The sequence below is a fragment of the Trichosurus vulpecula genome, chromosome 3, assembly GCF_011100635.1.
Source record: "Trichosurus vulpecula isolate mTriVul1 chromosome 3, mTriVul1.pri, whole genome shotgun sequence".
NCBI classification, from domain to species: Eukaryota; Metazoa; Chordata; class Mammalia; order Diprotodontia; family Phalangeridae; genus Trichosurus; species Trichosurus vulpecula.
The window spans coordinates 322,064,109-322,311,756 of NC_050575.1; the positions used below are offsets into that span (position 1 = coordinate 322,064,109).

The 247,648-nt window shown below is 39.7% G+C and overlaps 1 protein-coding gene across 1 annotated transcript; it reads left to right on the forward strand.

Annotated features, from left to right (window-relative positions):
- The first annotated feature begins 26,032 nt into the window (after window positions 1-26,032).
- On the forward strand, window positions 26,033-200,983 carry SPRED2 (sprouty related EVH1 domain containing 2). The gene is made up of 6 exons (XM_036751316.1): window positions 26,033-26,776; window positions 157,593-157,770; window positions 163,569-163,737; window positions 169,618-169,682; window positions 194,614-194,763; window positions 197,196-200,983. Exons 1-6 carry the CDS (start codon window positions 26,751-26,753, stop codon window positions 197,865-197,867), a joined length of 1,260 nt encoding a protein of 419 aa, XP_036607211.1. The 5' UTR covers window positions 26,033-26,750; the 3' UTR covers window positions 197,868-200,983.
- Window positions 200,984-247,648: the final 46,665 nt, after the last annotated feature.

Consider the following 247,648-nt stretch of genomic DNA (forward strand, 5'->3'; position numbering starts at 1 on the left):
TGGGAGCTGCCCCAGTACCAACATGATACATTAGATGCCACTGAAACAGAAATTCTATTTAGCATTATCCAGAACTGACCTTTGACAAATGGTAAAACAGGTGCCATTTGCCTTTGGTGCCCTTCCACAGCACCATGCACTCTTGGCCTTTCAGAACTCCTACCCTGCCTTCCTAGCAACATGACTCTCATGCCCCCAGATATTAGACATCCAAAATCCTCTAATCTGGCCCTCCCCTGAACACTCCTCTGTCCTCCAAAATGAGCCAGCTTAGCCACCAAAACTCCTGGTTCTACAGCACTCTTAGCAGTTAAGAAGAAATAATATAATAAACTAATTCAAAATGAGGTATAAATAATCAACAATAACAATACAATCTGTTACTTTTCCAGGAAAAATTGGCATTTTAAAGAGGATATTTGGAGACATAAGAATTTAACTCCAAAGGAATGGTGCAGTTGAAATAACCTTGCATTAGTCATTCACAAATTGATAAATGGTCAAAGGATATGAACAGGCACTTTTCAGAGGAAGAAACTAAAGCTATCTATAATCATATGAAAAAATGCTCTAAATCACTATTGATTAGAGAAATGAAAATTAAAACAACTCTGAGGTACCACTTCACACCTATCAGATTGGCTAATATGACAGAAAAGGGAAATGATAAATGTTGGAGAAGATGTAGGAAAATTGGAACACTAATGCATCGTTGGAGTTGTGAACAGATCCAACTATTCTGGAGAGAAGTTTGGAACTACGCCCAAAGGGCAACCAAACTGTGCATGCCCTTCAATCTAGCAATATCACTGGTAGGTCTGTATCCCAAAGAGATCATAAAAAAGGGAAAGGACCCACATGTACAAAAAATACTTACTGCAGCTCTTTTTGTGGTGGCAAAGAATTGGAAATTGAAGGAATGTCTATCAATTGGGGAATGGCTAAACAAGCTGTGGCATATGAATGTAATGGAATACTATTGTGCTATAAGAGAGAATGAGCAGACGCACTTCAGAAAAACCTGGAAAGACTTATATGAACTGATGCTGAGTGAGGGGAACAGAACCAAGAGAACATTGTACACAGCAACAGCAATATTGTGCAGTGATTAACTATGATAGACTTAGCCCTTCTCAGATCTAAGATAATTCCAAAAGACTTGTGGTGGAAAATGCTAACCACATGTAGAAAAAGAATGATGGAGTCTGAATGCAGATCACAGCATACTATTTTCACTTTTCTGGTTTTTTGTTTTTTCTTTCTCATGGTTTATCCCTTTTGTTCTTATTTTTCTTTCACAATATGACAAATGTGGAAATGTTTAACACGACTGTACATGTATATTCTATATCAGATGGCTTGCTGTCTGGGGGGAAGGAAAGGAGGGAGGGAGGAAAATTTGGAGCTCAAAATTTTATAAAAATGAGTGTCGAAAACTATCTTCACATGTAATTAGAAAAAATTAAATATTACTATTAAAAGAAAAAACAAATAACCTTGCATTTAGAGTCATAGGACCTGAGTTAGAATCCAGGCTCTTCGACATCCTTTTTGTGTGACATTGAGAAAGTCATTTAACCTCTACGAAATTGTTTCCTCATCTGAAAAAGGAGAGGTTTAAACTATTTGCCCCTCTAAGCTTCCTTTCAGCTCTAAATCTATGATGCTTTTCTGATAGTAGAAAGTTGAAGTTGAAGCAGCATGTGAAAGGTGGATTGGGGAGATGTCTTGATGCTTTTTCAATTATAAATAAGAACGTGGGTGCAATATTTCCTTAACATTTCTGGAATTGGGGGGGGGGGGAGCGGGGAGGGAACTGGCCACTGGAAACCCAGTCCTTAGAATACATACGATATGCTCTGCCAGCTATCAACTCACCTGGAGGCTTGTTGAACCTGCTTTCAGAAATCTGGGGTGTGATACAGGGAACCCTCTTCTCCCTGCTTCAGAATATATGCAAGTGTCCTCCAACTGTTTACTGGATAGCAACAAAAACCTTTTAATTTGGCTACTGAGTGTCCATACAAAAGGCTCGCGCAGTCAAAAGCTCTCTTTTCCCTGGTGGCTTTCAGGTGAAGAGGAAAGAGAAATGCTGTAAGCTTTGAGGTGGGGGGAGAGTTAGCAGCTGTAGAAATGGCAGCAGACTGCTGCCAGCTGACCTATACTCTCTCACCATTCGGTGGCCATGAATGCATGGTGCTGCCTCTGTTTCTATGTCTTTTGGGGTATTTTTTTTTCCTGATCTCAAGTGAATGAATACCTAAGATGTAATAGAATGAGAAGCTTACATAATTTCTTCTTCCTCCTCACAAGCCACTGGCAGTGGGGGGGGGGGGGGCGGCGGGCGGGAAGTACATTCATCTGTTGAACCTTGTGTACACATACTCAGTTCCAGCTTATCAACTAGTTAAAAGACTTTTTGTCACCATATAGTTCACAAACAGGAAATAGAGGTTACCTGAGTATGTTCTGAAGTGGGGGTAGAGGTGGGGGGAAGGACTTGACCATCACATCATGCATTTCTGGAAGCAGGTTTAACAAGTCTCCATGTGGGTTGATACCAGGCAAAGCATTCTATGAATGATCTAAGGACTGTGCCCTTATTGGCAGGTACCCCTTTATTCCCCACACCTTACCCTGGTATAATTGTTCCTTGGTTCTCCTCTTCACCTATTGGGTGTACACCCAATATGGGGTGATTTATTTCTTCTCCACTCCATTCTCCTAGCTAAGCAAAGAACAGCACCTGGTTAAAATATTTGTTGTATAATTGAAACAGCATATGGAAGTGGAAGAGGAAATCCATTTTTATCTACTTTGGCATAAAGTCTATCACTCTAAGTTCAGGAGTAGGAAGCTGCACGATGAGAATTTCTATGTGCTGAGTAATAAGGTATAACAGGCAACAGCATATTTTCACTTGTGTGTCACCAGAAGGAAAGATCTTTTGTCATATGGTCAGATGGTGTTTAGATGACCAAATTAGTCTAAGTATTCTTGAAAGATCATTTTATAAATGTACGTGTGTGTGTGTGTGTGTGTGTGTGTAATAGAATAGTTGCTGATCTGGACTGACAAAGAGTCTACTCACAGGAAAATCCTTACAGTAATGATAATATATACATATATAATTTCAGATTTATGTACATATAGGTGTATAAGTATAATAGATATTGTAGCTATATTGTAATATATAAAATATTAGTTTTTGCATTGTTATACTTTTATAGTTTATATTCGTTTTTATATATTTATAATTTTATATTTATGTATTTTTATATTTCAAAGCACTTTCATATTCATTATTTCATTTGCCTCCCACAATTTCCCTGCCAAGTGGGCAAGAACAACTATTATGATCCCAGTCTTACAAACAGGGAAACTGAAGGACAAAGAAAGTGACTTGCCTAGAGCCAAACAATGCCTACTCTAGAAGCAAGGATTGCCATTCTGAATCCTGGTAGATTTTTCCACCTGAAGACTTTTATGAAAAATGTATAGAGAAACTTGGAAAGATTTGTATGAATTGATACAGAACGAAGTAAGCACAAATAAGAGAACCATTTGCATAGTGACTACGATTTAAATTAAAAGAAAACAACACTATACTAAAAAACATTGGAATTCAAATCAATGTCATGGCCAGTGAACTCCAGACAACTGATGATAACTTTCTCCTCTCAATTAGAAAGATGGAGGTCTATGCGTGTAGAAAGAAGTTCATGTCCTCAGACATAGTACGTGTCGGTTTGTTTTGCTTAGTTGCTTTTGTTTTTATAAGGGTTGGTTTTGTTGAAAAGGGGGTAGTATTGAAGAAGACATCAATTTTTTTTAAAGGATTGGTAAGACTAATAATAATGTATGGACATAGGAAATTGTAATATAATATGAAAATATATTTAAGTAATATGTAATAGGAAAAATATGTATTTATATGCATTAGGGGAAATTATATTAAAATGATTGGCAGTGGCAGCCCTCCTACCTTATAGACTCTTATGGTATTAGTCACTCTAAAAAACCATACTGAGAGCTGATTCTTAATCTCTGCTGATTTCCTTCCAGTCTTTTTGTTTCTCCTCTTACCAGTGGGCATCTGGCAAACTGTGTGGGAGAAAGGTGTTACACACCAAGATTATTGGGAGCAATGGTGTCAGTATGACCTAACATTAATACAGATAATGGCATTTCCTTGGCTACTACAGCACATGGTTTACACTATTCATATAACCACTCCTAGTGGGAAAAACACTGGATTTGGAGTAAGAGGATCTGAGTTTGAATTCTAGCTGTAGTAATTACTGTAACTTCATTGCTTGGGTCTCAGTTTTTTCATCTGTAAAATGAGGGAAGTGTCCTAAATGACTGGTAGGGGAATTCTGTGATTTGGATCCTTTACTTCCTGAGTTGTCACCGGAAAAAAAAATCCAATTTAAACTAGTTCTCCATAATAGCTCCTTAATGCCAGAAAACTGTCTGGTTTTGTAAAATGAGTAGTTTCTGGTGATACATCTGCGGCTTCACAATTTGTTGGATTTTTTTTTTTAATGTTAAATCCCTTTTACCCAAATAGTTTACTGTTTTTAGAAAACAATTGAACACTTTGTTTTCCTGACCCTCAAATCTCATTAACACATTTGGCTTAACACAATCGCAAGACTCCCAGACTGTGCTTCTGTGGTTGTCTGTATGTTGTCCAGTGAATATGCAACCCTGGCTCACCTTCTGAAACTCTTGTTTAAAACACACCAGGCTGGAGCGCTAGAGAACACACAGACACACAGACACAGACACACACAGACACACAGACACACAGATACACAGACACACACACACCTTTCTGCAAAGAAAAACCCAACCCCAAACAAACTAATTACACTGGAATAATAATTTTTCAGAGTAATAGTAAATAATCCTAGGTAAGGGCTAGAATAGGTTCTGCTCATTTTCATTAGTTTACTACCATTCTATAAAGCTAACCTGTAAAAATAATAGTCCTAAGAGGCTCTACTAACTTATTATCCAACACCACCTGCAGAGAAGCTTGAGTCAGGCCTAATTGGTAGACTGCTTTTGTCCTACTAACAGTAAAAACAAATCCTAAAATTTAGATGAGGATTGGATTACATCAAAGCCAGGGCTAAACGTGGGCCCCAAACTCCTCTAGTTGGCAAGTACAGGCTCCCCAGCCCATCTCCCCCAGTTTAAGGGTCCCTTCTCATTGTGAGGATGCTAACTGTTCTGACAGACAAGAGAGTTTATGTGCATTACAGGGGAAGAGGGTAAAGGGTGAGTAAGAAGAGAGAGGAAAAGGAAGGAGATGAGGGGGTGGGGTGACAACGGGATGTTTGTTTTGGAGGAAACATTCAAGGAGAATGTCTGGGAAAGATGGGGGAGGGGAATCTGGGGAACCGCCAGGATGAATGAGAACCCATATAAAAATTCCCCAGTGCAAACGCAAGGGGAAATTTCTTTATTTCAGGGACACAATGGAGGTAAAGGTAGAAAGAAAGATAGTGGGCTCATTGTGAAGAAGCTAGAAGAAACTTATCCCTTACTTTCTCACTCTGTCCTTCTAAGCCATTGACAATTTCCCATATACTTCATTCTTTCAACAAATATCTACCGAGTTCCTATTCTGTAAAAGGCACATGGACACAAAACGGAAGGAAAGGGTCATTGTCCTTAAGGTGCTTATATTCCAGTAGGTTTGATAAGGCATGTACATATATAATATAAAGGCTATAAAAATTTATAATAAGTAGAGGAAGAACAAAGTATTAAGAGAGTTCAAAGGAGAAAGATTTGCTTATCATGTAGAAGGGGGCGGGGGAGGGAGAAGTGGGGAACGGATCCAGGAAAGTTCTTTGTGAAGTAGCAGACATTTGAGTCGGGCCTTTTTTCATCCAATCTGTGGAAATGCCTTGTGTCAGCATTAGTATGGTTAGATTAAACTGCTTATCAATTTTTATGTGTTTATGTCTTATCTCTCTAATTAGTTGCTAAGCTCCCATGTCTTATTCATTTTTGTATCCTCCACAGAACCCAGCACAGCCCCGTACCTAGTAGGTGTTTGGTAAATGCTTGTTGATTGTCTTCAGCTGTTACCTGGCCTTTGCCAGCCTGGGAGGGCTTCCGGGCTTCCCTGAGATGCCATTCCATCACATCCCAGGCACCTTCTCTGGCCATCCTTATCTCTTCAGCAGTTGTTTTGCTCTAACCTGGGCAACCCCTACTTGCAACAACTCTTCCTGCCCCATGCTTATTAGCTACACTCAGCGGGCTGATGCTCTTGGACAACTCCCAAGCTAAATTCCTATGGATCATGATGACCTACTGGAACTCATTCTTCAGTGATTTATATATTCCCACCTGATTATTGTCTCCCATCTGAATTCTAAGCTGCCATTGTTCAAACTCTTTTCAGTTCCCCATTGACTGCTCTCCCTTTACTACCATCACTCAGTTACTTCTCCTCCTTTGAAGTTCATGTATTCCATTTATTACCTAACCAAGATTCTGATAGTGTTTGTCTATTGACCTGCTGGACTCTTTCTTTCCTTCTCAATGACTTGAGTTCAGTGTGTGGCTCACAGTCTTTTTTCACCCTCTCCAATTGCTTTTCTACGAGGGGACTTTAAAATACAAATTGATACCCCCTCAAACACCTTTTTCTTCCAGTTTCTCTTGAAAGATGATGTCTAGGCTCTTTTTTTGATCATGACTTTCAGGCAGTCCAATAATTTTTAAATTATCTCTCCTGGATCTATTCTCCATGTCAGTGGTTTTTCCAATGAGATATTTCACATGGTCTTCCATTTTTTCGTTCCTTTGGTTCTGTTTATAATATCTTGATTTCTCATAAAGTCACTAGCTTCCACTTGCTCCAATCTAATTAAGGTGGTATTTTCTTCAGTGGTCTTTTGGACCTCCTTTTCCATTTGGCTAATTCTGCCTTTCAAGGCATTCTCCTCATTAGCTTTTTGGAGCTCTTTTGCCATTTGGGTTAATCTATTCTTTAGGGTGTTATTTTCTTCAGTATTTTTTTGGGTCTCCTTTAGCAAGTCATTGACTTGTTTTTCATGGTTTTCCTGCATCACTCTCATTTCTCTTCCCAATTTTTCCTCTACTTCTCTTACTTGCTTTTCTAAATCCTTTTTGAGCTCTTCCATGGCCTCAGACCAATTCATATTTTTCTTGGAGGCTTTTGATGTAGGCTCTTTGACTTTGTTGACTTCTTCTGGCTGTATGTTTTGCTTTTCTTTGTCACCAAAAAAGGAATCTAGAGTTTGAGTTTGAGTCTGAGTTTGAGTCTGAGTTCATTTTCACTGCCTGTTCATGTTCCCAGTCAACTACTTGACCCTTGTGCTTTTTTGTCAGGACTACTTTTGTCAGGACACTGCTTGTAGAGCAGAGAGTATTTTGTCCCAAGCTTTAGGGTCCAAGCACTGCTGTTTTCAGAGCTACTTCTACTCTACTGTCATCCCAGGCTCTATAACAGCAGCACTCCTCCTCCCCCAAGAACTGCCAACCAGGACCACAATACAGATCCAAGCAGGGCACAGCAAGAGAATCTGCCTTCGTGGCCCCAAAGTGCTCCTTGCACTCCTGCTCTGATCTGCTGCTAGATTCCTCCCACCATGTAAGCCAGGGACTCAAAAGCTGGAGCTCTGGAAGCAGCCTCAGGAGCTTCCTGCTGCTGCTACAGCCACCACTGCACCACCTCGGACACCCCCAGGGCTGGTGGCCAGACCAGTCTCAACTCTATCCCACAGTTTCCCACTAACCTGCTCTTTGGCATTTGTGAGTTGAGAAGTCTGGTAACTGCCACAGCTCACTGAGTCATGGCCCCAAGGCCTGTTCCGGCTGGCTGACTCCAGGTCTGGTCTGTCCCGGTGCGGCCCACACTGGGCTGTGTTCCACTCCTAGCACCATGCGATAGACCTTTCCTGGTGACCATCCAGGCTCTCCTGAGCTGGAGACCTGTTTCCCTCTGCTGTTTCTTGGGTTCCACAGCTCTACAATTTGTTCAGAGCCATTTTTTACAGGTGTTTGGAGGGATTTGGGGGAAGAGTTTAAGCAGATCCCTGCTTTCCAGCTGCCGTCTCCAACTAGGTATCCAATTTCTCAACTTATTCATTTCCCATGACCTATTGTTCTACTTCAGCTACACACAGAGATCGTCACACCCTTGATCTTGCCATCATCCACAAGTGGTCCATGTCCATGCTCATGAACTCTGAAACTCCCTTATCTGATCACAATCTGTTAACATTCCACTTCTCCTTTAGCCTTTCCTCATCTGTAAAACAAAGGAGGTTGGACTAAATGACTTCTGGCAGTCTTTCTGGTTCACCTACGACTAGATTCTCTAAGAAATTCTGTAAGAGAAGTACTAGCTGTGGAGAACTCATCTATCTTGACTCAAAGACTGACTGAATATGTAAGTAGTCTTACTAAACACAACAAAGATCCAAATGAAACATGAAAAATTTGATCCATCCTTTGGACCTTTTCTTTTTGTACATCAAACATACAAGTAATGACTGAAGACAAATTTCCCTTTTCTTCTAGTTCCTTGTTGTTGAGTAGGCACAGTCTATGAGTGCTCAAAATAACAAGATATGATCGGGAAACTTCAAGTTAGGACAATGTCTATTTAAAACTGTCACATAATAAAAGTTTTTCAGTGTGGCAAAGATAATAATTTTGCTGATGATGTCATATTTCTTCTGCAATCTTAAGAAAATTATCCCACTTTGGGAAAGAAAATTTCAACAGTATTGAAGTCTGACAATAATTTATTGGATTGTGAAGGATTCAGCATAGTCTTTCATGATCTTTGATCAGATTCCCAGGCCACCAGTTCCACTGCATGACATTCCTAGAACTTGTCTTCCCATATCAAAGCTCTTTTCCTCCTGACCCAGATTGGGTCTTTGACTTCAAAGATTTTGCCCATCAATTACCTGTCCCCCCCTTTTTTTTCAACTTTTTAAACAAGAACAAAAGAGAGAATTAACAAATTATATAACTTAGCTAATTAAGATGTCTTCCTAGTCTTAGACTAAGGTCTGAGCTTTTTAGTCCAATCCTTACCTAGCCTTTTGAACACTTGAACTTCCTCACCATTCCTCCTCCACACCTCCTCCTCCACAAGTAAATGGCATTTTCACTACAAGAACATCCCTATATCAATTTTGGGATTTGTCTACCTGGATTCCTTGGATCAAGCTCACCGGTTCACTCTTAAATAAACTTCTTGATGGCATAGAGATTTTTGGTACTTTGGTACCTTTTGGTACTCCAGTCTTCCTCCCACTTTTTTTTTTTTTTTTGCATGGACATGAGATTTCATTGGCATAGGGAACTGCCAGTGAGAAAACTCCCTTCATCAGTGCAGATCAGGAATGATTCAGTAATAAATAGGCTTAGAGAGTTGCCTAGGGTCACTCAGAGTTTAAGAGATTCACTCTGGCTGTTTATCTTGGAGACTCAATTTGAACCTGGATCTCTCCTGTGCCAAAGTCAGGTCCCTATGTACTATACCATGCGGCCTGCCCATCTACCCTTGTAAAGATTTGATAACTGACAGCCCTGAAAATTATTTGGGATTATTTTGATCTTTGAGCCAGAAGGCAAATTTGAGTCATGCCTGTGAGTTTTTAAAAGGATGCACAACACAGACTTTGAGGACTGAAAGAGCTGAGCAGTTATAGTACAAAAACAGTGTCTCCTGCCCCATCTAGCACTTACTGTTGTTTGTCCTTCATTTTCAAAGAGGAACAAAGACATCACAGGTGATGTCTTGACTCCTGTATGAACTGGATTTAAGTGAGGCAGAGTTGCACAAAGTCGTCAGCCTCACTCTCTCTTCTGAGTCATCGAAGTCCAGCGGCAAGACAAAAGTCAAGATGACTAGTGATGACCCAGGGAGCAGAGGATGACCTTGGTGTCTTCAATGTCCAACCAATCTCCAAGTGATCCACAGCATCCTCTTCAGCCACGTTCATGGCCATTGGAACAAATTATTCTCATTCACCTATTCTGCCTGAGGAAGTCTTCACGTGCTTGGGGTAGATGCCCCCCTTCCCCAACTTCCCAATGGGTTTGAGGCCTGTCACTGTCTGTTGAGATGGTTTACTGGGGTGTGGTCATTGTGTATGCTACAGCTTCTTGGAGCAACAGGTGAGAACTGAGTGCCAGGTAGACACCGAAGACGGATGAGCAGCCCTGAAAAGGGCTCTGCAAGCTCGAAACCAGAAGTTCTCTTACTCCTAGACACTCCAAACACCCCATCCAGCACTCAAGATGAGTGAGAAAGAATGGATAGCACAGGTGGTTAAGAGGAGAAATGGAAAGGAGAAGGTGAAAGAAGGATTGAACTAGGGCAAAGAAAGGAGAGACTGAGGAACATCATTGGTCCTGTCAGACACCTTGGAGCAGAAGACTTAAACTGAAGCTACCAGTTGTACCAACTGAAGGAAATTCCCAAAAAAGATCTGTTCTTTCACCAAATGTGCTTATACAGTAATATATACTGTAATATACTTTTCTTGTATCTTTTCCTTAAATGTTTACAATATCCTGATTTTTTTGCTTCAAATATAAAGAGACTAGAAGTTAGCTAAACTAAAATTAAGTAAGGACAGAGAGATAAACCTCTGGCTGTATGTTAGGAATTTTCCTAACTGGGGGCTCTGAGCTTATAATAACTTTTTGTCTGAAATGTGCTCTATAAACTAAATAAAAGGACTAAATAGACCTGAAAATCATTATATTGACCCAAGGCTAAAGAGTGAGTTAATTTGTGTAATAGGCTGTGGCTGATTAAATATTCGGAGAGAAAGAGGATAGAGAAGAAAGGATAGAAATGACAGCACTGACCTAGGAGCCAGGATACCTGGTTTCTAGGCCCAGCTCACCCACCAACTTTCTGACATTGGTTAAGTCACTCAATCTTTCTGGGTCTCAGTTTCTTCATCAGTAAAAAGTAATGGGTTGCAGTATTCCTTTCTAGCTATTGATTTTATACTTCTATGGATCCCATCTCATCCATGTGGGTACTTCCCTTTTCCAGCCCATCCATACCTTCTCATCCAACTGGACTCTTATATAATCTGTCGATAAATCTTCCATAGTAGATTTATCCAACATCCTTGAGGACTTCCTAAGTTCCTTTAAAAAATCTTACAAGATGCTTTTAATTTTATTTTACATGCATTTTATTGATGGTTATTGTCATTATATCACAGACATTCCCTATGACATCCAACAGAATGGAAACCTTCCTTGTCACAAAAGAAAAAATATAGCCAAAACATCCCATCCAGAGACCATATTTGAAATCATGTACGATATTATATTCTAGTTGTTCTTCGCCATTCTAGTATGAGGAAGAAGGTATATTTAGAATCCATTCTGAAACATACCTTGTGATAATACAATGCAATACAATACAATAGACATTTATTAAGCACTTACTATGTGGTAGGCATTGTGCTAAGCACTGGGGATACAAATAAGAAAAAGAAAGACAGTCCTTGCTCTCAAAGAGCTTACAGAGTTACATAGAAAACAATACACAGAAGGAAGCTTAAAAAGGTGAGGAGGTTACCCAAACCAAGCAGTGTAATTGGTGGGAAATGAAGGGTTGGCTGAGCTTCTGGGACCTCTTTAAATGGAGTCTTTGGAAGAGTTATATGCTCTCTCCTTCAATCAGAAGGACAGAGGCAACTATGTGGCTAGGTGGGCCAGTGGATCTCACCATTAAGCAACCAACTCCTTTTGGACAGGTCTAATTGCCCATGCTCCTAGCTCTGTCCTTCGGGTCAAACAGAACAAGTCTAATCACTCTTTTACATGATAGCACTTCATAAACATCATGTTTCTTGTGAGTCTTCTATTTTCCAGGCTAAACATTCCTAATTACTTCTATTGATCCTGATATAATATGGACTTCACCAACCTGATTTCCTTCCTCTGGATCCTGTCAACCACTGTGTTAGCTATCCCTCCCAGCTTTGGGCCATCTGCACATATGATGAGCACACTAACCATCCCTTTATTCAAGTCATTGATAAATATGTTAAACAGCACAGGGCTAAGCATAGATCTTTGGAATATTCCACTAGAGACCTAAGGCCACATTAAACCACTGACAATTATTCTAACCAGTTCCAAACCCATCTGATTTTATTATTGTATAATCTCTCCATCAGAATAGCATGAGATACTTAAGCAAGGCTTTGCTAAAATCTAGGTAAACTACATCCACATATTCTCCTCATCAAATTAGTACTCTTAACATAAAAAGAAATGGGGTTAGTTTGGCAAGACCAGCTTGAAGGAACCATGAAGACTCTTTATATTCACTGCTTCCTTTTCTAGAGTTTTGCCAATCTTAGATTTCTTCAAGAATGAAACGTCAGGCTCACTGGCCTACAGTTTGCCGACTCTACTCTTTCCTTTTTTGGAAAATTGGGACAATGTTTGCCCTTCTTTCTTGTAATACTTTCATAGCATTCCATAATCTTAAATTATCATCAACAGTGGTCCAGAAATCATAACTGCCTGTTCTTTCAGAACCTGAGGAAATAGTTTATCTGGACAAGAAGCATGAATTCATAAAGGAAAGCTAAATGTTCTTTTACTATCTCCTTAATTATCTTGGCTGTCAACTGCCTATTTACCATTTTTGTTCTGTCATGCTAGCATAAAGATCATCATTTTTTTGAAGATAAAACCAAAATGGAATATGAATTGAGCAGCTCTGCCTTTTCTCTATTGTCATTTATCATTGTACCACCCACCCTAAGCAAAAGTCCTACCCCTTCTTTGATCCTATTTTCTTCCAATGTAGTGAAGAGGGGGGAAAAAATCCCTTTGTTGCCCTTAGCTTTCATTAGGAACTTCAGCTCATTGTGAGCTTTAATATTCCTCACATTACTTTTAGTTATATTCATCTACTGTTGCTTGGCCTTGCTTCCACCTTGCTTCCAACATTTTTTTATTAAATCTAACCTAGTTTATGAGTTCCCTATGCATCCACATTGGTCTCTTCAGACAAATCCTATTTTCCCTCCTCATTGGAATTGCTTTATTTTGTGTTTTAGAATTTCATTTCTGAACATCTCTCATTCTTCCTGGATGACTTCACCTGAAGCATTTTGCTGCGTGGGATAGTATTGATCTTTTAACTCGATCCTTCAAAATAGCTTTCCTAAAACCAGAGGTACATACCAGACAATGCCCAGATTTTCTTTCCTTATCTATTACAAATAAAGATGGAGTGGTCACTTCCCCATAAGGCTCTTACTATTTTCATACCAGCAACCATTCCTATTACTGAGAATCAGATCCAGAATGGCATTTACTCTTGCTGGTTTCTCAACCTTTTGAAGGATGAAATTATTACTAAAGCAACTTAAGAAGTTATTAGCTCCTCAGTTTTTGACACTTACAGTAAGTCTCTGGGTAATTAAAATCTCCTGTTACTAATATACATGCTTCAGTGCCACATTTGTGATCTGTTTCCCAAACCTCTCGAATATCTTTTCTTTCTGTCCAGGTAGTTGTAGTAGATACTCCAATGACAAAACCCCTTCTGTTTTTCCTCCTCTGATCTTTAACCGTACAGATACTCTCTGTCATACTCCCTCCTCCATCCTCCACCTATTCCTATATTTCCATACATAAGCATACCTTATTAAAATACAATTTTACACCAGTACTCCCTACTCTATATATTCTATTTCTTTTGAATACAGTATACCCATCCAGAACCATAATATAGTGATGGGTTTCATCCCTTCAAATTTCGGTGATACTTGTGAAGGCGAATTTGCCCCCCTTATATTGGCACCTCAAGTTGTGTTTTTTGCCTAAATTTTGGAAATTTGTGTACAGACCTTTGAGAACAAGGGTTTTTACTACTGTCTCTGTGTGTGTGCGTATGTGCGTGTTTTGCAAGTTTGTAGTGTTCCAGCTGCTATTCTCCTTTTGCAGCTACTTTCTATAGTATATAGGTTGGGAGATATACATAGGCAATCTTCTCCTTCCCCATTTTTAGTGGTTTTTCTTAAGGATACTATATCTCTGGCTAGGAATCTGTCAACAGCATGTTGTAAATCAAGATCTAGAAATCCAAAGCCCATTGTCATATATTGTTTTTCAGTCAGCTATTCACTTCCCAAAATGATTTTTCTCTCCTGAATCCCTTGCCTTCAATGGGCAACAGTGTGGAAAATGGAAGGTTTTTTTATTTTTGTTTTTCTTTTTGGTTTTTGGCCTGAGGCTTCATGATGGTTAGCAATATTTTTTTGGTTCCTTCTGGAAGTGGAATTTGTCCCTGTGGGAATTCACCAGAAATTGACAACTGTCATCCATTCTGATCAGTCTTGAGAGACTCTCATTGGTATCCATGAATAGGAAATCCAAAACTAATAATAATTTTGTCTTCTTCCTCTACCCTGTATTACATAATCTGTCACCTGGGTGGCTCTACTATGGCATTCTGGAAAAGACAGCATATTTCCTCAGCACATCCAGTTCTCTTTTCTTTAGGAAAAGAATCAGTTCAGCTTTTAAGCTCTAATTGTAGAGTTGCTCTTTTCTTTCCCTTTCTCCTCCGTGGATTTCCTTTCCTTCCTCCTTTTCCATTCTCTACCATCCTAATAAGGATCAAATCTCCCCTCTACCTCAGAATTGTCCTTTCCTCCCACCCCATTGAAGCCTTGATGGTGTTTCCTGTAGGAATCCTTCATCCTCTCTAACAGGCTGCACTTTGAAAAGGCATTCATGTAATCCTATCACCTTTTTCTTTAAGAAACATAGATCACAGTCACATGACCATGGCAAAAATACAACCATTTTCTGGACTTCAGAAAAACCTGGAAAGACTTATAGGAACTGATGTTGAGTGAAGTGAGCAGAACCAGGAGAACATTATACAAAGTAACAGCTGCAGTGTGCAATGACTGATTTTGATAGACTTAGCCCTTCTCAGCAATGCAAGGACCTAAAACAATTCCAAAGGACTCATGATGGAAAATACGATCCACATCCAGAGAAAGAACTATGGAGTCTGAATGCAGAGTGAAGCAGGCTATTTTCTTTTTTTGTTGTTTTATTTTTTTCTTTCTCATGGTTTCTCCCATTCATTATACTTCTTCTATACAACATGACTAATGTGAAAATGTTTAATAGGAATGTATATGTAGAGCCTATATGACTGCATGCCATCTTGGAGAGAGAGGGAGAGAAAATTTAAAACTTACGAAGGTGAATTTTGAAAGCTAAAAATAAATAAACTGATAGAAAAAAGAAATACAAGCATTTTCACACCAAATGTAAATCATTGCACATTTCCCCTGCTCTCCATAGCAGTTAAGATTTTCAGTCTTCTTTTTTGAAACTACTTGCCAGTTTTTACACCTAACCCTAAGTACCTGGTTAAAATGCTTCACAGCCAAATATAATTTGTAAAAGTTAAAGCTTTCTATTATTAGTGATTTAGAGCATTCTTCAACATGTTTGTTAATAGCTTGCAATTCTTCTTTTGAGAACTGCTTATATTCTTTGACCATTTACCTCTTGGGGAATGGCTTTTAGCTTATATATTATTCTGTTAGTGATCTACCCTTATTGGAGATAGCTGATACTATGTTTCCCTTCTTATACCAGATGTGTTCATTGTATTATTGCAAATGCTTTTCAACTTCATGTAATCAACATCTATTTTACCTTTTACAATGACTTCTTACACTTGGTTGAGATTCTATCCCTCTACTTAGAGCTATGAAAGGCGCAGATCTTCTTTTCCTATAATCTTTAATATTAGATCACACAATCATTTTGAATTTATTGTGGGATATGGTGTAAGATGTCGGTCTAAGCCTAATTTCTGTCATGCTATTTTTCATTTTCTCTAGGAGTTCTTTTCAAATAGGAAGTTCTTTCCTAGGTAATTTATATTTTTTGAGTTTAACAAGTGCTGAGTTATTAATTATTTTTGGCTCTTTCTTGTATAATCTCTTCTAATCTACTTTTCTGTTATTTTTTTAAAACCAGCACCAAATGGTTGGGATTGCTGTTTTGTAATAATAATTTAATGTCTGGAAGTGACGTTCTTCCTTTCCATTATTTATCTTGATAATCTATATCTTTTTCCCCAAAATATAAATCAAAATATCCCCGAGGATGTCACACCCAGAAAATTGGCAAAGATGACAAAAGATGAGAATAGTCACTGCTGGAGGATTTACTGAATCCCCTCTTATGTTCTGTTGTGTACATGGAAATGTTCTTCTTTTTTTCCTTTCTTCATTCTGTATTTAAGTTAAAATGAACAAGAAAAAAAAAATTTTAAAAGTAAGCTAAAAAAGAAAGATAGGCAGAATAATGCATTGTTGCTAGAGCTATGAATTAATACAAATATTCTGGAATTATTAAAATAAAGTCTCTATATATGTATATATATATTTCCCCTAGAGATTCCTCTGGTAGATGTTATACCTCAAGGAGTTTACTGACAAAAAAAAGAAGGCTTGCTGTAAACCAAAAGCAGCACTTTTTGTTACAGTAAACAAAGTGCATACCTATTATTTGATGAATGGATAGACAAATTGTGGGAAATGGTTGTAATGGGATAGTATTGTATTGTAAGAAATGACAAACATATTGAAGATACAGCACAGAAAGACTTATACAAACTGATACAAGATGAACTAAGCAGAGCCAGGAAAACAATATAAAGGAAGACTACTATGATATAAATGGAAAGAAGGAAACGATGGTAACTGAATGTTGGCCAATCATAAAATATTAGCTTGGTCCTGAAGGAGACGCTTCCTAGGCCCAACCATCTCCTTTGTAAAGGAATCCATAGGTGTTAAATATCGCAATAATTTCAGGATTTTCAATATGTTAATTGGTTTTGCTGAGTTTTGTTTTCGTCTTCTTCCTTTAAAAATTGTTATAAGAAATGGCTGGGGGAGGTGCAAAGGCATATAGGAAGAAATGTAGGTAATGTAAAGACAAGATATACCAATAAAATACATTTTTAGAAATTCATAACATTTTATAGCCAATTTGCCCCCCTCACCAATCCATTTTATCAATTTACTTGTCTCTATTTGTTCTACTTAGTTTTTCTTACTTGCTTTGCCTTGCCTTGTATTGTAGCTATTTTCTTTTTGAGTCTACTCAATCAGGTCCCTCTTCCTAATCTTTGTTAATCCTTTTATATCTTTCTTAATTGTCCTCAATTTTGTTTATCTTAAATATGGGCCTGGAGAGCTTTTCTTCAATTTCAAAGTTTTCTTTCAATTTTCTCCAATTTTTTTCTTCAATTTTAAAAGTTTTTCCTTAAATTTTCCTCAATTTCTCCCAAATTTTGCCAAATTTCTCCTTTCCAAATTCAATTTGACCATATTTACTAGTCCAAAGACCTCCAAGTCATATACATAATTTCCTTCTTATTTAGTTCAAGTTCCCAAACACTGTTCCCAAAAACATCTCCCAAAGAAGTCAAGTTACAATCAATAGGCATTTATTAATCACTTACTATGAGCCAGGTACTGTGCTAGTCAATGGTGTTAAACCTGAAAATTTGGTTGAAGGAAACAACAGAGCTAGGTGATAGAAAAATCCATGTTGTTTATTATTTTCCCTTAAAGCATAGCTAAGCTACCTTACTTGTATGTACAAGGAGTAAGAGCATAGGCTCTGGCTGTCTGAACGAAGCAATGAGAAAACTTATATACGTTATTTTAGCAGACCTAGCAAGCCTGTATTACCTCACGTTTATGACCCCCATGTATGTTTAACCATGATACAAGAAGAGGATTTTGCTTAATAGAATAGAGTTGTAAAGGATGTTGACAAAAGTCAGTTGAAACTACAGCCCAGCGCCTCTGTGTCTCATTACACTCCATAACATAGTATATATCTGTAGAATATTAAGCAAGGTAATCTCTCTTGGGATTAGGGTCTCATCCTTTAATGACTATCAGGGGTAAGAATGTCCTTAGGTCAGTCTAATCTGGCCTTGTTGACAGAGGTAAGGGTATTTCCTGAGCAAACTTTTAGAGAGAACAAAGAAGCCCAGATCCTGGATCTTCTTCCAGTTACTCATTAATTCAGGCTCTGGGTCTGGTTGAAATTAGAAATGATATAAAATAGTATAATATTTTCCACAATGGGGATACCAAGAAAAGCTAAATAGTCCTTGCCCTCAAGAAGTTTACATTCTATCAGGGCAGATAATATGTACATATACAAATATATTTTTAAAAATAGATTCAAAGTGATTTGGCAGAGGAGAACACTAGCACCTTGGGGATCAGGTAAGGTCTCATATAGAAAATGGTTTTGGAGTCTTGAAGGATTCTAAGGGGCAGAGATAAAGTGGGAAGTGAATTATTCTAGGGATAGGGGCGGTCTGTACAAAGGGATGGAGCCAGGTAGCCTAGGGTTTGTAGAGGGGAGTAGTCAGGTTGTCTATCAGCTATCACAAATCCAGCTCCTTACTATACATGTCCCTGATGATATTTTTATGTCACTTCTAAAATATATTCATTTGGTAGGTAATAAATGAATTCTATATTAAAATTGCAGAACACATTTCAGCCTCTTGGCAATGACATGGGTGAATTTGTCAGGACACTGGCTCCTATTATTGGTTAGGTTGTCTATGCTTGGATATATCGCCTTTTTGTTTCTAAAAAAAAAAAAGCCACCTAGCTATCTTCATCTTTGACAAATTGCCGAATGAGGGGTAGAAGCAGACAAACTCAGAAGCCAGTGTGGCAAAAAAAAAAGGGGGGGGGGATGATTTAATTAATGTGAATTTTACTTAAATTAAAGCTGCCAAAATGGTCCAGGGGGAAAAGTTTATTTTAGGTACCAAACAATTCCATGACTATTCTGTGAAGCAGCAAATGGTTAACAGCAAAGTCATTCTGTGGAACAGAATGAATGCACTAAAATATTCCCTCCCTCCCTCCTCCCTCCATTCCCCCCAGTGGCTGATTTAGCTGGAGGGAAAGGCAGTAAGGTTGGTGATTTAACCCTTTAACCCTTCACTAAGCAACTGAGGGTGGCCCTAGTATTTGTATGAGGTTGGGGTGGGGGACAGGGGAGAGTGAGAGAGAGAGAGAAAGAGGGGAGGGGGGAGAGAGGGAGAGAGGGAGAGAGAGAGAGGGAGAGGGAGAGAGAGAGAGAAGAGGGGAGGGAGAGAGGGAGAGAGAGAGAGAGGGAGAGAGAGAGAGAACGTAGAGAGAGAGAAAGAGGGGAGGGAGGGAGAGGGAGGGGGAGAGGGAGAGAGAGAGAGAGAGCTAGCGATCGAGGGAACATTCATTTTTAGAATTTAGGGTGTAATGGTACTACAAGCTCCATACACATTAGGAAAAGAAATAAATATTTTAATAATCACATACATATTTGTCAAATTGTATTTGATTCTACTATCATAATTATTTGCTGTGGTAAAGAAAAAATTTAGCACCCGTGACAAGTCAAGGCCCATACTGCTTTTACTTTTAAGGTCTGATGTATCTCTTCAACTTTGGATACAAAGAACAAGAGACAGAACAAACAGCACCAAGAGAAAACTGAGAATTATGAGACTTCCCCTATGGTCTTTTCTTTCTCCAAATGAATAAAGAGTAATTTTATAGTGGAGGAATCATGGCACCCCTTTAGAAGGCCTGGAGATGCCTGCAGAAAGTGAGGGTATTGGGCAAGTCACTTAACCCCAATTGCCCTGCCTTTCCCCCTTAAAAAAAAAAGTGAGGGTAACCTCATTTGAAAGAAAGAGCACCTTCCAGACTGGGTCGGAGCGGGGCCAGGTCTAGAAAGGGTCCTATGCGGGGGGCCTGAATCATTGTTACACAGACAGCCTTTACATGAGTCAATTTAAAATTGTGGTTAAATGTGTATATTTGTAAACAGAACCTCAAAAAGTCCAATGTGGTTTTAAAAATTGTTATAGAGCTGTCAGTTATCTCTCTGATCTTATTCTGTTCCTCCCCATCATATTTCCCCTCCCCACCCATGCCTAAATGACATTGAGCCTCCCTCCTAGCTGAAGTGGCAAGCACACAGAGCGTTGTTGGAGAGGGAGGTTATCGCTCCATTCATATTACATGAACTTGCCTGGAGCTCTGCTGGAGGTTTTACATATTTCATTTACTGGAATTTTAAATCCTAGCAATCCGGCTGAAAGGAAAAAATGACCTGGGTTTGAAGGGACCCAGACGTGAAGTATTTCGAGATAACGGTACAATACCCCACTTCACCCACCAGCCGGCTATTTATACCACGCACATTATGCAATTCAGCCTGAACCATTCATACCCAGACCGTGAGCACAGCACGTCGAAATGGCTCTGAAGTACTCATTCCGGTGTGCTGTGTCAGTTTGCAGTTTGCATCACAGCCTTCACTACGAGCTTTTGTTTCCATTTTCGCCAACGGATCTTCGGACAGCAGCCGGGTTATGTCTGATCTACCTGGCCTGGTACCAGTAAGGGTCTTCAATCAAGCTTATTTGGAAACAGCCTGGGCACACTCGGGCTTGTTATAATTTTTTTTTAATTGGGGGGAAAAAAAACCCAAGCAGAGGAGAGGCAGTAAAGTGCGTGAAAGGGATCCTCCAGCTTGGGTTTAGAGCAGACCGGAAGGAAACTGATAAACTCGCTCTCGGTGTTTTAATCATTGCGCCCGCCCCATCGGATATGTCCTCGGCGCTCCTGTCATTGAGAAATACCAAAGGAGAAGGGGTGGAGGGTGAGGTGAGGACAGGGCAAGCAGCTGCGGCAGTCTAGCTGACCCAGGTGGTAGTGGCGGCGGGGGAGGTTTCGAGCAGCTCCCACGGGTCTCTCTCAACCCCTGGGGGAGTAGGGGGTGGGGGGGGGGTGGGAACGCGACCCGAGCGTGCAGCTCCCGCAGCCGCAGCCCCGGGCGGTGGGGAAGAGAGGGGAGCGGCTACGCGAGCGGAAATCGATGCCGCGCCCCCCCCCCCCCCCAGCTCTACCCTTTGCAACTCAATTCTCTAGCAGGATTCCGAACTTGCCTGACTTCTCGGCGGGTCCCCCACTACGGAGCCTGCCACTGTTGTTCCCTCGGGACGGCACTCACGCCGCTGGTTGGTGGTGGTAGCAAGGGAGGAAGGCCAGGGCGGGAGAGTGAGGAGGAAGGCACATTTGTAGAAATAATCAAAAAGGCTCCCCGGCTTGGATCAGCGTTCCGGGGGGAAATGGGGAGGGGAGAGAGGGAGAAGAATCCTTGTGAAATAAAACCTGCAGGTCTACTGAGCATGCTCAGCGTTAGCTTGCTCCGTGAGTTGAGTTTAGGAACTAGTGGATTCCGGGCTCCACGTTTTTTAGTTGGCCCAGGGAGGGGGCGGGGGGAAGGAGAGGGAACTAGAGAGATTCAGGATTGAATCTGAATAGGAAGGCTGGCTGGAATTTCTCAATGCAGGGCTAAGGCCGGGAGTAAAGCATAATGTAAAACACAGAAGGTAACCCACACTTTATATACTCCACTCCCATCTGTGGCTATTGTTGAGATGCAGAACCTGACTCGAAGAGAATCCTTTATTAAGTCTTAGCAGTAAAGACCCGAAAAGGACTTTAAAGACCATATGATCCAACCCCCTCATTTAAGCAGTTCTCTGGTTAGACTCCCACACGAATTTTAGGTTTAGTACCTTTTGTTTTGCTCGTTACGAGGCCGAGCTTTAGCTAGCCTTGGACAAACAAGCCTAGGGCACTCACGTGGGGCGGGGGTGGGGAAAAGGAATGCTTGCAGACTACGGTCCTTGGGTTCTCCCCAATGGCTCTCCGCAAGCCTGCATTGCAGGATGATCCAACCAACCTGGGCTGGTGGGACTGCATCCTGGTCAGTCTTGTGTTGCTGCTTCCTTTGACTTCCTCCCTCTTCCTCTCCTAACCAACCTTTTGGTGGTTGGTGGCTTTTGGCCCAAGTGAAGTAATCCTAATTATGTTGGGTAGGAGAACCTGGCCTTTAACTGAAATGAGGGGAAAGGAGTATTCTGTTCTTTTGCCTTATCATTAAGGCCTCAGTCATGTGAAGATTACACACAAAATCATCTATCTTTATATCTATCTATATATATCTTACTGTGTTTACATAGTTCTCTGACATCTAAGAGCATAGTCATAGGTATCTCATTTATCTTCACAACATGCCCACAGGAGAGGTGAGGTGTAGGTGTTATTTCTATTTAATCAATGGGAAAATGGAGGTTTGGAGAGATAAAGACGACTTGCTCCAAACCAAAGAGTTAGTCATTGATAGTGTGGGTGGGTGTGAAAATCTAGGACTACCTTCTTTGGACGCAAGTGCTTTTCCATCAAAAAGCATTTATTCAAGTGCCTAGCTGCCCTTTGCCTTCCACAAACTAATATTCTGGAAACTAGATGACTGCCAAGTTGCATGCCCCTAGGTAGATACTGTATATTATGCCCTATATTTTATAGTATATATTGTTATTTGGAGATAGAAAGACCTGGGTTCCAGTCCTTTCAGTAACAACTCCCTATGTGACCCTGCATAAATCATTTAACCAGAACATATCTACTAAGTAGTTCTTAATTTGGTGGAAGGGAATGAGCCTTCCTCCCCTCCTTCCTCCCATCGTATATTTTTCCTGTATATGTATACCTTTAATACTGAAAGTGTGGTAACACCTTTATTTTTTCTTACTGTGGGAGGTAGCCAATTATAGTTAAGGGCAGGGACCCAGAAGAGTTGTTTTTTTTTTAATAGTAGTTAGAGGCGATTATAATATCTTACATTAAGGCACTTTCACATGTCTCATTTGATCCTCACAACGTGCGGTAGATAGGGCATATTTTATTCCCATCCTATAGATTAAGAAGCAAAAGCTAGGAATAACCACTTTTCTCATTGACCTCTCAAAGCATTTTTCTTTGCAACTCTGCAGTGCTCCTAGGCAATGTTGTGCATTCCAATCAATCTATCAACAGGCACTTATTAAGGTTCTATTATGTATTAGGCACTGTGCCAGCAGGTAGTCATCTGTGTTTAGGTGGCTCAGAAGATACATTGGACTGGGGGCCAGGCAGTCCTGAGTTCAAATCTGTTCTCAGATATTATAGGTATACGACCATGAGCAAGTTCCTTAACTTCTCTGTGCCTCAGTTTCCTCATATGTAAAATACAGATAATAATAGCACTTACCCTCTCAGCATAAACTATCTCTAAAGCACTTTGCAAACCTTAAACCACTATTATATGAATGCTAGTTATTATTATCTTATATTCCAACTAAACTATAGGCCCCATTCAGGGCAGGAGCCCACTTGGATCTATCCCAGCTTCTAGTACATTGCTATGCAAAATATTATCATTTATGCAAAAACTTATCAAAAGAAGGACTTACTCAAGTTCACACTTTAATTAGACCTAGAACCCAGGCATTCTGATACCTAGTTCTAGACTCTTTCCATTATTTCAAATTTCCTCCAGGCCTGTGCTTCCAATAATAGATGCTTCTCAAATCTATCTAATAAATGACAGAGGTAGGTAAGATAGATATGATATAGATGTTAAACCACCAAACTCTCCCCGACCAAACCTGAAACTCTCTAACCACCCTACCCCTCATTAACTAGCCTACAGATGCCTCTATTTTTATCTGTATAATCTATAGTGGAAACATCCAGTCTTGAAGCAGCTGGTTGCTCAGTGGATAGAACAATGGGCCTACAGTCAGGAAGATCTGAGTTCAAATTTGACCCTAGACACTTGCTGTGTTACTCTGGGAAAGTCACTTAACCTCTGTTTGTCTTGGTTTCCTCAATTGTAAAATGGGGATAATAATAGCACTTACCTTGTGAGAAACAAATGAAATAGTATTTGTAAACAATGCCTGGCACACAGTGGATGCTTCCACTTTCCATCCCCCTAGTACTGCCATCTTTTTTTTTAATCCTTTATTATTTATTTGAGCTGTTTTCTTCATATTCAGAAGGAATCGGTATTTTCTCTCTTAGCTTCTAAGAGCAGGAGTGTATCTGTTTGACTTGTTGTATACTAGCATATTCTATACCCACATAGCAACACACTGCAAGGCTCTATACAAGATGTAAAGATGAATAACAAACACACCTTACCCTCAAAGGGCTTACTTTCTAGGGATCTATCTATCTGTTTATGATGGTACTGTCCTAAGGGTGAAGATACTTGGCTGGTGCCCATCTGGTATACAAAAACCATCCAAATGGTTTTTGGAGCAAAAAGAGAAGGAAGGAAAGAAAGAAGGAAGGGAGGGTAGGGAAAGGAGGGGAAAAGAAAAGAAGGAAGAATGGGAGGGAGGAAAGCCTGATACAGTCTGGGAAAAATACATGCTATTCAAGTCTGCCCCCAGAAGGTAGAAACGCAGGCTTCTCTCTTGAAGATATATCGTAGGAATTTTTTATCTGGAAGTAGGATCATAGATTTAGAGTTAGATGAGACTTCAGAAGTTATATACTACCCTCTTCATGTTGCAGATGAAGAAACCAAGGTTTAGGAAGTTAAGTGACTTGCTCATGGGTCATACAGCTAGAAAGAAGAGCTGGGAGCAAGATTTGAACCCGGGTTAAAGGATAATAAATTTAGAGCTGGAAGGGGTCTTGGAGACTATCTAGTCCAATCTGCTTATTTTGGAGCCGTGGAAACGAGGGCCCAGAGAGATTTCTAAGAGTCACCTATGAAAGAGAGAAAAGGGATGTGAACCCAGTCCACCCCCTGGACTTCAGATCCAGTTTTCTTCTCATTGTACCCCACCTTCCTGACTCCAGATCCAGCACTCTATCCCCTATACCTTGCGTCCTTAGGGATGTTCTAATTCAGTCTCATTTTTCCGGAGGTAGAAACATTACTAGTGTGATTTGTGCAAGGTCGTACATTTAAGCTTATGACAGAACTGGACTAGAACCTATGTCTTGGAACTCCTAGACCAATACTGGTTCCTTTATAACACATTCCACTGATACCCAGGTTGTATGACAACATTCTGCATCTTAAGAGAATGCAACTAGTGATGGAGAGCTGAAGGAGAGATGTCTGCAGCCACCCCTCCTCTTTCCTTGCTCCCTCTCTCAAGCGCCCTTCCCACAGTCTGGCGACAAGTCCTCTTCTCTTCCTCCGTGAGACACACGACGATAACTAGTTATTTGAAACTTCCTTTACACTGAACAATCCCTATAATTTCCGCAGAAAATGCAAACCTTTTAGATCAACTTGCCTGCCAGTGTGAGAACTTTAACCAAACGTGCGCCCCTTCTGCGAAACAAGAGCATCGTTTAGGTCCAAATGGAGGCGAATTTGAAACAAACAAAAAACCTGTTGGTGCTATGCGGCTGCCGAGCCCTCCAAAACTAGTCACTTCTCCCCTCCCCCTTAATCCTAGAGGGCGCAATGCAAGGACATTCAGAGAGCCCGCATGCTATGCAGGAGGGGCGAGGTAAAGTTGGCTCCACTTCGCCGGATCCCCGTACCCCCTTGCGCTTCTCCCGCCTTAACCTAATTCGCCCCTTTCCTGTCTCAGCGCTACCCTAGACGCCCCCGTCCCGGCCCCATCCCCTAGTTTAATCCCTGGGTTAGAGAAGAGAGGCTAGCTGGGGGAGCAGGCTCCTGAAACGGGAGCCAGATGTGTATGAATCCAGTGCCTCTACTCCCGCCTCCTCCTCCTCCCCAACCCCTGGGGCAGCTAAAACCCGGAGCATGGGAGAGTTGGGGCTAGACTAAGAGAGCCCCAGTGGAAACAACTCCACTCCGCAGCTCCTCCAGTAGGGAGAAGTAGGGAGGGGGGATGTAAGCCGGACATGCCCAGTGGGGTTGGGCAAAGTTTTTTTTTTCTTTTTTTTTTCTTCTCTCTCCCCCCCCCCCTTTTTTTTTGGTCGCAAGTAGGAAGCTTTTTGCACTCCACCACCTCTGGCCGCTGGGAAGACGTCATCGCTTCCGCCCTACTTCCTCCTCCTGTTGGCGGTGGTGAGAATCCAATATGGAGTAAAACGGAGGAGGAGTAGGGAGATGGGGCTCGGACGGGGCGCCCAGCACCGCCTCCTAGGCGCGCCTCCCCTCGCGGCGGACCGCTCCCCGGGACAGTGATTGGTCCAGCTTCTCCCACCCTGGGGGCGACCCCCCGCCCCGGACCCCGAGCCCCCTCCTCACTCCGGGCAGACCCCTTCACCTCCCCTCCTCTCCTCCTCACGGCAGTTCTCTTCCACTCCTCTCGCTTGGCTGCTTGTTTTTCTTGTCTTCGTCCCCTCCCCCTCTTCTCGTCCCCCTCCCCTCAACCCAAATCTCTTTTCAGTCCCCTCACTCTTGGAAACTGCACCTTCCGTGCTCACTTCGAAACCTAGCCTCTTGCTTCATTCTCCCCCTTTTTGCCACCAGACGCCAGTGTCTCCCACACTAACCCCCCATTTCAGCCCCCCTTTTCTCTGTGCCTCCCCCCTTCTGCTTTTCCTCCCTACTCTTTCCCTGCCCCCCCAACCTCAGCACTTTGCTGCTGTCTACTTGAATTCACACCCTCCCAACTGTGCCCCCGTAATCCCCTACCCCTCTTCTCCTGTCTCCTCCCTCTCCTCCTCTCCCCCCTCCCAAATCAGGCGATCTCTCGAAATGTGAGGAAGGGGGGGGGGGTGGGTGGATGGGAAGATGAAGGGAACAGAGCTACCCGCTGCGGGGCATTCATCTAGGTGAACAAGAAAATGACCGAAGAAACACACCCAGACGAGTAAGTTTCTGCATTTCGGGGGCGGAGGAGGGTAAAAGAGGGGGTTCCATAAGAAACTAATGTGGGGAAATGGAGGGGGAGAAACACTGATGGGGGGAACTGCATGGGGTTAAGTTTGTGATGTTGATGAATTGACTTCAGCTTAGAGAATTTCTGGTGTGAGATTTTTTTCTTTCCTCTTTTGATGGGGGGGGGGGGGTCGTGATAGCGTAGATAAGATTGGAGTCGGGGGTTATCCCGAGAGCTTGGATTAGGGCTGATTCGCTGAAACAGTGGAAGGAGTGGGGGAGAAGAAGGAGCCCCCTCCCAGTACTCGGCTCCGGGACGGAGAATAGGGTGGTGGTGGTAAGGAGGTGGGAGACTGTCCGCCTAATACTGAAGGTGGTGGTGGTGGTGGTGGGGTGTTGAGAGAGAGAGGAGAGAGAAGGAGGAGGAGGGGTTAGTAGTCAGAGGATTTGCAAGAAAGGGTCGAGCGTTTTCTTTGCTTGGCCCCCCAAGGTCGGGGCAGTGGTGGGGGAACACTTCCCTCGTCTTTTTTCTCCTTAATAACTCTGACTCACAAAGGTCCCTATACCTTTCGCTGCAGAAACGGAAGCCTTTACACCACCTTTACCTTCCCTTCCCCACCCCACCCCCCACACACCCTCTTTCTCCAGCCGCTTCCCTCCTGCCCTCGTTTGTTGCTGTTACTTCATTATTTTTAAGCCTTCATAGCTCCCCTCTGGTGGCTCTTTGGGAGTCCGGTGATGCCCAATATCCGCCATTTCTTTTTCTTGAATCGCTCTCATTTGCATACCACATTTTCATTCATAAAAAACACACTAGAGAGAGGGGAGGAAGAGGGCTCCACCGCGGTAGCAGCGGGTGGCATTTGTTGTACACACGGTCTCCCTTCCCTGGCCAGCCGGCATTTTATTGCAACCCCAAGGGGACGTGTGTGTGTCTGGGTGTCGGTCTGTCGGTGGGTCAGTGCTTGTCTCTTCCTCTCCTGTTCACCCCCACTCCCCAAGCAATTTCGGAGAAATGGAGGCAGAGGTTCCTTTGAGGAGGGGGTTAGAAGGCACTGCGCCCCAGGCTGAGGGAGAGTCCCCTCTGCCTATGCTGGTTGTGTGTGTTCACATACATGCAAGCAGAGCCTAGTGGGGGGGGGGGCGGGAGCTGCGGGACACATACTCACACTGGTAGAACGGAGAATGTGAAGAATGATACATACCCGTAGGGGCGCAGACGGAGTTCTTTGGTGGGAAAGATACTGTTGCACCGTGTCTGGGTGCCTGCAGTCTGGGGGAAGGCTTAGATCATTTGTTACGAGTTCCCCCCTCCCCCTCCCCTTCCCCTGACACTTTATTATCATTACTACTCTTATTATTCCAAGTCCTGTGGGAGTGTGCAATTTCCAGACGTTCAGTCTCGGTGTTAGGGTGACCGCTTTTGACTTCGCCCCCCTCTCTTCCTCCTACCCTTAAGGCATTTGCCAGCGCCGGTGTGGCTGGGGTGGGGCCGGGTCTCCTGGTCTCTATTCGGGTGCTAGGCTCCTTGGTCTCTAGGTCTCTAGCCAGAGCCAGTTGCCTGGCTGTAGCTGTTAGGTACTTAGTAACTCTCCCTACCACCTACCACCTCACCTTTTTTTGTGAATAAGACGATCCCTTTGTCACATGATTCCTCCCCCCCTCCCAACACATTCATAAATCCAGTGCAAACCTTCAGCATCTTTCATTCAGTGCTGCCATTAACCTAGGTACCTTCTCTCTCCCTACACCTTTTTTCCTCCTCCCTATCTTAGAGCTGCAGCAATCCGGAACCCGAACTAAACGTCTGGGGGGGGCATGGGGGGGGTTATAGGGAGCTGAGGTGATAGATATTGTCCGGGGTTCAGTTTCTTGGGGGGTGGGGAGGACTCTATCCTCCAAGAATTGACTGAAGAGCCAAGCGGAGGGAAGTGACTCAGTTTTGTGCGACAGGGTGGTTTGAAGGGGGAGGGAGATCTCATCATGCGGCAGGTGGAAGAATGTTAATCTAGCTACAACCCCCCCCTCAGCCCCCACCCCCCCACCCAGGACTTGCATTGGGATTTTTCTGTAAAAGCCCCAGCAGATATTGGGAAGGGAGGTTAGGAACAAATACAGTTCTTAATATGGTGAATGAATGAATGTTGCTCCACCCAAAGAAGCCTGCCCATTCCTTTTTCCCCATATGTTATTTTGTTTAGACAATGGGGGTCTAATGTTGGGAAGGGAGGCTTATCTTAGTTGGATTATGGGGATTTTCTTCCTATTTATACATCACACTACACAATTTTGACCTGTTCGTCTGGAGACATCCTTTGCTTGGATTTTGTCCCAGCTGGTATTGGTTTCTCTGGTTGTTTGGCCTTATCAGCTGGTAGTTTCTATTTTAGTTTTTGTTTTTGTTTTATTTTCGTATGGTACTTTGAAATGTTAATAAAAAGGAAGTTGAATTTCTATGGCTGACGTACAATGGGGAGAGGAAATGACTGTGAATCTTACACCTGAACCTGTCTTTTCTTTCATTTTAAACCTTATTAATAATAAAATGGCATGTTACAGAACAAAATTTGTGCTAAAAGGCTCCTAAGCAATTAGGGGTCTAAGGCTGGAGGTTTAAGAATATGTTTCCAACCTAATAGATAATTTCCAAATTCCTATTTCTTTAGCATACTGAATTTTTGTACAATGCAAGATTAGAATTAGAAAGTACACATTTTGGATTTATGTTGCTTCTTAGAATTTCAATATAACTAAAAATCTCTTACAGTTTGTTATACAATCAAGATCTTAAAATATAATAGATACACATAAGAGAGTATTCCCCATTATAAATCTATATGTTATGTATATTCATGTGAATTCTCTAATATTCATTTCTAACAGTGCCTGAATTTTCTTGTAAAGAAATTGTGAAAATAAAAGTATTTCTTTATCCACTATTAAGAAACTACTGGTAGCTCAGTTATTTGCAGTAAGTGAAGAAGGTCAAAAGGATGGATAAACATGGTTGTTCAGCTCCATAATAAGAATTTTGACTTTGATGATGGTGTGAATAAGCTGAAGATTTGTTTCAAACAACAACCAATGCCTACTGATGCCCTTCTGGGAAAGCAACCTGACTCAGGAGCTTAAGGAAACTATCTAGTTTCCCATTTCCCATTTTCTCCAATATACTTTTTCTTGGAGGTGGTTTTGCAAATTTACCCTCACTAGTCAGGACCTTCCTTGGAGAAAGAGAAGGAAGGTGAGGATCCAAAGGGCTTCTCTTGGTAAGAGCAAGTGTTTAAAAAAAAATCCCTAAGCCCACAGTATCAATAATGAATGCCTAGAGCTAAATTATCAAAGATAGTAAAAAAGAACTGAGGTGAGGCAATGATTTTTCCCATAGGTACCCACCCCTAAAAGAGCTCTAAACATACATTCACACTCATTTTTGTTGTTCAGTCTTCGTGACCCCATTTGGGGTTTTCTTGGCAAAGACACAAGTAGTTTGCCATTTCCTTCTCCATCTTATTTTATTGAGGCAAGCAGGGTTAAGTGACTTGCCCAGGGTCACACGGCTAGTAAGTGTCTGAGGCCAGATCTAAATTCAAGAACATGAGTCTTCTTGACTCCAAGTCTAGTATTCTATCTACTGTACCACACACGTGCCCATTCATTTATTAAACACTTATATGCCAGGCACTGTGCTAAGCCCCAAAATCCCTTCCCTCAATAACAGGTGAAGATAAAAATGCAAAAAAAAATCCAGTATAAAAGATACATATATATGCATACATACATATATACACATACATGCATACATACATACACACATACTATATATATATATATAGTTATCTATCTGTCTGTCTATCAATATATCAGTGTAAGGAAATTTCAGAGAGAATTGACTAATAGAAGGAAGGACCTGCAGGAGCTAGGATTTTAAGTGAAGTCTTGGGGGAAGCCAACAGCTGGAAATGAGGAGGGAGAGCATTCCAGTCATGAAAGATAGCTATGAAAAGGCATGGACATTGCAAGTGCATCAGCGTCACTATGTTATAGAGTGTTATATTATAGAGCCCTTGATAATTTAGGAATAAAGTGTAAGAAGACTGTGAAGATCTAGGCTGTAAGGGACTTTAAATGCCAAACAAACATTTGATCTTGGAGGTAATCTGAAGTATATTAAACAAGGGTGGGAGATGACATGATCAGATCTGCCTTTTAGAAAAATCATTTTGGCCAGTCAGTGTAGATGGATTGGAGTGGGGAAAGACTTGAAGGTAGGGAGACCAACCAGAAGACTATTGTAATGGGCAGGCATGAAGTGATGAGGACCAGAACTAGATTGGTGGCTGTGTGAATGGAGAGGACAGGATGTATATGGTAGATGTTATAATGGTAGACATGCTGGGACTTAGCAACAGATTGGATATGTGAGATTTAGCAGTCAAGGATAACCCCAAGGTTTTGAGTCTGAGTGACTGGAACACTTGAGTATCAAGAGACTGGTGCCCTCCACAATTATAAGGAAGTTCGGAAGAGTGGAGGGTTTGAGGATTTGTTAATGAGTTTTTATTTGGGCATGTTAAATTGAGATGGCTGTAGGACAGAGACTTTAGGTCAAGACAGAGATGAGGGCTGGTAATACATATCCTGGAAGAATCTATATGGTGATAATAATTGTATACATGGGAGCTGATAAGATCCCCAAGAAGAAGAGGACCCAGAACAGAACTTTGGGGGAGAAACCATGGTTGACTTTGGGTATGACCTGCCTGAAGGTCCAGCAAAGAGACCAAGAAAGATCTATCAGAAAGATAAGATGGTAATCAAGAGGGAACAATGTCACAAACCATAGAGGGAAGAAAGTATTCAGGGGAGGAGAATGATTGATAGTATCAAAGGCAGAAAGGTCAAGAAGATCTAAGAATTGTTTGGCCATTATAAAATCTTTGATAAGGGGAGAGAGCAGTTTCAGTTGAATGATAAAATTGGAAGCTATACAGCAGTGATTTTAGTAGTGTGAGAGGGAGAGGTAATGGAAGCCATTTTAGAAGGCTTTCTCAAGGAATTTACACAAGAAGAGGAGATGTCATCGAATGGTGGTTAATGCAAATTGTAGGATCATGATAATCTTTTTTTGAAGCATAGGGAGATATGGGCCTTAAGGAATCAGCTAGTAGAAAGGAATAAATTGAAGATTATCAAGAAAATGAGAGTGATAGTGAGGACCATCCCTTGGAGAAAACAGGATTGGGATGATATCACAGATGCATGTTGAAGGGTTTGCTTTAGCAAGGAAAAGGGCTACCTCTTCATTTGATAAAGGAGTGAAGAGGGAGATGTGATGTAGGAGTGAAGAAAGAGGGGTGAGTAGAGAGCTCTCCATCAAATGATCAATTTTGTCAACTTAATTTTGTTTTGAGAATTTTATGACACCCCTTGTTAATTTAGGCACATCCCATCTGGAAATTTTTTGAGGATATGGACTGTGTTTTCTCAAAATTTTGTATCTTCTGCAGGACTAGAATTGTGCTCTATGCCAGAGGTGTCAAATGGGCTGCAGGAAAACTTTCAGTGGGCAGAATCAGATTAAAATGTAATTAGGAAATATCTTTTTAAAGTACACTGCAACATAGGTAATATTCGTTTGTAATTTTTTAAGTCGATATGCAGCAGTCAGGGATCTGTTTCTACTTGAATTTGACAGCCTTGCTCAATGCACAGTAGGCAGTTAATAGAGTTTTTAAAGAATTTGAATCTTGGAGGCTGATAGAAAAATCAGAATTAGTTATCACTGGATATAGAATATGTACCTTGAAGCTTATAAGATGTAAAGTCTTGATACTTTGTTTAGTCAGTAAGGCAACTTTTAGTCTGTCGCTTTGTCTATTTCATTGTAAAGTTCATTGAAGCAGATCAACTGACCTTGTACTGGGCCATTCACTCATACCTAAGAAGTCACCTTAGGTCCAGTCTGGACCTCAGGCCTCCTTGGGCCAAGGAATAAACTCCGTTTTGTCAATTCAGCCAATGAGTCTATAAATCAACAAGCATTTCTTTAAGTACCTACTGTGTGCTACAGCACTTGGGATACAAATATTTGTTACACTCAGTGAGTTTAAATTCAACCAGAGAAGACAACAAGTATGCATGTAAGTAGCTACAGGATAAATATGATCGCCACAGAGTAATTGAATATAAGGTAGTTTGGGAGGGAGAGCACTAATCATTTTGGAGAATCGGGTAAAGCTCCAGGGCTAGAATTTCATCTTAAGGAAGAAAAGCATTCTATGAAGCATTGGTGAGGAGGGAATGCTTTCCAGGACTGTAGGATGACAGGTGGATGGAGTATGTGAGGAACAGAAGGCTGGACTACAGAGAGAGAAGGGGCTGGGTGGGGGAGGAGAGAGGGCCAGAGAGAGAGAATGGGGGGGTGGGGGGAGAGGAGGGAGGGGAAAGAGAGAGAGACAGAGAGAGATGGGGGTGGGGGTGGGGGGGTGGATACAGTAAGGCTGGAAAGATGGGTTGGGGCCAGATTGGAAAAGGCTTTAAAAGCTAAACAGAGGAGAATGCTTTTTTCTTCCTCTGGATTTAAAAACCATGACCCCTCTACTGCTGGCTCATCCTGGCTTTACTCAGTGCTTGAGGCCACCTTGCCCATTGAACAGTCCTCCACAAAGCTAGTCCTCCTTTTCTCCTTGGTAAATTCCTTCTGTAGCCTCCATTTGATAGAGAGGCTGAGGCTGACCTGCCTGTATTCTCCCTGCTCTGTTCCTGACTTCATACCCCTTTGCCAGGTAAGTCTACTTCCTACTTTTCAGCTCCCTTTTGTGTGTTGTCTTTCCCCCTTCAGGATGTAAGCTCCTAAAGGGCTGGGACTGTCCTTTTCGCTTGCATTTGCATCCCTATCTCTTAGCATAGTTCCTAGCACATTGTAAGGGGCTTGTTTCCTTCTTTTATCCCAGAACCACTGGGAGCCCCTACAGGAGTGGGAAACCTGCAGGCTGGAGGCTACATGTGGCCCTCTAGGTCCTCAAGTGCAGCCTTTTGACTGAGTCCAAGTTTTACAGAACAAATCCTTTTATTGGGATTTATGGGAACAAATCCCACAAATTTGGGGAATCAGGAAAAGCTTCATGACTTTGGGAACAAACTCCATTTGTTCCAAACAGCTCCATTTGTGAGAACAAATGCCACAAATCCCAATAAAAGGATTTGTTCTGTAAAACTTGGACTCAGTCAAAAGGCTGCACTTGAGGACCTAGAGGGCCACATGTGGCCTCTATGCTGAAGGTTTCCCCACCCCTGCTAGAGCTTATCCAGTAGGAGAGTGATTTGGGCTTATACAGAAGTTATCAGGCTCCAAAAAACTGTAATGGACCCTCTTACAAGAAACTGTCCAGTATGCAATCCAGACTACCCATTTGTTGATTTATAACAGATTGATATACTTTGGGCTGGTATTAAGGTAGTTGGGAAGCTGAATTTAAAAGTCAGAAGATTGGTTGGTGAGTAGGAAGTCAGGCCCAAGAGAATTTAGTGATCTTGAGGGATATTTCATCAAGGCTGTTATGAAGCTTGGAGAATTAGTTGTTTTTCCCCTATGTATTGTTGTTGTTGTTCAGTCATTTCAGTCCTGTCTCTTTGTGACCCCATTTGGGGATTTCTTGGCAAAGATGCTGGAATGGTTTGCCATTTCCTTCTCCAGCACATTTTACAGATGAGGAAACTGAGGCAGAGGGTGAAATGATTTACCCAGGGTCACACAGCTAGTAAGTATCTGATATGAGAGCTGAACTCAGGTCTTCCTGACTCTAGGCCCAGTGCTCTGAATAGAGCCCCCTAGCTGCTGGTCTCTATGGATACCAGAGACCATAAAGGTGTATACTTTTATCTGCCAGATACCATCTGCCTTTCCCTTAGACCCTGAAAAATTCTTATTCTTTGGTGCATCTTAAAAAACAAAATCTTATATAAACAACCACCTCTGGGTTTTGGTATCAGCCTACAAGATATGATCTTATGTAGACAGCCTCCCTTGGGTTATGGTGTCAGTCTACAAGATATGTTGCAATTGATTGAAAACCGTAATGAGCCTTATTCCTTCCAATTTGCAGTTACCATTTTGAAATGAATTATGGTTGTGTGGCAGGGCTTATGCCTTATTTAAATCTTTTATCTCCTACAGTGCCTAGTACAGTGGTATGTACATAGTAGGTACTTAGTAAATGATAGTTGAAGTTGAAGCTTGTTTCACCTTAGATTTTTTTTTTTTGCTTTTGTATATCCTTTGGTGGCATTTCTCTGAAGCCATTTAGGTGGTCTTAAGTCATTTCTTCCATTGGGTTACTTCTGGCAAGTCATTCAGTTTATATTCTTAGGTTTGGTGTCACATGGATACAATTTACTGACCTCGTCTCCAAAATCCAGGGGAATAGCATGTTTGGAATTCATAATCCTTGTCTCTCTCCCCCTTTACCCCACTACCCTCTCTATAGATTCACTGCATAGTAGTTGGTAACAGTAAGGCTGACTGTAGAGATTTGAAATACTTACTCTGTTAACCGTAGAATCATGGACTTTTAGAGATAAAACAGGGGACCTTAGACACTGACCAGTCTTCATTTTTCCAATGAGAAAACTGAGGCATAAAGAGTGCATAACTTGCCTAAAATCCTGAAGCTGTTTTGGGGGGTCAGGGGAGAGGGCAAGGTGCAACACTCAAGTCTCCTGGTTACAGTAGTCTGACTACAGTGCTTTTATAACATGCTTCCTTTTTTTTTTTCTAAGGAATATGGTGTGGAAATTGGTGGGAACCCCTTTTTAGGGGCAAGCACCTACTATGTGCCAGGCTTCATTGGAAGGACAAATACTGAAGCTGAAGCTTAAATACTTTGGTCACATAATGAGAAGACTGGATTCATTGGAAAAGACTGATGCTAGGAAAGAATAAAGAAGAGGATGGCAGAGAATGAGATGGATAGTTCATGCAAGCAACAAACATGAGCTTGGAGATACTTCAGGAGATAGAACAGAAGGGCCTGTGCTGTGGTCCAGGGGGTTTCGAAGAGTCAGACACAACTGTACAACAACAATAACAGTGCACCAGGCACTGTGCTAAGCACTACGGATACAAAAACAGGCAAAGTCGTAGCCCACAAGGAGCTCACAATCTAAGAGGGGAGGAGGGGAGACAGCAAGCAAACAAATATGTATTAACAAATTATGTACAGGATAAACAGGAAATAATGGACAGAGGGAAAGCACTAAAGTTAGGAGAAGTTGGAAAAGACTTCTGGTAGAAAGTGAGATTTTGGTTGGACTGGAAGGAAGCCAGGGGAACCAGGAGGTAAAGATGAAGAGGGAGAGCATTCTAGGCATGGAGGACAGCCAGAGGAAACTACCAGACCTGAGCGATGGGATGTCTTGTTTGAGGAACAGTAAGAAACCAGTATCACTGGATCAAAGAGGAGTAAGATATAAGAAGATTGGAAAGGTAGGGGAGTTAATAGGTTATGAACAACTTTGAATGCCAAATAGAAGATTTTGTATTTGATCCTGGAGGTTATGGGGGACCACTGGAGATTAATGAGTGGGAGAGTAGGTAGGGTGATATAGTTGGACCTGCACTGGCAGTTGAAGGTAGGATGGACTGGAGTGGGAAAGGGCTCAAAGCAGGCAGGCTGACCAGCAGGCTATTGCAATAGCCCACATATGAGATGAGGCTGGCCTGCACCAGCGTGGTGGCAGTATCAGAGGAGAGGAGCTGTGTTCAAGAGGTGTTGCAAGGGTGAAATTAGTTGCCCTTGACAGCTGATTGGATTTGGGAAATGAGACAGACAGACAAGACAGAAAAAGAAAATGAATGAGAATGAGGAATAGATACCTAGGTTGTAAGCCTGGGGGATGAGGAGGATAATAGTGCCCTTGACTGTAATATGGCTGTTTGGGGGAGGAAGGGGAAAGATAACGATTAGGAACTTTTGGATGTGTCGAGTTTAAGATAGCCAATTTATTTGAAAGACAATTTTGAGTTATAGACTGAAGGTCAACAGAGATCTGGGCCAGACTGATAGATTTGAGAATCATTCGCATAGTGATGGTAATTAAATCCCTGGGAGCTGATAAGATCATCAAGTGAAGTTGTTGTGTTTGTCCTTCCTTCTCAGACTAAAGGGAAATGATGACATGACTTGCAGTTGACTTTGATTTGAGTGAGGGAGGGTTGTGCAAGGTCACCAGCCTTACTTTCTTCTCCAGAGCCATCTGGGTTCAGTGGCCTGATATTCACCAGGACAACTGAAGATGGTCCAGGATGCATTAGGAGACCCTGGCCCTTTCAGGCTAAGGTCTTTTCAGCTTCTCACTTTGAGTGAGGTAATGCCCATTCAGTGAATAGACCTCTTTAGGAGGACCTGAGACTAGAGCACTGTGGGACACCTATGATTAGAGGGCATAAATGACCTGGATGAGGATCCAGAAAAGGAAACTGAAGAGAGGACTGATAGGGAGGAGGAGAACCAAGAGAAAGTGGGATGTCAAAAACCTAGAGAGAAGAAGAGTATCAAGTAGAAGGAGATTCAATAGTGTCAGAAGCTTTTATGGATATGATCTCATCTGGGAGCCTCACAGCAGCCTACCAAAGAGGTCCATGACCCACATGAAAAGGTTAAAAACTCCTGCTCTAGAGGTCTTGATGTTGGATGGATCCCAGAGTGGAGCTTGTGGGGTTCTCTCTCTCTCTCTTATCTCTTACTAGATGACCTACTACATGGGACTACATAGTTCAGTGTTTTGCTCACGTACACTCTCATTTATTCTCCTCACTTATTGGTAGTAGCCTATCCTACATGATAAGGTGATAAGGAGCTTTAATCCTTGAACTAGTAAAACTTCTTCCTTCTTAAGTAATTGATTTAATTCTTTCTAACTGCCAGTTGGACCAGCTAGCTAATACTGCACTTAACCTTGGAACTTTTCTGTAAGGAATAAAAGGATCATGAAAGTTGTTCATCATAAATTATCCTATTTTGGCTTTAATAGGTCATAGATTCCTGAGCTGGAAGAGTCATCTGCCAATCACTTTAATGAATGTGATTGAGACCCAGAGAATTTAAATCCAAAACCCTTTCCATGATTTCCATGATTCCATGGATACACGATAAAATTATTACGTAGCAGCCTGCCCAATGTCTAACAGAATGGATGGCTTTCTAAGACTGAAAACACCAGTGTTTTGCATTTTCAGTTCAGTGTTCTGGGCCTTGGAACATTATTAGACTCAATATGACAGTTCAGTATCTCTGCACTGAAGGAATGAATACTGCAAAGTGTTTTGGTTTTTTATTGCCAGTACCTTGTTTCTTTTGGGAGTGGGGGAGTGGGGTAGGGTAAATCCTATGCTAACTTGCTAGTTTATTCTTGCAGGTTTCTCCTCTAAATTATAAAATAGAACCAGCATTTCAAAAAGTGGTGTTAACTAGAAAATTGTTAATTTTGGAGGGATACCAAAAAGGTAAAGCTATGGTATGTTAGGAAGGAAAGGAATTGATTATACTGGAACCTTGATTTAATACATTGTTCATAGAGTGAACATTGATATCTTGAACATGGCTAACAAGACAGCTGTATGTAGAAGCTTTAGCATGTTCTAACAACTTCTCATAAAGGGATAGAATAGTTTCTTCCTTTTGGTGTGTGTGTGGGGGAGTGCCAGTTGGAGTTAAGTGACTTGCCCTGGGTCATATAGCTAGTAAGTGTCTGAGGCCACATTTGAATGCTGGTCCTTCTGACTTCAGGGCTAGTGCCCGATCCACTGTGCCACCTAGCTGCCCCAGAGTTTTTTTATTGGATGAACTTTATAGCTGTTCAGTTCCTTTTTTTGGCTATCGGAACAATCAGAAAAGTGCGTGTTCCTAAGAGATATGAGTGTGAAAAATGCTTAATGATTTCTTAAGTTTCATTAAGAAATTTTTTTAAAAGATTCCTTGCTTTTGTCACTTACTGCCTATATTTGACTTGGACAATTTACATAACCTTTATGAGCCCCAGTTTTCTTTACGGTTAAAAAATTTTTAAGGAGAGATGAGAATAGATGACCTTGCAGTCTCTTCTCGCTCTCAATATATTTTTTCTTTCATTTCAAATTGAATAGTTGAATATTTGTGTAGCTTGCTTTGAAAGTGACAAAGAAATTAGCCTTATCCTAATTCTCTCTTTTTTAGTACTAGTGAATGAAGAAATTCTACAGACATGAGTATGGTTTTAGAAATTTTGATCCAATTTGGTTACACTGTTTAAAACATTATTTTAAACTGAGCAATTCCATACTTATAAGTATTCTCCCTACCACTTAAAGGATGTAATACTGAAGCTTAATATTCTCATATTTTCCTTTACAGAGTAAAATATTTCCTTTTTTTCTTCATCTGGTAAAGCATGACTCATTTTTGAAAGCATCTACATAATTATTGTACACTGTTAATAATTACATCCGGTCCAGAAATGTTAAGTGAATTGGATTTTTCTAAATTCAAAGGATATAAAGCACATTTAGTATTTTAAATATGGGAAGGACCTTAGGAATCTTTTGGTTTACAGATGAGAGTCATTGTGGAATAGTGAATAGAGTGAATTGGAGACAGGAAGACCAGGATTCAAATCCTTTCTGAAAACACCTAATTACTGTATTTAGCAAGTCACTTAATCTCTGTAAGTCTCAGTTTCTTCATCAGTCCAGTGAGAGGATTGGACTAAATCTCTGAAGTTCATTCCAGTTCTAAATTTTTTGGAGCTCAGAGAGGTAAAATGGTTTGCCAGGTTCATGTAGGTAGTAAGGGGCAGAGCTGGGATTTTAACTCATATTCAAATTAGAAATTCTGATCTTGGGGCACCTAGGTGGCACAGTGAGTAGAGTACTGGCCCTGGAGTCAGGAGGACCTGAATTCAAATCCGGCCTCAAGACACTTGACACACTTACTAGCTGTGTGACCTTGGGCAAGTTACTTAACCCCAATTGCCCTGCCTTCCCCCTTCAAAAAAAAAAGATTAAAAAAAAAAGAAATTCTGATCTTTGACTCTTTACCACTTTTTCTATTCTTTGCTTTACTCCCTACCTACAGTGCCTTTCACCTTACCTACAATACCTTTCCCCCAGACTTCTTCACCTTTCTGAAGGTTGCCTAAATGTAACAACAATGATGAGTGCAGCTGCTGTAGAGGTGTAAGATCAATACCACCAGCACACAGGAGGGCTGCTAGCATGGGTTCTTTGATCTGCTTTTCTAAGGAAAGCAGCTTTAAGGGGTTTACAATTTCACTTTAATTAAACATACATATATCATTCACTTAGTTCAGGGGAAAAAGTCAACATCCTGAACTTCATACAAAACACAAACAGAAATTACAAGCAGAAATTATATAAACAGAGCAAATAACACAAATCAGCAGACAGGGCTTCTAACTCTCTGTCCATAGCAATACATACATAGTTACCGGAGAGAGAGAAGCACCACCATCTGGGTTTCAAAGGTGGGGGCGGGGAACTCTCCTTAATGGCTACACAGAGTGTAGTCTGGCCAAGTCATGGAAACACTCTTCCAATGAGTGAGCCCACAAAGCAACATGCTAATGTCAGAGTATATATACACTTCTTCAGGGTCAGCCCACAGAGGGCATCACAACCATGTGACTTGAACTCATGTGACTTAGACTTTCTTGTGACTTAAGCAGATCATCAAAGACTCTTTTTCATATTTTATTATTTAATATTTTGAGTTTTAACATTGATTTCCACAAGATTTTGAGTTACAAATTTTCTCCCCATTTCTACCCCCCCACCCCACCCCGCTAACTCCAAGATGGCATATATTCTGATTGCTCCATTCCCCAGTCAGCCCTCCCTTCTGTCACCCCACTTCCCTCCCACCCCCTTTCCTCTTACTTTCTAGTAGGGCAAGATAGATTTCTATATTCCATTGCCTGTATGTCTTATTTCCCAGTTGTATACAAAAACAACTTTTTTTTTTTGAGCATCCACTTTTAGAACTTTGAATTCCAAATACTCTCCCCTCTTCCCTCCCCACCCACCCTCCCTAAGAAGGCAAGCAATTCAACAGAGGCCACATGTGTACCATTATGCAAAACACTTCCACAATAATCATGTTGTGAAAGACTAACTATATTTCTCTCCATCCTATCCTGTCCCCCTTTATTCAATTTTCTCCCTTGCCCCTGTCCCTTTTCAAAAGTGTTTGCTTTTGATTACCTCCTCCTCCCATCTTCCCTCCCCTCTATCATCCCCCCTTTCTTATCCCCTTCCCCCTACTTTCCTGTGGGGTAAGATACCCAATTGAGTGTGTATGTTATTCCCTCAAGTCAAATCCGATGAGAACAAGATTCACTCATTCTCTCTCACCTGCCCACTCTTCCCTTCCAACAGAACTGCCTTTTCTTGCCACTTTTATGAGATAATTTACCCCATTCTATCTCTTTCCCCCCCATCAATATATTCCTCTCTCACCCCTTAATTTTATTGTATTTTTTAGACATCATCCCCTCATATTCAACTCACCCTGTGCCCTCTGTCTATATACATGTATATTCCCTTCAACTACCCTAATACTGAGAAAGGTCTCATGAATTACAAACATTATCTTTCCATGGGGTAATATAAACAAAATAGTTCAACTTCAGTAAGTCTCTTATGATTTCTCTTTCTTGTTTACCTTTTCATGCTTTTGTTGATTCTTGTATTTGAAAGTCAAATTTTCTATTCAGCTGCGGTCTTTTCATCAAGAAAGTCCTGTATTTTATTGAAAGTCTGTATTTTGCCTTGGAGCATTATCCTCAGTTTTGCTGAGTAGGTGATTCTTGGCTTTAATCCTAACTCCTTTGACCTGGAATATCATATTCTAGCCCCTTTGATCCCTTAATGTAGAAGCTGCTAGATTTTGTGTTATCCTGATTGTGTTTCCACAATCCTCAAATTGTTTCTTTCTGACTGCTTACAGTATTTTCTCTTTCACCCGGGGACTCTGGGATTTGGCAACAATATTCCTAGGAGTTTTCTTTTTGGGATCTTTTTCAAGAGGTGATCAGTGGATTCTTTCAATTTCTATTTTACCCTCTGGCTCTAGAACATCAGGGCAGTTTTCCATGATAATTTCTTGAAAGATGATGTCTGGGCTCTTTTTTTGATCATGGCTTTCAGGTAGTCCAATAATTATTTTGGGGGGCGGCAGGGCAATTGGGGTTAAGTGACTTGCCCAGGGTCACACAGCTTGTACATGTCTCAAGTGTCTGAGGCCAAATTTGAACTCAGGTCCTCCTGACTGCAGGGCCGGTGCTCTACTCACTGCACCGCCTAGCTACCCCTAGTCCAATAATTTTTAAATTTCCTCTCCTGGATCTATACTCTAGGTCAGTGGTTTTTCCAATGAGATATTTCATACTGTCTTCCATTTTTTCATTCCTTTGGTTCTGTTTTATAATGTCTTGATTTCTCATAAAGTCATTCGCTTCCATTTGCTGCATTCTAATTTTCAAAGTGGTATTTTCTTCAGTGGTCTTTTGGACCTCCTTTTCCATTTGGCTAATTCTGCTTTTCAAGGCATTCTTCTCCTCATTGGCTTTTTGGAGCTCTTTTGCCATTTGAGTTAGTCTATTTTTTAAAGGTGTTACGTTCTTCAGTATTTTTCTGGGTCTCCTTTTGCAAGTCGTTGACTTGTTTTTCATGATTTTCTTGCATCACTCTCATTTCTCCTCCCAGTTTTTCCTCTACTTCTCTTATTTGCTTTTCCAAATCCTTTTTGAGCTCTTCTATGGCCTGAGACCAATTCATATTTTTCTTGGAGGCTTTTGATGTAGGCTCTTTGACTTTATTGACTATTTCTGGGTGTATGTTTTGCACTGCTTTGTCACCAAAAAAAGATTCTAGAGTCTGAGTCTGAGTCTGCGTCCTTTTTCACTGTCTGGCCATGTTCCCAACCAACTACTTGACCTTTGAGCTTTTCATCAGGATATGACTGCTTGTAGAGTAGAAAGTGCTTTGTCCCAAGCTTTAGGGGCTGCGCTGCTGTTTTCAGGGCTACTTCTACTCTACTGTCCTCCCAGGCTCTGTCACAGCAGTGCTCCTCCTCCCCCAAGAACTGCCAACCAGGACTGCAATACAGATCCAAGCAGGCAAAGCAAAAGAACCCTGCCTCTGCCTCAGGAAAGCGCTCCCTGTACTCATGCTCTGATCTGCTGCTTGATTCCTCCCACCTTGTGGGCCAGGGACCCGGGAAGCTGCCTTCCCACTACCTCTGCTGCCCCCAGGGCTGGGCCTGGACCACATACTTCTCTCACTCCCATCCAGCAGTTTTCCCACTAACCTGCTCCGTTGTCTTTGGCATTTGTGGGTTGAGAAGTCCGGTAACTGCCACAGCTCAGTGATTCATGGCCCTAAGGCCTGCTCCCCCGACTCCTGGTCTAGTTGGTCCTGGCGTGGCCCACGCTGGCTGCGCTCTGCTCCCAGTACCGTGTGATAGACCCTTTCCAATGACCATCCAGGCTGTCCTGGGCTGGAGACCTGCTTCCCTCTGCTATTTCGTGGATTCCGCATCTGTAGAATTTGTTCAGAGCCATTTTTTACAGGTGTTTGGAAGGATTTGGGGGAGAGCTTAAGTGAGTCCCAGCTTTCCAGCTGCCATCTTGGCTCTGCCTCTCTTCCTCAAAGACTGTTGATTGATCAAAGATTCTTGATTAGTCAAAGACTCTTGATTCAAACAAAGGCAAGTCTCAGTCAAAAGCACTTGATTACCTTAGTGCTGAGAAGAGCTAGAATTCCAAAAGAAAAAGGAGCAAAACAAAAAGTCCCATTTTGCTTGCCATTACACTAAACTTCAAGGTTCAGCTCCATAAAGCAAGAGATTTTTGTAATCTTCACTGATCTCTCTCTTCTCAGAAATCTTAACACAATTTTCCAGTAACATAACTTTTCATAGCATTGTTAATTAATAGGTCACATGCATGAAACCGCCTTCCAACAAAACTACCCTACTTTTGAGGATGGACATTATGTATTTTGTTTTTTCTTTGTTTGTACAGTTCTCAACACCTAGCAAGTTGTTTACTTAAATGAAATTGTACACTAGCACAATCCAAGGAAGGAAAGGAGAGTGGTGTGATCTCACTAATGAGATGGAGAAGGAGTCAAGTCTTTTCTGGAGAACTATCCTAATGTCAGAGGGACTATTCCAAATTCCTCTAGTCCCAAGTCCATGTGATGATGATTCAGGTTTAAACAAACCATTATCCCAGAGCTCTGCAGATAAAATGCTCCATCATTGAGTATTCAGGCCCTGGCTTTTTCTTGACCCCTAGCCAATCTGACTTTAAACAGAAGAAAAACTCAACCCGAGTAAGGAAGAAATCAGTAGCCAGAATGCGGTGCAGCATTACCTGATATTTCCCCTTCATGGACAACCAAGAAAAGAACAGTACTTGCAAGTTAATAGAAACGTGATTAGAATTTTGTGTTTGTATGAACATTCTATAGTAACAACTCATTCATTTTGCATACGTAGTGACAGGGAATGAGTCCAGTCGGTGAGATTTTTCCAGCTAGCTGGCATTTGCCCCTCAAAATGCAAATTGCCTCAATAATTCTGTGATTTCTTTGGGATTCTTGCCATCAGTACTGATCTGAGTGCCTTAACAAAGTCTGTGAGAATTCATCCCCATATGGCCAGCCTGGTTATGTGTGGGTCCTTGGACTTAGTTTCACTTAGTTAGGGTAAGTCCCCAAATAGAAACAGGGAGGTCTAGCTCTTCCCACTTTGTAGGGAAGCTCTGCTAAAGCTTATGCTTCACTAACAACGGACCATAGACAGTCCATTGTTATCGCCTCAACAGGACTTTAGAAGGGGGTTAAATGCCCCAAATAATTGAAACAATTTTTGATAGAAACATTTCTGAAATACGACATATTTTCCTATTTTCTCTTAAATAGAGTATAGGGGATGGTGATTGAACCTGTGATGTCAGTGGTATAAACAATTCCTGGATGAGGGTACTCAGTCTATACCTTTTCTGCCACTTAGAGTCTTAGAAAGTTTTTGTAGTCCTGAGATGTTAAGTCAGTAAGTCTTTATTACAAATGTGCTATGTGCCAGGCTCTTCGCTAAGCACTGTGGATACAAAGAAACGTAAAAGACAGTCCCTGCTTTCAAGGAACTCACAGCCTTAATAGGGGAGACGATGTAAGTAACCATGCACAAACAGGATAAATTGTAGATAATCACAGAAGGCGATAGGAATAGGCTTCTTGCATAAGGTAGGATTTTAGTGGAGACTCGAAGGAAGCCAGGGAGTCCAGGAGATAAAGATGAAGAGGGTGAAGATTTCAGGCATGGGAAACAGTGGAAATGCCTAGAATCTGGAGATAGAGTGACAATTCAAGGAGTAGCAAGGAATCCAGTGTTGCAAAATTGTAGCGTGTGGAGGAGAGTAACCAATGAGAAGACTGTAAAAGGGTAGGAAGGCGCCAGGTAATGACTTACTCAGGATCACATGGGCAGGATTGTCAGGACTGGGACTTGAATCCAGTTCTTCCTGGCTCTCAGGCTGGCTCTCCATCCGCCACATGGGTCTCTCCCTCTCCAATGGACTAGACTGAACATAACATGATTATTGAGGGTCACTGTTATTAGGAATTTCAGTTACTGTATTGCACTGAAATAGAGTAGAAACTCTTGAAGTGGCTTTTTGCACCTGTACTATGTGATCCCACATTTTTTTCCATCTCCTTATAGGGTTCACAGTCACTTCTTCTGGTAACTGCATACCTGTAGCTAGCAGACACTTCCCCTTGTAATCTGTTATTTTTAAACTTCTGGTGGTTTAACAAATTCCAACCAAGCCTGTTGGAATCATATCTAAAACAAGAGATAGTCGCTGACTGAATAAGGGTCCAAGAAGCTTTTCCTAGGTTAAGTACATGGATTTTAGTGACAACTATTTTGGCTGCACAGAGGCTTTTTAAAATGTTCCTTTCTTGGCTATGTCTCTCATAGTTGAAGTTGCCTGGGTATGTGATGAGTAAGGTGTTATTATAATCAGTTAGTTAAAGGAGACATAATAATGACAGATTTAAAATTGTGCCAAAGTGTTTAGCCTAAACCGTTCAAAGTCCTGTTGGTTTTACTTCTCAAGGAGCTCATAGTCTAAGGGAGAGACAACATGTGCAAGCAAAATATATACAGAATAGATGGAGAGCCAGCCTGAGAGCCAAGATATATACAGCATGGAGGGAAGGTAATTGTAGAAGAGAGAAAGGCACCAGCAGCTGGCCTAAGAGAAGGCTAAGATGTCTTAGATTGTGGGCTTGAATGGTAAGAAAAATCTGGTAGGTCTTGAGCTGAGCCTCAATGGATAGATTACATCAAAATAAACCATGGGGAGGCATAACCTGACCTTAGCTATTAAACTTAGGATCATAGGATTTAAAACTCAAAGGGATCATAAGTCCAATGTCCTTATTTTCCAAATGAAGAAACTGTAGCTAAGAGAGATTAAAGGACTTACCCAAAGTCACAGAGGTATTAAGTGAGCTCATCCATCGCTCAAGAGCTTGAAAGAGACCTTAGAGATCATACAACCCAATCTTCTCATTTTATAGGTTAGGTAACTGAGACCAAGTAAGTACTTGCTCAGAGTTACATGTAGTAAGGAGCAGCATAAAGGCCCAACAGAGGGAAACAGGGCTAGATATTGGAAATCAAAGGATGTGGCCCTTGTCAGTTCTTATGTCATTCTGGTTCCAAATTCAATACACGTTCCATCGTTCCTTCTCCCTTTCATCCCCCCAAGAATTGGAGTCACAGATTCTCAGTTACCAACCACGCCTCAGGAAGTGATGTTGGCTGAGTTATTTCTCAGCTTCTAAAGTTATTCGCTTAGTCTTGTCCTTAACTAAGATGAATACCATGTCACATTAAAAAAGGATAGAAAGCATCAGGTCAATTCAGTAAACATTTATTAAGTGCCTCCCATGCGCTAGGTGCTCCGCTCAGTGCTGGGTTTACAATAAAGGGACAAAAGACAGGCCCCTGCCCTCAAAGAGCAGACAGTCTAATGGGAGAGGCAACATGCAAACAAATATATACAAACCAAGCTATATGTAAGTTAAATAGGAAATAATTAACAGAGGCAAAGCACTGGAATTAAGAGGGATGGGGGAAAGGTTTCCTGATGGAGGTGGAATTTTAGTTGGGACTTAAAGGAGGTTGGTAGTCGGAGTGGAGGAGAAGAAGCATTCCTGATACAGAGAACAGCCAGAAAGAATGCCCAGAGCCAAGAGATGGAGTGTCTTGTTTGTGGAACAGCCAGGAGACCAGCGGAACTGGATCTAAGAGTTTGTGTTGGGCAGCAAGGTGACAGAGGACCAGAAAGGTGGGAGAGGCTAAGTTTCGAAGGGCTTTGAATGCCAGACAGCACCTAGAGGCAATAGAAGTCACTGGATTCATTGACTGGGGACACCAATACTAGGGTTGGGCTTGTAAACCAAAACTTGATTAATTCTGATGGTAAAATTGGCTTCTGGTGTTAATTTCTCTTTATACAAGCAACACTTGAATGATTCCATGGTACTAGGTTTTTCTTAGGTGTAAGCCATCATAGAAGCTATGGAGGAGTACTTAGACTTTGTTGCCTGTTCAGGTGAGCTTTGGAATGGAGGCCAATAACTGCCTCAGGGTGTGTTAAAAACTTATGAAAGTTTTGTGGAGGAGGAGAGTGTTGATGGGAAAGATTGTGTTGGCTTAATGTCAACCTAAGCACAAACCTTCTGTTGAAGCTGTTTTCTGAGAACTCCTGGTCCTAAATGGATATTTAGTTTTGCAGATTGATCTCTTGTGATCTTTTCCATTTTAATTATGGACATAGTTAATTCTCGCACATTGGGCACTTCAAAAATCCCCATCCTTCTTGGGTTTGGTGCATATAGTTTTTTTCAAAAGCTAAAATCGAACTACATTGTATACTCCTTAAAAGAACCTTTGAACACTTTTTTAATATGTTCTCATATTGGTGAAAAGGAGCTAAGATTTTAAAAAAAACAGTGTAACTGCAAATGTGCCTTACTGATGTTTGAAACCAGGCTGCTCAAGTAGTCATCCGTCCATCTATCCAATCATCCATCCATCCATCCATCTAGATTTGAGAGACTGTTTTGGGCTTGGCAGTTGAATGGGCATGTTTATTTTCCTGTTTAAATGATATGAGTACAGTAGGGGAGGTGACAACAAGAAGAGGAATCTGTGACAATATGTCTATTCTTCATACTGGTTACAGGAAAGGAGAGTGAGAGAGAGAGAGAGAGAGTATGTGTGTGTGTGTGTGTGTGTGTGTGTGAGAGAGAGAGAGAGAGAGAGAGAGAGAGAGAGAGAGACAGAGAGACAGAGAGAGAGAGAGAGAGAGAGACTAGGAAGGAAAGACTGTACCTGATAAGTGGTTTCCTGCTCACCTCTACATGGAAATTGAGGAACAATCAACAAGCATTTATTATTAAGTACCTACTATGTGTGCCAGGCACTGTGCTAACCACTGGGGATACCAAGAAAAGCAAAGACTGCTATTGGTCTCCAGTTGCTCACAGTCTCATGGGGGAGACAACATACGAACAACTATGGCCAAAGCCAATAAAACCAGGGGTAGTGCAGAGCACTGCCTAATTTGTTTCTATTTTTCTCAAACTGTTTGGTGTGATGTTAAGGATTTTAATGTGATTTTATTGTTATGTGTGCTCATTTGCTTATTTTGATTAACAGTGATTAAGTTTATTATTTTTAAAGTGGAAGAACTCAAAAAAGTTCAGATGGGATTATGTCTTTTTTGTTGGCCAGGCGACTTGAAACTGTTTGCCATTCTGAGTTCATTTGCTGGTGAAGGATACATAATTATCACAAAGGTTTTCATAAAATTTGGACCTGGAAAAACCTTAGAGACCATCTATCTATATATTTTTTTGTTAGCTATGTTTTGATAGAATTGGCTTCTTTTGTAATGCTATTCGTTTTATTTTCTGCATTTAAAAACACTTCTGAAAAGGAGTTAACCAGACTCCTCAACAGATCCAGACACACAAAAAGGTTAACAAATCTTGGTTGAAATGATTCTTATATCTTGAAAACCAAGATATTTATTTGTTGTAAATCATCTACTTGTTTCTCTGATTCCTCCTACCTTATCCCTTGTCTACTCCTCTTCCCACTTTAAAGAACCAATAATATCTCACGTCCCGTGTTTCGGGTACTGTATCAGTTTTTGCGGGGTGAGGAATGGGTAGAAAAATTTGGCCTGTGGAGATAGCCATAGAGGAAGTTCTAGTGAATACATGTTCAGAGAGATCAAATACCCCTAGATAAGTAAAGCACCAGCACTAAATGTTTCTTCCAGTCAAGCCCCATTCTGCACTTCCAAACAAATTTATTCCTACGGAAGGCTTACAGCCCTGGGAAGCATGCATACTCAACCCTAGAAGAAATCACAGGAAGTAATTAAACTGAAAAGGTCAAAGAATGAGGAAGTGGTTGTGTTTCTGATGCGAATGGCATTGTTGTTACTTGGGATCTAGACGGGAATGTTTAAGTCTCTTGGAATGTGGCTGCTCCTGGGCTTTGATTGTATTTAAATGACAGCCCTATTAGTTTATATTCTCCGACATCCATCTAGTTAGGAAATGAATTGCTTTGAGTTCTTATCAGGAATCCCACACATGCCTAGCATTAGTCTCCTAAGTGAGAGTTTCTTATACTCTGGCAAATTACACTTGCAGAAGATTAATCTGAAAACTATTTGAGGTGTTCCTTTTAGGCTTCTAGAGTTCTCTTTTGATTAAACTTCTTAACCTGATAGGGTTAAGGATGAGGCCACATTCTAGGTCCTTAAGTGTGGCCTTTTGACTGAATCTAAATTTTATAGAAGAAATTTGGATTGTCAAAAGGTTGCGCTTGAAGACCTAGAAGGCCACAGGTTCCCCACCCCTGGACTAGGGCTATGATTGATTTCTTTGGTTTAGGGAACTCCCAGATAAGGAGACTCCTCCTAACAACATAGGTGTGCTACTTCTGGTCTCAGATTTGCCAGGAGGGAGGGGATTGGAAAGTGACTTGCTAGGGTCATGCAGCCAGTGTGTTTCAAAGGCAGATCTTAAACCTATGTTTTCCTGACTTCTTGACCACAGGTAAACGCCATGCTGCCTCTTAACTTTATTTTACATAATAGATTTCAAAAATTGGGATAATAATGGAATATTAGCATGCATATTAATCAGTTTACCCAAATTTAAATGGTTTAATAAGCAGATGGACTTTATGTGTTATATATCCATGCCTAATGCTAACAGAAATAATTCCTTTGGTGGGGAAGTATATGTATGTATATTCATTTTAAATTTGTATATAAGTTTGAAGAATTATTACTGATATGTAAAAAGAGACCAGAATATGAACAACTACATTTCTTTTTGAGCTCAAAGTGCTAGGAAAGCTGAGGGGTAAAGTAGCAAAGATACCTTTTATCCTAAAAAAGGAAATAAAATCTAAAAATACAAATTATGTCAAGGTAACCAGTTAGATAAGCCTGAGTCAAGCTGGGTGGTGGCTGCTCTGCAGAATCTTTAATTACTCTAGATATGTTGTAGCTTTTGTCCATCGTGGCCTTAAAACTTATTATGTTTCTTAAGGGAGTTCCCTTGAAGCAATTTTTAAAGATCCCACTTCAGCAGATAGTTACATTTTTCCACTGAGGCATGAGCAGTTGCTCTAAACCACATTTAAACTTAGGAGTAACTTGAATATGTTCACCTGCTTGGCCCTGTGCCAAAACAGTGGGGATACAGTTAAAAGCATGATCCTTGCCTTCAAGGAACTTACATTCTAAGGAGGGGAGATACCATGTAGATAACTAGGTACATGATATATACAGAGGAGATTGGAAGTGATTGATTTCAGGGGAAGACTCCAGTAGATGGAAAGACCCAGAAAGGCCTCCTGCAGAAGGTGGGATTTGAGCTTAGTTTTGAAGGAAGCAGAGGTGAGGAAGGGGAGAGCTTTCCTGGGTATGGAGAACAGCTAGTAAAAGACCTAGAGTTCAGAGGTGAGTGTGATATGTAGCCAATAAGTAATAGGCTAGTTTAGCTGAATCCTAGAGGATACTTAGGGCAGTAAAAGATAAGAACACTGCACAAGTAGGAAGGGGCCAAGTGCCAGAGGCACTTTGATATCTGATGCTGGAGGTAATAGGGAGTAGCCAGGTGATGTGGTCATGCCTACTCCTGGGAACGGCACTTTGGCAGCTGAGTAGAAGACAAATTAGAGTAGACAGAGGAGAGCCTTGAAACAGGGAAGCCAATTACCAGTTGATGAGATAGTCTAGAGAAAAAAGGGAAGCGTGCACAGGGCAGAGTTAGTAGGCATGAAGAACCTGGAAAGATTTCTGAGGAGTGGTCAGAGAGCTAGAAGGATGGCCAGGAGAGAGAGCAGTGTTGAGAAAACTCAGAGAGAAGGGAGAGTATTCGAGGTGATCAGTAGTGTCAAACACAGCAGAGAATTCAAGAAGCATGAGGATTGGGAAAAGACCACTGGATTTGACAATGAAGACATCATTAGGAGAGAGTAGTTTAAGTAGAATGTAGAGGTAGGAGGCCACATTGATGAAGATTTAGTGGAGAGCTAGAGATTAGCAAGTGGAGAGGCTGCTGAGAATTGGAGGAGAAATGTAGGATGATTGCTGGGAGAGAGCATCGGATCAAATGAAGGTTTTATAAGTATGGGGGAAGACATGGATTTGTTTTTAGGGAAGGTGGGAGTAGATAGGAAGAGATTAAAGAAAAAAGAATAAGAATGAGAGTGGTGGTAATCAGGAAGATAGGATGGGATGGGATCAAGGATGCCTTCATGTCAGAAGGACTACGTTATTCCTTTGAGAGAGACATGAAGGAGGACATATTGAGGAAGATATCTACGTGTTGTGAGATGAGAATGGGGGGGGCGGAGACAGGGACTCATGAGGAATGACTTTTTTTTTTGTAAAGTATGAGAGGAGGTCCTCAGCTTCAAGAGTGGAATGAGTGAGGGATTGCTTTAGGTGGCTTGAGGAGAGATGAAAAGTTCTAGGACTGCCTCTGTGAATCAATTAGGAAGACATAGAGGGATGGCTATGACGCAATGAGGGCTCAGCCAAGATTAGAAACACAAATTATTGGTGGACCAGTTAACACGATTTCATGGTTTCCTAAAGCTCTGTTCAGCACATGAAGAGGAGCAAAGGAGGTAGATGGTGGGAGTGGCCGGGGTCAGGGTTTGGCAAAGTGCTATCAGTGATTGGACAAGGGAGTGAGGGGTTATAGAGTAGAAGACAGTACCAAGTTCAGTTGATTCACCAAGGGGTCATGATAAAGAAGGGGAGGGGAGTAGAGCCACTGCATAGCTATGCTTAGGAAAGAATTGGGGGATCAGGGGAACAGAGGCTACAGTAAGGACAAAAGACCATGTTATGGGTTTGTAAAGCATAGGGAAAATGGAATAATGAAAAGGTCGTGCTCAAATAAAGGAATAAAGGTGGTGGCAAGATCAAGGGTTCAACCTTCTTTGTGTGTAGCTAAGTTAGAGTGGTGAATGGGGTAGGTCATGAGAATTGAATAGACTGAGGAACTTGGAAGCTAGGCTATTTGAAGGATCATTTTTTAATATATATATATATATGTGTGTATATATATATAGTTGTATGTATATGTATGTATACGTGTACACATACACACACACACCCATACATACATTATATATGTGTGTATGTATATATACATACATCTCAAAGCAGGAGAGGTTTCTGGGTAATACTGAGAGTCCAGAAGTGGCAGTGAGAAAGCAGAGAAACAGGGCTTATGAGATAACCAGTATGAGAAAAGACAGAAGGCCAGTCATGGAAGTAGTGTCATCAAGAGGAAGCCAGGTATCATTGAATGCCAGGAGATGGAAAGAGTGAGAAAGGGAGAGGTTTAAGATGAAAGGAAGTTTATTACCATGGAACAGGCTTTTCAGAGAGCACAGTAGAAGGGGCGTTATATCTGAAGCTGGATATTGTGGGTAGGTTAGGTTTGAGGTGGATAAGAGTAAAGGAACAGGTATTTGGGGATGAGAAATGGGTTTGTACATACATCAGTCTCTGAGGATTCAGAATCAGAGGGAGAGGGAAGAGTATAAGGTTCAAAAACTGGAGGAAGATGGAGGATAAAAAATGTTGTGCAGGCACCCACTGAGGCCCTTCTACCACCCACTAACACATTCTCCTCCCATTTCCCTTTTCTCAGACATATACTGGTTTCTCTCTTTGGCTAGCTCAGGGTTGAATACTTTTATAGGAAGGGGGAAGAGAGCTAGCCTCCATCTGAGAAAGAATTATAAGATTGAGAATGGCCCTTAGAGGTGAGAAAACACCTAGCCCCCAACTCAGTTCAGCAAGGTGTTTTTGTTTTTTTGTTTTTAAGAGGAGTAATGGACTGTAGAGCTGAAAAAGTAGATTTGGGCCAGAATGTAGAGGTTCTTGAGTGCTAGGCAAGAAGGGTATGGATTTTTTGGGGGGGGGGGGGGCAGGGCAATTGAGGTTAAATGACTAGCCCAAGGTCACACAGCTAGTGAATGTGTCAAGTGTTTGAGGCCACATTTGAACTCAGGTCCTCCTGACTCCAGGGCTGGTGTTCTACTCACTGCGCCACCTAGCTGCCCCTTGGACTTTTTTTTTGTAGTGATATATTAGGATATTTATTCTAGTGATATATTCATTGAAAGTGCTATGTTTAGGATATTTATTCTAGTCATGGGGTACAAGATTAAGGAGGAGGGGAAGCTTGAAATTGGGACCATTATGACTTGTGGAATCCATTGTGCTAGATGTTGGGGGAGATTCGTAGGTAGATGGGACATAGGCTTTACCTTCAAGTAGTTTACAGTCTAGTAGATTTAGATGGGGCAAGAAAGACTTTTCTACTTTATCATTAATGTCAATGTTAAAAAGATTGGCACAGGGACCTGTCAGGACACGATGAAGAGCCTTTCTTTGAGGTGTAGACCAAGATTGTGGTTTGACGATGATCTTGTGAAAGGCATTTTGGAGCAGTCTTACCCTGAATTTCTTTCTTATGAAATGGCAAATAGGTTGTGGTCCTCAGTTTTTCTTTTCTTTTTTTTTTTTGATCAAATGATTTTCAAGCAGGACAAGATAGTTGAAACTTGAGCTGTACTCAGAATTATGGAATTTCGAGTGGACAGACAGCGAAGATCTAAAGTTTCATCTCCTTATTTAAAGATGAGAAAATTGAAACCCAAAGATGTCAAATGACTTGCTTAAAGATACGTAGCCAGCCAGTAGCAGTTGTTTCATGCACATCAGCAAGAAGGATTAATTGAACACTTTTCAGGCAAACCTCTTTGCCCTTGAGTTGTTTATAACCTAGGGCAACAAAACAAAACAGTTAACATGGTTGAAACTTGTCTGTATGCCCTCTGTTGATTAAAAAATTAACCAACTGTGAACCATAAATATTGACCTCTTAACATTGTGTACAAAGTTAAGATCTATCTATACAAGAGGATTCAGCAGTCTTTATAAAATGAAAAGATTGGGCCAGATGATTTCTTAAGGCTTTAGAACATGATTGGATATCCATTTTATGCTAAAATACCGGTGAATCATAACCCAAAGTAGTGAGGCTCACACTGTCATAGTAGTAATTACTGTTCAGTTAGAATTTGTTTGGCTGAAAGCATTCTAAACCACTCAGACCATTCCTCCTGAAGGGAGGCCCCTGTCATCAGAGATAGAGATGGGGCAGAAGGGATTAATCCAGCCATTCATCTGTACTTGAGAAGATTAATGATTTCATTCATAGATGATTTTCAAGGATTACTGGGTGGGGGAGGAAGCATCATTTGATAGTTAACCTTTTGGGTGATAAGCTTCTCCAAAATTGTCCCTTCTCCAAAAAGTAGAGACACAGAACGTCATCAGGCCCATTTTTGAAACCTTTCAAACTAGAACCTGCTAGTGTTTGTGTTCCTCTGACATAGTCTTCAAGAGCCCAAAGTTGCCATTGTGGCACGTCATGAGTAAGACTTTGGGGAAGTAATCATTCACTCATTCCTCAAACATAACTATTCAAAGAAGACACTGTTCTAGTTACTGTGGGGGACACAGAGAATAAGACTATTTGACCTCAAGAATTTTACTCTCTATGAGGGGGATATAAGACAGGGACACACATGTCTTTAATACAAGAATGAATATAGTAAATGACCCCAAAATGATACAAATTTTTATAGACTTTCAAATTCAGAAGCAATCACATTTTGGTTAGGGAAGTAAGGGAGAACTTCCTGCAGGAAGTAGCATTCAATCTGCACTTTGAAGAAGAGAGGGGTATTGGTTATAGGGGATTATTTATTATTCTAGGGAGAAGGAACTGCTTGAACAAAGTTCCCAAAGGATAAGCATAGTTTCTTGTGTTTGGCCGGAGCTTGGACTTGTTGACCTTTGAGGTTCCTTTGCACTTGGAGGAAAAACAAAATAGAAAAGAGTCCTTGAGGAGTTGGAAGTTTTTAAGAATGTTTCATGTTGAATGCAGGCAACCAAAAAAAGTTTATGAAACACAGTAGAATTTCTTCTTCCTCCTCCTCTTTCTTCTGTCTCCTTTTTCTTCAGTTTCGTCTATGCCATTGCTTTTTTACTGTTAACAGCCAAAAGAATGTGGTCATAGACAGCAAGGAATCGTGTTTGATGTGCAGAGCCTCTGGGGTCAAGGTGGATTCAATGCCGTGAGTGTGGCTGTTTTCATGTGGGGCTTCAGAAGTATGCTACAGGCAAACAGATGTTATGAAAGCAAGGTAGAAGGGCATGGTTGGTTCATGTTTTTGTCTTTGTTGCTCTAGAGATATTATGTCTTCAAGGATTGGTGATTTCATCAGCGTAGGTCATTGGTCCTCAAACCTCTTTTTTTCTTACTCATAACTGTAAGGAATCATTGCAAACTTCAGGATCATGAAACCATGGAAATCAAGCTGCAAGGGACCTCAGGCTATCTAGTCCAACACCCTCATTTTACTGATGATGAAAATGTGACTCCTGGGGAAGTGAAGAGACTTGTTTAAGTTCATACGGGTGAATCCTATCTGAGGTGGGATTTGAACTCAGATCCTCTGTCTCCAGAGCCTGTGCTCTTTCCATTGTACCATACTTAATGAAATTCCAAATATGAGTCTCACATGCCTAGTGGTCTTGGTACACCCTCTGAGCATCACTAATGTATTTGAATATTCATCACTCATGTATTTGAGTCTATATCACTACAGAGGCAGATTTTACAACCCCTCTGTCTGAGTAGATGGTTTCATGAGAGTGCTGTTGTGGGGAAACTTTTTTTTTGCATGGTCCTGGTAAGAAACTTCCACTGTCAACATGGATCACCATTTGCTTACAGTCTTAGAGAGTTGCCTGGGGCATTGGGGTTAAAAGATTTGCCCAGGTCACCTGGCAGTACTTGGACTAGATCTTTCTGACTCCAAAGCTGGTTCTGTATCCCCCTGTACCATATGGTCTCTTTAGGGAAGGATTTAGAGATTCCAGATTCATCAGTGTAGGCAACTCCCAGTGTGGACCCCCTACCAATACAGATTTGCTGCTAGTTTAAAGAGTAGTCTCCAACACTGAGAAGTTAAGTGACCTTCTCAGGGTTCCACCCCCATGGGTATCAAAAATAAAACCTGAACCTCGTTCTTCCTAACCCTAACACCTATCAGCAGGGTCACAGTGTCATCAGTGGGGAGATGAACTTTCAATGATGACCCTCTCCAAACTTTGTTAGATTAGTCCTCAGAAAACACTTATGTAGGGTCATATCCAGGGTCACTTTCACACTTTTTTTATTCCAGGCCTTAATTGAAAGAGACATATCATTTGGGTCATAAGCATGGCATTTTCTCCAATGCACATAAGTAGTGCTGTGCAGGAACCTATCATCAAAGTTAGTTCTTCCAAATTATCCCCAAGGTTAAGTTGGGGTATGGATGGTAGTGGCATAACAATTTTAGATTGAGCTTAGGTCTCAGAAAATTTTGAGTGAATTAGGTCCTTGGGATCCTAGATTAAAAGCAATAAGAGACTGTAGAGATGTCGTAGGTAGGACAACCCTCTTATTTTACAGATGATGAAACAGCGACCCAAAAAAGTGGATTGACTTGTCTGAGTTTCCATAGGTAGGGATAGAACTGGGATTTCGGCCCAGGTCCTCTGTCTCCAAGTTCAGTGTTCTTTCTACTCTTATCATACTCCTTCTCCAGTCAAGATAACTGAGATTCTGTATGAAAATACTTGAGAATTAGTTCTCCATTACCCTTCTTCATTTTGACCACCAGTGAGTGATGGAGGGGTGGGAATACCCATAACAAGGTGGCTGTCCTAAGCAACTTCAACTTGTTTCCTTTACTCCAGTATCCAGACTGATCTGGGATTCAGGTTTGTAAATACTGTTGTTCAACCAGTTTTTTTGTGATACTCTTGCAGTGAAAACATGTTATTAGCATGCCTAGATATCATGAGTTTCTTCAACTCCTAGGAGCTTGGCCACTTATTTTGGTGAGGGAAAACTGGAGGTGGCTACTCAATAGGAAGGTGAATGGCTTGTGTATGAATAGCTTGGAAACGCCCATTTTTCTTTTATGAATCACATGCTTAATCCCAAGGTTGATCTTCCCTTGGACTCAAGCAAGTCTGATTACACCCCCATCCGAGAACTAGAAATTCCTTCTAGTATTAGTCTGTGATATTTAAGGTTCCCCCCCACCAATATTCTGGCTCCTGCTCTTTTGTAAGCCTTAATTTAAAGTTATTCCTCTTCACATACTCTATACTATAGCTGAACTAGACACTAAATAATTCTGGGTCTTGTTTTTCCTTTGAGGCTAACCTCTTCCACCTCCATGCACAGTATTACATTTCCTGTGCTAAACTGAATACTCCATCCTCATCTCAGCCTATTGAAATTCCTCTGTCCTTTCAGGGCTTACTTCAGGTGCTATCTCCTTTATGAAGGCTTCCCTGGTTTTTTTTCCTTCTCCCTTCCTCTAAAAAAGTGATGTCTCTCTCCTCAGATTTTTCCAGAGTATTTAGTGAGGATCTATTCTCTGTATTTTTTTTTTATATTAAATTTGTTGTGTTGCTGTTCCCCACTAGAATGTAAACTACTTGAAGACAGGGTCTATCATTTTTGTCTTTATATTCACAGTTCAACACCTGGTAATACTCATTCAAAAGGACCTATGATCCCATTAGTTTGAAAGTCCCCTCTAACAGTCCTGACCCATCTTATACAATTCTTGTCTGTGTTCTCCCATATGACATGAGGTTCATTCAATGTGCTGGAAACTCTTCCAAATTTCTCTTGATATTGGACTGTGGACACTGTGCTGATTACTTTAAGCCCTGTAACAGAGCCCTGTGACAGAGTTTCCTGGCAAAGATCAGTCACTATTCAAGAGTTTGACCTGATCATCCACACTGGAAAGGCCAAATCAACAAAGAAGTCAGTTACTCTGATTATAAACATAGTTGGCATATTTTAAAAAAATGCTTGTTGAATGAATGAATTGAATGAATTTCTTCCTTTTCCCCTATCAGATCACACCTTGCATTATACATATTTGTGTATTTTTATATCCTTTATAATAACCTGTAAACTTTTATTGTACTTCGGCTATTTTTTTTTATCTTTATATACCCAGGGCCTAGAACAAGCCTCTTACACATAGTAGGTACTTAGTAAATTTTGACTTAAAGTAAACCAATCAAGATGGTAAATTTGCTACAGGAAAAAAAAAGAAAAATACAGCACTTAACACACTAGTTCAGACCCATGATCTAGCCAAACATTTTTTGTCAGACAGTGGCATCAAGAGAGGTCTTATGGAAGAGTAAGGTTAAGACTGGCCTTGTTTACAAAGGTTAGCAATGTGGCAGCCCCCCTCCCCACTCCCCTCATCATTTGACAATCCAATACATAGTTGATGTGTTGACTGTTGTGTTGAACTTCTTTTTCCCATTTTTCTTCTTAGTTAAAACAGGGCAACTCACTGAGGGGGGAGGTATGTGGTATTCATTAGGCAATGAGGGAGATATAGAAGGAAAGATAGCAGTTGAAACAATTTAAGGGCATAGTATGTCATCCGCACACTCTAGGAATTAGTTCAACTTTGAGTTCCTATTCTAGAGAGGCAATGAGAAATACAAGCAGGAAAAAACCAGGAGAACTGAAGAGATGGCTCAGGGGAACCCTTCCCTGTCTTCTTTTCTCCATCCCCCAGACTCTGGGAAAAGGGAAAATAATGGATTGGAATCAACAATTGAGCTTTGATCATGTTTCTCATAATAAATTGTTTCGTATCTGTCATCATGGAATTTGTCTAAACTTAAAAAAAAATATTTTCAGTGCATCACCTCTGGGGTAATGAATTTAATAAGTTGGTTATTTACTCTATAGGCAATGCTTTACAGGCATCATATTGAATCCTTTCAAAATACTTTTGGGGTTGGTGGGAGTTAAGTGGGAGTTTCTCTGGGTTAAACCTCCAAAAGTCTGAGTAACTTTGAGAATTAATCATTCTGAGCATAAATCACCTACCTTGCCCTCTGGGGTAGGAAAAAAAAAAGAAAAATATCATTTAATGGTCCTGACTTTCTAAAAAGTTAAGTTTTTGTTCTAAAGTTGCATATAATTAGTACTTTGAAAGATCTATGGCTTTATTAGAGTGAGTACTCCTCCATTGGCACAGGTACAGATTTCCTTCTGTTTCATGAGCTGCCACTGGCAAAAAAGAAAAACCCCATGTCCTTCACTTGAGGGCCACCCTTCTGGTGATGAGCTCCTCCCAGCTTACCAGTACTGGTCCTCCATAACAGACCCATGCAGGCTGTCTCAGACCTGTACTTGAACATTTTTCAGCTGGTTAAGGCTTATGCTCTGCTGTCATACCCCTTGATAACTAGAGGTCATGTTTTGTTGAGTCATCCAAAGTAGGGCCTTCGTTTGGAAGAATCCTTCTTTTGATTTGGCACTTAATGCTCCTTCCAACCTCCCCCCCCCACCCCACCAAAAAAAAGTATCCTCAAATAACCCTTTGATTTTATAGGTTTAGATCACATGTCCTCTCAGCCCTTGTCTCTCCAGATTGCAGAGGCCTGATCTTTTTGACTCCTTTGATTCCTAGAATCATTTTAGTTATTCATATGTGTATCTTTACTTTCTTTCTTGAAGACTAGTGACCAAGACTGCCTACAATAGTCTAGCTTCCATTGTTTTGGTAGAGGTAGCAGGATACTTTCTCTCTAACATCTCTTTAGAGGATGCCCAGCATTGTGTTAGGCTTTAAAACAATATATTTATAGTATTTTATACTTTTCTAAGTGCTTTCACATATACTATGCCATTTGGTCCTTAGGAGAGACAGTTTGCCTGGATGAACATAGAGCTGACCTTGAAGCCAGGAAGACAAGACCCAGGTTCAAGTTCCTTCTTTGACACAGACTGTATCTGTGACCCCTGGTAGTCATTTATCATTTAACCTATCTATCAGTGCTAAGCAAATCTCTAAGAATAAAAGTTATGGAGAACTGTTGACCAGCAGCAGTTAAGGCAGCTTCTTCACCTGGGAGTTCTCTACATCAATGAAATCACAGGTCTTGGCCCCTTCCCCTGTTTTCTCTGGGACAATGGGGTATAATGGATTGAATTCTGAACCCAGAATCAGTAAGACCCAAGCCATTTTTCTATTTGGTCAAGAATCAGAAGGGAATATTCTTAAGTAGAGATTCTTAATCCGTGGTCAGTGGCCTTGCTTTAAAACATATTTTGATAATTGTATTTTTAAAATAAGCTTGCATTGATTTTTCTTACATTGTCATAGTTATCTCAAGTATCCCTTCTCATCCCTCTCCCAGAGAGCTCTTCCATATAATAAATAGTGTTTGTACAGAAGAAAAAACCATCACAACCATTCAGTATATTGAAAAAAATCTAAAGACATGTACAATATGTGACATCCTTGGGCCTCTCACATCCGTGAAGGGTATCATCATCTTCATTTGAGTCTTTTTTTTTTAACATTTTTTACAATTTTATTACATTTACTTTTTGGGTTTTTTGGTGGTTCTTTCATTTACATTGTTGTGATCATTGTATATTGTTTTATTGGCCCTGCTTTCTTCATCTTTATCAATTTACATAGATCTTTCCCTGATTCTCTGTATTCATCACATTATTTCTTATAGCACAGTAATATTCCATTATATTCATGTACCACAGTTTGTTTACCTATTCCCCAGTTGGTGTGTCTATCATTCTACAACCATTCCAACATTGTTCGTTGCTATTTTTTGTCATTTTTGCTAATTTGCATGGTGTGAGGTAAAATTTCAGGGTTGTTTTGATTTGTATCTTTCTTATTTCAAGTAGTTGTAAATGCTTTGCAATTCTTCTTTTGAGAAATGTTTGTTCATACCCTTGGACCACTTTATTGGGAAATGATTACTATTCATATATTTGTGTGTGTATTTATAGATTGCATTTCTGTTGTCTGGGGTGTTTGAGAAGCAGTTAATCTATTCAGTTCTGGTTTTCTTTCTAAAAAGTGTTTCAAACACTTTTATTATTAAATGTCCATTTTTTTCATATGTGATTAAGCTCAGATTTGCAGGGGGCAGGTCACTCTGGGTTGCATCCTGAGCTTCATTGCTCTTTGGAGCACATTATTCCATTCCCTCCAGTGTTTTCTGTTGAGTGCAGAATAGTCTTGCATTATTCAAATTTCCTTTCCTTGGTATTTGAAGGTTTTTCTCCTGATCATGTGTAGAATTTGTTTTCTAGATTTCACCTGATATTTTGGAGCTAGTCACTGGATATATAATGTGTAAACTGATTTTTTAATTTGCCCTTCTTTTGACCTTTCACAGAGTGGCGTAGGTGCTTGGTATGTGTCTTATTCTAATTTATTTCTGTCATGTTGACATTTCACTAAGAAGAGTTTAGTATCATTTGCAAATTTGGACATTTCACATGGTGTTTGTACAAATATTAATGAAGACTGATAGAGGAGTGCTTTAAGAGTCCCCACCAATAAATATTTATTTAACTTCATCAAGGAAGATTTATTCTTCACAATGTCTGCCACGTTGTATTATATTTAAGTAATCACTTGTGTGAGTTGGCCTGAAGAGGATATCCCATTCCTTCCCTGCCCCCACTCCATCTCTCCATTCTTTCCGTTCCTCCAGGTTCCTTCTTGTTCCTACTTAAATGATTGGCCATGTCAAGAAAACCATTTGAAGAAAATGGGGCTATTGAGCTTGAGAAGGACAGGAGGGTTGTCTTCATGTCTCCAAAGGCCCTAATGTAGAAAAGGGACCACACTTGTTTCACTTGGTCCCAAAGGGTTTAACTAGAAGAGATGGATGGAAATTGCAGAAACAAATTTCAAAACTTGATATAAGGGGATAGCTTCTTAACACTTGAGGGCTAAAAGTGGAATGGGCTGCTTCTTTAGGGGAAATGAATCCTCCATATTCTAAGTTCCTCAGGTGGAGACCCATGCAGCCAGTTGGCTAGGATGTTATGAAAGAGAGTGGGTTCTGGTTTGACTAGGTGACCCCTAAGTCTCTTCTTTTTTTTTTTTTTGAGGGAGAAAGGCAAGGCAGTTAGGGTTAAGTGACTTGCCCAAGGTCACACAGCTAGTAAGTGTGTCAGGTGTTGGAGGTCAGATCTGAATTCAGGTCCTCCTGACTCCAGGGCGGGTACTCTACTCACTGAACCACCTAGCTGCCACCCCCTCCCACAAAGTCTCTTCCGACTTAGGATATTTTGGGATTATATTGTGAACTTAGCCTGTTGAGTCACGGACAAGTGGGTCATTTCCCTGGCACTTTCATCCTATGACACTTAGTGCTTTGTTATCTCCTACTACTTCATCTTTATTTATCTGAAATATTTTATCAAATGGCAGGATGATCAGGAATATCTTTAAAAGAACAACAACTTTTAAAAAGATCATTTCCCCTGCTCTTGGCAGTTTATTAGCATGATATAACCTACCCAGGAAGAATACCAAAATAATTCCATACATAAATTATTATGCATGAAATAAAATTTTCTTTTAGAAACTGTGAACTAAATTGTAATTGTTGATCCATATAAAGGCCTTTCATTTATTAAAAAAGAATAGAGAAATCAAAAGCACACAAAAATCACCTACAGCTGTCATCCTAGGTTAGGGCTGTTTTTTATTAGTTTTTTTTTAAAAAAGTTTGGCTGAAACTTTAAAAGTATTCTTCATTTTTTCAGAAGTTTATAATGTAGCACAGATGCCTTTAGGACATATGAATTTAGTCATTTCCAAAGTTAAAGTAGTAAATAATAAATTTGGCGGGGAGGGTAATTCATACAATGATTAATTCTTTGAAGCTTTTCTTATTTTTTTAAACCTTTGTATTATGGTAGGACAGTATCTGCCTGGATCTAAAAGGAAATAGTCTTATGGAAGCATATGCTTTACCTAAAAATGAAAAACACATTGACTCAAAACAGATGTCTTGAGCAAAAACTGATGCCAGGTTTTAAGATTACAAGTTTCATCTGTGACAAGGACATGGTACACAGCATGCAAATATATGGAAGACTGGAGAGTTTTTCTAATTACTTGGGAAAACATGGAAGGTATGACTGGTAAAGGTACTTAGTCAACTAATAACTTACTGAAAATCCTATTTAGAAATTCAAGACTTATTAGACATAAATAAGGTAACAACTAGTAAAGAAGGAATATCATGTGCTGAGTGAGGGGAGCAGAAGCAGGAGAACATTGTACACAGTTACAGCCACATTGTGTGATGACTAACTTTGATAGACTTGGCTCTTCTTAGCAATTCAAGGTTCTAAGACAACTCCAAAAGGCTCATGATGGAAAATGCTATCCCCAGCCAGAGAAAGAATCATGGAGTCCGAATGCAGATTGAAGCATACTATTTGCTTTCTCTTTTTTGTTTTGTTTTGTTTCTTCTTTCTCATGGTTCATTCCATTGGTTATAATTCTTTACAACATGACTAATGTGAAAATATGTTTAATATGAATGTATGTGTAGAGTCTATATCAAGTTGCACGCCCTCCTGGGGAGGGAAGAAAGGAAGGGGAAGAAAATTTAACATTAAAAAGCTTGTGGAACTGAATGTTGTAAATTAAAAATAAATAATTTTTTTTTAAAAAAGAAGGAATATCATGTTCTTAAGATGTAGCTTTGGTAGCTTCCTGTTTTTAATGTGTTAAGAATTTATGATTAGAATGAGGTAGAGGAGCTACTAGGATTTATTTTCTACCAAGTCTTCACTTTTTATTTTCCACAGTGAATTTTGCAGTAACCTGCAGTGGTGCTTTCAGCTGTGTGACACTATCCCTTGTGTTCACATTCCCCATCAGGATGTCTGAATTGCAACATCCCTTTTCCTTGGATAGCCTATCTCAGCAAATACATTTAAGGATTATAAGTAGGAAATCATAGGTTTTAAAGTTGGAACGGACTTGAGAGATCATGTAGTCATAGGATCATAGATTTAGAGATGGAAAAGACCCCAGAAGCCATCACCAACCCTCTAATTTTACCAGTGAGGAAATTGAGGACCGTTGAGAACAATTCCCTTTGCTCATCACCCCACAACTTACCAGAACTTTGGTCAAAGCTTGAGCAACCCAGGTTTCCTTACCCGCCAGGCATTTTAGATTATTATTTAGAATTTAGATTATTCTTCATTGTAAAGGAAAGAATATAATTCCTTTATTAATTCTTAACTTTTTTTCTCCTGCTTTGGGACTTCATAAGTAAACTTAATTAGCAATTAAAATGAGTTATCAGAATTCCTGATTTGATTTTTTTCCCCCTGATTTGATGCTTGTGGTAACATTTTTCAAAGTAACTTTTTAAAGAATCTACATGAAAAAAAGTAAAATTTAATTTTAAAAAAGAGAAAAAACCCATATGAAGTAGAACGATAGATCCTAAAATGGATGAGATTACTAACCTTTCAAGATAGGCTTTATAAAGTTGTTGGGTTTTTTTTTTTTTTAAATAACTCTGTTGAAATTCAGATGTGAAATGAGAGGCCCCTTCGGCATTTCCGTTCTTTGAACATTATTACATCTGGTGCATAATGAGTTTGGAGTAGGAAGGTAAATCTAGTCTGATTTGGAATAAGATAGGTAACTTTCAGGATCCCTAAAATTTTGTCCGTACTCCCTCTCTCCCTGACCAAGCATCAGATTGTAAGTAGTAGAGTTAGTTGCTCTTTCTTCATGTTGATCTTGGCTGTGCTTGGAAGAGTCCATTGTTCCTTTTGAGGTAAAAAAATCTACCAAAAATTCAGATATTCCTGTAGGATCCCTGAATCTAATGTTGGCTAATTAGTCATAAAATTAATCTGCCTGAAATGATCTCTGGAAAGCAAGAAAATGTACCACCAAGAAGTAAATCTTTTTTAAAAAATATCCATTGAAACTGTGAGGAATTAAAGGGACAGTGTTTTTCCCCCTTTACATTTAATAATAAAGTACCAGTAGCTGTGAATAACATTATGGTGGTACTTCATATTGTGATAGTATTGGGGTGGAAAGGATTACAATGGAAACAATACTGCATTCAACAAAACCAGCTTTCTAAGCACCTGCTATTTTTCATGGTGCTGCAAGAGATCTTGGGAGACACACAAAGTTTAGACAGATTCTCCTACCTCATGGAACTTATGGGGTAGAAGGTAAATACAGTATAAATATAGATATCATGTAACATTATATATTATCATTTTAAATGCAGAAGGACTTTGTGAGGATCCTTGGGTGAAATTATTGCCAACAATAGACATTCTGACCTTAATATTTTTTCTACCAGTGCACATTTGCTCTTGCTTAAAAGTTTAGCAAAAAAAAAAAAAGATTTATTCTTGAATCATCCTTTTATAATTTATTGTAGGTCCTATAATTTATGTGCCAGAACTCCCTTTGCCCAAGTAGATCTCTATGCATCTTTAACTTAAAGTCTTAGAAGATTGCCTTAGCCACAAAGTATCATTACTTGAATACAATTCCCTTTTCACTATGTCATACTTCTTTTTATTTATGGTCTTTGAAAAATTATTTTTACGTTTATTAAAAATGTTTCATCAATTCTGGAATTTTTTTTCTGTTCATCTCTGATGTTGAATTTAGCAAGTGGTTAGTCCTAGATAAAAATGAACAGTCTAGTCCTTCCATGAATACTTTTAACTTGTAGGAGAAAAGTTAAATATTTTAATGACTAAACTTTTGAATGGCGATTATGTTTTTATATTCACATTACATTGGTTCTTACTAGAGTACATAACAATCCCAGCCTTGAAAAATGAGATCAAGGTGTTGAGATTGGAGTGACATTTCTGTGATTGAATATAAGTAGTGAGTGGAAAGAGAGCTGGATCTGGAGGTGGAGGAACCTCGGTTCCAATCCCATTTCTGCTACTTAGGTGCTTGTATAACCATGGGCAAGCCACCTCATTTCTTTAGGTTTAGTTCCTTAACTGTAAAACAAGAGGGTTGGACTAGACCAGGGGTGGGCAACCTGCGGCCTCGAGGACACATGTGGCCCTCTAGGTCCTTAAGTGTGGTCTTTTGACTGAATCCAAACTTCGTTCTTCATTCACATGTGGTCTCGAGGCCACAGGTTCCCCACCCCTGTACTAGACATATTCTAAATTCCCTTCCAGGTCTAAATCTATGATTCATCTATTACATGGCTACAACACTTAAAGGGCCAGGGAAACTTACTGCTTCACCAGGCAGAGCCAACCTTTCCCCATGCCATCCCAATTGTTAGAAAGTTCTTTCTTCTGTTGAACAATAACTGCTTCTCAAGCTATGTGGAATAAGCCTAGTCATTTTTCCAGATGATATTTTTTCCCCTTCAGATATTTGAAGCCAGGGATCAGGCTCTGTGTCTCCTAAAATCTTTTTTTTCCCCCAGGCTAAATATCCCCAGTTTTCTTATGCATATGTCATATGACCGCACATACTCCAATTTGTTAGTGTACCTCTTACATTGCCCAGAACTCAATAACAATATTACAGATGTGAATCTGATGAGGGCAGAATACATTGGAACCATTTGCCTTCCTTATTCTGCATACCATGCTTCTATTAATATAGCCTAGGATTACATTATGTTTTGTTTTGGTTTTTTAGCCTTCAACTCTCTTGGTATTGAGTTTGTCAACTAAAGCTCCCAGAATTCTGTCCTCTAGTTTTCCTTCATAGAAACTACTATTAAGCCAGATACTTGTCCTGTATATTGGCAGGCTTATCACCAACTTTTTTTTTAAATTTATGAGCAAGGCAGATTAATTGCACAAAATTAAATTCATAGGATCATAGATTTAGAGCTGAAAAGGACCACAGAGGCCCTAAGGCCAACCCTGCCATTTTACAGATGGGTAAACTGAGTCACGGGCATTAAGTGACTTGCCCCAGGGTCACCTAGCTAGTAAATGTCTGAAGTGGGCATTTGATGCTTGGTTTTTCTGACTTCAAGTCCAGCGCCCTCTTCTCTATATCATGCTTATCCTTTGATCTTTTCTAGACCCTCTTTTTTTATGTGAGTCCTCACCCCTATAGTGTGCTACTTCTTTGGAGTACAGAACAAGAAGCAACTATACCTGTTGCTAGGATCTCTATTATCGTCAGCACATAATTAATGTCTTCCCTCAATGGTCTTATTGCACTGTTATTATCCCTATTTTATAGGGGAGGAGATTGAGACAGACAGGATCGAAATGACTTGACCGAGATGATATAGCTAGTAAGGGGCAGAATTCTTGTATCAATCCAGTGCTCTTACCAGTAAGCCATGGCATTCCTGTGGAATTCCTGATGCACGATCATAGAAACATAGAACATCAGAGTTAGAATGAACATTAAAGTTCATTTCAACCAGCACCCTGCCTGAGATTAAAACTGACTTCTGGTCGGTCATCCTCTTAGGTATTATTGACAAGGAAGGATGTGGAAGAGCAAGGAAGTATCCTCTGACTTCATAAGGACCACTCTACCAATCAGTGGGGGGCCCTTGGAGAGTCTGTTGTGAAATCTTTGTTCTTCAAGCTCTGTGTAGTACACACATCATAATTTGTTTCTGAGGGGTGAGGCAAGAGGCAATGTGAAGGTCATAACTTTAAAACATTGTGCTGTTTCTAGTGTTCAGTTTCTGTCCTTCCGTAGGCTACCTCTGATCCATTACTCAAGCCAATTCGTGTATTATAAGTTCCTGAATGTATTTATGTAATCTGCATTTTATGAAGTCCCATAAAAAACATATTTACCCAATAAGTCACAAGAACCAAAGGTCAGATCTCCTGGATGTGTGTAAAGAGTTATCCTTTATTTTTAAAAGGAACCTATTAATACTGATTTCATAAGCCAGTTAAGCTAAGGAAATTGAGTTGTTAAGGGAGATACTTTATCTTCAACTTTTGTTCCCTGTTATAACCATGAAGTATTTCAAATAGCAGGTGAAAGTACAGTTTGCTAAAGTGTGGTTTGTCATGTCATAATATGAGTACTATTTAATAATACCAGATGATGTAACTTGACATAAGCATTTGATTGTTGACCGGCCCTCCATCTGCCTCGTAGGCTGGAATCTGTGGGGATCATGTGAAATAATACAGACAGACAGATGGAAGGGAATCAGACCAAAGTTCGAGTGGTGATCTCTTTCAGTTAGACTTTTGGGGCCTCCAATTACTTTTCTTTGGTGGTCTACCATGCCTGGGTACAGAGTATGAACCCTGAATAAGAAGAGCTTATCCAATTTCTTAGGTACCTCTTCAGATTTCCTTCCTTTGAATGCCAGTATATGCTTAGGCATCATAGTCTATCTGTATCTGCCCATATTGTGCTAGGGCCCCATCTTTGCCCTGCTGTAATCTTCCACAGAAAGTCCACCCAACATGATTGAATTGTCCTGCTATAACATGGGAATAGCAGGCTTCCCATCTGTCCTCCCTCATGTTTTCTCCATGATCAGTCTATCTGTGTCTCTTGTCCGGTGTAGTCTTGGATGATGTCCCATAAGATCACTTCTGGGGCACAATTCTTTCCTGATAATATGTTGTAAACCATTTAATCCCACAATGCATTACTCCATTCCTGGAAATTATTTTAGGGATGTGGTCGATACCTAGAGTTGAAAAGTAGTTTTCATTTGGAGATACTGGCAAGGGTTGCATTCTATCACAGGAAAACTTTAATTGTTAAGTAGAATTTGTGAAAATTGACATAAGCATTTGATTGTGAGGGGAATGATTACTGCAGGACTTGGTAGTAATAGCTGCTCACACTTTTGGGGGGACATTTATGATTTATATTAAAGTGCTTTCTTCACCACTGCTCATCAAGGCTTAGAGAATTCCATGGATTTTCTTATTCCATAAAATAGGGATGATAGCACTTGTGCTAATTAATTACCTATCTTGTTTGGAAGAAAGCACCCTTTAAACTTTAAAACTTTATGCAAATGACTGTAAGATAATAAAGCTTTAGGTAAATAAACACAGGATAACAATAATGATGACAATTTTGATAATTATGATAGGAATTTGAGTACCTTTTGAGGTGGAACTATCAGAAAGGATCTTGCTTCTTCATTGACCAAGGAAGTTGAAAAAATATCTCAGCCTTGGACTAGGGAGTGGAAGAGTAAACTAGCAAAGATCTTTGGTGACCCAAAGGATTAGGTTACAGGAAGAACCAGCCTATCTCTGGGTGTGGAACAAGAAGGACCTGAAAAGAGCCTAATAAATATCTTAAGCTGAGTCATACTGAGTTGAGTAAGGTGACTCAACTGGTCAATTTTCACACATCCATGTATTTGTGTTTATGTGTATATGGATACACACACACATATATATTTGTTTTTCATGCCTGTCATTCCCTGGAGCTATATTAAAACTATGTTAAATCAGCTTGTGTCCCTTTAAGTAGTTAAGTAAATTTATGATCTTCAAGTACAGTGAACTACTGGAGTGGAACTGTGGGAAAAGAAGGACTCAGACGTAAAGGGAAAGACAGAAATAATAGAAGTCTAGTCTTGGGAGGGGGGGAATACTACCCTCCTGATGACCAGGATGACAGCAGTAGTGGAAAATCTTAATGAGGCAATGGAATTTGACAGAGGGAGCTCTCTGACTGGAGAACTGCCATTTTTGTAACTTTGCTTTTCTTGTCCCCTTCCAGTTATCAGTGCTACTTTTTTTTCTCATTTTTGCTTTCCTTCTAAAATGTATTCTTTTGGTCATCACAGAAATAACAGCACAAATCCTGCCGTAACACATAATCTCAGCATGGAGAGTATTGTCAGACACTTCTTAAAAGGCTTTTTGCCTTTTTCAATGTGAAAAATTAGAATATTTTTGCAGGTAGCAAGAGCCTACTAAAATAGATCAAAGATTTAGACTGATCAGCAGAAAGAACTTAGGGGTGGGGTGTTCCATACTGTCATTTATATAGTAAGTACTTTAATGTTTGCAAAACACTTCACATTTACTCTCATTTGAGCCTCAGTAAAAAAAAACAAAAAATGCTCTGAGATAGATACTATAGGAATTATTATTCCCATTTTCCAAAGGTAGAAACTAAGACTCAGAGAAGTGACTCGCTCACAGTAGGAGTCAGAGGTAAAATTAGAACCCAGGTCTTCCTGAATCTGGCCCAACATTCTTATCTACCACACTGCTTTTTGATTTATTTTTTTGATAACTATTTTTCATTTAAGTGATTTTCTTTGTAATCCTGTGTATTTTACTTTATAAATTTAAAAACTTTCTGAGAAGGCTTCATCAGAATTCCTGACAGGTCAATGACACACAAAAGAATTTAGGACACTTAGACTACAAAGCATCAAAGATCCATCTCAATTTTTATTCTCTAATCTTTTTTACCTTAGAGCTCATCTAGTCCAGTCTCTTTATTTTTCGAATGAGAAAACATTCATCCAGAAAAGTTTTTTTTTTTAAGGCAGAGCCATTGATTCTGACCTAAAATACAGCATTAATGTGTCAGAAGCATAGAATTTGAGAGTTCAAAGGAATTTCAGTGGCCTTCTAGTCCAACCTGTGGTAGAGAGAAAACAATGACACTGTTTTCTCCTGGTTTTCTTCCTACCTGATTGACCTCATCTTCTCGCTCTCCTTTTTAGACTTCATTTCGGACATGCCCACTAATTTTGGATGTCCCTCAAGGCTCTGTCCTGGCCTCTCTTCTTTTCTTCTCTCCTATCTTGTTAGGTCATCTCATCAGTTTCCCTGGATTCAGTTATCATCTCTATTCAGGTAATTCCTAGATCTACTTAATCCTGGTCTCCTGAGCTACATTCCCATTATCACTAGCTTCCTTTAGGATCTGAGCTCTATCTCATCACCAACTGCCTTTAGGATATTCTAACTGGAGAACTGCTCCTCTAGCATGTCAAGAATGTTTTGGATCTCAACTCTGTCATCCTGTGCACTTCATATCATCTGCGAATTTGATGAGTGTGCTGCTATTCATGCCTTTATCCAAGTCATTGATCAAAATATTACAATAGACAAAAGAGATCACTGCATATGACCCTGAAGACCTCCTCCCACACTGACAGATTAATGAACATATTAGCACACTGAACTATTAATGACTACTCTTTGAGTTGTACCTTACAATCAGTTATAAATCCAAGTAATTGTATTCTTTTCTAGTTCACACTTCTCCGTCATCTTTGTGACAGTAGTATGAGATACTTTGTCAAAAGCTTTTCTAAAATTGATGTAAACTGTATCTACAGCATTCTTTTCATATACTTACTATTAATAAAAAGGAAATGAGGTTAGTCTAGCTTGACCTGCTCTTGATGAAGCCATTGACTCTTTTGTAATTACTGTTTCCCACTCTAGATGTTCACCAACTCTCTCTAATTATCCATTCTGTTATTTTCCCATGAATCAAAGTCAAATTCTCTGGCATATTATTTGTAGACTGTTCTCTAGCCTTTTTTGGAATATTAGGACATTTGCCCATCTCCTATCTTTTAGTACTGCTCTATGAAATAATGAATATCAGTGTGTAATATGTTCATATCTCCCAGTGCTTCTATGCATAATCAGTCCTCAACTTTTGCAGTGGTAATGTTGCTAGAAAATGGCATCAAAGTCAGATGCAGGAATGCTGATACTTTGAACCTGTGGAACATAGGAGTTTTGGTTCCTGTGACCATTAAAAACTGTAATCTTTCACTAGAGACTGCAGAAAATGTTTTTCTGCATACAGTTCTTTACAACAAAACATTAATTCTGACAATATATACTTTTCCTAACACAGTAATCATGAAATAGCCTATGAAATGCAGTACACAAAATAAAATCGGTGACTTGCAAAACATTTTTCCCCACTAATAATTCTCTAGAATTCTATGACCTTTTGTACCAACATCTCAATTTAAAAAAAAAAACCTTGATTTCAAATAATATTCACTTTTCATAAGACATGAAATCTACAGTAGCATAAATACTGTGCAGCAAATAAAATTCTTAAAACAAAAATATTTTTTGACCTTTTGCTGCATCAGTTGGCAGTGTGAGGGCATTGTGCTGTTCAGCTGCTGGAAACCTCTCTTCCTTGACCACCCTCTGAACTACCGTGGCCACTCTCTGAAAACCAAGGGAGAGGTTGCTAGGACTTTAGTCACTGCTGTCAGAACACTTTGAGATTGTCAGTGTACCCAAATGTGCACTGAAAGTGAAAATGAGGTTACCAATAAAAATCACTTGAATGCTTGAAGTCCAGAAAGTTAAACACAGGAATGTTGAAGATGGACTCTATATTGTTCTTAAAAACATTACAAGAAAAGACATGTTATGGTGGTTTCACTCCTCTCTTTTTAAAATGAGAGTTTCTGATTTTTTAAAACTTAGTGTATCATATTCCTTGTTACCTAGCCAAAGAAAGTTATACCATACTGTAAGGAAACTAGACACCATAATTCAGGTACCCAGAATAGATAAATTAGAGGCTAATCAGGCACTTCATAAAAAGAATTATCTGTAAGAGTTTTTGTAATAGACCCAGCTTCCTTCCCTCATCCCATACAGTTGACTCTTTGCTTTACCCAAATGTGATTTACATGCAACTTTTTAGGAATATACCCATTGATTACATAAAGCAGGCAACACTTGTATATTTACTTCGTAAAAAAGGAGAACTCTTATGCTATTATTTCATAAAGGTAATATCCTTGGTAATGAAAAAAGATGGTCTAGCCATGTTAGTAATTTAATAGATTCCCGCTCTACTGTATATTTCTCTCACTTTAAAGCATAAATATTAATACTTCTTCCCTAAGGCATTATGTATGGCTATCATACATAGTCTACAAAGAGATTGTTTTGTGTTTGTTGTTTTTAGTCCTTTAACACCAGTGCTCACAACCTCAAAGATTTCTGAAGTCAAAGAACAGCATAGTCATAAAGGGACCTGGAAATACCCCTATTTTTTTAAAAGTCCAAACTTTTCATTGTCTATACTGTTTGAGTAACTTTAGAACCACAGCCAATGTATATAGCTCGATGAAGGTCAATGCTTCAGGCCTAATTCACTCTTATCTCCAAGGAAGTGGAAGATACTTTTATTGACCATTCTAGTGGAACAAGTTAACTCTGCCTGCCCTGCAGTCCTGAAAGGAAATCTCAAAGTTAACTGTTTTTGCTCCATGTCTTTTCCATGTTTAATAAGGTAATGAGGTTTACCCAAAAGAAGGAAGAAACAGTGTTATGTGATAATTCTTCTCTATTTTCTATTCCTTTTACATTAAAGTAAGTACTTGGGTAATTTAGATGCTTTTTCTAATGAGGTAGAATGCCCAGTCATCCTGAGGTGTGCCTCACAAAGGGTACAAATATTGAATTGGGCTACAATCCATGCAGTGTAAAGATAACCTTTGGCATCTTTATAAATTATATGTGCCTATATGACTTTTGATTTTTTTAAAAGGACTTTGCTATCATAAAGAATTCGTCATTGGATACCCAAGTATCTATTAAGGCTTCACATAACACTTAGCAAAACAAACCTTTTTGCTTTTGTTTTCTTTTTGCTATGTTTTACTCATTCCACCGTTTATTCTTGAATAATGGCTGCTTTGTGGAAAAGAGTAGAAGAATGGGAAATGGAGACAGCTGAGCTATAGGTTTGGGTAGAATAGATCAAGATTTTTTAGTGGGACACAATGTGAATTTTCAGTCTGATTTAAGTGTCTTTCTAGGATTGTTTATTGGTATCATCACTCAATAACTTTTCTACTCTCACTAGGAAATTTTTGTTTTTGAATTAGTCTAACCCCCTACTTTGTGAATGAAAAAATTGAGCCTAGAGTGATTTGCCCTCCTAGAAGAGGCAAGATTCATTTTCTCTTTTCTGTTTCACAGGACCTCTCCTTGATGAATAAAGGAGAAAGGCAAGCTTTTTCTTCCTTTTTTTTTTAAAAGGGTCAATTTGTAGACTTAGGACTGGGAACCTAAGAAAAAAGGGAGACATTCACTTAAGAGTAAACAGCAGGTCCCCCAACATGTGTGTACTGGGTGGGAGGAGAAAGGCAGAAGGCTTGTGAGTCTTGAGGACTTCTCAAAGGAGATCAGATGTGGCTGCTTAAATTAGTTTAAAGTGAGAAATGTAATTACTATACTTGCTCAAACCAAATGTCTGAACATTGTTATAAAATGAGGTGCGATCACAGAAAAGAAGATTATAGCTCAGCACTTACTCCCACAAAATAGCCTTTGTTCTTGGTAGCCCAAAGTTACTGATACTGTCTGACTATGTTAAGGCATGCTTTCCTTGGGGTGGGGAGAGGGTTGAAGTTCCATTAGTTTCAGGTATACGTTTGGAATTTAATTGGTGATTTTAAGCCTGCTCATCTTGGGATACTCATCATTCTATATTTATAACCAGTATGTGATGGAAGAAAGAAGAATGCATAATATGCCCTGCTAAGAATATTCTAGATCAGAATAAAAGAAAAACCTGAGCCAAAGAGAAACTGATGCTAATTTAGAGGCTTCTCTCCCATGTTAGCCGTACTCTGAATTGCTGAAGGGAAAATGAGAAGGGCATTCCAGCATTTGGCTCAGATTCTTTAAACCAGCTAGCAGAATGCTGTGTGTTTAGTTGTTGAAGTAAGCTTTGAGTTTATAAAAAGTGATAGACAAACAGCCTGACTTTGAACCTGATTTCAGAACAGACGTTTATTAAGTGCCTGTTGTGTAGGAAGGCAATCATTCAATCATTTGATATTTGTTAAGCACTGACTATGTTCCAGGCTACTGCAATGGGCAGCCAGGTGGCACAGCGGATAGAATGCTGGACCCGGAGTCAGGAAGATTCATCTTTCTGAGTTTTGATCTGGCCTCAGACACTTACTAGTAGTGTGATCCTGGGCAAATAATTTAATCCTGTTTGCCTCAGTTTTCTCATCTGCCAAATGTGCTTGAGAAGGAAATTGCAAACCACCCCACTATCTTTACCAAGAAAATCCCAAATAGGGTCAGGAAGAGTTGGACACAACTGAAAACGACTCAACAACAACAAAATGTGCCAGGCACTGTACTTGGCACCAGGGTTATAAAAGACAAAAAACCTTGCCCTCAAGTGACTTGCATTGTACTAGAGATATACAACATGTATACTTTGTAAACACAAAGCTTTAGTAAGAGAGTCATTTCAAGATAGAGGGTGTAATGATAACTCAGAGGGGGCTCAGGAAAGGCCTTTTTATACCATGTGTGATATGTCATCACACACAGTGTAGTATGTATAGATAAGTGATAGGAGATCATGCATCTGACCATCCCCCACTGGACTGAGGAAGACAAAAATGCAAAGGCAGGAGGCAAGAAGATATTCCTGTGAATGGAAGGAATGATGGACCTTTGCCCTCATTGATCTCCTTTGAGCTGCTAGAGCACTTAGTCTCCACTTTGATGCTTTAGGAGTCCCAGTGATGCATAGTAAACCCTGTACTAAGAAATAATGTCTTTAAAGTGCTTGTCAAACTTTAAAGTGCTGTATAAATGTCAGTTTATTACTACTACTACTACATTATGCAAATTGTAGCTCCTCCCTCAGTCAGCAGTCTTCTAGATTTACTGTGGCTAAAAGGTTCATCACTTTAAAGCAGCTAAGGGAATCATGAGACCCACTCTCCCCAGGGAAGGCTAGTCCCCTGCTGACAAAAGTGTTGTTATTGTTGTTTGCTGTCATTCAGTTGTTTCAGTCGAGTCTGACTCTTTGTGACCCAATTTGGAGTTTTCTTGGCAAAGATGCTGGGATGGTTTTCCATTTCCTTTTCCAGCTCATTTTATAGATAAGAAAACTGTGGCAAATAGGGTTAAGTGACTTGCCCAGGGTCACACAGCTAGTGTCTGAAGCTGGATTTGAATTCAGTCAGGTCTTCCTGACTTCAGGCCTGGTGCTCTGTCCACTGAGACACCTAGCTTCCCTGCTTATGCTTGAAGCCTGTGTAGCTTGGTGGGGATCGGACTGTTGGCATAATGTTCAGAAACCCAGGGTAGCCTCCTCCATGCTGCCTTTAGCAGTGGAACGTGCCAGTAGGGACATGGTCTCCCAGTGCATCCTGGGTCATCTCCAGTCATCCTGGTGAATATCAGGCCACTGGACCCAGATGGCTCTGGAGGAGAAAGTGAGACTGGTGGCCTTGAGCAGCCCTCCCCTCACTCAAATCAAAGACAACTGCAAGTCCTGTCATCATTTCCCTGATGTCATGGTCCTCTTCGAGAACGAAGGACAAACACAATGCCAATATAGAGTAGAACATTTCATCATTTGTCTACCACCTTAGGTTTAATGACTTAATCAGGTTAGTCTTGTCTCTGATTGAATAATAAACACTTTGAGGGTGAGGGCATTTTACATGTGTACTTTATTTCCTCCTCTACCGCCTGGATTATCACAGCACAGGACTTGTGACAAGCTAGGGAGGAAGTTGGGGGCCTGATAATGTGAGCTAGTGAGTGTCCCTATGTGATAAGAATTAAACTGTCCATTGGTATCAAAAAAAGCCATCATTTCATTTCAGTCTTCACAGATACTGGGGAGGAGGGGGGAATAGAAAAACTTGGCTGAAGAAATATTAAAATCATTTATGTGAATTTTTTTAGTTTAGTGCCTGCAGCACTCTCTAAATACATATATTTCTGTGTAAATATATATGATTGAAAATTTATTATATATAACCTATGTATGTACATATATGATAGCTAGCATGTATATAGTATTTTAAGGTTTACAACCTGTTTTATATATTTTATCTCATTTGATCATGTGGAGTACGTATAAGAATACATGGGTATATCTATATATCAGTCATCTTGTAGCTTAAAAAAATTAGATGTACTCGTTCTTATTACCAATATTTGAGGAAAATAATTTGTTGCTGCTTGGAACAGACTTGAGGTAGCCAGACTAGAAAAAAAGTTACTTTAATCAGATAATAAGGATCACTGTGTTAAGTGCTCATCTGCATAGGGCATTGTGGCGTGCATGATACAAAGCAAATTAAACTTGATATGGACCCTTGAGAAGGTTTTGGATTAAGAAGATTAGTAGATTGAATTTTTTTGGTTGTTTTTTATTTTTGTGGGTTTTTTTTTAAGGCAATTGGGATTAAGTGACTTGCCCACGGTAACACAGCTAGAAAGTGTCTGAGGCCACATTTGAGCTCAGGTCGTCCTCCTGACTCCAGGGCCAGTGCTCTGTCCACTACCCCTAGATTGAATGTTAAAGCTCAGATTTTCTTAATGTTTGGAGGTCTTTCTTGAGTATTTAGGGGAGCTAACCTGCAGACTAAGAGGTTTCAATTATCTTTATAGTTAATCCCTTTGGGGGAACAAGTCTTTTCTATTACAGGTTCTTTAAAGGTTTTCAAATGGACAAGGTTTTGAGGAAAATTTTTAAGGTCTTCAAATGGCAGTAACTGCCAGGTTTCTTCACAGCAACTTCCATAAAACAAACATTTTAGGGTTCAGTTTGGACAGTGTGTCAACAGTGGAAGCCAAACTTTGCAGTTGGTTCTTCCATTAAGTAAATCAAGTGTTTTGGGTATACTGGTTACCTGGAGTAGGCACTGTTCAACTAACTTAACTTCTCTTTGGTATAGGAGTGCAAAACATGCCCTAGGAAGATGTTGGCTTCTTATTTTGTTTCCTCAGTCTACCAAATCTGAGCTTCACTGTCCAGCCCTCCCGTATTCATTCCATCCTTTTTAATTGGCAGCAAAACTACTCTTTGGGAAGCTTTGCATAAAAGAAAGCATAGTTAACTCTTGTCTCCTTGAAGTATTTGTACCATGTCCATTAATTTTAATATTCATTTCTTAGCTGAGTGTAGTGGCAGTTGCCTAAAATCTCTGCTACTGAGGAAGGTTGAGGCTAGATCTCTTGAGCTCAGGATTTCTGAACTATAGTAGCACTAATACCAATAGGTTTCCGAATTCAGTCAACCAAAAAACCCTCATTATGTACTGGCTGCACTGCTAGGCATTGTGCTAAATGCTGGGGATACAAAGAAAGGCAGAAGAAAGTCTCTACTTTCACAGTCTGGTGGGAGAGGCAACCTGCAAAGAAGCGTTATGCAGGATAAATGGGGGATATCTCAGAGGGAAGACACTAACATTAAGAAGGCTTGGGATAGGCTTCTTGTAGAAAGTGAGATTTTAGTTGAAACTTTTAAGGTAGTCAAGGTAACCTGGGAAATCAGTAGGTGAAGATGAGGAGGAAGAACATTCCAGGCATGGGGAGCAGCCAGTGAAATACAAGAAGTTGGGAGATGGAGAGTCTTGTGCAGGGAACAGTAAGCTGATGTCACTGGATCACAGAGTTTAAAGTGAGTGCCACTAAGTCAATCACCAGTATGCTGAGGTTCCCCCCCCCAAAAAAAGGGAATTTGTCATCAGCTTATGGAGGTGCCAAGTAACCTAGGTCAGAAATGGAGTGGGGCAAAGCTGCAGTGGGTTCAGATTGGCCATTTCACTTCCATCCTAAGTGAGTCCCAGGCTCAAAAAATTATGATAAGAATATCTGTTTCCCAAATTCTTGAGTAATTTTTCTGGAACGCCTTCAAGTGCTATTCATTTGTTCTGTAATTTTGTTGTTTTAAATAAAAGGTGTCTGCTTATCTTTTAGGCAGTGGGGAGCCATTAAATTATTTAAGTAGAAGAGTAACTTAGGCAGACCTCCTGTGTCTTAGGAAGATTATTTTGTCAGCTGTGTCTTGAAGGCGGGAGGTAAGAGACCTAGAGGCAGGGATACCCAATTAAGAAGCCCTTTTAATAGTCCCGAGTGAGACTGATGAAGAACAGAAGTAGAGTTGGTGGCAGCAGTATGAGGGACTTAAGGGAAGGGGTAAAACTTTGTATTAACAGAGAGGAAAGCCATTCCAAAACCATAGTTTCAATTAAAATTTTAAATGTCATTAAATACTTGCTATGAGCAGGCACTGTGCTAGCTGCTGGGGATACAATGACGAGACTGAAACTGTCCTTGCCTCCAAGAAACTTACATTCTCCTGAGAAGCTTACATTATTGAGAATATGGGGTCACTATAGACTGGGAACAGAGCCAAAAAATAGCATTCAAGCCTCAATTATCTTTTTTACTTTAAAAAATATTAGTATTTTAGTAATCATAAAAAAGCCTTCAAATGCATGAACAAAAATAAAATAATGATGCTTGCCATTGTAAACACTAAAATTAAAATGTACTTTTTCCATCCTTTTCTTTTTTCATTTGTTAATTTTTTTTTCTAATTTTATTGTTCCCGTATTCCTCTCCTCCTAGCTCTGGCCTTTAGCAGTGCCTCTTTAAAATTATTACCAATATCTTTTTTTTTTTAATACTACTTTCATCTGTAATGTACTCTTCTCCAGAGAATGATCCTCTGTAACAAAAAATAAAAAGAAAGAAGGGGAAAAGCTAATTAGCAAAACTAATAAATATATCAACCTAGTCTGGCTACACACACATATGTACATACACAAGTTCTGCTCCCATAGTCCTCCTCCTCTTTGGCTCTTTCCTTCCCACCCTCCAACATTTTGTGGTCAGGATGCATTTTCTCATTTCTTTCTCTGGGATGCTCCTGTCATCAATATACAGTTCTATACATTTTCTCATGTTTCTCTGTATTTTTTGCGGTCATTTGTTATGATACACTAATATCCCATTACCTTCATGTGTCACACTTTGTTTACCCATTTCTCCTCTACCCCCACTCACTTGGCATCTTCTTTGTTTCCTGTTTTCTTCAGCAGTGCCTCTTCTTCTTCCTCTTTTCTCTCTTAGTCCTCCTTCCTATTCTCTTCCTGCTCCCACTCAGTCACCGATTGTTCTCATCTGTCCCCGGAAAATCCTCCTCATTTTTCTGCCTCCCACCTTTTTAACTGCTACCTCCTTTTTTCATCCCACTTCATCCTTTCCTCTATCCAGCCTCAAGTCCTCCTTCCTGTTCATTCTTCCTCACCTTCACAGATCTCCTTCCTTTCTTCTTTCTTCTCTCAAGCTAATTACTAAAAATACTGAGGTGGGCAGGAAAACCGTTGACCATTAGGTGAACTAACGGTGTCTTCTTTTCTGTCTGTCACTGCTGTAAAGTGATCATGTGCTTTGTGCACTTATTGAGGTTTCTCTTACCAAGAAGGAGAATTGAACCTTACAGGAATGTTGTTTAACCAAGCTGTAGTGGCCTTTCTGCTTGCCAAGGTCAACCCCTCTATATGTACCCTTGATCCCATCCCTTCCTTTCTCTACCACTTCACTCCATCATTCCATTCTCTCATTTTCAATCTCTCTCTATATCCATTGGCTCATTCCTTGCTGCCTATAAAAATTCCCAAATGTCCTCTATTCTTTTTTTAAAAAAAAAAAAAAGCCCTCACTAGACCATACCATACCTGCTATTTATTGCTCTATACCTCTCCTTCCCTTTCCAACTAAATTCCTTAAAAAAGCTGTAGGTGTAGCTACTTAATAATCTTCCACTCTTTTTTAAAAAATAAATTTGTTTGTATATTGCCTAAATTTCCCCTTATACTCCTACTTCTTCCCCCTGGGCCATTTCATATAACAGAGAACTCTAAGAATAAATAAAAAGAAAAAGAAAAAGATAAGCAAAACTAATCATTACACTGGAAAAAAATCTGAAATTTTCAGGAATGTTACATACCTATGGACCCCTCATCTCTGCAAAAGAATGGAGGCTGGGGGAATATCTTTGCATATTTCTTTTTTGAGGCCAAGCTTATGCTTTATAACTTTGAAACATTTTTCAATTGTTTGGGGTAGTTTTTTCATTTATATTGTTATAGCCATTGTGTACAATGTTTTCTTGGCTCTGCTTACTTCATTTTGTATCAGTGCACTTAAGTCTTTTCATGATTCGGTATTTTTCATATTTATTGTTTCTTACAGTAATATTCCATTACATCCATGTGTTAAAATTTGTGTAGCCATTTCCCAGTTGATGCTCATCTACTTTGTTTCCAGTTCTTTTTTTTATGACAGTAAGTGTTAGTATATAAATATTTTGGTGTATATGGAGCCATTCCTTTTAACCATGACCTCCTTGGAGTGTATGCCTTTGGTCAGTTCTCTGGGTCAAAGGTTCTGGCACATTTGTCACTTTATTTGTGTAATTCCAATTTACTTTCCAGAATGGTTACATGAATTCTTAGTCCATTCACACCAGTGCCTTAGTTTGCCTGTCATTCCATAGTCTCTCCAACATTAAATATTCCTGTTTTTTGTCATTATTGCTAATTTGCTGGGCATCCAATTTGGATTTATCTTATTAATCATATGGAGCATTCTTTCACATGATTATTAATAGTTTGCAGTTTTTCTTTTGAGAGCTGTTTGTTCATATCCCCTTGACTACTTATCTTTGGGGGTATGGCTTTATGGCCTTATTTACATATACCTATAAGTTGTCTCTGTATCTTCAATACAAAACCCTTATCAGAGAAATTTGATGCAGAGTGCATAGACTAATTTTGTTTGTGTAAAAGTTTTTCAATTTTATGTAATCCAAATTAGCTCTTTTATTTCTCCTCTTTTATAAACCCTGCAAAATATGGGTGGGGAGCATCTAGATGGTAAAGTGGATAGAGTACTAGCATTGATGTCAGGAAGACCCAAGTCCATATCTGGCTTCAGACACTTGCTAGTTGTATGACCCTGGGCAAGTCACTTAACCTCTGTCTGGCTCAGTTTTCTCAGCTGTAAAATGGGGATCATAGTAGTATTTAACTTGCCGGCTATTGTTGTGAGGATCAAATGACATCATCTTATTAAGTATTTAGCACCATGCCTGGCACATAGTAAGGGCTTAATAAATTCTTGTTCCCTCTCTGCAGTCATCACTGAACTGGAACTACTCTTTCCAGAGTTATCAAATCTACAGATTGCCAAATGTAATGGCTACTTGGAGATTCTCATCCTTCTTGACTTTTCCACTTATCTGCCTTAACATTCCTTTTCAACCTCTTTTGTTGGCTCTTTCTTTATCCATGTGTGCCCAGCAGCCCTGAGTATCCCCCAGTGCTTTGTCCTTGGTCCCCTTCTTTGTTTCTCCATGGGCTTTCTTACTTGGTAATCTCATAAGCTCCCATGGATTCAACTATCATCTCCATACACATGATTTCTAGAACTATATAACTTGCCTTAGCTTCTCTCCTGATCTCTAGTTTCAAATCACCAACTTCTGTTGTTGTTTCTGTCATGTTCAACTCTTCATAACTCCTTTTAGTGTTTTCTTGGCAAAGATACTGGAGTGGTTTGCCATTTCCTTCTCCAGCTCATTTTATAGGTGAGGAATTGAGGAATTAATATTCCTCAATAGGGTTAAGTAACTTACCAAGGTCCCACAGCTAGTAAGTGTCTGAAGGTAGATTTGAACTCATGAAGATGAGTCTTTCTGATTCCAAGCCCAGTGCTCTAAACACTGCACCACCTAGCCGTGTCCTCTGCCCCTGCCAAATCACCAACTGCCTTTTGTACATCTCAAACACAATATGTCCAGAACAAGATTCATCATCTTTCCCCCAAAACTCACCACTCTTGTGAACTACCCTGTTGTTCGTTTGTTTTTTTTTGAGGGGGTCTGCCATATTTCCAGTCACCTACATTTATAGTCTCAGTGTCATCTTTAACTCACTTTCACTCACCCCACATATACAATCAATTGTCCAATCTTGACTCTTCTCTGACTACGATATCTCAGTGCTCGAAGTCACCTCCCTGGTATAGGCCCTTATCACTTCATGTCTGCACTGTTGTGATACCCTTTAGGTTGGTCTTCCTACGTTGAATCTTTCCTCACTCCAATCCAACCTTTCCTTGGCTGTCAAAATGATTTTCCTGAAGTGTAGGTCTGACAGTCACTTCCCAAATCAGTTCTCTCCAGTAGCTCTCAATTGCAAGGATCAAATAGAAAGGCATCCATTTGTCATTCAAAGTCCTAAACAGCCTACTAGTTACCCCTTCTTGCATACTCTGCAGTCTAACTAATGCCATTCCATCTAAGGTTATTTTCCTTCTCCCTATATTTATTTTATATGTTCTGATTTGTATATGTTTTCTCCTTGATTAAAATATAAGATTCTTGAAGTCAGGGATGACTTTTTTCTTTTTATCTCTAGTACTTGTCACAGTATCTGGCATATAGTAAGCACTTAATAAATTGTTGGTTTATTGATAAGTTCTGCTGTCCTGAAAACCCATAATTTTGCTTTTTGAAAAATTAGCCTAAGTCCTCCTGTTGGGAGAGAGCTATCAACCTTTATCCTGTTCTGGTAGGTCTACATTCTGTGTAGCCCCACCTCCAGCCTGGGAATGCGCAGGCTATAAACCTTTAAAACACAGATTACCCTAAGCAAAGCCTTCATCCACACTCATTGCTAGGGTGGCTAAAATGTACAAGGCTTTGCCTGACCTCAAGAGCATATAACATAACAAAGATAGCTGGTCCAATTAAATGCATATACATTTTACCTGGAAAGGAAGACGGATAGGAAGCAATGTGGTGCAATGAAAAGAATGCTAGATTTGGGGTCAGGACGTTGGCTTAAAACCCAGGATTACCAGTGTGACAGCAGGCCAACCACTTAGTTTTTCTGGACTTCAGTTTCCTCATCTGCAAGATGAGAGAGTTTGGACTAGATAAGATTTAAGGCTCCTTAAGCCTTTAAGTCAATGATGCTGTGTTAGTACTGGAACAAAAATTAATTTCTTGATGTCCAAGGATTCTGGGCCTTGGATGTTGCTGACCCCTAGTGATAGAGGGGATAGGGGGATGGAAGAAGTAGCATGTTGGGGAAGGATTGCTCATTCATTTTGAGCGACTTCATCATTTGGGCAGGCCGTGCTCTTCATAGGAAAAAAAATCACACTTTTAACCCTAATTTCTGTCTTAGTCTTTAACATACATTCTTTAAGCAAAAAGATCTTGTATTCTTATTTAAAAAATTAATTTGGCATATGGCAGATCTCCTTGAGCTATCTTTAGTTGATTGTGGGCTACAAGTGATTAAGAATACATCTGTACTTGTTACCAGTGCTGTGAGGCAGGCCCAAATAAAAGTGTAGCTTCAACCTGGCGTCAAAGATTTAAATTTTCATGGACATAAAACACAAATGTGCCTCTTTCTCCTTCCCCTCATTCCTCTCCAAGGATGGAAGTTTATTTGATTGCTTAGGTGAACGAGTTACCTGTTTTGGACTGCCACAATGTGCAGAAAAATCATGTTGCTTCACTTGTAGCAGCAAGCAACAGTTTTAGTTACTTGAGGATTTTTCTGCCCTTGTTTTTTGTTTCCAAAGTTTCTGTATATGAAAAATTCTTTACTTTTGGAACGCTTGTCTCTGCTGTTTGGCAAAATATTGTCAGTCATTTCAGAATTGTGCAGAGAATATTGAGCCCCCCTATCTTCCCTACCCCCAACGATATCAACAGAAAGAAATATTAGGGAATAGCTTTTTGGGTTTCCCACCTCCTTGGTTAGATCTTCTGGGGGCCTGTCTTACCTGAATAAGTTGTCATTTTCTCTTTCAGATAATAAAGGTAGTTTCTTACAGCTGGCATAATTATATATAAAATTAATCAAATATTAAGTGCCTTCTATGCGCCAGGCATTATGCTAGTTGCTAGGAATCCAATGATTAAAGTCCTTGCCCTCAAGGAGTATATATTCTATTGGAAGAGACAGCAAGTAGAATATTACTCTATTGGCATAATAGGTATCAAATTAATTTTTTTGTGAAGGCACTCACAAGCAGCTGGAAAGATCAGGAAAGGTTTTCTGTTTAAAAACAGTGCTTGAGCTGAGCCATGAACAAAATTAGGGTTATATCGCGGGAGAAGAGGAGATAGTCATTACAGAGGTAAAGGAGAAAGCCAAGTGAGTTGGACCATAGAATTTGTCAGTGGGAATGGGGGGAGATGTATGATGAGGCTGGAAAAGGTACATGGAGGCCAGGATTTTAAATGCCAAACAGAAGTTAGCATATAATAGTTAAACTTTTGGCCTTGCCTCCACTTTTTCTTTTTTCCCCTTTCTTTGTTATTCTTGTCAACATTTTTTTTAAAAAAGCCAGAAACTTGAACAATTTTTTTAAAATCAAACAAAAAACCATTGTGGGTTAGTGACTAAAGCCACCCATCATTAAGACAGAGTTATTGACTGACCTCTGGTAGATGTAGGGTACCAAAAAGAGTGGTATATATTCCCTATATATTCCCTTCCCTCAAAGAATTTACAGCCTAGTTGGGGAAAGATGATTAAACAAAACCATATGAAAAGTTAATTGAGGGTTAGTTGGCGTTTTTATGAATCTGTGGTATCTTAGAGGCACCATTGAACTACTTGGGTTGGACACTGGTTGTCTCATCTTCTCGATACATAACCAGTCCATTTCCTTTTCTTGTCATTCGTGGTCTTGATGTCTCTTATGATATCTGTATCAATGCTGTAGGTGATGTAAAAATATATGTAAATATAAACAAAGTAGCCAACATTTATCTAGCACTTCCTGTGAGCCAGTGTTTTACGGTCATTCTCATTTGTCTTCACAACAACCCTGGGAGCTAGGGGTTGTTATTATTCCCGTTTTGTAGGTGACAAAACTGAGGCAAACAGAAGTTGAGTGATTTGCTCTAGGTCACACAGCTAATATGTATCTGGGATCAAATTTTAATTCGGATCTTCCTGACTCCAGGCCTGACACTCAAATGCTCTACCTTGCTACTGCCATAAAAATAAGATAATCAGCATTTATTAAGTGCCTACTATATGCCAGGCACTATAACTCTATGCTGGGGCTACAAGGACAGAGTGCCATTCTGTGTTCTTAAAGAGCTTATTCTGTTGATTTAAGAAAATAAAGGTAAATATTGCCGCTACCTATGTCCAGTGTGCCTCTTTCTGTTGCTTATTTGTCATTCAATTCTTTTGAGATTAGACTAGAGTTTTCCGTATTCATAATCATACAGCATCTTGGGGAAGAATACTGATGTTGAAGAGATGGGCTTTTGAAGCATTGAAGAGTTTGGGGTCACTCAGTGCTTCGCAAGAAGTTTTCCAACAGCAATCCTGCTCATTCTCCTATAACAAGTCATTATCATAGCATATAGCAGAAAGACTTGATTTTGGAGTCTGACCTGACTTTAGTGATCTTGAGAAAGTTACTTCCTGTCTTTGGGCCTCAGTTTCCTCAGCTTAAATGGGGGGAGGGGTATTGGACTAGATTATCACTAGCTCTAAATCTACAAATCGATGAGCCAGTGAGCCATCTGCAAATACCTGTCCAAGATACAGGAAAGCTGGAAAACAGAAACTATGTAGCACAGACAAATTCAAATAGTCCATTTTCTCCTACTCTCAACTACCAAGAAACAATAGCACTGGCTTAAGATCTCAGGGTGGCTTTTTTGCCTCCCTATTTTTTCCTTTGTATTGTTACGTAGTAGGAGTTATAGAGTAAATGCAAAATGACTCAGAGTTCAGGGAAAGGGAGAGGATGAACATTGTGGATTCTGAAAGGAAAGACTGGCAAATGGTAGTCTGTGAATTGGGCCTTACAGGATGTCTAGAAAAAAACTCACCTTCATATAGTGGAAACATCTCTATTTCCATTGAGTTTTGTTTACCAAACTCCAAAGAGGAAAAACCAGCTTTCCCCCTCCTCCACAAAAACCTAAATAGAACAGGTGAATGACTGTTCTAAAGTATCAAACAAATTATGATATGAAAATTTTTAGAAATTTGCCTATTTTTTGGTCTGAATCAGCACACAAAGAGAATTATACCAAGTTGAAATTCCATGGCAGCTTTGAATAAGATTCTCTCTATCTTTGCTCCTGTCCAACCATAACCAGGTTCCCTATTTGTTGTTAGAAGTTAGCCATGTATGGGATATTGGTCACCCTTCCCTTACCTATGTGGCAACTGGCAGATATCCTACAGTAAGTGCCAAGTATTAGAAGATTATTTTTAAAAACAGATCAATTAGGAATATTAACTTTCTGTACTTAGAGGAAAAAGTAAGAGTTTCCCTGCAATTCTCTTCTTACTTCCTTCCCACTTTAAAACTATCAGCCACCATGAAAACCCAGTAAGGCAGTGTGATAGAATAGAAAAAGCCTGGATCCAGAGTCAGAGGATCTGGGTTCAAATTCTAGGGCTGTGTAACCTTGGACAGTTATCATCTCTCTGGGCTACAACTGCCTCATTGTAAACTCTTTCAGCTCCTAATTTATGATCCAGCGATGACCTCATTAAACTCTGTGTGCAGGTTGAGAATGTAAGTAGAACTAGCAATCTTCTTGGTCTTCAATTTCCTTTTTCCTCCCCATGGCTGTTGCCTAGAGGCACTGGGTTAGAGATAGCACTTCTGATTTCAGGTCCCCTACCCAGGAAATCTGTCAGCTAGCACTTATTAAGCACTTACTATGTGTCAGAGTCTAGGGGCAGCTAGGTAGTCCAGTGGGTAGAGCACGGCTTGGAGTCAGTTCAGTTGGTGCCTCAGACAGTAAATATGAGCTATATGACCCTGGGTAAGTCACTTAACCCCTATTTGCCCCTCATGTGTTAAAAAATGGGGTCATGCTGGAAAAGGAAATGGCAAACTACTCTAGTATTTTTGCCAAAAGACCCCATGGACTTGTCCATGAGGTCAAGAAGAGTCAGACACGACTGAAAAACAAATGCCCAGAGACTGTGCCAAGCCAGTGCCTGTCCAGTGGGTACCCTTTAGAAGCCCAGAATCTAACAGGGGAGACAACAACAAATGGACCTATACAAACAGAAGATAGAAAATATTGGAGGTAGTTACAGAGAGAATGTGCTAAGATTTAGGAAGACTAGGAAAGGAAACATGATTTCTAGTCATTTTAACACCTTCCATTCCAAAACATTTCTTAATTGCCTTTATTATGATTTTCCACGTAATCTAAAATCAGAAGAACTGGCCAAACTTTCTGCTAAGCAAAGAAGAGTCTGCCTCATATCTAGCTGCAATACCTTGTTACTCTCTGTAGAGAAAATGCCTTCAACTTCCGTTGGGTTGTTCAGTCATATTCAAATACTTTAAAGAATACTAGATACAACGGCCAACATTTTTAGGAGGTACCTCCCATGTGGCACCATGACTGGGATGGGGCGGGGAGGAAGCAGAGGGGAAGGGAGAGAGTTTTGTTTTGTTTTTTTTAATACTAGAAATTCATTGCTAGTATCAGTAAGTGGCTAAGGAGGTAGGCAGCATTTTGGATAATAGAGTGCTGGACCGGAAGTCATGAAGAATTGAATTCAAATCTACCTCACATACTTACCAGCTAGCTATGTGACCTTGGGTGAGTCATTTAATCTCTGGCTGCCTCAGTGTCTTCATCTGTGAAATGGGCATAATAGAGCCTCTATCCAAGTTTGTTGTGAGGCTCAAATGAAATAAGATTTGTAAAGTTCTTTACAAACCGCAAAAGCACTATAGAAATACTAGCTATCATTATTACTATTATTATGCCAAAGAAGTGTCAGGAAAAAAATGAAATATCTTTGTCTTGGATTACAGGTATTATTTCCTCTTTATTGATCTGCTTATTCTCTGATGCATAACTCAGAACATATAAATAGGTTTAGAATCTTCCTGAACTTTATTTTGTCCTTTTTTCTTCATCCCCAGAAGCATAAAAGTCTTTTTTTTTTCATTTTTTTCCTTTTTATTTTTGATGGCGGGAATGCGAGGGGGGATGGGAGAAAGGAATAGGGATGTGTTTTAACAAAACCAAACACCAAACCTCTTTCCCCTAAGGTGCTTGTAGTTTGAAAGGGATAGGCTACTTCTTTGGGGCCCTGGTTTCCCCAATGTGTGAATAAGGGAAGTTGGAGTAGATGATTTCTAAGGTCTGTCTTTTTCAGGTTTTAATTTTATGTAATAAAATACAAAAAGAGAGTCTTAAGTATTTTAAAGAAAATGTAGCAGGAGCTTTTTAAGGGTAAAATGATAGCTGTCTTTTAACAGGCTATAATATATCCTCAAGCTGCTAATTCCCTGAGAAGGGGATATGATATCGCCTGTTGGAAGGAGTGTGAGGGGATAGGGGAAGAGGAAGAGATGGAATCTCTGGGCCTGGGCCATTTGGGCTGGTGACATTGAGAAGCATCGAAGAGCTGGGGGAGGGGGCTTTGAAGTAAAACCGTAGGTTCAGGAAGAAGGGATGAGCTGGGAGAGACTGGCAGGAAACCTGAGGAGCAGGGCCCTAGGGGACAGAACCCAGGATGTGCTAAGTGGAAATGGCTGGCTCTGTCCCGAAACTGAGAAAGGAGGGGCTGAGTGCTTCTAATCAGGATAAAAGGCTGCTCAGATGTTTCCTACTGGCAGAGCCTGGGAGAGAGTTGTTGGGCCAGGTAACTGGCTGCCCAGAGAGTAGCTCAGTGTAAGGAGAAACTTCCTAAAAATGAGAGCTGTCTGAGCACCATAGCCTCCAGCCAAAAAAGGGCTGACCCCAATTCTATGGAGGACTGAGAACAGAGCATAGCTCAGGCCTGGGGATGGAAGCAAGGTATATACTGTGACTCTTTGAGGACTGAGAACGTTTTGAGTTTTGAGACTTTGTCTACCCAGTCTTGGGATCATACAGGAGGTACTGAATAAATAGTTACTGAATTGAATTGAAAAACAGGTTGGAAGTACTGCTACAACCTGGGCCTAGAGCAGCAGCTCTTAACCTGAGCTCTGTGAACTTGGGGGTGGAGGGGGGGCAGATATTTTGATAGTTGTATTTTAGTATAATTGATTTCCTTTATATCCCTGTGAATTTTATTTTATATATTTAAAAACATTATTCTGAGGAGGGGAGGGTCCAGAGACTTCACTTTCTGTTGCAGAAAATGACAGAAAGAATAAGCTAGAGATCTTAGCTCCAGAGAAGTTTTCCTTCTACTTGGGACAAGGACATAAGAAATGCTAATACAAAATAGAAGTTAAGTGCTTGAGAGACACAGACCAAGTGCTTTGCAAGGTTAGAAAAAGGGAGGGGGCATTTGAACCATCATTTTAAAAAGATAGTAGGAATTCTTGAGGAGTTGTTGGGTTCATTCATCTTAAGCATTCTCTTTCTAGGCGTTCTTTATTTAAGGAAAGATAAAGCAAGCTTAGTTTCTCTTTCCTTGATATCTGCGACTGAAAAGAAACATGCATTTAGGTTCTAGGATGAATAGGAATTGAATACAAAGCTGGGTGTGGATGCTTCTATCCTAAACCATAGTAATTACCTAATTATTAGTCATATGTTGAGTGATGAGACTTGGTGTCTTTGGCCCTGTACCTAACAGGATCTCTACCTTGAGGGCTTATATTCTGTTTCATAAGCTGTGGTTTCATTTATGTTGAACCTCCTGCCCCTTCTGTCCTGTCACCCTCCCAAGAAAAACCCCCAAAGTATTATAAAGTAAGCTGGGTGAATAACATCTTTGTTTATGAGGAGTTGGCTTTGTTAATTTGGTGACTAGACACTTGTCAATTGCGGCACATACATGGCACTTATTTTCAAGATGCTGAAGCATAAATGGTACATTGATGATTGTGCCTAAATATTTCTTTCCCTAATTTTTTAAAAAGTATTTTCAAATTGTTGGTGAATAAACATATATTCAAGGCAAAATTCCCTCCCCCTCTCTTTTTTTAAAGGATGTTCATGCTATTTCAGATAAATGGTATAAAATGATTTTGGACCAGTTCTGTAATTTAATCAGCATGGAAAATTCTTGGAGAGGAAATCCCTTTTGCCAGTGCAGATCAGCACCTGTTCTTTGACTTAGATCGTAAAGAGTTACCTGGGATACTAAGGGGTTAAGCTAGTATGTGCCAGAGACAGAACATGAACCTAGTCTTCCTCATTTTGAGGCCAGCCCTCTAACCACGCCCCTACAGCTACTTCTTATAAAGTATGAAAACATCGAAGTATTTTCTGTTTAATAACCAAGACTTGTTGGCTTATCTCGATGTTTCTGGTTTGGTTCTAGTATCTTAGAATTTTGAAACTGGTAAGGACCTTAGAAATCATCTCATCCAGGGCATAATAGATTTACTTGGATTGCAGGCGCCAGCCCCTAAATTCAGGAGGCAGACACATTTTTTAGTTTTCAAGGCTTTTTACAAGCCACTAATGAATATTATTGATTATGTTTAAAAATCTAATCCTAGAAAAGCACTTCAGATTTTAAGCATGAATAGTGGGCATTATTTTTGTTTATTACCAATAATAGCTGACATTTCTATCTTGCTTCACACCCATTTATCATATTTGTTCCTGAAACAACCTTATTCCCAATTTACAGATAAAGATATTGAAGCTGTGAGAAGTTAAAAAGACTTGTCCAAGGTCCCACAGCGATAATGTGGCAGAAAGGAAATGCATACCCAGGGCTCTTCTGGTTTTAAATGCATTAGACCATACCATTCAGATCAATTTTCATCATGACCAATGAATTTATGAAAGAAAAATGGCCTGAAATCAAGGCTGCGTGGGGAGCTAGCGATATTTGTACAATTTTTTTTTCTTAACTAATACCCCGTAACTTTTATCACCCCCCAACATCTTTATAAAAGCTTTGAAAATTACCTAGTCATTTCCTCTCCAACCCAGAGATAGAAATAGTCTAGTGACTTTAGTTTGTCCTCCCGCCACCCCCTACATGCACATCTCCTTTCCTACTCTTCAAACAGAGACCATTTTGAAACAGTTTTTCGTGGCCTCAGCTTGGCAGAATTAACACCCACCCAGTCCCTTCCAAGTACCAGGCACCAGGATGAAATTGCCAGGTGCCATGGCAACGAGTGCCCAGGACTAGTGGATTTGTCATCAGATTTAGAGAAGAAGAGGACCTTAGAGATCATTCTTGTCCAATTCCTTTTTACAGGAGAAAAAGATGAGGCTTACTTTTCCATCCCAGTGCTAAGCACTAGGGATATAAAGAAGGATACAAATATGGTCCCTGACCTCAAGGAGCTCACATTTAATGGAGATCACAATATGAAAACAGATGTGTATGTTCAAAATACTTACAGAATAGACTGTCGAACTCCCAGATAAGGCAAATTCCTCTGCCCGTGCAGGAGAGCACCCTCTCTACAATTTATATATCTTTAAGATAGCTGTAAAGAGTACTGAGAGATCAAGCGGCTTGCTTAGAGTTACATAGCTACAGTGTGACACAAGTAGTATTTGAACCCAAATCTTCTTGGCTTCAAGGCCAGCTTCCCAGGGTGCCTCTCATTCTGAAGTTTGTGTGTTAAAATAAGTAAATTCTACTGTAAATGCTTTAAACTATACCGTATAGTTTTGAATATACCAGAAAGTAATTAAGTGACTCACCCTTTTTTTTCCTGCTTCATACTCTGCCCATGCTGCTTTTCTCTCCTCCTCAGTCAGTTCTTCTTCTTTATGGTCCAAGAGAGAATCATGTTCATGATATCTTACAATTTATTCTTTATGTATTTGAAGCAATTCTGCAAGGATTGTTTCCTGTTTAAAGAAGATAAAATGATAAGTTGTCATTAAAAAAAATACATACAGAAGAGATGGAAAGTATTCTCTAAGTCAAGGCACTTTCAGTGGGAAGGACCAGAAAAGGTCTGAAGAAAGTAGGATTTGAGCTAACCATGTATCTCCCCCGGCTAGAAAAGTTTTGGTGGCACCCTCTTTTGCCTCTGGTATAAAACAAAAACTCCTTTGTTTGGCTTTTAAAGATCTTCCTAATCTGACCCTGGCTGGGCTGTGAGCTCCTTGGAAGCAGGTAATATTTTTTGCTTTTCTTTGTAACCCTTAGCACAATATGTGGTGCATAGTAGGCCCTTAATAAATATACTTGTTGACATTAAACTACTCCTTTCACCCACCCTGCATTTCAACAACAATTGCTGTTCCTTATACATGACATCTCATCTCAATGACTTTTCCGATTTCTCCCCAAATTACCTTGTACAGTCTTCCTCAACATTTGCAGGGGTTAGACCCCACCCTCAATTTTTTTTTAATAATTCTGATCCTATTTAACACACAAAACAAGTAAAAACAACACACTGCACCCTTAAAAAAAGTTGCACTTTCTACACAAGAGAGATTAATGTCTCACATACTGAGTCTAGATAGTGGAGAGACAAAGAGAGGCATCTCCAAAGAGAGGAAGTAGCCTATATTCTTTAGCACCCTGAAACTTTTAACAATATTTAGCTGTAATAATTTTATGTGTGTATACTTACATAGTAAATTATAAAATAGATTAATAATATACAGTATTTATGTATTAATGACTTAGTAAATTCTTTTTTTAGTGTTCCTGACATACATGTCATCAGTTTGATTTTCTGTAGCACACTGCTAAATCTCAAAAAATTCTCATTTAATTATTGGTGGCCAACCCACAAATAACCCAAACTGAATATGTGAAACCCACAAATGTCAAGAGATGATTATTTACATATGTATATGTTTTTTCTAGTGGAATGTAAACTCTTAGAGGGTAAGAACTTTTATTTTTTTTCTTCATATCCCTCGACATCTAGCAGAGTACTTGGCACATAGTAGGACTTGCATAAATGCTTGTTGACTGATTTGGTTATACTTGGTCCAGTTTTTAAAACAGTTTTGTTAGCTATCCCATCTTGAATATAACATTGAGTTATAGCAAACAGAACTTAAATCTGAGAATGAATGTGCCTACCCCAATTTTGAATGTAAAAATGACCAGGCTTTGGGATTATTAGAAGTAAGGGGAAGCTCTGTAAAAGTGTTGACCTACACCCATAGTCACTAGCTAGAGAGACCTTTTCTTAAATTCATTTTAGAGAAAGAGCATGGCTCTTTCGCTCATGTGTTATCTCAGAGAAGTAATCTAAGTGTTTCTTCATCAACAAAATGGCTCTTCATAGTACCTATAATACCTACCCCACAGGACCATTGTGAGTATCGTAGAATGAGGTGAAAGGGATGCCCTGGAGACTGTCTAGTCTAGCCCATGATTCAATAATAATCCCCTTTACAAGAGACCAAAAAAGGATCATCCAGCCCCTGCTGGAAGGCCTCTAATAAAGAGATACCCATTCCCGTTTCCCAAAGCACTTTTAGATAACCAACACTTTTCCCTTAAATCCATCTGGACTGGTTCTGACTTTTGGGCCATGCAGGGCAACCCCAATCCTTCTTCCACATGACAGCTAAACACCCTTTTTCCTTTGAATCTCATATAGCACATGATCTTCGAGGCTTGACCCTCACTATCTTGATCATCTCTCCTCTGGAAATGCTTCAATTTACTGATGTTCTTCCTAAAATGTGCCTCTCAGAATTGAATATAGTCCTCCACAGATGGGGTATGACTGAAACAGGGTATGATGCTACTATCATCTCCCTTCTCCTAGACAGTATTACTCTCTTAATTCAGCCTATGATAGACTTGAGGTTTTTTGGATGCTGCGTCTTACTGTTGACTCCCTTTGAGCTTTGGGTCTACTCAAACATGGAGATCATTTTCAAGTACACTATTATTTAAACAGGTTTCCCCCATGTTATACTTGTGAAGCTTATTTTTTTTTTAACCCGAGTGTAAGATTTTACCCTCCCCCTCCTCTCCAACTTCATGCTGTTCTATTTGGCATAATATTTTAGCTTTTTCAGGTCTTGACTGTAATCCAGAGTGTTAACCATGTCTCTGGTTAGTGTCACTGGAAGATTTGATAATCATGTCATTGATAACTTTTTTTTTAAGTCATTGATAAAATTATTATGCAGCTTTGGGCCAAGCACTGAACCCCTTGGTCACTGGAGACTGCTGTCTTCCAAGTTGATGGGAACCATTAATAACTACTCTTCCAATTTAGCCAATGTAGCTAAAGTGCTTTACAAATCTTAAAACACTATATAAATGTCAGCTATTAGTTGTAATAATAATTATTAGAGGTTAGTGTACACTTGGGCAAAAGGAAATTGTAAAAAGTAGATTTTTTTTTTAAAGGAAGAGATAAAAATTAAGCCATTTTTCCCCCTGTTCAGACCTTTCCTTGTTCTGTAGGCCACATTGGATACTGGAGAAAGAAGTTAGTTACCTAGTATGAGTTTTTTTCCCTGAAGTTTTAAAACCAGCTTGTCATGCTTTAAAAAAAAAAGGCAGTTAAAGTAGTGTCTATACAGAGTTTCTCCCTTTGTTTTGAGCTTAGTAGTATAAAGTCTATCTAGGGGAGAAAGGCATTTGGCTTATTTATAGTTTTGGAAGGCACTTAGAAAAGAGTCCCTAACACACAGGGTCAAAGAGTAAGTAAATTAATGAGTTTTGTCTGAGTGTAGTGGGGGTGAGGGGGGATCCTTGGTCGGATTTTTGGTGAAAGTACCTTTTGATATCGGTGGTTATACAAAGCTGGGAAGGCTTATTTGCAGTTGCTAAAATGGTTTCTGTTTTGTTGTTTTCTTTATTTGCATGCTTACTGGAGGGCTGCTGGAAAGAGCAACCCAGCCTAACAATTCAGGAAGTTGTGTTTAGGATTTCCACTGTTTTTATAACATTTTTCTTTAAAACCTAGCCTTGTGGCTGGGGCTGGCTGCGGGGGAGGGGAAGAGCTATAAAGAGTTGCTTCCTATGCCCCTATTTCTTCTGCCTGATTAAAAGGGACTTAAGGGCCCAGAGGCACATTCCCCTCCTTCCTCCTCTCTGTGGCTGGGCCTCTCCCCTGCTCCGTCTTTTAACTTCCCGAAGCTCCGGAAACTTTTGTCTTTATCTCATCTCTTTTTGTCTGGGAGAGATGGGGAAGGGGACCAGTTATTAGATAGGACTCTTCCTCTTTCTTGTTATACCCCGTCTTGGCAAAGAGTCAAAGAAGTAAAATCAACCCGCATGTGTGTTGTGTGTCTCTCTCTCTCTCTCTCCCATCCCCTCTCTCTGTCTCCCTCTCCCTCTCCTTCTCCCTTTCCCCCCCTCCTTCTCTCCCTCCCTCCCCCTGCCCCGCCCCCCCCCCCCACTCTTTCAACACTCACACTAAGGCAGGCACCCCCGGGGGAAAAACAGATTTCAGCCATTTTATTGACTTAGCCAATTATGAATCTCCTGCTAGAGTCAGTAAGTTAAGTTAGTTCTCTGGGTCTTGGGCAGGTTTCATAATGGCAATTCTAGTTCTCAGCTCCATTCCTGAAAAAATGATTTCCAGGTAGGATCTTAGTATTTAAACCTCTGGAAAGGACCTTAGAGATAACCTAATTCTGCTCCCTTATTTTACAATTGAAGGAACTGTGGGTCAAAGAGAAGAAACGACCTTTCACCTCTGGGCTATTAGAATTGCCTCCTAATTGGTCTCCCTGTATCCATTCTGTCTCCCTCTAATTCATCCTCTACACAGCTGCTAAATTGCTGTTTCTAAAGCACAGGTTTGACCATATCACACTCCTCTTTCCAAGGCATTTAGAGCCCTTTGCAATCAAGATTCTACCTATCTTTCCAAATTGGTTCTAAAACCTCACCTTCTACAGGAAGTCTTTCCTGATCCCTCTTAATTCTAGTGCTTTCCTTCTGTTGATTATTTCTAATTCATTCTATCTGTATCTTGTTTGTACCTGGTTATTTGCATGTTGTCTCCTCCATTAGACTGAATTCCTCGAGAGCAGGAGCTGAATTTTACCTTTCTTTACATCCCACAGCGCTTAGCACAGTGCCCTGCACTCAATACTTACTGTCTGTCTGACTGATTATGCTCCATATTCTTTGTCATTGACCAGTTTGCTGTTACCTGTATTGGATCTCTATCCCCCATTCTGAGGGTGCTTTCCTTCTTTTTCCTGTCTTCTACATCAGGGAACCCCCAGCTCCCTTTGAGGCTCACCTTTTCCAAAGGCAGTTTCTGATTTCCACCATTTGTTTTATCCCAGGGCTTTATGGAAACAGTTTGTTTCATTTTTATCTGTATGTCCCTAGGATCTGGTGCTTAATAATGCTTGATTAAGCCAGTATTCAAACCCAGCTCTCTGGCTCCAAGTCTCAAATGCTCTTTTCACTATACCACGTTTCCTTCTCTGAGACTCCAAAGGATTTTTTTTTTAAATTTTAGGACAAAGCACTAAGGATTCTCTGGGCTTCCTAAAAATGTATTAGAATTAAAAACCAAGAAATGGTCATTTAATAGAGTTCATTCCCCAACACTCATAGTAATAATATGTTTTACTGGAGTGCATATGGTGCTGTGGATAGAGCACTGGGCCTGGAGTCAGGAAGACCTATCTTCCTGAATTCAAATCTGGCCTTAGACATTTACTAGCTGTATGACCTTGGGCAAGTCACTTTACCCTGTTTGCCTCGGTTTCCTCATCTGTAAAATGAGCTGGAGAAGGAAATGGCAAACCACTCCAGTATCTTTGCCAAGAAAACCCCAATTGGTATCACAAAGAGTTAGACATGATTGAAAGGTGACTGAACAACAAAGTAACCCCTAAACCCACATGGATTGGGAATCAATAGACATAGGTTCCAGGCTCAATTCTGCCACTGGTTAGTCCTCTGAGTGGACAAATCCTCATTTTCCATAAATGCACCATAAAGTTGACAGGGTGAGGTGGCCTCAGAATAGAAGGATTTCCCTTTACCTCTGCCCTTCAAAGTTTCTGTTAACTTTTTTAGTTCTTTTACTAGAAGCTGAGTATTCTTACCTGTTACCCTGGTAACCATTGTAAGCATTTGGAACAATGGTTCATCAAATTGCAATGGTGGCTCTAGCTTAATAACTAAGAATCGTCTATGTTCCAAGTGTGTTTTGCAGCAGTCTAGTGACTGATTACGCTGGGCTTTGTGAAAACCCCCTCGCGTCATTCTGATCAAGTTTCTTACCTAGTCATGTTCCTTTCTACATATTGTGGATAGGTGAAATGTAATTATGAAATGCTAACTTCTCTCCCCATTGTTTAACCATTTCAGTGATTCCTACAGATGATCAGATTTAGGTGATATCCTATAAGCTAATCTGTCTCTGAAAAGACTTAGAAATTTTTCTCTTACATCAAATATAAAAATTTGCCTCTGTGCAGCTTTTATATATTAGGCTAAGTTCTGCCCTTTGGGATGAAGTAGACTAATCCTAATTCTAGGTCCATTGCAGACCACTTTCCAGAATCACTTTTAACTCACTCAGCTTTCTTCTTAGTCATAGAATTTCACAGTTGAAAAGGACCTCATTGGCCACGCAGTCCAGCTTCAATTGGAAAAAAAAATTTTCACCACCTAATACCCAACAAGTAGTAATCCAGCCTTTGTCTGAAGACCTAAGAGCCCATTCCGCTCTGGAATAGCTTTAATCATTATAGAAAACTTAATTTGGCTTCTTTACAGAATCTACACATTGTTCCTGCCCTAAGAAGGTCAAAAAGAACAACTCTCGTAATTCTTCCATACGTCAGCTTTCAAATCTTGGGAGTCAACTATCATGTTCTGTCTTTCTTTACGCCAAACATCTCTAGTTTAGGCCCTTCATCATTTTACTTATCCTCATCCGCATTTTAGCAATGTCATTTCTAAAATGTGGTACCCCAGAAACTGAACACAAATCACGAGGTGTGGCCTGACTAGGGCATCTAGTACTTTTGCCTACTTCTGGCCTCAATTGAAGTTGACGTTGGAGGGCCAATGAGTGTGGACCTCTCATCTCCAATTTAAAGGAAATTAAGGACCAGATTAACTCTTTAGCTTTTGCAGAAGTATTCATATGTATGCACCTTCATTTCTTGTACCATTTGTACACAAAAACAATTTTACTAATTACATGCTAATGAAATGGTCATCTTGGTTCAGTGAAAATTGTCAGAACTTCAGTATTTTCAGTCATTAATTTGCAGTTCTAAGCAAGGTTTTTGTTTTTCCTGTATGTGGGTGTGGGTGTGAAAACAAAACCCAGACTTCAGTACAAGGACAACTATAGTAATTTTTTTTTTAAGTATAGTAATTCTTTAATGTATTTATATTCACTTAAGGAGTGTTGATCATCTGTGGTACACCATTTCAGGTATCAAATTGTATGTGCAAAAATAATGAGATCTGTTTGTTTTGGCTATTTACTATATTTTTGTAGACCGCAGGTGATGAAGACTTTTGACTCTCTCCCTTCAAATAATGCAGTTAGCAATGGTTAAAAAAAATGACATACCAGTGTTAGTTTCTAAATAAAAAAATCTAGAAACTTCCTCAGTACCTGAGACTTCCTTGCCCTGCAACAGGCTCCTTTCTTCTCTCAGGGAGTTCCTCAGTTTGTGGGAAGGTGCTAGGTTGAGTGACCTTCATTCCCCTCCTGATTTTGAACATGAAGGGGTACCTTCATCTCTCCTTCACCTCTTCTTTTAGCCTTTTGTGAATTGAGGTCAGGAATGGTCTTTCTCTTTACTCACATCTTGTGTACCTAGAACTTAGCACGGTTTCCATCATATAGTAAGTGCTTAATAAATATTTGTTGCCTTCTTTATGGAAATGGTCTTCCCTAAGAAATTTTTTTTACATTAAAATGTTTTATTGATTTCTTATATTTTCAAGGCACCACTATTTCTCCCTCCCCTCCTATCTTGTCACAAGAAAAAATTTAAAAGAGGAAAAGCAGTTTGGTAAAACTGACCAATACACCAGTCAAGTCCAACCGTATGTGCAGACTGCGTACCCATCGTCTTCCCAGCTCAGCAAAGAAGAGAAAGGGCTGCATTCTCTCTCTCTTCTTCAGGGCCTCCTTGCAGTCTTCACATTCATCATTTCTTACAGCATGGTGATCTTCCCTTACATTCATTTACCCTAATCTGTGTAGCCACTCCCAGGTGATGGCGAATATCTACTAAGCTCCCAATTATGTGCTACCACAGAAAATGCTAGCAGTAGTTTTGTTTATATGAGACCTTTCTTTCTGTTTAGGAGCTCCTTGGGGGTATATGCCTAGCTCTGAATCAAAGGGCTTGGACTTCTTTTTTTTTTTTCTTTTTTAAATTTAAAAAACAGTTTTCAAAAGCCTTGGATAGCATTGCCTTTTAACGTGCTACTTTTAGCTGGTAACTATTAGACTCTTGAAACAGGCTAGAGTCAAACTCCTTAAAGGCAAGAAGGAAAAAAATGATTAATAGGCTTGATGTGGGTAAGTGACTTCAATGCATCGTGTGTGTGTGTGTGTGTGTGTGTGTGTGTGTGTGTGTGTACACGTGTATGTGTGTATGTACGTGTGTGTGTGTATGTACACGTGTGTGTGTGTGTGTGTACTCGTGTGTATGTGCACACGCATGTGTTTTCAGTATTGAGTACTCTCTGCCTGGAAGCAAGCTAAGTGTCTTTTCCTCTCAGTATATGGTCTTTCCAAGTAGTAATTCATGTTTATTACTATGTTGCTCCCACTAGGCCCTGTTGATCACCATTTTTACTTCTGGTGAGAGAATGGTAGGCATTTTTAAGAGAAGAAAGCTTTCAGATCTAAGGAAAGAATAATCCCCTGCCTTGAAAAAAATTTTTTCTCCCCACTGAGGAATGGACCTTTCTAAATTCAGACCCTTCTAGATGCTTTATTAGATGAACCTCTGTGTGTTGTTTGGCCTGTTTTGGTTGTCCATGTTGGTTGGACCTTTCAGAGCATATGTTCTGCTTCTGCAGCCTTAGAAAAACCAGAGTTGCCTTCTGGGCAGTGCTCAGACTAAGGCATCAGAGCTGGGTGTTGTTGGATATGGGATATTGATCTCAGTCAAGACTAATGTGGGCAATACAAGGCTTAGAATTTTAAGGAAAGCAAGATTAATTAAAGTTATATTTGCTTGTAAACCATCCCCACCCCTTTAGGATTCCTATTAGCTTTTGGGCTAAATTCTCCAGTTCTTTGCCATCATTTATTTAAGAAATACTCATACTCATACACACACACACACACACACCCCTTGTGTTTATTAAGACCAGTTCTAGATCTGTGCTCTGAGGGGTTGGGAGGAGTAGGAAATAGATACTTACAAAACAAAGGGAGGAACCTTGGTAGACACGTACACTAACAACCCCCCAACCCCAAACACATGCCTCATTTACAGATGAGGAAATACTGTATTGATGTACCCTGGGAGCTTATGATCTGAGAGGACCAGCTGTAAGAGTACCCTGGGAGCCACCCCACCAACAGGAAGGGTAATAAACACTACAAGTGGTCCAAACCAAATATCTGAGGAGTCCAGAAGAAGGCAAGATCACGAAGAACTTAGGCAGCTAGGTAGCTTAGCTCTGCTTGGTTTCAGCTCTTCCCAGGATAAAATGATCACTTCTGGTCTCACCTTACTCAGCCTTGGATACTACTCACCTTCCCACCTCCCTCAGCCTCCTCTCCCTTCTGATGGGAGGCTTGGAGGGTAGAGCACTAAACTTCTCCCAAAGCCTTCTTTCATAGAGGACAGGATTCAGACTTTCTATACAGCCTTGCTTTCAACTCCATGGAACAAGATGCCGCCTAGCCTTCCCCTCCCAAGACACGCCCCCAAATGTTTCCAGCTTCTCTCTGTGTGATATCTTCCTCCATTAGATTGTAAGCTCCTTAAGGACAGAGACTGCTTTCTTTTTCTTATTTGTATCCCCAGTGCTTAGTATAGTGCTGGGCACACAGTAGGAGCTTAATAAATGTTTATTGCATAGGTGGCATAGATAGAGCACTGGACTTGGAGTCAGGAAGACCTGAGTTTAAATCTAGCCTGAGAGACTGTATAACCCTGGACAAATGACTTAACTTCTGTTTGTCTCAGTTTCTTCATCTGTAAAGTGGAGATAATAATAGCACCTACCCCCCAGAGTGGTTAGCACAGTGCCAGGCACACAGTAGGCACTTAGTAAAAGTTTGTTCTCTTCTCCTTCCCTAAGGTGGTCAGGAAGAAGGAGGCACCTGAGCTAAGCCTTAAAGAATGGCCAGAAGTTTGTTTAGTTTGTATCTGAAAAAAATAGATTTCTATTATGAAGAAGAGGCATTGTTCAGGAAATGATGGGGGCCATCTATTGTTCTGTACTAAGGGAAGTTCGTGGTGCTAGGGAAACCCAGATGGTGATGGTTATTGTAAGCTAGTCATATTTAATAGCATCAGATCAGACTTCATACCTTTAACTCTGTCCAGCTCAGCCCACCCGATGGTTGAATATTTGCTTGTTATCTCAAGGAGGAGCAGAGGAGGGAGTGAAATGGCTCCAAGCCCATCAGTCCCCACCTCTCAAAATACGGATTCTAGTGTTGAGGAGCTGAGAGGTAGGAGAATCATCTACGTAAGGTAGGCCTTCATTTGCCAGTTTGGGGGAATCTGGTGATGCAAATGCCACCAACTGTGGAATTTTTATGGGGTCTGGGCTCTTCACGTCTTCTTTCTGGATGCACATGGTAAAAGCTCCAGGACCTCAAAGAGTCACACCTTCCTTCCCCTTTATCCCGTTTAGTGGGGTGAGAGGACTTGCTAAAAATGAGACAGAATTAGTGGCATTGAGAGAAGACTCTGAGAGTGTGAGGAAGAAGGAAGGCAGGCTGCTAATAGGGCAGCTGAACAATCTTCATCTGTAAAAATGAACTTGACTATGTATTAGTAAAACTATTAGAAGGGCCACAATGGATACTTTAAAGTGTTTTGTAAACCAAGAGGTACCACTGCACAATGGGAAGCTATTTTTAGGATGAGATTTTTTTTGTCATCTTTCCCCAGAGAAATGTCCTTTGTTAGTAGTTGCAAGAAGAGTCTGTGTGACATTCAACCTCTTTCCCTATCACAACTTGAACCTGGTAACTCACAGAATGAAATGGATACATATATTTACATTCTAAACCTGTCATATCACAGGAAGGGGAAAGAAAAAGCAAAGTACCTGTCATGCTGCTGAAAAAAATTTTAAAAATAAGTTATGGAATTAATTGATCTGAGCTAACTTGGCAACATTTAAACTCTTTTTTTGTTTTTTGTTTTTTTAATTAAAAGTTATCAATTATGATAGTAGCATCTTAGACTCAAAATCTGAAAACCTGTAGCCCTATGAAACCTGTACTTAACTGCTCGTCTGGGGGAACTAGTTTCCAGATTTACTTTCTGCTAAAGATGCTACGGGCCTGTACCCTAGGAGGCAAGGTGAAATCATGAAAAGAATACCATGAGTTTGAGAGGGATGAGTTCTTCTAGGTCCTGGTTTGCCTCTGTGTGACCTTGGCTAAATAACTTTCCCTCTCTGGTTGTCAGTTTCATCATCTGTAAAATGGACTCTAAATGCTCCTTCATCTGTATGCGTTGAAGTGCTCTACAAATGAGAGTAGTTGTTGCTAACCGTGATTGTCTGGTCTGACCTAAGCTTCTCATGACCTGCAGCCAGACCTGTTATTTCAAACTAGGCTGAAGAACCACCTCTGAGTCCCCTTGCCTCGGACCTACCCCACTAAGGGGCGGCCCGGAAACATAAGGGAGTTTTGGAGCTCAAAGGAACCCTAGAGAACTAACCCTAATTCTCCATCCAATGATTATTCATGTGAAGATGGCCCAGGAAGACCACTGAACTTGGAGGGAAGAGACCTGGGAAGGAATTCTGGCAGTGACCCTTGGGAACCTCTGTAGGCCTCACGCCTTTCCTTGCCTATAAACACAGGGATTTTTATACTTGCGGTAGCCACCTCACAGTTGGTTTTGAGGAGGGCACTCTGAAACGGTTAATCTTATATAAATATGAGTTGATGATGGTGATAATGAGGTAATGAAAAAGGGACACAGAGAGCTTAAATGTCTTGTCCTTCATCACCCTAGCCAGCCCAGCCCTAGAACCCATAGGGTGCAGGGGGTCATGCATAGGACAAGGTTTTAGTGAGTGCTTATTGAATGAATGGAAAATAATAGCCTTTAAGGTTTGCAGAACATTTTATTATCCCCACAACAAGCCTATGAAATAGGCGGTGTTATTATCCTCATTTTACAGATGAAAAAATTAAGGCTCAGAGGTCAAGTGACTCACCCCAGGGCACACAGCTACTAAATGTCTGAGGCAGGATTTGAACTCAGGTCTTCCTAACTCCAGGCCCAGCACTCTGTCTGGTGTACTGCCTAACCGGCTTAATAAAAAGTGATTGCAACCCAGCATTTGCTCAGGTTCATTCTTTACCAAGGCAGGATTTCCTTATGGCTTTTCCAAAGTCTTCTCCAAAGTCTTCTCCATCCTATCCTCTTCCCCATGTTGGCATCCCCCCAGAGTGTGCCTCACCCTTCTTAAAATCCCTAAAGAATAAAAAGAACATGTCTCCCTAATATGGTTGGCGAAGTGTAGGACCCTGAGTGTTTTGGGGCCAAGTTAAATTGCATGAGGTTGGTGATACAAGTCGGATGTGTGATAGGAGTGTCTGGCAGTCAAGTTTTTCCAAAAGGGGATGGAGATCCCTGGTGGGACAGCTTGAGGAAACACGGATTGCAACAGCTGTGCTCCTGTAGCAAATGACCTGCAGATCAAGGTTTTTGTCAGTATCTTGAGCTTCACAAGAACAAATATTCACCCAAAAATAACATTTAAAAAATAAACTTCCAGTTCTTCCTGTTTTTATAACTTGTCTATTTCCTCAGAGTTTAAGGCTGGTCTCTAGTTTTGTAGGTTATTAATCTTCAGAGGATCAAGCCCTCCATAGAAGTATTTCCTGTACATGTTTATCTACCCTGTCTTCAATTATTTTCCCCAAATGATAAGGGAACTTTTCCATGCTAATGTGACAGAAAATTTCTTTAAAGTGGAGATCTAGAATTGGACAACTTTGAGGGTTTTGTAAGGAAAAAAAATAGGTTTTCAGGAATATAGGAAATAGATGTGGTCTAAGTCATCAAGTCAACAAGCATTTATTAAATGCCTACTAGTAATGACAAAAGATGGAGTCATATTTCTCCCAGTAGGTCTTAGGTACGCTTTAATTGATATCTCCTGCAGTTCTTGAAGGGTTAAGAGCAACTACTTAATGTCAGACCTCTTTGGGGACATAAAGGGGTAGTCCAGAGGGATTTGCTTGATGAAGTCCTAAGTGCCATAATGATTATGTATGATAGAATAATAGCCCCTTCAAAAGACAGTATATCTTGAGGTGGGGATGACTGTCATTATACCATTTTGAAGATGAGAAAGTCAGAAGTGGTGTGGTTGTGTAAAGAGAGAAGTGTTTACAATCTAAATTCAGACAAGCCAGACTGCTGGTATGGGTAAATAGTTGTGGAAATAAACTTTAATCCACTTAAGCCAAAATTTAGTTGTAAGTCTAGTCTACAAGCATTTTAAAAGAATCTACTATGTGTTGGCTATTGTGCCAATCTCTGAGACTACAGAGAAAGACAAAAACAGTCTCTGCCCTCAAGGAGCTCACAATCTAAATGGGAGCAGACAAATAAACAACTATGTACAAACAAAATATGTACAATGTAAATCGGAGACAATCTCAGGGGGAAGGCACTAGCGTTAAGGGGGACCCAGAAAGGCTTCTTGCAAAAGGAAATCTGGAAGCAAAGAAGAGGAGAAAGCATGGGAGACAGTGGATGAAAATGCATGTAGTTCTATTTCCCCCTCCCTCCCCCCAACCACTTCATCTCCTTCACCACCACCAAACACACACACTTCACAGTGCTCACAGGCCAGCAGTTGGAAGGCAAAGTGGGCCTTTAAAGATCTTTTAATGTATTAGTTAGTCAAGAACTTTAATGACCCAAAAGATAGGAGTATTGTTTCATCATCATCATCATCATCATCATCATCATCATCATCATCTCATTAACATTATTATTAAGACTTACTTACCCTATCTTGGGCAGCTGGTTGAAGTAGTAGATAGATGCTGTGCCTGGAGTCAGGAAAACCTGAGTTCAAATGCAGCCTCAGATATTTACTAGCTTTGTGACCCTGAGCAAGTCACTTAACCCTGTTTGCCTCAGTTGCCTCGTCTGTCAAATTAGCTGGAGAAGGAAATGACAAACCACCCCAGTATCTTTGCCAAGTAAACCCCAAATGGGGTCAGGAAGAGTCGTATGCACACGACTGAAATGACTGAACAACAAACTCCCTATCTTGCCCAGACCAGACATGCAGCAGCCACTCTCAGACCAGATCCCAATGCAGATTGACTTGAAAGCCTGGACCCGCTCCATTTTACCTCTCTGTAAGCAGCCTGGTGGCCCTTTCTCTTCCCTCAGGGGCTCCATCGTGTTAGTGCCAGACACTGCCAATGCGTCTTAGAACTCCTGAGCTCAATTTATCCACCAGCCTCAGACTCAGTAGGAGGAGGGATTTGCCACCATGACCTTCCATCAGCAGGGGCACTTAAAGATTAAGGCAGTTATCCAACATTTTAGGAAATTTAACAGGCTTATTGGTCTACTTTATTCTGACCAGCCTTGTGCATTCTTTGTTGGGATAGGAGGATCATAAAGGGATCTTGGAGGCCATCGAGTCAAATTCCTACATTTTATAGATAAGGATACTAAGACCCAGAGAGGCTATCACTGGTCCAAGGTCACACAGTACATAGCTGACTTGAAATTCAAATTCAGGCTTTGTGACTCCAAGTTAATGTTGCTGAGATCTGACAGTTGAAGGAAAAAATAACACACTAAACTTATAGCCTTATAGCTTTAACATTTCAAGGTACTTTTGCATCCATTCCCAAAATTGAGATAACATGTGTATCACGGTCAGTCAAGTGGTATATTAAATGACAAGCACTCTCACAACTTTGTTGGTTAGGTGGGACTGCTTGTTATCCACATTTTACAAATGAGGCAACTGAGTCACAGAGACATTAAGTGACTTCCCAAGGGCACATGAATAATGGCTAGCTTATTTCAAGCTGTAACTGAGAAAAATAGACTGTGTTAAAACAGTTCCTTTCCACCTGAATGCACTTGGAGACCCACTGGCACAGGCTTAAGCTGTAAGCCCTGAAGGAAACATTTTCCCAAAGGTAAGCCTGAAGCTGCCTGGGCCTGCTGCTCCTGGAAGCTCTCCCTGGTGGCCCAGTGTAATAGGGATTTTCCCAGCCTGCTTGGTGGAGGTAATCCAACCCTGACCACAGGTTATTCTGGAATTGCTTATAGATACAGTATGTATACAATCAGAGAATCAGTGGGTGTGAGTATCAACTTCTGGGCAGATATTTATAATAATACTAAAAAACTTTTTTGAAATGCTTCCACTTCAAGCTAATGTCTTTTTCTAACTAGCCTTAGGAGAGAAGGCCTGACTTTAGGATGCCTTCCTTTTTTCAGGGAACTTTCCTCTCCTTTTTCATCTTTATTTCATTGGACAAAGGAAAGAAAGGAGAATGATATTTTACATTTCTGTAACACTTTATTATGAGAAGGGTAGGTTGCCCATGTATCTTGTTTTGTTGTCTTTTGCCTTGACCCTCAGATGAAGCCTCACAGAATTCATTTATCCTTTAATTACCTGCCACTGCAACACCCCCCCCCCACCTTCCAACTAAATTACTTACGATGTACAAGGTTGAAAAAATGCTAGAGATATTTGAATTGAAGTCTATTTGAATAAAAATTTAGCATTTCAGGTGAGTTTTTTGAGGCTTTTAAAATGAGGCATATAGTGAATCATTAAAAAATTTTTAAAGTTTAAACTACTCACACACGAAACTTTATGATGAAATGAAAACAAAAGTTAGTGTTCAGGGCAGGGTTTTCAACATTTTTCTTTTTTTAATTATGAACTAGTATTTACCTTTTTGCCAGATAAATAAATCACACAGTGCTCACTCTCTCTCTCTCTCTCTCTCTCTCTCTGTCTCTCTCTCTCACACACACACACACACACACACACCCCTACCTGTAGCACTCCCTTAATCACATTCAAACTCCTCTGCCTCTAGATTCAAGGAATATATATGTATAATACTATATAATATCCATCTTCACTTAATTCTTTCAGGATCTTCTATTAAATTACCTAATTCAACCCCAAATCTTCTTGTGGAGTTCCTATGCCCATCCATCTCCCCTTCTTCCCTTCTCCCAGCCCCCACATATACCATGTTTCTTGTCACTTTCACCCTTACCTTTCCCTCTACCTGGAACATTTTAACAAAATCCTACCCATTTTCTAAGGCCAGGTTCAAGTTCTTTTTATGAAACCTTCCTAATCCAGAAGTAATCTTCTTCCCAGAACATTGACTGCAGGGAGTAATACAGTTGAAAGAAAGCTGACTCTAGAATCAAATGGGCTTAGGTTCAGATATAACCTCTGATATAAGCGTACTACCTATGTAACCTTGGGCAAGTCACATCACTTTCCCTGGGTATTAGTTTCCTCACTTATAAAATGATGAGTTCAACTACATGGCCTTTGAGGTCCCTTATGAATTGCACACTCCTTCGTATTTACGTTCTCATCAGGCTTAAGGGCTATCATTTTTTTCCTTCATGTTTGGGAGAGCTACCATTATATGAGAAGGAAAAATTCTGGAGAAGGGAAGCAGAGTGATTTCTAATGGGGGAGAGACCCTTAGACTTGTATCATTAGGAGATTATTTTTATGTTTATTTCCCCCACAAGTCAACCACTCTGTAGCTCTTGCTACTAATGTTAATAGAAAGACCACCCTCTGTCCATCAACACAATGGAATGAAGGGATGGAGGGATGGATGGATGAAAAAGCATTTATTGAGCACATGCTATGTACTAAGTACTAGGAATACAAATAGAAGAAGCTGCCAAGTCAGATGGAAAGGACCCATCCTCAGAGTGCAATAACAAAGCAGAGAGTAACGCATCTTCTTTTGTGTTATTTCCACTAATAAAACCACATCCATTTCTGATGTTGAATAATTTGACTACAGACACCTACAAAGCCACTTTGAATTATAAGCCTCTTTTAAGTTGTTATTAAATTCTCCATGTGAAAACCTTTGGAATAGTTCAGGGGCAGGATGGGTATAGATGAGGATAAGAAATAGGAGGATCGGTGGGGTGATACCGATTGAAACTGCTCAGAGCAGTGTTGGTTCTTAACCTCTTTTGAGTCACAGACTCAATGGTACAATGAGCCTCTTCTCAGGACAGCATGGTGCGGTTTTTTATTTGTAATTGAAGGAAATGCTAGGTGGCTTTTAGTCTTATATAATTATATCAGTTATTAATGCATCAGTTATCTGATCTTTATGTGAGATTTTTGGTGTGAAGATTTTTTTCCACAGTGAGTCTCTTCTAATATTCTATTTTATTTTGTTTGGGCAAACGGTGCTTAATTTTATATACTCAGAATTCTCCCTTTTATCTTTTATTATAATAATTATAATTAGCGTTTATATAGCATTTTAAGATTTGCAAGGCTTTGCAAATAGTATCTCCTTTTATCTTGCAACAGTCCTGGGAGATAGATGCTATTATTATCCTCTTTTACAGATGAAGAAACCAAGTAAGTGTCTGAGGCTGAATTTGAACTCAGGTCTTCCTGACTCTGGGTGCTATCTACTGGGCCATTGAGCTGCCTCTGTCCCTTGTTTGTTTACAAATTCTCTCCCATCTCCCCTCCCCAAATGTGGTTGTTCATTTTCCTGTAATGTTTAAGTGGCATGACCTTTTTTTTATTATAGATCTTTTTGTGTATGTAAGGCCACATGTCCATTTGAAGTTTATTGTGGTAAACAGTTTAACATGTTTTAAAACCTCATTTCTACTAAACTACTTTTCAGTTTTCCTTGAAGGCTCTTGCTAAATCAATCATTTTTATTCCTGATGTCAGACATTAGGGGCTCCACCTGTGTTCTGTTGCTTCTGAGTCCTGCTTGCCTAGTCTGTTTCACATGTCAAACTCTTTTTTGTTTTAAGAGTTTGAGATTATTTTAAGATAGTACCCGTTTTAAAAGTATGTGTATATAATATGATGGAGTTTCCATTTTGGTAGTGCTAGGATACTTTTATTCCTACTTTTTCATTTTTTCCCTTGACATTTGTGACCTTTTGTCCCTCCACTTTTGTTATTTTGCCTACTTTTGCAAAGAAACGTATTTGTAGTTGGAGTAGAATGGTGCCAAATCTGTAAATTATTTAAGTAGTATCATTCGTTTTTCTTACTATGTTGGCACAGTTCAATCATGATCACCAAGCAGCTCTCCAGTTAATCTAAATCTTACTTTATTTCATTTCGGTGAAGAGTGTTTTGCCATTGTGCTCCTATAAATTCTACGTGTGTTTTGGTAGGTTAACTCTTAGATATTTTATTCAGATGACTTTTTCTTAGCAAAACTATATCTTTGTATTAGTTAAAAAAAAAAACCTGCGATCCTGAACTTTCTTTCCACTGTAATGTTGCAATGGGGGAAGGGGAGAAGCAGTCCAAGAGGTGCATTTGCATGTATTATTGCAGCTGCTGATGTAGATAATTGGTTTATCTCTCAGCTGGATTCAAGTGTGCTTAGCTTCCGGTTTTATCTCTTCTTTGCCAGGCCCCTAGTTTTTAGGACCTTAATTGCACCATCAAATTGCTGGGAAGTCTGGTATGGACTACAGACCAGTATAACAGACGTGATAATCAGGGAGAACACAGGAACAGCAGATAGCGGCATTCTGTCAGATCCTGGCTTTCTCACGAGGAAGACCTTGTCTAGTCTCTCTCTCTCTAAGGCAGGATCTTTAAACCAGAAAGATATGAGAGAGGAAACCCAATATATTGAGGTTCCTTGAAAATCTAGTTTTGCTTCTGGTTTTGCCTGATTGCAGTACAGCAGCTGCCTAATGCCGTGTTACAACATTGCTAATAAAAATTACTTGCAGTCAGCTTTCAATTATCCGAATAGGGATTGTCCATGCCAAATATTTAATCCCTAAAGGACCTTTCCCTGCCATATAACATGTTTCTGATTCTGGGCCACCTTCCCATCTTGTCATCAATGGTTAGTTCTCAGGAACTATAAACTCATTTTATCATCCATCTGAGCTAAATACTATTAGGAAAGTAAATTTGCTGTTTAAAATTTTTTTTAATCTATTATGCAAACGTGATTGTAAATGATATGTGATTTATCTTGGCACAAGAAATTATCCACACATAGCTAACTATTCGTGTCATTTAGCACCAATTCCACCAGTGGCTGGAAATGGTAGTACAGTGGTCACTAAAATTTTACCTTACGTAATTAGTCATTATACTTTTAGTATAAAGGAGAATATACAAAGCTATTGTGGATTCACTAGAGCTTTTAGTTAATAGGTAGTTCGCTAATCATGAAAGCATAAAGATGATTACAGTTTTAATATTACTTTAAAGGGCTGCAAAATATTCTCCATACATTATCCCATTTGACCCTCGCAACAACTTTGGGAAGTGGGTGCTATGATTATCCTCATTTTACAGGTAAGGAGCCTCAGGCTCTGAGAGCCATTGAGTGACTTGCCCAGAAAGTTTCACCTAGCTAGTGAGCGTTTGAAGCAAGATTCAAACTGAGGTCTTTCTGATTCAGCACTCGTGTCTATAATGCCACATTAAATCTACATAAATGTGGAAGTAATGGTAGTGTATGTATATGTGAGATAGTGTAGTATTTATGTAGCTTCTAGGAGGCTTAATAAAAATTAAAATGACAGCACATATTCATATAGATTGACTCCTTGACTAAGGTTGGGAGTGGCTCTCAAAAGAATGGAAGCCACTTGTGTGTCTTCAACCTTAGCCCCATTTTCTTTCTCTTCTGTACTGTTTTATTCCCAAGGCAGGTTCTTTTCAGTAAACTAAGGGCACAGCTTATCAGGGGTAACAGGGGAAAATGCAATTTGAATGGCTTAAATGATGGATGAGGGTAATTTAGCATTTCCCACTATCTTGTTTGAAAGTCTGAGATCTTTCACTCCAGGGTCAGTAGGAGGGGCACGTATACTGTCACCTTCGTTCTTCCCTGATGCTTCTATGGGATCCTTATTTAATGGTCCTCTCCTGGAGCTCTTGGCCATACAAAGAAACATACCAACTGTCATTCTTAAGGCTCTACTTTGCATTTACCAGCTTCATCTTCTACATTTTGAGATTCAGAACTAGCTGAAAGCCCAGGTGAGTATGATTGGATAAATGATATTCCTCTCCTTCACCAGGTATATATTGATCTGGGAAGTAGAGCTGGCCTAGTGACATTTTGGTGGTATCTTAACTGTGGGAGGAGATAAGGGAAGGCGCCCTGCCTGTGGGCTCCCTAGCTTAATTAGCTTCTGACATTCATGCCTATGTCTACAAGTCCCTTCTGAAGTGGGGGCCTGGGGGAAGGACTGAGTGTACCTTTGTACTCTGGGCTCTGGGCTCTGTGTACTAGTTTGCTTATCTTTTGGCATATAGGTTTTAGTAGCACAGATGCTTTGTGGTCTATGAATTTGTGTTACTCTCAGCCACTGCTATATAGTGACAAAACCCTTACAATGTTCAGAGGTTATGACTAGTTCTTCACTTTGATAACAAGGGAAGCCACTTTGGAATTCCAGGGCAGGGGGAAGAAAGGTAGGAGTTCCTTAAACTGCTTACAAGAAAGGGAGGGAGTTTTAGAAAAAGGGAATGTTGGGTCCCTTATGATGACTTTTGGTCATCATCCTTATTCCACTCCCTAAATAGAACTTATCTTTCCTTCTAAACCAGGAGTTCTGACCTTGGGAGTCCACACACCCAAAAGGTCTGTGGATAGATTTCAAGGGGTCTGTGAACTTGGATGGGAACAAAAAGTTACATCTTTATTTTTACTAACTTTTGGTTTCCTTTGTAATCCTATGTGTATTATGCAGTTAAAAACATCCTTCTGAGCAAGGGGTACATTGGCTTCCCCAGAATGACAAAGGAATCCATAACACAAAATAACTTTTCCTCTAAAGCCACCCTTCATCTTCATTTCCCTCTTTTATCTAGGATACCATTACCTTTTCACCCAGGTTCACAGCCTTGGAAGACATCCTTGACTCTTTCCTCTCCCTTACCCTGATAGTCAATCCTTTTCAGACTCTTTGTGACCCCTTATGGGGTTTTCTTGACAAAGATCCTGGAGTGATTCACCATTTTACAGATGAGGAAACTGAGGCGGACAGGGTGAAGTGACTTGCCCAGGGTCCCACAGCTAGTAAGTGTCTGAGGCCAGATTTGAACTCAGGAAAATGAATCTTGCTGACTTCAGGCCTACCACTCTATCCACTGTGCCACCTAGCTGCCCCCCGTTGATTCTAAAGCTACAGTATTTCTTATTTCCATCCCCTTCACCTCTCAGTCACCATGTTCAGGCTCTTATCATTTCTTTAGCTGTTCATCTTGTACATCTTGTGTACTAAGCCAACCAAGACTAGGAGTGTGAAGGTTCTAAGGATGCTCCAAAGATTCCAGCCCGGTTTTGACTTTCTTTTTCTCAGTAAGGACTTTGAGTTTTATAAGGGAATTTCTAATAAATTGTGACCCATACTTTAGAGACCCCATTTCCTATAATGCCTACATAATCAGGTCTAACCTATTGTCCATGAGGAACTATTTTTGATTTTCTCAGAGGTGTATAACCATTCACTTTAGCTGTGTTTATTTTGTTCATGCAAATGGTATTTAGTTTTATGCACTCGGAGTTGCCCATTTTGTCTTTTATTCTAGTAATAATGATGATAATAACTAGCATTTATATATAGCACTTTAAGGTTTGCATAGCGATTTATAAATATTATCTCATTTTATCCTCACAACAACCATGGGAGTAGATGCTGTTATCATCATCATTTTACAGTTAAGGAAACTGAGACACAGAGAGGTTAAGTGAAAAATTGCATCTTTATATACATTATGGGGAGCAGCAGGGTATTGATGAGAGTGAAAATGCTGACTGTACCCTTTTTTTTTTACTAGGGCTCCTTTCTAGCCTTAGAGAGGGACTGTGGTTGCAGCAGCCAATATATGGATTTATGAGGAAGGACTTTGAGAGCTTTTGGCAGGTGAGGATCTTCTGGTTGAGGGGGCGGAAGGAAAAGGGCAGGTTTTCCTAGCTTTAACAGTATGTCTAAATGTTGAGCCTTTGATAGAGCTAAAAAAGTTTAGGGGCCAGGACAGAAATGAATCTAGCCATTTAGTTAACTCTATAACCTTTGCTATTATGTAAATTATTCAGCCTGGAAAATCTGGCCTGCACAGATGACAGAAGCATTTCTGTTCAGCTCAAATTGATTTATTTTTCAGAGACTAAATATACCCATTTATGCCAGATTTCATTGTCCAGCTTGTTAGCTAATGAAGTAGCATTTATTAAACACCTACTATTATCAAGCTCTCCTAGTTACTAGAGGTACAGAACCAAAAATGAAACAGTTCCTGCCTCCAAGTAACTTACATTCGATAAGAAGAGACACATGGGCACATGTAAGTGTACACAAAATGGTGATCTAGAACATTTTTTCAAAAGGTAATTTGGAGGGAAGCACTAGCAGCTGTTATGGTCAGGTAAGGCCTCACGTAAGAGGTGGTATTTGAGCTAAGCTTTAAAGGAAAATCTAAATTCTAAGAGGTGGAGCTGAGGCTGAAGTGCATTGTAGGCATAAGGGAGAACCTTCGCAAAGGCACAAGTGAGTTAAGGAGTGCCATGAATGAGGACAAGCGAGAGGGCCAGTGTGGAATGATATACATGGAAAGGGTAGGTAGAAACCAGATTGTAAAGGAGGAGGAGTTCATATTTATACTAAATTCAGTAAGGATCCATTTGAACTTTTTGAAAAGTGGAGTGACATTGTTGGGGATGATCACTCGGGCCCATGTGTGGAGGCTGGATCAGAGAGGGGAGAGACTTGAGGTGTGGGTTGAACTAGGAAGCTACTATGATAATTTATGTGATGAGTGATGAAGACCTGTACTAGTGTGTAGTTTGAGAGGAGGGATCAAACATGTTAAGTGTTGGGGAGATGAAATCAACATGAATTGGCAGCTGATTGGCTGAGGGGGAGAGATAGGAGTAGAGAATGGCTCTGTGGTTGCAAATCTGGGTTACTGGAATTATGATGTTGCCCTTGACAAAAATAGGAAAGTCCAGAAAAGGGGATAGGTTTCAGAGTAAAGAAAACAAAAGGATATTTGGGATATTTTGTATTTGAGATGTCAATGGGATATTCAAGTGAAGATGTCCAGAAGTCAGTGATGAAAGACCATCTACTGGTACTCAGGAGAAAGACCAAGTCTGGATATATAAATCTGTGAGCCATCTGCCTAGAGATGATCATTGAATCCATGCACATTGATAAGGCCACTTAGAGAGGAGGGACCAGGACAGTGTATTGGGTTCGCCCACAGAGTGGGATGTGAATGATTATTCAGCAAAGTAGATAGGAGGGAGAGCCAAGAGAGTGCTATGTCAGGAAAATCTTGCAAAGAAAGAATGTCCAGAATAAGCATGACCATCAGTTTCAAATGCTGCAGAGAACTGGAGTCAGGAGTCCCTTCTAGAGCCACTGATGGGTTGAATGATCTTGGACACATTCAGTTCTTTGCAATTTACTTTCCTCATCTGTAAAACAAGAGAGATATGAATGAGATGATCACCAAGGTCCTTATGAAATTTAAAAATTCCATTGTTTTATAATTAAAATTTTACCTTGTCTCATTAGATAAGCGATCAAGTTTTCTAAGGTTTAAATGTTAAAGGCAAACATTCATTCTTTCATCTGCATTAAAAGCTGATGGCTCAGGGATAAAATTTAAATAGAATTATCTTTGTATGTGCAAGTATCTTCCTTTTGGAAGGCATGAGGAGGTAGGGAGGGGAAGGCTCTCTTGTATATCATTTAAACAGGGATTAATCAACGATGAAGATGAAGTCACTAATTTGTAGTTTTTCACAGAAGAAGTTCCTGTGGCGTCTGAGACATGAGCAATATCACAGATGAGTTGCCCTTAGAAAAAGACTATCTGTTCTTTGCCATAGCTCCAATCCTTTTGTGAGGTATGTTGAATTATGTTTTTTAACAGAATAGATCATTTCATTCCTAATCTGATTTCTTGAAAACTAGATGCATAGATTAAATGTAAGAATCATAAAAACAGATCTGTAGATTACAAATATTTTCTTAGAATCTGTCTCCCAACTCTCCAAATATGAACAGAGCAAGTTAGTCTGTTGTTAATATTGGTTAGTCCTGTTCACTTGTTGAATGTTTGTTATGCAGCCCAAGGTTGCATTACGTAGGAAACAATAGTTTCTTGGGAGCTAGTGGAAATTTACCTGAAGATTCCATATTGTATTGTACCAGGGAATTTAAGGTGTCGTTGATGTGGCTGTTCCCACCAGTGATGCAGATTTCCTTCCCCTTCCTATGTAACTCTGATCTGTGCCCTAATCCTATCTTCATTTTCAATCCTAAATTTCTTTGATATTGCATAATTTCTTCCTTGCTTGTGACTTGTACCTTCCTAGGTCTCACCGTGTGCCTCTTCATTGCCTTTTGCTGGACGTTCAACTTTGTGATCCTTAGTAAAGTCATTCTAGTGAGGGTGCACTGATGACGCTGGATTTTTTGCAGTCCTAGGTACTTTTTCAAGTATAATTGGTAAAACACAGTAATAATAATGTTGGTAATAATAGCTAACGTTCATATAGCATCGCATAATTTTTCAAAGTGCTTTTTTCACAACCGAGTTAGGTTTTAAAAAAAAAACACAACTATTGTTACACCCTTTTTGCAGATGAAGAAATCAAGCTTAATTGACCCAATGTCAGATGGCTAGTAATTGGCAAAGTTGGCTTTTTCATATTATACCATACTGCCTCTTGCTGAACTCAAAGCTAGTGTTGACATTAGCGACAGCCCTTGACCAGTGTTTATTTAGGAAGAAAAGTCAGCGTTAGTAGCATTTGGGTAAAATCAACATGAAGGAGGGGTTCTATTAGGACCAGGGTCAGGAATGGATCTTTCTTCTCTTTCTCTGGGCATGAACTAATATATTTCACTGATTTCTGGGTCTCTTTCACACTTTTCTCCCTCCTCCCACTAGCAACTGTTTTTGTATCAGGAAAAGATCTATCTACTGTCTTTTCTGGTGGTGATTTTAGTATTGATATTTGGGGGCCTTAGACATTCTGTGTTCACTAATTCATTGTTATAGTTTGGCCTAACCCCTTTTTCTCAGGGTTTGTTTGGATTCTTAGCCACCCTAACTGGAAAATAGCCAGCTAGTTTTAGAATTATGTATTCTAGTGAATGCAGTGGTTACAGTTAGATTCCAAATGTATGTCGTCTCTTTGCATAGATCAATAGTTTAAAATATAATTCAAAGTTCGTAGAGTAAATTATGTCTCTGCCTACCCATCTTATAAAATGGGGTACCCCAAGGGTATCCCCCAATGGAAGCCTCTCAAATTTGGATTCCTAGTTCTATATGTGTTTATTGTATTGCTATCAACTGAATTATCAATAGAGACGGGAATTTCTTCTCCAAAGACTCTACCCTTGAAAAAATGACAGACTCTTGCATCAAACACTTTCTCCTCTAGTGGTGTTTTCCAACTCCTCCCCCTTCTTTTGTCCATTGTAATATATAGTACTTTGAGTCCAGTAAGCATAACAAATCTCTATGCTTTGGAAATTGACAAGTACAATTTTTAAAACGGTTGAGGTAAATTATCACCCTCATTACTCAGCACAGATTATTATTGTTTTTGTTGTTATAATTAATAACAGTAGTATTGTTACTGATTTATATAATATATGAAGTGTGAAAATCATATTGTATACATTTTATTAAGTAAGCCTGTGCTATACTATGGGTATGGTGGGTATTCAGGTGACTTTATACAGGAACAAGGAACAGGTGTGTGTGTGTGTGTGTGTGTGTGTGTGTGTGTGTGTGTGTGTGTGTGTGTGTGTGTGTGTGTGTGTGTTGAGGGGAGGGTGTGTGTTTCCGTTTTGGTCTGAAGCCTGTGGAGAAATAAGCAGTAAAGGAAAGGAATCCCAGTCCAAAGGGATGCCTACAGTTCTCTTTTTCCAAACCTGCAGAGCTTTTCACTTGGCTAATAAAATCTGAGTCTAAGAGCAATCTACTTGAACTTCAGCCAAAGGTAAGCCCACAGATGTGCCGCCCAGGCCCATACCTAGGCCAAGAACTTGTAGAGCTCAGACCAGGAAAGTGATGGTCAGAATTTGTATTCAGACCATTTTGGGAACAATGAAAACTTGTAGATTTCCAGCTTGAGTTGTCCTTGAAATCCAGGAATGATATAACACTCAGTATCCTAGGACAGGAGCAGAAGGACACGAGGGCAAGATCAACCCAGACATTCCTTCCAGAAATAAAAAGAACGTGCCCCTAACATAAAAGTCTAGAGTCAGGAAGTAGGGTGGAAGAATAAGGGAACAAAAAGAATCCCACCATAGAGAGCTAGCTATTATGATAATAGAGATGTTCCACAAAGAGACCCGAAGAAGAGAATGATTCCAAAATATCTGTAAAATCTCAGAAGAAGCATACCTAGAGCACAAATTCAACTAGAACTCCTGGAGGAGATGAAGCGAGAGATTCTTGTTTCGCTTTAAGCCCAAAAAATGATTTTAGAAACTAAGTGAGAATGCTAGAGGGAAAAGTGCAAACAGAAAAGAGAGCTATATAAGAAAGAATTAGAAAGAGAATTTATAGCTTGGGACAATGGTACAAAACCTTATCCCTGAAAATTCAGATCAACCAAGAAGCTAATGTTTCCCTGAAAAATGGAAACAAGAAGTAGTAAACAAAGTCAAAAGACTCAAAGGGGTGGGGGAGGGGGAAAGAGAAGAAAATGTAAGGTACCTCATAGCATAAACAACTGACTTGGAAACACAGATTGAGGAGAGATAAAGTTGAGAATCATTGTGCTACCTGAAAGCCATGACAAAAAAAAAAGAGCCCTGATAGCAATATTTCAAGAAGTCATAACAGAAAACTGCCTAGATCTCTAGAATCAGAGGGCAAAGGTGAAAACAGAAAGAATCTACCAGTCACCTCCTGATAGAAATTCCAAAATGACAACTCCTAGAAGCGTTATAGTCAAAATCCATAGCCTGAATATCCAAGAAGTACTGCAAACAGCCAGAAAGGAAAAATACAAGGACCAAGGAGCCATAGTCATAGTCAGTCTGCTCTCTATTTGAGAGCAGAGAGGTTGGAATAATTCCTGAAGACAAAGGGTATAGGTTTGGAAACAAGAATAACTTATCCAAGAAAACTAAGAGAAAGAAATAGACCTTAAATGAAATAGAAGCATTCCAAGTGTTCTTGATTGGAAGACAAGAGCTGAGTAGAAACTTTGAAATGCAAACAAAGGAATCAAGAGAAACATAAAATGGTAAACATGAAAAACTATCAAAAATGACTAAACAAGGATAAACTATTTATATTTTAATAGAGGCAGCCGATACATATATCCCATCAGAACTCTGTCATCATGAGGGTTCATAGAACAAGTCCAAGTAGACAGAGGGGCTGAGAATGTTTCTATAATATTTAGAGAAATGGAAAAGGAGGGGAGGATGAATACACTAGGGTAGCGGTGGAAGGTAGGAGAGGAAGGATAGAGAAAATTATCTCATAATTGGGTTGCATAAATAAAAATCTGTGTAAAGAATAAGGAAGGAGGAGGGAGAGAAGGTAATGCTTGAACCAAAATCATCTGAATTAGTCAAAGGAATGAAGAATACCCACACGCAGTTGGGAACAGAATTATATTTCAGTGAGTAAGGAGACAAAGGAAAAGGATGAATAAGAGGAATGGCAGATTAAGGGAGAGATTTGTCTTAAAACAAATAGAGGGTAGATTTCAAAAAAGGGTTTAGAAGAAAAGAGGATAAAATTTTGTTTTGGGGCTCTGAAAGATAGAAGGAGAATAGGTACAAGGGAACAGAAGTAAATTATACCAAACAGTAAGTACTGGTGCTGAGATTATTCCTCTTTAACCATTCTCTTCTTTATAAAGGTGGGGTGGAAAACAAAGGGAAGGAAAGGTATAAGAGACTAAGATGGAGAGAAATATGCAATTGACCGTCATAACTATGAATGGGATAAACTTATCCACAAAATGGAAGAGGGTACTAAAATGAATTAGAAAGTAGAATCCATCAATGTTAAAAGAAATTCACTTCAAAACAAAAAGATGTATATAAAGTTAAAATTCGGAGCTGAAGTAAAGTCTGTTATGCTTCAGCGGAAGTGAAAAGAAAAGGCAGGGGCAGTAATCATCTCGGGCAAAGTAATAGCAATAGACTTAATTAAAAGAGGTCATAGAAGAAACTACACTTTACTGAAAGGTGCCATAGACAAAGAATATCATATTGAAAGTATATTCATTAAATGAAATGGCCTTTAAATAATTAAAGGAAAACTTGTATGAGTTATAAGGAGAAATAAATAGTAAAGCTACCGTAGTAGAAAAACCTCAATTTACCTTTCCCAGACAGAGAAATCCAAACAAAACAGAAATGAGACCTGAACAAATTTTTTTAAAACGTAAACCTGATAGACCTCTGGAATATTTACAAAAATACAAAAGGCCCAGGTTAACTGAACATGAAATAGAAGAATTAAATAATCCAAGCTCAGAAAAAGAATATTTCAAAATCATAAGTGAATTCCCCAAACTAAAATCTGAGGGAATAGATATAAATTCTATCAAACAATTACAGAACAATTAATTCTAACATTACATGAAACATTTGAAGAAAAAAACAGGAAAAGAAAAGGCCCTACCAAATTTCTTCTGTGATACAAATATGATTTTGATGCCTAAACAAGGGACACTAAAAACAAAGAAAACAATAAGCCAATATTCATAATGAATAATGTTGCAAAAATTTTAAATAAAATAATAGGTTGGAGACTACAACAATATATTACAAAGATTATATACTGTGACCAGTTAGATTTACAGCAGGAATTCAGGGCTGGTTGAATATTAGGAAAACTATAAACATAATTGACTGTATTAATAACAACCAAAAAAATGATAATATTAGCAGATTCAGAAGAAGCTTTTGATAAGATAACAACACCTATTTCTATTTTTGAAAAATATTAGAAAGCACAGGAATAAAATGATCTTTCCTTATTATAAGTAGTTTCTCTCTAAAACCAAAAATCTGTATTATTTTTAATGAGAATAAACTAAAGACATTCTACCAAGCGTTAAACAAGGAGGTCCATTATCACCATTACTATTGAATATAGTCGTAGAAATGCTGGCTGTGGCAATAAGAAAAGAAAAAAAAATTGCAAAAATATGCGTAGGCAAAAAGTAAGCAAAATTATTGCTTTTTGAAGATTATATGATGGTATTCTTAGAGAATCCTAAAGAGTCAACTAAAAAGCTAATCAAATCAATTAACCTCTCCAAAGTCAGATAGAAAATAAATCCACATTATCATCAGCATTTTTTTATATTACCAACAGAATCCAAGAAGAGATAGAGAATTCCATTTAAAATACCGTCTAGCCAAAAGAGGAGTTCTGCCATTAGGGTGGCCCACATCCCTAACCCATTTCCCTATACTGGGGGATCCCATGCCCCATTCACAGTCCTTGCTCTAAAGCACCCCTGTAGTAAGGGAATGAAATTTAAGAGTCTTACATTGTGTATCATCAATAAAATATTCAGGGTATGCGCACGCACACACACACACACACACACACACACACACACACACACACACACAGAAAGTATAAAATACTTAGGGGTCTACCTGGAGAGAAATATGCAATTGACAGTCATAACTATGAATGAGATGAACTTGTCCACAAAATGGAAGAGGGTACTAAAATGAATTAGAAAGTAGAATCCATCAATATGCTGTTTACAAGAAATTCACAAGTTATACATAGAAACATAAACACAATTACAAAACACTTTACACAAATAAAGACAGATCCTAATAATTGGAGAAATATTGATTTCTTTGGATAGGTTGAGCCAATGTAATACAAATGACAATAGTACCTAAATTAATTTATTCAGTGTCTGAGGCCAGATTTGAACTCAGGAAGATGAGTCTTCTTGACTCCAGGCCTTAGACTCTATCCACTGCACTATCTACCTGCCCAAAGTTGATCAGTAGAACATATTAGATATACTCTGTACAGAAGTGTTGAATTAATCCAAAGGTCACAGCTATTAGGACAAGGACTTAACTGTTTTAGAATTTTTTTTTCAATATAGTAGAATGTATGTATATATAGAGCAACATATTTCATCCCATATAACAAGAGAAGCTCCAAATTTGTACATAAGTTAGATGTAAAGAGTGACATCATAAGCAAATTAGAGAAACACGGAAGAAATTACTTGTCAAATCCAAAGAGAGAGTTGTCCATGAACAAATAAGAGACCGGGAAGGTCACAGGTGATAAAAATAGATGGTTTTCATCACATAAAATTTAAATTTTTACACAAAATTATTGCAACTAAAAATGAGAAGAGAAACAGGTAAATGGGAGAGGAATCTTTGCAGCAAGTTTCTTTGGGTAAACATCTCATTTCTGATCTAGTGGGGGATTGATTCAAATTTATAAAGATAAGAGCTATTCCTCAATTGATAATGGTCAAATGTTTGGAACAGGCAGTTTTCAGAAGAAGAAACTCAACCTATCAGTTACCATATGAAAAATGTTCCAAATCACTAAATAATTAGAGAAATGCAAATTGAGACAACTCTTAACCTTCACACATCCATCAAATAGACAGAGTTGACCAAAAAAAAAGGAAAAAAAACCACAAATGCTGGAGGGGTTGTGAGAAAACAGGTGCATAAATGCACTATTAATGGAGCTTTGAACTGGTCTAGCCAATATCAAAACCAGTTTGGAACCATTCCCACAAAGCTATTAAGCTGTGCATACCCTTTGACCCAGCTATACCAGTACTAGGTCTTTACCTCAAAGAGGTTAAAGAATGAGGGAAAGGACCCACACGTACAAAGAATATTTATGACAGCTTTTTTTGTGTGTATGTGATGGTAAAGAGTTGGAAACTGAGGGGGTCCTTATCAGTTGGAGAATGGCTGAACAAGTTGTAGTATGTGAATATGACATTATGCTGTAAGAAATAATGAAGGGAATGCTTTCATAGAAACTTGGGGAGAATTTTTATCAAATGACTCATAGTGAAGCGAGCAGAACCAGGAGAAGAGTTCATATGATAGCAACAGCATTGTAAAGATAAACCATTTCAAAAGCCTTAAGAACTCTGATCAATGAAATGATTAACCACAGTTGCAGATAACTCATGAAGAAACATGCTACCTACCTCCTGAGAGAGAGGTTATGGTCTCACAGTACGGATCAAGACCTCTTTTTTTTTTTTTGACATGGCTAAGGCAGGAATCTGTTTCGCTTGACTATACATATTTATAACAAGGGTCTTATTTTGTTTGTCATGCTTTATTAAGGGTTGGTGAGGAGATGAAAGGGAGAAAAAGCAGAGTCTCAATTTGAAAAAAATTTTAATTAAAATATTCTCAAATAGTATACCCAAAGTACGTCTCATAGGGATTTTTTTTTCATTAATTTTTCTAATGATTGGCATCCATCCTTTTAGCAAATTTCCTTGGGCTCAGTTTTCTTTTGGATCAGCCCACTTCGAATTCCCTCAATGCTTTGTCCCTTCTTTTCCTGTTCTAACCTGTTATGCCTCCTGTTGAGCTGATTTTTCCAACCCTTTCAGTCTTGTTCAGCTCATCCTGGATTTTCTCCCATCTGTTCACATAGGATTTTTGCAGACTCCTGGAGTTCCGTTTTTTTCCTTGCAACTTCATCTTCTACTGTCTTCCAAAGCCACCTGCCTTTCTAGTGCTTAGGAAACTCACTTAGAGAAGCTACACAAGTTATTATGCTAAAGAAGCCTTCATTTGATGTTTTCAGTGTTTTAAGTTGGCTCACAGCACTTAGCATAATAGCCCATCAGAATTTAATTATAGTTCAGCTAACCTGGGTCCAGCAAGGATAAACACTCCTAAAATCCATTATCACTTCTGTAGAGAGTCATTCACCGTTTGGTCCAAGGCTTTATAATAGATCATATACAATATCATAATTGGAAGGAACCTCAGAAACCATTTAAGACAATTCCAACCCAAACAAGGATCATTATAGAAATATTAAGTGAAATGCATTCCTCTCCATATTACTTTTTCAAATCTTGCTCGAGTTAGCCACCTCCCAAGCTTTTTCATGCCAACCTTAGTAAGTCACTTAACCTCTCTTGGCCTCTGTTTCTCCATCTGTTAAATAAGGAGGTTGATCTGCATGACCTCTAAAGTCCCTTTCACCTCTGAGTCTCTTGATCCTGTGGTGAAATCCATTCTCAGTCTGCTTCCCTTGTGGTTTTAGTTAGGAAACAACCTTATTTTAGATGTTAACCTGTGCCTGTCTATTATTGCATTAACTTTTCTTTTTCAAGTATGCAAAAGCTTACCAGCAAAGTCAACAAATTGCCATCAGAAAGGCACTATTCCTGAGTGTACCCCCAAAATAAGCTGCTATTTAAACATCTGTCTATTAATAAAACATAGGGTTCTGGTTTTGTTTTGTTTTTTAAGTTCATCCTTAACTGAAGACAGTAAACCATGTTTCTTTTGTTCAGATTTCCTCTTCCAGGGAAATAGCCCCAGGAGTTTCTTCACCTGCATTATCCATTACTGCTTGGTCAGAGAGTTAGCTGTGGATTCATTTTTCCAAAATAAATAAACTTTTTCTGCCAAGAAAAATATGAAGCTTGGGGGACGAGTGGATAGGGGCGGATATCTCAGGGCCTGCAAGGGAAAGTTGCTTTTTCCCTAGCAGGACTTAGACCTCACCTCTTGTTCTTGCTTAGCTTCTTTGCCCCAGCCTTGGTTTCCATGGATTGCTTAGGTGTTTTATCCTTGGATTTTGCTGTCTGGCACCTCCCCTGTTGCTCTGATTGCCTGCCACCTCTATGTTTAAACTAAGGGCATTAAGTTTGTTTTTGACATGATTCACAGATGTGGCCATGGAAGGGGGCTCAAGAGCAACACACTGGTCAACCTGGAATTCAGGGTTGTGAAATGGGGTGGCTCTTGCGGAAAAGGTTAAGAAAATTATAAGCCCTAGAAACGGAAGCAGCCTCAGGCTGGGCATGTTGAGGCCACAGCACCACAAAGAAAGGATTTGTGTGTTTCTTTATGTGTGGTATGGAAAATATTATTGGTTTCAGGTCAGTCTTTTCAGCCACATTCATCCATAAGATATTGGATTTAGAGCCAGAAGGGAATTTTAGAGGACTAGTTCAACTCTTTCACTTTAGAGATGAGCAAATGAAAGCCTGGAAAAATAAAAGAAATTGTCTGATCTTGGACAAGTAAGTAGCTGAGCTGTGATTCAAACCTTGACCAAATGACTCTGAATCCATTGGAGACTAATCTCCATTATTATCATGCTAAGCATATATGAAGCTGGCTGATATTCAGTCTAGTTAGCAAAAATATAACTTATTAAGCAGAAAACGTACCAAGGACCCCAACCACACTGAACAAAAGATTTGTACCTCTTCTACTGAACTGTAGACTTCCATTATGCTGGACATTTGGCTAGTGAACATAGTTGACATCTAGATTTGCTGTCAAACCTTGACACTAACCAGACTTTGGACTTTGGCCATAGTGTATACATTTGTGAGCAGATAATCTCTAAGGCAGCCATGCAGATTAACACAGGCTAGATTTTCAAGAAACAAAATACCAGCAAGCAAGCTAGAATCCTGCTTCATCAGGATGCTAATGCCTCCTGCTATCAGTCACTTCTAGGAAATTTGTAAGTTTATGAAGTGCTGGTAGCAAAACAAAGAAAAGTACATGAGCTCAAAGGCTAAAGGAATTTAGCTAGGCAGAAGGCCTTTGGTAGCCTTTCTCTCCTGTATCTAAGTGATGAACTAGTGGAAAGAAGTCTGCAGCAGTCATACCTTCAACAAGTTTCTTTGCCTGGTTATGTGTGACCTAAGTCAGAGATGCTTTATGTGTTCCATAGACCAGAGGTGTCAAACCTCTGGTCTGAGGCCAGCAACCAAGTGCTCTAGAACCAGATTAAAATTATTATTGGGAAATATTTAACAAAATAAATAAAAAAACATAGAAAATGTAAATATGTGGTTTTCTAAGTCAATATGTAGATGACAGAGATGGTCCCAATTTCTACTGGAGTTTGAGACTACTTCCATAGACTACTGAGAACCCTCTCAGTAGAGCTGAAGCCCAGGGTGCATATTGTAGGTGTGGCTCCTTCAGCAACTGTTGATGGCACAACCACTGGACGGGATTGTGTCCATCCCATATGGCAAGGGACATGAGGGCCATTTGTTTTTCTGTCTGGAGAAGCTGATAAACCACACTGGATTCTTCTTAAATTACTTTAAACACTTAAAGGGCTTTCATACAATTATTTCATGTATGTGTATATGGAATAAAACAATTAATTCCCAGTAATTTAGGGCATAGTTTAAGTTAGAAATCTGATTTATAGGCTACTTAGAAAAGAAACATGGCTTTATTGCTTTTAAATATAAGGAGAACTCATAGTAATTTGGGAGTTCATTTGATATTTAAACTCTTGCCAAATGGATGTTTTGGGGTTATCAGTTTTAATTAATAAGATTGCATTGGGATTAGCATTTCATTTGCCTGCATCTTGTTTTACTCAAGTGGTTAAAAATAGTTATTGTGTCAAATTTTGTTAGACTAGTTCCCTACAGTGTTATTTATTAATAACTTGTTAAATTGCATTACCTAAGTTTAGTTTGCTAAGCAAAGGTAAAGAACCTTATCCTTCAAACTAATGTTAATTAGATTTTATTGTATTACTATTAAATGCATATAGATGTTTGTCACAAACATTTACACTCATTTGGATCATCTCTGTGAAGTGCCTTTGAGCAGTGCTATCTCAAGATTGGGACATTTTGGAGAAAGAAGATGATTTGTTTGGATTTTATTGTATTTGGGTGGTTTGCCACCTTCTTTCATCCCTTTTATTTCAGAACCTTCTCTAATGGGAAAAAAAAGTAGCTAGGCATTCATTCATTAAGTATTTTATCAAGGCACTATGTTAGGGGCTGGAGATGCAGTGACAAAAACCCTCAAGGAGCTTCCATTTTGGACTGCTGGAGAAGGTAACAGGATATATGTATGTATGCAAATACCAAATGCCTACAAAGTAAATATGAAGTCATTTCCTTGCAGGGAGAACCTAATACTAACAGCTCAGGGGATCAGGAAAGGTGTCATGTAGAAGATTGCACTGGAGCTGACTTTGAAAGAAGCTAGGGATTCTAAGAAGTAGAGGTGAGTTAGGGGTACAATCCATAAATAGAGCAGAGCCTATGCACAGAGAGGAGAGGTAGGATGTAATAAATGAGAAATAGTAAGTAAGTGAGTTAGCTGCTGTGTGTAAAATGTATAGAGGAAAGTAATGTGCAAGAAGACTAGAAAAGGAGGTTGGAGCCAATTGGTAAGAGCTATAAATTCTGAAAAAGGAATTCCAATTTTATGCTAGAGATAGTAGGGGTCCACCGTACCTTACTGAGCTTGGGGATTGGCATGGTCAGTGGCAATTAGGTGGAGGATAGATAGGGAAAGAGAGAGCTTTGAGTCAGGGAAACAAATGAGCAGGAAACTAGGGGCTTAGTGGATTGAGAGGTGGGCCTGGAGTCAGGAAGACCCAAGTTCAAATCCGACCTCAAACACTGACTTGCGACATTGAGTAAGTCACTTGACTTCTGATTGCCTCAGTTTCCTCAACTATAAAATGGGTCGTTATGAGGATCCAACAAGATAATGTTTGTAAAACAGTCAGTATGGTGCCTAACATGTAATGGGCACTATATAAATGACCATGCCATTCCCTTCCCTATCAGGTCATTGCAATACTTGGCACAGGAGGCCATAAGGGCCCGAACCAGGGGAGTTGCTCTTGTAGGGAAAGAAGGGAACAAGTTTTAAATAAATTGTGAAAGAATAGTCAACAAGGTTTGGCTGCTGATCAGAATGATCAATTACCAGGCTTTATTCAGCACCTACTACACGCCAGGTACTGTGCTTGGCTTGGAAACACAAGTACGAAGAATGTTTTTTTAAACAGATTTTTACTTGCAGCGAGCCTTCATGCTAGGGAGGAGTCAAAGTACATATAAAATATATGTAGCAAATTATAAAGTTAATAAATACATTTCATGTGTAGAGTCATCTTCAACTCCTCCTTCTCCATCCTCAACTCCTTCTACTCCTATATATGGGAAAAAAAGAACTGAGGATAACTCAGGAAGATGAGGGATTGGAGGGGAGAAGAGGGTTTGGTGAAAGAGACAATGAGTTCTTGTTTTTACTTATTCGAGTCTATGAAACTTCCCTTGGAAATGCCCAATAGGCCATGGGAGGAGGAGGGGAAACATTTATTAATTGGTAGGCACTGTGCTAAGAACTTGGATATTATTACCATCCCCATTTTACATTTGGGGAAACAGAGACCGAGTTTAAGTGACTTGTCCAGGGTCTCACAGCTTGCGAGTATCAGAGGCAGGATTTAGACTCAGTTCTTCCTGATGCCGGGCCGGGCACTCTATCTAATGACCCATCTAGCTGCCTATTGGTGATACATACTGGAACTCAGTAAAGAAACTAAGAATGGATATATAGACTTGAGAGTTATCTGCATAGAGCTGAAAATGGAACCTATGGGAACTGGTAAGATTACAAAGAGAGCGTATAGACTAAGAAGAAAGGGCTTGGGTCAGAGCCTTAGGGTCTACCCACAATTTGAAGGACTTTATTTTATGAAGTCTGCAACTATTGATCTTTTGCTTCGTATCTTGCCTACGTGGCACCTTGGCCAATATCTGCCTTTGTACTACTCCAGGCTGGGTTTTGAATAGAAAGCTCCCAAATGTTTTAGGTAATGTGAAATGTGACGCTAACACGTTGCCTTGCTTTTTTTTTCTCCCAATATAGAACATATATGCTAAAATAAGTATTATTCTCCAGATTAATCTCCTTGAGAGTTTATAGGCTTATTTCAGTCATACGGACGTTCAAACCGGTTAGGACTTTCTCTTGGGAATCGCCTTCAGAGCCAATGTACAGACCACACAGGAAAATCGGGCTTATTATTTTTTGTGTTTGTGTAAACTGTTATCAGGCATTCCACTAACCTATATATAACTGTGCCTTTATGTTTTCTTCACGACATTCATAATTGATACTCATCATGATAACCCTAAGGTGCTTCATCTCCCTTCCAAATGTCAAAGACTAAAAAACTTTTTTAAAAAGACAGTATATTGTTTGTGTTAAGAATGCTTTATTACTGCAGATTCTTCGAAATATAAAGTCTTTGTAAAGCATGTAAGTTTGAGTTAACCAGTTTATTCCTCAGCCTTGCCTGATAGGGTATGCTGACTTCCAAGTACATTAAGACAATACTAACATTAGTCTAGGAGTTGGTTATTGTTTAGGAAAGACCAAAACATAAGAACATCCCTGTCCTTTAGGTGTGAGTGTTTTTATTTGAGAAAGTCAATCAGAAAACATAAAATCATGAAATTAAATGGTTTCCAGTGATTTGGTTTTTTATCTTGTTAATTATGGGCTATAACTAACATGTGTGTGCCCTTTTTTTTTGACCTGTATAACTTTTATGTTAATTCATACAACATGGAGTACTTCCTAAGTCACATAAAGAAATTCAATATATTCCTCTCATGGTTCAAACATGTTAGTGCTCTGAATGAGGCTATGACTTGTGTGTTCATTGATAGGGAGAACAACCACCAAATTGTCACATAAGAAATGAATATAAAACATTTAGGGTTTTATAAAAGATACAGCTGTTATAAGCAACTTTACGGCATTTGTAACATAAATATCAGACAGGATGATTGAAAGCAAACAGGCTGCCAACTTTTTCTTATGCAGGAAGATAAGCTCTTCCTAAAAGCATGTATTATTGAGTCTTAGTTAGAAAAGGAATACTGATTACAGAGGTCAGCTAAGTGGCACAGTGGATAAGTACTCTGGGCCTGAAGTCAGGAAGACCTGAGTTCAAATTCAGCCTAAGATACTTACTGGCTATGTGACCCCAGGCAAGTCACTTAACCCCGTTTGCCTCAGTTTCCTCATCTGTAAAATGAACTGGAGAAAGAAATGGCAAACCACTCCAACATCTCTGCCAAGGAAAATCCCAAATAGGGTCACAAAGAGTCATACATTACTGCCACACGATGCGATGATTTCAAAACCATCCTGACTTGTGTGGTGTTGCTCTCTACACAAGTCTGGTCAATGTTTATAAGGGACAACTGAGTGTACATCTAGGTTTATTCAGCTCTGAAGCTGAAATAGGTGTGATGTCTTGCAACTTTGAACGCAGTTGGTTTGGAGGGGAGCGATTTCTAGCCATAGGTGTAAAGACAGTAATTTTAGGTACTTCCTTGCGGTATTTGTTTTCTGAGATACTTTCAAATGCTATCATCAATGACTGATCATTGCAACTTACAGGAATTTTAAAAGAATATTTTAATTGGAAAAAGCATCAGTCAGCTGTCAAGCTTCCAGCTTCCACTTTTGAGAGCAGGATGTTGAATGTGAGTAATGACACAACAGGCCTATAAAATGCAGAATAACCCTCTGATGACTCATCCAGTACAATGCAGTATATTTGTCAAGGAGACTGAATCATATATGGGGGAAACCACTTTTCAGGCAGCCAGCTGGTTCTCAGGTCAGCAAGAGACGATCCATTTTTATCAGAAGGTTTATAGTAGCAATAATGGTAACACCGAGCACTCTAGCTCGAAAATGTAGAGGAAATGGCATCTCCCGGCAGGTATGTACTTGGTATTTACATATATCTTATTTTGGCATTCTTTTCTGTTGCCTGTCTTCTCATTTTCTGATCTTAATTGTTTTTAGGTTAAAAAAAAAGCTAATTAATTTGTTAAATATATATTTCCTCTGTATGCATCTATATGAAACTTCATCTATAGATGGAAAGTCATTTTCTCTTCTTCCTTCTACAGAAAAATAATTTTTTTCCCTATGTGGTCAAATGTGAAATATTTTCATATTTAGTTCCTCTCAAGAGGTCCTGAGTTTAAAAAGGGGGGTTGTAAAAGTGGAACCCCTTTTGGTGGATAATTTTGAGGTTATTGCATGAATAAAGATGGTTGAGTTGAGGAAGGGGAGTTATTGGTAAACTACCAAGATCTATATAGAAAATGTCTTTTTTTTTCCTTTGGAATTTTTTTTAAGATGCATGACTTCATGCAGGAAACATTATTCTAATAGTGAACGTAGTTATATTTGCAAATCAAAATGTACCCATGCTGAATTCATACAATTATTTTTTCATTGAGGCAGGGTGGGATACTATTAGGTAGGAAAGAGTAAATATAACTTAGAAATGTCATGGATCATACTGCCAAATCTCATGGTTGAGACTTCTTGCTGAAATGAAGGGCCTGCATCTTATCCCCCCCCCCATTTTTTTTGGTATGAAAATCAAACCATGCTTAATCCACAGAATCCATGTACTTAAACATGATAAGCATTCCATTATATGTTGACAGTCTATTCAGTGTCTCCTCATTTTAAAAATAAATGAATTTTTTGAGCCTTAGACGTTACAGGCAGATGGCTATAGATAGATAGAGCATGGCATGTACTATTTATGTTTCATGGGCCAGCATGGCAAGAAGGGGTCAAGACCAGTAATCCATCTACTCACTAATTCTTTAAAATCTTGAGTTTCTTTAGTAGAATTGCATCTATAGGCACATCCTTTTATTACTAGCAAAATATCAACTGGTTTTTGGGCTACCAAGCTTGGAAAACATACAAACATTTTTCCATATCCTTTTCCCCCATGTGAAGCTTTCAGTAATGGTTTGTTTTTTTCTTAGGTTCCTTGAAACACCAATTTTACAATAATAGTTTTAGGAAAGTTGCTAATGAATACATGATGTTTACATCTCAGTAGTCTCCACGTATTAGATAAGGTAGGAAACCAGCAGCAGGGAACTGTTTTGCTTGGGGTGGGGGGGAGGGGAGACTAATTTGTTTTTTGTTTTGGTTTCTTTGGGAAGGAGGGGGAGGAATCAAGGTGTCTTTCCTTTAGAATTGACAGTTTACACAGGGAGATGGAGTCTGCTTAAAATTTCATTAATTTTACATATTGTATAAATGAATGCCACCTGTCATGCAGTAATGTGCTAATTATAGTAGAAGACAATAAGGAAGAAGAACAATATTTCAAATATGTGGGAGTTTTGCTAAGAATTTTCCTATCACATCTGTGCTTTTTATATATTAAGTGGATGCTTAATAAATAGCATTTGATAACTTTTTAAAAGTCAGCTTCAGTATGAAGACAGATTTTCAATTATTTTTCACTGAACTTTTTTTAAGTCATATAAGTTATTGAAGAACTATCTGTTAACTTAATTAGACCAGTTGTTTTGCTTTTTCTGAAAATGTGGCTCTTTCCAACATCTTTAATATGCATCAGAATTAATTTAGCACCTACAATGCTCATTTAAAAAATCTATAAGCAGATCGACAATTAAAATGTCCAAGTTATGTGACATTTACCCTGAGCTAAATAAGCTACTTTGAGTTGCTGTTAAAGTGGGCTAAAATGTTTCATTCTTCTTAATGATGTATAGTAAGTGAGTTATTTAAGGTTTGTAGGTTTTGATTTACTAATTGTGTTTTCCATGATAATCTCTATGCACACAAGAGTATGCTACTTTTGGTCTCTAGTGATTTCTGCATCTGTGACTTTCTTAGGTCTGCACTGATCCTTTCAGGAAGGTATAGATTCTTTTAGCTTGCTTGCATTACCCTCCTCTCTGGGTGTATTGATCATTATGAGTTTTTTTTTTTTGGAAGAGAATCATTTCTGGGGTTGTGGGCAGCCAGTCCTTAGAGGCTTCAGTGCCATTGAGAGAGAGGTAGCTTCTATCTAGAAAGATTAACAGTTTTCAGGTCTTTTCTCTCTAAGGGAAAAGAGGCCCTTTAACAATCAGTAGATTTTTGTAGGCCTAAGACTTTCAAGGTTTGATAAACTGCAGGATTCAAAGAAATAAAAAACAGCTTCCCACTTTCATCCCCCATTAGATTATTTGAATCTTCCCCATAGAGTTGGAATCCATTGTCCTAGATAGCTTCCTATACCCCACTTCCACCCCCCATCAGATTATTTGAGTCTTCCCAATAGAGTAGAAATCCATCGTCCCAAGTAGATAACTTTCCAAATTTTCTGTCTCCTTTAGTATCTAACATCTTATTCATAAATAAATGGAATGTTTTTTTCCTTCCTTGGTAGTCACCATGGATTTGTTTTATACTGTACTTTAAGATACAGCTCAGAATCTTCTACATGAAATCTTTCCTGATTCCCCCAGCCACCAACCTCTCTCAGCCTACCTTGTATTTAACTACTTTGCTTATATATGTGTTTATCAACTTCATTCTTAACGTATACTGTATATATGTTTCTGTATGTACGTATCTCTCCCATTAAGATGTAAAGCTCTTTGCAAAGAGGAGTCATTTCATGTTTTGTACTTACAGCCTTAGTGCCTACACACAATACACACAATACCTAGCATATAGCTGGCAATTGACAAATACTTGTTGATTGATTCTTGTTGCGCAAAAAATACTGAGACATTTTGGCCAGGTGGCATATTATTATTTACTTCTTCAATTTTTGTATTTCCTTATCTCTTCCTCTTACCTGACTGACCTTTAAATGAATGAACACTACTTGAATACCAAGCCAGCAAAAAAAAAAATATGTCTTAACAGTAATTAGTTTGGGGGAAAACTCAGATATAAGATGACTTGGCATCCTGATTCTGTGCTTTTTATTTGTGTGATCATAGGCAAGTCATTTAACTTATCTGGGCCTCTGTGTCCTCATCTATAAAACAAGCGGATTGGACTAGATGGCCTTCCAGCTCTGAATCTATGATATTTTTATGATCTTTGTGGAGTTAAATATTAGGTATATGTCTGGTCTGTTTTGCTAAAAATTATTTGTGAATGTTCTTCATATGCCAGTTAATGCCATAATCAACCCAAGATAAAAATTCATGAGTTTCTGTGCACAGTTCCATTCATCAATGCAAAAGCCTGGTACATCAACCAATTAGAAGATTTTTTTTTTATATCTTCTTTTGGGGAACAAACTTGAGGTACCTCCTTGTTGACCTGTCTTATAAGGAAAATATTCTGTAAATCCAAAAATGCTGTGTTAAATGTGAGTTGCGATTATTAAGGGACCTTATAAATATTCTACCCCTATCATTTTCCAGATGAGAAGCCCTTATTGTCTGTGTGACCGGACCTAACCCTAGTTTCATCATTTGTTGAATGAGAGGGTTCATTGGACTTAGAAGATCTCTAAATGTATAATCTTGTGACTTAGATCCAAAGAAATGAAGTGAGTTTGGTGTAAAGATCACATAAGTAGTTAATGGTAGATCCAAGAGGAGAACTCCAATTTCCCAAGTTCCAGGAGAGTGTTCTTCTGGTGTATCACAGCAGTCGTGTGGCTTTGTAGTCAGAGAACCTAACCTGAGTCCCATCTCAGCCCTACAGCTCTGAAACCTGGAGCAGGATTCCTTTTCTGAGTCTCAAATTGCTCTGAATAAAAATGAGGGATTGGGGCTAGGTGGTTTTTGAGGTCCCTTCCAGCTCTCAATACTATAATCCAATGATATTTTGAATGGCAAAGGACCTCACAGATACTGTTTTTTAAAGGATTTCACTCAAGTGACTATATTTTTGTTTTCAATGTTGTCTATGAAGGTGAGGTCTTACAGAATGAACTTGTCTTAAATTGATATTTTCTCCCCCTACATACAGTCTCTCTGTCCTCCACTAGAGACCTACTTATTGTCTCATTAGGCCATGAAAGGAGTCAAATCAACAAACATTCACCAGGTACCTACTATGTGGAGGCTTACCTGTGATCCCAAGAAGCTATAGCATGGACAATGGCCACACCCAGGTAGAATCATCTCAGCAGACAGGCAAAACCAGGTTGAGGGTAACCTACAGGTCTGAAACCTGTAGATGAGTGAGGGAGATGTCTACCCCAACCCCAAGCCTATGAAGACCTCCCCCAGAAGAATGGGAGGATAAGAACAATTTGTTCTATCCACTGTGAAGGTGGCTGAAGCAGGCACTGTGCAGTGCTTAGAGCTTGGTCAGACATCCAAGATGCCAAGGCCATCCACTGCATCCCAGGCCATCACCAGTCATTCCAACTTTTGTCTTGCCACTGAACTTGGATGACTCTGGAAGAGAGAGAGTGAGGCTGATGACTTTGGGGAACTCTCCAATTCAGTTACGTGTTAAGACATTGCCGTGTGATGTCATGGTCATCTTGGAAAACAAAGGACAAGCAACAACATATGCAGGCACTATGCTAAATGCTTGGGATACAAAGAAAGGCAAAAGATAGTCACTGTCCTCAAGAGGCTCACAATCTAATGACTGTGTTCTTATGATTAGGTGCATCACACTGTAAGTTCTGATAGGTCTAAGAATGCTACCGACTTGGGAGGTTTTGATTAAAAGCTTGGCAGTGGAATTTGTTTTTACCAGAAAATCAGTCTAAGTAAATGCAGGAGACTCAATATTCAAGTGGTTGGCCACCAGATAATGATTTGTAATTGATTATTGTTTGTTTGTTTGTTTGTTTGTTTGTGAGGGATGATTAGGGGAGGGGAGGATACAGAACCTCACATAACCCTCTACCAAGATGGTGAAGAGGCTTGATCTGAGGCAGAGGATGAACTACCCACACTATAATATTTAAGGTGTTTAAATATAGTCTTAGTATATTAATCCAATAAGCAATGCCAGTTGCCTTTGAAGCCAAGGACCCTTTCATTTGAGATAAGGGGGCTCTTCAGATTATTAATGAAGCACAAGCAGCATGTGTCATAAAGACATGAGAAGGGCGAAGAGCAAAATTAGTGTCTTTGGGTGGGCGTCTGCTTTCATCATGCAGCCAAGGAACAGTAATGTACAAAATCAGGCAGAAACACACTCCAAAGAAAAAGAAAACAACCACTTCTTTTTGTTTGTGTAATATTAAAAACATAACTGACCTGTGTCACAGAAATGGAACTATTGCAAAATAGCTTTTTTTTCCCTCATCCTTTTCTTTACGTGACATCAACCTCTAACTTGAGTTCTTCCCCTTTTTGGACATTTGCTGTTTGTTTAACTGCTGAAAGCAGGATGTAATAATGACAGAGCTCAACCTGAAATATACTTGATGAAAATACAGACCGTGATGGTGATGAGAAGGGATGTGATTCTTGGAATTCTGACCCCTGATCCTAATCATGATGTCAGTGATTTTAATGGAAAAGCAGTTACAAGTACCCAGAGTAAATAATTTTCTTCTAGAGAACAGGCAGGAATAATGAAGCAATTGAGTGTGTCTTTGCTTGAGTTGATAACTTTCCTTCTTTTGAGGTAATTCTATGAGAAAACCCTTTTCACATATGTTAGAACCATGAGTAAATAAAAATATATTTGCATTTTCATGTCAAATTTATGTATTTCAAACAAAGAAACAAAGTCAATACTTTGATTTGTAATCAGGGCCATAAGTTACCTTTTGGGAAGAAGAAAGGTCTTATTTGTTCTTTCTTTTCTTTCCTAAGATGTACCTGTATCTCAAATAAGTGATTTAAGGTTTGAGAACTGGTTTGAAAAGACTACGAAGAGCTACAAAACTAGATCAAAACAAGGATAGATTTTTATAATTTAAAAAAAAAAGCTTTTGCTAAAGAAGAAAAATGTAAATGGAGCTCTTGATCTTTTTTTCCCAACAGGAATTGACCAGGTCTTTCATGTAACACTTGTGGAAGAGTTAGAGTGATTTGGGCTAAACACTAGTTCAATTGGGTTGATTGAGAACTAACTGGTTGAAGAACTGGACCCAAGAATCCTGAAATTTAATTACCTGGGACACTGATTTACACAGGATCACACAGCTAGTATCCTTTAGAAACAAAACTGTAACAGAGGTTTTCCTGAATCTAAGCCCTGCCTGCCCTCTAATCACCTGGCCATTCTGCCTTTCTTTATAACATTAACCTGAAGAGTTGGATTGCTGTAGCTTTATTGATGATGACTTCCTCTTAGAACCAGAAATGATTCATTTACAAAACAGACTGTACCGAACTGCCAGCTTCATTTCACGGCAGTGCAAGTATACAGTACAGTTATACCCTTCTAGGGTTGTAGTTTAAATGATAGAAGTATGGGAGACTCATCTTCAAGAACTTTTCCTCAATATCAGTTATCTGCATGCAGAAATTTATTTCGCCGGGTCAGACATTCCTTGCAAGTGTATCTAGCTAGGTGGCTGGATGGACTCCCACCATTGCAAGTAAAATTCATCTTTATAAATAAGTTAGTGAAAGCCACTGCTATTTAATCCAACAAACAATTAAGCACCTACTATGTGCAAGCAACCCTGCAAGGTGCTGTAAATATAAAGACAAAAGGCACAAATTCAACTAGAACTCCTGGAGGACATGAAGCAAGACATTTGTGTTTTGTTTTAAGCCCAAAAAATGATTTTAGAAACTAAATGAGAATGCTAGAGGGAAAAGTGCAAACAGAAAAGAAAGCTATGTAAGAAAGAATTAGAGAATTTATAGCTTGGGACAAAGGTACAATTCAAAATGAACCAAGAAGCTAATGATTCCTTGAGACATGGAGACAAGAAATAGTAAACAAAGTCAAAAGACTCAAAGGGGTGGGGGAGGGGGAAAGAGAAGAAAATGTAAGATACCTCATAGCATAAACAACTGATTTGGAAAACAGACTGAGGAGAGATAAAGTTGAGAATCAGTGGGCTACATGAAAGCCATGACAAAAAAAGAAAGAGCTCTGTTAGTAATATTTTAAGAAATCATAACAGAAAATGAGAATAAGAGCACAAAGGTGAAAACAGAAAGAATCTACCAATCACCTCCTGATAGAAATTCCAAAATGAAAACTTCTAGAAACATTGTAGTCAAAATCCATAGCCTGAATATCCAAGAACTACTGCAAACAGCCAGAAAGAAAAAATACAAGGACCAAGGAGCCATAGTCAGGATCACACAAGATTTATCAGTCACCTCTATTTGAGAGCAGAGAGGTTGGAATAATTCCTCAAGACAAAGGATATAGGTTTGGAAACAAGGATAGCTTATCCAAGAAAACTAAGTAAAATCTTACAGGAGGAAGAAATAGACCTTAAATGAAATAGAAGCATTCCAAGTGTTCTTGATTAGAAGACCAGAGCTGAGTAGAAACTTAGAAATGCAAACAGGAGTCAAGAGAAGCATAAAATGGGGAAGAGGGGAGAACAGCTTGTGCAAAGACATGAGTTGGAATGTCTAGGTCAGGGCCAGTCTCTCTGGAATGTATAGTGAATTTGATCTGGAAGGGACCTAAGAAAAAAATCAAGTCCAATACCTTCTTTTTCAGATAAGGAAACTGAAACACACAAAAGTTTGAGGTGATGCAGGCCTCTACCAAGATGGTGGCATGTCAGAAAAGAAGACACAAACAAGAGATGTTACAAAGATAGAGAAGTTCAGATGAGAAATGAGTTGGGGGGAGGGGGAGATAGTGAGTACAGTTTTGGTTATGCTGGGCTTAAGATGCCTATCAGACATGCAGTTCAAGATGTCACAGCTATGTCATAGCTGCTATCATGTTGGCTTTGTCTCCAGCCCTATCCCCTCCCTACCACAAAGTCTTATCACAGGCCTCTTTGCTATGAGACATAATCATGTGCTCAAATTTCCCAGCAAATTAACCTCCCCAAAGGCCTCCACCACTGATGTGATCTGTAAAGTTCATCAGAATAGAAAGCATAGAAACAAAATGGCCTCTGATTTTTGTAGAATATAATAGCATCGATATTGTGGGAAAGATGAAGAGAGATGGGCTAAGCACAGACTTTATTTCCAACAATTATACATGATAGTGGTGCTTTTCAAGTTTCTTAGAGTGATTTCTTTAAATTTTATATCTGAATACATTCTAAAAGGAAAAACCTACCTAAAAATACCCTATTAAAATAATTTTTAAAAAAATGTTGGGTTTTTTTTTCTTCCCCCAAACAATACTACTGGGGGGAGGACAATTGTATTGTCAAAGAAAAAAACACTATTGAAACATCTTTTTAAATGCACATAAGTGAACAGAAGGAAGCTTAGAAGGAAACAGACGAGCAAGACAGCTTTGAATGTAACATGGGATTTAGAAAAGCAAGCTGTGGTTTCATGTACAATCCACATTATCTGATCAACTACAGAAATGCTCATTTTATTTGATATTTAAGCTCAGAACTTAAAAATATTAATTTGCAAAATCCACAGTGGTATCTACTGAGATCATATACATCACTGGATCTTCCCCTGTACCTAGGAATATGTAATTTTATTGACATAGATACCTCTTTCCACCAATGAAGATCATGGACCCTCTGTAACTTAGCAAATGGTCTTAGAGAGTTACACTGGCTGAAAAATTAATCCCATTGTGGTCAGCCTGGTGATTATCATCTCTGGACTTGGCTAGGCTGATTCTTGGATATAGACAGAGTCAGTCTTGACCTCCAACTTGCCTGATAGATTTGCTAAACTATAGGGCATGGAAAATTTGCAGTAGGCAGCACCTTATCAAATAAACTTAGAAGCAGTATCTGTTACTCCATTGATTTCCAGAGTTAATTTCAATGATCTCACTGGCCAGGTGGGTTTACCCCCTTCCTGTCCTTTATAGTAGATACATTATAGTTAAAGGAATGAACCCAATTAAGCTGTACTTCCTCATCAACCTTAGTTATGATCCAGCTATTTCTATGAGAGTAAATCTTACCGTGATGGATTAATTTGATGCCTCAATTTCTGAAAATTTGTATTTTATTTACATACAGTGGAATGCTATTATAATATAGCTTGCATACCCAATGAGTCACATAATGTCCTCCAAAGCACAAACATTTTAGTCTGGAGTTACATAGTTTGCCTTTAAGACTGGGATTATTCCTGTCTGCCCATAAGTAAGCTCTGACAAGTTCCACAGTTTGGATCAGAAGCTTGAAGAATTCCACTAAAAATTGCTTGGTGTTAGATTTTACTGGAGAGACTCATTTTCACATTAACACTCATTCACAGATGTTATCATTTGAATCATGTGTGCCATTTTTAACAGAGGTCTGCAGGAACTTTTGTTTTACCCTATAAAACAACTTATTTGTGACATGGAAAGCTATGAAGAATCTTCAGTCTTTATATCAAACTTCCAGTTACATTTAAGATTCCATGTGGCTCCAAGAAGTTGTAGCATGCACAGTGGCCACACCCTGGTAGACCTGTCTTGGTAAACCAGGTTAAGGGTAACTTATATACCTCAAACCCATAGGTAAGTTAGGGGGATGGCTACTCTAAGCATGTGAAGACGTCCCTTGGTAGAATGGATGGCTGAAAGTAAAGTAAGTGGTAAAGTAAAGGTGGCTGAAGCAGGCATTGTGGAGCACTTAGAGCTTAGTCAGACGTCAGACACCAAGGTCATCCGCTGCATCCTGGGCTATTGCCAGTTGTCTTGACTTTTGTCTTGCCATTGGACTTTGATGACTGTGGAAGAGAGAGTAAGGCTGATGACCATGTGCAACTCTGTCTCACGTAAATCCAATTCACTTTCAAGTCAAGATATCACCTCATGATATCATTGGTCCTCTTTGAAAATGAAGGATGAACAACAAGATTCTGTGACCTATTTCTTCAAGATGGTATGTTCATTGCTTTTGCTTAATATCTGGGATGTTCATTTGCCAAATGCCTCTCTAAATATCCTGGCATGGTCAAATTTTTCATGACAGTGGTAGACATTCATCTGTGAAAACCTGGGACCCCAACTCACTATTTTCTCCAGCACCTCCTTCTTTTCCTCCCCTTCCCCACCCTCACTGAACCACTCTTCACCTTTATTACGATCTGTTCTGTCTTTTGACTGAGGAATACCCAGTTGGGGAGGAAGGTAATGGAGGGCCAGGTAGGAGGGTTCAGGACTTTGTGATGGGAACAGAGAAGACATAATTAAATTCAATTTAGCATACATTTATTCAGTACCTGCTATGTCTGCTAGACACCTGGAGTCCAAAGGGGGCAGGGGACAAGCAAAACAATCCCTGTCTTTAAGCAGTTTACATTTTGTTGGAGGAAGAATCCAAATGCTAAAGCCAAGCCCATTGCTAGAGAGATCCCAGACACTGCCATCCACTGGGTGAAAATTAGAGAGGTGGATTGATTGCTAGCTAGAGTTCAAAGCCAGAAAAAAAAAAATCAAAGACAAAGGAGCTGAAACTTAGGGAATGTAGGGGTTTATCCCAACTTAAAACTATCTAGTACAATATCTGATGCTTAATTTTGAAGTGCCTCTTCCGTGCCATGTACTGTGCTAAGTACTGGATGGGGATGTCGTGGAAGGTCCACTTAATTTGGAGTTAGACCTTGGGCAAATGACTTAACCTCTCTGGATCCTAGTTTGCTTATTTGTAAAATGAAGACATTGGAATAGATGATCTCTGAGGTCTCTACTAACTCTGTGATTCTCTGACCCCTTCTTTTTGGTTACTTCTCCCCTGGCTCCCAAAATACTTTCTTCCTAGTTCTTTTTCTACATCTGTGATCATCCCTTCTTTCTTCTCTTCCTCCTTTGTCACTAAGTGGGGAGGAGCAGGGTACTTTTCCATCTATCCCCGCTTTCATTCCTCTACTTCTTTGTTTAAATTCCCTCCAGTAGCAATGTCATCCATTCCCATGGCTTCAATTACCACCTCTATGCAGATGGCTCCCCAAAGTATAAAATGCTCCTTAGACTTTTCCACTGGGATCGTCTCTCGACCTGGATAGCTATATACACTCCAAACCCAGTCTATCACCTTGCTGCCAAAATTTGGCCCTCCTCCTAGGTTCCCCATTTTGGTCTAAATCTTCTTTTTATTCTTCTCCTTCACACCTTTACCCCACCAGTTGCCACTTCTTGATGATGCTATCACCATAATATCTATCTTTTTCCTCTTTTTCTAATTCTCCCTGCCACCATCCTAGCTCTGAGCTGGTTGTTGTAATAGCTTCTTTACTATCTTTGCTCCCAGTCTCTCACCTCCTCCTTCAGCGAAAGGCGTTGTTCTAATGTTCAACTCTAATCGCATCACTCTTCTCTTCAAAACTTTTTAATGGCGTTCCCCTGCCTCCAGGATAATATATAGCCTCCTTGGTTTGATATCCAAACCAAGCTCCAACTTACCTTTTCAGCCTTAATTCATGACGCTCTTCCTCAAGCTGTCTACACTTCAGCCAAACTCATTTCTCAGGCCATTTTGTTTGACCCCTTCAATTTACATAATTATTTTCTCTAACTTGTATTATAGTTATTGGTGAGTATGTAAATCTTGGGACCTAGAGCTTGAAAGGATCTTGAGAGTTTATCAATAGGAAGGAGTTGCAGAGGCAAATTTGTCTTGGTTTAAGGGAAAATGCCCTCCTAGAATAAAATGGGCTCCCAGGGGAGATGGTGGGGCAGCTAATAGGGCATACTGGCTAGAGCTTGAACTTGAAGGCAGGAAGAGCTGGGTTTGAATGTGGCCTTAGGCACTTATTAGTTGGGTGATCTTGGTTAAATCATTTAATATTCCTGTGCCTCAGTTTCCTTATCTGTGAAATGGGGATAATAATAGCACCTACATCCCAGGGTTGTTGTGAGGATTAAATGTGATCGTATTAATAAGGCACTGGGCAAACCTCAAAGTGCTACATAAATACTAGCTATTGATGGTGGAGATGATAAAGATTTCCCCTTTACTGGAGGTAAACAAAGTCTGGATGACTGCTTGGTTATGTGGTAGAGGAGATTAGATGACCTCTAAGGTCCAGATCCCTTCCAGCTTAGATTTTGTGATACTTACATAAGTCAGTTCCTTCATTTTTCAGATCACAGATTTGAAGCCCAGAATTTGTGACTCTTTGGCTCATCACCCTCTGAAGTTCTAAGTTCCTTGAGAGGTCTGTGCTGTTTTTTATTTTCCCCAGCCTCTAGCAGATAGTACCTTGCAATGTCGCATTATTTAAAACAAGCATATGTAGGGGTTTAATTGGGATTGGATAAGATGATTAAGTGTACAGTTTAGAAACTTAATCAATGTTGAATTTTCAGTATATGCTTAGCCTCAAGGGAAAAATACAGGCAAGACCCTCCCTAGGAACACTTGACTTATGAGTAACCTAAACTTTAGCCACTTCTAACAGAACCCTGGAATTGCTGCTCCCGAAAGGAGACAAGCCACTGCAGGTCACCTTTGGGACTAGAGAGCCCCGAGGCCTTTCCTCACTCCCAGTAGACCAATCAACCCTGATGGATCTACTCCCAAGCAAGCAGTTGAACCTACAAGCCTGGCTTCCCCAAGAGTACTCTTTCTTCCTCCCATCACAGCCAAGCTATGTTCTACCTCTCATCTCCCACCTCCATTAGGGTCTAGCTTGGGAGGGGCCCAGCAAGTCTTTTGGTTTAGGTAGGGCCCCTATTCCTGGGACTGTGCTAAGTAAGGAAGGTAAGATGTCTTCTAGGTATCCCCAGTTAGAACTTGGAATGCAGAAGAAACAACGTTCTAAATGGTGGACAGATTCTGTGAGAGGATACTGTTACTAGAATGGTTCAGCTGTGCTATGAGTTAATAAATAAGCTTTTGTGGGCTGGCCTTGGAATTTAATCCTGTTGTTTCTATGGAAAAGTGCATTCTGAGCTCCAAAAACACTGCTTAACAAATGAACTTTTGGAGTATGTCCCATCTGTAATTTGGGGGCAGCCTACATCACAGAATTTACCATAGGGTCATCCTCTACAACTTGCACATGTACACAATCTGTTTTATTCTGTTGTCTTTATGGAGGAGGGGTTGGCAGCTAACTAAAAACTTCCCTTTTTTCAAAAATTTGCTTTTTAAGTAGTTAGAGAATTGAATGGGGAATAGTATCTCTCTCTTCCTTCCCCCAACCCCCCTCCATGTGACTAACTCTTAAAACAGATGGGAAACATATTTTGGGGGAGAGTTTGCCTCAGTCCTGCTGAACTTGTTCAGTGGTAAATTATTGAGTTTGGACTTTTCCTTTATTTTGAGAGCCCTGGCAGTGTAGCCCTGGAGAATCTCAGATTTGTCGATTGACTACACAGTGGGATTGTTATCAGGTGAGAAATGTAAACCCAGATAGGTGAATTGACTGAGAAAATTTTATGCACAGTTGCTAACAGTTTGCTGAATTCTTTAGAGAAGGCTGGATTCCTTGTTAGTGTGTGTATCTATATACACACACATACATGTGTGTGCATATGAGTATATACACACATGCTTGCATACTTTTCCTGAGTAGCCACCCCTCCCCTTCATTTCCCTCCTTTTCTCGCCTGTCCTCCCAGTTGGAAACACTGAATTGGGTCATAGCACCTACACTGAATAGTATTTCTGTCAGCTTTTTTGTGCTTTCAGAATTATTTCAGCTTTTCTACCACATAAACTTTTTTTTTCAATTCTTTGTGGAATGTTTTGGTTACTTGCTAAGCCTCCAAAGTATCACAGTAAATTTATTGAAAGTATGTGATGATGTTCATTAGTTCATCCTTCATTCACACATTCATTTAACAAGCATTTATTTAATGTCTCATTTAGATAGTGCTATAATGAGCACCAACCGTGTGCAGTGTACTTTGGGGGTTATAAAAATGAATATGGTGTGCACAAATAGCTATTAATGGAGTAAGAAGAAGGCACATTTCTGTAGTGCTCTGTTCTTTTCAAAAGTGATAGGAAACATAAATCAATGAATCCACATGCATTTATTTATTAAGTACCTGTTATGCGCCAGATGCTGGAGATGATAAGACAAATGTGACCTAATCTCTTGTCCTCAAGGAAGTTACATTCTTCTAGGGAGATGCGACACATGTTGGTGAGTGGTGTTCGGGGCAAATCTAAGCAATCCCAGATATTGTGAGCGGTTATTGGGACAGTAGGTTTTGTCACTGTAGCAGTGGCAATAGAAATAAAGTATCTCTTAAACTCTTGATGTGCCCGGTACTGTACTAAGTATTAGACAAGTAGAAACAAACAAGAGACTCCCTGCTTTCAAAAAGAATATATTCTAGGGGGAAAGACAGCAAATAGATGGGAGGTCAAGGAACAGGGGACAGTAAGTGTTTATCTGGCCGTGAAGTGGCAAAGAGGCCTGTGCCTGCATAACATAAGGCAAAAGCCTACCCATCAGAGCTCAGGCAAGAAATTGTAGGTTAATCCTGGGGAGGAGATGGAGGTGATGGTCCAAGGAGATGGGGCATATCGTGGAGCAGACTTGATTATTATTGTGGAAGTAAAATGTGTAGGTGGGAAGGAGCGTGCTACATAAGAGTAGATAGATCAGATGACATGATAACATACCCATGCTGACCAGGGAGTTGAATGGGATGAAGCATGGTCTGGGGAGCTAGCTTTGGATAGAGAATTACTCCACTCACCTTACAATCCAGGGAGCTTTGCAAATCCCAAAGCTTCAGGGGATTAAAATTCTTCCCATAGAAAATGCCATTGTGGTTTTTTTTTTAACTTTATCATGGGCACTTCCTCCATAAAACAAAGATGCCTTCTATTTGACTTGTATGGGGCCACTCCATACAAGAATGACCCATGTAACAACGGAACAACAAAGGGTTTTACAGATGTATTTTGTAGGACAGTGATAGAGATTGATGGCGTGGCCATCAGGGCTCAGTCAAAGCAGAGAAAGTGAGAACCAGTTGTCCCCATGTAGTTTTATATAAGGATGGACTGACATTGTCTCTGTTGAGGAGGGCTGTATCTCCAGGTAGCTGAGACATCTTACTTTACAGAGTGGCACTGGCATTTACATCTTTTTGCTTGACCAGACGCAGCTGGTGGTACAGTGGATAGAGCATTGGGCCTGGAGTCAGGAAGACTTAGGTTCAGATCTGGCCTCTTAGACAGACACTTACTGGCTATGTGAACCAGGGCAAGTCACTTAACCTCTGGTGCCTCCGTTTCCCCAGCTGTAAAACAGGAGTATAATAACAGCACCTACTTTACACGGTTGTTGTGAGGATCAGATGAGATCATACTTGCCTGGCACACTGAAGGTGCTTTATAAAGGCTTCTTTCCTTTTTCTTTTACTGGGGAGTTAAACCTGATTCTGAGCATTCATTCTGTTTGTGAAGAAGTTGAAGGATTTGGGAAATGAGAAGAGTAGCAGATTTTTATTTGGGAGGGGGGGGATGGCAGGGCAATTGGGGTTAAATGACTTGCCCAAGGTCACACAGCTAGTGATTGAGTCAAATGTCTGAGGCCACATTTGAACTCAGGTCCTCCTGACTCCAGGGCTGGTGCTCTACTCACTGCACCACCTAGCTGCCCCAGAGTAGAAGATTTTTGAAGCCAGTTGCTCCCTTAGAATGTAAATGACGCCTCTCTTTGTATTCTCAGCCCAAGGACAGTGCCAGGCACATCATAATCAGTGTTTCTTGACTGAAAAATGGCATCCCCTGTGTAAGAATAAAGACCTGAAGGGGACAGACTTAACCAGACTGGTTAGGTAGCTTGCTTAAGATCCCCCAGGTAGTTTGTGGCAAAACAGAGATTCAAACTCAGGTCCTTGAGTCCAGTGCACTTTCCCACAATTCGTTTGAAGCAGCTTCTCCCTATTACGAAGAAGGCTAATGTTGGAAACTGAATTTCTGTTCTTTTGGGGGTTTTTTTAAGGTGTAGCCTCCTTTGGTTTCTGAAAGCTATCACCACCAGCTCTCACATGTTACAAAGGAAGAAATGGAGTTCCTTCCAAATAAACAAACAAAAAAAAATACCAGGAGAGCAGTGATTAATTTCAATTAAAATACATATTGCTTGCTATGGGATTGAGATTTACTGATCTTTCTAGGAAAACTGTAGTATTTTTTCACCTCATAAAAATAGCTAAGAAAATCAGTTGCCCATTCCTTGAGGAGAGCAGCCTTTTTTAAAGCACACATTGTGGATGTCCCTGTAATGCTTTTCCAGCATTTAGAGCTGAAAGCCACTTTTGGTTTTTTCCTTTTTTGCATTTTTTAAAATATGTTTTATTTCTTTTCCCCAGTTATATGCTAAAAACAATTTTTAAATGTTTAAAAAAAAGTTTTGAGTTCCAAATTCTATCCCTCCTGGAAGTGGGCTTTTTAGGGATCATTTGAGCTAACCCTCACATTTTACAAATGAGAAAACTAAGGCCTAGAGAGAGGAAGGCTATGACTTGCCTAAGGTCAGCCATGTATAGGGAGTCTTTGCCGACCCAGGCCCTCTGACTCTACAGCCTGTATGCCCTTCTCAGTACACCAGGCTGTCATGTGTTTGAATTATCAGCCGATCAAATGTACAAAATTCCACAAGCAGCAGTGTTTCCATTACCTGGTAGTTCTTGTGGACTAAATCATAGTAGAGGAAAGAAAGGGTTTTTAAGGGGTGGATTATCCTTGTCTCACTTAGTTATCCTTTGGTCCCAATTATGAAGCCCATTATGCTAGTCTTCTTCTCGTGAGTAGTAAAGGAGAAATCACAAACCAAAATTTGGCCTTTTGCTTCTCACGTTTCACTTGCCCCAACTTTTGTGTTGCATAAATTGCCTTGAAGCTCTGCCTTGCAGCATTAGTAAATTTTGGTTTACTCAGGCTTCTTTCACCTCCCAATAAGTTTAGATTCATTAAAGTCCATAAATGTTTGTTGAGTTGAATTTATTTTATTTTAAATAAATTTTACTTGAATTTTTATTCTTTGCTGATCCTAGAGCTGAGTTGTAGTCTTTATTTTTTTTAATTGTGAATTGAAGTAGATTTCTTGAATATTTGCTAATGAACTGTTGTGATGTTAAAAGCATCTAGACACATGTCCTAATATTAGGTTTAAGGATGTTATTAATAGTTCTGTGGGGTTTGAGATTCTGATGCTAATAAAACTTCCAACCATAATGTCCAAAATTGTCTCAACAGATCCTTAAAATAACTATTTACAAGTGTAGAGAAGTCATGAGTATTTTGGTAGTAGACTGCTACTAGAAGAGATTTCGTAAGGAAATATTTTAAAATACTCTTTATTAAATTAACATTATATCTGTAGGTTAATTTTCTACTTTGGATCCATTCCAGGAGATTTTTATTATAAGTAGCAAAAGCAGAGCTGAGGTCTGTCCTCTTAGGAGACAGAGGAAGGTGTAGAATTGATGTCAAAGAGAGTGAGAAAGGGGTGCGTGTAGAGGAATTTGCCTTGAACAAAATAATAGAAACTTTAAAAAAAAAGAGCAGAAATGGATTCTTTAGGAGAGTTTGACTTAAGACTTTATATTTTTCTTTTAAAAATACTTGTGAAAAAAACTGGTGTAGCAAGTTCAAATGTATAACCAGAAAAACAATGAACCAGTCACATGGTGTGGAACAAAAATCACTGATGGACCAATGATGGTCTTAATGGCCTCATTGGCACCTCCTTGATGGGTTGGTGGGGAAAACAAGGAGAACTTCACCATGTACCCTACTACTAGAACTAGATTATTTTCTTTTATCTTACAGGATGCATCTAAAACTCCTCTTTACCTTGCAGACCTCAGGGACTACAAAATAATCTTACTAGCCCAAGTAAAAACAAAAAGTGAATTGTTTCAGGCAAAGATAGAATCATATAATTCATTTCAAATACAAATACTAATTTCCTTTGTATTATCTCATCCTTTTAGTTCCCAAAGATGGCCATCTATCAGTCAACAAATATTTATTAAGAACCTTATACTATGTGCCAGGCACTATGCTAAGTGCTAGAGATAAAAGAAAAGCACAAATAATCCCTTGCCCTTAACGAGCTCGTATTCTAGTTGGGGAGACAAATAGGAGAATAATTCAGCACATACTAGATGTATACAGAGCCAGATAGAAGGTAAGGTGCTAGCAGTTGGGAGGACAAGGAAGGGCCTCATGCAGAAGGTGAAGTTGGAGCTGAATCTTGAAGGAAGCCCAGAAAGAAAGGGCTGGGGAGGGAGGTGGGGTGAGCATCCCAGCCAATGAAAAGGATATCTGGATGTCAGGAGGTGGAGTACCCTGTGTGAGGAACAACATGAAGGCCAGTCTAGACAGATAATGAAGTATGTGGAGGGAAGAGTAAAGTGTAAGGAGGTTGGAAAGGCCAGGTTGTAAAAGAGCTTTAAGAGCCTAACAAAGGATGGTTCTTTTTGGTTCTGGAGGTCATGAGAAGCCACTGGAATTTATTGGGGGGTGGGGGGTACACGGGGCAGGCTGGTAACATGATCAGACCTGCCCTAGCTTTTTAGGAAAATCACTTTGGTGGAGGATAATTTGGAATAGGGAAAGAATTGAGGCAGGGAAGAACAGTTAGAAGGAACTGAGTGTCTAAATTACTTGCTTGAAATCACACCTAAAGGATCAGAGACTGACACAAAATCCAAACCTCCTAATTCCCAGACCAGTCCTCTGTCTGCTAGACCATACTGCCCCTAGGGGAAAGCAGTGGATAATGCTGGTATCAGTAGGGATCCTGAGTACACATGGAATTCTGCTCATGTGTAGAATTCCATATGTATATGGAACCCAGACAACTAAGGTGCTGCTTGACATTTTGGCAAAACTGCCCCATGAATGCCCTTTCCAGGGTGAAACATGAAACATGATCAGAAGGCATCTCACCCACAGGGGACATCATCGCTCTTCCCAAAAATTTCAAACTTAGTAATTTTATTATTTAAATTGTAATTAATCATAATCATATCAATATATTATGTAATGATTATTAAATTATATGGTTATAATTAAATTATAATTTTATTATTATAATGTTATTTTTCTTTTATAAGGAAAGAAGGCATGTAGGTTACTCTTCTTTTGTTAAGGTGTGTCCCTTATGTGGTACTCCAATACTGTCTTTTTCCATTGTGGAAGCCATAGTTGAGAAACAGCCCAGTGTGGTGGATAGCCTTGGAACCAGGAAGACCCTGGTTCTGTCTCTTGACAAGTACTAGCTGAGTGACCAAAAGCCAGTTTCTTAACCTCTCAGTGCCCCCTGGCAGTTCTGTAAACTTAAGCTGCTGGTTGTTAGTGAAAAAGTGACCATAGATCTGAACCCTCCCATCTCCCCATTCAAATTGTAGTTGACTTCATAATACACTAACAAAGCAGTGCTGTTAACATGGTGTTGCACTATTTCCGTAGTTTGTGGATTTTTTTTTTTAGCACTTGCTCTTTCAACTTCATTTTGGAAGGAAAAGATTTCCCTCAATACCCCTGTACAGTTGTATTAATAAAAGTTGAATCAAACTAATTTCTATGTTTTTCCATGTAAAAGATTTCCTTTTCATCCTAGATATAGAAGAGACCAAAGACTTGAATAGAGAAATATAATTTTCCCCCAGACCTGTATTTTCATTGATATAGGGAAGATGTATCAAATACACTCCCAGCAAGACCTACATCATTTCCAAGTGCAACCCAAACCAGATTAAAGTATAATTGGGAAACATTTAACAAAATAAATAAAAATAAAATAAAACATAGATAATGTGTAGTTTTCTAAGTCAGTAGTGTGGCCCACAAGGATCCTTATGTAGATTTAGTGGCCCATCTCTATTTGAGTTTGACATCTTTGGTGTAGAGAACTGTGAAGAAGCTTCCATTGCCAAGATAAATTTGCAATTTGTTCTTCAGCTTTTAGTCTTAGAAAGATGTCTAGAACAGCACCGCAAGTTGAAATGACGTACCTAAAGTCACACCTAGCATATGTCAAAGACTGGACTTGAACCCACATCTTTCCTGACTCTTAAACTTATGCTCTGTTGCCTCTCTATCCTAATTTGTAGCTTGTTACAAACCTTGCAGGAAATGGAGATTAGTAATTAAGGTTTTTCAATGTTATGAGTGATTCCAGGCCAGGGTGTGTGTGTGTGTAGATGTGTATATACACATGTGTGTATAGATATGTGTGTATAGATATGTACATTTAGAGAACATAGTACAGGACGTCTTTCCTAACCCCTCGGAATTCCAGTATTTTCCCTCTTTTGCTCATTTCTCATTTACTCTGCACATAGCTTTTCACATGGATTTGTTTGCATGTGTCTTCACCCAGCAGATAGTAAGTTGCTTGAAGACAGGGACTGTTTTTTGTCTCGGTTTGTGTCCCCGCTGCTTAGCACGGTGCCTGACACGCAGTACTAGGCACTTAATAAATGTTTATTGAATGAAATTGAAAGTAGTTATTTCAAAGGAAGTATTTTGTGTTGCAAAAGTTTCATGGGAGTTCTAATAATTTATGCCATATAGGAGCCAAAGTGGGATGGAGAGTTGGGGAAAAAACAAGCATTTATTAAGCGCCTGCTACATGCCAGGTACTATGCTAAGTGCTTTACAAATAAAATACTATTTCTTTTAACCCTCGCAACAACCTTGGGAGCTAGTTGCTACTATTGCTATTATTCCCCCATTTTACAGTTGGGAAAACTGAGGCAGTCAGAGGCTAAGTAATGCGTCCAGGGTTTGAAGTCAGGCAATCCTGACCCCAGGTCCTGCTGCCCCCAGAGCTAAGCAGGAGCCAGAAAAGAAAGCAGTGTGCTTTAGAGCAAAGACCTCTGAATTTGAGATCAGAAAACCCGAGTTCAGATCCCTGCTTTGCTACCTATGAAACTCCATGGCCTTTTCCTCATCTAGACGATATGACGTAGCTTTAGTAGGGCATGTTTGGAGATTATATTCCCACTTTACTACCCACCCACCTCTAACCCCCCAGGAATGAAAAGGCAGTACATTTGAGTCAAAAGACTGCATTCAGATGTTTTTCTACTTTTGATTTTAAGCAAGTCATTCAGAGTTTAAAATCTAGAAGAAACCTAACACACTACCCTATGTTTTTTAAACAAGTAAGTCCCAAAAAATATTAAACAGCTTGTCTAAGGGTAGGTGATGGTTGCTGTGGAATTGTTTTTCAGTCCTGACTCTTCGTGACCCCATTTGGGGTTTTCTTATTAAAGATGCTTGAGTAGTTTTCAGTTCCCTTCTCTAGTTTGCAGATGAGGAAACTGAGGCAAACAGGGTGAAGTGACTTGCCCAGGGTCACACAGTTAGTAACTTTCTGAGGTCAAATCTGAACTCAGGTCTTCCTGACTCCAGGCCCAGTGCTTTGACCACTGTGCTGCCTAGCTGCCCCTTGTCTAAGGGCATATAGGTGGTTAATTAGTATGACTAGGATTCCAACTCAAGCCCTCTGACTTAAGGTTCAGTGCCTTTTCCACATGGACTTGTAAAACCTTTATATTTGTATTTCTGCATCTCTGTCATTTCTTGCTTAATGCATGCTGTAACCAAAATCATGCAGGCCTTGGAAAGACCCCACCCCACCCTTGCCCTCAGTAAAATCTGCAGGCATGGGATGAAGACAAGTTGAGGGGAGTGGACTTGGAATCTGGTCTTAGTTCTGCTACTGACTTATTATATGATCTTAAGTAATTTAATCTCTACCTTAATTTCTTCAACTATAAAAGTAGAGGGATATCAATCCTATCTACTGCACAGGATTATCATGAGGGTCAAGTGAAATAATATATGCGAAATGTTGCGGGGGGAGTATAAAATGCTGTGCAAAGATAAAGTAGTATTATACAAAGTCAGGGGCAGCCAAGTGGCAAAGCGGATGGAGTGCTGGGCTTGGATTCAGGAGGACTCCTCTTCCTGAGTTCAAATCTGGCCTCAGACACTTGCTGACTGTGTCACCCCAGGCCAGTTACTTAACCCTGTTGGCCCCAGTTTCCTCATCTATCAAATGAGCTGGAGTAGGAAATGCCAAACCAGTGTCTTTGCCAAGAAAACCCCAAATGGGGTCATGAAAAAGTTGGGCACAACTAAACAACAACATAGAAATTCAGAAGATTTGTACTTGTGGTCAGAGTAGAGCTAGAAAATAGAATACTATTTATTACAGTATGGGATGAGGAGAAAGGTGGAAACTTCACAGGAGCTGGCTATTGTGCAGGGAAGGTTAGGATACCTTTGGGGTTCCCCATCTTTATGCTCTGATACGAGGAGAATATAAGTTCCTTGAAAGCAGGGACTCTTTGGAAGCCTAGCAACAAGCGCATAATAGGTATAGGTGCTTGGTAAGTGATTGTTGAATGGAATTGTAGGCATTCTGGTATTTCAGACTGCAACATCCTTTCTCAACTCTCCTTCCCCTTTGTGTTCTCTTTCCCTCTCCTCCAGTATTTGCATTCCCAGCAGCTACCTAGCATAGCCAGGCACACAGTAGGTACATTATAAGGACTTGTTGATTAGTTGAGGCACAGAAAGGTTGACTGACTTGTTAGGGTCACATGAAGAGTTAGGAAACCTAGACAAAAGAAGGATTTAAAAACATAACAAAGCTTTAATAATTCAAGCCACACAAACAAAATTCAAAACTTAGTTTTGGTTAATGTCCAATAAGGCCCTCTGAGACAAATCTTCCTGTAGGATGTATCTTCTAGCCTCATATGTCCCTTAAAAATTCTGTAACCCAGAAATGTGGTTCTGTGTTGTAGCAGCCTTCTTCATCCCATCTTGGAACTGTTGTCCCTCTGTCCTTTGATAAAGAAAACAGGCACCATTTTATTTGGCCAGACCAAGAGCTAAATTCCCCTTCATTTCCCTTCCGTGTTCCCTCCCCACTTCCCCCCACAATAACCTCATCTGTGTTTTTAACAGATGTTATTTTCTTCTTTCCTTCCAGAAGGAAAAAAAAGGGGTGGGGGCAGGGACTGGGGGGAGAAGGAGCTCTTTCTATGGGCTACCTTTTAGTCTTCGAGTTCATTGTCATTTTTATTCTGGGTGAGGTTGAGGGACTGAAGACCTTAAATACACAGCAGATAGCAAATAGTTGGCTGGCTGCCCTGCAGCTGGATAATCCAGACAGATATTGTTTCCTCCTCAGTTTTCAGTGCTCTACTTTAACCCTGCTGACTTCTTTTATAGAACCAACCACATGCTTCAGTGCCTCAGTTCATACTGGTCCACTTTTTTTTTTAGGTTGGTGTATTCTTGGGGGGACAGTGGGAGGCAGGATGTAGGAGTAGAAGAGGACAGGAAGGAAGATTTTGCAAAGAGCAGAAAGTTACAGTAGGGTTGGTGGCATAGGGGAGGTCTCTTGGGTTGGCTGATCTTCCACCTGCATTTTAAAAATTAATCTCTCTTTGGTAAATGAGAAATATTAAAGGGATTGCATTAATTTAAATTATGCATACTTTTTTCCTTCGCCCTTAATCTCTTCTCTTCTGTCTACTCCTCTTCTCCCCAAAAAGGTGCCCCTAGCTGCTGAAGCCCTATAAAAGACAGGTCATGTTTAAACAAGAGGTGTGTGGGGTTTGAGTTCTGCACCTTAGTAATTTCCTGTCGAAATGAACCGGTAACACACGTATAGGATTAGGAAGGCAGTGTGGTTAACTCGGGGAAATGCCTCAGCCAGCCTGTTCTAAGCCACTGTGGGAGAGATGCCCGAAGAACACAGAAAAGTTTGTGTGTAGCTGATGTGGGGAGGGAAAAAGTAAAAGAGCATTTCTTAACATCTGCCAGCTGGAGAAGTGGTAAACAAAGCCCAGGGTCTAGAGAAGTAATCCAGCCTCCTAAACTGGTTTTTCCTGGGCAGTCAAGGCCAACCAGTCAAAAACCTAGTTCTTAAGTGTGAGTTATCCAGCTAATTGCTTCAGTTTTCCACTTCATTTTCCATTAACAGGGGCAGCCTTTGCCCTAGCCCATGGTAATTCTATACATTTTTGCAGAAATATGTTGCCAAAGTTTTGTGTTTTTTTTTAAAAAAAACAGAATGCAAATTTCAGGCTATCCTAGTTCTCAGAATTATCTACAAACAATTAGCTCCCCTTTTTCCTACTTCACTTTTTGTGTATACAAGGAGAGATGTCCCAACTCTGTGGTGGACCTTATTCTTCATTTGATCTCTGACCATTGATAAGAATTTAAATTTTATTACTCTGCTTTCCCTTCATCAAAATGGGAAAATAGTTTGATCGGCAAGCTGTTGTGACATTTTTAACCTATTTTCACTAAACATTTTCTATTTAGTCAAAAATAATTGAAGATAAATTATTATGAAAGTATTCGTGTATATATTTCACCTTTAATAGATGAAATGTGGCTTAGACTGTCCCTCACGTGCAAATAGACAAATTACCAACTTGATGGTCTTGCGGAAATAAATAATTGTTCCAAAATGTGACAGAGAATGAGAAAAGTCTGGATTTGGTCTCTGGAGGAAGCAGATTTTGGCAGGTTTTCAGAGTAACTTATTGTGAAACTAAAGTTATTTAGACTAGCAAATAAAATGGTAAACAGCAGGCTATGTTTTAGATGAGATAGTTGAAGGAAAATGTTTTGTAAGCTATATAAACTGTTTTTGATTTGAATGTTTATCATCCTTGTAATCCTATATCAAAACATAGCTAGATTTCTGAAATGTTGAGAATCAGTTTTTGTAAAGTCAGATTTTAAGGGTCAAAGATTGTCCGACCTTCCTTTTTAGGAAAATCAAGCTGAGTGGCATAATTTATAGATGTCACATAATACTTAGTGTAACTGGTTATATTTTCAGATCTTGTGCCCAAAACAGGCTATATGAGTTACTGTTTAAATCTCTAAAATAGATGTATATGCCTTCAGATGACCATAAGACTTTACAATACAAATGAAGAATTATTAAGGAATTGCATTTTATGGTGATTTTAAAGCAGCTGTCTTTTTTGTTATAATAGTGTAAAGATTTAGTAAGGAATTTCCTGCCAAATAACATATTTTCCTTTTAAAACAGATTTAATACAATGCAGTTCTTAAATCACAAAGTCACATACAGATTATTAAATCTAAGAGTCCTTTGATTTCATCCAGTCTATTCTCCTTCTTTTAGAGAGGGAAAAATCTAAGATGATGAAAGTACCATAGGGAACCAAAGATGGGAAAGTTTCAGTCTCTGCCTGTAGAGAAGACATGGTAATATTATTTTATTGAATTGGGAGAGGCCTGGGTTCAGATCCCATTTTCAGGACCTACTAACTTTGTAAACCATGGATAAGTCACTTAATAACAGCCAGCATTTATTTACAAAGCCCTTAAAGTTCTCCAAAGTGCCTCACAGACATTATCTCCTTTGATCCTTGAGATAACTAACCCTCGGTGGTAGGCTGTTATTATCCCATATTTCCAGCTGAGGAAATAGAGCAATTTGCCCAGGGTGATTCAGCTAGTTGATGATGGAAGCAGGATTTGAACCCTCATCTTCCTGACTCCCAAGACCATCATCACCTGGCTGCCTGCCCTAACCTTCCTGAACCTCTCTGTAAAATGGGAGTGATAATAGTATCCTACTTCGCAGGGTTGTTCTGAGAATCCGATGGTAGAATGCGTATTTAATTACTCTTTATACACCTTTAAAAGCTACGTAAATATCCATTGTTATTAAAAGTAAAATACTGATAAATTACATAATTATGGATTGTTTCATCCGGGCTAAAAAGGAAAGTCTGTATTGGATTTTTGCTGTTAAATAGCATTTTAAGGTTTACGAGGTGCTTTATGTAAATCCTTTGATCCTCACCACAGCCCTAAGAGGACTGTTGCTATAGGCATTATACCCATTTTATAGCTAAGACAACTGAGGCTGGGAAGTCAAATGACTTGCCCATGGTCTCAACTGGTAAATGTCAGAGATAGGATTTTGATCCATGTTTCTTCCACACTCTCTACACTATGCCAGGTTGCCTTTCCATAGAAGAGGTTTAATACCCTTGATTTTATGAGTGCTAGCTTTTGTGCTTAAGTCTTTTTTGGGATGTTGGTTGGATGACCCACTTAAAGAGTTTGTTATATGGAATCGGTAGGAGACAAAGTTGATAACAAACTTATCTTACCGATTATTTTTGTTGTTGTCATTTTAGTGACAGCTATATTGTTCGTGTCAAAGCTGTGGTTATGACCCGAGATGACTCCAGTGGGGGATGGTTACCTCAAGAAGGAGGTGGTATCAGTCGAGTTGGTGTCTGCAAGGTCATGCACCCAGAAGGGAATGGAAGAAGTGGTTTTCTCATCCATGGAGAACGACAGAAAGACAAACTGGTAAGAACAGATAAAGACTTGTGGATTAAATTTCTGACAACTGGTTTTTTTCTTAAAGGTAAATTAAAAACTTTTCTTCCCAACCCCCTCCCTCCCACTCATGTTTCTCTTTTTCTTAATTTCTAATTCCTGGGAGAAAAGTTTCAGACATTAGACTCTGAAGCCAAAGCCAGATTATATAACAAGACCTTTGTTTCAAATAAAGGCTTCTTCATCCCCCCATACCTTCATCTAGGGGTACTTCACTTTTTTTGTGCCATGGATTCCTTGGGCAGTCTGGGGAAACCTATGCACCCCTTCTCAGAATGTTTGTGAATGCATAAAATAAAATTTTGGGAATTACAAAGGAAACCAATTATATTTAAATTTGATTATCAAAATCCTTGTTTTTAGAGTCTACACATCACAGTGCCTTAGCCCAAAGTAGCTTCAGTTACAACTGAACTGCTTTTCTCAGTCGATGCCAAGTTTTCAAATGTCTAGGTTGTTCTCCCCCACCCCCACCAGATTTAGAACTTCTGCCATCTTAGTGGAATTAAGCAAACTACTCATTCATGGATCAGACCTTCCAGCATTGACGAAGTCAGTCACATTGTATGGCCCAGTGGCAGTGAGAGCTTTGAAAGCTAATGCATTATTCAGAGTGAGCTATTCCTGAGTTGGATTGCTGGCGTTAAAATGTGGGGGCAGGTTGTCTCCTGGCATACTGTTCCTTCCAAATAGATGTTTACCTAAAAGACAGTGTAGCTTTTATTGCACAAAATTAATGAATAAAACATGTTTTGGAGGGAAAAAAAGCAGTAACAGGAAAATTAGCCAAATCAACCTTCTATTGGCATCTGCTTCCTCCCATGATTCTTTGAAGAAGGTACTTTGGTGTTATAGAAACTAAAAATATGTTGAATGCTAAAATCTACTTTAAATTAGCAATACTGTTTATGAAAAAGCTATGAAGTTCTCCTAGGCAGATTTAACACTCTTCATGTTTGTTGCCTGTGTTATGTACTGGAAATTTACTTTCAGAAGCCAGAAGAGATTCAAAATATTCAACATATCCTCAACTAGTGCTATGTGCTACATAGGAACTGTGCGTAATATACATAATATGAGCAGGTTAATGTTATTCTGAAAATATTAACACTTGCATTCTTGATCTTTATATGTGCTGAATTTGCAATCTGAATGTTCTTTTGCAGTCACTTTTCCTTTTAAAAGCAGTTAGGAGAGACACAATTTTAGCTATGGGTCAAAAGATTTACATTTTGACAGTTCTAAGAGCTTTCATTAATAAGCATTGAGTGCCAGTATCCTTTACTTTAAGTGATAGTTAAAATTGAATTTTGGAAAATGGGAACTTATTTGGGAAATATTAAAGAAAGATGTTGATTTAAAGGAATTGCTTGGGAGGAATGATTGTTAAAGAAATTGTTTACCTCCAAATTTTTAAGCTTATTTTTGGAAATCTAGATTTCTCACGTAACTTAATTTAGAATAAAATAACGTGTGTGTGTGTGTGTGTGTGTGTGTGTGTGTGTGTGCGTGCGCACACCAAAGCAGTACAACAGAGTTGCTTGGGAAAAACTTAGCATTGGCTGCCCTTTGACATTAACTTGATAATTAATCATTTAGTTTTTATTTTTAAAATATTCTTTTTAGTGTTAGTTGCACAAAGGGTACTGTCCATTCACCCAACAAGCCTGTGCATAGAGTTCTGTTGTTGGTTCTGGGAAAGCTTAGATGTGACAAAAGCTGCCCTCCTGGAGCCTGGAGGAATGGGGACAAGAGCTTCAGGATTGTGCCACATATACATACATTTCAATTCTGACATTTGTTAAGCATCTACTGTTTGCAAGGCACTGTGGGAAATAACTTAATGCAGAATAATGCACCTGCACAAGGTTGATGCAGACAATGTGAGCTCCCAAGAGAAATTGATAGGGAACTGAGAGGTGGTTGTTGAGTTAGACTTTAAAGAATGAGTAAGCCAAAGAAGAGCAATGCCAGCACAGAAGGTCGCATGAACAAATGTGAGGAAGTACATAGCCCATAATGAGCATAACAACCAGTCTTTTCATCATCATTATTATTATTATCATTAAATTAGTCCCAATTTTAAGCTGATTTTGTTTTTTCTTCAAAGGAGAAACTGTTGCTTGTTCTGGTAGATTTTTTTTCCCTTTCTGTCACATTATTCAGATGACTGGACCAATTTCAGCTTAAAGTTTCCTAGGAGAATTGACCTTTGGGTTGAATCTAAGCATGGAAAATTTTAACCAAAGGATAGTGGTTTTTTTCTCCCTGAAATTATGGGGAAAGTGAAGAGTCTAAGCTGGTGAGTTTGTTTTTTAAAAGACTTCATCTAGAGGCTATTGCACATTTTAAAATTGCACAGACATCTGTAACAGTAAAGATCCCCGATGTTGGACTTCTCCAATTCTGAATTTATTATGATTCCAACACAGGCTGGTCTGAGCTAAAGTCATTCCCCTTTGCACTCACTATTCCATGCCAAGCAAAGCTCTCTGCAAATAGTAGGCACTCAAGAAAAATATGTGGTGATTTGAGATCTTAAAAGGCTTTATCGGGCAGTTTAAAAATGAGTAGTAAGCATTAACCAGCAGAGAAAAGGCTAGCCTTGGAATTAGGAAGAAGTTCTGCCTTTGATACACAAAAGAGCCCTCTAGTCAAGGCTAAGTCCAGACCTCTTGGTGTCCCAGGCCAAACTGTCTTAGGGCTATGAATTGTAGAGGAGTTGTTGATCTGTATCATTGGAAAGCATTGCCTTATATAGTGTTATTGTCAACGATGATGATAATAATAGTATGTGTATAGCCCTTTAAAGATGTGCCTCACACATCTCATTTGATAAAAATGATGAAATCACTCTCCTCCCCGCCAAAAATCTACCTTAGAATTTTTTATTTATTAATAAGTTATGGCAATAACTTTTTTGTTTTGATTATAGGTACAGTAACTTTGAAAGTTAGTGCGCTAGATTAACTCATTGTAGGCTTCTTGACTTAGCCCCTGCCACTAGTTGCATGACTTTATGCCAGCTACTATGCCTTTATCGGCCCTCAGTTTTCTCATCACTGGCTGGCAAAAGGAGGCTAGACTAATTCCTCTGACAAGTTTCATTCAGCCCTAATGGTCTGTGATTTATTATCCTGGTTTTTTGATATACTAAATTACCACCCAAAAAATCTTTTTGGAGGAGAACTTCTGTTTGACATATTGCAGGTTATCTTAGCAGTTATCAATTTTATGGACCCTTCCACTCTTGAATTGTCTTAAAATAGTATGACTCTACTTATTTTAAAACTTTTTTTTTTTTTTTGCTTTTTGGCAGGGCAGTTGGGGTTAAGTGACTTGCCCAAGGTCACACAGCTAGTACATGTGTCAAGTGTCTGAAGCCGGATTTGAACTCAGGTCCTCCTGACTCCAGGGCCGGTGCTCTACTGACTGCGCCACCTAGCTGCCCCATTTTAAACTTTTTGATAGCTTATTCTCTACAGTAAATTCAGACCAAATTCTCCCTCTCCCTCTACTTCACCTAAATTCTTCATTTTTTTTTTGTGATTTTGATTAATGTAGTAGTGAGATTATACAGCTGAGCAAACTTCTCACAGTGTTCAGAACATTGAGATTTTAATACATTATGGAAGAAAACAGAGTATTTTGAGATCAACAATAAAAGAGAAAATTTCTTTTACCCACCTAAAATGGGACTTTTTATTCAAAACAACTTTAGAAGATTATCATTATTCAGTCAGCAAATGTTTAGTGAATACTTGTTATGTGCTGAGCATCATGCTAAATAGTAGAATATAAGCTAAGACTTGGAAATAGCCCATCCTCAAAGAGCTCACCTGCTTAGGGACACAAAGAAGCGTGAAGCAATTGCAAAATAAGATGTGATCTCGAATCATCTCCCCTTTCTTACTTCCTGTAAGGCATGGGGCAATTCACTTAATCTTTCTGGGCCTCCATTTCCTTGTCAATAAAACTAATGGTCTGGGCAAGCTGACACAAAGGCTCTTTCAGCCTCAAATTTGTGATCCTATTTAGTTCTTAGGGAAATGAAAATCCGTGAAGGCTAGGCTAGTCAGGGAGGGTTTCATTAAGGAGATGGACTTGAACTGAGCCTGGAAGGATGGGTAGGACTTGAAGAGGAGAGAGTGTTTTTATATAACAAGATCAACACTGCCTAGAATCAAGCATGAGCTTGATGCATCTGTGGGTTGTTGTGTCCATCCTGATTCAGTATTATAATTTTTCTTTCCTACAGGGCTTTATAACTTTCATAGCATTTCCCATACATGATCTTATTTGATTCCAACATTAATTGCATAGTTATATCCCTATTTCACAGATGAGGAAACAGTTTCAGAGGGGTTATATGACTTGCCTTAGTTGACAAGGCTAGTAGGAGACCAGGAAGAACCCACTTTATCTGTTGTGCCATTTTTAGAGCAAAAGAAGGAATGACATGATATAATAACATTCAGGGAAGTTGAGTCTGTCATAGCTGTGAAGGAGGGATGGCTGCTAGGGTCAGGGATACCAGTTAGAAAGCTATTTAGTCCAGCATTAAAATAATGAGACCCTGAACTAGAAATTGCCAATGAGAATGGAAAGGAAGGGCTGGTTACAAAAAATATTTCAAAGGAAATATTGATGGACCCTGGTGCATACCTGGATATGAGGGCATAAAGGAGAAAGATTAAACAAAGATGACTCCCAAGTTTGAGCCTGGGTAGCAGAGGAGAGTGTAGTATAATAAAGACAGAGACCAAAAGCAAGTACAGAAGGAGGGAAAAAAAAAGATAGCAAATTCATTTTTAAATGTATGAAATTTGACCAAGGCATCCAGATAGGTAGGTAGCTGGATCTGAAGAAAGGGCAAGGTTTAAAGGTTAGGGTGGGATCGTTAGTAGAGAGATGATAGCCGAAACCTTGAGACTAGATGAATGAAGTAATTGGTTAGAAAATGGGAGAAAGACAAGAGCTTATGAAGGAAATTGAGTAGGAGTAGATAGAGAACTAAGAGGACCAGAGGAATTCTCTATCCCAGTAGCCAAGGGAGGAGAGAATTTTAAGTCAACACTTTCAAATATGGTAGAAAGATTAACAGTAGCAATAATGCTGATATTTATATAGCACTTAAAAGTTTGCAAAAGAGCTTTATATACATTATCTCAGATGAGTTTCATAACAGTCTGTGAGGTAGGTACTACTAGGATTATTCTCATTTTATAGGTGAAGAAACTGAGACCATATAGATGGTAAGGGTCAGGGACAGGGTTCCAATCCACTTTTTTTTGTTTCCTAGAAACCCTATTATGCCACATGGACCAAAAAGATAAAGAAATACCTTTGAGTTGGGGGAGGTGGGGTGGTAGAAGTTGTGGAGTGGTAGGGTGCCTGCTACATAGTAGAAGCCTAACAAGTATTTGTTGATTGGTGACTAATTTCAGTAGAGAGGCAGGGAGGGAAGCCAGATTGCAGAGTTAAATGGGTGGTAAGATATTTAACATAGTGTGTTAAAAGTATTCTTTTGAGAAATTTGGTAACCAATGCAAAGAAAGAAACAAAGTAGCAGCTAGAGAAGAAGCAAGTAATAAAGGCAGCTTTGATATTGTTACAGTTTTTTAATTGTTGGAGTTCTGTAGTTTAAAGGAAGAAGACCACAATGCCATCGCTTCATAACTGGGCTTCTAGACCCCATTAAAACCATTAAGAGAATAACATTAAAACAATAACACTTGTAACTATCCCCATGTATTTAAATCTTTTAGGTGGTATTGGAATGCTACGTAAGAAAAGACTTGGTCTACACGAAAGCAAACCCAACGTTTCATCATTGGAAAGTCGATAATAGAAAGTTTGGGCTTACTTTCCAAAGCCCAGCTGATGCACGAGCCTTTGACAGAGGCGTGAGGAAAGCAATAGAAGACCTGATCGAAGGTACTGGATTCTCTAACCGGACTCTGCTAATTTCATAGTGAGATTGTGTGAATTTTCAAGTTTTTAACGGGTTTTTTTTTGGAGGGGTAAGGCAGGGCAATTGGGGTTAAGTGACTTGCCCAAGGTCACACAGCCAGTTAGTGTGTCAGGTGTCTGAGGCTGGATTTAAACTCAGGTCCTCTTGACTCCAGGGCCGGTGCTCTACTCATTACACCATCTAGCTGCCCCTTAAATTTTTTTTAAATGCTATTTGTTAGGGTTATGGGATTTTTGTTTGTTTTTTTTTTTTTTGGTTTTGCTTTTTTTTTCTTGGGAGGGTATTTCTTGGCAGTGCTCTTGGACTAGATCAGCTATCTAGATGCAAAGGCTTGGTATCCAGTCCAACCACCATTTATTAAATGCTTACTTTTTGCAAGGCACTATTCCTAGACACTAGATGTACAAAGATTAAACAAAAAGCAGGACCTGCCCTCAAGGAGTTTATACTCTCCTGGGCCAGTCGAAACATGTAAGCAGCTAAGTACATACCTGATCATTTGAGGAGGACACAACAGGCCTAAACAACCAAGGAAATTAGGGGGCATTTCCCATAAGCAGTGATGCATGGCCTAAACCTTGAATGAAACTGGAGTATCTAAGAATAGATTGGGGAGAGATACTGAAGTGACATCCCCAAAGCAAAAACAAAAATAGGCCTTCTGATGAGGGGAAGTCATTTAGATTGAAGGAAGACCTTTTGGCAACTGCTGCTCCTGATATTGGGATACTTAACCAAGGCAGGTAGTACTCTTGATGAATTGAATGTGTTGAAGTTCTAGAAATGAATTCCTTATACGAATTTACTTTAGTTCTGTCCCCAAAATACCTTTGTTTTGGGGTACATCCAATTGGCTCCAAACAAACTCCCAGTCATATTCTATTAAGAAAAGGCTCCAGGAGGCTGAGCTTCTGGGAAATGATCCAAGCAATTTATTCCCTGCCCCCCTGGATTCTGATTTAGTCTGTGATTGATCAGTCAAACTACCAATAGATAGGTATCTAGCATCTGTGGTCAGTCCAGGAGTGAAGCCCAATAGTATCTGTTGGCTTTTGAATGGACCGAGTCTCCTAATCCCCTTCTCCAACTGTACTTAAGAGGCAGCTGGTGACATATTGGATGGAGTGTTAGGTCTAGAGTCAGAAGGACCTGAGTTCAAATGCAGCCTCACTCACTAGCTTTGTAACCCAAAGTAATTCATTTAACCTCTATCTCCCTCAATTTTCTAAACTGTAAAGTGGAGCTCATAATAGCACAAATCTCCCAGGGTTGTTGTGAGGATCAAACGAGATAATATCTGTAAAGTGCTTAGCACAGGGCCTGGCACATAGTAGGCACTTAACAAATGCTGGTTTCTTTCCTTCTGAATCTAGACAGCTTTAGCCCCAGATATGATCCAGTATTTCACCATTCTCAGAAGGTAATAAATCACAGATTCATTATTTTGGAACTAGAATTTATTCAGTATTTTTGGAACTGGAAAGGACCTCAGAGATCATCTAGTCCAGCCCCTTCATTTTACAAGTGAGGAAACTGAGGCCCAGAGAAGTTAAATGATTTTCCTAAGGTCCCAGAGGTAGTAAGTGGCAGAGCTGGAATGGGAACCCATTTCCCCAACCCTAAATATAATGTTCTTTCCATTGTACTATAGACTACCATTTGCAGGAACCTGTGTTCCCAAAGGTATTTGATACTTTATGAGGCAGTAGAACATAGATAAATAGATAGGTAGATAGATAGATAGATACACATATGTATGTATATATGTGTGTGTGTTTATGTATATACATATATATTATATATATATTCACTTATGTGTGTGTGTCCGTTAATTTAAGATAATTTTGTGCTACATTCTTTTTAGGCAGAGGCATGAGCTAGATGTCTACCCCTTCCTATATTGACAACCTTGAGGCTAAAATATAAAGAAGTACTAATATAGCCTGTCCTATTCATTAGTTATCTTAATTTTAGAGTTGGAAAGGACCTTAAAGGTTGACGAATGCATTCCCCCACATTTTACAGACAGCATCCTGAGTTGCTAATTTACAGATATCTCTTATCTCCGGATGAGCAACAAAAAGGAATTTTGATTTTTATTGGTCTTGTAACCTTTGTTCTTTCCAAAGGGACATACTAGCAGGTTTATAAAAAAAAAAAAACAGGGGAGAATGAATCAACTTTTTGTATCTGTGAGTTTGTTAACAAAAGCGCTGTATTTTAAAATAAAGCTAAAAATCTTAGCAGCTAGCTAATCATATATTCTACATACTATATTCTATTCTATATATGTGTGTGTATACATATACACACACGCACTATATTTTACATTCTAAAGAATAGGAGGAATCATAGAATTTTAGAAATGGAAAGGAACCTACGCTGTCTAGTGCAGTCCCTCTGTGTCCTCTCTGCAGCATTTTACTATTGAAGAAACTGAGATCAGGAGACATCAAGGGACTTGCCCCCCAGCTAGTTAATGTTCTTGGCTCATACTGTCTTCTCCACCCCTTAAGTCTAACTTCCAATTCTACTACTTAAGTGAAATTTTTCTCACCAACAAGCTTTTTTCTTTTAAAAAAAATATCTTTTTTTAAAAATCACCTATATTTTCCCAGTCCCAAAGAGCCATCATAACAAAGATTTTTTTTTTTTAAAGAGGAAGGAAAAAGGATTCAGCAAAGCTGATTAGTAGTCAGTCTGCTAATAAACAATTCCCCTATTCTGTGCCAAGCACTGTTCTAAGCTGGGGGGATACAAATGAGAAAAAGAAAGACAATCCCTGCCCTCAGGGAACTTAGAGTCTAATGGGGGAAGATAACACCCCAAAGGAAATTGAAAAGCAGAGAGAAGGATGGTATGGAGGCATGATGGAGTTCAGTCCAAAGGAGTACAGCAAAGTGGAAAGTGGGAGCTTTGGGAGGAGTCCTTTGCTCAGGGCTCCAATCAGAGGGTGCTGATGAGTACTAAGGCTGTTGCAGTCTTGAGGGATAATTAATTTCCTGGGTAAAGAGAGGAGGAGGATGTTGGTGACTTCTCTATACTTTAGCTACCTGTCCTTTGAATATACTGTACTGATTATATTTTCCCTTCACTTCAGTGATGAAATTAAAGTTATTGTTCAGAAACAGCTCTGCTTTTTTTTTTTAACATGGGCAGTACAGTGGTATTTGCTTCTTAATGAAACCAAAAATTAAATAGAGAACTAACGACTTTTTAAAGAGAAAATGTCTTTTCTACCTTTTTTTTTCCCTCAATAGCATCAAGCTTACGGATTTCATCCAAAATGACTAAATATGAACTATTGAATCATGTCACACTCATGCCATTCAAGGTTGCCTCCAGTAGATTACTAAGCATGGCTGTCAGGGATGGTGACTAGGATCCACAGGCACAGACCTACAGGAATAGTTTGCCCTCCAGCCTATTCAATGAGCAGACCCTGGATTCTTCCCATTGAGAAAGATGTATGATGACTAAGGATGACATGTCAACAGCCAGATCAGAACTTCCTTTGGAAGATATATTTGGGTTTTTTTTAACTGTTTTAATCTATTTGAGCAAGAATAACATGTTCTTCACTCATTATTGGGTGTGGGAAGAGATGGGTGAAAGTAGCCTCTAAAAAAAAGTGCATGGCCTCAAACTCATTTAAGCACACAAGGGTTTTAGTCTGTTATTAACTGCCACTGTGTGGTAGCTGAATGGATAAATGAAAATTCATTTTCCAAATCTAGGGATGTCATAAAAGGCAGGTGTTTAAAATATAAGCATGAAACATACCTTCAAAATTGTTGATGAAATGGACATCAGACCACATCTATATCATTAATAATAGCTAGCTTTAACGTACCTCTTTAAGGTTTGCTAAGTACTTTGTATATGTCATCTCATTTGATCCTCAAAACAGACCTGGGGAGTAGATGCTGTTACCCCCATTTTGCAGATGAGACAGAGAGAGGTTAAGTGGCTTACCCAAGGTAACACAGCTAGTACATGAATGAGGTAGCTTTTGATTTCAAGTCTTCCTGACTCTAAATCTACCACTTGGTGAGTATTTAGGTGTTGCTTCTGTTACCTGGAATGGATCCTGCTCCATCTTAATTCATCTGGGCACTATCCTTTGCTTGGCTCTGATGTCAGTACACTCGCTAACTTACTTCAAGTACGATTTGGGGCAGCTAGATGGTGCAGTGGATAGAACACTGGTGCTGAAGTCAGGTGAACCTGAGTTCAAATTCGGCCTTAGACACTTACTAGCCATGTGACCCTGGGCAAATCACATAACCCCGATTGCCTCCAAAAAGAAATTTTTCAAGTGGGCTTTGAAGGGAGGAATTCCAATGCTGAGTTGAAATCATGAAGGAGAGATGGATATATGTGCCAACAGTCTGTTTATTTGGTTGTGCCTCTTCAGGTACTGTATTTGAATAATTAGACAACTGTTCCTCACACCTTTTTTAGGGAGATGTGTTAATCTTCTTGTATACTGGTAAAGGAGGAAATATAGACTCCTAAATCCAGAACTAGAAGGTCCCTTGGAAGGTCCCATCTAGTCCAACCCCACCTCTGTTTTACAGATAAGAAAACTAAGGCCCAAGTTAAGTGGCTGGCCCAAGGTCACACCTGTAGTATCATTGCTCCTGAAAATCCTAACCAAGGAATGGGCTAGAACTTAAATTTTAATCGTTTTATAGAAGGGGGAGGGAGAGGGAGACTGAATAAAAAGCTGATAATTTTGTATATTTTTTTTCTTGCCAACCACTAACTTCATTTTAATTACTCCACACATTATTAATCCTGAAAGGAAAAGAAAAGAGGGTAGGACATGCCTGCTTGTAAATACAAGCTTTTTTTGTTTAGTCTCTTTTCCAAGAATATTTATATACACTTGCATACCAGGATGAAGAAAGATGTGAAGTTGTAAATAAACCTAGCTTTCGTAGGCTGATTCCTGTTCCAGCATGAGATAAGCTGGACTTTTGGTTTTTTTCTGACATACCCCTAGGTTTTAGCTGAAGACAGCAGGGTGTAAATAAGTCCCCAGAATTTTAAGTGCCAACAGAAGAAGCAGTGCATTTAAGGGTCCAAAAATCCAATCTTCAACCTTTGCCAGAGATCCTTACTTCTAAGTCATAAGAGTTGGCACAATCTGGCTTTTAAGAGTCCTAGAATGTTTGGACCTGGAAGTGATCCCAGAAATCATTAAACCCATTTCCCTCATCCTACACCATGAGAAAACAGGGCCAGAGAAATTGCCCAAGGTCAAACAGGTCATTAATGACCAGTCCAACTCTGCTTCTTAGCTGGCTTAAGTAAAGTTCTGCTCTGATTCCTCATCATGGCATAGCAGTAACCCTTGGGCTCTCAAATGCTTTCTCAGTGAAGCATAAACTATGAAAGGGCCTGCCAGTCCAATAAGACTTCAAGGACTGCAGACCCAGTAATGAACTGGACAGGGTGTCTTATTTGATAGGTTTACCCCAGATCTGAGAGGTTCATCACTAGAGGGTTCACTCCTGAATGGCCATTTATTTGGCTGCCATGATTTATGGAGACCATCTGCCAAAATAGAGGTGGTTACAGTCTGCTGTATATACTAAATAAGTCACAGATCTTGAAGCATCGAAAGTATAAAATGTTTGCTGTTTTTTTGTATTTTATTAGTGTTGATCCATATTGGTCAGAAACATATAGCAGAATGTTAGCTAAAGTGACATTATTCTTGAAAGTATAATGTATTCCTCGTGGTTGACTTTTCTTTATATATATATATATATATATATATATATATATATATATATATATATATATATATATATATTTCCCCATCTCCTTTCTAGGATCTACAACTTCTTCTTCAACAATCCATAATGAAGCTGAGCTTGGAGACGACGACGTTTTTACAGTAAGTGCACTTAGGCCATTGGGTTTGTTTTTGGTGTTGTTTTTTTCTCAGATAATTGGATGGAGAATCAAAAAGATTCCATTTATGGGTTCCAGTTACAGGAATGAGATAACGCTTTCAGCCTGTACTTGATTCTTTTCTTCAAATACTATCATTAAGGATATGTGGCCTTTCACATTTTCGTCCATTCTAATTTCTCATTCTTAGGGCCTTGTACTGTCATAGGTAAAGATAATATCACACAAAGCCAGCCCCCAAAGGATCCTCCATGGGGTTCTTCACTTTCCTTTAAATATATGTAGCTTTGGGGTAGATTTCTTTTTCTTGTTTGTCGTTTTTTTTTTTAACATGGCTAAAACAGAAATCTGTTTTGTATGATTATACATATTTGTAATAGATTTTGTTTTTCATGCCTGCTCAGTGGAGAGGGGAGAGGGAGGCAGAGAATTTGGAAGTTAAAAAAAGGAATAAAAAAGTCTCTGATTTAAAAGCAAACAAATAAAAAAATTTTTAAGTAAAAAGACCAAGAGAAAATAGAGGTTTGGGATAAGGGTTATAAGGGAAAGATATTTGATTAAATATGTTACAGTCCAACCAGTTGCTTTCTATGATTTGCACTGTCATTTAATGTCAGATTGCAAGTATTTTATCGTATGGTGACTCGGCCCAGGGCTGAGCTGTGGATTACACAAAAGCAGAAGACATAGCATCTCTTCCCTCTTGTTAGGTAAAGAAGACTGTTATAAGACAGGTTGGGTTTTGTTTTTGTTTTTTTAAGATACATAAGACATTGTATAATTAAGTGTGGTAGGTGTTCTAAAAAGGGGCACATTGATGAGGACTGGGGGTGATTGGAAAAAAAATTATGGAGAAGGTGAAACATGATGGGATTCTCGAAGAGGGCATTTGGGGTTAAAGAGCCTGACTTCAGATTCTTACCCTGCTCTCTACTACCTGTGTGGTCTTAGGAACATCACTTAACCTTCCCTGGTCCTCAGTCTCCCCATCTGTAAAACGAGAGGGTTATGTTCAATGATCTCTAAGTTCCCTCAGAGCTTCTAAGTCTGTGATCCTATGAGTGAAGACTTGGAGCTAAGAATGAACATCATGTGTGCACAGGACAGCGAGGAGACCCTGCTTGACTTGAAAAGAGCCACCCACAGTGGTCATTTACCTTCATGAAATGACTGGTATGATGTGGATCTGAGCAGGCTTCCTTTAGTGCTCTGACCAGATCCTCTCCACAGTTGGCATGTTGCTGATATCATCTGTTCCTTTGTCACAGTTCACAGAGACAAACAACAGCAGGCGGGTTAAAAGGTGGCTTCCTGTACTCCGGAGCAAAGTTATCCTCAGCAGCTGCTTCCCAGCTACCTGCCAGCAGTGATTTATAGAATGGAGGGGGGGTGGGGGGGAGATGAGGCCTGATTGAAGCCAGAATAGTTTATTGCTGTCCTGTTATCTGGAGAGATGTATTTGCTGTGAGAGGTTAAAACATGTTTCTGTGTTTCTTTTCAATGCCTATAAAACTGGGGTAGAAATTTTACTTAATTTACCTGATGTGAAATGAGGCACAGTGGAATTATAGAAAGGGGACTTCAAGATCACCTAGGTTCTACCCCCTTTCTTTTTCAGATTAAAAAAAAAAAGTCCAGTCCAGAGCCAGAAAATGACCCATCTTACTTAGGTCTCATAGCATAGAGCAAATGTGAGACTAGACTCTGAGTCCCAATGTTCTTAAGTCAATGTAATTTAAAATAGGGCATATTACTAATGGGAAAAAGATTCAAGGGGAAGAAAGGTTCTATCATTGTATACTTAAATATGTAAGTGTCTTACATACCCAACTCTTAGCTGAGGAGGGCCGAGTTTGGGAATGTCCAGACAGAAATATGTATAGAGATCCACAAGCCATGAACAGAGGTCTCCTATAAGTCTCCTTCTGGTCGTAACTATGGAATTAACAAAGTACTGCTGAAATTGAAGTGAAAGAAGTGAGCAACAGTTCTTAAGTAATGTGCATTTTTACCCTTGAAAGTGAGGATGCTGTGGTCTGAGTCTCTTGTGTCTTATACTTGTATGAAATGACTGGTTAGGAGTTTTAGTATTTGTGTCTTAAGGAGAAGCTGGAAGACCAGCCCACAATTCAGGATTAGTTGAGAGAGAGAGAGAGAGAGAGAGAGAGAGAGAGAGAGAGAGAGAGAGAGAAAGTGTGTGTGTGTCTATGTAAAACTAGTCTTATGCAATATATTCTATCTAGTTTTATATGTAGAGTGTATGGATTGGAGCTCATTCCCCAAGTCTCATTTTTGCAAGCTTTTGATTATTCATATCATTCTCCCTTGCTACACAGACTTTTTAAGAGTCCTATTTATTCCTCAGAAAAATGCATTTATCGACCTACATATGTATAAGATGCATTTTTCCCCGTCATATTAAATTTTAAACTTAACAGGCCATTCCAACATCAGAACCCTTTGATTCTTCCCACCCTTGAGTGGTTTGCTTATTACTCCAGTTGTCTTACATGATCCCAAGGGTACTGCAGCTTTGGGGGTCTTCTGTGGGTCTCAGCTCTGGCATGTGGAGATCTCCATGGGACTCTAGGCAAGGTGAATGGGTTCTGGAGTGAATTGGATTGGATCAAAGAGAAAGTGCTGGGCATGCACTCCAAACTTAGGTTACCTTTTAAGGTCCATCACAGTCTCAATTCATCCTATATTCCTAGGCTGATTACATATTTCTCCCCCTGCACTCAAGCCAAACTGGAGTCCTTGCTGATCCCCATATACAATATTCCATCTTCTGCTCTGTGCCGTGGCCTAGGCTGTCTCTCATGCCTGGAATGTACTCTCTCCTCACTTTGGCCCTAGGATCCTAGATCCCTTCAGGGGTCAGATCAAGAGGCTTTTCCTGGTTCCCCTAGTCATTAGTTGCCTGCTCCTCCACCCTCCCCATCCATTTTGTATTTGTTTGGTATTTATTTATCATTTTGTATATTATTTATCTCTGTACATGCTATATTATATATTATGTATACTGTACGTATTATGTCTGTATTATGCTCTGTACATAGACAATAAGCTCCTTGAGGGCAGGAACTGTTTCATTTTCTTATCTCTGTATCCATGGAACCTAGCAGAGTAGGGTGGGGAGTAGGTGTTTAATGTTGAGCTGGATTTTTAGTTCAGCAGTCTTACTGCTCTTACCTCTTTGTCCTTCTTCTTATAACCAACCTGTAGACATTAATCTGTACATGAGGTTACCTGCCCCTCTCTTCATGCTGCTTACCTGCAGCTCTAATCCTCCATCAGCAGATGAACTGAATCTGCTCTCTTCTTTTTTTTTATTTTAAAGCAGTTTGAGGGGCTGTGATGGGACCTATAGTTTCTGTAAATGGGGTTAGTAGATTTCATCCCTAGCCTAATGCTTAGAAATTCACCAAGGGACATTTTGAGTCTAAGAATGGTATACCAAGAGTAAAGTTGCCAGATGAAAAATTAAGGAACACTGGGTTATACTTAGCTGGCTGCCAAATTCCTGTTCTTTAGCAATATCAGTTCATAAAAATCTGGCCATGTATGTACTGTCGCAGTCTTCTAAAGCCATTCTTAATCTTTTTGGATAGATAATAGTAGCCTGTTTAAATTATGGTCTTTGGAGCATGCAGCTGAGGGGTGTGGGTGGGTATGGGGGAGGGGGAAGATGTATAAATGCTTGCTCACTATATAGTCCAATCTGTAATCTGTGGTTGTCTCCTTGGCATTTCAGCAGCTGTTGCTGTGTGAATAGCAAAATTCTGATTTTAAAACTAAAGATTAAGGGAGATTTCATATATATACACGCACGCACACACACGTATATACATATATGTGTGTGTGTGTGTGTGTGTGTGTGTGTGTGTGTATTTTTTTCCATGTATTTTGCCCTATTATAGTTAGTAGCTTTTTACAGTTCATTAAAAGCCACAAAAGAATGGGATTTCCTGGAATCTTGTAAAGCAGTCTATTAGCTCCTGGGGTTCACCTCCCTCCTGGTTTGGCCTGTGATTTATTGGAGTAGAATAGTGAACCCTCTCTCCCCTCCCCCACTTTGTCTTGAAAAGGATTAGACTAAAGTGATAAAGGGCTTTGATGGAATGGAGGTTGGGGGAGATAAGTCTGAAAAGTGAATATTTTAGGCTTGTTTTTTGTTTTCCCCAGATCTTATTCATAAGGAGCTGAAATTTCATGCAGATGTTAACATCCTGTTTAATGTACATTTTTTTCATCATTGATTGTTTGGGCTGTTTTCCCCAACTCTAACAAATATATTAAAAATGTTGAGAAAATGTTATGGATCCCTTGAAGGGACAATCTTAATTTCTTTCAGCCAAATGAATTTTTGCATTTTGCGTTGTGTGTTGGGGAGCGAAGAACTGGAGTGAACACAATAGCTCTGGTAAAACAGACACCACTGTTTTTCGGTGCTGAGTATTGAACTCAAGGGAGTTTTATCTTCATGAAGAGGTTGAATTGTATAGCTCAATTAACCTTTTAGTGGCTGCCCCTGTATTCACTGTAGCCTATTAGGAAGCAATCTGGGCTTCCTGTTTGGGGATTTGGGTGGTCTCTTTTCTGCTGTAGGGATGCATACAGGGTGTATGACAAGAGTTAATGGGAAAATGTTTGAATTGCTGTGAGATGAAGAAAACCATAGAAGTGTCAAGTCCTTAGAAGCACAGAGCTCAGAGACAAAAGGAACCAACCAAAAAGATAACCTGGTCCCACCTCAGCCTTCCAATACTTCTTTATTAGTCCAGTGAAGCGTCTGATCCCCACAGATTTCATTTAATTTTTATTAATATCTTTTGTTTACATTGCCTTCATTTCTGAATATATCCTTCTTTCCACCCTACCCAATGAATGAAAAAGAAAGAGGGAAACAAGTGACTCATGAAAATTAATCAACACATCAACTGAGTCTGGCATTATATACAGTATATCTCACCTGTATTCTCTCACTTCTGCAGGAGAGAGGTACATTTTCTCATTTCCTCTTTGGGGCCAAGTTTGGTCATTATAATTACACAGTATTCCATTTTCTGGCTTTTGTTCTTCCACTTCTGTTGTTATACTCATTGCATATACTGTTTTCTTGGTTCTGTTTACTTGATTTTATATCAGTCCTAATCAGTCTTTCTATGATTCTCTAACTTCTTTATATTCACCATTTCTTATTGCACAGTAATATTCCATCATATCCAAATGCCATAATTTGTTTCATCTTCCCCAGTGAATGGACTTCTACTTTGTTTCCAGTTCTTTGCTACCACAAAAAGTGTTGCGATGAATATTTTGGCATTTATGGGACCCTTTTTTCTGTCATAGACATCCTTAGAGTAGGAACCCTAGAGATTTTTAAATGACTTGCCCAAGGTCACAGTTGGCTATCTAGGGATTGAGTGAAGACCCAGAATCCAGGGCTTCTGCCTTCTTGTTTATTGTCTTTTCCATCATTACCTCAGCTCTTTTGCTCAATTATGTTAGATATATTCACAAGATTCCCATTCGTGTTATCAGAAAAGAGCAAGGAATGCAATAATAAAATGACAGGGCTGTCTCTGAACAGAGACAGTGTGGCCTAGTGGAAAGAACAGTAGAGTTAGAGTCAAAAGATCTGGGTTCATGTCCCAGCTGTGTCACTCATTACCTGTGTGATCCTGGGCAAGTCATATCACCTTGATGAGTCTTAGTTTCCCCATCTGTAAAATGAGACGTTTAGAACTAGATGACCTCTATAGTCCTTTACAGTTTTATATGTGATTCTATGATCTATCCTTGGGTCTTATAAGAAAGGGAAGAGTAGGGGATTAATGAGCTAAGTTTCCTTAGAGATGGAAATCGCTGCCATTTCATTTCGCTAATAGCTATCACACTGAGGAAGAGCCTATTCTGGGGGGAATAAAGAAAAAAATGCAAGATATCTTAAGATGCCTGTACATGAATAACATGAGGAGCGTTAAAAACAACACTCACTGATTATTGACACCCAGATACTGGTCTTTTGCACCTAGCTGTGCTAATGTACAGTGAACACTTAGGTGGACACTTGTTTAAAGAATGATGCTATTAACCGAGTATCTTCAAAAGTAATATACTACACATGCTGTTGATTCGAATTGACTCTGAAACAGAAGGAGGTGAGATAGAAATTGGCCATTCTGGGCTATACCTACCTCTTAATTGCTCTGTAATGCTTCTCTCCAACATGTATGTTTTTTTAAAAATAAAATGGCAGGTTTCTGATATTTCTGTTGTATTCCATAAACCCAAAAGGTATGTTGGGGGGTGTATTTTTAGGGCTTTCCCTTGTGTTTTGCTTTCTAACATTTAATTGGACAGGGATATATCCTATAAGGAATTGCAGGTGTCTACCCTAGTGGGGCATGTTTCTAGCCATAAGTTTACCAAGAGTGAAGAGGTTCATTCCATGCCGAGAGCATGAACCCTTGACATCTGAGTTCCCCATCTCCATTTTATTGCTTTTCTGAGTGTTAGGAGCAGTTGTTCCTAACATTATTCCTTTTCCCGGCCAGGGCAAGGTTATAAATGAGTTAAAATTGCCCTCTCCAGAGTTCAGCGGAGTGTTTTGGTTTGGTGTAGGGATGTTACAGAGGCAGAGGGTGTTTGATTTGGAAATTTGCATGCTTTGCTTAACACTTCCTTTAAGGAAATGAATGAAAATTTCCCATTTTCTCAGTTTCTAAGCTTTTCCATTAGGGAGAGAGGGAAGAATGATGTAACATTTTTCCTCTTGTGGAGTAATCCTACTCCTGGGTCTCAGTTACCTCCTCTGTGAAATGGGGCATTGGGTTCAGCTGGCTTTTAGGATTCCTTCCACCTCCAGATCTGAGTTCCTGTGATCCTACACCCACAAAAAGACTAAAGCTGTATTTGAAAATTGATCTTTACCAAATTTGATGGCAGTTTTGTTGTTGTTATTTATTAGTCTTGTTTTGTTTTGGAATTGTGACTTCAGCCCTCTGACAAATCCCAATAGGGAGAATTGGTAAATTGCTTCTCATCCACAACTTAGGGCTTTAGAGAGTTGTCTGAGGGCATGGAGAGGTTCAGTAATTGGCCCATGCTCACACAGCTAGGATCTGTCCTCTGCCTGATAGGTCTTGAACCCAGGTCTAGTCCTTACCATTTAACCAGTTATTCCAAAGTACAAAATCAGAAGGAAGAAGTAGAATATAGATTTTTGTAAAGGTGAGTGATAAAACAATAACATTTATACATAAACACTTAAAAGCTTACAGAGCACTTCACAAAAGTCACTTCATTTGTACCTTGAAACAATCCCATCAGTTTGACACAGTGAGTATTGTTATCTCCGTTATATAGATGAAGAAACTGAGGTTGACAGGTCAGGTGACTTGCCCAGAAAGGTCAGATGTGGGGCTCAAATCCAGTTCCTACTGACTCCCAGTCCTGTGTCTTTCCAACGTCTGCTTCTCAAGGACTTGGGCCAACTCAGCCTTATTCCTTGGCCTGACCATAGTTTAAGCATTTCTCATTGTGTGATGTGAAATGGAACTACTTTATTTCCAAGGTGTGCGTACGTCTCTAAAGAGTTTGCCATTTAAAAGCATTTCCCTTGAGTGTCCTTTCTGTGAGCTAGGTTTGATGAGTATTTATTTCTAAATCCTTTCTAGTTGGGCTACATTTTCCCATGAAGCATCTTTCTGTGAGCTGGGTTTATGAAAATATCTTGAATGTATTGAATGCACCAGATTTCATTAATTTACTTTGAGGGTCAAAACAGTTACCAAATATCAATAGATTTTTAAATTGGCACATTAAGTTTGGAAAGCCTGACTCAAGGATTAGATTCCACATCACTCCAGTCTTCCTTCTGGTCTCCTTTTAGCTGATGGGCTGAATTTACCCAACAGCTTTCTATTTCTTGTGATTCGAAGTTATTATAAAAGCTGAAAATACCTCAGAAGATGTTTGAGTAGATGCGTTGGATGACAGGTTTACTGCATGTTTAAGGGAAATTAGAATGTTTTATTTAATTACTTAAAGGAAATTTGTTTTTAAATTATTGGTTCACTTTGCTTCCTTACGACAGATACTTCTCAACAAACCCCTCAGTAAGCTCCCCTGCAAAGGATTATTTCGCCAAATAAAAAAGTGCAGGGTGTACCCATTAAGAGTATAATACTAATATTAAGTGGCACAATTGATAGTGACCAGGCCTGAGTTCATATCAGGCCTCAGACATTAACTAGCTGTGTAACCCTGGGCAAGTCACTTAACCTTGTTTGCCTCAGTTTCCTCATCTGTAAAATAGGCTGGAGAAGGAAATGGCAAATCACCCAAGTATTTTTGCCAAGAAAACCCCAAATAAGGTCATGAAGAGTAGGATGTGACAGAAACAATGGGGGGACAACAACTAACATAGACCATTGCATTTGACCGGGATATTCTCTCTCCATGTTGAGTTCTGTTTGTGTTGTTATAATACTTGCATATATTTTTCTTTTGGTTCTAATTTCATTTTATGATCTTGGACGAGTCGTTTCACCTCACTGGAGCTCAGTTTCCCCATCTGTAAAATGAGACAGTGATTTCAGCACATGAATATTCCAGTGTTTCTCCAAATTCTTCACATCCATCATCCCTTGAAGTATGATGATACTATATTTTTATATCATAAATACTTTAGCCATTCCATAATTAATGGGCATGTACCTTGTTTCTAGCTTTCTTTTATCACAAATAATGCTACTATGAACATTTTTGGACACAAGGGTGCTTTCTTGCTTTCAGTAACTTCTTTAGGCTATCCCAGTAGTGAAGTCAAAGGGCATGAGCAGTTTAGTAACTTTTTCTTGCAAAGTTCTGAATGATTGAACCACTTCCTCAGCTCAAGCAGCAATGAGTTACCAGGCTTGTCTTTCTACAGTCCGTCCAACAATGGCTTTTCCCATCTTTGCTAATTTGATATATAGCAGTGAGGGAATAGATACCTCAGGGTCATTTTATTTATGTTTCTCTGATTATTAAGGGGACATAAATCATTATTACATATTATAATACATAATATATTATTATTTGCGTTAGCATTTTTCTCCAGGTAAAACAAGAATGTTTTAATTCACATCCTTAACTTTTGAGGTTAATGTCATATAATTACAACACCCCTAAGACATGTCTTGAATGACTTTTGTTTCACAATAGAAAGCTGAGCCGAACAGACCAGTTATTTGGTTAGCTTTTATTAAACGCCTATTATGTACTAGGGACACAGAGAAAGACAAAAAGACAGTCCCTGCTCTCTAGGACCTCACAGTCTAATATAAATGAATATGACTTGGTGTAGTTAAATTCTACGCTGTAATTTCATACTAAAATATAAAAGAAGTACATTTCTCCATATCTCGTTACTACAGGAAAAAATATGTTTCACAGTGCAACTTATAAATAATAGCTAGGATTTATATAGCACCTCAACATCTGAGAGGTCGGTGTTATAAGTATCCCCATTTTATAGATGAGGAAACTGAGGAAGACAGTGGGTGGTTAACTTTGCCCAAGGTCACACAGCTAGTATCTGAGGTCATATTTGAACTCAGGTCTTCCTGACTCCATTCTCAATGCTCTAAGCATGGTGTCTTCTGGATTCTAGTATGTAGCACCTCAGGATCACAGGGGACCTCAGAAATCCTCTCTTGAAGCCCCCTCACTATGCAGAGTAAAAAAATGAGTCCCAGAAAGATTGTGAGTTGGTCCCTGGAGAGTGTGTGACCCTCCAAAGCACTCTTCTAAACTTGGTACCAATTTATACCAATTCCTACATTCATATTTCACCCTCATGATTACCCCAGTGAGGTCGCTATTATCACTGTTTTACAGATAAGGCAGGCCAAGGACACTGGGAGATATGAATTCCCAAGATACAACAGCTAGGGTAGTTCCAGCACCAGGATACCTCACGTCTACAGAAGAGCTGAGAAAATTCAAACTTCATCATTTTCCTTCTCTAGGATACTGAAATTTTGCCAGTGAAACATTTTGAATTGTGCAAAAAACTTTCCCTTTCCCTGCGAGTTAGTCCCCACCTTATTTTCCTCCCTCTCCACCCCTTTTTCTTATGCCTTAGGACCTCCTCATAGACTGCATATCAACTGCGTGAGAAGGCCTTGAGTTCTGCTTTGTTCCAGGCTGTGCTTCCCTGTGGGAGAGGCTACCTGGAGTGAGTGAGAGTGGGGCCCTCAGGGCCTGTTAATTGTTATCTCCTGTGCTCTGGAGTCTGACAAGGAAATGACTGACAGCAATTTCCTGTTTAACTGGGGAGAAATGATTGAGGGTTCAGGATTCACCTTGGGGAAAATCAATAGAAGGGGATTGCTAAGTAGGAGCTAGAATTAGGGGGTAGAAGAAGAACCTGGGGAAAACAAGAGTGAACCAGTCACCTATTTTTTAAAAGGTCATTCTTAGTAACTGGGACATTGACTTTCCTGGTATTCTGAAGAGAGCCAGTGTTCCCAGCTCTCCAAGGCAGAATCCCTTGGTAGGAGGCTAATGCATTAAGCCATCAGCTCAACCTAGCTGACTGGGGTTCATTCCCTGGAGATTGTTGCATTCAGTCCCAGGGTGAAGTCAGAGGGAAAACTAACCATCCAGTGAGTAATGATAAAGCAATTGTTTACTGTTGTGTATTAGCAAGAAACAATGAATTGTGTTTGTTCTTAACCTTGTTGAGGTTCTTTGGACCAAATGAGTTGTAGTTTCATTGTGTAAATCAATCAATCATAGACATTTAAGTGCCTACTATGTGCCAGGTACTCTATGAGCTCTTGTGTTCTATTTTAAGTGTGGAATTCTGAATAAAATGTCAGTGCAGGTCACAAGTGCAAACAAACAGCCCCTAACAAATATTTTTAAGTAATCAGCCTGGTCTATAGAAAGAAACAGAGAGCTACCATTAAATCAGACCAAATTCATTCCTGACTTCTACAGCTGAGCAAAAGCCTTAGATGGGCTTCTCTAATGCTGCAAGTAATTAATTCTTCCTCTGACCTTTCATGAGAGGGTGGTACAGCCTGGTCCCTTAAAGGGTTGCTTTTTTTTTAAGTCCTGTTGTGCCTTTTAATGGAGATGCCCCCTCCACTGGTAAAGATTGCCACCCCATTATGCCTCCTCATCCCATGCACTATCCCATGTTTTCCCATATTGTTTACTCTGCTGAAGGCCTTCGTCTTGTGTTCCCTTTTGTTTTGATCGGGGGACCCGTCTGCCACTGAAGCTGTAACTCCTGCTTTTAGTCTCCCTGTATGCAAACCATGCCCTTTTCCAGCCATATATTTTCTATGTGATTTTTTTTTAATACCACTTCTCATACTCAGAGTGGTGCTAATAATATGCTTGCAACCTGCTAAAGAGTAGTCACCTTTCTGTTGCCTCAGGGGTTATTTGTAATTTTAATTACTCCAAGATTCCTGTGTTTAAGGGATTATAGCCACAGAGTATCACCACACTATTGGTAAGTTGTTTTGTTTTTTAATGGACTTTTTGCAACAGTGAAGAGTTTGTGATTGCTGGACACTTAATGCTATTTCCCAAATTAGGTACCTTTACCTAGGCCCAGCTCATTATTTATCTGTAGCACCTATCCATAATACACAGTTGATGAACTCTCCAAAAATATGCCTGCCTCATCCATTTTGTTTTTCTAGTGTGAATTATTTAGACAAATCTCTTTCATGGCTATGGGTTTTCATATAGGCTTTGCAGTATCTCAAGGCTCAGTGCAACTAATATGGATGCTATATGTGAATAGTAATAGTTAACATTCACAATAGCTATGTGAGTAGATAGTACCAATTACACAGGGCAGCTAAGTGACACAGTGGATAGAGTGCCAGGCCTGGAGTCAGAAAGACTCAGAATCCTGAGTTCAAATGTGGCCTCAGATATTAACTAGCTGTGTGACCCTGGGCAAGTCACTTAACCCTGTCTATCTCAGTTTCCTCATCTGTCAAATGAGCTGGGGAAGGGGAAAGCAAACCACTCCAGTATCTTTGCTTAGAAAACTCCAAATGGGGTCATGATGAGGCAGACATATCTTAAAAAAAAAAATGACCTCTATAACACCACCAATGACATCCTTATTTTAATGGATGATAAAATTGGAGTTTAGAAAGCTTAAGTTCACATAGCTGAAATGAGATATTTGTAAAGCTTTTTGCATCGTACTTGGCGCATAGTAGGTGCTATATAAATGTTAGCTATTGCTGTTATTATAGCTAGTAAGGGTCAGAATTGGGATTCCAACCCTGGACTTTTGACTCCAATTTCAGGGCTGTTTACAGTACTGCTACTCTACTTAGAGATCCTAGCCATTAACAATAAGGAACCCTGCTTTTGTCTGAACATTACCCAGGGCTCTTCCGTGTCACTGGCAAACATCTTTGGCAAGCAGATCACTTCGCTTAATGTTAGTATTCACTGGATCATTGGACAAAGCTCTGTCTATAAAATAAGACTTAAATAGACTGAATGACTTTGAGGAATGGGGTGGTTCTAGAAGACATTTTGTCTGAAGAGTCTTTAAGGTTGTGTACCCTACTAAGTCACAGATGGATTTTTTAAAATTGATAAATAGAAAAAACTGGATCTTATATTCTCTCTACTTCTGTTATCTGTGCTGTTAAAAGGCAGTCTGCGGCCGAAAAAATCACCTGGAAAAGGTTTTTGAGCTTTTGCAGAAGTTCTGTCTACCACTATAGGCATGTTCACCTCACCAAAGAATTACTCAGAATTTGGCCACTGAGCCATATGAATGTGGACACGTCACTTCACATCTGAGCCTCATTTTCTTCATCTTTGTAATGAGAGGATTGGGTTAGATGTTCCCTTCTAAAGGTCCTTTTCAGCTCCCCCACTCTCTGATTTTATGGTTTAATTGTTGCCTGCTTGACTCTCGTGTTCATTGAGATAATGGGCTATAATATAGTAGTCTTGTTCACTTCCTTCTTTTGAGATGAGTTTGTGGGTTCTCGTAGGTTTCATTCTACAGGATTCTATCTACAGCAGATGAGCTTTCGAGCTTTTTCACTAACAAATGTGGCCAGCAGGAGCTTCCTTTTTGAAAAAGTAGTAAGCCAAGGTGCCCTTCAAAAGCTAAATAGTCCTTGAAGCCTAAGAAATACGAATCTAGTCATACCTTCCCTCTCTCAAAGGCAGTGAATTTTGCAGCTGACGATGCTCCGACTTTTCTCCCCTTTGGGAAAACACACTGGGAGAAGGGGGAAGAGGGTAACCTGAAATTATTTAGCAAACTTCCAATAATCTGCATCTTCAAACAGGTTAGAGAGGCCTGTACCTATAAATCCCTAGGTCTCTCTGTTTAATTGGTAGTGGAGTGAAGCAGATTTGTTCAAGTCTGACTCCATATTTAAATCATCCAAACACTCCAAATTCAAGCATTCCAAACCTTGAAGCTTGGGCTCAACATTATGGACCTGGAAAGCAGGTTCTAGAGCAGAAAATGTCCTAAGGAATGTTTGTTAAACAAACAGTCCACTTGTGATTAATAGAAAATTAAGTTGCAGAATCGGTCAATAAGCATTTATTCAAGACCTGCTATGTACAAGGCACTATGGTAAGTGGAAGGGATAGATACAAAGAGAGGTAAAAAGCTGTTCCTGCCCTCAGAGAGCATGCTAATAGGGAGAAAACATATTAATAACTAGGTACATAAAAGACATATACAAAGTAGATGAAGCTAACCAGAAAGGGAAAGGCATTAGTAGCTGGGGTTACTAGGAAAGGTTTCCTTTCAGAAGGTGGGATTTGAGCTGAACCTTAAAGGAAGCTTGGAAAATTCAGGTGCAGAGACAAAGGGACAGAGCATTCCAGGTGTGGAGCACAGCCTGTGCAAAGGCAGGGAGATCGGAAATGAAGTATCGTGTCTGAAGAACTGCAGGCAAGCTAATTACCTAGATCACTGAGTATATGGAAGGGAGTAAGATAGAAGACTGGAAAGATAGGAAAGGGGTCCATATGTGAAGAGCTTGAAATGCTTAGCAGAGAAGAGTTTCTATTTCATCCTGATGGTTAAAGGGGGCTACTGGAGCTCCCTGATCAGGGAGAGGACATGGTCAGACTGTAGCCTAGCTTTATCTTGTAACCAAGGGCAGGTTGGATTGGAGAAGGCAGGGAGACCAGCATGAAAGCTATCACAGTAATCCAGGCATGTGATGGAGCCCTAAACTAGAATTGTGGTTGTATAAATGGAGAGAAGGAGAAATATGAATAAGAACGGAGATGTCAAGTTTATGGGTAGCAATGAACCAGATTAAAATAAAAATGGGAAAATTTAACAAAGCAAATAAAAATAAAACTCAGATAACATTACATTTTAGAACTAAGCCAATATACAGTTAGAAAGAATCCTTGTCTATGGATCAGTGGCCCCCTTTTCTATTTGAGTTTGACGCTGCTGAATAAGAAGTTGGATATGTGGGGTTGAGTGAGAATGAGGAGTTGTGAGCCTGAATGACTGAGAGGATGAGAGTACCCTTCACAGAAATAGGGAAGTTCAGAAACGGAGTGTTTAAGTAGAAAGACAATGAGTTCAGGTCTAGACACATAGAGTTTGAGATTCCTATAGGACATCCAGCAGGAGACATCTAGTAGGCAGTTGGCGATGTGTTGACTATGGCTCAACAGAGACTTGTGGCCTAGCTATACAGATCTGAGAATCATTGGCATAGAGGTGATCATTGAACCTGTGACAGCTGATGAGATCCCCAAATTCAGCAGTTTAGATCCAGAAAAAAGAAAGGGACAGGACAGAGCCTTGTAGGACACTGCCCACTAATGGTGACATGGACAAAGAACTACAGAAGAGACTTGAGGAAAACAGTTGGACAGATAGGAGAATCAAGTGGCTGTTTAGTCATTTCAGTAAGATCCAACTCTCTGTGATCATATTTGTGGTTTTCTTGGCAAAGATACTGGAGTGGTTTGCCATTTCCTTCTCCAGCTCATTTGACAAATGAGGAAACCAAGGCAAACAAGGAAAAGTAACTTGCCCAGGGTCACACAGCTGGTCAGTGTCTGAGGCCAGATTTGAACTCAGGTCTTCCTAACTCCAGGCCTGGTGCTCTATCTACTCTACACCATTTATTTGTCAAAGTTCTAGAGACTGAAAGAGATTGGTAAATTGAATAGCTGAGTGAGCTCCATACTCTCACCAGATATTAAAGCTGAAAGATGCCTTCATGATCGTCCAATCCGTTGGTCCTCTAAGAGTGTACTTGGATGTTTTTTTATCTTTAGAGTCACATAATAGTAATAATAATAACCTACATTTATATAAAAATCAATCTATTGAGTGTCATGGTGGTTAGAACACAGGACTTAGAATCAAGAAGACCTGAGTTCGAATGCTACTTCAGACCCTTAGACACTTAATAGGTTCATGCCTTTCCCAACCTTAGTTTTCTCATCTATAAAATAGGGAAAGTAATAGCACATACATCACAGGGTCATTAGAAGAATCAAATGAGATAACATTTGTAAACATTTTGCAAACCGTAAAACATTGTGAGAATGCTAGGAGCTATTATGTTTTTATTAATTTAAGGTTTACAAAGCAATTTCTTAGCAACAACTCAATGCAGTAAATATTTCAAGTATGATCCCCATTTTGTAGATTAAGAAATTGGGAGAAAATTGATTGCTCAGAATTTCCAGAACTAGTATACTTCAGAGGTAGAATTTAAACCCACGTCTCCTGACTACAAGTCCAGCTCTGGCCTGCCTTACATATGGCTATTCCTCTTGTGATTTTTATCTTGAACATCACTAATTCTCCATACAAAATAACCCCTCTTCTTTTTGTTTCATGGGTTTAGTTTGTCCATCTGTATCTTTTTTTGTTATTGTTGTCGTTAGGATGGGGCTGATGGGAAGGAGATGGTAGTGGCTTTAACTCTTCAGCCTGATTTGTGAAAATTTGTTGAAAATGTTTAGCATGGACTGGATGAACATTGGTCTGAAAGGGTGTAGAGGGCATTCCTGTAATGGGCAGGAATTTGGATACTGTCTAACACGGCCCTTCTTGTCTTTCTCAGTCCATTAAAGCACCCTTTTACTGAATTATTAAATATAGCACTTGATTTTTCTCTAACAGATAGTTAAGAAAGGAAAAGAAAAGCCTAACCATGTCCATTCTGGGTAGGAAAATTATGTATGCAACCCTACACAGGAGTGACCTAGGCTATACAGGCCTTACTATCATTTAAACTGAGGCAGAAGCTTGCTTGGGATGAAAAAGTTGGCTGAATTTTCCAGCCAGAATAGAAAATGTAGGCTGTATTGATGGTTATATGTTGAACATGTCCGGAAATTAAATAAACCACATCATTATCTAACACTTTGGGTTTTATAGTGAACCTTCCTTATATTAACCCAGAAACATATGTGGGTATTACAGATAAAACTATTCCCTTGTTATATCTAGGGAAATTGAGACTCACAGAATTTGTGTTTTAACTAGAATTGCCCAACAAGTGGTAATGTATAGACTGAAACCTTGCTAGGCTAGACTCCAAGGTCAATGTACTCCATAAGATCATTGATCATGGGGTTATAAGAGCTAGAAGAGACTTTAGAAGCTATGGAGTCCAACCCCTTTTTACATATGAGGAAACTAAGACCCAGAGAGGTTAAATGACATGCCCAAGGTCACAGAGCTAGTGCCTGAGGTCTTTAACCCAGGTTTTTCTGATTCCCAAGCCCAACTCTATCTCAGCTACTATCCTACTCTGTAGGAGTTTCTGAAAGGAAGAAATTTCAACTTTATAATTATTAGCCCTATAGTTTGCCTACCACTCAGGTTTGTAATACAACAAAGTCTTCTATTTTGTCATTTTTTTAAAATCACCTTGGTCCATAGGTTTAAAATTTCTTAATCAGGGCTTTTTTTTTTTAATTGGGGATCTTCCTACTAGATCTTGGTCAAACCCAGGAACAAAAGCTACTGACTCAGATGGAAACTAAGCCTTGTTACATCCAACTGCTTTGAAGTTTTTTCCCAATAATCATATGCCATCCGTCATCTCCCCTCCCCCTACCTCACTCCCCAAAATGCTTCTTATCATCAACACTAGATCTAATCAGAATGGGGAGGATTAAAGACATTGGTTAGTACTTTGGCAGAGCTTTTGTGACCATATATGTTCCTTGGAACAATCCCAGAAAAAAGGAGAATTTGACCTTGAATCATTTCAAAATTGGAGGAGATCCTTTGTCGGACTGATTGTGGATACAGATCATGTGTTAGTACTTAATGACTGTCCTTTTCAGTGTTTCTGAGTTTTAAAAAGAGAGGGGGCACTCTAGGTGTATAACATGACTGTACTTGGAATAATTTTCCACCAAACCAGTCCTCCTGTTAGCAGATGCCTAATCCCTGCTGCTGGCTGGCTGACTAGTCCAGGCTTTCTTACAGTAGATCCATGTGGCTTCTTCCATAGGCCATGCCACAGAACTGCATCTTCCCTTTGGTGCCCCCAGGGAGAACTTAGAAGAGATAAAGTAATGGGTGAAAGGGTGAAAATGTGGTTTTCCTTCCCACACTATGACCTTATACGTTCATTCTTTCAGTTGTGCAATTCACACCCACCCTTTTGGAAGACTTGCCTGGTATTATGGATTGTAAATAAGTTTCAACTTCTGACACATCCTGTCTCTCATGGCCGCCTTACAAATTGAAAATGACGAACATAGAAGCAACATTGTAAGAGAAAGACTTGGCCTGGGAAACAAGAGATTTGATTTCTGGTACCTGCTCTGGCTTGAAATCGAGACTAAGTCACTTAACTTCTCAAGCCTTAGTTTCTTCATGTATAAAATGAGGAGTTTGAAGTAGTAGTCATTTGATTCTGTGAGAATTCTAAGAGTGAAATCCTGTATTGACACTGTGCAGTAAAAATAGCCAGAACTGGGTTATTTGGGGGATAGAGGGAAGAAAGAGAGTGGAAAGCTTCCTTTGGCTGATGCCCTAATCCATAATTAAGGTGCATCCTAGGTATAATACTTTATCTATTTTTGCTTGCAGTAGAATTCTAGGTGTTATTCATCTTAGCTACAAGTCACACAAAGGTTTGTCAGTATGAGAACAGGCAAATGATCGACGTCATGTAGTATGTAAAGTGGACTTCTAAGGAATCCTGTGCTTTTGGTTAAATAAACACCTCAACCACCCTTAACGTTTGAATTTGTGTAAATTCAGGTGCATAATCATCTCTGCACCATACAGAAAGAAAACGCTTCATTTGAACTCTGGGGACTTAGCTTAAAATATAGCTCTTCTATGTAATTATTGATGGTATAACCTTAAGCAAGAGTCTTTACCCTCTCTGGGCCTTAGTTTATACATCTATAAAATTGAAGGGAGTTTATATTAGATGGTCTCTAAGGTCCATTCTAGCTGTAAGTTAAGACCTGTGATTCTATGAATTTATACCCAAATTAATCCATATTGCTTTATTTTTCAACTCAGGGTTTTTTTTAAAGCATTTAATGTGCATCTAGTATATGCCAGGCATACAAAGGAATACAGTGACAGTAGTGAAATGGTTCCTGCTCTCATCATCTGTATCACTTTAAAGTGGGTCTGAATCCCACTTTATAACTGTTAGAATTGTTACTATTAGAATTAGACAAAGTGGTGTTATGTTTACTTGTAATAAATTTTTAAATTTTTTATTATTTTATTTATTTTTATTCAAATTTAAGTATGTATTATTTTAATTTTTTAAAAAACTAGTTTTTTTTTCCATATACTTGATTTGGGGTTTGCCAGATATCATGCCTGTTTTCATAGACTCAAACACAACCAATTTGCTTTGCTTGAACATATATATGTTCATTTACCAAGTTGTTGCTGTTGTTGTTGTGTTGGTCCAGGGAAGGCGAAGGGAGAAAAAAAAACCAAATGCTTGTTTTGGGGGTGAGGGTGAGTGGGGGATTTTTCAAAAACTGAGTCCCAAGAATCAAGAGGTGAGTTACAGATTTACTTCAAACAAGGCACCAAAAAAATTAGTGGTCTTTTTTAAAAAATTATTTTAACTAAACTTTTTTTTTTACTTCTGTCTTAGTACCCAGCAAAGTACACTGATCATCAGGTATTTTGCAGAGGGAATTTCGATTTGGCCGTGGGTTGCATTAGGTGGCATCTGAGGTTCCCTCTAACTGAGATTATATTAAAAAATGTCTGTCTCTGCAGCTTGTAGAGATTTGTGGGTACTTGCAGTATCATCAGTTCCTTTATATGTGGCAGCTATTGACAATCCCCACACACATTTACCCTCCTATTTATTTTTGTCCCCATAATTCACTTAATTTTCTTCTCATAAAGTAAAACTTAGAACCTGCTGATCACAGATTCCATTGTGATTCTCAGCAGAGCTGGTTTTGCTCAGTGGCCAGGGCACAATTTAATATTACGATTTTACACAAAATTATTTAATTTCCAACTCTCTTAAGTGCTATTCTTGACTTTAATCGTAACTAGGCGAGTCCTGCCTCTATTTCATCTGAGCCATGGCCTTCCTCCACCTCCAGCCATCAAAGTGTAATGATGGGAAGAATGCATTATTTAGAATCTGTGGGCCTAAAGTCAAACAATACCTTTGCCACTATCGGTATGACTTTTGGGAACATCTCTTTAATCCTCTGGGCCTCTGTAAAATTGGTGTGGGGGAGACCTAACTAGCATCTAATGTCTATTCCATGTCACTGTTTTACTTGCTATGTGATTTTGTGACTTTGCTTCAGCAGGTCACTTAAATCCCCAATTTCCATGTCTGCAAAATGAGAGGTGGGCTAAATAAATGATCTCTCAGGGCCACCTTCTAATTCTACATCTTGGATTCAATGAATCATACAAACTCACTTTGGAGAGGTGGAGATTGCTGGCTGAAGTATTCTGGGAGTCTCCATGGAATAGAAAATCTTAGGATCAAAGTCTAGTTTACACTGAATACATATAGTAGTATTTTTTTAATTTTTTTTATTTAATATATTTAGTTTTCAGCATTGATTTTCACAAGAGATTGAATTACAAATTTTCTCCCCATTTCTACCCTCCCCCCCCACTCCAAGATAGCATATATTCTGGTTGCCCTGTTCCCCAGTCAGCCCTCCCTTCTGTCACCCCACTCCCTTCCCATCCCCTTTTCCCTTCCTTTCTTGTAGGGCAAGATAAATTTCTACACCCCATTGCCTGTGTATCTTATTTTCTAGTTGCATGCAAAAACTTTTTTTTTGTTTTTGAACATCTATTTTTAAAACTTTGAGTTCCAGATTCCCTCCCTAAGAACTCAAGCAATTCAACATGGGCCACATGCGTATCATTATGTATAACCCTTCCACAATACTCATGTTGTGAAAGACTAACTACATTTTGCTTCTTCCTAACCTATCCCCCTTTATTGAATTTTCTCCCTTGACCCTGTCCCTTTTCAAAAGTGTTTGTTTTTGATTACCTCCACCCCCATCTGCCCTCCCTTCTATCATCCCCCCCTTTTTTTTATCTTCTTCCTCCTTCTTTCCTGTGGGGTAAGATGCCTAACTGAGTATGTATGGTATTCCCTCTTCAGGTCAGATCTGATGAGAGCAAGATTCACTCATCCCCTCTCACCTACCTTTTCTTCTCTTCCTACAGAACTGCTTTTGCTTGCCACTTTTATGCGAGATAATCTACCCCATTCTATCTCTCCCTATCTTCCTCTCTCATCCCTTAATTTGATTTTATTTCTTTTAGATATCTTCCCTTCATCTTCAACTCACCCTGTGCCTGCTCTCTCTCTCTCTCTCTCTCTCTCTCTCTCTCTCTCTCTCTCTCTCTCTCTCTCTCCATATATATATATATATATATATATATATATATATATATACATATAATATATATGTATGTGTGTGTGTATACTCACATACATATATACATACATGCACACATATACATATATATATAAACACATATTACATATACATATATACATGCATATTCCCTTCAGCTACCCTAATACTGAGGTCTCATGAATCATACGCATCATCTTTCCATGTAGGAATGTCAACAAAACAGTTCACCTTTAGTAAGTCCCTTGCAATTTCTTTTTCTTGATAACCTTTTCATGCTTCTCTTGATTCTTCTGTTTGAAAGTCAGATTTTCTATTCAGCTCTGGACTTTTCACTGAGAAAGCTTAAAAGTCCTCTATTTTATTGAAAAGTAATATTTTGCCTTGGAGCATGATACTCAGTTTTGCTGGGTAGGTGATTCTTGGTTTTAATCCTAGCTCCATTGACCTCTGGAATATCGTATTCCAAGCCCTTAGATCTCTTAAAGTAGAAGCTGCTAGATCTTGGGTTATTCTGATTGTTTCCACCATACTCAAATTGTTTCTTTCTGGCTGCTTGCAGTATTTTCTCCTTAACCTGGGAGCTCTGGAATTTGGTGACAATATTCCTAGGAGATTTCTTTTTGGGATCTATTTGAGGAGGCGATCAGTGGATTCTTTCAATTTCCATTTTGCCCTGTGGCTCTAGAATATCAGGGTAGTTCTGCTTGATAATTTCTTGAAAGATGATATCTAGGCTCTTTTTTTGATCATGGCTTTCAGGTAGTCCAATAATTTTTAAATTATCTCTTCTGGATCTATTTTCCAGGTCAGTGCCAATGAGATATTTCACATTGTCTTCCATTTTTTCATTCCTTTGGTTCTGTTTTTTAATTTCTTGATTTCTCATAAAGTCACTAGCTTCCACTTGCTCCAATCTCATTTTGAAGGTGGTATTTTCTTCAGTGGTCTTTTGGACCTCCTTTTCCATTTGGCTAATTCTGCCTTTCAAGGCATTCTTCTCCTCATTGGCTTTTTGCAGCTCTTTTGCCATTTGAGTTAGTCTATTTTTTAAGGTGGTGTTTTCTTCAGTATATTTTTCAGTATTTTTTGGGGTCTCCTTTAGCAAGTCATTGACTTGTTTTTCATAGTTTTCTCACATCCTTCTCATTTCCCTTCCCAATTTTTCCTCTACTTCTCTTACTTGCTTTTCCAAATCCTTTTTGAGCTCTTCCATGCCCTGAGACCAGTTCATGTTTTTCTTGGAGGCTTTTGGTGTAGGCTCTTGAACTTTGTTGACTTTCTTCTGGCTGTATGTTTTGGTCTTCTTTGTCACCAAAGAAAGATTCCAAAGTCTGAGACTGAATCTGGGTGCGTTTTCACTGCCTGGCCATGTTCCCAGCCAACTTACTTGTCCCTTGAGTTTTTCAGCAGGGTATGACTGCTTGTAGAGTAAAGAGTTCTATGTTCCAAGCTTGGGGGGATGCACCAGCTCTGCCACACCAGCACTCCTCCTTCCCCAAGAACCCCCAACCCAGACTGGACTTAGATCTTCATCAGGCTCTTCAGTCCTGCTCTGATCCACCACTTAATTCCTCCCACCAGGTGGGCCTGGGGCCAGAAGCAACTGCAGTTGTAGTTCTGTAGCTGCCCCACCTCCGCTGCCCCCGGGGCAGTGACTGCACCGCAAACTCTATCCCCCTGTCCCCAGCAGCTTTTCCCACTAACCTTCTCTGTTGTCCTTGGTGTTTGTGGGTTGAGAAGTCCGGTAACTGCTACAGCTCACTGATTCAGGGCACTAGGGCACGCTTCGCCCAGCTCCTGATCTGGTTGGTCCGCGCCGCCCATGCTGGGCTCTGCTCCGCACCACTCCCAGCTCCGTGCAGGATAGACCTTACCCAGAGACCATCCAGGCTGTCCTGGGCTAGAGCCCTGCTTCCCTCTGCTATTTTGTGGGCTCTGCAGTTCTTCTCTGTTGTCTTTGATGTTTGTGGGTTGAAAAGTCTGGCAACCGCCACAGCTCACTGATTCAGGGCACTAGGGCCCACTCCACCCGACTCCTGGTCTGGTTTGTCCGCATGGCCCACGCTGAGCTCTGCTCTGCTCTGCTTCGCTCCCAGCTCCCTGCGTGAAAGACCTCACCCAGCAACCATCCAGGCTGTCCTGTGCTGGAACCCTGCTTTCCTCTGCTATTTTGTGGGTTCTGCAGTGCTAGAATTGGTTCAGAGCCATTTTTTATAGGTTTTTGAAGGGACTTGGCGGGGAGCTCACACTAGTCCCTGCTTTCCAGCCACCATCTTGGCTCTGCCCCCTACATGTAGTATTATTAATAAGAATGCCTGACATTTATTTATCAGCATGGAGTAGCATTTAAAGAGCTGGCCTCAAAGTCAAAAGGATGAGTTCTAGTCCGGACTCTAGTACATACTAGGCAGATCACTCAGCCAGTCAGCCTCTCACAATGCACCAGGCAACATGCAAAAAGTGTGATTTACAGAAAGGTACTGAACTGCATTAGGAGAGGGAATTTCTTCATCTCGGGGTTCCCTCTGCCTATGCAGTTACACTATTACAGACACACGCTATCTGTAAGGACTAACTTTGATAGACTTGGCTCCTCTCATCAGTGCAAGGTTCAAAGACAGGTCCAAAAGACTCATGATGGAAAAGGCTATGCACATCCAGAGAAAGAATTATGGAGCCTGAATGCAGATGGAAGCATAGTATTTGCTCCCATTTTTTTCCCTTCTTTTTTGATTCTGGTCCTTCTTTCTCATGATTCATTCCACTGGTTATAATTCCTCTTTACAATTTTACTATTACGTAAATAAATTCAATGTGAAGGTATATGTAGAACCTACATTGGATTACATGCCGTCTTGGGGGGGAAGAGGGGAGGAGAGGGAGGGAGAGAAAATTTGGAACCTAAAAACTTGTGGAACTGAGTGTTTTAAACTAAAAATTAAAAAAAATAAATTTATTAATGAGAATGAGTTGGTTTTTTAAAATACGATTTTCACAAAGAAAATTCTAATAAGCTTTTCCCCAAAATCCTCTTTTCTAAAATGAAGAAGAGAGATAGAAAATAGAAAAGCAGGAGATGATTTCAGAGAGATTTTTTGCCATGTATTGTATCTCTATTTAAATCACTGCAAACTCTTTATTAGGCTCCTGAAATGGGGGTGGGGGTGGGGGGATAAGTTATCCAAATCTGTGGTCTGGTTACTGTGGATAAGGCTGTGGTCATGAGTTCAGTTTCCTTATAATCTGGTTAGCTCTTCTTTATCCTATGGACACTGACTGCCCCTAATCCTGGCCAGTTATTTTGCATATATTCTAATAAGAATGACTAAATTAGAATGTATGAATGTCTCAGAGCAAATCTAGCCCCACAGCTAGAGAGAACTTGAGTTGTCACCTTGTATGTAATAGGCACTCAAGAAATACTGTATGAATGAGTGACTCTTGTCCAAAGAATAGTAGTGTTCATTCAGCTCTATGGTAATAGCCATCTAATACCCAAAACTGCTTCCTACAAAATCAGTGCCTGTATGTAACACCCTAGAAGAATCCTCATTTTTAAGAGTTTCTCTAGCAAAAATCGAACACAAATTTAGATTTTTTTTTCATTCAGTACATATTTATTTTCTAACAACTAAAATAACCACCAGTCATCACTGTTCCTTTTTTTTTTTAAATTAAAAAAAAAGAATATAAACTTCATTTTCCCCAAGGCCTTGTAGGGAGCTGTGGTGGTTGACACTGTTGAGCTCCACTTCATACTGTGACAACCTAGTCCTTCAGCAAATCTTGCTACTTCTCCCAGGATAAAGCCCATGATTTGGGAAAACCAAACCAGGAAATATGCAACATTCAGAAGCTAATGCCACTATCAAGTAATCAGGAGGAAGTGTTTATTTGAAACAAAAACAGTTTTTTGCCAGTGTGATTTAACATTACTTTCTTTCTTTCTTTCTTTTCTTATCCCATAGCACGAGTTAACATTTCTTTCCCTCTTAATACAGACAGCTACAGACAGTTCTTCTAATTCTTCTCAAAAGAGGGAGCCACCCACCCGGACAATCTCTTCTCCCATGTCCTGTGAACACCGGAGTATATATACCTTGGGCCATATCCATGACCAATATAGCGCTGACCACTATCAACTTGAACAAGTGAGTTGCATTCATCATTTTCATGACCTTTCCTCATTCATTGGCGTGAGCTTCTTGAGAGAAGCAGCTATTTCTTGCCTTTCTTCATATCCCTTGTACTTAACATAGGTACTTGCTGCATAGTAGTACTTAATAAATACATGTTGACTTCAAGGCCATACTCATATCCTGCCTTTTCCATGAAGTTTTCTTTGACTAGACCACTCTACAGTGATCCTTCCCTTCCTCCTTTCTCCGAATTCTTATTGTTCCCTTTATCTGCTCCACTGCCGCCTTGTATCACTGCTAATGACTCTTTTTATGCACGTATCCTGTCGCCCCAACTAGACTTTTAAGTGTCTTGTGGACACAGGCCATGTCTTATACCTCTTTGTATCCTGTGTGACTAACATATATAGAGCAGGCGCTGACTAATGTTTGTCGTCAAGGATAAGTGGGAGGTTTTTTCCTGTTCTGTGTTAAGTGTTAATACCATCATCTAAAAGGATGCCTGGGATCAGTTTCATTTAAAAACTAAATCCATGCTTCTTATTCCAAGAACGCTAGGGATGGCTTAGAGCATGGGCGTAGTTCTGTATCTGGACACAGACTAGGGGGGAGGGAAATAGTATCTGGAAAGATGGAGGAGGTAAGGTAGTCTCAAACTTAACTCTCTGCTACCCCAACCTAAGTAAACCTACTTCCAAGACTGAACAAGTATTTATATAGCTTTGGGCTCCCCTCATTCAAGAAGAGTGTCAAGGAAGCCCACAGACTTTAGTGGCTCTGCACCACATTTAATCCAGTTAGCTCCACTTGGTTTCATGGCTTTAGACCATATCCTTAATCCTATTATCTTACAGCTATATGATGTTCACAGGGGAATAAGGAAAGAAATCTATAAACAAAATCATGTAAAGCAGCTTGGTAGCTCAGTGGATAGAGCATTGGCCCTGGAGTCAGGAGGACCTGAGTTCAAACGCAGCCTCAGACACTTACTTGTTGTGTGACCTTGGGCAAGTTACTTAACCCTCTTTGCCCTAGTTTCCTCATCATTAAAAAAGAGCTGGAGAAGGAAATGACAAACCCCAAGGAAACCCCAAATGGGGTCATAGAGAGTCGAACACGACTGAAATGACTCAACAACAACAAAAGCCATCTCCCCACTACTCTGCAAGACGTCTCTAAGTGGATGATGAGGCTGGCTGACGTTGTCTTCATAAAGACTTTCTGTGATTGGTTGTTTTTTTTTCATTTGGAGATTTAAAATAGAAATAACCTGGGTTTTTTTTTCTGGTAATAATATAGTAAAGTTTCCTTTTTACTGCTTATGTAGATTCCCTTCTCACCACAGGACTTAACTTACCATTTTTGTCTGTGACGATCATTTCATTTGTCACAGAGACTGAAACAAGAATCATCAAGATCATAGCTCTAGAGCGCAAAAGCACCTCAGAGGCCATTAAGTCCAAGTACTTTACAGGTGAAGAAACTTGAGACAAAGGGAGGTGCGGTATTCAGAGACTTGCCCAACCAAGGTCCTTCCGATAGTAAGTTGTCAGGTAGAGAAATTGAACCTAGATAGATCCTCTGGTTCCAGAAGCTAGTTATCATTACGCCATGTTTTCCCCTCATCATATGCAGTCCTGTCATGGTGTTGTCCTAAAAGCCAATAAACATACTTTATTTTTTTAATAGATTATTTCTATTATACTTATATCCTGAGTTATTAAAATTTCAAAACACCTGGGAAGGACAGTTGGAAGAGGTAATCTAGTCTATTCCAGCCTCCCCGTTTGACAGATGCCTGGCACACAGTAGGTGCCTAACACATACTTTCCCTTCCTTCCGGCCCTCTAGCATTCTGTGATCCTGTCCAAAAGACTATAGATGAGGGCAGGACTCCTGTGAACTCAGTCTGCCTTTGATCTCTGTCCCTGGGTCACCCTGGCCTTAAGTGAGGAGAGCAGAGACTGTGTGTGCTTTTCTCTTCCCCGGGGCTCAGCACAGTGCCTAGAACATACTAAGTGCTTGACTGACTTCTCATGCCAGTGAATTATTCCAGCAATTATATCTGTGCAGTTAATTTGATGATCGCTGATAAGCTATTACTCTCTCTTCTGTTGTCCTAGGCTGTTCTTAAAAGCCTTTTATTGTCATATCCTTTTGGCTTACCTTCCCAGCTAGATTTTAAGGTTTTTGAGGGCAAGGACTAGTACTTTTTGTTGTTGTTGTTACTCTCCTACGGTGAGATAGCATAGTGCTTTGTACATAGTAGGCACTCAAGAAATATTTATTAAATGAGTTCTTCAAACAAATGCCTTTGACCAGCATGCTTTGGGAAGGGCGGGAAAGGAGGAATGCCAGGTGCATCAAGAGACAGTCTTAATTTTCATTGGTCACTGATATTAAATAAATCCCATTTGTGTGTCTCCCACCCTGTTCTCGAGCAGTCCATCCCAAGACCGTACCGACAGGTCAGTTTCCCAGACGATGAGGAGGAGATCGTCCGCATCAACCCTCGGGAGAAGATCTGGATAACGGGGTATGAGGATTATCGGCATGCTCCTGTGAGGGGCAAATACATGGACACATCAGAGGATGTCGACTCCTACGTGCGCTTCGCCACCAAGGGTGATGCCTCCAAGCATGACTACACCTACCCATATGTGGACCATTCGGACTTCGACATGGGGGATGACCCCAAAGGAGGGGGTGGAGGGAGCGTGATTAAGACTCAGCCCCACCGAGGCAAGTCTCGACGGCGGAAGGAGGATGGGGAACGGTCACGATGCGTGTACTGTAGAGACATGTTCAACCATGAGGAAAACCGAAGGGGTCAGTGTCAGGATGCCCCTGACCCCATCAGAACTTGCATCCGCCGGGTCAGCTGTATGTGGTGTGCAGACAGCATGCTCTACCATTGTATGTCCGACCCCGAGGGAGACTATACGGACCCTTGTTCGTGTGACACCAGCGATGAAAAGTTTTGCCTCCGGTGGATGGCCCTCATCGCTTTGTCCTTCCTGGCCCCCTGTATGTGCTGTTACCTGCCCCTCCGAGGCTGCTACAACTGTGGGGTAATGTGTAGGTGCTGTGGTGGGAAACACAAAGCAGCTGGATGAAGACAATAGCCTGTTGCTCCATCTCCCTCTCTCCTTACCATTGACAGGGGCTGATACCCCTGAAATGGGAGCCTCTTTGCCCTAGCCCTGCTGTTCCTGGAGACATCATTCCAGCCTGGGGAACCCATCTGATGGTTTCGCCCCATGAGCTCCAGCCAGCCACTCTTAATTGTTCACACAGACACACACACATACACCCTACCCCCAGTGTTGTAATGAAATTAACCTTTGGCATAGACTATTGTATTATTAATAATCTGTAATCCAATGATTGTCTTGTACATGTTTATATTCCCCGTCGCTACCCTCCCCAACCCTTCCCTCCTTCCAACTTTCCACTTCAAAAGGAAGGAGACTACTGTCTGAACTGTTGATTTGCAGGGAATTTTTTTGGTTTGGGGTTTTTGGAAGAGCATCTCAAGACTGTATCTTGTTAAGCTTGCCTTGACAAACCACCTGTACCCAGCAGATACGGGATACCTACCAAAATAAGTGAGAATGATGAAATCCCACCAGAAGTATTTTAACCTGCAGTCAGTTATTATGTGTATAGAAGGTGTGCTAGCGTGTACCACAACATGATATTGCCGTGACCATTCTAAAGCCAAATTTCTTACATCATGTAAACTGCAGTTTCTGTTTTCAGTCCGTCATCATTTCTTTTGCAAAAAAAAAATGCATTTAAATTATTCACTAATGGAACACATCCATTCATGCAAAGACAATGAGAAATAAGCCTTAACATCAGGAGGAGTCCTCAAACTCCATGTATTTCCAGCTAATGCTGGAGAAACAACTTAAAGTTTCTATGAGCTACCCAAATAGTTACAAAAATAGCATTTAAAAGATTTAAGTTTTAAAAAGGGAGGCAGTATGATATAGTGGAAAAGACAGTGGACTTGGGTTGCAGTCCCAAGCCCCAGAAAAAAAAAAAAGTCGGGTGTGACCTTGTGCGGTTCAATGGAAAGGCCACTGGGTTTGAAATCCAAGGACCTGGCTTCGAATTCTGGCTCTCCCACTTACAGCCTACGTGACGTTGGGCAAGACACTTCACTTGTCTCAGCATCAGCTTCCTCATGTACCAAATGAAATGAGGGGGTTGGACCAGAATGACTTAAGATTTTATCCCACTCTAACTTAGTGATCTATGTCGCTTCACCCTCAGTGGGCCTCAAATTCCTTGTCTATAAAATTAGGGGGCTGATCCAGCTGAATTCCCTCTCCAGAATTCTACAATATTATGATTCTAGGAGGGGAATCAAATGATCACATTCCTCCCTCAAGTTCTCCATCTTAGAGTAAAACACTAACCTCCAAATAATCCCTATTTCGCTCATTGTTCTGCAAATGGACAATAGGTATCCAGGGCAGACACAAAAAGCAGTTGTCAAGATCCACTAGGATTTTAGAGAAACACTAAGGTTGTGGTGAATGAAACCAGAAACTTTTTCAAAGTAAACTTTATATTAACTGTATAGAGGGAAAAATTTTAACCATCACAAAGCTTGAGATTTTGTTTTGTTTTTGCATTTCCTAATCACTTCCACATCATCAAATTCCAAATTTGTACTTGAAAAAAAAAAATAAGGCCATATGTAAAATACAAAAACTTCCCGATGCCTAAGTGTCTTTCTCCCTTGACTCAGCAGCCGGTCTTGATGTTATCATTAGGAGTGTGCAGATGTTTCCAACAGACTTGTCCTTAAAAAAAAAAATGTCTTCTCTCTATGTACCAGGCTTGTAATTAGCTGGGGAAAAGAGTATTTTTCTAACTTATTACAAGGAATAGCCAAATAATTTTTTTATTGAAATAAGAAAAAAATGAAAAATGTAGAGCAATTAGCGGTAACTAGCATAGTACAATCAGAACTGTTCCAAGGCCGTTAGGGGTAGGTATGTCCATCAACACTGGCACTGCTCTTCCTGCCATAATTTCTTTCTGCAGTCAGTTGCCAGTTGAGTGCATGGCCTGATCCGCCCCTCCCTCCTTATTGCACATGGACATCGTCTTCAAGGAAAGGATTTCTCTTCTTTTTGCCAATTACATTGGAAAAGTGTTTGCCACGATTAACCTTTTTGGGAATGTTTTGCTTTCTTCCAGTTCTCGGGGAGTTGATTACAGTGCTTGGAGTAAAACTATCAACAACAGAAAACCATACCCAGTGTGCTTTTGACCTAGAGTCATCAAATGCTCAATTCATAGCAGTTCCTGGTTTAAGCCTTCTAGATGGAAAGGGGGCTCGGAGCAAGATTTGTCTGATTCTGTAGAATCAGAAAAGATATCTGCTGTCCCCAGTGGCAAATGACCAATCTTGGTTAGCAACTCTGTCAAGCATCAAACCAGCCTCCTAAGGCTCCCGTGAGAGCCGGTGTATTCATTAACTCTGTGAATCTCTGGAAGGTCTCAGTCTCTACAAAGCACAACAAACACTAACCCAAGTTTCTGGTCAGATCCCAGTTTAAGTGCTCCTATTTATTTCAGTAAGAAGACATGCTCCAAAGCAGCCTCTTTGTATATGGGATCTTCCTCCTCTGTTACCTGTCGTTGAAATCTTCCTTGGCCCTGCTTCCCCTTCAGCACCCTAGGAGCTGACCCTCACAGCTCCCACTACACGTGCTCTTTTTGGTTTCTGAAGACAGTGTAAAAGGGCCCAAAGACAGACCCCTTGGGGACTTTTGTAAATATCTCTCCCTACTCTCCACACTGTAGCTGAACAGTGTGTGGTACTTTCCCAGTCAGCTTTGCAATACTGACTTCAATCATCAGAGAGAGAGAAACTATTCAGATTTTATTTTTATACCTGTGGTAACAAAATGTTAACCAAAATTTTTTTGTCATTGTTGTGAAGGTTCTCCCACCCACCCCAAGCTATTTGCTCACATTTACCAATTAAAGTGCCTGAAGCATAATTCATTATGTACCTGTATCCTAAAAGTCAAAACCTGTTGTATTGATTTTTTTATAACAAGCCTTTTTACCTCTGTGTAAAAAAATATATATACACGTGTATGATGTACATTTTAGTTCTTAACTTTTTTTATGGTTTCTAATATGTTTGATCAATGTAGTTATTGCTTTAAAATTTACCATGTAAATATAAATACATCATATCAGATTGCTGCGTCCTAGAATGTTTGTCTAGAGATTGGATGGGGGAAGAGGAGGGGATGTCAGGGTTTTTTCCAGTCTGGACGAAAGGGGAGAGGAAATCTACACCAACACTCAGGGACTTTTTGCATCCTGCTTCTTCCCAGCCAAGGTGAGTAGTATGTCATTTTCCCCAGAGGAGAGCAGACAATTCTTAAAGCAAATACATCAAGTGAAAGGAATGTTCTCTTACAGGGAGATCAGCAGCTGCTCTATTCCCAGAGCTGACTTTCCCCTATTCAGAGTTCCACAGAAAGGAGCTTCAAGGCTCTTCCTGTGTTGCACTGGATGGGGCGGGGGGGGGGGGGGGGGCTGTGATCTGAGGTCTGGGTTTGGGAGGACTGAGTTTCTTTCAGAAAGCACTGTAAAAATTGGAGAGTCATTCTCCTAACCAACTTCTCAGGTTCAGTTAACTTCATCTCACTGTTTAGTCCCCCAAGAGTCCATCAGTTGGGACAATAAACCACCTCAGATCCCAAAAAAGTGGGGTTGCTTTTGAGAGTGTTGGAAGGAAGGTAAAGCCCTACTGTAATGTAACTGGAGCACACTCCCTTAAAAACAACCTAAGTTCACCAGATCTACCACACTGCAGTCTAACCACCTTCTTGTCAATTCTGTTGTGTGAGCTCCTCCGAAAGCCTTTCTACCTCTTGCTCTAGGAACAGAAATCAAATCAAGGCCCAGCATATAGTAGGCATTTATTTGTTGCATTTTCATACATTCACTCAAAACCAAATCTACAGGGTCAGCCAGGTGGCACAGTGAATAGAGCACCAGCCCTGGAGTCAGGAGGACCCGAGTTCAAATTTGGCCTCAGACACTTGACACTAGCTGTGTGACCTTGGGCAAGTCATGTAACCCCAATTGCCTTAAAAAAAAAAACCAAATATACATCATATAGTAAAAATATTTAATTTGGAGTTGGAGGACCTGGCTTCAAATCAAGTAGCTGTGTGAACTTGGACAGATCTATCTAGGCTTCATTTTCCCTATATATAGAATGGGGCTAGACTAGATCCCTTCTAGGGATGGAGCTGTGGTTTTCTCTGTATGTATATAAATGTGTGTGTGTGTGTGTATATATATACACACACACACAGCAGACCCATTCCACATTAGTTTTGAATATTTAATGGTACCAATCCCCAAAAGTGATTTCCATCTTAACTCAGCCTTATTAGTATACATTGCAACAAGTCAGAGTAGAAAGAGTGGCAGGTTGGGTTCAGAGGACTTGACTTTGGACATTGGCTTTGATGTTCATGTAACCTCAGACAAGTCCACTCCTCTGGGTCTTATGTCTCAAATGTAAGTTGAAAGCACTTGGTGCATACAGTGGGCGCTTAATAAATCCCTATTGACTGAACGGGTTGGATTGGATTGGATCCCATGGTCTCTGAGGCCCTTCTAGCTTGAGATTCTATCTAAACCCCTCCCATTCTCCTGGGAGGGGGGGTTGGAGAGAAGGGCAGTGGGAAGGAGAGGAAGTAAGTTTAACATAGGATCAGTAGGACAAACTTACTTTGATCATCCCATGATTACTGCCTGCGTGACTGTGGACAAATCCCTTAATTTCCCTGGGCCTCAGTTTGCTTATATGTAACAATGAGGGAATTGCACTAGAGGGCCTCTGAGGTCCCAGCTCTGGCTCCTTTGGTTCCTCCATCTTTATTATGGAGGATGTCTCCCATTGTCCTACTCTGGAGGGGACTATTCAAATTTATCTTTGAGGAAGGAGGCTCTGTTTTTAAAATGTGTTTTAGGCAGAACTAAAACACCAGTCAGCCCAGCAGATTTGTGAGCATGGATACCAGTAGCCTAGAAGCTGAGATTTCTTTTCCTACCTTGATTTGGTTCAGATTCTGGCTACTACAAAGGCTGTGCAAACATGCATGATTCCTGCAAAAATTCCCTAGGTTTCCTTCCAAGCAAATATAGCTCAGAAAAATTCCGAGGTCACTTTCAGCGCAAAGCCACGAAGGAGATAAACCATTTCTTGGAGAGGAAAGTAGAGCCATCCTGGCAAAATTTTTGTCCCTTGGGAACATTGGACTTTTTTGACCTTGGCTCGTGACCTTTGGGGATGGGAACACATTTTTTAACTACCTACTAAGTGCCAGGCACTTCCCACCATTGTCACAATAACCCAAAGAGGTAGGTGCTATTATGATCCCTGTTTTACAGTGGAAGAACTGAGGCAGACAGATTAAACAACTTGCCTAGGATTGTACAGTTAATAAGTGTCGGAAACCAGATTTGACCTCTAGTCTTCATGACCAGAACTGGCACAGTCCGCCTTGAGATAGATTCCTCCAGGTGCCACTTGGGAGAACTCTCCTTCCTCCATTCTTCCTATAATCAGTCACCTGTTTTTTCTTAATTTCGATATCTATATTCCAATATAATTGGCTTCTTTTGTAATCCTATATGTTTCATGCTTTTTAAAAACATTCTGAGAAGGCATCCATAGACTTTACCAGACAGCCAAAGGGGTCTGTGACACAAAAAGGGTCAAGAACCCCAGATCTGAATCTGCTGGGAGATTTTTGGAAGAACATAGATAAGAATTACATGGGATGAAAACTCAAAGATAGGTTGCAATCTGCACCAATGGAGGGAGTCCCCTCACCAAAGATCACAAATTGTCCACATACAGGGGTAATCAGGCAAATTGAGCTTCACTTCCAGACATATTGAATGGAATTCTTATCATCTGGAGACCTCTTTGACCTTATAATTTGTGGGATAAAATGGCAAAAAAAAAATTTACTCCAATACCCCAATGGATCTGCTAGGTGATAAGTAGCCAGAGTCAGGAAGACCTGAGTTCAGAACCAGCCTTACATACTAGCTGTGTGACCCTGGGCAAGTCACTTAACCACTGCCTGCCTCAGTTTCCTCATCTGCGAAATGGGAAAATGACACCTACCTCCCAGGATAAAATGAGATGTTTGCAAAATGCTTTGCAAATTTACAGTGATATACTTCCTTAGTAGAACATAGAGACATCAATCTGAAATTGTTGGAAAATTGAAATGGCTTTCTGCCGAGGAAGAAGCAGGGCATAGAGGATGGAAACGTCGGATCAGGAGTCAGACCTGTGTTCAGGTCTGACCCTTAACATGTATGACAGTGGACAAGTCTCTTATCCTCTAAGTTTCCCTCTACCTATCCCCTGCAACTCTCCAGGACAAATCTCCTAAATCACAAGTTGTGATCCAAATAGTGGGAGAAAACAGAGCTTTCTCGGTAAGAATGATTTGATTTTTTTTATCAAGCAGGAAAAAATAAAATACATATTAGTTCTGTGATGAATTCAGAAGAGGTAAGGTAGGTTCCTTTTACTCTTGTTCATCTGGAAGTGAATACTTTCAAATAAGTTTCTCACTCCTGGGAAAATCAGGAGTGCCAAAATAAGCTTCTGTAAAGGCTGCCAGACAAAGATACTTCTTAACTTGGTGGGCAGATGGGGGATGCTTTTCTTTCTCTTCTTAAAGATGGGCCCCGCCGAGCTTGATTCTATGCACTCAGATCCAAAGTGCTGCCAAATGGGCCGGCCTTAGGAAAAATAGTGAAGAAGTCATCAGCTTTCTTTTTCTGTGCCTTGGTTCTACTCTCATTGAGGGTGTCCTGATGAATCTAATCTTATTATAAGTAGTTCTCCATTCTCCATAGGAGGAGTCCTCAAATACTTCGTAGTGCCATGAAGGTGACCCTGAATTCTCAAAGGTTATGCCAGCAGAGTTAAAGTTATGGCATGTTGTGCCAAGCTGGAGAGTTTTGAGTCTAGGACTGATGACAGGTTGTCTCCTGTCCAAGGACCAGCCTAGCTAAATACAGAGAGGCTTATCACCAGAAAGTTGGCTACAGTAAAATGAATTCTCTGGCCATGGCAACCCATGAAACAGACAAAAATACAAAAGGGCCCAAAGTCCTATGACTTCTGTTTCTGCTAGGACAGTAAAGGCCTGGATGAAAGGAGGGACAGATGGTGCTAAGAATCACACAGTACTCCGTCTACAAATATTCATTTAATTTGTGGTACTCTTAATGTGAAATCTCCCCCCACACATGCACACCCAGCGGTCAATAATTTGGTACAATACTGAAGAAATCAAACCACTTCCATGTTGGCATTCTTGCCAAAGAAGCCAGAAAATACTTGCTTTTTATATTTTTGATGAAAATTATAACCAGAAAAGGCAATTTACTTGTCATGTATCCAGAATGAGGGTTAGCAGAAAGATAGCTGAAATGCTGTACTGGTGCTGATACACTTGGAATATCAAAAGGAGCAAAGGAAAGCCCCTCAGCCCCTTAGGGTCAATCTTCAATGAAAAGAATCCCAGAAAGTGAAAGGGGGTCATGATCTCTCCGACAGGAGGAATACCCACACCAGTGAGATCACACATCTGTCCAAATATGGAAGTAAGTCGTAGAAAACAGCTCTAAAACTACTGAATATCGTGGACTTTTCCATAGTTTATGTCCCTTCAATTGAGTGAATATTAAATGTCTTTAGTGTGTAAGGAACTTGTTCGACACTAAAGATGGAGAGATGAAAAATGACACAGTCTCTACCCTCAAAGAGTTTCCAGTCTAATAGAATCTTATAGTCATTGTTGTGAGCATCAAGTATTATACTGAAAATGAATATACAGTGTAACTGAGTTCTGATCAGTAAAAAATAAAATAAAATAAAATACTGCGTAGTCCTGCAAGGGTAGCATCCAGAGTGAGATATATAGCTCAGAAAGAGCTGAGCCTGGCGAGGAGAACTATGCACAACAAAAGGGGGATTGTTAAAAGCTCAGAGAAGGGATTGTACCTTGATTAAAATGGATAGGACCTGTGCTTTGGGACTATCACCTTGGCAGCTGGTGGACAGGACAATGAGAATTGCTGATCACAAAGGAAAGCAGTCTCTCTCTCTCTCTCTCTCTCTCTCTCTCTCTCTCTCTCTCTCTCTCTCTCTCTCTCTCTCTCTCCCTCTCTCTCCCCGCCCCCCCCTCTCTCTCTCTCTCCCCCCACCCACTCTCCCTCTCATCTCTGTCATACACCTGAGGCAAACAGATCAAGTGATTTTTCTAGAGTCACACAGCTAATAGGAGTTTGAGGTAGAGTTTGAACCATGGTCTTCCTGATACCTAATACTTAAGCCACCATACCACTCAGCTGCCTCGGGATCAGTACTAATGCCAGATCACCTTTCTAAGGGGCCTAAAGCCATACCCCTAACTTGCAGTGAGTGAGCTTGTCTAAAAGGCTGTGACTATTAAGAAACAAACCATCCTAGCTTTTCTAACTGAGATTTCCTTCTTCCAAACTTCCAGATGAGTTATTAGCTCTAATCCTTATTCATCTTTGCCTTTATCTTTTTTCCCCAAGTAGAAGGGAAGGTGATGGAAAGCAGGGACCAAGTCTTAGTCTTTGAAGTTTTTTCAGGACCTAACGAAGTGCTTCCTTATAGCAATGTAACTTCCTATTACTTTGAGACTCCTTATCTCTAGGTCAAATTTGTAAAAATAGGTTGGCGTATGAGAACCGATTGTTAAATGTTCAGTGTGAGCATGCTACAAATGATGCTACAAATCAGGGCTTGATTTAGTGTTTTGTTCATTGTCTAGACTTAAGAAAGTGATGGAGAAAATGGTTTTAATATAGATTAAATTTAAAAGTGTGTTGCAAGTACTTTTTTTTCTGGAGAGTTTATTGTTAAGCATTTACAGCATACTGCTGTCCACAGAGATAGAGATTCTGCCCTTAAAAGTGTCATGAAATGACTTGTGCTTAGGACCCAGTGAGAGAACAAAACTAACAACGGGCTGCTGAAGGTTGAACTCCCAGGGCTAGGCTAAGAAAAAGTCTCTCCTATGTGCTTCTCAAAGCACTTTCCCAACTCTCATGCCACAAACAAAGGGAAACCATGTACCTTAAAGACAGACTCAACTACGGATGTTTATAAGAATATTAAACCTGGCAACTATATTCCTTAACAGAATAAAAACACAATTAGGCAGAAGTAAAATCAGAAGCAAAGTAGGTACCGTTCCACCTTTGTGGTTTTCTCTTTGTCATCCTGCTACTGAAGTGAATGTCTAGCATTTAAAAAACGCACAGAATCACACACCTATCCCCCTGTCCACTGAAAAGTCATCTTTCATCGTCTTCAAGGGAACTGTAATATTTCCAAAACAAGCTACCAAGGGATATATTCTCCATCAAAAGTTCCTCAAAACTCTCCAGTCGGAGCACCAATCTCAAGTTACTTTCTTCTCTTCCCAAGCTGAGAAGATCGACAAATCCTAGGATTTTTGTGGCCAGCCAATGTTTTGACATTAGTTATAACAAAATTTTATACTTATATAAAGCTTTGCAACTCAGAGCCGTTTCCTCATGAAAACCCTGCAAGGCAGGTAGTATCTGTATTTTTGTGCACTTTTTTTTTTACTGAGGTTCAAAATGATTAAATGATTCGCCTAATGTCACACAACCATTTGTCTCAGACTTATTTGTATTTCAAAGTTGCTATGTAGCTCTGATCTTTTCATCAACAATATTTGGAAGTCCTCTATTTCATTGAAGGGCAACTAGGTGGTGTAGTAGATGGAGTGCTGGGCCTGGAGTCGGGAAGACCTGACTTCAAATCTAGCCTCAGACACTCAGCAAGTCACTTAGCCCTGTTTGCCTCAGTTTCCTCATCTGTAAAATGAGCTGGAGAAGAAAACCTCATAAAGAGTCAGGCATGACTAAAACAACTGAACAAAGATCCATTTTTTTCTTCTGTAGGATTATACCCAGTTTTGCTGAGTGAGTTATTCTTGGTCTTAAGCTTATATCTTTCACCTTCTGAAAGCCCTCCACTCCTTTTTAGTGGTGGCTGTTAACTCTTGTGTGATCCTGACCATGGTTCTATATTACCTGAATTCTTCCCAGATATTCTCAGTAGTATTATTTAATTGAAGGCTTTGGATTGTGCCTATAATGTTCCTGAGAGTTTTAACTTGGGGATTTCTTTCAAGAGGTTATCAGTGGATTCTGTTTCCACTTTGTCCTCTGGTTCCAAGAGATCTTGGCAGTTTTCTTTTATATCTTGAAATCTTATGTCTAAGCTCTTTTTTTGGCCATGGCTTTCAGGTAGTCCAATGATTCTCAGACTATTTCTCCTTGATCTCTTTTTCAGTTCAGTTGTCTGTGCTATTAAATACAATTTTTTTCAGCTTTTTGACTTTGTTTCAATGTTTCTTCTTGTATCATAGAGTCATTAGCTTCAGTTTGGTCCATTCTGATTTACAGGGAGTTTGTTGCTTGGATAAGGTTTTATATGTCTTGTGCCATGCTATTAATTCTTCCAATTTTTTTCTTCTATAGCCCTTTCTTTCCTATTTTTTTCTCCTAATGTTCTCATTTCATATATTAATAACTACTTTTTTAAAAAAAATTACTCTACTTCTTCCAAGAATTCCAGTTGAACTTGTGTCCTTTGCTGTATTTTGCTTTGAGGCTTTGCTTGTAGATCTTTGTGAATCATTCTGTTCTGGGTTTGTATCTTGAGCTTCCCATCATCATAATAGCTTTTATGGTAGGATTATGTTTTTGTTTATTCATTCTTCCAATCCACTTCCTTTTCTGACTTCAGACTTTATGTTAAGGTCAGGTTCTGTACACTTCTGGAGGGAATATCTGGGCTGAACTTGGGTCCTACTGGGTCCTGCTAGGTCATACTACTGCTTTCTTGGGGTACTGAGTGTTGTGTTATTCCAGGATCACAGGGAACAACTCAGGATGGAGACCTACAGGCTTTCGGTTCTCCTAAAGTGGTCTAACACAAGACAAAGTTTGATCACTTCCCTCCTGGTCTGAGCTCTGTAAGTTCCTGACCTAGCTTCAGGTCTGAGCAGCACAACTATGGGCTTGATACCAGCAACCTAGAAGGATCTGTGGGTTCAGTACAAAAAGACTGTAGGTTCCTCTTGGGTCTGAGTTCCCTACCCAGTGATTCTGCTACAGGGCGTCATACTTGGTTGGAGGCTGGAACTGAGATCCTGCTCCACTCCTGTGATCATAGCCACATGCTGCTGCTTGCTTCTGAACTTGCTCCTTCTCCATCCACGGCAGAGAGTCCATGACCATTTTTTATCCTATCCCTAGGCACAGGTCCCCTCTTCAGTGTGCTCTGGATCTGTGCCCCAGACAGAGTTTTGAGCTAGAGAGCTACCAGTTGACACCGGTTCCTGTATCTTACACGAAGTCAGGTCCTCTTGTGCTAGATCTGGGACTTCTTACTCTCTGTCTTTATTAATTCCATGTGCTGGAATGTTCTATTCAGCTATCAGACTTTGTCCCAATGTCCCTCTCTATCTCTCGCCCTATCCTCACCTCAGCTGGAAAAAATGACTCACTGTGATTTTTTTTCCCCTTGAATTTCCTGATCAGGACTCAGACTGGAGTTTTTTAGATCTTTAGTAGAGGTAAGCTCAATTATATTTCTTCCTACTACTCTAATATCTTGTCAGTAGTTTTATTTTTTCAATTTATTTTAAACTTAAATAGAAAAATTTAAATACAAAATAAGAAAAGAAAAAAAAGCATTGGCATGTGCACAGCAGAATGTAAGAGAGAATTAAAAATATACAGCAATAAATTTCCTTTTCAAGAAAGCCTATATAATAAATATTCTGCCTTGTGTTCAGACCTGTCCATCTTTTCTTTGCTTCCTTGTAAGTTTTCTTTTGTCCTCTGCTGTGTACTTTTTACTTTGTTCTTTTTTGTCCTCCTTCCTACCCCCACCCCAGGTACCATTAATTTAATTTATCAAATTTTCACTTGTTTTTATGGCTATTTCCAAAAAACCGCTAAGAATGGCCCTAGAAAGACATTTTTCCCAGTAATTTTTGGCAAACAGCAAAGCTTTATTCCCTCCCTCCTTTTCCTCACTCTTGACTTCTCAGATACCGTAGAGTACTGCAGCTCCTCCTGTCTCTCTAACCTCCTCACCATCTTGCTGCATCACCGAGTCCTCTATTTTATCAAGCTGTCTCAGCCTTATTTGTACACACTCATTGGCAGTCGCACAATTGCCTCTAATTTTACTCACATTGCAGTTCTGGGTCCATTTATACTCCCTGGGTGTGTTTTTTGAAGTATAGGAGTATGGTGGGATTGGGAATGTACCATTCAAATATGTGGAACTCATTTTTGTATAATAAATATATTGAAAAGCTAGAAAAAAAATCAAATATATGGAACTCTCCTCATTATTCCTAAACTTCTATTGCTGCATGAAGGACACTTGGACCCAGAGACTTCACACATAGGTCTCTTACCCCCGATCTCTCAGTCCTCAATATGGAGTACCAACGTGGAGTACCAGCTTCCATCCTCAGCTTAATACCAGTGATCCCTATGCGTACCCAAGTCTCACACCCCATCCTCTAGAATCTCACACACCTGAAGCTATAAACCCCTCAACACTCCCTCAAAATCTTTCTCATGCGTAGATAAAGTCACCCAGCAGGCCTTCTGGCTCCCAGACACTCCCTTCCTCTATCATATAGCCACACCTCTTCTCACAAACAGCACAACACTTAGTCATGCTACTCGCCCTCTCTTGTGGATGTTTGTACCAACCTCACACACCCCAGAGCTCGTCTCGACTGCTGCAAATCTATACAACCACCAGCATCGTGAGAATGTCTCGACACTCCTAAATATGCCTCAGGAATTAACGACAGCTGCGATTGGCCTTCTGCCCATGTGCCCAAGTAGCCTTGAGTACACAGCTGTTCCTCACCTCCTTTACTGGCATCCCTAGGGGCTAATAAAGTGGCAGATCTAGCACTCCAACCCTGGTCTTCTGACTGCAAGCCATGTACATTCCATTCTCTCTTAAACATTTATTAGTGATTTTTTATTTGCATTTTGATATCTTAAGGCATGGATAAAAATATAAATACATATATATGTTATATATTATATATCTGTATATGTACATTCACATACAGAAATACAGGAGGTTGGGGAATGTGTGTATATATATGCATATATGTATATACATGTGTGTATGTATATGCATACACAGAAATACATGGGGTTCAGACATGTATACACATATTTATGCGGGTCATGTAAACACATATGCATACATACATACATACACACAAACACGGCTATCATGCTGTCATTGACTAAGCTGGTTCTTGAGTCAACTTAGAAAGGTATTCTCCCTGACCCCCAGAGCTGAGAATCACCAGCATCTGACCAGCTATGAAAGCTGCCACTGTAGCTTGTTACGAGACCATCCTGTGCAGTCCAGAGGAAAGGGAGGAAGAGAGGGACAGACACCGGTTTCTGAGCATATCCTCTGGGCTCAGGAAGTTGTGGTGTGGCCTTTGGGGAGTGTTTTGAATTGAAGGTCTTAGCTTCCTCACTGACTTGATGGTACAAGTTGAGGCAAATATAAAAAAGTGCTGGCCCCTGACCAGGCCTGAGATATTTACATAGTGGAAACTATGCCTTTCATTTTGCGTGCAGCCTATGAATCTCAGCGAATATTTTTAGGCCTCCCTGCATTCATGCACAGCCCATCAGTGTCATTCATCAGCTTTTAAGTTCTCTTTACAGGCAATGAGCCACAGAGAGAGGCCTGACTCAGAGCACAGATCACTTAGCCTGTCTGCTTCCCCCTCTTGCCAACACAGAATTGGCCAAAAAGAGAACAGTGAATTTTATAGCTGGGGTTTAGGATTAAAAAACACACATATGCATGTACTCATGGACACACACACACAACAACCAACAAACCATGCCCATGTAAAAGGATATTTGGTATACAGACATACAGCAGTATTTGGGGAATAAGAAAAATTGTGTGTTTTCCATCATTCATTGTCTCTTTTAGTAACAGCAAGGGAGACTGGTCCTAAAGAACCCGTCTGCTATAGGAGTGTTATTTTAGGATTCTTTATGGAAAGTCAGTCTGAAAGAGAGGGAAACAAGTCTGGCTTCTCACCTTATTCCCTGACCTGAGGCCAGCACCATGGGTTTCCCCTGGGTCCTCATAGATGGAGCAAGCATGTCCAGCTCCGAAGGTGGTCCTCGGGGAGATACACAAACTCTGCTGACATTCCCAGGTTTCAGGCAGGGCTTGAGCTAAGGCAGGGTGCTAGTTAACTGACTTCTTCAACTCAAACCATGAAAGGCTCCTAGGTTTCCTTTATTCTATCAGAATTTGGGTCAACTGCTTAGATTGGGTGCAAGGGGAGCAGGGGTGGGGGCACGAGAGAAAGCCAGGGCTTTTTTTTCAAGTCTGACTTGAGCCTAGAAATATGTGTTGACAAAGCTGGGTCTGAGGAAATCTGTGCCTGGCCCTCCTTTCACCAGCAGGTGTTGCTGCCTCTGGGGAGACTGGAGAACCACTAGCAAAACTTCTCATTCTAGCCACCATGAACATACAGTCTTTCTAGGATTATGCTTTAGTAAGTTACCAAAACATGGTGTGGTTCTTTGGAGCTGACTCACCAGCTTGGCAGAGACCAGTGAGCCTTCCACTGCGGAGGCCTGGAGTCACCCTAGGTCAAGACTGACCTCCTGAGCAGCCAGCCATCTGTGAGAGACAGGGACTAAGGGAGAGGGCCATTCATGTGTGCCTTCTAAGTGTGCAGTTTGCCACTTGACAAGCCCTACATTCTGACTTTGTGTTGGAATCTCAGCTGTTAGCAAGTGGGAGGCAGTCTGATCCCAGGGGCTAGGCTCTAGACTGAAAGCGAAGGGGTCCTCCAGGATTCAGATCTCAGCTGGACCACCATGGCTCGCTGACCTGGGCTGAGTCAAAAATCCCTTTTTACCTCAGGCTTCCCTGTCTGTAAAATGGGAAGACTACCTACCCCTCCCTAACTCACAGGCTTCTGTTGAGAGGTAACAAGAATACCTGGAAAGACCTCTGTTGACCTTATAGCTAGAAGGAACTTTTATGTAAAATATTATTATTATTATGGCTTTTTCTGTGTAATTAATTTGAAGGTAAGTAAATCTATATTCATTTGTAAAAGACTTCATCTTAAAATTTTTTTTCTTTGGTGATTTCATTACTGCTGGGAATTCCTGGTATGAAAACTCCCTTCACCAATAAATGGGCAATTCACTTGCAATTTATAGTCCAAGAGAATTCTCTAAAACATCAGCGCAGCATTTTAAAAATACATAGAAGAGAATAGAAGAAGTTAAGAAACAGTCAGAGGCAATCACAATAGTTTTGTTGCTGACATGTTAAATTTAATATACACACAGAAAACCCTAAATGCTATATTAGTTCACATTTCATACACAATCCTATTTTCTCTTGTTTTTTACAGACTGAAATGTTTATGCTTATTGATGCTTATGTTCATAATATATTTTTAAAATAACCTAAAGATACTGAGAGGATCATCAGCTAGCTCACAGTCTCACTGTATTCAGACTGTTGTGACTCAGTCTTCTTGACTCTAAGGTCAACAGCTGGCTATCTGCAATCTCTGCCACTCTCTGCTGCGTCTCATCAATTTTATTCTTATCAACTAATTATATTTGTAATTGTATTGAGGCAGCTAGGTGGAAGAGAATAAATAGAGTGTTGGACTCGGTGTCAGGAAGAACTGAGTTCAAATGTTACCTCAGACACTTACTAACTTTGTGACTGGGCAAATAACATAACCTCTCTCATTGCCTCATCTATAAAATGAGGATAATAATAGCACTGACCTCCCAGGGTTGTTGTGAGGATCAAATGGGATGGTATTTGTAAAATTTTTTTCAAATCTTCAGGCACTATGTAAATGCTTACTGTTATTATTAACAATAATAATTTACATTTACAGTTATCCCTTCTACATCATGACTTTCCCCCTCATGGTTTCAATACATTGCAGGTCGGCGTAAGAAATTAAATGGGAATCTTGGAGGAGTTTTGCAGAAGCTGCAGATAACACATGAAGGCCAGCGGACAATGCAAAAAAAAAAAAAAGCTTAGAAATTCAGAAATGCATAAGATACGTGCATAGTTTTATATAATATCATATATTTTATCTTTTAATACCATGATAACTCAGACTTCCTCTCTGGTACAAAGGGAGGGCCAAACAATTTTATGCGGATTTTCCAGATCACGGGGATGCCATGTGCCTAATCCCTCGATATGGAAAGGATAACTGTAATTTGGAATTTTACGTTTAAGTGACATTTAAATTAAAGTTATAAGACACTTGCCTCAAAACAACCTTGCGAGATGAGCAGAGTGGCTTTTATTATCCCCAAGTAGGTAAGTATCCTATCTGAGAGCTAGGATTTGAACCAGACCTCCTGACCTGGTACCTAGTTCAGCTCCCCTTCTACTAACACCATTCTGCCTCTCATCCAATAATACGGCTTCTCAGCTTATTGCTCAGGAACAGAGTCACTGTCACCTTTAGACATCGCCACCTTGCACAGAGCAGGGGTTTAGTCAATATTTGGTAAGCTCGACCAGCTTCCATCATACGAGGAGCAATTCTGGGTTAAATTGCTCCATGGTGTCAGTATCCATCACCTTTGCCACGCTCCTCTCTTCTTTGGGGCCATTTCAGAGAACGCAGAGCACCATGTTTGAGGTACCTCGTGAAGAAGCAGAAATAGTACTCAAGGAAGCAAAGCTGGGAAGAGCAGTCGGACTAGATCGATTGTGTTCAGAAGAGGTCCGCATTGCAAGTGATACAGTGGTGAAGGATCAGTTCACGAAGTATCTGGAAGAGGAGAGGATATCTCAGTCTCTGAAGGCTGAGGGCCACCCAAAGGGCGATGGAGAGGTGCAACATTCAATTAAATTCAATAAACATTTATTAAGCACTTACTATGTTCCAGACACTGGTTAAGTGCTGGGGATACAAAAAGAGGCAAAAGACAGTGTTTTCCCTTAAGGAGCTTACAATCTAATGTGTGCTTACAATCTAAGGTGCACTTGAATGGACTGCAACACAAATCCTACCAAGAACTGTGCGAGAGAGGCAGTGAAAAAGACATCCTCAAAAGACGTTCAGAGTGCTCAAAAGTGTTCAGAGATAATGATGATCTTGTGGCCAGCCCCTGTGTTCCACCGATACCCACGTATAACTGTGCTTCTACTCAAGCCTGGGGTGGTTTTTCTTAGGGATAGCTCCATCACCTGTGTGCTATGGAAGGGCATGCATGCCAAGAGAATGGGAGGAAAGCTCCCAGAGCTTTATTTGAAGGATTCCAATCAATCAATAAGCATTTATAAAGAGCCGGCTATGAGCCAGGCCCTAGGGTAACAAAGACAGAAGTGAAACAGTTCTACCCTCAAGGAACTTTCAATCTATTGAGGGGAGACAATATGATCATTTACAGAAATATAGAAAATAGATATGAGACCAGAGGGATCAAAGGGTCTAGATGAGTTATTGCCTATTCTATATGATTGGAGAGGTAAGCCATGCCTATCAGATCACAGATCTTTCAAAGGATATCTTCTGGGAAGCCAAATGGGTTGTGTGACTTGACTTTGTGGACAGAGATTCAAAAGAGACTATCTCTTTGTTCAGAGACCACAATAATAACAACCATAATAACGATACCTAGCATTTTAAGGTTTGCAAAGTGCCTTATGTTACTTCACTTGACCCTCATTTACCCTGTGGTGTAGGCACTGTTGTTCGCATTTTACAGATGAGAAAACCCAGACTAAGAGAAGGATTAAGTGACTTTCTTGGGACACACAGCTAGTACATATCTGAGTCAAAATCATGTCTCAGGACTTCCTCACTCCAAGTCTGACGCTCTATCTACTGTGCCACCTAGATGCCTAAGCTTTTATAAAACGCGCCTTCTAGAACTAGCCACTCCAGGACACTGAATTTTCTCCATCCTGTACTTGGTGATGGGGAGCAAAATGGAATCTAGTTGTATAGTGTTGATACAGGTAGTGATGAGTGTAACAAAAGGACGTTGGCATTCCCAGCCGGGGACTCTATGAAGGGCTGTGGCAATGCCAACTTTTCCCCACTATAAACCTCAGCTGTAGATGAGGAGAAAGCCTTTGCTGATGATAGCCTTTGGGGTTAGGCAAGTTGGGTGGCCTTTGTGTGATGTCTGGAATGAAGGAAGGCCTTAGCTTAAGGATATGGTAGTTGGAAGAACGTTCCAGTAGGAGGAAAGGGACCTATGCTCTAATTTCCACTTTCTCTGACTTTCAATCTTCCACATACTAACTATATAACTTTTGGCAAAGTCAAGCTTTGTGGGTCTCAGTTGCCTCACCTTTAAAATAGAAATTAAATTAATTTTTTGAACCAAGTCATCTCTTGAGTGATGCAAGAAAACATCTTGTCCTGACGGCATTTTGTAGGTTTGCTCATTTGGGGAAGGAAGGGGGTAGGATGATTTCTAAGGTCACTTCCTACTCTAAAGTTCTGCATTTCTATTTGATGTGATGTATAAACTTCTCCTACTTACTTGAATTATAATTGGCATACGTGTCTTCTCTCTCCTATTAGACCATAAATTCCTCAAGGGCAGAGATTGTGTCTGACGTCATCTTTAGTTCCCCACTGGATCCACCAGTCCTTACAATCTCATGGTTATCATTCAGATCACTCCTTCAGAGAACAGGTGTTCGTTTTAATATTTTATCAGCTGGCAGCTTCTTAAGGAAAAAATCATTCTGACCTGCTTCCTGTGCCTGCTGGGTCTGCTTTTAACATCCCCCAATTTATTTTTTAAAGCACTACGCCTCTGTATGGCTTCCCAAAACTCGTAATATATAGATGAAGTTAATGTATAGCTGGGCATCCTGTTCTCCTTGGGCTTTTATGGAGGATGTGAGAGAGAGGTCTCTTACCAAGTCAAAGAGAAAATACTCTCAGTTCCATTATGTGTTTGACACCGACTCAATTAGCCCTTCCTAAACATCGTTCGCTCCTGACCAGTGCTGCCAAATGAACTTGCTCCTTTTGCTTTGAGAACACCGTCTGTGGAAGGGAACAAATCCTTATTTGTGTGTCTTAATTGCAGTATTCCCCTTTTCTTGAATAATGGATATCAGAAAATCTGGCACAGGATCAGAAATAGACCTAGATCGTTCTGTGTAACCTATGGGGAAAAAGAAAGAAAGAAAGAAAGAAACTACCAACAACCCTGCCCTGATCTATCCTCTGTCCATTCAACAAGTCAACAAACATTGAGTAAACATTTCCTGGTGGAAAGCATTGTGCTTGTTGTCAGGGATACCCTCAAGAAAGGGGAAAGGGAGTGTATTTGTGTGATACTGAGTAAGATGTTATAGGGACAAAGGGAGAGTCTAGACAAAGTACCACAGGAAATTTGAAGAGGGGAAGATCACTTTCAGCGGGAGGCAGGTGGGGTCAATCAATCAATAAACCCACCAGAATTTATCTTGTGTCTACTATGTTTGAGCTACTATGCTAGGTGCTGGGGATACAAAGGCAAAAGGAAAAAAAATCCCTGTTCTTAAGAGTCTATATTCTATTGGGAGACCCAACATGCACATATATAAGCATATAGAGAATAGATACAAAATAAATGCAAAGAAGTAAAATTCAGGTAAAATCAAATTTGGGCAGCTAGGTGACGCAATGGATAGCGCTCTGAGCCTGGAGTCAAACAGACCTGAGTTCAAATCCAGCCTCAGACTCTTACTGACTGTGTGACTATAGGCAAGTCACCTAACCCCGTTTGCCTTAGTTTCCTCATCTGTAACTGAACTGGAGAAGGAAATGGCAAACCACTCCAGTATCTTTGTCAAGAAAACCCCAAATGGGGTCATGAAGAGTCAGACATGGCTGAAATGACTGAATGACAACAAAAAAGGTAAAATGTGCTGAATGGGACTATGTGTGTGTGTGTACACACCTACATACACACATGTATGTGTATATTTGTATGTATATGTGTGTATATATATGTGTATGACACAGTCAATGTGGAAATTTGTTTTGCTTGATTATGCATGTTTGTAACAGTTTGCTTTTCTTTCATTCTCAAATGGGAGGGGGAGAATAAAGGTGGGAGGGAGAGGAGGCAGATTTTTGCTATTTTTTTTTAAAAGACTTGGCTGCTGATTGGATGCGGTAGGTGAGAGAGAGGGGAGGATCAAAGATGATTTGAAGTGCAGTGCTATTGTGTCTACCAAAACACTCTTAGAAATTTGAGAAAGGAGAGACCACTTTCAGGTGTGGGGGGGAATCAAAAATAAGTCAAGTCGAGAGGAAGGCAGGTTTGGACCTATCTCTGCTTGATGAAATCCTTCTTTTCAAGGCCTAGCTCAGGTGCCACCTCCTTCTTGAAATCTATCCTCTTTACTTCCTTCTCACACACCTGAAAAAGAGTTTAGGTGCCAGTGGAACATCTTGGCAGTGGAAAATGTGACCACGGGGTTCAAGTCTAGGCTTGGCATAGAGATTTGGGGGTTGGCTCCCAGAAAGAGTGATTAAAGTTAAGGCTGCACGACCATTTGATGATCATATGATTAAGGAGCTTATTCCTGCTTAGGTAAATTTAATTAGATGATCCATAAAGTCCTTCCCAAGTCTGAACTTCTATGAGGCCACCAGAATAGACGGGATCACTAAAGGAGAGAGTACGGAGGTAAAAGAGATGAGGGCCAAGATCAAATGGAAGGCACCACTTAGAGGGTGAGAGGAGGGTTATGAGCTAATGGAAGAGTTGGAGGAACAGTTAATGAAGGAACTGGAAGGAACAGTATCATAGGAACTAAGGATATGAAGAGATTATCTAAGAGATACTAAGAGGAAAGGTTAGCGTCAATGTTACAGAAATAGCAAGGAGAGTAAATAAAGAAAAGCCCTCTGAATCTGAGAGTTTAGAAGTCATTAAGTGATGACAAAGCTTGCCCCTGGAGAACAGTTAAGGAAATACACCTCCATCCCTTCATTGAGGGGGTGGGGAGGGTGGGGAAAGGGTTGTTATAGAATGTAGTATATAACATTAGCTATGGTTGATATGTTGGGGTTTTTCTCTCTCTTTTGCTACAAGGATTAGAGGAGTGGGGAAGGTACTATTCAAAAATGAAAGGGATGTAAAATGAAACAATATTTTAAAAAGAAGTTATTGACGGTCTTGAAGAGAGAAATTTCAGTAGAATGGTAGAGAGATGAGTTTTCAGGTGGTTAAAGAGTGAGTAGGAAGTGATAAAAAGGTGAGTAAGTATAGGTCACATTTACTAGAAGTTTAGAAGTGAAGATAGAAGGAGAAGGAGAGAAAGAGGAAGGGAGAAAGGAAAGGGGTGGGGAAAAGAAAGGAGGAGGGAAGGAGAGAGTGGGGAAAAGAAAGGAAAAGGGAAGGAGAGAGAGAGAGAAGGGAGAGAGGGATCATAGTTTGAGGAGATAATAGAAGAAAAGTTTGGTTTTTTTTCATTTGTTAATTCTCTTGTTTTCAGCATGACCCATGGCCCTATACCAAAACCCTAGGTTTACATGAATTGTTTTCAAGCCTAAGTAAGTGCCTTCATGTATATACATTCTGGCTTTTGCCCTCATCCAGAGTTTCCCCAACGAACATCAGACTACTCAGCTTGGGTCTGCTTTCTAAGGAAAAGGTAAGAAGACTCTTGGTCCCTCTGCAGGCACTCAGGCTAACAGTACCTCCACCCTTCCCCCTTTCCTTTCCCTAATGAGCTCCTGTTGCCCCAGTGACCACTAGAATTCTCTAGACTTCAACCATACGACTTAAGTTGGAGGTTCACCAGAAAGAAGAAAGTACTAAGGGACTGCTAAAAGATTCAACTCCCTTCTAACTCATAGCAGCAATAAATTACAAAATACAGGCTTACTCTTCAACATCTGGTATTGTCCCTTGTTGCCCCTCAGTCCCAGACTGAAATTATGAAAATATTTTTCAATATTTTTTCAATTATGTCCTTGCTCTTCCATTTTTTAAAAGAAAAAAATAAGTAAATGAAAATTAAATTTTAAAAATTAAATTTTTGTTACAAATATGCATAATCAAACAGAACAAACTCCCATGTAGTCATGTCCATACATTTTGTATGTCTCCTTCTATATCTGTATCTTCAGTCTGTTTCCTCTCATAGGTATCATAATTCAGTAATGGTTCTCAGGAATTAAGGTTGGTCACTATACTGATGAGAGTTCCTAAGTCTTTCAAAGTTGTTTGCCTTTGCAATATTATTATAATAGTACAAATTGTTCTGCTGATTCTTTTCACTTTACTCTGCATCGGTTCATACAAGTCTTCCCAAGTCTTTCTGAAGCCATGCCTTTTTATCATTTTTTACATTTATATACATTTACATTACATTTATATACCATAATTTGCCAGTCCCCAGTTGATGGGCATCCCCTTAGCTTCCAGTTCTTTGCCACCACAAAATGAGCTTCTATAATTATTTTTCTATATCTAGGTTCTTTTCCCCTTTTTAAAAAAATCTCTTTGGAGGATAGACCTGGTAGTGATATTATTCGTTTAATTTAATTACTTCTTGGGGATAGTTCCCAATTGTTTTCCAGAAGGCTGTGCCAATTCACAGCCCAACAGTGAATTAATGTGGCTGTTTTCTTTCAGCCCCTCCAGCATTTGCCATTATTTTTTTATCTTTACCAATCTGATAAGTATGAGGCAAAACAATAGAGTTGCTCTAATTTACATTTCTCTAATTATTAGTCGTAATTTAGAGCATATTTGAAATGGATATTGATAGCTTGGATTCCTTCCTCTGAAAACATCCTGTTCATATCCTTTGACCATTTATCAAGAGTTGAATCAATTCTTTACATATCTTATAAATAAGACCTTTATCAGAGAATTTTTTTAAATTTAATCTTATTTTTTTTCATTTAACAAAAATATTTTTATTTCCCTCTCACCAACCCTCAATTGGAAACACACAAGAAAAAGAAAAATGTATAGTTAAGCAAAATAAATTCCTGTATTGGCCATGTCTAAAAGATATGTATTTCATTTCTTTATCAGAGAAGTTTGTGAAGATTTTTCCTAATTAAATATTTTATTTCTAGTTTTAACTGCATTGATTTTGTCTGTGAAAAATGTTTTTAAGGTTATATAATAAAAACGTTCTATTTTGTTTTCTCTATTCTCTCTGTCTCTTCTTTGGTCATGAATTCTTCCCCTTCCCATAGATCTGAAACATAAACTCTTCCTGTTCCTTTAACTTATTGATGATGTGACCTTTCATAGCTCAGTCATACATCCATTTGGAACTTACCTTGTATATGGTGTGAGGTGTGGGTGCTAAACCTAGTATTGCCAGACTACTTTCCAGGTTTCCTGACAGTTTGTGTCAGACAGTGCATCCTTATCTACTAGCTGAGGTCCTTGAGCTTATTCAACACGAGGCTACTGGGTTCATTTGCTTCTTCTACATGTTGTACATTCTTTTTCACTGATCAACTTCTGCATTTTTAAAATTTACTTTTAAATTATATTAATTTTTTTTAATGTACAAAAATAGATTTTCCATTGTAAAAAGAAAAATAAATCCTTTGTAACAAACATGAATAGTCAAGTTAAAAAAAAAAAGAATTCCCAAATTGACCATGTCCAACAAGTATTTCTCAATTTGAACCTTCAATCTGTTACTTCTCTGTCCACTGGCAGGTAGCATGCTTCATCATTGGTCCTCTGGAATAATGGGTGTTCACTACACTGATCAGAGTTTTAAATCTTTCAAAGTTATTTTCTTTACAATGTTGTTACAATATAAATTATTCTTCTGGTTCTGCTTACTTTGCTCTGCAACAGTTGATAGATTCTTTTCCCTTCCATCTTCTTTCTTCTTTTAAGATAATCAAAACATGATAAAATCACTCTCAGGACCATTTAACTTATTTGACTCTTTCTATGGTTTTGGTGACATTAATGTTCTCCTCCTATTGGAATGTAAACAGTTAATCCTTTTACAATCTCTTCTAATTGCTCAACCATGTTTACTTTTTTATGTTCCTCTTAATTTCTGTGTTTGCATTTCAAAGTTTCTACTCAGGTTTGGTATTTTAATAAAGAATGCTTAGAAATCCTCTATCATTAAAGGTCTATTTTTTTCACTTGTGGGAACTTACTCAGTTTCACTGGATAAGTTATCCTTGGTTGTAAGCCTATATCTTTTATCTTTTGTAATATCATATTCCAAGATTTCCTGTCTTTTAGAGTAGCAACAGTTAAATGAGTTTGATCCTGTGTGATCCTGACTGTGATTCCTAACACTTTCAGGATACTTCCAGAATTTTTTCTTTGACCTGGGATTCTTTCAGAAAGTGACCTGTGAATTTTTTTTTTCTATTTCCACTTTGCTCTCTGGGTTCTAATAAATCTAGGAAGCTAGATTGTACAGAATAGAATGCTGAACCTGGAATCAGGCAGAGCTGAATTCAAATGCAGCTTCACACATTAATGAGTTGTATGTTCCTGGGTAAGTCACTTAACTTCTGACTGTCTTAGCTTCCCCATCTTTAAAATGAGGATAATAATAGCACCGACCTCTCAGGGTTGTTGTGAGGATAAAATGAGATAATGTATGGCAAGCACTTTGCAAAAGTTAAAGCTCTTTATGAGTACTAGCTCTTATTGTTATCATTATAGGCAATTTTTATTCATGATTTCTTGAACTATGGTATCCATAGCTTTCAGGAAGTCCAATGATTCTTAGATTTTTTTTTCTTCTTGTCCTTTTTTCCAAGTCAATTTTTAAGGTATTTTATATTTTATTCTATTTTTTTTTGCAGTCTTTTGGATTTGTTGGGTTTTTTTTAACATTTCTTTCTTTTCTTTCTTTTTTTTTAACATCTTTACTCTAGCTTCCTCCTCAGTACCAAAACATGGAGACATCATATCATAGTAAAAAAGAGAACTGAACTTTGAGGCCAAATAATATTTGGCTGGATTTCTTTTTTTTTTTTAACATTTCTTTCTTTGGGGAATCATTAACTTCTGTTTGGCTCATTCTCATTTTCAGAATATGTTACTGGGGCAAGGTTTTATATTTCTTTTTTTTTTGCTTTCTTTTTTTAAATTTATTTTCTTATACTAGGTTATTAATTTTCTTTCCAAGTATTCTTTAGTATATGCTAGTATTCTCCTTTCTTTTCCCATTCTTTCTTCAAGAGATCTCATTTCACATTTACATGGCTTTTAAACTCTTAATCCATTTCTTCCAAGAATTCTCGTTGACCTTTGTGTCCATGCTATATTTTTGTTTGAGGCTTTGCTTATAGATGTGGAGTTATTCTCTTCTTGTTTTATGTCTTAGGTGTCTTTGGTTCTGTAGTTATTTTTTTAATGGGTGTCTTTTTCACTGACTTACCCTTCTATCTTTACTTCCCAAATTTTAACTTTCTGTTAGGGCCAGGCTGTGTGAACTTCTAGAAGTAATCCTGGATCCTTGTTTGGTCTTACCCTGGATTCTCTAGAAACCTCCTTCTGCTTTTTCCAGGTTTTGAATGATATGCCCTTCAAGGATCTCAGGGATAACTGAAGCCAGCAATCTGCAGCAATCAGACCTCAGTGGTCTGATCTAGGTTGAAATCTGATAACTGTCTTCCTTGTCTGAGTTTTGCAAGCTATGACCTCAGTTTGGGCCTAGGTGAAAGTCCCTGGTTGGAGTTCCAGTAGACTGTTGATGGACATTCTCAACTAACTGTAAATCCCTATAGGTTTTGAATGAGGTAACTACAGACTCACCTTTGGTCTGAGCTTCTTGCTCTTTTTATTTAACTGGGCTCCACAGAGCCAGGGTCACAATGACACAGATGCTGATTGTTTCTGTTCCTGCTCCTTGCCTGGCATACAGCCTCAGGTCAGGTCCCTGCTAGATCTGGGACACAACCACCACTGTGATCATTCCTTGCATTGATACACAGCCTCAGGTCCCTCTAAGACCCAACTCTGGGGTCAGAGTGACCCAGTTCCAGGTTGACTCCTACTCCTGATGTTTGCCCAGTACATAGATTCAAGCCCTATCTTTGCTTGATATGGATCGGATTCTATGTTCTGGTATGCAATCCCATAGAGTCCATGCCCTGCCCTTGTATTAGAAAGATCTGAATGGACTTTCCTGTCTCTCTCCAGGGCCTGCAGGCCTCTGACTATCTCCCTGGAAAGATAGCTTACTGTGATTTCACCTTGAATTAGGAAATCCTTCTCACTCTGGTGCTTTTCCTTGATCTTTGTTGGTGTAGCTATGGGAAAAGTCTGGGTTGTACTGCTTCCTCCTACTCTTTGCCTCAGACTTCCTGATTTTATTAAGGCAGAAGCAGATAAAGACAAGATGGCAAAATATTCAAAAGTAGAGAATGGTATTTTGTTGAAATGGGTAACTATGGGGTCCAGGCTATGAAGGGAAAATAAGAAAGTCAGAATAGAGATGACAGACTGGGGGAATATGGATTAAGGAGCTGGTGGGTCAGGATAAGGATGAAAAACAGATCCAGAAGGAACAGGATAAAAGATTGTTATCAAAGAAGGTAATTTCAGGGTCCATTATTCTGAAAATAGAGTAGTTTCAAGTAATAGCAAAAATAAAGATATAACCATCATGGTGTATAGTTGAGGAAGAGTAGTGATGGAGATGATAGGAATTAAAGAGATTGATGAACTGAGAGGACAAGTTGTTGGAAGGATGATCAATATGGATATCTAAAGTCTAACAAAGAGGGGCAAGAAAGATTGGAAACCACATGATGAAGGCATTGGTGTAGGTGGGGAAATACATGAGAGGTCAATAGACTGCATTGTGATAGGCTTACATAATAGAGTTTTTGAGAGTGATATTTAATAACTAAGCCCTTGTGAAACCTCTCTGTCAATTTTCTTCACCTCCACAGAATGATAAAATGGGATGGAATGAACTCCAGAGGAAGAAAGGCTGTTTGTTGAATAATGGTAGCAGGATGTGCCTGGAAATGGCAGCAGAGAGTAAGAAATATGCCAGATGCTTCCTTCTGGTCATGTGATTTGATAGAGAAGACTGAAGGGCAACTACCATCTGAAAGAATAGCCAGGCATGTAATGTCATGGGAGGAGGGAACAAGTATATTAAGCACCTACGTGCCAAGCATTATGCTAAATGTTTTATAAATATTTTCTCATTTGATCCTTACAAAATCACTATGGAGCAAGTGCTATTAGTAGCCCTTTTTGACAATTGAAGAAACTGAGGCAAACTGAGGTTAAGAGACTTGCCACAGGTCATATGACTATTAAGAGTGTAAGGCTAGATTTGAACTCAGGTCTTCCTGACTCCAAGCCCAGCATTTTATCCCTTGCACCACCTAGCTGCCACAGAATCAGAATCTCACAATCATATAATCTGAGGTTTGGAAAGCACTTAGTCCAACCCATATGTGGAAGGAATCCCCACAATAACATACCCGACCTTGTCTTCAGGCTGAAGTCTGGTTTCAGTTAGTGCCAAGGATTAGAAGAAATGTAAGGAGAGAAGAGAATGGATGGGAGTTTGATAACAAATTCAGTTCCATAGAACACAAGCAGAAGAAGCTTGCAGAGAGACAAAAAGTAAGATAGATCTGAGCTATTAAAAGTCCATAGGGGGTGGAGCCAAGATGGCAGCTGGGAAGCAGGGACTTGCGTGAGCTCCCCGCCAGGTCCCTCCAAACACCTATAAAAATGGCTCTGAACAAATTCTGGATCTGCAGAACCCACAGAATAACAGAGGGAAGCAGGACTCCAGCCCAGGAAAGCCTGGATGGTCGCAGAGAAGGGTCTATCGCCTGGAACTGGGAGCAGAGCGGAGCAGAGCCCAGCATGGGTGGTACCAGGATCAACCAGACTGGGAGCCAGGAGGAACAGGCCGTAGGGCCCTGAATCATTGAACTGTGGCAGTTACTAGCCTTCTCAACCCACAAATGCCAAAGACAACAGAGAACGTTATTGGGTAGAACAGCTAGAACTGAATGAAAAGAGTTGCTTGGTTGGCCTCAGCCCCTGGGGGGCGTGAAAGTGGTGCAGCTTTGGGGCTGCTTCCAGCTGCAGTTACTTCCAGCCCCAGGCACACCTGGTGGGAGGAATTAAGCCGTGGATCAGAGCAGGAGTGCAGGGCCTGCTTGCATCTGAGTCTCGGTCTGGGCTGGCGGTCCTTGGGGGAGGAGGAGCGCTGGTGTAGCAGAGCTTGCTGTGTAGAAGTAGCTCTGAAAACAGCAGCACAAGGCCCCTAAAGCTTGGGACAAAGTACTCTCTACTCTACAAGTAATCATACCTTTACAAAAAGCTCAATCAAGTAGTTGGCTGGGAACATGGCCAGGCAGCAAAAACAGACTCAGATTCAGACCCAGACTTTGGAATCTTTGTTTTTTTTGGTGACAAAGAAGACCAAAACACACAGCCAGAAGAAGTCAACAAAGTCAAAGAGCCTACATAAAAAGGCTCCCAGAAAAATATGAATTGGTCTCAGACCATGGAAGAGCTCAAAAAGGATTTGGAAAAGCAAGTAAGAGAAGTAGAGGAAAAATTGGGAAGAGAAATGAGAATGATGTGAGAAAACCGTGAAAAACAAGTCAAGGACTGGCTAAAGGAGACCTAAAAAAAACTGAAGAAAATAACACCTTAAAAAATAGACTAACTCAAATGGCAAAAGAACTCCAAAAAGCCAATGAGGAGAAGAATGCCTTGAAAGGCAGAATTGCCAAAATGGAAAAGGAGGTCCAAAAGACCACTGAAGAAAATAGTACCTTAAAAATTAGATTGGAGCAAGTGGAAGCTAGTGACTTGATGAGAAATCAAGATATTATAAAACAGAACCAAAGGAATGAAAAAGTGGAAGACAATGTGAAATATCTCATTGGAAAAACCACTGACCTGGAAAATAGATCCAGGAGAGATAAAAATTCTTGGACTACCTGAAAGCCATGATCAAAAAAGAGCCTAGATATCCTCTTTCAAGAAATTATCAAGGAGAACTACCCTAATATTCTAGAGCCAGAGAATAAAATGGAAATTGAAAGAATCCACCAATTGCCTCCTGAAAAAGATCCCAAAAAGAAATCTCCTAGGAATATTGTCGCCAAATTCCAGAGCTCCTAAATCAAGAAGAAAATACTGCAAGTAGCCAGAAAGAAATAATTTGAGTATTGTGGAAACACAATCAGGATAACACAAGATCTAGCAGCTTCTACATTAAGAGATCGAAGGGCTTGGAATACGATATTCCGGAGGTCAATGGAGCTAGGATTAAAACCAAGAATCACCTACCCAGCAAAACTGAGTATCATGCTCCAAGGCAAAATATGGATTTTCAATAAAATAGAGGATTTCAAGCTTTCTCAGTGAAAAGACCAGAGCTGAATAGAAAATTTGACTTTCAAACACAAGAATCAAGAGAAGCATGAAAAGGTAAACAAGAAAGAGAAATCATAAGGGACTTACTAAAGTTGAACTGTTTTGTTTACATTCCTACATGGAAAGATGATGTGTATGATTCATGAGACCTCAGTATTAGGGTAGCTGAAGGGATTATATATATATATATATATATATATATATATATATATATATACACACACACATATATATGTGTGTGTGTGTGTGTGTGTGTGTGTGTGAGTGTGTGTGTGTGTGTGTGTGTGTGTGTGTGTGTATATATGTAGACAGAGGGGACAGGATGAGCTGAATATGAAGGGATGATACCTAAAAAAATAAAATCAAATTAAGGGATGAGAGAGGAATATATTGAGAGAGGGAGAAAGGGAGAGATAGAATGGGGTAAATTATCTCACATAAAGGTGGCAAGAAAAAGCAGTTCTGTTGGAAGAGAAGAGGGGGCAGGTGAGGGAGAATGAGTGAATCTTGCTTTCATCGGATTTGACTTGAGGAGGGAATACCATATACACTCAATTGGGTATCTTGCCCTACATGAAAGTAGGGGGAAGGGCATAAAAAAGGGGGACAGTAGAAGGGAGGGAAGATGGGGGAAGGAGTAATCAAAAGCAAACACTTTTGAAAAGGGACAGGGTCAAGGAAGAAAACTGAATAAAGGGGGACAGGATAGGAGGGAGAGAAATGTAGTTAGTCTTTTACAACGTGACTGTTTATGGGAGTGTTTTGCATAATGATACATGTGTGGCCTGTGTTGAATTGCTTGCCTTCTTAGGGAAAGTAGGTGGGAAGGGAGGAGGGGAGAGAATTTGGAACTCAAAGTTTTAAAAGCAGATGCTCAAAAAAAAAAAGGTTGTTTTTGCATGCAACAGGAAAATAAGATATACAGGCAATGGGGCATAGAAATCTATCTTGCCCTACAAGAAAGGAAGGGGAAAAGGGCTGGGGGGAGAGGGGAAGGGGAATTCGAGAAGAGAGAGTTGACTGGGGAATGGGGTAATCAGAATATATGCCATCTTGGAGTCGGGGGAGGGTAGAAATGGGGAGAAAATTTGTAACTGAAAATCTTGTGGAAATCAATGCCGAAAACTAAAAAATATCAAATAAAGAAAATGATCACAAAAAAATAAAATAAAAGTCCACAGGATCATACAATCAAAGGTTTTGAGCTGGAAAGGATCGTTGAGGCACCTAGTCCAACATTCCCTTATTAATAAGTCCAGAATGGCAAATTTTCTCAAGGTCTCGTTGAATTGAACTGAAATTGAATGAGCAGGGATGGAGTGATAAGAGAGAGGAATAAGTCCATTTTAACTGAGAGAAGTAGTCTCTGTAAAGAACAAGGATTAGGGAAACAAAAAGTTGGGATTTACTTATCATAGGGCAGAAGTTCCAGACAGGCAGAACAAATCAGCCTTGAGGTTCTCCATTGATGGAGGCACCCTTCATAGACCTTGTCTCCCAGTCTAATCCGGAAAACTAAAATGCAAAAGGGAAAAGATAGTGGTAAATGGTAAGAAGGGGGCTAGAGATGGGAAATCGCTTCAACAGATCCTATTTCCCAGGTGAATTCTCATGGGATTTCAAAGTACAAGAGTTCAACAGTAAGCTTGAAGATGATCATTTACTGAGAAAGCTAAAAATGGTCTCAACACTTCTGGAAGACAGGCCCATGATAGTGACAGCACAGAAGGTACTGTGGAAGACCACAGTTGTTCTCCATAACCCCATCCCCAAGGGTCAGTCCCCAAATCTTTAGCTTCCATGTGTATCTGTCATCTATAAATTTGTCTTTTTCTCGAATATACTCATTCTTGCAGCTTGTCTTACCACTCAGGGTAAGTAATTCCATAAGTTTACTGCTTTCCTGCAAAAAGTAGTGGTTCTTTCTCTTTGCCTATTTTCCAGTTTCTAAGGGGGAGCTCCCAGATTGGCCATAACTTGGAGAGCAAGATGCCCACCCTAGAGATGTGTCACTTTCTTAGTCTTATAGATCCTGAGCACATACAAACCTTTCTAGCACTTACCTCAACCTTCATCTTTCCAGATGTTCCAAGTCCTATTTTTTTAGGCCAAGTGACTTAGATTAGGTCCTTTTTCTGGATTGATGTAATATTCTTTCACATTGACATTCTTCCACACTCACTACTGTTAACAGTCCAGATCCCTTTGGTCAACTAATAAAAGAACAAAACAGACCATTGTTAGAGTAAATTAGGGAGCAATTGTAAGATGAGTATGGTAAATTAGGTAATGTGTATTGAAGGCCCCTCTTCTAGTTTTAAATTTCTCTGATTCCAGTATATATGTGACCTCTGTCATGAGGCAGAAATCTCTTCTTTTTCTTCCAGGTTAAACCTCTACAATTGCCTCATAAGCCTTCCCAACCAGCCCAATGCTATTTCAGTAATTCAGATTTCGTTGGGTTTGACCTTCTTTTACATTGCTATGTGGTAAGAAAAATTAATTGAGGCAATTCACAGTTTATACTTATTTGACCACTAAGATGGTAGTGTTTCCGAAATGTGTAGCCTATAGTAAGCCATAATAAATTCTTGTTGATTGACTGAACCATTGAGTGGAACAGAGGAAAGAATAGAAAGGAAGGAAAAAGAAAGTCTCTATTTATTTCTACTTACTTAACCTTGATAAGCCCCAGGCAGTAATTTTTTTTTAACTGCTAGGCACTCAGCGTTCATTTAACCCATTGACACTGGCTGTTGAATAGAATCACTTACTGAAACTGAGGAGCATTTACCTAAAAGTATAGAACATGAGGTCCTGTGTGTGAATCCTGACTCAAACACTTACTTCTAGGATGACTGAGCAAGTCACCATTCACCTCATGGAGCTGAACTTGTCTTCTTCTATCTGTAAAATGAGGGGGAAGGACTAAATGACCTTTAAGGTTTCTTCCAATTCTAAATTTGTGATCCTATAAATGACTAAAGAACACAAAAGCCAGTTATAGCCTTCTCACCACCACCATGTTCTAGTAACATCTGTTGGTTTGGGAAGACTGGGGACTAGAAATGTCTCTATTTCAGGATTTTAATATTATTTTTTTTATTATTTGTGATTTTACAAGCGTTAATTAATCTAAAATTTCCATATATTAAGAAGAGAAAAAGAGGATTGAATATAAAACTGTGAATCTCTATTGTTTATAGGTTGATTTTTTTAAAAAGTATATAATAAATTCAACACATTAGTTCCAAAGCTGTCGTGTTTATTTGTTTCTCCCTCTGATCTTCCTTCTGTTTTCTGTAATTTTTTTTAATCTTCTGGGCTAATGTGATTTTTACTGCCTCCCACCCTTTAACAAAAGAAAAGAGTATAGTTAAAGCATATAAAAGAAAATGCACAGGTTCGAATAAAATGAAATTCAGAATTACAGACAAGTAGGAAAGCCTTGAAAGTAACATGGTAAATTGATTATATACATTTTTTAAAAGTAGCTCTATGTAACAGAGATTATCTAATTCATATATAGTAATCATTTTTTGTTCAACTATGTATATAGAAAAGCTATTTTTTGATGTTTGGATTTTCAAGTCTAAAATTTTTATTTTTCAATTAACAAGCATTTTTAAAAATTTAACAAGTGTTTATTTTAATGCACAAGCATTAAAATAAAGCCCTCAGTGCTTAGTTGCATGATGCAACAAAACAAACCCCCATATTAGCCACATCCGAAAATTTATGTGTCTTTCTTAATTTTAAGTCCATTAACTCTCTGTCAGGAGGTGAGTGGTATGTTTGATCTTTGTTTTATACTAATGGTTTATTAGAATTCTAAAGGTTTGCAAAGTTGCTTTTCTCTATATTGTTATCATTGTATAAATTTTTCTCTAGTTCTTTTCACTCTGCATCACTTCCTAAAGGTCTTCCCAGTTTCGTCTGAAACTATCCATTTCATCATTTCTTATGGCATAACAATATTCCACATGGAACATGAATGTAATTCATACACCACAATTTTTCTGGACATTCTCCAAAAGTAAGATATTCCTCTGAGTTTCCAATTTTTGGCTCCTATGAAAAGAGCTGCTTTAAATATTCTGATATATATACATACACACATATATATTAGATAGACATGCACATATATGTGTGTATGTCTATATCTGTCTATCTATCTATCTATCTATCTATCCTTTTCTATTTTCTTTGATTTCTTTGGGGGTATAAACCTAGTAGTAACTAGGTAAAAGTGTACATATGTACAGTTTGGTAACTTTCTAGGCATAGTTTCAAATTACTTTCCAGAATGACTAGACCAAATTCACAGCTCCACCAACAATACACTAAAAGGCCTGTTTTTCCATAGCCTCTCCAACATTTGTCATTTTCCTCTTGTCACCTTTGCCAGTCCCGTGTGTATGAGGTAGGACTTTAAAGTTGCATTAATTTGTATTTCTTTAGTTCTCATTTAGAGCATTTTTATTATGCTTATATATTATTTTAATTATGATTTAGAACATTTTTCATATGATTGTTGATAACTTAGATTTCTTCCTTTGAAAATTGCCTGTTCATATCCTTTGACCATTTATTAATTAGGTAATGTGTCTTATTCTTATACATTTAAATCAGCTCCTTACATGTCTTGAATATGAGACTTTTATCAGAGAAATTTGCCATGAAGATTTTTCCTCAGTTACCTGTTTCCCTTCTAATTTTTGCTATTTAGATTTTTGTGCAACAATTTAAAAATTTTATATGATAAAAATTGGCTATCTTATGTGGTATGATCCTCTCTACTACTTGTTTTGTCCTGAACTTTTTCCTATCCATATATCTGAAAAGTAACCTTTTCTTGCTCCTCTAATATTTTTTATGATGTCTCCTTTTATAACTAGGTCATATATCCATTTAGAGCTTATCTTGGTCTATGGTTTAAACTTAATTTCTGGCCGACAGCAGTCCAGTTTTCCCAGCAGTTTTTTTTTTTTTTTTTTTTGTCAAATAATGAGTCGTTCCCTGAGTAATTGGGATCTTTGAGCTTATCAAATGCTATACCTAGTATGTTTGTTTGCTTGTGTAGGTGGTGTCTCTAATCTGTTTTGCAGACAAATCTCTCTTTTTTAACCAGTACCAAATTGTCACTGCTTTGTAATACAGTTTGAGATCTGATACTGATAGACTCTCTTTCTTCTCACTTTTTTTTTCATTTAAACCCTTTGAGATTCTTGACCCTTTTTTCTTCCATATGCATTTTGCTATTTTTTTCTAGGATTATAAAATAGTCTTTTGGTTGTTTGTTACAGCATTGAATAAGTAAATTTATTTAGGTAATATTATAATTTTTATTATTTTGGTTTGACTTACCCATCAGCAATTAATGTTTATTCAATTATTTGCCTTTATTTCTACACAGAATGTTTTATAGCTGGATTCATATAGTTCCTGGGTAAATCTTGGTAGATATATTCCCAAATGGTTTATAGTTTTTGTAGTTATTCTAAATTTAATTTTATAGTTCTTCCTGCCAACTTTTGTTAGTTATATGTAGAAATGCTGATGATTTATTTGGATTTTTTAATATGCTGCAACTTTGCTGAAGTCAGTAATCAGTTTTATTTGTGGGGTTGTCTAAGTACAACATCATATTATCTGCAAAAGGCATCAATTTGATTTCTTCCGTGCCTGTACTTATTCCCTCACTTTCTTTTTCTTGTCTTATTGCTATAGCTAACATTTCTAGCACTGTTAAATAGTAGTGATGATTCTTGTTTTACCCCTGATCTTAATGGAAAACCCTTTAACTTTTCCTCATTATTTAGGATGTTTGCTCTTGGGTTTAGATAAATATGACTGACCATATTAAGAAAAGACCCATTTATTATTGTAATTTCTAGCATTTTTAATAGAAATGGATGGTGGATTTTGTCAAAAGTCTTTTCAGTATCTATTGATATAATCATATGTTTTTTATTTGTACTATTAACATAGTTTATTATATTTATAATCTTCCTTATCTTGAAACAATCTGGTATTCCTGGTATAAACCTAACTGGGACATAGTGTATATATTCTTTCTAATATGTTGCTATAGCCTACTTAATAATATTTTAAGATTTTGTATTAATAGTCATTATATTGATCTGTAATTTTCTTCTACTTTGTTTCTCCTAGGGTTAGTATCAAGACTATTTAGAAAGAGACTGGAAGGGTGCCTTCTTTTCTTATTGTTGCAAACAAATATATGTAGTATTGTAATTAATTGTTCTTTGAATATTTGATAGAATTCACCCATAAATCCATCTGGTCCTGGAGGGTTTTTTGTTCTGTGTATATTAAAAAAAGATTTCGGTGATGTTCTTTTCTTTCTTTCCTTCTTTTATTTGGGGAATGCCATCATTAACACTGGCCTCTCTTTCCTTCAACCCCAGATTTCCCTTCAAAAAAAGCTCTTCCTCAAAGCTTCATAGTCATGCAAAACAAATCCACAGTTTGGCCATTTCTGAAATGTATTTTTCATTCTGCATTTCTAGACTATCACCTTTTTGTCAAGAAGTGGGAAGCCGACTTTTATTATCAATCTTCTTGAGTCCCGGCTGCATCAATAGCATGATTGCAGTGTTCAGCATTCTTTAGTTTTTTTTAAAGTCCTTGCAATAAGTTTCACAAAGATATTTACAAAGTCAGTGTTAATTTACAGAGAAAGTAGAATCCAAGGGCTTGAATGTTGAAAGTTAGGAACTAAAGCTCCCTCTTGCCCTCCCCTTCTGCTTCATTCTGAGTATTCTTACAGTATATGGTCCTTTGAATTGAGCTGAACCACAGCAAGCAAACGCCTTTCAGGGCCCTTTATAAGGTGGCGCATACAGTTCAACAGGGTTTAAAACTTAAATTTCTTTCCATTCTATTTCACCATGGTATTTGTACCGTCATAGAGAGCAATTTTCTGACATTCTGCCAGATGTTGTGGGGAAGGAACTGGGGCCATGAGGAAAAAAAGACAGAGTAAATTTGAAAACACTTGGATCATGGGCAACCAACCCCAGTGGCATCTCCAGGCACCCCATCCTACTTCCCTCTCCTCTTTTATCTATTCCATGACTTTTCTCCATGACTAACCCTACTTCAATAAATTCTTCCTGATGCCATGTAAAATACCCACATTATTAAACCTAGGTCAACTTTCTCATTGCACCTAAGAATGTTGTTTTCATCGTTCATTTGTTTCAGTTGTTTCTGACTCTTTGTGACCCCATCTGGGATTTTCTTGGCAAAGACACTGGAGTGGCTTGCCATATCCTTCTCCAGCACATTTTACAGATGAGGAAACTGAGGCAAACGGGGTTAAGCCAGTTGCCCAGGGTCACACAGCTAGTAAATGTCTGAGGCTGAGTTTGAACTCAGGTTGTTTTGCCTGCAGACCCAGCACTCTATCCACTGAGCCACCTAGTTGCCCTGAGAGTGAGAATAATGGATATCAAAAATGCATTTTTATGGTGTGGAAGATAAGAGGGACTTTCTAATAATAGCTAACATTTACATAGCACTTTAAGGTTTACAAAGCACTTTACAACTATTATTTCCTTTTATCCTCAAAACAACCATGTGAAGTAAATGCTACTATTATCCGCATTTTTTACAGATAGAAAACTGAGGTTGTGATTTGCCCAGGGTCACACAGATAAGTGGATGCTGGACTTGAAGTCAGGAAGACCTGAGTTTGAGTCTTGCCTCCAGCTCTTTAGCTGTGTGACCCTGGAAAAGTCCCTTAATCTCTCTGTGTCTTGGTTTCCTCATGTATACAATGGGGATTAATAATAGCACCTACCTCTCAGGACTGTTGTGGGGATCAAATAAGACAACATATATAAAGTGCTTTGCAAACCTCGAGGTGGTATTTAATGCTAAGTATGATTATTATGAGTAAATGCCTAAAGTCCAGCACTCTATGTACAACATCCTGATGGGTCCCATGGCAGTGAGGACATGCACGGGTGAGCCTGAGACTCAGCTCCAAGCTGCTAGTTGCTTCTTCTGTTTTATGTTCCCTTACCTGAGACCAAGCTACACATAGCAATCCTGAGAGGTTAACATTGCCCTTGTGGCCACTGGAGGAGCTGGAGAAGCTGGGAATTCTGGAGTTGGGTGCTGGTTGCCCAGTGAGCAGCGATCAATGAAATAACACAGCTTCTCGGAGGAGATGACCTTGGATAGGTTGTTCTTACAACTAAAAAGATGGAGAAATCCCAAGCCAAGCAATCTGTGCCCTGAGTTGCTCCTGGGATGGACAGCGCAGACTGAGGTAAGAGTGAAATCTGTTCAGAAGAACCACAAAGTTGTCTTTATCTCTCAAGGAAAATATAATATGGGTGATAGGTCACTATTTTGTATGTTAGGTATTTGTCAATGTACACTTGGGCGTCTTTTGTGTTTTAAGCATTTCTTTTGTGGTAGGGGAATACATAGTTGTTGTGTACCTGATATTGCTTTTGTGCAATGAGTACCTTTTATAGGAAGGTGCTTCCCTTATAGGAGAGCCTCTGGATAGGAGCCATATCGAAGCTTTGTTTGAGAGCTATTTCCCAGAACTCTTGGGTAGAGGCAGTGAGCCAAAGAGTGCAAGAAAAAACTTAACATTCTTCTCTTTGGGGTCAGGCTGCTCCTAAAATGGACTTGGGTCTGCTTGAGCCCAGAAATGGAAGCCCTTTTGGGCCATGGGTGATATACAGAAGGCATGTTTGCTTATTAATATTTCTGAGTAATATAATAAGATAGACCCATAGGCATTCAAAGTCCACAATTTAGGAACTGCTGGCCTGGATCCTATGCCAGCTATATCCTCCTCAATGCTTTGTGCAGAATAGGACTGAATACTTCACATGTGGTTAGTTGAATCCCACACACTTATCCCTTTCATCTGTTCATTTCTTGAGACAGGAGATTCCTACTGTGGATGTAATAATTCTGCTCCCCTGCCTCTTACCCTTCCAACAGATTTTGGTTGATGGCTGGGTGAGGTTGGGGTAGCATTTTCGGGAAGATAGGAGAATTATCGTGAGCTGGAAACCAAGAAATAGGAGCATGAGACCAAAGAGCTTGTGTTTCAAAGGGCAGTTAGTGCTTTGGGCTGCTCAGATCAAAGCACTGGAGAGTGGGAACAGGGCTGGGTCTAGACTAGAGTCTAATAGAATATTTGAAAAGCCATTTTCTCCCTAGGAGGGGCAAGAGAAGGAAGAGTGCCTTGGCTTCTGTGGCTGCCCTAGTACTGGGCATGTGCCTGCTCCATAATCTGGGTATAGGTGGTAACTGCTTAGCTCTAGTGTGCCTATGCCTGATCCACCTCACCCTAGCAGCAGCTCCACTAGGGTGGGTGTCTGGAGCTCAATTAAAACCAATGCGCCTGTAATTGTGGGGCCTATTGTCAATTCAGATAGGATATTTGGACTCTGAAAACTGGAAGGGACTTGTAGAAAAATTTCCTTTTTTATTATTATGAACTTGACAAACATCAGAAATTATGAACATTTCCTTATAAAAAGAAAAAAAGAGGACCATATATGACACCTAAACTTGCAGTGGATAGGGCACCAGGCCTAGAGTCAGGAAAACTCATCTTCCTGAGTTCAAATCTGGCCTCAGACACTTACAAGCTGTGTGACCTTGGGAAAGTCACTTAACCCTGTTTGCCTCAGTTTCTTTATCTGTAAAATGAGCTGGAGAAGGAAATGGCAAACCACTCCAGTATCTTTGCTAAGAAAACCCTAAATGGGGTCACAAAGAGTCAGATACTACTAAAACAACTGAACAACAAAAGCACAGCTTTTTTAAAAGTATATATTAAATTTAATTTGATAGTTCCCACACTGTCCTGCTTTTCTGTGTCCTCTTCTAAACTTGCTTTTGCTCTCCCAAATCCTGGGATGGCTTTGAGTGATATAGCCTGTGGCCTCCTTGTTCCTAGAATGCAGCATCTCCTTGGATTCAATCAATTTGCCATGGCCTCTACCCCCAGGAGTCCCCTCGAAATGCTAGATCCAGTCCATCTACCTGTGGCCACCTGGCTCTTTAGCCTTCTCAGGGTTCTCTGACCCCTGACACAGACCTCAGGCCAGAACTGGCCTCTGTCTTCTCCCCAAGGCCTTCTCAAATGCTATGAGAGCTTCTCCCAGCCCAGACCCACCTTGGATTGCCAGTTCCTTACCTTCTGTTAGCATTCCCCCAGGAATCTCTTTGTAGGAGGCAGCCCCTCCTGGACCTCACAGGAGTCAACGTCACCACTTCCGAAAAGGATGTACATCAAAGAGCCCTGAGCAAGCTAATCACCTCCTTCCTTCAATGGACTTCTCTCTGGTCACCAATACTCTGCCTGATCTTATTCTTCAGTGGTTAGTATCCTCCAACCCAATCATCCTCTCCCCATTTCAGAGATTCTGAACACCATCTGGGTGGGTATGCATGTATGTGTATATCTGTAGATATGTGCAGACTTGTACATGTGTATGTATAAGTGTGTATATATATTTATGTGTGCATGTACATATGTATGTGTGTATATATGTGTACATATCCGTAACTACATCTGTCTGTCTGTCTACCTATCCCATCTTCTAGCCACCGCTGCTTGTCCCTTACTTCTCTATGAACTCGATGTCCCACTCCAGATCCACCCATCTTTTCCACTGTGCTCTCTGGAAGACCTGCTCCATAGTTAATAAACTCCTTTCATCTCAAACTTTTTCCTTTCTCATTCCTTCTTTCTTTTGGCACTTGCTGAGATGTAGCTCCTCCCTGATAACACGGCATACCTGGGTACAGGGGCCCTGTCCTCTGGGGCTCACATTCTAATGAGGGGAGACAACATGCAAATAATTGAACATTACATATACATATACACAACACACATATATACACGTTATCTATGGATATGCATGTACATACACATATGTAAATTGATACACATATCCATTTGCTATATGTACATATATAGGCTGCCTAAGAGAGTGAGAGGAATGGTATACGGCTCTGAGTAGTATTATCCCCATTTTCCAGCTACAGAAACTGAAGCCATTTGTCCATTGGCCCCTTAGCTTTAAGCATCTGAGTCTTGATCAGAACACAGGTCTCCTTATGAGATATATCTTCTCATTCCTGCTCTTCCCTATTAAAAAAAAGTCTACAATTTGGGGGGCTTTGTTTACCTAAGGCTATGTAACATAGGCATATTAACACATTTTGGAATGAATTGGGTTAAGTATTTGTAAGTGATGCTCTATACAGATTTACTTCTCCAACTTTTTTTTTTTTTTGCTTTAGTAAGTGCTGTACCTTTAAATATTTCTAGCAAATTCTTTCCAGTGTATTTATGGAATGGGAAGGAAGCTCTAATTGCCTATTTCCAAGCTCTGCTAGGACTTGTGTGTCTCTAGATTAGCAATTCAGATAAGGAAGAAATTTGGGACTGGGTGCTGATTGAAAGAAAAGTAAAACCTCTCTACTACTAAGATCTACGTGGGGAGTCCTCTAATCATTCAGGTTCCCCTTATGGTACAGAGGATTGTGAAACTGTCAGGTAGCTGAACAAATATTCCACGGAATGGGGATTGGTTGTAGAAAGGATTTAGGAAATTCTGCCTTAAAGACACTCAGCTAATCAGAAAAACCAGAGCTTTCCAATTGAGCTCAAACTCCTCCATTAAATTGGAATAGGCTTCCAAAGCCCTTTTTCTATTTATATAGAAGTTTCTCAAGGAGAGAGACAACGGGATGCATTAGAAAAGACAAACAACTTCCTGAAATCGACTTTGGTCCTTGACCAAATGTACATTAACAGGAGGGGTTGGCCCAGATCCCCACGCTGGGCCCTTGTGAAAGATCTGCCTGGCAACAGTCTGGATGCACTTTGTACGCAAGCTTTCCTTTTTAGCTCCTGTCTTCCTATTTTTCCTCTGCCACAGTCCTATTCAGAGGCTTTGTCAGGATGTGGAATCGATCCCCCACTCTTCAAGGCTTGGCCGATGGAGCGCAAACTCTCTGGCCAGCTCTCCCAAGCTGGAAAGGCTTCTAGGAGAGACCTGGCGATGGGCTATGAATCTGCTAGGGTTGTTGCTGTGTGACTGCAGAGAAGGGGATGTATGCAAGAAATGTTGTGGAAATAGGATATACAGAGAGAGTGAGAGCAAAGATTAGAGGATGACCTTGAGGTTCTGAACTCGACCTGATAGGAATAAATCACTACCCATGGAACCTGGGCCAAGTCCCTTAACTTCTCAGGGCCCCATTTACTAATCTGTAAAATAAGGAGGTGGGATAGACAGCCTCTGATGTCTCTGCCAGCTCAAGATCTAGAGTGGTATGAACCAGAAAAAGGGAAGTTGGTGTAAGATGGACATGTTGATAGAGTTAGAGGTGGAAGGGATTGGAGGTGACAAGCGTCTAATGCCCTCATTTTACAGATGAGGCCTAGGGAGGTTAAGTGATTTGTCCAAAGACACCCAGCTAATAAGTGGCATTCCCGAGAATAGAACTTAGGTCCTCTTCTTCCAAATCCGGTCTTCTTACATGGCATAACATGGCTGATAGTTAAATAAGCTTAGTTCAAAGTTCTGTGGATTCTCTGTTTTGTTTCCTCCATTAGAATGTGAGTTCCTGGAGGGCAGGGCCAGTGTTCAGTGCAAAGCCTGGCATAGACTTAAGTGCTTGTTCACTCAACTTGAATTCTATGTATTTTTTTTAACATTTCATCAATGCTCTTTCCTTTATTTTCCCCATTTTTTTGGTATCAATATCACTTCTTACTTCCTTCATAACTCCCCTGTGCTTATTTTTATAGTGAGCCCAATTTCCCTATACAGGAGGCCAAGTGGCATAGTATAAGAATAGTAACAGCTACCATTTTTATAGTGCTTTAAGGTTTGCAATATAACTTATTGCAATATTTTTGCAATATATTTTGCAATATAATTTATTGGAATATATTTATTCATATAAGTATGAATGTTTAGAATCCTGACCCTGAGGCAATCTCTGATTGTCCATTACCAATGAAATTTTGGAACGATAGAATTTTGAAACTGGAAAGATTGTCAGAGATCATCAGCTTCACCTCCTTTATTTTATACTTGAGGAAATTGAGGCTCACAGACTCTTTGAGAAAGAATACTATCCTAAGGCAGAAGACTGGAGTCATATACTGAGGAAACAGTGAGTCAATCAGAAAGTTGAATTGTTCAGAACACACCATTCATAGTATCTTGGACCGGAAAGCACCCCAGAGTTCATCTAGGACAACCTTTTCATTTTAGAGAGAAAAGTGAAATCTAAATCAATTAGCAAGGATTTATTAGGTGTCTACTGTGTGCCAGACATTACCATGTGCTGGAGATCCAAGCATAAACTCTCTACTCACAAAGAGTTTGCATTCTAATTAAGGAGACAAGTGCATATAAATATAAACAATATAAATATAAAATGAATAATATAAATATATTGGACAGCTAGATGGTGCAGTTGGAGAGAGCACTAGGCTCAGGAAGACCCGAGTTCAAATTCGCCCTCAGAAACTTACTAGCTGTGTGACCCTGGGCAAGCACCTTAACCTTTATTTGTCTCAGGTCCTCATTTGTAAAACGGGGACACCCTAGAGAAGGACATGACAAACCCTTCTGGTATCTTTGCTGTGAAAACTCCATGGAAAAGTGCACAGGGTCATAAAGAGTGGGACACAACTAAACAAGAACGATCAGCAGAGGGTAGGATAGACTGGAGAGGGGACACTTGAGACAAGGAAACTAAAGCGATGGGGCTACTCAGTTGCCATGGTATTAATCCAAAATACTTTCCATTTTGTTTCACGACTCAGTTTCTAAATGGTTCACCACTCTCCTTTGGGCTTGTTTGTCAACATCTCTCTTAAAATATAAATATTTGCCTATCCTGTTCTATCAGTTAGAGTCCAGGAAGTATAGCTTTAAGCTATACGTCTCCTCTTGATAATTGTCTGATGCAACAAAGATGCCAAGAATTAAAGAATTTTAGAACTACCAGAAGGGACACTAGTCCAGTCCCTTTATTGTGTAAATGTGGAAACTGAGGCCTGCAGAGATGATGTGATTTGCCTAAAGTCTCCAAGCTAGTCAAGGGCAGAGCTTGGACAAGAATTAGTGGTCCAGGCTCTTGACTCTAAACAAAGCGATCTTGACCCAGGCTTTACCCTGAAGTCCCCAGTTTCACTGAGTAGAGTAAACTGGCATTGCATCTGCCGATGGGGGGTTACACCCTTTTCCAAGTCTGTGTTTTGGAAGGAATCCAGTCACCACCACTGGCACCATACACACAGTCTCATGCGATAGCCTTGTAATTTATAGCCTACCTGTCATTTTCTGTATAGTTGATCCTTCTGCTCAATGTCTGCAGCTGAGAATGAGTGGTGTGGCTTGCCATCTGCTTTAATTCCAACTAGGTCTCTTCACTCGGTCTGCTGGGCTTTGCTGTTCTGTCTCTACTTTTCCCCCTGCCCATTAACATGTATTTAATTCCGTCTTTGGCTTGTTCTTGTACATGACCCCCCTGAGATTTGGAAACTGGAAACTACTTACAAGTCAATTAAAAAAATTTTTTTCCCCAAAGAATAGCCTTCTTCAAAGTACTACAATATAAAGTGTTCTGGTCCCTTAAAGAAGAGACTTTCTCTTGTGCCACGAGCATTGTTTAATTAAAATGGGCAGGCTGGCAACCTCGTAGCTAGCTGTGTCTTCGTCTCCACGGCACACTATAAGTTCTATGGATTGAGTCATACACTGTACTGGTCTGCATATAGGCAGCATCCGTGAAGTGAGATTTTTTTTTTTTTTTGCAGCAGGGAAGGCAGGGCAATTGGGGTTAAGTGACTTGTCCAAGGTCACACAGCTAGTAAGTTTGTCAAGTGTCTGAGGTCAGATTTGAATTCAAGTTCTCCTGACTCCAGGGCCGGTGCTCTGCTCACTGCGCCACCTAGCTGCCCCGAGATGTCTTTTAAGGGAAAAAAAATAGGTGGAAAATATTGACTAAAAAAAACAGTACGATAAGGCAGCCGGGAAACCTAAAAAATCCTGGAGGACACTGAGAGAAGCATAGCAGGTAGAAATAAGAAAATGACAGGTCTGGTGTTTTCTGCCCTTGTCAGACCACATGTGGAGTCTTCAGTTCTGCGCTGGGCATTTTAGAAAATAATGTCACCAACATTTATAAAGTGCTTGCTATGTGCCAGGCACTGTGATAAGTGCTTTACAGTTGTTACCTCATTTGAGGTAACAGATGGGGAAACTGAGGCACACAGAGGTTAAGTGATTTGTCCAGGCTGATATGGCTGGTAAGTGAACGAGGAATCTTTTGAACTCAGGTCCCAGTTCTCTACCCGCTGCACCACCTGATTGCCCCAAGCAAGACACTGATAAACTGGAGAGCAAACGACTTCAAGTCCTGATCACTTGAAAGAACTGGGAATGTTTAGCCTGGAGAAGATAAGTTGTTAGTTTTGGGGCGTTGGGTTTTTTTGCGGGAGAGGGGGGTGCTAATTGTCTTCTGATACTTGAAAGGCTGTCGCAGGGAAGAGGGGTCAGACTTGAGCCTGGCCCCAGAGGACAAAATTAGGAACAAGTTGGAAGTCAAAAAAAAAGAGTCAAATGAAGATTTGCTATGAAGAAAGATTTCAGAACTATGGAAAAGTGGAAAGGGATTCCTTGGGAGGCAGCGGGTTTTAGTTCCCTGGAGGTTGACAAGCAAAAGCTGGATGATCCCTTGTTGGGAATTATATCAAAGGAGGAAATGGAATGCTGAGTTAGGGAAAAGCAAGAGTAAACTAAGGGAAGTAACAAGTCTGGAAAAATAGGTTGGAGCCATACAATAAAGGGCTTTAAATATACGTAGAGTGATAGGCCAGAAGTCAGGAAGACCCAAGTTCAAATCCAGATTAAGACACTAGGTATATGACCTTGGGCAAGTCAATTAACCTCTGCCTGCCTCAGTCTCTTCAACTGTAAAATGGGTAAATAATGGCACCTACTTCCCAGGGTTGCTGTGAGGGTCAAATGAGGTGATATTTGTAAAGCACTGAGCATACAGTAGGTACTATATAAATGCTTATTCCTTTCCACCTTATTCTAGAGGCAATAGGGAGCCACTGGAGCTTTTTGAGAATGGGAATGACATAGACAGACCTGTGCTTTAAGAAGATTATCTTAGCAGCTAATACAGAGGTCAAATTGAAGAGGAAGAAACTGGAAGCAGGGTGTTCCATCATGAGGCTGTTACAACAGTCCAGATGAAATATATAAGGAATTAAGAGGGACCGCAGAGTGATTAGAAGACACAGATTGTTCTTGGGATATCTAAATTTTCAGTGCTTCCAAGGTGGTATGATCCAGGGATAGGTGTAGTCACTGCTCTCCTGGTCTGTACTCTAGTCCTTACCAAGGTAGGGCCCCTGATCCCTCCCAACCACAAGTGCCAGTGCTCCTCTGGGACCTGGAACTGGGGAATGGGTGATGGGGTTGCCAAACAACACCCAGTTCTGAACCCAGGGCCAGCACAGAGGTCCCTTGTAATGTCTTTCTGATGGGTTATACAATCCCCTTACCTTCTCTGGGTGATAAGAGCCCCTGAAACTGCTCCTGCTCCTGCTGATGCTGTTGCCACTGACTCTAAGGCCCACAGCTGGTGTGGCTGTGTGCTGTGCTCAGGGCCAGTACCCACCCCAATGTCACGGACCTCTCGTTTTAAGTTGTCTTGGTCTGGAAAAAATGTCTCACCCTGACATTTTGTTGGCTACTCTATTCCAGAATTAGATTTGATGCATTATTTTAAAGTTGTTTGGATGGGAATTTGGGAGAGTTCAGCTTGAATGCTACCTTTCCTTTGCCACTCTGCCGTATGATATCTTTATTTTTCTTGCTTTCCCCCAGTAACATGGCTAATGTGGAAATGTGTTTTGCATGACTTCATGTCTACAATGGATATTGTATTTCTTGCTTTTTCTATGGGTGGGGGAAGGCTCAGAGGGAGGGAGAGAATTTGGAACTAAAAGTAAAAAAATTTTTAAATCACATTTTAAAAAATTTGTTATTAGAATGATTGTGGTGGTGGTGCTGGTACTGGTGTTGAGAGGTGCTAGAAGAAGCGGTCTAGGTGATGTAAAAACACAAGCTATCAATACGCATCTGTTTGAGCCAGAGTGATCAACATGCCAGTAGGTATAAAGTATGGATGTCATAAATGTGAAAGTAGAACTGACAAGATTTAGCAATTGTACATATAGGGTAAAGGACAGGGGGAGTATTGAGCATGAGTCTTAAGGTTTCAAACCTGGGTAACTAAAAGGATGGTGACACTCTCAAGAGAAATAGGGAAGCTTGGAAGATGAGCATATTTAGGAAGGAATCACAATGAGGTTCATCTTGTATATGCTAACTTTGAGATGCCTACAGGACATCTGTATGGAGACATTCAGCTATATAGAGATATCCAGTTGGTGCTGAATGATTGGAACTTACAAGAAAGATGACCATAATAAAAATAGTTGGCATCTATATAGTGTTTTAAAGTTTATAAAGCACTTTGAATGCATTTCCTTGTTTGAGACTACAACAACACTGTAGGTAGGGCAGAGATATTGCACAGAAAACAAGGCTCAGAGAGATTAAATGAAATTCATCTATGGTGACATATCTGTCAAGGATCATAGGGTGGATTTGAACCCAGATCTTCCTGACTACGCATATTGCTTCTATGATTGGGGCTATGGGTTAAAACTGTATCTTGTTCTGGTTCCCTAACCACCCATCCCTCTCTAGTCAGCATAGTAAATAAGTTTATAAGTAGCCAGTATAAAGGGGAGATAGCAGGAAATAAGATTGCAAAGGGGAACGTGGAAGTCATGTATAAACTGTCCCAGTGATCAAAAGAGTGTGATTTACAAATTGCATCATAGTAACCAAAATTCACATCCTGGTAATATGCGGCACTGCCGCCAGTGCCTTTTGGTCCTATGACACGTAAATTCTAGACCAGCAGAACATCAAAAGGTGCTGATAACTTTGAGATGACTTGAAAGTTTTACCAATAATTTTGAGATGATTTGGATAATGTTAATGAACTAACCTCAACATAGCAAAAAGCCTATAAAAATGAGACCTCAAACTCCTGTCCCCCAAACACTCTCCCGTGTCCATCGGGTCCTTGCTGGCTAGAGCTCCCTACTCTAATCCTTGGTTATGTGACTGATATTCTCCCATCCTCTTTGTCACACTGCCTTCCTTCACCATCCCATTCCCTCATCTCTGAGCCCTGCCGTCTGCCTCTACCTTTTTCCCTGCTTGTCTCTGCCTTTGTGGGCTTTTTGCCCCCATGCCCTCTATGTTTAATTAAAGTATGATTGCCACCGTTTCCCACCACCAATTGTGGTCCTTCCTGGCAAGTATCCAAAGAACTAGGTATGCCTGCCCTCATTTCATAATTTCACAAATTAATTAAAAACTCAAGCTAAAGACATAGATTGGGAGTCAACTGCTTAGAGATGATAACTGAATCCATGGGAGCTGTTGAGATGAGAGAAGAAAAGAGACCCATAACAGAGCCTGGGGATATCACAATTAGAGGATGAGACATAGATAATGATCCAGCAAAGGAAAGAGAGAAGTAGCAGTTGGAGAGGTAGGAAAATCAGAAGAGAAGTTACATGAAAGCCAAGGAAAGAGAAATTATCCAGGTGAAGGGGAGTAGCCAAAAAACAACTATGTAATTGAAAGTTGCCTAAAGGTCAAGAAGGATGAGAAGTGAGAAAAGGCCTTCAGATCTAGGAAAGTGCTTTGGAGAAAGCACTTTCAGTAGCACTGAGGTGGGATACCAAAGAACTGTGAAGTGAGCTGCTGTTGAGAAAGTAGAGCTAATAAATATAGAGTTGTGGTTTTTTTTTTTCTATGACTGTCTGTGAAAGGGAGGAAAGATACAATAGATATATTAACAATACTAACTTGAAGTGATCTATCCCAAGCTTCAAATGAAAGCTTTTTTAAAAATGAGGGAGACCTGTATAGCAGGGTAAGAGTGACTAGATAAGGAGAGAGTGAAAAAGAGAGAGTAGGAGGGAGGATTATTGAAGGGATAAGTTACCAGAGAAGACTTCATGGAGATGGGATTGAAGAATCAAGAAAGGTTGGTTTTGGCCAGAAGAAGGGCCACCTCTTTCTCAGAGAATGGAGAAAAGGAGGAGAGGACAAAGAATGATGTTGAGGGGTTTTGAGGTATAGAATTAGGAAAATGAGAAAGGCTGGATAAGGAGCAGTGTAGATGGATGGGAACTGGAAAGTTTGAAATAGTTGTTGTGGAGAATATGTTAAAGAGTAAAAGGATAGCTGTGCATCAGTGAGCACCCAGTTGAGATTGGATGGCATAAAATTTTAATAGTCAGCAGAGTTTTGTCACTTCCTCCAGTGGCATTCAGCAGCATGCAAGTAAGCAGAGAAGGTGGACAGCGAGGATAATGCAGGGTTGGAGTTTGCCAAGGGAGGACTAGAGATAAGACAAAGGGGCAAGGTACTCAAGGGAAGAGGTGAGTGTGTCATTGAAGTGATTCACTATAGGGTGCAAATGTCAAGGGCAGGAAAGTGAAGCTAGAATTAAGATGGTGGACTTAGAGGGCAGGGAGGGATAGGGTAATTGGAGTCCACTTGGAGGACAAAGAAAAGGTTTAGATGGAGTAAGGAGGAGGAAGAGATGGAAGAATAGGATGTTGAGACCAGAAAGAAGAACTACAACATTTTAAATGATGAAGCTAAAGAAGTTATGGGTGATGGTGGGATCCAAGGTGTGACCATAGTGGAGGCAGAGTAAGGGTGAAGGTCATAGGAATTGAGGTCGATGAATTGAAAGGCCAGAGCAGTTAAAGGAACATCAATGTATGTATTGACATATCGACATATGAGAGTAGGGGTTGGGATACAGAGGAAGTCTGTGAGCCAGGCACTGAACTCTTTGAGAAAGGAAGTATAATGATCTTTGGGGGGCAGCTAGGTGGCGCAGTGAGTAGAGCACCAGCCCTGGAGTCAGGAGGACCTGAGTTCAAATCCGGCCTCAGACACTTGCCACATGTACTAGCTGTGTGACCTTGGGCAAGTCACTTAACCCCAATTGCCCTGCCAAAAAGCAAAAAAAAAAAAAAAATAATGATCTTTGGGCCAACAAGTGACTTCCTCGAGGATCTGGATAAAGTGCTGGATCAGTCTGGAGGGAGTGAAACTCCAAGGGAGAGAGGTTGCTGAGTGACTGC

Bases quoted from the DNA above. Each gene is read 5' to 3' on its own strand.
- SPRED2 (XM_036751316.1), top strand. From the start codon at position 26,751: ATGACCGAAGAAACACACCCAGACGA. The intron at 163,738-169,617 runs GTACTGGATTCT...TCTCCTTTCTAG, and splicing joins AATAGAAGACCTGATCGAAG to GATCTACAACTTCTTCTTCA. The intron at 169,683-194,613 runs GTAAGTGCACTT...CTCTTAATACAG, and splicing joins GAGACGACGACGTTTTTACA to ACAGCTACAGACAGTTCTTC.